The following is a 288358-nucleotide window of genomic DNA, read 5'->3' as shown; positions in this document are numbered from 1 at the left end:
TTGCTTCGAAAAAACTACCTTGAATAATGAAACAAGGTTAAGATTTAACTGGGTGACGGGGAAAAAGGAAATTCGGTGAACGGGATAGGTAAACATTTCTACTCGCTGTATTTTATGAAATCCTATTTTTTAATTTATTTATCTTTTCTCTTTCTGAAAAAACATATAAGCTTTGCTTTTTTAAATTTATTGTTATCCCATACCTATCGCACTGACTTTCCAAAGTGCTCAGCAATGCTCGCATTCCTTGGCTGACTGGCAAACTAAAGTTTGTTCATCAGCAAACCAAATTAATTTGATGATTTCTCCTCCAACTTTCATTCCAAGCCCCAGTTTTCCCCATGCCTCATTAACGATTTCCTTCACATATAAGTTGAAAAGCATGGGTGATAATGGTAAGCCCTGTTTGACCCCGCTTCCTAACACTGTCCATCCCGACTCTTCATTCGCTACTCGTACCGAAGCAGTCTGAGACGTGTACAGGTCGTAGATAAATCGCCTATTCCTCCAGTTTGATCCTATGTTCTGCTATACATTCATTAATTCTATCCAACTCACTCTATGAAACACGTTCTCTAAACCTACGAACGACACAAATACATCATGATTCTGTTTTTGTATTCTGTTTTTCTCTCTATCTGTGTTCGTTGATTCAGCTTTTACGTCCACGGATAATATTTTTTCTCGTTTGCTATATTCTGGCTACACGTTTTCATCATTTTTGGCTTAATATCATTGACACCCTTGGCTATATCTCTTCCCCTTTGCAGTATATTACTCTAAAACTCTATTGCTCCAGTAATTCCATTTTATCTCTTACGCCTTTAAAATATCTATGTCTTCTTCCATCCATTTCTGGTTTTTTATTGGCTAATTTCTCTCTCCTCAACACCGTCTTAATATTCCAAATACCTATTCTAACTGGTTCAATCCTCTTCTTTGTCTTCTGTGCAGCTGCTGTCGATTTTTCTTTGCATAGAGTTTGTAATTAGACGACGGCCGGAGTCTTGCCTCTTCCGCTGCCTGGGAAGACATACGGCCCAGCGGGTTAAATCCCTTAGTTGTCAGGACTCATACTCTGATCAATAGCCATCATAATAGTATGGCACATTCAACTGAGGTTTTTTCCTGTTACCTTCCTCAATATTGCTTTTAACGTAGCATCATCACTCAAAGACATAGGGTCACTGGGAAGAAGCCTCTACAGCCGCCCCGCTGAGGAATAGCCGATTCTCGGACAACTTTTCGTCTGGCACCATTACCTCGACCTATCTGGATGGTCCTACCAGGATCGAGCATTACGGCTCCCGCCAGCGCAGCTCTGGGGTTCATCAGAATTCACAAGTAATTCACCTCGTCAAGGTTGTAGTTCATGGGGAGGGAGCTCCTCATTATAAAAATAAATCATTGCACATATTTTTATAGAAGAAAATATCATAAAAGTATCAGCACAAACTTCCTGTGCGCTTGGATGGAACGCCTTATTGTGATGATTCGGTTGCAAGTCTTGGCACCAATTTAGGTCAAAATTACCTGCCTTTTACCCAAGTTCTTCACAACAGCACACCAAGAAGTTGCTTTATTTCCCACATTGTGAAGTGCTCTGGACATATACACCTACCTTGTCACTATATCGACTGGATTTGCTTTTACCTCCATCAATAAACACCAATCCTTTGCCTGCTCTTTATTTAAAACTCTCACCTTTAATGATATATGAAGTGCAAAGGCCAATTCCCGAATGATTGTCCTCTCCACCACTTTAATGTATTCTTGCAAATCGTTTCATTAGTCCTGATACATTTTATACATTTCATTTCAAATAACACAATCTAACTATATCAGTACTTCCTTTTTAGATTTCTTCAAAGATATGTCCTCTAAACGCCTATAAGGGCAAAATCGTCCGCACTTAATATGTCCCTAATAGTTGCATTCAAATGCTTTGCTTTCTTTTCTGTTGCTATTAAGTCGCCTGAGAATGTATTTCATGTTATGGAACCCTCTAGATCATGCTATCCACACCACCCACAAAGAGAGCACAGAAAGTCTGGTAGTATACAAGAATGATTGCTCTTTAGGGCGATGAAAGTTCCTCCTTACCAAGTTGTGTTTTAAAATAATGCCCCGACATGAACCGTCAAACCTCTAACCCAGCATTTCAGACAAGCACTACTTATGCCACAGATGCAGACGAGAACTATTATTCCTCGGATTCCTGTTCTTCGATGTTTTAAGTATGATTTCATTAAATTATGAATAATGACGATTATTTATAAAGATTTTGTTGAATTATTATTTATACTACCATAAACACTCGTAAAGCTAAATAATCCTTTCCCCACGTGAAATGCTTAAAAACTAATTGTAATTGTTAGTAACACCATTTCAGTCCTCTAAGAGCAGATGAAGCAATTTAAAATTCCGCCAATAAGGTTTGACCAAGCACACCTGGTTAAAACAACACAATTTTGGCAAAGATATAGAGGAAATCATCGGCTAATATTGCAATTCATCAATAGGCATAGTTAGAGTTGAAACCCAGATATTTTGTGGCACGTCTGGGTACAGTTCTAAAAGCCCTTGTTGTATCACATAGTTAATTTAGATCTACTATAGAGGCATCGAATAAAATTTCTTGATTCTTCTTATTTTAATGAATAATAAAAATTAGCTATTATTTTCATGATAATCATAAATCGTATCCAAAATATTGTCTTTTACGTCCTTATTTTACTTTTCCTACTTGTAACTGGGAAACCGTACGTATTTTAAATAGTATTTCAGTTCGAAAAAGTCTACTTTATAATAAGTAGCTGAATTGTAAGACTGAAGAATCGGTAGCATATTATTTATCCTTTATTCTTATTAAACAATGAATGAGTCATCATGTTTTACTCCTAATATAAAGGGTCCAGATTTGAGATCTCCTCGAAGCGTTTTTCTAATTTAATTTGTTTATACGATATGTTCAACAAACCTTTTTCTGCCAGCTATTTTAAACATAAGGCCAGGAATGTACTGGTCAGATTGGACACCGGCCCTAAAAAATACGTGAATAACACTGACTGCGCTTGCAAAACAACTGAATAAGGTACACCGTTGTGGGTAGCAGAAAAACATACTATCCCGTGCTTTTCCGGCGTATCTTCTGCGTCAAAACCTCTCAACTTTGCGACCGGGTCAATGTCTTCATTTCCTCCCTCTTCATTTTCTCCCCGTCGGAGTAATATTGGTGGAGAGCGAAGCAAAGTAAAGAAAGTCTTTCTTTATTTCCCCCGCACTCATGTATTGATTTTCGGGTCGTTCTCTGTTCCAAAATAGTATAGAATGGATAAAAGTTTTACAGAAGGAAATGAAGAAATCGACCCAGTTGGAAAAATGTAAAATTTTTACCCAGCAGAGAAACAGTTCAGGGTTTCCAGTGACCACATTAATGAATAAAATGCAATATGTTTCGTTCCATAAACTCAGCATATTGACCGTTTTTAGAACAAGGTCATCGGGTGCAGGTATTACAAGTTTTTGGTAAATCGTGACAGACAAGCGATCAAGTACTATCATAGCAAACCAACTTTTGGAGAGGCAAGGGAGACGTCCCCTCAAATCATTCAAAACATTCCTGGGAAAACAAAAGAAACATACATGTATTTTCTTAAAAGAAAGATCGAAACTCCCCCAGGATCTGGAAGAAAGGAATACGCGGTGTAAACCAAAGAGAAGAACCAAGGAATCAGCACCGGACAGCGCAATATATTTTTTGTTGAAATTTTCCCTCATTGTGGTGATGACAATTGTGCTAATCATTATCATCAAAATATTTTTAGGCCTAATACCAATAAGAAAATTTCATTATTTAAGGGAACCAAGCAGCTGAAATGATCATCACGTGTGGTTCCAGAATCATTTTGAGACACAATGTAATGAATGATAAAGGAATGGCTGAGGCAAAACGTAGACGAGAAAAGGTGGACGCCAGTTGAGAAACTAGAAGCATCTAATAGCAGACGTTATGGTGAATAAATACTTAAAACGAAGAGTTAAGATCGAGAAGAAAATAGATCGAGAAGATGCCTGTATTAAGCCATTCGTAGAATTTATGACCCGCGTTGATGAAAATCGGTGTTCACAACAAACGAGCTGACACGCTCTTTCCCAACTCACTTCAGGCAACCCATAGGTATTCCATTTTTGCACCTAACAAGAAAATATAGAGAAGTGGTTACAGAAATTCTTTTTTTGATGTGGTATCTAAACATTGGAACTCTTTTAAATAGCATCATTGTAAAAATAGACCAGAGAACTTAAGAGACCTATCCTAAAGTAACCCTGAAACTGACTTCAGAGCATCAGGTTTGCATTCACTGGATAGCAAACAAGTCAGCCAACGTTATTTTGTTGCAACCGTTTTCATAAGAAACTAATAATGGTATTAAATTCAATATTGCAAAGCATAAAATGAGGAAGACTATGTGGAGGAAAAAGGCCACCGAAGCAGGGCTAGAATAGGAGTTGGGCGTAATAAAGCGTTCAGTGAAAATGCCTCAACGATTTTCAGAAACGGAAATTCTTTTGTAGAAACTGTGGGACAAAATGATGAAGATGGTGAAAGCAAGCAAGATAATACGTACAAACCTCACGAGAAAAACAGACCTTGCACTTTTCCACAGATTTATTTGTAACGTACAACGCGTTGCAGTTCATTGAACCATCTTCACGTACAAGACCTTGTACCAAGATCTTGTACCTGCAGATGGTTTGATGAATGGAAACGCGTTATACGTTACCAATAAATCTGTGGTAAAGTTCAAATTGTGTTTTTCTCAAAATGACGAACTTCCACTACATCTCGCCTGAATCTGTTCAGTGAAGTTCAGGTAGGCTATATTCAAATGTATTCATTGAGAGGCAATAAAACAATGTACTATGATCAGAAGTGAGGTTTCATCACATGAAGAGCAATAAATTGTTTTTGGAAAAAACTTAAAGTACATTCCTATGGCAATCAGCACAAACCCTTATTTAAAATATGTCTCATTCTAAAAATTATGTGGTTAATAAATTCTAAATGATTGTTTAATTTATGTTTACGTAGTTACTTTTTGGTTACCTAATTGCATTGAATTTTAAGTTGCCGCAGCAAATGGCTAAGTTGTTTCCTTCTTATTTCTCCAAGAATAAAATGCATACTGTTTATGTTATCATTTCTTAAGTACAGTGATGTGAAAACTGAACAAAATACCCAATACTTTGATTAACCTAAATGAAAATAATGTTGAAAAACTCTATTAAGTACAAACTATTGATAGCATATTGCTCAATATGCTCATATCTATTGAATACTATGCTATTGTTATCATTCATTCAGTTTGTAAGCATCTCAACTATAATGAGAGTGTGATAATATCTCCTTGATTGTATGCCTCAAATTTTATTTCGAACAATTTTCAGCCTTTTTATGCATTTATCTACTAAATTAGAGATGGATAAATTTTTCATCCTTGCATGAATACTTTCGAGTTTTACATCGTATTCCCTCTGAATTAAAATATCTCACGATAAAAAGGTTTATCATATTTGGTGCTAAATTTCCTCTTGTTTTGGTTCCATGGAGTTCCAAAAGACGATTTTTGGTTTAAATACCCTAAAATAATGGTCCCCTCTCAACACCAAGTCCATAAGCCTCCTTAATTGTTACGCATGGCGATGCCATAAGCACTTCCTTCTAATTCTCGCGAATTAGTCGTTGCGCTGAAGGTATATTAAGTATCGGCCGGAGCACAAAGCAACCTATTAAACGATGACCTTCGACTAACTGGGAGCCGATAAGTTCATTCGGAATAATTTATTCATTTATTTAATGGTGGAGCCAAATCACAGCGATAGCGGCATCCCACCACCTCTAACACCACCCTTTTGCTCAATTGAACTGAAGGCTGAGTCAGAATTTTTTTTGCATCCCAAACTTCTGAATCCTTTCTGTACCCCATTACCAATGCCTTTGGGCAGCGCTAGGCTCTCATCCCAGCCTCGCCCTATAGCTCCACCCTCTTGAGTAGGAAAAGGCATTCATCAAACTCGTGGGAGCGGTAATCGAAGTTTTAATTGAGTACCTTCGATTCTGCTCCTCCGCCAGCGTGCGGGAAACGGGGCAGAAAATTTTGCATCCCCTCCCCGCAGCTCGGGAAATCCACCTCCGTGCGGCCGAGGGCCCCTCTCCCTCCCCCACTCCCCGTAGAGATGGCACCACAGCCCCGCCGAGCACTCCTCCTAGAGCGGCGAAAACGAGAGAACTCAGAAAGAATAACTTTGGCTAGTTCAGTGAACCACGCCTTCGGGTCACCACGAGACGTAACGACATGGCCAGTAATCCCTACTCCACTGGCTCTCAACCCTCCACGACACCCAATCGAAGGATCCCGCCCTACCCTTTAGCCTTCCCCTTCATTTTCCCTTTGTTCTACCCCCACTCTCACCCGCTTGCCTTTCACATCTGTCGCCCATCTTTATTTATAATCATCCTCACATTTTCTCCGCAAACTTCAATTGTCCTTAGCTTTAACCCTTAGCGCCAACCCTACAAATGAATCATCATTTGCATCTGAAATGCGTCACCCATTATCTATTTCATGCCCAGTTCCTCGGCTAAGTGGTTATATTGAAGTAGGGGAGCTAGGTGTCCAGTTGTTAATCGGTGCTACAACCGCGTGAGTGAGGAATATCGCGTTAACCTCACCATTAATGGTTTGATGATATCTGCCGTCGTTTTCTACGGATGATAGGTTTTGAGAAGAAAAGTGGGCTCTTAAAGGTTTAAACTTGAGTTATGTACTAAATTCCATTTACTTCGAGCGTAAAAGTTCAAATGCCACATCTATTTCTTTAAATATAGTAATGACACCATTAATTATATTTTCCTGAAACACTCGCAAGAAAACATTAATGCTCTATTAATCTCTCTTCTGAGTATTTCTGACGCCTCCAAAGAATCCTACAACGGCTCCGGAAACATCTTTAGACAATGAAGGATCTCAGGTTTTCCCGGCGTATGGGATTCAAGAAGTTCTCTCAGGTTTCCCACCGGGTCAGGTTGCAGTACACCGACGTTTCGATAGCTGACTCTGCCATCGTCTTCAGGGTTAAGTCACCCTGAAGACGATGGCAGAGTCAGATATCGAAACGTCGGTGTACTGCAACCTGACCCGGTGGGAAACCAGAGAGAACTTCTTGAATCTTTAGACAACTTTAGAAAATATCTGGGCCAAATTATCCGAAAAAACAAATGAGCAACAAATGCGTACATCTCTGCAACGGGAGAAGAAGCCGAGGACTTTGAGGTTAAATGGTGAGTACACATGTCTCGTGTAGGGTTTTGGTGTGTAACTGAATTTCAGGGAGATATGCATCAAAAACCTACCGTTTCTAGTAGATTTTTGCTAAAATCAATTCTTAATATCCGAGATACTTTCAATTTATAAACCCATTCACCAATGTGATGAATAATCGTACGGTAGCTGCCAAATGTTTTGAGAAAAATGAATTTTTCGCATATTTTTCTCTAATTTTGGAATCATTAAAAAATTCAACATCAATAGGCTACATAATTTGCAAGAAACTATGATCACACGCTATGAGTATCGTGACGGTGTACACGGTATTTTATTCCTTTGGAATTTCGAGAAGATTTTGAACGAGTAAATAGATCTGGATCGTGAAGTTAATAGTTTATTGTCTTCCTACACGAGTATCTGGTGGCGACTTTGGGATACTGAAAGGGTTTTCTTTTCGATGGTGATTCAATCCCAAAGTTGGCGTCGAGTGAAGATAAATCGAAGTGCAAGGCACCGTCCGCGTTTATTCGTAACTTTAGGTGATTATTTGTTTACGGCCCTTACTTTTACTTGATTCTCAATCCCTAACCATTCCTAATTATGGAACAAATACAGCCAATATGACAGAAATTCTTTCCTTCAGAATTCATTTACGGTTATTGGGCTTGCATAAGTTCGCCGTTCGTATTACCCAGGTTGGAAACGTGTTCACCAGGGTATTTTTATCGCTCAATATCAGTTGACAGTCCTATTTTCAGGAGTTAAATAGGCAGTTATATCAAGATTTGATGTGCCTGGCTTCAAAATTCTGAGTTTCCCTAGAGATATTGAGCGAGCCATAAGGAGAGAATATTTCGGAAGACACTGTGGAGGAATTTTGGGAGGATTCTCCCTCTCTCTTCAGTGGCAAGCTCCTGAAGACAGAGGTATTCGTGACCTGGTAAGCTCCCGAGTGCCCCTGTTTAAAAACTTCTCTCATCAGTGCCTTTTAAATATCTATTTAAATACTAGAGAGGGTTAGGCGGGGTAAAATTAGGGGAACCGGGTCCGCAACGAAACACGCACCCACCCTTCTCATAGACTGGGGCTGAGATCTAGGAAATTGTTTTTTCCCGAGAGTTTTATTCAAGCGAACGACCGCCGTGATCAGTCACGGCGACGCCGACCCGGGGCTCCCCCGCCACCGACGCCTCGGGCATTCGGGACACCCTTGGCGCCGTCCCTACCCCCATCCGCGCACACCCTCCAATAATTCTTCCCCGACGCTCCCCTCCCGCACCCGCGCCAAACCCCCTTCCCCAACAGGCGCATCCTCGCCAAACACCCGCGCCATCCTCCACCACCTCCTCCGACCTCCAAAAGACCAAAAAACTTAAATTCGGAATTGATCGCTCATTTGCCCATTCTTGGCCCATCTCGTTCCCAAGACCCTACCTTCCCATTCCCCACTTTCCCCGCCCACCTCACCGACCTCTTCCCAGCCCCCACAACCTCCCTCTCCGCTCCCTACACACCCACGAAACCCTTACCCATCCCCCCTTCCACCAAGTTTTTCACCTTTCTGAGCAACGGTTGAGATCGTGGGGACTGGCCGGAAAATGAGCTTGTTTGTATGCCACCTGAGCGCTAAGGTGGATTGTGAGCTCACGGGGGAGCTGTATGTGGCGAGGATGGGTGTGCGGAGGAGCGGTGGAGGAATCGGGGAATGGGAAAGAGGGAGCAAAATGGGCGTCGGTCGGAGGAAGGGAAGGGGGAGTGGGAGAGCGTAGGGGGGCGCACGGGGGTCTGGGGAGGGGGGGTCTTTGAGGACGAGGTGTGGGAGGGTAATAGGGGCGGGGCCGCGAGGAATTCTTCGCCGGGGAAAGAAAGTCTTCCATCGCCAATTTTATAGTGTGCTGCAGGAAATTTCCGGGGGAGTGGTGGGTGGGAAAAGGATTCGGAGCGGGGGAACAGGCATGAGTTCATGGGGGCGAGACGGACTCGGTGGAAATGAGCACGGAATGAGAGGCGGTTCTGCACGATGGATATCTCTCCGGCACCACGTCCCCCCCCACCTACCCCGCTGCCTTTGGTCCTCCCCCACCCTCACCCACGGCTCCTCTGCGTGACACTCTGATTGCGGCCGCCCGCCTTGGTGCTTGCCGCCTCACGGAGTCTTACGCCCGTCTCCCCTTTCCCCTCTCTACCACCATCCCCACCGTCGCTTCACTTCTCTGCTCTCTCCGCGACTCTCTGGCCACAATCCTCGCGGAAAATCCCTCTAAAAATCCAGGGGATGTCAAGAAGCGACGGTTTTGGGGGAATACTTGGGGCCACCCTTCAAGACTGACGTGATCAAAGATGTACTGACTCCATACGATGCCGCTCGCTCGCCTTTTTCTCTAGTATAGGGTAATACACTGAATGGAAAAATAAACACCATTTTTATTTCTTTTAAATTACTTAATAACCTCTTCCTCTGGAGCCAATTTGCAGGATACCAACTTGATGTAGAATTTTTTTTAGTAACAGAATATTATTGATACCAACTGCAAATAAAATGAGAAAATTCTAGTACAAGATGTTAGAACTAAAACATAATGAGCAATCAAATCATACTATTTTTCAAAGAATAGTTTACATTTGCACCCATGTTTGATGCAATACATCATAATATTATCTTTGCATCTACTAAATACATCGAAATTAAAGTCATAATTAACCATTTAATCTTGCGGAAAATTAATTTTTAGATGACTTGGAATTAAATTTACATGTCCAATATATGTGTGCAATTATTATTCACATTATCAGTGTAGGTATATCATTTATTATGCATTTCAGAATTTATGGGAACTGCCTATATATTGTGCATGTACTTGGTCTTAATTTCTTGGGAACAAATACACATATATAGATAATTACTGATCTATTATTAAGAACAAGTGTAATGGACCTTTTGAAAAGGAATTTCAGATATAACTTTTTTTGAATTACGAAACTACATTCCAAAATTCACATTTCTGAGAGTTGTCGAATTCAATTAATAGATGAATTCATTCATTAGCGTATCCAGTGAGTTCACTAACGGAGTCCAAAGCTACTTGAACTTGATTTGTTCCTTTTTTTAAATTTAAGAGGAATGAAAACTTCCGTGAATTTCCATAAATATTCTGTATATATATATATATATATATATACACACACACACACACACACACACACATATATATATATATATATATATATATATATATATATATATATATATATATATATATATGTATCACAGGATAAACCTCACATCGAACATTCCTCGAGGATTTCAGAGGCACCAGAGAGAGTTTTGGTTCAATAATTGAATAAGTCCCAATAAGAGCTCATCTATTCGTCTAACATGTTCTGATGGGGAAAATCTCAGTTCTTGAAGGCTCAAAGCTGGTTTGATCCTTCCACTAAAATGGGACAATAATCGCTGCAATCGTAACAATCAGCTCCACCGATGCACAATGTTTAGGAATCAATCGAGAGATCAGTGGTGAACAATTTTACATTAACTCCTATTTTCACAGTTTCTAAACTTTTTAAAAGTATGTACAAATAGTCTCTTGTTCAAGTCTTACCTCAACGGCAATTTTTGATGATAGGTGAAATTTAACGAAGGAATTACGTATTTGTGAGCTTGTGTGATTTCATGCCCTTGGGACACAATTTAACTGAATTCTGAATAAAATCAATGAGAATTTAAACGGAGAAAGGATGCATAGAGGATGGATAAGTATGCTGAGATGTGCAAGTATACTGGAAAAGAAGAGAGAGGGTCTCAAAAGGATTCCAACTGCTATGGAGCAAGGGAGAAGAAAGATACGATATCTTCAAGATAATTAAGTTTAAAGCCATGTCAATCGGCTGCAGTTGAAGGTAGCGCCAGCTAAGAATAAAAAAACCCAAGCTGGAGCAAATAGAAGAAAGGTGCTATACTCGTAGCGGCGGAAAATCACCAGCGATGGAAGAAGGAAGAAGGAATTAGTAAAAAGAATACTAATGGTGAAGAAGGCTTTATATTTAAACAAAAACTACAAACGGCAAATAGTGCTAGTGTTCACGGTCAATTATTCCGTGGATTGGCCCCTTTGCTTTATTGATTTTAATTTCCCGTCCCGTGCCGTGGCATTTGCTGAGTGCTTGTTTTCTGGCGTTTGATCGGTGGCTTGAGTAGCAGCACTCCGCGAAAAGAGACAGCTTCGCGGGAGCACTAATAAAAACACATTTGCATTTTATAAGAGGTGAGGTTTTAGTGTGAGAGATATGTGAGGGCAATACTTGGTGGAATTTCATTGTATTGCACAAAGAGGAAACAAAAGAACTTAGCCTTTCCGCAGGATAGAATAGACTGCAGTTCAGATGAAGCTATAGTGTAGCGGAACTAGTTTTTTTTTAATTTTATCTTGTGGAAACACAAAATTATTTTGATTCTTCCTTTTGTAGACCTTTTAGCGTGAATAACCCCGTTTGATGTGTATGTACGTGAATGTTAATCAAGGTAAGCCACGAGGACGAGAATCAGACGGTGCATCGAGTACGCAACTCTTCCCTTCTATTTCATAAGCATTTATTTTATTGACATATTTCTTTCTTTATTTAGTTGATTTCCTTTCATTATTTGTGTTTTTGTTATAAGCTAATCCTACAACCTTTAATTCAACCAATTATTAAGCCATTGCGGGGTTGAAACACCTACGGATGCACGGACAGCTATCATGGGCATAATGGAGAGATTGATTAAAACCTGCATATGGAGTTTAATTTCCCATGGATCGGAGGTGCACAAAATGGGAGTAGAAGAGCAAAGAAGATAAGAGACGGTCGAATTGCGGTAAAACGGAAAAATGGGGAGAAATTGGATAGGCGTTAGGACGGAAAAGTACCCTGAAGAGAGGGTAAAGAGAGAAGACCACGTAGGATGTTCACAATAAGAGGAGGAAAATTAATTGGAGATACCTGGAGGCGCGATAACTTACTTAAGACCGCACTTGGAGGGAACATGGAGGATTATTACACACTATGTTTTCTGGAAGTTTCCGGCATGGGACGTAATATGGATATGAGCTCCACTGCAAGATCGCTAACTACATTATACACAGCTGAGATGGCGGCATAAAACCAGTGATAATCAAAACATAGAAGCAATTTTTTTCCTGATTACGTATAGATACTACTAACTTTCCATAGTTCTACAGAAAATTTACTTAAATAAAAAATGACATGAAAAGTACTAATATATTATGAATATTCCCAAAGGGTCAAGGTCGAGAAAATTGTGTGATGCGAAAAACGGAGGATAGGCGTGAATCCGACGAAAATGCGGCTAATCTTGTTCAAGAAACAGGAGAATAGATATAAAAAGCTGTAGTTGCATGCTGGAGCTCCGTATCTGTTGAAAGATAGCGGATTGAATGAAATAAGCACGCATAATATCTTGGCCGAAGAAAACTAGCTTCCTAGCTTCGTTAGGCATGAGATTAGAATAACCAACCCTCCAAGCAGCAGACGCCATAGTGAGACATTCCGTGATATTAAAAAACATCAAGCCTGGATTCAATAAAGCGCGCTCTTGGACGGGAACCATTTACCAATTATTTCGTGTGCCACACCAGCATGCGCGAAGATTCTTACTGGGACCTAATTCTTTAGAATACAAGGCTTGGAAAGGGAAATGTCGATGGAGTTTATCATTATGAATTAAGACTTAGGACAAGATCTAGCCAAGTGCAAGTGATATCTCAATGGAAACAGTAGAACAAATACTAAAAGAGTGAAGGAGGAAAATACCACAATCCTTAGGTATACATTTCTAGCTGTGATCACGTCATAATATCAATCTCTGTAACAGACTATAAGGAAGGGCCGCTTCCCCCGACATAACGTTTACGTTGACGAAGGTAACCCCCACGAACGTTTACGTCATTAATTATATATTTCGATCTTGCGTCACCATAGCAATTAGCCCTAAGGCTGGTTTGATGCATGAGAGTAGAGCTCACCTTCTACTCATCACCATACGGCGCGTGAAATTCACACAACATGGTGTGGGGTTAATTAAATTTCTTGTGGTGCCAATTCCAACTCCCGGGAAGACCAGGTAACCAAAAAATCACACAGGTTCGGAGAAGTAGAAGGTGTTGGACTGCTTAATGTAGGGTCCGGAAATGGAACTGCAAGCACTGCCGAAAGAAGGGAAAGAATTACAAGGAGTTAAAAATTTCGCAACGATAGTTTCAAAGCAAAACGGCAGTCGCAGTGGCAAAATACACTGAAAAGGTAATTCTGAAGCCCTTACGACGACAAGGAAGTTGATCATCGAAAATTTGGAGGAGACGGTAAATCTTAGACGCGGTGGAAAACCTGAAGGGAATTTATTCAGAAGATTCGTCTGGAGAGCAGTAGAGCATTCTCTACGAAATCTGTTTCCACGCGTCCACACACCATTCCTTCTCCTTCCATAAGGTTCTCATCGTCCCCTCTCCCTATTACTTCCATCGTTCACGTTCCCTGTCCCTTCCACTTACCCACACACTGCTACAAACCCAACCATTCTGTCTAAAATTCCTCTTCCCAATCTTTCTTCTCAGCCAAGTTATAATTAGGTTTCGCGAAAGCGCCCCTAGGAAGATGAGAAAATTTAATGCACGCCTCGATTAGTATAATTTAATTCCTGCAATTGTTCATAATTAACCTTGACTTCATATTTGTCCCTGTAGTTCATCAGCAAGTGAAGGGGACGTGAAAACTACTCATTAGCGGAGACAATCCGGCATCGGCGCGTGCAAATCCCATAGGCGGAAAAGTGTCGAACATAAGGGAACTCGAGTTGCGACAGGAATGGAACCGCACGTGGCACATTCAGCAAATTGGTACACGCGGAGCATGGGGTTCGGTCGCCCAAGTTGCAATAACCTTTTCAAATGCACTGTTTCAGGATGTCATGGAAGGCGGCAGCCGAAGTAATTCATGATTTGCGGTTTCCCTTGGCTGTAACAGAGGGAACGAAGGATACTTTTACCTATACTACTCTAAATCATCACCAAACTAATGCCTCGTGGTGAGAAAGAGGTAATTCATACAATAAGTGATTCTAAGATACCTTTCATTTATTTACGACTACAATATGATGTCAATATTGCAAAGAAAACACGGCAATCAACCAGAAAATTAGTTTGATAGGTGTGGATGGAACTAAACGCGTACTAATCGCTATAGACCGTGCGGTATTCACAAGTCAGGGTCAATCCCTTTCCCCTCTGGCCCCCTACATTGTCCAAGAACAATAGAAACATTACACATTTTTGGTGCATCTAAGAATTTGCAAATCACCGGGATTCAAACCTAAACCCTCCAGTCAGTAGGAGAGTTCTGTGTCAACTAGGACGCCACAACCTTCAGCACCGTATGAACCGGTTAAAAATTATTTTTCAATCCTAATAGCTATTCATAATCTTCTGAGATGGCCCGTGAGGGGACCAAATCAGCCATCGCTTATAAAGCTGGCATCCTGAATTAATTTCTTTAATTGATTACTGTCAAAAAACGATGGTTTTGATAACTGTATCACTATTTATTCGCTTTTCACATGGAAATACTTTTCATATTTTCTCACTTCGTACGGATCACTATTAAATGTATGAATGGATGTGTAAATGAATTTCCTTTTTATAATATTCAATATTTTAACAGAATCCAAGACACGAGGATGAGCAATTGAAATTGATGTAAATTAAACATAATTTACATAAACTATAATGAAAAGAGTATAAAACCTTTTGCCTTTTTAAACAAATTCTTTTGGCGGTTGATTTCAAGAAAAAAACGTTTCTTTGGACCATCAATGTGACATTCTTCATCAGAATGATATTTAAATTTCGAATTCCTATTATTATTTTTCTCATAATGAGCTGCCCGGCGCATCTGCGATCGAAATGATCCTATATATGTACGTGTATACCGCATTATACCTGGACATAAACCAAAAAAAAAATAGGCTGGCATGATATAAACCTCTCAGGGACTTCTTGTTCTCTTTTTCTATGCATAGTTTTTGCAGGACTGGAACAACACCAGTCGCCACGAGTCCTTTCAGGTGCTTACGGAGTATTATGTAGATGTGAGGACGTGGTGCCTCTTTTCATTTTGAGTGGCTGCCGAATACTTCAGTAACTTTGATCAGCCTACATATTGTCAAACGGGATAAACAAGTGGTAGCAAATGCCAAAGAGGAAGGTGGATGTATTTTCTTGGATAAACAACGATAGAGCTCCCCTTCCACATACCGTCGGGGAAGAACGACGTGCTTTGTAAACATCATCAGCAATAATGCCGCGCCGAGAAAGGAAAATCCTGGCAGTCCGAGATATAGCAGAGGGGAAGCTGAGGAAGGAGAATACCGTACGCATCAATGCTCATATTCCCTAATACCCCATATCCAAATGTGTAGCCGTCTATTTAAATACGGACATTAGTTTGCAGCAGAGTGTTTCAATATTTGTATTGTAAAATATCTCCCTTCTTTCATTTCATATGCAACTTTTCGTGATTTTGTGTTCCTATGAGAACGTTAGTGATCAAAATGGCATCGGGGGTGCCCTAACTGACCTGATGAGTTTTTTTTGCATCTTTGGAGAATTCTTAGGAGAAAAATTGACGGAGAAAGAGCAAGGATTTTGTTTTAAAAAGTACGCCATCATTACTTCGGTGTAAAACTGGGTTACCGAGATAGGTTTCGGGTAGCGCATTAAGTGTGCCGTGAATATATACAATGGCAATGGTAAAAATGGTCCAAAGGAAAGAAAAAATGTCAGTTTTTGGAGTCTAGGGCAAGACTACTGGGAAGGGAGCCCAAAATTCATGGTGACTATTGTTATCTTACTCTTGCAGTGCACGAATTTGCTATATGAAAAATAAGATAGACGTTTTCAGACCTTCAAACTTTGTATCCGCGATAGGCCCAGTACCGAATCACGTAAGGATACCGGTGTCTTTCCAGCAGGTAGAATAAAAAATACACCCATTGATTCTGAAGGGAACTACCTACGACAAGGACTATCAGAATTCCTATTGTGAGACATTTATACAACTCCGATACGAGGGATGCCGAACTGGAGAAGAGGAATATTGAGCAAGGGCATGAGCCTTCTCCACGACAACGCCACGTCACGCATTTGTAAACCCCCTCGTCGCCCGTCAAACCGTCGCTCTCCTGCAACAGTTTGGGTGGGACGTGATCACCCACCCATCCTAGGCTTGGCACCCAGTGGCTACCACTTGTTTCCTAAGTTGAAATAGCATTTGGCCGGAAGGCACTTTAGTGACTACAACGAGGTAAAGGATGATGTTCAACGCCTCCTCGACAGTATGGCGGCGAGCTGTTATGATATGGGCATTGAAAAACTGCCCCAGCGTCTACAAAAATGCATCGACCAAAGTGGCAATTATTAGAAAAATTGAGGAATTTCAAGTTTCAAAATGAATTTCAAGCTCTAAAATAATACATAAATTATTTAAAACAAACGTTTTTCCTCTTCCTAAAAAGAAATAATGACATTCCTTCTAGGATTACCATCGTAGAATGATATCAAAGTATTATTCAGTTAGAATAAGACTCCGACTTCATTCTAACTCTCAAAGATTAACACGGAGGGACAATGTGATATTTTAAAGTCCCTACATCGGGGATAGGGAATTAAAATGAGTCCTCTACGCTATTACGCAATACTTGAACAGTTTCTTATTGAAATAAAATTGTGTTACATTAAAAAGTTATTTCTGAAGGAAGCAAATAGGAAGAAGGTATTTTTTTATAAAATTTGAGGAATTTGTGGTCCTGAAATATATATTTGCTAAAGTCAACTATCAAGCTGAATCCCATATTATCTTTTTATTTTTTGCACTTTAATGTGAAATCTATAATGAATTCCTTGCGATTAAATATTTTGACAGTTCCTAAAACTGGCCCATGGTAAAATTTCAAAAGAAAACTTTCAAATCATATTTAGCAGTCGTCACTCAGCGTTCAGCTGATGCATTCAACAAGGTTTGTTTAAAAAGTATTGGGAAAAGTCTCGGATGGATAGGTTTCTTTCAGATGTTGCTAAAACACCACAAATTCTTCAAAATGAATCCCTTGAGCGTCGACACACTCTTACCAGGGGCTTTTCCACGACGAGGGTCCTTAAGGGTACGCGTTCAAGCTTCTTTGACTGCACTTAGGGTCCCATGGTGGTGTTCTTTGGGAGATAATTTCACTTTGGGAATAGAAAATCGTCTGCTATCGCCAAGTCGGGACAATAAGGAGGTCGTGGTATCATCGCGATGTTATTTTGCGTCAGGTAGTCGGTTACCTTGGAGCAGGTGTGGCTAGGAACGCAGCGACCAGCCACACCGTAGCGTAGATCTTTCGAATCGCCAAATATTCAGGGATAAGAGTGTGCACAGTCATCTTATCAATGCCAATACGATTTGTAATCATGCGCACACTTAACCAACGGTCTCCAGATTCTCTCGGCCATCTCTGAGGAGCTTGTGTCTCCTAAAAACTGCAGAATGTGAAATGCTTTCATCCTTGAACACATGGCAAATCATGTCCAGCATCTCCATACCCGATTTCTCCAATCCAAAATTTTAGAGCGTACCGCTGTTCAATCGTTCGCTGCATTTTGCGTTTGCACCGAGTCACTCGACAGGAGTCCACTAAAAACATGATCTAGCCTGAACAAACGATTGCAGGCGATTGGTACTTGGCGCATTTTGAAGGTCAGACCCCCACCACCAATCATGCGCGGTGAGAGCGCGCTGCGACGGAGTCACGTCAGGTAAAAATTGTTTCCAATGATTCTTATACAAACCTCGTAATATTATTAATTTTACTTGTATTACGAATGCTCGTCACCATACTTCTACGTACTCTCTTCTTTCACACTCAAATAAAATAATAATATGACAACATGGTATCTAGAAGCAGTGGGCTCAACTATAGATAAATTCCTTTCAGCAATCGGCAATTCCACCTTATCAGAGATATTCAGATTTCAACTCTCTTCAGTGAATTTCCAAAAGATGTTGTCTATTATATCTGCCAAAATATAGACCACCATGCAAAAAAGCCTTCTTTGGAGAAACGTTAGACTGGATTCCCGTGATAATATTATTTCCCAACATTGACCAAAAATGAAGCATTTAGAGAAACAAAATCCGATATTTAAGCCAACATTTAAAGACACACAAATATTGGCTAATCCTCTCTAGTTAAAAGTCATCATGTTATCTTATGCTAATACGACCCCTGATTTAGGAGGCGCAATAAAGGCATCTACCAGGGCAACCTGCATTTGGGAGCTTTAGTAACGTGACCTTAAACCAACTTCAAAAATCTTACTGGAGTAAATGGTGATCTATAAATGCATCGCAAAAACTTAAACCACAAGATCATTTTCATTGAAAAAGAAGATTTTGAAAGAAAAAATCACAACACATTCCACGTTCCAACCAACATTCACGATATAAGTTATATAGTTTAGAAAAAATATCTTTCTGGGTTACTTTGCAATCGGGACATACAAGGTGTGGTCAGAAAAAGACCGTACTGATTTTATTGTGCGCATATCGTTTAGCGGGTCAAAACGATGTACAGTGCGATCTTGCGACACATCTGACGACTGAAACGAGAGGTGTTGCGTTTGTTTACGTCGAGTGATTACGCAGCAGCAGACGTACGTCTCTTAACCTGTTCGTCGCCAGCTGCAACGGCAGCAATGAAGGAGCTAGAGGAACAGCGTGTGTGCGTGAATTTTTGTTGCAAACTTGGCATAAGTGCTACGGAGACATTTTGAATGATTCCGTAAGCCTTTGTTAATGAAGCTTTAAGTCTAAGCCAGTGTTTGAGTGGTACTATCGTTTTAAATCGGGCAGAACCTCGACAGATGAAGATTTGCGAACGGGGCGGCCTTCCACTTCGATATACCCCAACCATGTCAACTTGGTGGACGATTTGGTGCGGGCAAAGCGCCGTTAACTGTTGGGGAGATAGCTGAGAAAGGGAACATTAGTTTTAGATCCTGTCAGAAAATTTTGACAGACATTTCGGGCATGACGCGCGTCGCGATAACGCGCCGGCTCACACGGCGCTGATCGTGACAGAGTTTTGTCGCGATCCCAAAGCCACCCTTCTCTCCAACCGTGGCTCCATCAGATTTTTTTTTGTTTCCAAAGTTAAAATCAAACTTGAAAGGGCACCGATTCGACTCTATTACGGATATTAAAACTAATTATACGGCGCACCTGAAGAGGATCCCTAAGGCGGCTTACCAGGGGTTCGAGAGCTGAAAGAAACGATGGCAAAGGTGTGTCGTCAGCCAAAGCATGTACTTTGAGGGCGAAAAGTTCGATTAAGCTGTATCCGACGAAAAAAACAAGTTATAAAATTAGTCCTGTCTTCACACCTAGTGTACCTTCTTTCTCTCTATGGTTACGTTACTGTTTTTAATTCGTTGGAACAATTGTATTATCAAATTTCCATGCCCAGATAATTTTGAAAATGATAAAAAACCTATGTAAAAACGGAGCAAAGCATAAATTGCATTTTATTTTCAAATCTGTGAATTAATAACGAGAAATTTCAAATATAAAATATATGTACGCCTTGATAGCAACAGAAAATAAATTATGAACGTATTTCACTTAAATTTTTAAGTAATACATGTATACAAAGAAATAAAAAAATGAGACAATAAATAATATTAGAAATAAGAATAATATGGGAAATATAATTTTCGTAGCATGGTTGAATTTTCTCCGAGATATTTCCGAAAATAATACTTTTTTCTCTTTTTAATCTAAAGAAAGCAAGCCTATTTACCCATTCAACGGTGTTCAAGATGCCAAACTATATGGCCTGGTGACCCCGCGGTGAATTTTACACAATGGCCGCCTGTTTTAGCGGGACTAATGTTTATGCAAAAGCCCATTCGTTTTATTCAACCCAGAAAACGCCGTATGCATTTCAAATTGCTCTTAATGGAGTCTTGATACACCACACAATAATCTGATACTATCACTTTATGAATTTAAAAAGTGTTTTATAACACTATTCAGGCCAGGTCAAACCAGCCCCGGCGACTCCACCCGGTCTCTCCTGCCCTACAACGATATTACTACCCCACGCGACACGCGCCTCTTTGCCCTGCAACTTTTCGACCCGCGAACATTTCAGTCACTTGCAGCCCCAGTGACCCCAGCTTCGGCAGCATGTAATGGAAAGCATGAGAATTTTAATAAGCAATATTACATTATTTCATGATATAGGATAATTTTGAGAAAACAAGCGTGCCATAATATATAGTCCAATGAATTATCAAACACGGTGAATAGCGCAAAGGCATTTTTATTTCATCATTTGGCATATTAAAGCAGTTGTGAAAAATAGTCATCGCGAAAAAAACCTGTTTAAAAACAAAAACCAAATTGAGTTAGCAACAAATACCATATTTAAAAGTTCTGTTCTAAAATTAGAAGGTGTGAGCCGATTAAAAAGAATTATTTCCAGAATTGATACATTCACCCAGAAGTATTCGAAGTAGCACCCTTGTGCGTCCACTCCTCGCTGCCATCCGGTTTTCCACGCCTCGTACGCCTTCTGGAAGGCGGCGCCCGGAATTTTGCTAAGCTCCCTGGTCACGGCTTGTTGTAACCGTTCCACTGAGCCGTGGTGACGCCCTTTCAGTGCAAATTTGAAGCGAGGGAAGAGGAATGCGTCTGGTGGGGCATTGTCCAAAAAATTTTGATCCTCACTGAAATGGTCGAAAAGTTCTTAGTAGATCCGCGTGCGTGTTTCCTTGTGTTCGTCCGAGAGCACTCACGGTACCAACTTCGCAAACACCTCTCTCATGCCCTAATTTTCGCTCACAAGTCGATGCTCATTGCTTTTAGAGATACAAAGTTCATTCAAAACCATGCCAACACTTGCGAATCTGAGATCCCTGTCCAACAAATCCTTCACTCTTGCAAGATTTTCGTCATCAATTGAGGTCAAATGGAGTCCTGAACGTTGTACCGTGTTTTCATCGCCTTCAATCTCCTTTTTCCTGCCGTTTCTATGGTCCAGGTCTCACAGTCATAGTAAATATACTCCATACATAGGTTTTAATGACTATCTTCATTATGTCCATTCTAGCACTTTCGCCGATGGTAGTAGCTCTCTTCTGAAATAATGGCTTCTTTGCAATTTTTATTCTGCTTATTATATAACTCTTCGTGTTTTCATTGCTTGTGGGTTTCTTACCAATGTGTTGCTATATCGACCACTGTGGTCTCCACTAACGCTGCGAGTGAAGGTGGAGACCACAGTGCCACCACATTCTTTGCTGATACCTCCTCCTCCGGATGATTGGCAGTCTATTGTTTGGCGGCAGCCACTCGCTAAGTTACGCCATCGTCGCAGGCATTTTAGAATATCCAGGTTATCTTACCTGAGGTTGATCTTATATCTCCGAGTATCATCGTACATTGTCCATCACTGATTATTTGTAGAGTACACACGCTTATTTCAAGCATTATTTATACTTCGATCGATAGACATTTGCAACCCAATGGACGCACTCGACGGTTTAAATCTCAGTCACGAGGGCGTACCAATATACAGGGTTTGTCCGGAAAATAAGTGTACTGAGCTCAGGAAAAAAAAATTATTACACTTTTACATATCTTAAGCTAATATTCCTCAAAATAGGACCCTTGTGAGTCGATACACTTGTTCCAGCGGCGTTCCCATTCCTGGAACGCTCCCGCGAAGGCATCATCGGGAACCTCTCGAAGACTCGTCGTCGACCTCTTCTCTGCCCTCCACGAACATCTTGTGCCACCGAAAGATCATGTTTCTGGACATGGCTGACTCCCCGTAAGCCTGGTTAATCATACCGACAGTTTCGGTAGACGATTTCCCAAGCTTTACCGCAAATTTGATGGAATAACGCTGCTCCAAAAACTTCGGCATCGCGTTCCGTGACGTGGGTCGAGCGTGGAGGTTCGCGTTAACAGAGCTCCTCACTACATCACAGCTCAGAGCCGACTGCCTTTTTCAGCGTCGCTTGCCATCATACCCCCCTCCAATCGCAGCCCGTCAGAGCGGTGCTGGGCGCGTATGGAGCGGCGGAAAAAATCAGTACACTTATTTTCCGGACGAACCCTGTATTAATGTTAATACAAAGGTTACAATTTGCTGCCGGAAATTCGGATACATTATTAAAAAATGAAACAGAAATAATGACAGAAATTAATACGAGTTTTCTCGAACGAATTTATAAATGGAAAAATGAATAAAATGATCAGACGAGTCCCCTTGAACTGCAACCGTGCCTTTTTTTCATGTCTAAACCAGTTACTTTTTTCCAGCAATGAGAAAAACATTTTTTTTACAGTAGCTCATCGGCCAGCAGGTGCTCGTTATCTCTCCGTGACCCGAGTGATGATTAACACGAAGTCTAGTAGTTAAATTTAGAATTTTATATGCTAAAAGTTATGCTGTACATGATATAATTTACTTAGGTGTCCTCCAGCCGAGTGAAGCCGGACGCTAATGAGGCTGGGATTCGAGGAAGGATTCGGATTGAGAGCTTTGCGAGGAAGGGTGTCGTCCTCTTGGCTTTCCTCCCGAGACCTGGCCCCAGAAAAACGTCTCGATTGCCACATCAACGATCATCCTTCCTGTTCTCATGACATCTATTCTATGATTCCCCAAATTGTTTTAGCAGTTAGGTTTCCTTGCATCCACATCAATGAGACAAGTGCAAATCGCAGCGACTCCGGTTCCATGATATAACCTAGGAATGTATTTGCACTAAAAGCGTACAGTGCTAACAATCAATTCTGTTTATGTTTGAAGAAATATTCAGTTTATTATTTTAATACTAAACCTAATTGAACCTAAAAGTAGCAATGGAATACATATTCTGCTAATGTATGTGACACATCAGTTTCAAATATTTTTTTACCCAAATCTGCCTCAGGATCGAGGGCGTACATAATCTGCACCATCTACGAATGTGTTTGCGGTAAATATTTACAACCCTGCATATTTTATTTGTTGGTACAATAATTGAATTGTCATTGCAATAATTTCATAACAATCACACATTGAATATTAAAGAGTGATAACTCAATGGACACTCAAATTGTAGCTGTGATAATTTCCGCGTCTATGCAACCAATATTTTGTTTGATCAAATAAGTTTATTTGCTTCCATTTCAATGTCAACAGTGCAAGTCGTAGTGCCTTTATATCCGCTCGTATCAAACACATATTTTTGCCTTAAATGCGAGTGCCATCCGTTACCATTTTCATCTAGTTATTTGATGCTCGAATAATATACATACATAAGCTAAATACTGTTAAACGGAAACGTATCTGATATACCGACGTAATTCATTAATGATATGCTCGAAAATAAATATTCGTGTAATAATAGCAACGGAGCATTTTTTGCTTATTCAAGCGACTCATTTGCCTGAAAAATAAGTTTGTTCACCATTGCTTCAATGTTTACAGGAGGCATTTAGGGACGTATGTACTCTACTATCCGCCATGAATAAACTCGCTCTTAACACATGTGTTATTTGCCAAAATTTGTATTTTACAGTCAATTTTTATTAACAATAGCTGCAATATTTCGTTATTTTTCCACACAGAAACTCTTCGGAATTTAAAACAACCCCCCACCATATTTCACCAATTCCGTAATCGAATGAAATCGAATGACACCCTCCCTCTAAGGTTATTGCATGATTTGTTTAATCAATATGTCTCTCCCCTTCTGAAGCACAGAGCACAAGGCATATCGGAAGGTCGGAAACAGTTTTATTTAGCGTATTTTGTAGCTCAGTGTAATATATATTTTTATATAAAAAAACCATAAACACAGTAATCAACCCGTAGGTCTTTTTAGTAGGTGATGGTAGAGTTCACCCAGTACTAAGCCCTATGCGGCGTATGAAATTCACAGCCAGTTCCTTTCCCTGTGCCGATTATGGTTTCCCAGGAAGACCTGGTACCCGAAAAATCACATAAGCTTGGGTGGAGCTGCAGGTGCGTGCCCGGGAATCGAACCCGTGACCCTCCGGTCAGCAGTCCAGCGCTCTACCCCCTGGACTACCACGACTCACTACACACACATATATATATATATATATATATATATATATATATATATATATATATATATATATATATATATATATATATTACGGTACGATTACTGCTTTCCCTCATATAGCTGCAAGGTTTAAACAATGAAATCATGTTGATTGGCGTTAGTATTCAGGTTAGCTCATCTTATTCCTATACTTCTTTTAATTACAACTTAGTTTTTCATCCGCGTCAGCCTTCAATCTAGCGAGAATGAAAATACCAAGTGAAATTTCGCTTCAAGTGATGGGTAAGTGATTCTGAACCGGCTGTTTTTATTCAGTTTCTTAGTTACTCTTATGCACAGGAATCACGACCAAACTCGGGTGGCCTCTAACTCATTTTCTCTGGAAAATTTTCGGTATTACAGAATTTATCAACATTTGAACAGTACACGAGCCCCTCTTGCAACATAATACAACTGTAGGAGGTATCGTAATTGGACTTGATGTTGAGACCTTTGATGCCTAAATGTCTGCCTCCAATTTATTCGCTCAAATCACAATTAAAAATGTTTTCCTTGCTCAATAAAATGTGACCAAAATGAGATTAAATGAAGAATGAGGCACAAAAGTCATCCATATAAATATGGATTTTCTGAAAAATTCCAAGAAACCGGGGGGAAATGCCGCAACAGCAACTTTTAACGGAGTCATTAGCAAATATGCATTTCAATACAACAATTTCAGAGTGTAAAAATCATTCACCGGAATTCGCAATCCCGGTCAAGGCGAATGATTTTTACTCTCTGAAATTGTTAAATGGATTTGCTGGGTCAAATGGGTCAGTGGAATCCATTGAATAGGTTAATTTTGCAACCCATTTACGAAAATGGTTCCGAAAATATTTTTCAGACCACTTGATTTGCGTGCACATTTGCATGTATAGCAGTGATTAATCAACTTTTCCTTTGAAAATTTCTCTTGCCAGTTTTATTAGGCATTATTTGGCAAATCCTGTCACATTCAAATGTTTGAAAACAAAATTCTAATGATAGACATCATTAGAATACTACTACTTAATAATAATGAAAACATTCAGTAACTAGTATCAATTGAACCGTTATTACCGCCACTTTATCAATCCATGGATTGATTTGAAGCACCTATTCACTCATTTTTGCAATTGGCTAAACACTTATCATTCACACATCTTTGCTTTTCCGTCAAAATCCGTTCCGTGTACCTCATATCCGATGTCATTCTTGTTACTCTTGTTACTCCGTGTTACAACCTTCTCACTTTGCCCTGGACAACTCTTTTTACCAGAAAATCGTGTATGAAAATTTCTTTCTCCAATGTTTATCAGTCTCCGTTATTATTTTTCATGGACACTCATTTTCAATTCATCTGAGTCATCCATTTTAATCCTAGCTTCGTCATACGGCTATAGTACCACATTTCCAATACCTATAATCTTAATAATTTCCTCGCGTCCGGATAGAGCCACATTCCAAGTTGATGTTTCAATGAAATGTTTCCTTATGCCCAGGGCTATCATTCCATCTGTCAATAGAACCTATTTCCGGTAACATTATTTTTTTGGTTGAGCCATGCCACTAATTATTCAAATTTCAGTTGATTATTATTTCCGAATGACGGTGACACTAACAAAAAACAGCACTCCAAACATTTGATTTCCCATTTTCATATTTATTAATTTAGTGTGGCCTTCAGATTTTCTGCCACAGATCATAATATTTCTATAAATGGAGAATATAATTTATGACACGCCAAAAACGGTTCAATTATTCATTAATTTGCTTTAATTTGGTCTTAAGATAACACTTTAGTTCGCCTTCTCTAAGTTAACAAGTATTTCCCACAGATTTCCTTATCTCAGATGTATGTCATTGCAAAATTCAAATCAATGAATATGCATGTTGTCTCCCTAATTATGCACACCCAGAGCATATCACTATTTGCCATATCACTATTTGCTTTTTGAGATAGACAGTAGAAAATGGGTAATGTTGCACATACTTGTATTGCTCCTGTCTTTGTTCTTCCTTTCCAATCGCTAAATCCAAATTTGAATACAGTCACCCAGTATTTGCACAGTTGTGGGTCACTCTTTTACTAATCCTAAGACAATCAGATTTCCCTTAGAATGGATGTATTTTATTCCAGCTGGCATTACAAAATGACGTTACAGGCTAACGAGTTCATGAGTTTTATGCTGTATCTTTTTAATTTTCTCCCCTAGGACTACAAAGATGAGAGCCTGTAACCCAAAATATAAAAATTATAGGGCCTTCTCACGCACAATAGTTTCTCTCCCTTGACCTCTTCTTTGTGGGTCAGGAACATTTATTCTCTTTTGGAGACAATCCTTAATTTTTCGTGTACATATTCTGATGATTTTGCTTGAAGTTTTCTAATACCTTCATCCAACATCCTTGATGCCGCATCGTTACGGGAGACCTATTTGAGGCTAAGATTTTTAACGCCTGCATCAAATTCCGATTCGAATTTCCTTTACTATCTTTAATAGCGTATGCTTCATCTTTAATTACAGGTATGTTTGTACTTCAATATCATTTATTGCACATTTGCTCTCAATATTTTCGCTATTCCTTTGCAATGTATCTTCAATTAAAATTTTCACCAATGCCCCAGAATTGAATACAATTTTACAATGCGTTCCTCGGAGTCTTATTATCCTGAAGGCGGCTTCAACCCTTTCATATACCAGATTCTTTGCACTCATTCACGCAAACCTTTCATTCCCATTTCTCTGCCTTGTCATACAACTGGCTAATTCTATTTCAGATCCTTTTACAATACGTGTCCAATCCATCCAATATCCATAATGAGTTTTCGGATTTTTGTGCTTTCTACTCTCGTCAAACCTTCCTCCATGATTCGGAGATTTCTCTCGGCGACTTCTGTTCTCCTGCATCTACAATTTTTAAGTATTCTATTTCTTATTTTACTAGACTGTATCTTCTTTCCTGCAATGCGTCTGTGTTAATCTTTTTTTTATTTTCTTTCGTGGTCTTTTTGATGGCCAACTCTGCTCGAGTTACCTTCAATTTTGTACATTCCTAAAAGAACAAAAACCTTTTTTGAAAATTTTATTCCCGAGGACGTATAATTTGTATTTTAATGAATTTTCAATAAATTTTCAAGTTTTCCATATTTACCACATGGATCCTACATGAGCATATAAGGCGATTCCAGGTCTTTCTGCCTACCTGCGTTTAATGACAGCGGCCCTTCAGCGCCGTAGGGGTTCCTGGATGGGTCTGTCGTAGATTGATGGGGATTATTATCTTGTCAAGGAAAAGTGAAGATGAAAGAAAAAGACACAATCAGGGTGCTTCCAATTCCAGATCAACTTTGAATAAAAATGCGACCAAGTGGCACATATTTTAACATCTCTATTCAGTATAGCCAATAATGTGGTTACGATATTCACTGCCGGACGCGTAAAATGATGCAGAACACTGTCGGAAAATTCCATCATTTACAGAGATCAAATCTAGGTTCCGAGTTCTAAAACGTAAAGCGACCATCGCTACAAGTTGATTCCATTATCATTCCGTTTAATCTATCAGGAAGCTTTCTACTCTAGACTTGAAAGGGAAAAGTAAATTTTGAGCATTTTAAAAATTGGATAAATTTGAAAAGAAATTAAACTCATTTCAGACTTGATCCTTTGATCCGAAATATAAAGAACATTTCTTATCTCCAGCATGTTATTAAGCAAAGTAAACTTCTTCATCTGAGATTCACTAAAAATGCACGGATTACCATGACTTAACGAGTTATAAAAAATAACGAATCGTAGCAACTTATTAAGGCGTTGTGCAGACATTAGTTTAGGACTTTCAACAAAGTAATATTTACAATCAATCTCATGTTACCCTTGATTGGGCTTCGACTTTACTTTTCACGCGTTTGACCTTTTTTTTCTGGAGTTGCTCTCTCACGGGAAAATATTTCTAAGATTCCAATTTTTTTATTAAATTTAAACCGTCATATTACGCCCGCTTTAGGCAGGACAGGAATCAACGCTACTCGAAGAGCACGTGCCAAAAGTGGAGAGTTCACGGCATCAAAATACGTCATCCATCTCCCTCTCCTCAACGGCCAGTTTTTCCAAGCGATGTCTCCTCCCCATGTCTGTATTTCTCGCATCCTTTTGTGCAATCATATATTTTTGGTGGCGGAGGTTGCCACACTATAACAAATACACTCAAAAGTTCTCCAGTGAAGCATTTCAGATAATATTTCTACGTGAGGCGAGGATGAACGAATATTCTCTTGCTCCTTCCTTGGGGCGCCATATGAGGCTTCATGCATATATTAGATGATTTGATTTGTGACTCGGCTACTCTACCCAGCTTCTCTTCCAATATCGCACCTACCCGCACTAACATTTATTAAATTGCGCCTAAATGGCCTCGGCCGACGAAGTTCATTTGCTAATGCTCTCGCCCGTCAACCCGAAATGTTGCCCTTGCACCTATTGTGGCAGCGCATGTGACGTGTAGTGTGAATATAGTAAAGGGCGTGAGTTGAAATATCGCCTCTGGCATAGGTTTTTAAATGAAATCTAATACATTCTTGGATGTTTCGTGTGCAATGCGATAGGACCTGCGAATTTGAAATACATGAAAAGCTAAAATACTGAAGTTACCAGAGTTTTAATGAATTTTTGATCCTAAATGGACGTCTATTCTCAAAAACTACGTTCTAAATTACTAACTAGGTGCTTTCCCCTGTGCCCTATGCACAGGTGCGCAGAGTGTAAATTCATGAAATGCTGCATATTCAAGTGCTCTTATATGTCATGCATCCCGCATGAATTTACGTAAGAATATTTTTTTGGAGGTTGCCATCGGTAATCATTAAATATAATAATTTCATTTTACCATTAAAAAACGCATTGTTTCCGTGATTCTTATCGAGGTCATTGGTTTCAATAGATTAAAATAATTACAACGTTCTTCTCATGTGAAGGCTACATTGCAATACCGGCTGCATTTTTAACAACAGAGTCCTTCCCAAATAGGTAGAAAAACCGCGAGTTTTGCCCAATCATAGGCAGAAGAGGAATTGCTATTTTAATATTCACAACCATATATTTTAAATACGTTCAAGTAGTTCGAAATATTTTAACCGATTAGATATTCCCCATTGCTACGTCGATTATATATGAATCCACGCTTAAGGCCAAATATTAAAGATATGAATAAAATGAACGACATTCATAATAATTGTATGTTCAAAATTTAAGTGCAATGAAATGAAAAAGAAGAAAGGATTTGCACCGTCAAAAATTAATAAAAATTAAAACTTCAATGACTGCACTGCAAGAGCAATTAAGACCACGTCTCTTCCAGCAACACTGATTCACTTAAACCATTAAATCTCCCGGGGAATCTAGTACCCAATCAAATAGTTAGTCCGAAGTCTTCCTATTATACAACTTATTTTGGAGGAAAAAATTGGTACCGAAATCTGCATAATAACGTACGTCGACCTTTTTCAATCACGTTGAAAGTCATAATTGCTGGAATCGTGTGGGACAAAGCAAGTGCCGCGTGCGCCATAGACTTACAATGGTTGAGAGAAATAACACGAAAAAGAGAGAAATTTGGGAAAATTCCTTTGTAGAAATCAGTGCTAGATGATGAGATTCAGGAAGAATTGTTCAAATTGGCTAGTACGCATTGTAATCAGTTTAAAACGCCTAAAATGACGAAAAAGTAATTCTGATGCAATACTACCATCAATTACTAAAACAAAACTGCTAATAAAAAAATTAAAAACTAAATAAAGTCTATTTTTACAATAATTTATCCTTTGAGATAAAAATTAAAGGATTAACAGGGGAATATAGCAATTTTATATAGTGCATTATTATAGGGATATGAGCCCAAAAAACAAAAATATTGTTGGGAAGAGGGTGGTCTGCTTTTAGGTCCCCAGGTCTTGCATCATGAATGAGGCAATAAAGTATATCAAAGAAAGGTACTGGAACCACAATTTTTAAGTAGGAGTGATTTATAAAGCAAAGATATATTTTATGCATAAAATCCATTTAAGGTCCTGTTTAAAGTCCAACAGGATACAGTGATCCGAATTGCGAATAACACGGGCAAAAGTCAAATTCTTTGCTCCCGATGAAACGGAAATTTCATTAAGTCGGTTTTTTGATGCACTGAGTTCAATTGTATACTTCTTTTTTACCAAAAAGCAAAGTGTTGGGGGATGGTTGGGAGGTATGGTGGTATATGTATAGGGTCCTTAAATTTTAGAAATTCGATACCTATGTCGAAAAACCTTAATAATCTGGCGTTGCACGTATACAGTAAAATCTCTAATAAATTTATCCATGTCTCGTAAATAGTTCAAGGTTCAAGGAAACTAAGAGGGTTTCCAAGAAAGTAACTTAAGTTTCGGCATAGCTTGGCGGTGGTTTAGACACCAAGATGTTAGCTAGAGCCAACATTTTGGAGTCTAAACGTCCCTACTCTTAGTACGCATCCTTCTGTGGTTGTGTGTAGATTGTGGTTCTTCTACTTTACTCACTGCAAACTGTTAAAATGTGCCTTGCAACAGAAAATTCCGCGAGTTGTCAGCAAGACCAGTCCAGAAAATAACTTACGTTTTGAAGTTGTGTGTGAGCCTAGTGATAAGATAAAGTTTTATGTTATACATTTTTAAAGAAACATTCTTTAACTACTTGTCTTAATAGTCATTCAAATTGAGGCATTTATCACAATGATACAAAATCTTTTCAATTACGCCAGTGTAGAAATTTGCCGCCTTACATTTGTACCCCTTATGGCCACAAGTATGCAAATCTGCGTCACTGTCAAAGCGTTTTGTTGCAATCCGCATCTAGCGAGAGATCTATAATCGTGAATTGGCGATTTTCACGAATTTTTTCGCTGATTTTCACCGTCAGTTCATCTGTCACTAGGTAAGGTCAACCACTGTGATCCTCGTCGTGAACATTGGTGCGGCCATTTGTAAACTGAATGCACCACCTCCTCACTCCGCCTTCATTTAATAATCTGCCATAATCCGAGGAAACAAAAGGAAGTCTGCTGGGGTGACGTCAGGGTTATGGGGGGGGGGCAGCGTTGGCACCTGGTGTTTGGCCAGGTGCCAACGCTGTGTTTGGCCCTGGTGTTTGACTCGTAGCGCGTTGTGGCAAGGCGCGTTGTCGTGATGGAGTTGCCAAGTGGCGGAGATGTTTGTCCTCGTCCTGGTGACCCTTTTTGGGTGTCTTTCCAGCACATTCACGTAGTAGACAACGTTAACTGTCTGTCCTTGAGGAATTAGCTCCTTATGAACAACTCCTTTATTGTCGAAAAAGAAAATCAGCATTTTTTTCACTTCTGATGTGCTCATTCTTGCCTTTGTGGGCTTGAGGGACTGGTCGATGTGCCACTCAGAGCTTTGGCGTTTTGTTTATGGGTCGTATTCAAAAACCCAGGTTTCAACACCAGTAATGACGTTGTCCAAATAATTGGGTTTATTTTCAATACGTTGCAAAGTTCACTTGGAATTCCACTTGGTTGGTCTTTCGTGGCACGGTCGACGCGCAGAGGTTTACAATAACTGACGTCCTGCATCTTTCACAGCTTGGAGAGCATTGATACCGGTTTCGCGCAAAGCTAAGCGTTCCACCCACCTACTTCAAGTAATTTGATCCCAGTCCGACCAATCCGAGTGGCGAGAAATTCATCGCATTACTGTTTGAACGCACCCTGCATTAACATGCTGGAGATATTAATGTTACATTAACAATATCCAAGTAGAGTTCAATATTACAATGTCTGGTAACAAAAAAAGCTAGTGAAGCGTCCGTAAGAAAAAGATCTTCATTGTATATGCATATATTACTTTTTATATTCATATTTTACTTTTTAATTTCATATTTTACTTTTTATATTGAAGTTTTACATATATTTTATATCCATGTTAAGATTTTAAAATGCTAACAATCGCAGCGTTCTGCAGCATTCGCGATGCACCAGTGTTTGCAAATGAACCCCTCATTTTTGCACCACAGTAATAGCCTTTACGAATATAGTCTTTTGTCACCCAAAATTAAGTGGTAGGATGGTATAAATCATGGACATGGTATAAAGTTTAAATATTTTTCATCCATCAAATTTCTATTGCATTCAATCAAAGTCTTTCCTCGGAGGATATAGCAATCATATGCTTTACCCCCAAAACCACTTTTCCAGTTGGCATATGGTGATCGTGGTCTCTTACACTAGCAACACTCTTCTCAATGCATTTCTCTAAGTTTCATAGCAGTGGCAGAATACAGCTCTGCCGGGAAATTAACATCTTAAAGACCATTTTGTTTCCTCCTCTATGACCGACTAGTTACCCCAGAGAATTCTTCATATGAAAAACTATTTCTTATAAAAGATATACCTGGTCATAAAAAGTTATCATTCCTATGATAATAACACTCTTAGTGCCACCTTATGTTCATCACCTTCATCCACATATTTACATAACACACCGCAAGGGCGTGTGGTCGGGGGTGCCTGGCCACTACACGTAAAAGAGAACAAAACCGCACGAAAAAGCAACATATTTATCTAAACCTGCACCTAAAATATATTGATTACTACCGCTAACAATGACCAAAAAACCTAACAACCCATCTACACATATCTTTTCAAAACTACCTACCTCAGAGGCGTATGGCGGGGGGTGTTGGAGTCAATTTTTTTTACGTCTACACAATACCCCGCAAACCGCAGAAGGGCCTGTGGCGGGGGTGTTAGATCACCAGCCATGGATGTACAATCAAATTTCGTAGGAAGTCACTTCCACTGAAGTAATCATGGTGACAAAATGACGTCACAAATTGTTCGGTCAAGAAGGAAATATAAGTTCTCTGAACGTCAAGTGCTTACGACTCATGTAACGATGCTTCACAAGAGTAAATACTAATTAAAACGAACACTCTTCTTCAAAACACAATAATCTTATCTTTTAATAACAGTACGTGCAATATTTTGATGAAAACATTTTATAAGAAATATTTAATTCACCGCATGTCATGCCTAAGGCCAATGGAATTCAATTCGCACGACTCACTTTACCTAGTTCCAAGCATTGTTTATAGTTGCTATAGGATATTAATTTTATAAATATCTTTACTCAAACGAAAAATTACTTTGTTTCGGGTCTAATTATTTTTCACTGATAGAGAGTATATTTTGCCAACTTACAATGCTACTGCACCGGTAAAAATAAGAGAAAATTTTTCAACATAATAATACATTCATATAAATATACCGATGCAGTTAAGTATTAAATAAAGAAATATGATTAATAGCCTACTGAGTAAACATAAATTACTGCTATCCCGTTAGTTTTCCAATTTTACTTTCATTAATTCACTTACCATTGAATTTGTTAAGCGGGTTAAAAGGAGTCAGGAGTAGGGCAGTAAGTCAGTCAGTAAGTTCTCATTTCACGGAACTATTAACAGAAAATATACAGTACTCCAGTACAGTACGATAGTACTCCATAACAAAATAAATCGGCATGAGGAGAGTATTAATATTTATTCGACTTGCCTTCCAGAAACCTAACCAGAATATCAGTAACCTACGACAAAATACGCATGCGATAACATAAATTTCATGCATGACGAAATGACACATCACAAATAATACGCATGGTAAAATACGCATGCGATACAATACGCAAAATATGTATCTTAATTAAATACTTAGTAAATACGAGCCTGAGATGCTCGGAAGCTTGCGATTAGAATATTGGTGAAATTAGCACCTCACCTGATCAATTGGAATTCTTCTGTGCTTAACTAAAGTTTTTTCGAGAGCACGCTCGCCACTTTTTTAGTATCTCACAGAAAGTAATGTAGTTTCATAAATTATTGGAAATATTCTTTCCTTACTTATCTCTGTGTGAATTGAAGAACTCCTCGAGGCATTACATTAAGGACCAGTCGTATTAAATCTAATAGTTATTTACTGTGAACGTTAGCTTAACGTGGCGATAATCAACAAATCCAATTTTAATAACAAAAAAGCTTTCTCATTAGCAAGTTTGAACATTGTAACTGTTGCAACACCATCTGCCCGTTATTAAGCAGTTCAATATTTGGTTTACAGCTTAACTAATGGTCATAAAACTGATTTTGGGCTTTAGCCATAGGTTAAATTTACATTTACCATGGAACCGTTACATTTAACCATGGAACCATGTCATTACAAAAAACTGGCCTAAGTGATAAATACAGGCCTCTATTGGATGTTTTTCACCTCTTTACTTATTCGTGAAGTGAAATTCTAATAAGCGATGACAATTTCCCATTTAGGTGATCGAAAGAATTACTAGTTATTAGCGAACCTATAATGGATATAAAAATAATTAATTTTAAAATATGGATCGGGGTGTTTAGAAAAAATCAGCCCTTATCGAGTTACTTAATATGATCCAGTTAAAAGGGCAAGGGTTAAATAAAAATTGAAATAGGACATGACTTTAATAAATTCCTTTCAATGATGATGAAAAAGCACCGATAAACCAGAGAAACGCAAAATCAGAAATTGATAAACATTATACAAATCGGACAGGCGATTTCAATGGACGAAAGCAGTTTTTAAAAGACGGCTCACCCTGACATTAAGGTAAACAGACAAAGAAAGATAAACCGGCAAATACCATCCGTACTAGTGTTTATTAGTGTGCGAGAAGTCAAGGAGGGAGACTCACAGCCCATCCTGAGAGTCCACTGGATCCGCGTTGACTGAGAAGCCCGAGGGCACCCGGGTTAACATCCATCAAAGTTCTATGAAATGTTTAGATTTTGTACGAAAATACATTTTTGCAGCAATACTCCGATAAATGCGAAAGGGAAACAGCCGCTTTGGACGCAAGTACACCGTCGGCACGTGGTGGTACCAACTGCTAGGTAAATGTGACAAACACCATAAGCGCAATTTCAGTGGCAGGTCTTTTTAGGCCGTAAAACATCTGTCATCTATTCCCAAATCCCTCTCCCCACCCAGCATTCTCGCTCTTCCCCGGAGGACTGACACGTGTGCGGAATACTCACATACCCTCTCGGTCTCTTTGCCTTTGGGGGAGAAGGGTGCATCCCCTGTTTCCACAAGTGTGCATCATATGAATAGCCGTATTCATTAAGCATGTTCAAGTTCTTTCAAAAATTCTAAGAATTTCTCACTAGCAATGAGGTTTCCATGGTTCCTAATCATCACTGATCTGTCGTCATGCACGTATTAGAGTGTCATAGGGGATCGAGATGGTGCGGGGGCTAGCGCACTGGCTTCCCACCCAGAGGGCCCGGGTTCAAATCCCGGCGGTGTTGAATATTTTTCAGAGGTATCTCGATCCCTCCTTGAGGTGCTTTGTGGAGGGCACTTTGAGTGAGTACGCCGTCCGTCGGATGGGACGTTAAACTGCGGACCCCTTGGCGCCTTTCGTAAAGAGTAGGCTAATGCCGACGCCGGGTTTCTCTCCACCCTTCATCCTTTCCTATCCATCCCCTATGGCGCAAATGACCTCAGCTGTCGGTCGCCTCCCCTCAAAACTACTACTAGAGTGTCATATTAATATTTCTTCGTGTCTATTTACATATTATCAAATGTAATGCATGCATTAATATGTATGCATATAGTTAATTCTGTACACTCTACCTCTTTTAATAATGTGCACTGTAAAAATTACCGAGGCACTATGGGCCACTTTTAACGAAATCCAACATGAGTATGAATTTTTCCTTATTTCATGATGTCATTTCAAGAGTTCCAACAAAGAATAGGTCAATTACTAAAATGTGGCAACATATATTAATATATTCAAAATATTGTCGTGCCTCGTCATTTTGAAATTTCCAACGCATCTTTTAGTCAAAAAACAATTAAACTAACGTATATTTCAAGCTAAAAACTATTTACATACTATATGACGTAATTTTGAAGTGAGGCACTCAACTTAATAAAAGCTTCTATGCAAAATAAAGTGCTTTGCACGATACCCCAAGGCTTTCCACAACATATGTATTTTAGCCAAAAAAAAATGTTTTCAACAAAGTCGACAACTGTATAGACGTCCACCATTTTCGATCTAGGCCCGGACCACTGTGCTTCGTGTCACAGCTTTAGGATAAGCAAGGAGACACATAGTATACTCACTATGAGCGACTCACTCATAGATGACAATGTAAGGTAAAATGAGTCAACTAATGATGGCAAATACAGGAGAGATGAAGCTGGAATGTCATTTGGAAAAATTTCAGTATTTTTCAGCGTTATTCCACCAATTGGGTGCTGAATTTTTAACTTTAGCCAAATCCGCTGAAATTCCTTCTCTTTTTTTTGGAAGCGATTTATTTACTTTTTAATGCTTTAAAGATGATTCTCTTCATACAGTGTTATAGTAATATGAGAGGTAAAATTATAACAATAACGTACTTGCAAAATGATTTTCATTCCTCAGTCAATGTTCGTTTCATTTCTCAGTCAATAAAAGCTTTCCAAATAATAACATTGTTTTTCCGATGCATGCAACTGTCACCTGCATAATATTCAAATACCCCGATATTCCAGGTCTCTTCATAGGGAATACGCTATTTCAATGCTGAGACCGCTACGACATCTAGCGGCCAGCAGCAGAAATATCGCTACCTACGAGGTATTTTTCGGGCATGCCTATATTCAAATGTATCAAGAGGAGATTGCCATTTTTCATTTATTGATTTTTGAAATCTTGGAACACTAATTACAATTATGTTATTTTTCATATTACACGGAAATGTAAAATATATAGTAACATCATAGTGCTTCAAATTCTATAAATAAAGAAACTTCCATTTTACATACAATAGGGACGTGGTATTCAAGTGGGTAGAGCGTTGAACTAATGACCCGTAGCACCCAGGTTCGATTCCCAGGGACGCCTCTGGGCATTCTCAGTTTCACCCAAGCTTTTACCAGTTTTAGGGTACCAGATCTTCCTCTAAATCCATAAGCCGCACTTGGAAAGGAACTTGTCCCCTCCCTTAATGTGTGAATTTTACATACCTTTGGGTACTATAGATGAGACCTGTATTCTCACCTATTAAATCAACCTACGGGTTGATAACTGCGGTTTTGCAATATGTATAACGCGCAATGTTTTGGCAAAGAACTGTTGTAGCTCATGGCTTTTCAGACAAAAATATAAATATTCCCTTGAAAATGGCATGAATCTTCCACGCTATATTCATTTCTGTCAAGAACAATATCCTGTTTTATGTTAATTTGATTGAATCTTTCGTACTTATTCGATAGTGGATTCATTTATCGATTTTTCACCTTGCCTTAACTAAGCAAGTCACGTTCAATTAGACGTTGTCGCTTCTAAGGCATCTTAACAACCCCGCTGAAAGGGAATTTTCCTACAAGTTATTAATATAATTCGGAAGGAAAATACGATGAGAAGAGGATGAATCTTCGCCAAACCACCTAAAAGAGACATAATCCCCTGCAATCACATGTGTCAACATTCTGATTTTCTTGTTTAAGCACAAACTCTAAGAGCAAAACTGTTCCCTGGAATACATACAACAATCCAGATGGTGTTTCGGCTCATATGGGAGCCAAATTGTTATCCTTCAGTAATTACCATTTCTGAGAGCATGTGGGTCGCCTATGGATGACGTCGCCCAACTAACCGGCGAGAGAATTGCTTGGACCAAAGTAATTCCAGGTGAAAAGGGGTATAGGAGTTGTGGGCAAGATGACTCACTTTGGGGCCGTTGGTAAACGACGTTAGCAATTTGAGGTCCCTTTTTGACCCCATTAGGCATTTGCCTACCCTTTACAGTTAGCCTTATCCCTTGTCCAGCTCATTTCGCCAACCCCTCCACCCCCAAATATTGGAGAAGTGGATCCTTAATGAAAGATTCTTAATATTCTGTTCAAATCGCGATCCGATAGTCAAAATCGAACAGCGAGGTACATTGAGAAAGTGAACTACATAGCAAAACCGTTTTCTGTTCCGATGAAACGGAAATGGAAGAAACGGAACAGAAATCGAATTTCCATTAGTTTTATATAACCAGACTGGCACCATTACAATTGCCGTTATGAAGTTTTCTTTCCATACAACGTTTAAGCTGCGAATTTTTACGAAGGACGGCAAATACAAACAATTGGCGTCAACGATTAGTTGAGAGCGTCCCTCAAAAACAGCGGGTCATAGTTCAAGGAGGTGAATTAATGAGCCTCCCCAAATAACGTATTTCGGCGGAATAATGTTGTGCCTTAGGCAATCGACGAAAGCATATCTAGTCAAGGCGTCACTCCACAGTGGTAAAATCAATAAATTAATTAAATGAGGAACGATATAAAAATTTGATTCGTGTCGAAAGAAGCAGTCATAAAATATTCTTTTCCCTACATCTTTGCCCGGCGCCCGAAACAAGTAATTTGTGTATTTACAAATAGTTTCTACAAATAGTTTCTACAAATATTTTCTCAGTTTTACTACAGATAACAATCACTGTGCACACAAAATGAGTGTTTTAAGATCAGAGGATTTCCTGATGAGTTATATATCTTTATTTTTGTCAGTATATACGTTTACTCGCAAGAGGTCAATTTCACGATTGGTAGGGGTTTTGGAAGCGCTGTTTGAGTTCCCTTATTCGTAAATTATGCTCCAGTTTTTCCGGGGATACAAGAAACACGGTGACTACCTCGTGATTTGGAAAACGTAATCTCATGCAGCTCAAAATGTTAGCTGAGAGACTGAGACGTGATCTAGCGGCGGGCGGCTGAAATATCTCTCCCTCCATTGAGTACCGCGTATTTTCAAATGCCTTAAGTGTAGTAGACCACTTATTTGCACATGCCTCTTTAACTGGTATCAGTCAAAAACCTGGAAGGTAAAACTAAAGATTAGTCCCTCTGTAATGATACTGCTTACCAGTAGTGATCGACCGGCTAAAATGGCAACAAATCGACGTGGAAATAGACCTGTCTCGGGTAAACTTGTCTTTTGGAATATATCGTTGCTAATTTCTTATTGATTATCGGCCTCCTTGTATACAAAGTATATAGTCGTAGCGTTATCAACCAAATCATACGAGTCGCATTGACAAATGTTCAAAATGGAGTATTGCTGTCTTAGGTGGTAACGGCATAATGGATACATGTAGTTTGAATGTTGAGACTGAATGAAATACACTTTTCCACCTCCCTGTACTAAACAATCAGACAGAAAGGAATACGTCAGTATCTATTATCAGAATTCGTATCAATTTCTGAGGTCCCATGATGTGTCTTTTATTTTAATCTTCTTTTTCCCTGAGAGTGTTATAACATCCAAACATTATGACCGACTGCAAATGTGCTGTCAATGTATCAGTTTGGTTCAAAATCGACAGTTCTCGGATTTTTAACCAATTTATGGCTAGGAGAATAAATAAATAATATACTATTTGTATTAATAAATAGTATATGTCCTTAATTTATCGTTTGAAGATAGTTTTTTGTAAGAAGTAAATTAGGTTTCGATGCATAAAGACTACTAACGATTCCAACCAAGGCATATTCTTCATTTATTCCTCACTCTACTCTTCTAAATGTAATATATACTTTCAATCCTTCGGTCTACTCTGTTTGACTGTTTCTATAAAATTTAAAATTAATATTGATTCAGCTTTACTCACTACGAGTACATGACGATGAAAGACAACAACTTAAATGAGCTGATCGAAATAAATGCAATACGGGGTCGCCATTCAAGTGAGGGAAACCGAGATCGAGAGACAGTGATTTGCACAAGGTAAAAGAAAAATGCCAGGACATTAAATTAGATCACAAGAGTTTGAGAAGGAAGTTACCAGCAGAAAGGAAGTTAAGAGAATGCTCTGGAGAAATTGCAATGTGATGAGAGAAGAAAATACGAAAACTATTGTGTTATAATATAAAGAAAGGAATAAAGTTAGGGGATGGTATGAAAATTCATGGTATAATTACTAAAGAGCTTATGCGAGGAAGTGCAGAACAATCCCGAAAAAGGTAGCAGAGATGGATAGCCATGTCAAGGAGTAAGAATGGCCACTTGATCTATTATTTCTAATCGGTGGTTTTTCTCGCTGTTTAAAGTTCAAAATTAGACAATTATAAGTTATCTGATGGTTCTGTAGAGATTTTTTAAATATATATTTTTTATTTCACCGGCTGATTCGATGGTTACTGACAACCTTCGGCAGTTAGGTCACTTGGGTCCCAATACGCTACCGTTATTGAGTAATTTTTCAGATTTTACGAATATCATTCCTAGGATCAAAGCGCACTCTATAAATACGAAGAAAACATTGTAGTTTACACGAAAAACTTGTTTCTTTATAAAGAAATTTTTGTGCTATCACCAAAGTATTAGCCACCTCTCCGCCACTCGCTATTGAGTGAACACTACACTAGAGCCACCGTAGCGGAGGGAGATAGATTCCAGTACAGATAGATACAAATACTCATTCTTTCCCCGAACAATCAGAATTCATAGTAGTAAGGAACCGAAGTCACTTCAGAAATATTAAAAACATTGAATTTACAAGTCGGAGCAAAATTAAACATTGTAAATCTATTAGGTAAACTTTCAGATGCATGTGTATGTTAGTTGGTAGTTTGAGTGTTTGCATGTGTGTGGGGTGTAAGTGTTCTTGCATGAATGTATGCCATGTTTTTTTGTGGATGCATGAATTTGAGGTTTTTGCATGCGGTTTTTTTTCTTTTCTAAATTACGGGTGGTGTCCTAACACCCCCCGCCACACGCCCTTGCGGCGGCTTGCGGGGTATTAAGTAGAGGTAGATGTAGCTCAGGTGTAGAAAATAAAATTAAAATGACTGAAGAGCCCACGAACCTCGCAAAACCTATTAGATTTGAGGGCTAGATGACTAAGGAATGGATATGAGAGAGTTCTGCGAGATGAGAAATACAGTCAGGGATTATCTTCCACCAGAGATTAAGTTAGAGACTGAGAAGGTAAACCGAATAAGTCATTTGGGAGAAAAGAGAAACGGTAAAAGGAACCTTCTACGTGAAATCTGAAGAAGGCAGAAACGTGGTAAGTGGATATTCTGAGATGTGTTGTGATGATAAAAGCTGTGAAAGAATGGAGAATATTAGGTGAACGGTAGAAAGGAGGGAAAAGAATAAGCTTTTAGAAGGCATTAAGGCAGTTCGAAATTATGTAGAACAAACGAAGGAAATTATGTATGACAAACAAAAGGGAGTCCTTGTGATATGTAACACGTAATAGTTGCTAAATACCATGCAAAACCAATATTTAAATAGGTTTTTTGCCTACGGTGGTGATGAATAAATTAGATAACGGCTACAAAGCAACAAATTATAGAAATAGCACCCAATTACTCTCTCAAAGGCGATAGAAAAAGCCGCCGTTTTTGCTCTCCGGACGCCTCAGGTGGTCTGTGAGCCCCTTGAGATCCCGATAAACTTATTTGTTATCAGATTTCCCAAGAGCCGAATCGTCAGAGTTAAAATACAACACCCATGCAGGAGGTAGGACTCGAACTCGCGATCTTTAGCTAATCAGACGAGCGTATTACTCACCTGACTAACCTGGGCGTCAGCATTTATTTACGCTGACTACAACAGACATTAATAGTTTTTATGCGGCTCCTTCGAATATTTCTTAATGTTCCCTCACTATATATAAAAATATTTTGAGAAATTTCAACTTACGGATATTTTAACTACTTATGGCCCAAGTCACACATGATAATTTACACAGGATGCGAATTTCGTTACGTTGGAGGCTTCGTGACTATAAAGCAGCGCCAAATTGGCAGCGCGACCTAGGCAATCTCCAACTGGGGACTGGAACGTGATCTAGCGGCGAAAGGCTGTAATAGCGCTTCACCACTAAGAACCGCGTTATTTTCAAAGGTGTCGTACGACGCCTTTGAGAATAGCGCTGTTCGTTTAGGTCAATTTCTTTAATTTATTGGCCAATATTGAAATAATTAGACCAAAATAATACTCTGGGAAATAGTTTACACGGATTCAAAAAATTGTCTTATCCCTTACTTCAGAAACCTAACATATTTTGCAATTGGAAGAAAGAACCTAGGGTTAGTGTTAATAAAGAATTTTCTCCCTCCCAACCAGGCTCATATACGAGGTTCGTACACCCCAAATTTGAGGTATTATCGACGTGTTTGTTCCTCATTAAAGTTAAAACAAGGGGTATGCTTTTACTAATTTGCTCACAAATTAATTAACCCTCTTAATCATCAAAAGTTGCATAGAACCACTGGTTTGACTGAACTCTCCATCAATATTTTATATCTTCTAGCCTGTTTACTTCTACAGCCTCCAGTTGCTTATTTTTTAATCCACTGGGAAGCAATGCGTTTGCAAAAACTTGTCAAATAGCAGCCTTCAACCTTTTTGTTTATATTTGGTTTTGTTGATTAGTTACGGCCGTTTATATGTAGGGTGTTCGTGGAGTGCGACTAAAAATCGAATCCGCGGAAATTAGCCCTTTGAAAGAGTAGCGTTGTTCAAAAAAATTCTGCGTGAAACTCTACAAATTCTTCACGAAAACTTTTAAGTTTATTACCATCGCTTATGATGAAAATGCTATGAAATGCACCGTGTGTTACTAGTGGTTTATCCGGTTCAAAAATGGACGGCAGTCAGTGGAAGACGACGAGCTTTCCGAAAGACCATCAACGTCGACTGATGATCCCAACATCGATAAAATGGACGATCTCGTCCGTTCAAATCGATATTTCACTGCCAGGAAGCTTGCAGGAGAGTGTGGTGTCTCGGTTGGTTCGCGCTATGAAATCCAGACTGAAAAATGGAGGATACATCTAGTTGCCGCCCAATTCGTACCTCGCCTGATGACAGCAGGCCAGGAACAACATCGAGTTCAATTCTAACAGGAACTATTTGATGGAGCTAAAAGAATAAAATCTGCATTTCCAGGATCATAGCAGGTGGTGAGCCATGGATTTATGTATATAATATCGAAAAACAAGTGCATTCTTCACAATTGATAGGTGAAACATAAAAAAGCTCGACAACTTCGCTCGAATGTCAAGGTGATGTTGGCGGTTTTTTCGACGCAAAGGGGGTTCTGCGTCACAAATACCCACCTAAAGGACAGACAGTCCACACGGAGTAATACCTGGGGTTATAAAACGCCTGTGAGGATCAGGTGAAAATGGCCCAAACTTTGGATGAGCGGCGAGAAGTTTTTTCACCACGACAACGCGCCCGTTCATTCGTTTCTCAGAACTTTTGAGTTTTTAGCCTAAAACAAGACCCCTAAACTTACCCACCCACCCTTCTCACCAGACCGAGCCCCACGTGGCTATTTTTTGTTCCTCAAACTAATAACCCCGTTCAAAGGAAAAAGATTTGCCACCATTCCAAAGATAGAGAAAAAATCGACAGAGAAGCTTATGAGCAGAAGTGTTCGTTCCATGACTGTTTCAAAAAGTGGAAACACCGTTGGGATAAGTGTATACAATGGGAGAAAGACTACTTTGAAGGGGACCCTGACCGATATTTTTTAATAAAGTATTTTTTGCAAAATAAAAAAGTTTGGGAAGTTTTTGAACAGACCTCGTACGCGTATCAAGCACTGACCCAAGTTATCTCAAGCTCACACAAATCTGATCTCATTTTTTGGGAACAGGTAAAGTTAAGTTCGTGCGGATGTTCGGCACTATTTTTGCAATGAGCAGAAACACATAAAATTCGAAAATTGGGAATTCTCCAATCGCTTAATTACAGGATAACGGCATTCTACGCGTTTATAAGTAATTGTGACATTTTCGGGCGCCTTTAACACAAGAAGTTTATTGAATGTATGGTTTTTGGCCAAAATACAGGTCATTACTACTTTTTTCAAAAGCGAAATACGGAGGGGGTTTTGTTTATCCCTAATTATAACGGTGAGGGTGGAAGAATTCCACACAGTTAAGCCTGAAACTGTTAGCTCCTAATTATAACTTTCAAGTGTAAAATGCGTGTTACCGGGGAATGTTTCAAATAAGCTTTGATTATCAACTTTGCATTGGTGGGAGGACGTCAATTTCAAGATAGTAATGGTGTGCTGTACTCAATATATTCATTCATATATTCCAGGAAGATATTAGTAATATTTTATTTCCGTTCTTTCCCTGACCACCTCAAGCTAAATTGTGAAAGTAGTGGTGGAAGTGCTGGATGAGAAAGCAGTGCCGAAATAGCAACAATAGGCCACAACAGTCAATATCATTAAGTCCTACTGGCTTTTTATGCAAGACATGACAAGAAGGAGCATTTCGGACCTTAGGCCTACAGCTCCGAATATGCAAACTTAAATAGAATATTAAACAGTAAGTTGCTCATCCCTTTAAGAATAAATAAGAGAGACTATCTACAGGTATGTCTATCTAATACCCTGCCAGCCACCACTAGTGTGCAACAGAGTCAATACATGAAACAACAAAAATTAAGTCTTTCTAATTTTTCAATCACAATACATAAATCTTGCAACCTTTTGCGGCTTCAACTATTATAAAGTTGTTGAAGCAGAAAAAATCCAAAAGAGATGGAAGGAATATATGTAGGATAACTGTACGGTAAAGAACTTAGGTCAGCAAGGCTAGGCATAGAAAGAGAAAATGACGTAGATGAAGATAGCTTAGGTCCAGGCATACTCGACGATGCCTGTAGGAAGGGTATTAAGGAAAATGAAATCGAATAAGGCTCTCGGGGTAGACAAAATTTCTACGGACCTATTTTAAGGTCTAGGAAAATTTGGGAGAAAGAGTCTTTACGGACCCATTCGTTCTTAGGCCGGGAGCCACTTAAAATACGAAGAGAACAAGCGAGACTTAGACTTTTAGAAATGTTCAGAACAAACGAATTTAACGATGACACTAAAGGAATTATAATGGCCCCACATTACTTCGGTAAATTAGATCATAAAGATAAAATAAGGGAGATAGATTTCAGTACAGATAGATTTAAATACTCATTATTTCCCAAAACAATCAGAAATCATAATAGTAAAAACCATAGTCACTTTAGAAATATTAAAAACATTTAATTTACAAGTCGGAACAAAATTAAGCATTGCAAATATATCAGGTACTTTTGCAGGTGCATGTGTATATTAGTTGGTAGTTTGTGTATTTGCATGAGTGTGGGGTGTAAGGGTTCTTGCATTAATGCATACCATGTTTTGTTTGTGGACTGTATAAATTTGTGGCTTTTGCATGCGGTTTTTTTTCTTTTCTTAATTACGGGTGGTGCCCTAACACCCCCTGCCACACGCCCTTGCGGCGGCTTGCGGGGTATTAAGTAGATGTAGATGCAAATCCGTAGTATTTATGATAAAGGAATACCTGGCCGTAAGATTTTGTGAGAACAGTGTTAGTTCCTATTCCAAACTAAAAAAGGAAAGGCTACGTCATGTGTGGACTACAGAACGAAAAGTTTGATTTCGCACGCAGTTAAAATTGCTCTCAGCATTATCAACAAAAGGATGGAAAGGAGAGCAAATGATTACTTAGGAGATGATTACTTTGGGTTGAGGAAGTGGAGAGGTACGAGTAATGTGAGTTTGGAGCAGGATGGAGAGGGTGAAGTGGACAGAAAGAAAAGCAAATGAGGAGGTGCTAGGTATGCTGGGGGAGGAGAGGGGATTGTAGGGAGAAATACTCAGGAGAGAGAAAACATGCATGCAAAGCATAATGATTGGTAATGGGATGTTGAAGAGTGTGATAGAGTGGAGAATGTTAGAAAGCGAGGAAGGGGCAGAAATAGAATAGGGATGCTGGACGGAATGAAGGGAGGAAGGATGTGTCCGGAGATGAAAAGTGGCCTTTTGTATAGTAGTATATTGTGTTGTGTTTTGTAAAGAGAGACATGATATTTATTTGGTATTTGTGACCATCTAAAACCTACCTTAACTGGTAGGTATACCTATAACCCTATAATATACCTATAAGTTACCTTTTGCGGACAACCTGTGCAACAGCTGTGACCTAAGGTTCTAACATTAGGCCGACTGCAACATGTCGCGCAACCCATCTATCCCGGTCAAGGAGAAGCGAAATGATAAAAGCGGTAATTGGTGGCAAGGAAACGCCAAGCAATTGTCAGTGAGCACGCGTTGCCCAACCAGAGCGAAAGTCTGACAAAAGATATTTTGGGAACCGCTCAGTGGCAATTAGAGATAACTTATTTTAAATCTACCGACGCATGAAGCTCAAACATCGCTGTACCATAGAAAATCACTTTTATAAATGTATTCGATTTTTTATTATACGTAATTAGACTTCGCAACATGCAAATAACATTAATTACTGGGGTGAAAAATCCTTTAGAGCTACATCACAAAAAACGGTGCCTCATGAAGGAGAACCAGGATGCCTCGTGAAATGAGGAAGTCCAAACGTCTTGACGAATTGCGCTCTGGATATGAGCTTTATGTTAATGGTTTATTGTAACATATTACATCGTTCTTTTAATGGAGTGGCCTGTCAGAGCCAATGGGACAATTCACTGAATTTTCTCATTTCCCGACTTCAAAAAACAGACTAGATAAATAAAAAGCACTCCAATATTCTACATATTTTAACATGACCTGACCGATTTCAGCTCTAACACATCATCACCATAGTATTACAATGTTGCATGCTATTGTAACCTCATTTTGATGTGGTCACGATAGCAGGCATCGAAAAATAGTAAAATCCAAGCCGGTGAGGTCATTATAAAATATTTTGTTGAATATTACAGTTTTTCTTTATTGACAAGATATTCCACTGAATAAACACGACCTCCACCAATTTTATCCGTGTAACAGAATTTGTCACCGCAACAACCTTGCGCGCTAGGGTGTCCATAACGTGTATTCTCGGCGGAAAAAAATACAAATTTTCACGCAATATTTAGAGAGTATTAAAAAATTAGGTACGGAAGAGGGAACATGGAAAACCTAAAATTATTTATGGCCCATTATAACCTTGAAAGAAGAAATATTGATCCTGCCTGGCCTAAAATTCATGGATCCAATATAAATTCATAAAAACTCTCCCTTCAGGAAAAAAAGTTGAGTAGCTACGTATAGCCTTATAGACCTCGGATGAGCCGGAGCAACGTCTCCTGAGGTCACGGGATTCTATTTTTGCCGGAATGGGTTTCTTCCAAACCCGGCATGGCTACTTAGGATTTTCATCAATGTTATATCTTATTAAATAATATGATAATTTAGGCAAACTTCTCTGTTTCCACAATTATTAATAATTAAATGGGCGTGCATCAATTCTAGCACCAAATATGCTTATAATTATGTCCGGTGGCAGCATAATTGCGCTTAGCAACGAACAATGTTTCACAGTGGAACATAAAGCGATTGGAACCGAGTGAACGTGATTTCAACCGTTCATGTATGCCCTTTCGTTATATACGTGAATCAGTTCGCGTTTTGGGTTTCAAATTTTGGGATTTCATGGCCAATTTCATTTCGAGAGCCAATATTATCATCATACCAAGCAAAAATTCGATTTGCATGGAATGCCTGAATTTTTAATAAAAATGGTATAATTATCAAGGGTAACCTACCGTTACATGCTGATTTGGGATGGACTCAGCCAATTATATGATAAAACGATACATTTCTTTGCCTCTCATGGCAAAATACTTCATGATATCCAACACTACAATAAACCCTTCTTCATTCCGCGTACTTGCATCCTCCCTTTATTCCATTCAATATACCTATCGTTTTCCAACACATTACTCTCTGGTCCAACGTTCTCCCCTCTATCAGACTTCCAACATCCCACCGCCAATCAATAAACCCTGTATCCTCTTATCCTGCCTCCACTGGATTTCTCCCAACCATCCCCTCTTCTTTACCACTCTGCCTATTACTTCGTCGTTTGTTTACTTTTCTGCCCATTTCTTCTTTTTCATCCTTCTCCACACCCAAATTTACTCTTTGGCAAATTTTTACGAGCCATTCCTTAGCATCCCTACTCAGCGTCCGTCTTCCTTGTGGAAGCTCCCATGCCTTACGAACTTCTTCGCCTAATGTCCCAACTACTTTCACCATTTTGGTCCAGAGAACTTCAAAGATAGATAACCTGTTCTACTTTGTGAAACCTTTTTTTATATTTGAATTACCTTTCGCCTTCCTCAAAAACTGCAAAACATCTGTTTTGATTAGATTGATTCCCACCCAGAATTTATCTCACTGACTTTCTAATGAGACTTTTACTCGTTGAGGATAAGTCGCCTATCACTCCAGCCTATCATAATGCTCTGCTATACTTTTGATAATTTTAGACAATTCCCTCTATCAAACCCCATCTCAAAATCTACGAAACAAACAAATATAATCTGGTTGCATTACATGTTTCTCGCCATTAGTTATCTCATCATCTCGCCACTGTTATGGCATCACGCGTGTCTCTCCTTATTCTGAGCGAAAACAGATCATCTGTCCTCCTCTCCGTTTTATTCTTAATGATCCTGAGACCCGCTTTCCTGCGTGCAATGTCAAAATTATTATTTAAGAGTCCTCAGATATAGCTGAATTTACCTTTTTTGGGATAAGAACTAACACTGACCTGACAAAATATTCCTGAAAAATTCCAGCCTCATGAATGCTATTAATTAACCCATACAATATCTTCGCTCCACGTTTTCCTAAACCCTTAAGTAGCTCTTCAGGAATTTTAACTACCCCCATGGCTTTATTTGATTTCATTTCCTTAACTCCCTTTTATATAATGAAGTATGCCTTGAGCCTAACCTATCCTCCTTTACGCATATCTCTTTCTATATCTAATCTTGCTCGCCTAATTTCTTTGCCAAATAGTGCCACAGTATATTTCTCCATCTCTTTTGAAACTTTCTGTTTCAGTTGATAACCCCCCTGATTTACAGTTGACTGCATGAAGGGATTTTCCTATACCACTTTCTGACAACGTTATCTCCTTCCTGTACAAACGCACTAATTTAATGCCCTCCCATTGTAAGCTTTACATGTCGTCCCAATGCGTCTTCCAAAAGGCTTCAGTAGCCCTATTAGTTTCCCATGGTTTGCATGTTACACGCGATTTTCCTGTCCTACTACCATTTACTGTTCCTATAGTTTCTTGTTCGGCTTTAAATATTCCTTTTGAATCCGCTCATTCTTTTCTATTGCATTCTCTTTCCTCACTCTTAATTTTCTCTACAGCCTCCTGATACTTATTTCCTGTGGTTCCGGTTGATGCCTCTATATTGCATTTTCCATATTCCCTATTTTGCTACAGTGTAGCAAAACTAGTCCACACAATAACTTCTTTCCTAAGGAAAAGCAAAGTCTTTGGCTCTTTCTTCCTACTTTACAAACGGATTTCCACAAAGTATCACTCGAAAAAATTCCGTTTTATTCTTTTGGATGTGACGTTACACTTTTTTAGTAAATTATGACCTGGATCCGCACCCACTCTCGATAAACTGTGCGAATTGATCACGATATTCCAACCATAATATCGGATATCTTCATGAACTCCCAGGCATTTTTCTTGCATATGGACGTCGCTCACTCTGTTTGCCTTTTCCTACCTTTTTGTACAAAAGTCTTAACACCACTTACTGGATCTCTTCCCCTCCGCTGTATACACTCTATAACTATAATTACCACCCCAGCAATTCCCGTTATCCTTCCATCGCACTGTGCAGAGCGCAAAAATATCTACGTTACCTCTCTCCATCACTCGTTTTAGCTTTTCTAATTTTCCTGTCCCCAACTTCGTCTTAACATTCCAAAATCCTACTCTAAATAATTCGATCCTTTTCTGTGCCTTCTGTTCTACTGCTATTGATTTCGCTTTTGCAAGGATTTTGTGGGATGACGACCGCAGAAGTATTACCTCTCCTGCCGCCGACCACGACACACGGCCCATTGGCCCGAGTCCGTTGTTATCTGGACTCGTTTTAATAATTTTTCCACTATCATTTCATAGGATAATAACTGAGGTTGTTCCTCTTTGCTTTCCTCAATAGTGTTTTCAACGTGTTACCGTCACTCAAATGGCCGCCCCACTGCAGTTAGTCTCCTTTGTGGCATCTCACAGAGGAGAGGCGCTGCACGGACTACCTTTTCTACATCTACATCAATACCCTGCAAGCCACCAAAAAGGTGTGTGGCAGGGGGTGCAGCACCAGGAGGAAAGGGTAAGGGATGAGTGGGTTAGGGTTATTCAAATGGATGGCGAAATGTGAGGGGAACCAGCAAAAAAAATATATAAATATAATCGTATAACCATGCGCAGTCGCTACCTTGTAGGTTAATTATGTCGAGCCGGCTCCTGGGGGATATCGATTACAAGCATTCTGGTCTCTTATTGTTCTTGGAAAAAATGACCATTTAAACCTGTCAGTCTTGCAGTCAATCTCTCTAATCTTATATTCGTGATCCCACCGCCCGTAATACGTTGGGGTTCGTATTATGTTTTTGATGTCATCGAAAAAGGACCCATCTTTAAATGTTTTTAATAAGGTCAATCTATATTGTAAACGCCGCTGAGTAAGGGAATCCCAGCCTAAATTTTCTAGAAAAGTAGTTACGCTACTGCGTTGGTCATAACAATTTTTTACAAATCCAGCCCCCCTCCGCTGAACTTGATCCAATTACGAAATCAAATTTATCTCTTGAAGATCCCATATACTGGCAGCATACTCTAGGTGGGGCCTGACTAGGGCAAGAAAACATCGTTCCTTCACTTTTTCGTCACATTTAGCCAGCATTCTTTTGACAAATCCCATTTTTTTATTAGCACGACCGCATATTTCCCGCATGTGCTTTCCCCAGGACAAATTGTGAGTAATTGCTACACCCAAGTATTTAAAGGAATCTACCCTCGCGATTTCTGTTTATTTCACTTTGTAACTAAATGGGGGGGTGTTAATCTTTTCCCAAAAATGTGTTACTACGCATTTTTTCTAATTTAATTCCAATTGCCATGTATCGCACCAAGTCTGGATTGCATTTAGGTCGTTAGCTAACGTGACTCTGTCTTCGCGACTTCGAATGTCCCCATAAATCACCGCATCGTCAGCAAAAACACGGAGCCTGCTATTAACCACGGTACTGAGGTCATTTATGTAAATAAGAAACAAGAGGGGGCCTATGACACTTCCCTGTGGTACACCCGACGTGACCTTGACAGTAACGGATGGTACACTGTCTAGGACGACTGTTTGAACACGATTTTTTTAAAATTGTCTAATCCAGCATATAATACTCCCGTGTATTCCATACGTTTCCAGCTTGGCGAGTAACTTGTAATGTGGGACTTTATCAAAAGCTTTTTTAAAATCTAGGAATATCGCATCAACTGGAATATTATTTTCACCGGAATGCATTATATCATGAACAAAGAGTGTAAGTTGAGTTTCGCAGGATCTACCTTTACGGAACCCGTGTTGGTTATTAATCAATAAATCTTGGCTATCGAGGTACCTCATTATGGAACTAACAATGATGTGCTCATGAATCTTACAGGAGATGGAGGTGAGCGATATTGGCCTATAGTTACTGGGGTCCTCCCGGTCTCCATTTTTAAATATGGGGGTCACAGAAGCTATCTTACAGCCACTTGGCACGCTTTCTTCTGCTAATGATTTCTTAAATATTATATTAAGATAAGGGGCAATTTCAGACGACAGTTCTTTATACACGTGAGCCGGTATCTCATCAGGTCCCGGAGATTTGTTGGGGTTGATGTTTTTAAAGAGTAACTATATTCCGCGGGTGGAAAAGTCGATTGCATGCATTGGCTGTAGAAATGTTTTCGGAAGGTTCTCTGGTATATTCTGGGAGCTTTTTTTGAAAACACTGTGGAAGAATGTGTTTAATATGTTGGCTTTATCTAAACTACTTGTTACTTTATCCCCCTTTTCGTTGTTCAATGGGTTTACGGTGGACTTTTTTCCCTGCATTTCCCTGACGTAGGACCAAAATATCTTTGGGTTATCGTTTAAATGTTCACCTAATTTTTTTCCTTTTGAACTCCACTAGCGCCTTCCGGAAGGCCTTCTTGGCAGTGGACCTAGATGCTTTGTAATTCTGTATGGTGTCGTTGATTTTATCAGGGGAGGAATCTTTAACCGCGTTTTTCATTCTGGCATGGCACGCCCTTTGCCATCTTAGTGATTTCCGAACTTCAGAGTTGTACCAACGGGGTTCCTTATTCTCTCTTATATATTTACTAGGTATGAATCTCTGTATTGCTGAACGTGTTATCGCAAGAAAATTATTCCAGGTATCCTCGACACTCCTGGTTTTGCTTAATTCGTCAAATCTAAGAAAGGAACAGTTTAACTCACATTTTAAGCCATCATAGTCAGCTTTATTGAATAAATAAATTTTTCTCTTAGGTTTGTTAACCTTTTCTACGCTTAGGGAAAAGTTAGCGTTTACAGCCCTGTGGTCACTGATTCCATCAATAACTCCTACATTTAAGACCCTTTCGGGTATATTAGTAGCTAATAGATCAAGAATGCTCTTTCCCCTTGTTGGTAAAGTGACTAATTGATGTAGGGAATTAGAGGTGAACGTCAATAAGAGGGACTCGAATAAATCCTTGTCTTTACCTCCATTTATAAAACTGTACGAATCCCAATCTACTGTGGGAACGTTAAAATCGCCACCGATTATTAGTCTATGCTCATTGTTGTGGGATGTAAAGCTTTTTATCTGCCTTTCTAGATCTAGTATTGAGTTAACGCCAGCATGGGGTGGTCTATAATACGCACAGACATATATTCTTTTCGCACTGGGTATTTTACTGAGCACCGGACACTTTCCATTCAGTTATCAGGAACCACCAACCGCCGGACGTTGGAACTCCCTAGCAATAAGATTCCCCCCTCCCAGAGCGACTACCCCTAGGGATGGAGGACGTCGAGGATCGGGGTGCGCTCTCGGCCGCGCAAACAGGCGTCTCGACGCCGTCCTCGGACAGCGCCGCGAATCCGTTGCTGACAGGGATGGGGGCGGCCTCCACCACCCCCTCTCCCGGAATCGACCTCGCCGCTGCTCCGCGTCTCTTGGTCGCCACCTTCCACTCCTCTAGCCGAGGGGAAGGGGTCGCCACCGAGCGAGAAGGGCCGGCCACCGTCGCCTTCAAGACCGACTTATTAGCATTTGCACCCGGACGCACCCGGGACACCAAACTGGTGCTGCTTGCGGTCCGGGAGGCAATGGGGCGAGCCCCCGCGCCCGAGGCGGCCACACACCCCGTCAACCTGGAGCAGAGCTCCGCCACTATCCTCTCTATCTCGGCGACGCGGGCCCTTAAGAGCTCGCTCTCCGCCGCTACTTTCGAGTCATGGACGGAGCACCATCGGGTAGCCATCCTATTCTCGATTACTTTTTAAAAGTTAATATATGTTTTAACGCCTAGGTTTTACACTGTTATAACTCGAGTGGTGTGGAAAATGCGCTCGCGAGGTACAAGTAGCTCAAGTAGGTGGGTAAGTTCATTGTGTGCGTAAGTATAGGCTGATTGCAAATTAGTATTCGAGTGAGGGTCGAGTACCCTCGCAGCGGGGGGTTAAGTAGCTGATGGGTGACCCAAAGGAAAGGCTGTTGATGCGGGGAAGGTGACCTAGGTTAAGGGCGAGGGGAGTGTACAACGGAGAGGGGAAACTAAGGAATTTAGGGAGAGTAGGAGAAGTGCAAGCGTGCTACTACTGGTTTCGCGTGAGCTTTACAGCTAAATAGTTTAAATACGAAGAGAAATGACAGTGGTAAAACTATATGTATAAACCGCGAGGAATACACTTACATCTACTAAGGGCTAGTATATATATAAAAAGAAGCGGCACTCAACTCGGCTTTTGTCTGGCTCCTACTCATGGACGACCTACGAAGTTAATCCTAGAAGTAAACGACCCAACAAAGAAAATACAAAAATTTTGGAAAAAATACATTTATTTATCAACATAATCTGCTTTCAGCTCTATGCACTTTTCCCAGCGATTTCCAATAAGTTCAATACCCTCTTTATACTAAGAACTGTCTTGCTCCTCATATTAGCCATTAACTGCCGACATCACTTCTTCACGGTTGGAAAATCTTTTACCACCGAGCCATTTTTCAAGTTTGCGAACAGAAAATAATCCGAGGGGGCTAAATAAGGTGAATAGGGTGCATGAGGTAGCAATTCAAACTTTAACTCATGAATTTTGGCCTTTGTAATAACCAATTTGTGAGCTGGTGCGTTGCCTTGATAAAACAATACTTTCTTCTCAGCCAAATTCGGCCGATTTTGCTTGATTTCTTCGCTCAAACGTTGCAATAAGCTCGCAAAATACTCGCCGTTGATAGTTTTACTTTTTTTTAAATAGTCATTGAAAATTATCTCACTTGCATCCCAAAAAAACCGACGTCATGACCTTGCCTGCAGATGAAACGGTCTTCTCCTTCTTTGGTGTCGGTTCTCCCTTTTGAATCCATTGTTTTGATTGGTCTTTTGTCTCGGGTGTGAAGTAATGGGCCCATGTTCCATCCATGGCTATGAAACGGCGCAAAAATTCTGCTTTGTTGCTGTTAAACTTTGCTAAACACTCAATGAAACATCTTCATGGCACTGGTTTTGCTCGAGTGTGAGCAAACGCGGCACCCATCTTGCACACAGCTCTCTCATGTACAAATTTTCAGTTAATATGCGATGTACCGCACTTTTTGAAATGCCTACTATGTCTGCTAGCTCGCGCACTTTCACTCAACGACCCAGAGTTCCTTAAAACCATAGTAACCGGTGACGGAACCTGGGTTTACGGTTATGATGTTGAGACAAAGGCCCAGTCTTCTCAGTGGGAAGGTCCTCATTATCCGCGACCAAAGAAAGGTCGACTTTCCCGGTCATGCTGGTGTGTTTCTTCGATTGGAAAGGGCTGATTCATTATGAATTCGCCCCTCAAGGTCAAACAGTCAACAAAGATTGTAACTTAAAGCTTATGAAGAGGCTGAGGGTCGCAGTGAGCCGAAAGAGGCCGGACATGTGGAGAAGCAATGCATGGCGTTTCCACCACGATAACGCGCCGGCTGATCGTGACAGAGTTTTTCGCCAGAACCGGAACTTCCGTGATCCCACAGCCACCCTACTCTCCAGACGTGGCACCATCAGACTTTTTTTGTTTCCAAAGTTGAAATCAAGCATTAAAGGGCGCCTATTTGACTCTATTGCGGGCATTAAAACTAAGTGTACGGCGGAGCTGAAGAGGATCCCTAAGGCGGCTTACCAGGCAGGGTTCGAGAGTTGGAAGAAACGTTGGCAAAGGTGTGTCGTCAGCCAAGGCATGTACTTTGAAGGCGACAAGTTCGATTAAGCTGTATCCATCGAAATAAACAAATTATTAAATCAGTCCTGTCTTTTTTTTATCACACCTTGTATTCACAGTAGAAGGGGCCTACTTTTTTCTTCTTCCCCACGACCCTAAAAAGCTCGGATGTCGCGATTGGACGTGAAAGTGATGTTGATCGTTTCCATCGGTTGTCAAGGGAGTAATCGTTATGGATAAGTCCCCACATGGCAAAGAGTAAATGGGCAACACCATATAGAGCTTACGAGATGGTTAAGACACGCCATGTTGCGGAAGAGACCACATATGTGGAAAAACAAGTCTTAATGCTTTCATCACCACAACGCACCGACGCACAAATCATTGATTGTTACCGAGTTTTTGGACAAAACCACACCGGTGACCCCCAGCCATCCCACTCCCCGGATCTTGCTCCAGCGGAATTTTCTATATTTCCTAATTGGAAATCCACCTTGAAAGGACGCCGATTAGGAACTATTGAAGACACTCAACAAAATTGTATCGCAGACAAAGACTATCAAGAAATGAGTGTTCCAGGCGGCATTTGAAAGTTAGAAAAAACTATGGGATTGTTGTATTGGCAGCCATGGGCTGTATTTTGAAGGCGATAAGTATGATTTAAGTGTAATTAATAAAATTAGGAATATATGCAAAGAGTCCCATATTTTTTAACAGGCCTTTTATTTCATTCTTAAGTTATTTCTTTCTCCTAAACCTTCGCAATAATTTTATCTATTTAATCGTACACAACATCAACTTCTTCTGTATGACTTATTTTCGATATGTGCACCTGGATTACCACCATATCTGACCAGTTCTGCAATTGTTACTACCAATAATATTGTCACTCACCTGTTCCACGTTCACTACTCTTCTCACAATTTTCCTCTTGAGTACTACGGCTATCCAACTTCGACTCCACGCTTGACATTTCTCTGAAATTATTACTCCAATAATTCCACTATCTTTCCATGCCGCAGTTTCCTTTCATATGGGTCCTCTCTTATTGCGCATGATAAGATTACCTCTGGCATTAAAAGCATTTCAGGGATATTTCCGACCAAGACCCAACCGAACACTGGATCTAAAGCAATTATCTCATGTGAAATTATGTTCCGCCCGTCTATAAGAATCCTTGGAAATAAATCTATACCCACAGGAAATTCCTATTCAGAGGGATGATCAAATTCCGGATCGGCTGATTGAAGATGACTAACCATCTTACGGTGGAATGGGAGCATGAGGAAGGCGCCTCGTGATCAATGCCGCATTCCGTTTAAGAATAAGACAGGAAGAATTGCGCGCGGGAATAGCACATTTAACCATGCCATCAGATCGAGGCTTAGGGGGGTGAAATAGAGCCATTAAAACTCAGTCTTAATGCATTACTCGCAATTTTGAGCGTTCTTTAACGGCGGCCGAAATTACTGATACCATCGAACCGCAATCGATCCACCTAATTATCGATTGCGGTTGTCGTTTCAGATCGGTTCCACGGTCCTACCAAGAAAGAAGATGGTGGTTTCATCATAATTGGAAAATTATGTCACCTTAAAGGGAGGAGCAGATGTAACGGGAACGCGATGTTATAAAATCGCCGTCCTAAACCCTTATTTGACTTAGAAGGGAATGACGGAGAGAAAAACCTGACTGGAGAAGTACGCTTTGTTCGCCTTGCATTCTCGAGTCGCATAGTTATTTGCATTGAAGGCATGTTTAATCCTTCCGAGGGCAGCGAGGGGCCTGATGTCTCGATCTTAAGCAATGAAAGCAGGTTTTTTGATCGAAATTACTCAGACTGCTGCCCCACGCTTAAGTCCAAATGCTGCGCACACTGAAAAATAAAATGCGAAAGGCCGCATTATGGGCGGTTGCGTTTATGAAGTTCTCTTAGGGTTTCGTTATTGCCAGTAGATACTGTCAGAGAAACCATAGTGAGTGGTGGAGATTTTGGCACGAAGGACTGCGTGGACGATCGCTCCGTTAAAACACCTCATCAAGTTTTCAAAATTTCAATTTCCTTATTAGCAAAACTTAGTGGCATGAAGGATACTCAATAAGTCAAGTGACAGAATGAAAATCTTCACCATCTAGTCTCTTTGAAGCGAGTTAAAAGGTCTTAACTAATAGCGATACGAAATAAAAGGAAATCTTCTACATCAGGAATGTTCAGAGACTTTAACCTAACGTGAATATATAACACTGCGGTAGTAAAGTATTGTTAATTAGAATTGGTGTATTAAGTAACGGATCAACATCAAAATAGTTTATCTAAATATTCTACACCCAAAGAACGAGGTATGTTATAATAAACGCATAATTCCCATCAAGTCATGGCATAATAAACCCTTCCAAATGTCACAACTTTAATCAAAGTCACTGCATTATATGATAATGTAGATTTCAAATATCGTGGTTTTCAATGGAGTAGATGTTGATGAAATCATGAATTAGTACAGTATACAGCTCTGGAAAAGCAGCAGCGAAAAATGGCAGGTTTTCACTGCAACCAGTGGGCAAAATGTCCTCTTGGGATGAGCCAGCAGAGTATCACAAATATGGGCTGGTAACCCATATTAGGCATCCGCATCATTTCTAACCACCTGATGGTATTATCTTGACCTTATTGTATTTTTTTTCAATTTTATAGATTTCAAACATTGATCAATCAGTTTCTAAATAAAGTTTAAAATAATATTTTCAGAATGACTGAAAACTGATATAATTCACCAAGAAAAGGGAAGTTGTGGCAAGATAATATGGCAAGGGTAGCTGCTGTTTTTAGAGAACATAGTATGGGAACGGCTTCACTGATGGGTCTCACTCATCGCCACAAACATAGCCATGAGGCTACCAAAGGCTACCAAACATAGCCAAAGGCTACCAAATCCTGTCCTAGCTGACTTCTCAAAAACTGGTAGAAAACTGATTTAGGGGATGATTTATAAAATATATCGGTAGATTACTAGGATTTCCTTATAACTTATATTTTTCGATATATTTTAGTAAATAATATACTAGGGATTCGTGATGTACATATTCAAAAGTTGAAGAAAGATTAAGTCTATTAGAGCTCTATTGTGATCGTTAGTTTTTCTTCTCATGAAGAAGTGCATTGAAAATTGATACACGCTTTGAAAAGGGATTCTTTCGCGCCAATATCACTTTTTAAACTTTGTTCAAGGCGTATTCTGAAGAATGTTTTCATCAAGAAAAGTTATGTGATTGTTACCTTAGGCCAGGCGATGTGCCTGCTATTTAGAATTTACGGACGAAATTTGAAAATACTGCGTGAATTTCATTGATAATCTATCGGTTAATGTAGTTTGTGGATGGATAGGCTGCACAATGGCACCATGCTATTTCCATCGCTTCTCCTATGAAAATAACTTGACATTTAAGGCTACAATAAACTCCTTTTCAGTTCTGCATTCCATCCTCACTTCACCTGTCCAACATGCCAATCCTATTCCTATCCTTTCCTCATTTGCCTAACGTTTTCGCCTCTCTCGCAGTTTTAAACACCCCATTGCCAATCAAAAAAGCTATGAATCCATCTTTCCTGCCTCTTTTTGATTTCTCCCAACAATTCTCTCTCCTCAATCACCATGCCTAGCTCTCCCTTGTTTGTTTCGCTTTCAGTCCGTTTCACAGTCCTTCTTCAAACCCTAATTTCGAAAGCCTCCGATATCCTCTAATAGGTAATATTCACTTGCTAGTTTATGAATTTTCATTTTAACAGTTAAATTAACCTTTCTCTTTTTCGAAAACTGCCTAATCTTTGTTTTGTTCATATTTATTCTCACCCCATACCTATCGCACTGATTTTCTAATGCACTCAGAAATGCTTGCAACCCCTTGGCTGACTGAGAATCTAAAGCTTGATCATCTCCAAGTATAACTGGTTTTATGAATTGCCCACTGACTTTCATCTTATCTCTAGTTCTTCCCCTGACTAATAAAACATGCCCTCCACACATACTTAAAAGTCACAGGAGATCATAGAAATTCCTGTCCCACCCCTCATCCTAACTGCACATCTCGACTGTCTCCCACTCCCGCCTGAGCAGTCTGATACATGTTGCGAATAAGTCTTCTATCCCTTCAATTAACTCCCCTTTTCTAAAATACAATAGAAGTTTTTCCCAACTCCTTTTATCAAACACCTTTTCGAAAGCTACAAAACAGACAACGTTCTAATTGGATTTCGTGTTCCTCTCTATAAGTGACCTCGTAACTGTAATGGCATCACACGTGCCACTCCCCTTCATCAATTCAAACTAATCATCTCCTAAGTACGAGTACCTAATCATTTACCCTGTTCTGTATCCTCTCATTGATGATCCTGGAAACCACTTTAGCTGAGTGTGAAAGCAAACTAATGGTTCCGTAGTCCTCACATAGGGCTGCATTTCCCTTTTTTGAATAGTCACTAAGGCTGACTGATCTGATGAAATCTTCTGGTCAAATCCTCCCTCATAAATGCTACGAATTAGTCCATAAAAACTCTTCCTACCACGTTCTCCTGAACTAAATTATTCCACGGGAATGTAGTCAACCCCCAAGACCTTTTTTAATTTACTTCCTTAACGCCCTTTCTATTTCGCCGTCTAGTTAAGCCTAGACCAAAGCTATTCTCGTCTACGTCATATTTTCTATGAAAGCCTGCTAGTGTAATGTATTTACGCTACAATGCATCTATATATCTCTTCCATATCTTCTGAATATTCCTTGGTTCAGATAATATTTTTCCTGACTTATCTCAGTACGCATGGAATTTTCCGTTTTACATTGTGATAGTGCTTTCACCTTCGTATATAGCGCACCAATTTCACCCTTCCTTGTAAACTTTCCATATCCTCACACTGCGTCTTCCACCCTGCCTCTTTGCCTCTGTTCCCCTTTTTAATATGCTCCCATTTTTCCTCTATATTGCCTAACTCCCTTTCCTCAGGAATGATTTTATTCAGTCTGCTGATACTCCTTTCTAGTCTTTCCTGTTAATGCTTCTACTTCCCGTCTCCTAAACCGTCTCGCCTGCTTTGTCATTTCGACTCGGACGCTGCACTTCAACGTTACTAAGTTTATGGTCTTAGCCAGCAACCGCCCCTCGGAAACTGTGAGAATTGGTCATGTTGCTCTTAAATCTGAGTATTTACATAATATAGTCCAACTGATACTATCCTCATTAACATATATTCTAACTGATACCCTCGGGCATTTTCCATGCACACGTGTCTTTCGTGGTGTCTAACTCAAGTGTTCATTATGGTTAACTCCCGTCTCCTGCAAACCTCATTACTCTCTCCCCGTATTCGTTCCTTGTACCAACCTCATCACCATCTCTTCCTTCGCCTACCGTCGCGTTTCTATCCCCCATAACTATCAAATGTTTAGCTCTAGAAACGCCCGCGACTATTTTCTCTCATTGATCGTATTTCCTATCGACTTCTATGATTGCTTGGTGGCATGTAAACCTGAACAATGACCAAGCTCGTTGGTTTAACTTTTATTTTCACTGAGCGTATTCTATCAGTCGCTTGCTCTATGTTTAATACGCTTTTTCCTTCCTTTTTGCACAATATTGTTGCCACCCCTTGCCGGATCTCTTCCCCTCCGCTGTTAATACATATATGAACTCCAAAATTATCATTCCAGTAAATTTCATCTATCCTTCCATCTCACCCTGTAGAGTGCTTCATTTCCTCTCGCTGTCACTCGGTTTATATATTCTAGTTTTCCTGTCTTCAACTTCATCTAAACATTCCAAGTTTCTATTCCAACTAATTCGGTCGTCTTTTGTTCTGCTGTTGCCACTTTTGCTTTAGGATTTCGTGACATGACGACGACCAAGGAAGCCACTCTCTCTCTCCCGCTGCCAGGCACGACACACGGCCGATGGGGCCTAGTCCAAAAGTCGACAGGACTCATTTTCATTATAGCGTCCATCATATTTCTCTTGGAATAAATAATTGAAGTTGTTTCCCGTTGCCTTTCTCAATAGCGTTTTTAATGTGAAAAAACATCATGTAGCCTCTCTACTGATTTCGGATGCCTTAGCACCCACCTCACTGAGGAGCAGATGCTGCCTAGACTACCTTTTTTCCGTCTCCTACCCTTCGATCTTTCTGGCATGGGAGATCTTACCAGGAGCAAATATCGTAGCTCCCACCAACACAGGACTTAGGGTCATCACAGTGCACAAACCTTCCATCACGTCAGAATAGAAATGTTAATAGTAGGGAAAGGAAAAGATGAAAAAATGGCAAGTATGAGTTTGCTGGTTATCTGTTCTTTTCCACCACGCAAATTTCTTTGCTGCCATTGGACATACTGAAATTGGTACTGATAATTGTGTAACTACAATTTGTGTTGACTTTTTGTAGTCGAGGCTATTGCAAAAAGAATTACCGAGAGGTTTTATTGGTGACAATATGATTATGAATTTCACCTTTTTTGTAATGAATTCCCTATCACATGTCTCTCTCCTACAGCAATACGTATATCATGGTGGAGTTAAAAGACTCCAAAGAATGCAAGGCCATCCTAATGTTTTGGTTGCTCCAGCAAAGGAATTTTTCGTTTCTTTTACCTTTAACTGTTTTCAGGAGATTTTTTACTGGCTTCAAAACTGGAGGTAGATGCAGTGGGCACATCTAATGTAGATTTATTTTTCCATGCTATGTGACAAGGTTGTAGGTGAAGAGGTGGGCTATCATTTTGGAGAGTGATGAAGACAGTTCTACAATTATCATAAAATCAATGAGGAGAAGGATTGGTAATTTTCCATATTCAGCAAGTTTCCACTGAAAACAATTTCTTGGACCTTAATCACAAATATGTGACATTTAAAGAATTTGGAAAAAAAATAGTAGTTGACTAGGTTCAAACTTTGGGATATAAATTAGTGTGCCATGACGTGGATGATTCATCACCTGAAAGTGTGAGGCACATTTCCTATGAGACCCCTATTTATTTCTGTAAAACAGTATTTCTTTCATTGGCGGTTGAATTTGAATGCATGTTTGGCCTCCACCACATTGGAAGTATCATCTGTATACAGGAACTACATACTTCTGGTGAATCTGAAAGGTCATTTACACACACAGAAAATAGTGAGCATCCAAGTAATGTAAGTAATGAGTAAAATGCCTTGATTAATATATTAAATCCAAGTGAATAATAATTTATTAACTCTTGATATTTGTTCTAGACAAAAGAATTAGTTAGATGGGATAGAAATAAGGTCACTGAAGGTGTGTTTGACATGTGCTACATCTTCTCAAATGATCTTGGGAGAGACAATTTCTCCATCTAGGAAACTCTAAGATGGGCAATAGGAAAAAGCAATTTAATGCAACCAGGACATGGTACTGTGTAATTGGTCTGGCCGAGTTAATTTTCATGGAATGCATAATTGCACAGAAAGTGCTATCCCCATCTGAAATCGAATTCTTTCATTTCAGACTAAGCTAACTTCAGTTGATTATAGTTTTAGGGAAGTGAAAGAGAAAGTAAGTGATTGGCTTAGACATGCCAATAGCAGGCATCAGAGGCAGGAGCAGAAGTGATTTCAGTGCAATAGAATCCTATTTCAAAGCGCTAATTCAATTTCATTTCATTTTTCAATAGAAAGAATTGATCAAAAATGGGATTCACTATAGATCATAATTAATTTCATTTCAATCCATTATAAATGCGAACAGAAGACATAAATAAGCAGAGGCTTGTTAACATTCACTTTTACCATAGCTTTGCACACCTAAGCTATTGACGATTATGTTATGTATTGTTATGATTACATGAAATAACTAACCAGCTTAAGTATATAGCGCCTCCTTGCAGGAATATTTCCTTGCATCATTAAGTACAGCATGAGTGAATCATGGTATTACCAATAGTTTTGCTCAATGTCACGTGACCGACCACCTTGCTTTTCATGCTTGCCCAAAAAATATACTGTCATACTGTCTATTTAATGCATGCATATATATAGTGTGGTGTTCTGCAGAAATACATAAATACCCACCATGCATTTCATGCAACATGAATCGCCAGAAAAGCAGAATGGTGACAGATTTGACATTGTACATGACAATACAAAAACTACAAAATGTAAAAATCCTTCACCTTGACCAGAACTTGAACTGGGATCCCTCAATAACCAGCCAAGTACTTTAGCCAGTGAACCTACCAAGGTTAGGTTAACTGGTTCTCCTCTTCTCCAAAATGTTGAGGACTTTAAATGGAACAAAATATTACACATACAATTTCATAGGTATTCGTAGTCATATGGATCACATAACATGAGGTTGAAGCCAAACTTAAAACATTAGGGTGTTTACCTTTGACAAATTCAATGAAACTGTGGGAGATGCAATGACAGTAACTTTTACTGTCTTAACTTAACTTACTTTGTAACTTACTTTGCCGACCCCGGTGGCGGCGGGGTAACGTCCTCGTCTGCCATTCCAAGGGTCGCGGGTTCGATTCCCGCCTGGGTGTTTCCCTCCATCTAGGGCTTGGGTGTTTGTAAATGTGTGACCATTGTTATCGTTGTTAACAGTTCGATGTAAAGGCCAAAATGCGCTGTTTTCGGACTAATACTGAATAAAATAAATAAAAATAAATAAAATAAAAATAATGGAGTCATCCACTAATGTGAATTACAATGCAACAATTTCAAAGAGTAAAAATCCTTCACTTTCACTGGGATACAAACCCAGATCCCTCAATGTCCAGTCTAGTGCTTCAGAGTTTTGCTCCCAAGGTATTCTCTTACTCTCTGAAATATATGGGTCTTTGAAGGAAAAAGATGTGACATTGGCATTTCATCATAACACACCACATTTCTTCAAAGCCCCCAAAATTTCAGTGTGTATGAGAAAAAGTCAGTAGCTTAACTGCCTAAAGCACCCGACCAAATGCCGAGGCAATCAGGTTTGAATCCTGGTCAAGACAATGATTTTCACATTTTGAATTGTTGCCTTGCAAACTCATTAGCAGATGACTCCATTTAAATTTACTGTAGTGGCATCTCTCACAGTTTCTTTGAATTAGGATTTTTCACAGAGTAGCAGACAATCAGTGTGATCTCCATATTTCCCCGAGCAGAGGGAAAAGGCATTTTTTCTTTGCCACCACCATTATAATTAGGTCATTTCTTGCTTCGGGTCAGCTGGTTTGGAATGCCATGCCAACAATATTCCCTGGTAACTAGCAACACTAATTTTAAGTTTCAAGTTTTCAACTAAATGTTCTTCCCAGGATCATATATTTAATATCATGCCAATTTTTATTGCCCTCATTCTTTAATGCATTTTATAGACTGGTCATAGCACATGGAAAACAAGACCAAATGCTGTACATGTTGATGCAGATTTATTGACTAAATATATTTAAGTACAGTGCTCACCAGTTCTCTAGATACATAATCACTGGAATGTTTAGTTCATATTGACAATGGATACAATATAAAGTTTACTGAATATTCAATGAATACTAAAAATATTTTTTGCAATTTTTTCAACAAATATTGTGAACGGGACACCAGCAATGGGAGTAGAGGTGATTGAAATAAGATGTTGATGCTCATTCTTATGCCCATTAACCCAAAAAATTAAGTAGTTTCCATTTATGCACAAATACTTTATACCACTCATTTATTTGTTTTATATTACACAGCTTAACATAGTCATACCATGTGGAGGATGATTTGGGAAGACATGAGGAGTTGGTGAAGGGTGTTGATCACCACAAGGATGGTTCATTTATTTCATGATGAAAAGATAACATAAAAATACTTTCAATCAAGACCACTTAATGAACTACCCTTGAAAACCACAAAGCCACCCATTTTAAAGGGAATGAGGATGTAAGAATTCCAGAAGCACAAAGTATGTCGGATAGAAAACATTTATCATCATTTCCAATGCTATGAAATGAAAAGAAAGCAATTCTGATTCAAAACAGTGAAAGATACCATCTGTTGAAAATACATCCTTTAAAAATAATTTCTGAAAAATTTTATTTTTCAGAAATGAAAAGTACGAGGGTCATCCGGAAAGTAGTACCCGTTCGTGAATTAAAGACACAAAAGTAAATATTAACAAACATAAAAAATTTTATTTGAAAGAGGATACTTTAAACTACTTCTCAACATAATCTCCAAGCAAATTAAGGCATTTGTCATAACGTGTGACAAGTTTCTGTATTCCTGCTGCATAGTCCTTCGCCGCCAGCTCATTGAGATACGCGAGGGACCCATCTTGCACAAATTTTTGCATAATGCAGATGGTGTTTAACAATTTCATGAACAATTGTTCGAGAAACATTGGGAAAATGCTCACAGATGTCATCAATTGTGACGCGCCGATCGTTCCTCACGAATTCGTCAACTGAGCTCACCAGTTGGTCTGTAATGACAGACGGTCTCTCCGAACGCTCATCGTCGTGTGTGTTCCCCCTCCCCATGTTGAAGTTGCGACACCACCGCCGAACAGACGACTCGTCCATTACATTGTCTCCATACACCTCCTTTAATTGGCGATGAATATCACATGGGCGAACGTTTCTTGCATTGAGGAATTTAATCACTGCCCTCACTTCACAACTGGCGGCGTTCTCAATTTTTTTAAACATTGTAAACAATCACAGAAACAACACAGGCAATGCTAGCGTCACGCAACTTGGCTCAGAGAAGGCAGACAAGCCACTGAAGCTATCTGACCTCGTCCAGCGGCTACTCGCGTCGTCAGCACTTCATGCGGCACGAACGGGTACTACTTTCCGGATGACCCTCGTATGATATGAACAGTTCAATGGAGACAAACAGGGTGTTACAAAATATAAATAGCACCAAAAACATTTTAATTATGTTCATTTCAGACAGGAAATATTTAGCAGCAAAGTATAATGTGGGCTTCTGAATTCCAAAACTTTAATTGCCCAACCAATTTAAAATTATCAAAAAAACAACTGAGTAACTGGAGAAATGCCTTGATCCTTCAATGAAACTTCCTGCTTTTCAATACATTGAATAAACATTTCAGCAAGGCTAATTCCACCAGCTAATCAACCAAGGTCTGGCAATAACATTTAGTTTGATAAGCAGAAATTACTAGCACATCAAATGACAATCTGAAAATGACCAATAGTTTCAAAGCATACAATGAAATTTATAATATAGTGAAATATTATTTCAGTTTTACTCACTAAACCTATAAAAAGAACAGCAGAAAATTCTGAAACACTAGGAAATATTCTTCCTCCTAAAGTTAAAATGCACTAATATGCAAAGGGCAATTGAAAGTGGTCACAACTAAATTAATACCTTTGGGATATAAAATAACAAATAATACTGAACAAAAAGCTCCAAACAATAAGCACATTGAAGTGCCAGGAAATGAAGCTCTGGAAATGGATGCCAGATTAGGACTAATAAAGAACATATTCTATTGTTTCAGGCTTCACTTCGTGGAAGTATTTAATATCCATTACTAAAAAAGAAAGAAAGACTCGTACTTTTCCACAGATTTTATTATACGGTACAACGCGTTTAACAGACCATATAATTTCTAATGATTCCGCACACCACTTTTCTCACAAACACGCAGCCCTCCACTCCATGATCCACCGCCTCCTACACATCCCCCTTTCCCCCAAAAACTTCAAAATTGAACTCGTGAATATCACTAATACAGCTACCAACAATGGTTTCAACCCCAAACTAGTTGACACATTACTACGGAAAAAACAAAAAGCAATGGCCATAAAAAGCATTTTCGTATCACAGCCCGCAGTATCTAAAGATTTTAAGTGGCGCTCGATCCCGTTTCTGGGAGATCTTTCATATAGGATTTCCAACTGCCTACCCACCTCACTCAAAGCAGCCTTCTACCCACCCATAACCCTCTCCAAACTTCTAGCCAATGGAAAAGACACCCAGGATAGCCTTCTCAAATCAGGCATTTATAAACTGAAATGCGAGGATTGCAACAGCGTTTATGTCGGTCAGACCAGCAGGAATATCAAGTTACGAGTCAAGGAACACGCTAGGTGTCACAAAAATCAGAATAACAACTCTCTCTTCGCCAAGCATGTACTAGAATTCAACCACAGCAGTGACTTTGTCCCAGAGATATTACACACACTCCCAAAAGGATTAAAAATGGACGCTCTCGAGCAATTAGAGATTAGAAGGCACTTGGTGAACCCCAACACGACACTTTGTAATGAGCAATTATTCCCATACCCCTCCCCACTCCTCTCCGAGAAATTAGCCTGGAAATGGTCAAAACAATCCATCAACGCACCTGCGAGCCCCCACCCCTCTCAAATCCTTCCAACCCTCCCCGCCCCCACTCTGTCCTGAGGGCATATATGCTTGCTCTGTCTGTTTTGCAAATTTGTACCTGATGTGCCGCAAGTCGGTGAAACGCGTTGTACCGTATAATAAAATCTGTGGAAAAGTACGAGTCTTTCTTTCTTTTTTAGTAATGGATAATAAAGAACAACTTATGCAATGCATCGGACTCCACTCTCCATAATGGTTTCCAGTGAGGTCGTCATCAATGCCACAAGGACTCTTGCATTTGATGCTCATAATTTTGCTATTTTGCTGTTTATCTACCCAAGAAAATCATAACTACTCTCTTGGGTAAAGAGCAAAAATAGCACACTTTAACTTCAGCAAGACGATTTCTCAACACTAATTCCAGAGGCCTTAGAGATGAGCATTGTAGTGAATATCTGTAAATGCATATAGCAGTTAAATTATATTTGCAAATACTCAAAAACTCACCACCCTAACATGTTTGGAAACTAAAATATCTTGAAAATGGATCATATTTTTCTTACTATTTCCATGTTTTAAAAAATAGCAACCCAAACAAGTAAGAAGGCATTAGCATTATATAGACAGATTAGAACAAAAGACCAGCAGAACTTTTCCATTGCATAAAGAATATCATTTAAGGAATAATATAAGATCTATTTACCTCTGCACAAGTAGGATGAATGCCCACCAAATCATCAAAGTCTGACTTTTTAGCATTAAGCTTCATGGCCAGAGCAAATCCTTGAGTTATCTCACCAGCATTTGGCCCCAGGATATGGAATCCAACCACTTTCTCCTGCAATAAACATTCTAACTAGAAGCTCTAAGGATGCCACATTGAAATCCAATCACTAAACAATTACTCTGCCCAAAAAATCGAGTTTGAAGTAAATTAAGAGTTATATAATTTAGGGCTTAACTTCACATGCAGTTTATGTTACTCATTTTATAACACTTTCTTTCTTTTTTGACTTTCATGTAAAGTTAAGTAATTTCCTTTGCATAAAAAGACCATGTTGTTGAGATTAAGAACTACACAATTGGCTTTCAAAACTAAATACATATTGTATTTTGTGGGCCAATGTTTCTCTCACAATACAACAGGAGCCATTAAATCATAAGCAATTTTACATATTTAAAAATAAAGCACATTCATCTGGTAAGAATAATTCAACTATTTTCTATTGCACTAAAGATTGTAGCTCATGCAGTGGTGAGCATTTAGCAAAAATATATGAGAATGAATGTCAGTCCATCCATTAGCATTAATCTGGAAACAGAGTATTTCCATAAACCAACCTGTTCAAAATTTTGGCACGACTCAGGGCTGATACCTGAATTGTCTGTTTCAACTATTCCCCAAGTAAGTCTTTCACCAGGGCGACCATTAATATACAATCAAGAAATTTTCAACCTTCCCCAAGCTTAGCCAAAAATACTTTAGTTGATCAGCTCAAGTTCTATTTGCTGTATTATTTCATGCGTGCCAGCTTTTTTTAAAGGAAGGTGATACAAATTCTGGACTAGGGAGGATAACAAAAGACTTCCTACCAATTAACAAAAATAAATTCATAATTTTAAAAAACTATTTCAAGTGTTTTTCATCATAATTAGATAAGCCTTGTGAGTTTTTAGTGTCATCATACATTGGAGATTTCATTTGACTGCATTTCAATAACATCTTAGATACATACAATAGTCTAAGATTCTAAATCTTGTGGCTATGCCCACTACCCTTTTAGCTCATATTAAATGACCATGCCATTCAAAGGGATATTTGAAGACCTAGCACTTAAAAACACTCAGTATTCTTTAAAATGTTTCATACATGAAACCCATGCAATATTTTCTCACTTTAGACAAATGTTCACACTTGTTTGTATGTCAGAATCAAATCCTGATTTTTCACTACTGTATTCAGCGTAATCTTTAACGTTTCACCAAATCAATATGGGTACCATCATGAGAATAAACTTGTCCTGAAATTTTTATTTTGCCTTCAATTGATAAAATAGATAGGATTGATAGGATTAAATTTACATTCTCAAGCAATTAAGGAAAACTTGACACATGAGAATCTGAGCTACTTCGCCATTTAACTAGAGCAATTTGTTGTCCATCTTTAAAATTATGTGATGAAAATAAAATTATATTGGATTAAGTCTAGTTTTGATGTGATAAAACAAGTTTCAATAATAGTTATCATTCAGTTATCCTATCACTGTTATAACTGTTGCATTGAAGCAGGGCAAATGATCCCAGGAGTCAGTCACCAGTTCTTGCATTTTTCATGATTCATTTTTTTTAGGTCAAAGTCATTTTCATTCCTAGTAATTTCATCTTATTTGAGAAATGAATTGTCTTCCACAGGTGTTCTCCTAATGCATAAAATATGTAGCTAACTCTCGAGCCGTGCACACTGGGATTACGAGTTTAAGTAGTTCAAATTTCTGTCACTTGTACAAGTGCTACTCCAACATATGAGGGTTGCTATTTATATTTTCAGCCTAATAATGAAAAGACAGTAATTTATCGCTGAAAATGGCTTAATTGTTTTTTGAAGTATTCTCCTTGATAATCAACACACTTTTGCATGCGCTTGAACCAATTTTCATAACACTTTTTCCACTACGATTGAGGTGCCTCCAAAACATGGTTTTTGAATGCATCAATGGCTTCTTCAAGCACAAAAAAACGTTGGACGTGCATTTTTTCTTGATAAACAGGAATAAAAAGAAGTCATTTGGTGCTGTATGGAGGATGACCCATTAACTCAACGTCTTGGCCTGTCAAGTGGGTAGTTGTTTCAGCCGATCTGTGAGAGCTTACATTGTCGTGATGAAGAATGATCCTTTGTTTCCGTTTCTTTTTCTGTATTTCACCAATCACTACTGGCAAACAAATGCTCGCGTACCATTAAGAATTCAAAGTTCTTCATTGCTCTAATGGTACCGTTGCCACATGTCCGGTTATTCCTAAGAAACAGGCGATCATTTGCTTCAATGTGCTTCATGCACGAATCACTTTTGTTGGATTTGGCTCGTCTTGGAAGACCTATACAGTGGATTGCTGTTTTGTTTTGGGCTCATACGCATGGATCCAAGATTCATCACCAGTGTATAACAAAGCTTTTGATGCACTGTGATTGTATTTCTTGAGCATTTCCAAAGAAACTGTGGGAGATGCCGCAACAGTAACTTTAACAGAGTCATCCGCTTTTGTGCGTTTCAATGCAACAATTTCAGAGTGTAAAAATCATTCGCCTGGCATATTCCGCAGTTTCTTTGGAATTTGTCAAGGTATAAACAGCCTAAGTGTTTAAAAGTTGGCTTTGACCTCGTGGACTGTGGCGCGTCGCGCATGACTACGTGGCATGCCTGTGACATTGTATGCATGGTATTTCGTCACAACATCTTGCTCCTTTAAGGCCCCCAAAAATTTCAGAATTTAGGAGGATGCCTCGATAGCTTAACTGGCTATAGCACTCAACCAGAAATCGAGGAATCCAGGTTCAAATCCCAGTCAAGGCGAATGATTTTTACACTCTGAAATTGTTGCATTGGAATTCACCCAATTTTTTGAGCTTTTGTCAAATTATGCAGGATCCAACGGGGACAAATTTTTTTCACAGCTAAATGTTCATGATATATCTTATTGATGCTCATCATACTAATCCCCAAGGATACCTCAATCTCACGATAAGTCACATGACGATCTTCCTTAACTAGTTCTTGCACAGCAACAATGTTTTCTGGCACAACAACTGATTTTAGATGACCTTAACTACTTTCATTGCTGAGCAAACGGAGGCATGATAGAATCCCATATACCAGTGTTTTACAGTAGCAAAAGAAGGGGCTACATCACCAAAAGTATAAGTAGTAAGTTGATCGATGCACTCCTGTCTTGATAATCTACATCAAAAGTCGTAAAAAATCATCGCACGCAAGTGTTCCCGAGTTAACTCAATTTTTTGCGGAGACAAAATTTTCGAGTCACTGTGAACAACACAAGTCATCAAACAACAAAATGTCCTGAATAAAATTACAGTTAAAAGGGGCAAAATTTCATATGGAAATGTCAGATGGCGCCTTAAGCACCTAGCATTGTCAAGGCTCAAGATATAAATAGCAACCCTAGTATTTAAATTATTCCCTAAAAACATATGTATTACTGCTCATTCTCATCTTTTAAGAGTACATGTATGAAACAAAGTCAAAATAGTTTCTTTAATAAAGAGTGATGTTCGAGAGTAACTGTTTTAGAATGTGAAATATTTTACTCTGGCACATAGTGACATAAATAGCAGGAAAACTGTAAATGAAATCGTCTAAATATGGGGTTTCACATCCGTTGGAATAAAAGGACATGTTATGGGACCAGACAAAATTGCCATAGACAGTGGAAAAACATGAACTCCAATAAACAAATAGAGGGTTTAACTGTATTTCCAGACTTTGTCACATAACACTGGGTGCATAACAATGAATGTAAGAAGTTTGGTACATGTTTTGCCTCACAAAACACTGTGGGCAGTTTATTGGCAGGATAGGATAGAGTGGATACGAGATCACTTGTAATTAAATGCTATAAGCAGAGAAGTTTTCATGCGGTCATATTAAGCTGTTAGTATGCATTGAAAAGGATTGAATTTGCCATCTTGGCTGTTTTTCCCTGCAGTGTGTCACCAAATGTGCAATATAAAATTCAATCATAAGAATGATGAAATGGATCATCTGAAGTAAATTATTACAAATTTGTGGCACTAGGTTCACTTCACAAATACGAGGGTCATCCGGAAAGTAGTACCCGTTCGTGCCGCAGTGCTGACCCAGAAGTGCTGACGACGCGAGTAGCCGCTGGACGAGGTCAGATAGCTTCAGTGGCTTGTCTGCCTTCTCTGAGCCAAGTTGCGTGACGCTAGCATTGCCTGTGTTGTTTCTGTGATTGTTTACAATGTTTAAAAAAATTGAGAACGCCGCCAGTTGTGAAGTGAGGGCAGTGATTAAATTCCTCAATGCAAGAAACGTTCGCCCATGTGATATTCATCGCCAATTAAAGGAGGTGTATGGAGACAATGTAATGGACGAGTCGTCTGTTCGGCGGTGGTGTCGCAACTTCAACATGGGGAGGGGGAACACACACGACGATGAGCGTTCGGAGAGACCGTCTGTCATTACAGACCAACTGGTGAGCTCAGTTGACGAATTCGTGAGGAACGATCGGCGCGTCACAATTGATGACATCTGTGAGCATTTTCCCAATGTTTCTCGAACAATTGTTCATGAAATTGTTAAACACCATCTGCATTATGCAAAAATTTGTGCAAGATGGGTCCCTCGCGTATCTCAATGAGCTGGCGGCGAAGGACTATGCAGCAGGAATACAGAAACTTGTCACACGTTATGACAAATGCCTTAATTTGCTTGGAGATTATGTTGAGAAGTAGTTTAAAGTATCCTCTTTCAAATAAAATTTTTTATGTTTGTTAATATTTACTTTTGTGTCTTTATTTCACGAACGGGTACTACTTTCCGGATGACCCTCATAATATTACAACAGAAATGACCTAGTGGAACCGATAAATGGCAAACAGCAGAGACCTCCTCTAAAATGAAATGCTTTCAATTTCATCACCAAAGGCAAAATTTTTTTAAATTAGGGAATATGATAAACTAAACATACCCCTGCACTTTTCAGGCAGATAAGTTTTCCGTAACATTTGTTCTTATCTCTCTCCGGAAGCGTGAATTCCAAGGGCTGGAAGTGGGTGTGGTACACTTCTATATCTTCGGGACCAAACAATGCAATAAGGTCTTCCTCAGAGTAACCAACACAACCATATTCTAATGGTGTAAACACAGTGGTGGGAACCATCTTGTAGTCCATTGGCTCATCATGCTGACCATACAGCCTCTGTAAAAAAAAGCATATGAAGGAACACAAAAGTTCTACATGAAAAATAATAAATATAAGTACATAAAGTCAGCCATTTATGTTTTATATAGATAAAGCCATAAGTTAACAAGCTGTTTTATCCATTAAAATATTGCCGCCAAAAACTAAAAAAACATACTGATTTTGAATTAACAATAAAATCCATTTCACAAACCTTAGCAAGTAAGCGACCAGCTTGAATTGCCACAGGTGTTAGCTCAGGGGTTCTATCTCGGACATCACCAATAGCAAATATGTTTTTCACACTTGACCTTTCATAGTCATCAACAGCAATTTTACCATTTCTAGAAAAAAAGGAAACTATTTAAAAATAAATATTTTTGAAAATTTTGAATCCATTACTTTTATTTTTTATTCATAATCAGGGTGTCTTTTTGGACACATTCACCCGGATTATGAATAAAAGTCACTGACAGGTAGGGGACCAAAAAGACATGAGAAAATTACTTTACCGCCGCCAAGGAATTCCCAAAGTTTTCCAAATTTATGAAGGAATCCTTCCAGTAAGTTCCAAAACACTAAATGAGCATATATTTGGTAAGATAGTGGTCATGTGTTAAATAATCGCAGTTTTATCAGGCATAAAACATAATACTCAGCTGTGCTACCAGTACATAAATTAATATGTGAAAAACATTATAGTACATTGAACATCCTAGTCAAATTCTTTTGGCAATCACATATCAATGACATTGGACTCTCCCTGAAATGAACATGAGTTTTCATGGAAAAATAAGATTTAAAAAAAAACAGTGACATTTTTGTTTCACTAAAACCTGAAGAAGAATGATGGCACTAGTGAGGGCAGTATCCTTCCAATAGATAAAAAAAGGATCATTCTTGTTGATAAACACCAAACCCAAAAATTAGTGCGGGGGCTAACGTACTGGCTTCCTACCCTGAGGGTGCGGGTTCAAATCCCGGCGGTGTTGAATATTTTTCAGAGGTGTCTCGATCCCTACTTGAGGTGGTTTGTGGAGGGTACTTTGAGTGAGTATGCCGTCCGTCGGATGGGACGTTAAACTGCGGACCCCTTGGCGCCTTTCGTAAAGAGTAGGCTAATGCCGACGCCGGGTTTCTCTCCACCCTTCATCCTTTCCTGTCCATCCCCTATGGCGTAAATGACCTTAGCTGTCGGTTGCCTCTAAAAACTACTACTACTACCCCAAAAATTAAAAGCACAATAAAATCACTTCGGGGCAAATACATGGCCATGAAAAAAAATGAAGCAGGACTACTGAGTAACAATGAATACTAACATAGTTGCCACGGTAAAAATGAACAATTATAACATTATATATGTTCAAAGAACCAAACATTCAGGTTCTTAGTTTCATGTAAAGTATGAACTACAATCTCAATCTACACAAAAATCTTAGCACGATCTCCCAATTGAGGGTCAATTAGGGTATGGTCTACAAAGAACAGAGATACCAAGACACAACTTTGTGGTTTCTTGGGTCATGGAGAGGGAATTCTGAGTGCAAATGCTATATTATAATAATTTTTTGACAAATTGGTACACCTCTTATCAGTTGTTTCTTGCTGTAACACCCAATGGACAGAAGTTTCCATTAACAAATGTGTTGACATAATGCATTATTTAAGTTCATAACTTATGTCAGTGGCATGGAGATGTAATGAGGAAGATGATGTATAAAAATTAATTTGTTTTTAACATTAAATTTAAAAATGTACTACAAGGGTAGGCTGAACACTAAGGCACACATGCTTGTAGACCATAAACAAAATGACCTTCAGAAGCACTCTTGGTGGCATGTGGAAGTAGCATTCCCCCTCAACATGCATGCCCAGGTTTGAAGTCGTTTCATTCATCCAGAGTATCTCCAGAAGCGGGAGTATGGAGACGTGTTCTATTGCTATGTCAAAGCACGTTAAACAATGTGTTCTAATCGAATTTAACTGCTGAAAAAAGGGCTGCTACTGATATTCATTGCTGTTTACAGGTTGTTTATGGTGACGATCCTGTTGATAGGTCTACTGTAAATCAAAAGGTGGCAAGCCTAGAAAAGCCATAATTGTTGATGAAACACGTAATGGATGTCTTATCACTGCCAAAGACGATAAACGTTGCAAACTCGTCGAAGATTTGATCCAAAATGACAAGCGAATCACTCAAAAGTGTACCGCAAACCTTATTGGAATATCCAAGGAAGAAGTTTGCCGAATTAAAGGCAGCCTGGTGCCAATAATCTTGCGACATGGCAATGCTCGTCCACACACCTCGCGCGCAACTGGAGAGGCTCTGCGAAAACTCAAATTTAAACCAATTACGCACTCCTTATTCCCCTGATTTTTTTCTCAACTCAAGAGATACCTCAAGGGTAATCATTACTCCTCGGACGATTAAGTGAAGACAGCTGTCAAGTCCTGCATTCGAGAAAAGTCGGAAGAGTTTTTCAGTGATGGAATGAAAAAACTTACACATTGGGAGAAATGTGTTAGCCTTAATGGTTAAAAAATAAATATATGCTTTTGAAACTTAAGAATTGCACTTTACTGCACTTTATGCCTGATCTTGCTATTTGTTTTTGTTCATGCTCTACAAGCATGTGTGATTTACTTTTCAGCCTACCCTTGTACCATAGTAATCCTTCAGAAATTCAAGTCCCTCACAGTAAACAAAAATAATATGGTTAAATGTTTCCAATTCTCCAACAAATGATAAGTGACATGTAAAATTTACTCATTACAATTGAATTGAGTAAATTCCAAACTTTGGAGGAGCAGTGAGATGTTTTTTCACCACACAACGCGCCGGGTCATTTGTCTCTCAAACTCATGAATTTTTAGCAAAATACAAGATTGCTGTGCTACCTTACCTCCATGTGACTTTTCCTATTCCGGGAACTAAAAACCTCACTCAAAGGAAAAAGATTTGCCACCATTCCTGAGGTTCAGAAAAGTTTGACAGAAGAGCTTATGAGCATTCCAGAAGAAGCGTTTCAGGACTGTTTCAAAAAGTGAAAACACCATTGAGATTAGAGTATAAGTTGGTAGGAGACTACTTTGAAGGGGACCCTGATGAATATTTTTTAGTCAAGTATTTTTTTTAAATAAGAAATTTGAGGAAGTTTCTGAACAGATCTCGTACATTCATAAAGTGTTAATTTCTTAGTGACAATTCCATTTTATTCGTATTAAGTATTAACATTAAAATACTATCATTCTTTTCTGTCTGATGTAAAATATTGTATTCGTAAATCCTAACCTGTAAAATCAAAGTGTAGATACAGGATGCTGAGAAGTTAGAAAAGTATTGATTTTAAAATTATCAATTATGTGGGTAAAAAGGAAGTATTTATTCATAAGGTGTCACACATTTTTCAGAACACTAGCAAAATGTTTTACGATACATTATCTCTGGAATGAATAACAATAAGTTGCTATGTCAAAAATGACATCCTTAAGTTCTGTTACTCGCATTAAAATTGCACTGACATTATAGAACAAGCCCTGGTCTATATATTTTACTCATTAATAAAGATACTCAAAAGTTCTTTGAAAACACATTTATTAGAGTCCACAGCACTTTAATGTTTTCCCAAAATAACTATATGCTCAGAAATTTTTTTCATTCCATTTTCTCTCCAATTCTAACCTTTCTTTTGCTTCGGCATAAAATTCTGTCATGATGGATTCAAACTTTTGCTTCAACATAAAATTCTGTCATGAAGGTATCTCATATCTACTATTCATGTTTCTGAGTAGCACTGTCCTCTCAATGATTTAAGAATAATATGTCCTAATAAAATGTGGTCTCAATTACTTCTTCATTCCATTATTACTGATTATCAATCTGTTTTGATGCAGTTCTTTATTTATTTATCCTATCACAAAAACTCTACAGGGCTGCGTATTTATTCTTTTTTAAATGCAATATTGTTTATTTCATGTAATTTACCCAGGGCCTACCTTAAAAATTCTTCTTATTCACTTTTCTATCTAACAACTGTCTTCATCCAACCACTATATCTCAAAATGTATTCCAGAAGCCGCAATCTTTTGAATGTTCATTTAAGTTTGTTCTGCTCATTTATTTATTTTTTTCCTCCTAAAATCTTTCATTAAATTTCCAATAAATTCTTTCAGCCTCCTAACCAATTAAGTCATTCAAGATGAATTAACAGATAAAAAATATGCAAGAAAGATCTCGTGTTTTCCCAGCTAAGGGTATGGCTGAGGTTCTCTCTCAGGTTTCCAGCCACATCAGGTAATCAGCAGCCAATATTTTGACTGCTTAATCAGCTATTGACCTCAGGGCTTCTAATGTCGAGTTGAGATTCTGCTGAGTGAAAAAACCCTTCCCTCCCAGGTGAAGCAACCTGGCAGAATCTCAACTTAACACTCAAAAGCCCTAAGGATGATGGGAGAGTTAGCCATTGAAACATTGACCACAGATTACCTGACGCAGCTGGAAACCCAAAAGATCTTTATTCATAAGAATAAACATTATTTTGGATATTTTAAAACCTCCCAAATATATGATGCCCCATAAGTACTAATAGATTTTTGAAAGATTATATCACATGCCAAATAAAAAAAAATAGAGGGTTTTCTGTTAAGCATCATCTGTCACTCCAGTTTTCCAATGGCTATCCCTACTTATCCATAGCATTCACATAGAGAAACGTGAGCCTGTTACTTCATTAGTTTCACTTTGCTAACAACTACAGTTAAATAATTTACCACTAATGAGGGAGACTACATATGAGTCTTGTCAACCTTATATGAACTGGCCAACCCAAGATGGATAATGTAAAATGACAAATTTTAAAAACTGGATGATGCACAGGTTAAAGCAAACACCTAACTGCTATTACTTGCCTTTTATTTAACTCCACTCCAATTTCTTCCAGGCCAATATTTGATGTACATGGGCTCCTGCCAGTTGCAAACATTACAGTATTGAACTGTTGTTCTTTAACTTTGCCATCACACATCTTGTAGGCAACCTAGAATAAAATTTTCAGTTTAGCACTTTGTTTACAATGTATTAAAAAGATGAGTGAAGGTCATTAAAAACTTACAGCAAGTTCCCCAGGACTCCCGGGGCTCTTCTCTGTAATTCTCAAAGGAATGGTATTCTTTAAAAACTTAACTCCATGAGATTCCATATGTGCACCAATCATATAAGCCATTTGCTGATCAAAACCTCTCAGAAGGATAGAGCGCACCTAAAAATATAAACAAAAATTCTCCTTTCACAATGATTAAACAAAGTTAAAACTTCAATAACTAGCTAAAATACAAACTTACCATTACAGTGACATCTAAGCCAAAACCAGCAAGAAAGCCAGCACATTCTAAAGCAACATAAGATGCTCCAACAATTAGAGTTTTTCCAGGACAATTTTGAAGGTAAAATAGGTCATCAGACGTTATACCATACTCTCTTGCTCCGGGAATGTCTGGGTAGTTGGGCCTGCCCCCCACAGCGACAATGATATTATCTGATGTGATTTCAATCACATTTTCATTTTTATCAACAAGCTGTAAAAAACATCAAGACTTAACCAAAATGAAAGCAAAGTATGTCATGTAAAATTATGACAATTACTTTTAATGAAAAAAATGACCACTTTATTAACAAATATTGTTTATTTGATTTTCTGCAGTATATGCTAGGAATATATATGTGTACTAGGAGTCAATGGCAAAAAATGTCAGCCGTGTATCTAAGTGACATGACTATTCACCAACAGATAATTTTATATTGTTTGGTATCAGTAGTCATCAGTGTAGTATAGCAAGTAGAAAAAAAGATACTCCACATTTCCCCTTTCGCTGGTGTGAACATACGTAGCACGTTCGCACGTAGCATGCAGGCTGCTGTAAATTTACCTTTCACCCTCTTTACGGTGCACTATCATACTCTGATATTTATAAAATTTAAGCTCATCAAAATTAACAAAAATTTTCCATTAAATAAACAGTATGTCAAGATTGTTTTTATTTCAATCTTTTTATTTATATCATTTCAGTATTTCAAGAGTAAAAAAAGGCATGGAGGCAAGATACCTTCCATTTTCACCACATGTAAGAAGAGGATTCCAGAGAGTGAACCACAGCAAAGGATTAAATTAAAGTAAAGAGCTGCCACAGGAGACAAAATAAGCGTAAAAACAAATAAAAAACAATATCAAGCAATTACCACAAAATGATATCAATCCTTACCACATGATTCAAATGCACAAATGTCATAAAATGAACCCAGAAACAACTGATTAACACATTTAAGACTGGATACTTTTTCCAAATTACCCCAGCATCCACATACTTTCCTGGCTGTTTTTTTGCAGTCAATTATAAATTACTTTACATCTCAGGTTTTTTAACACATATTTTAAACTTTCAATGCTTGAATACGTAACATCATTTCAAATTATGAAATAATAACTTATAATGATGCATAAAATTACTCCTTTTTATCAAATATAATCCTGATTAAATTTATCCACATGAAAAAATAATAATCAGAATCCACGACAAGGTGCAGAAGAAGTAATACAGTACACATGATACACAAGAAATTCATTCGTGTAGCTCCTATTAGTTTGATCTTTTCCTTTGCTACACATTTTACTGTTGTTAGTAACACTTAGCATTACATTGAGACATAGACAAAAGGCAAAAATTATCCCTAAGCCCTTTGGTTTGATTTTTAAATGAGACCTTATTGTTTATAGTTCCAATTAATTCATTTAAAATAATTAGCATAGAATCTATAAATAATAAAATGTCTTATTCCTTATTTCAAGTATAGTACAGTATAAAATATTTTCCACGATGAAGAGGAGCCATGCAAAATTTACATGTGTACCTTGTTTCTGTTAGTTTACCTTGGCCAGCAAACACACCAAGGACTATGGTGGGCAATTTCATTTTTACATTACTTTGGTATAATAGGAGACCAAATGAGAATTAAGGTGTTGTTTAACATTTCACAGAGGTTTGATCATGATAAGTATACAACTCCATACAAAATATTTCCAACAAGTGGCCACCAAATATCAGGCTAGTCACACAGGCTATAGTCAAAATGAGATAGAAATTCAAGATCCCCAGGATAACCATTAATCTCAAGTGTGGTGGAAAACCAATTTCAGACCAATAATTATCACCATTATGAAAAAACAAATTTAGCAGTACAGAATCACCTTCATTTTCAGTGTCAGGATCACTTGAAAGCACTGCCACCTGATGCTTCTTTACAGGTCCAATAAAGTCGCAGTCACTAGAAACGTCCTCATAACCATGAAAACATCCATTCACACAGTTATCTGCATCTTCATTTTTACTAGGAACATCTGTAAATTGTCATCAAAAATTTCCGGAGATATTTCAGTTTCATTCATTTCCTTCCATTTATGAAAGAGGACATTACTAAAAGCATGAGGAACTTGAAGACGAAGATAGCAACTATTACAATTACCAAAACGCAATCAAAATGGGTGATTGAGAAAAAAACAAAGGTGATCAACTTTTATGCATTGACAACTTACATAAACACCTAAATAGATAAAGTAGCTACAATATGTCAAAGAAGGTGGCATCTAAAGACAGTGTGCAGATGACATGAGTTATCCTGTGATCCACCCATTACAGAGGGTGCACCAGGCAGAAGAAGGCTCATGATCTCTTCACCATGCATAAAGTAAAACCTACATACATAAATTAACACAACATATTTAGTACTACATGGTCTGGTATCAACAGTTCTAAATATTGCAAGCAGAAACCCTGATAACTGTGCCCACAGTGATATAAAAAACATTAAATGCATTAGTACTTCACTATCATGCACCACATGATGACAAATAGCAAATTAGGAACAATAAAGGATTTCCAACAATTTTACAGCCAAAATAAACTTATCTGTCATACGTTGGTTCTAAGACATGCAGCAAAATAACCAAGCAGGAAAGTGGCTTTGTATACCTACTTCAGAGAATTACAGAGATAATTCCACTGCACGTGATGTTTTAGTTTTTAAGATTTTTTTATAATTACACATTTTAATGGCCTATCTTGTAAAACTGGTCATTAAAATCAGAGCTACAGGGTGTGGCAACATAACTTCCTTTTTTTAGCAAAATGCTTTCAAAAAAGAGAGGTTACGTTGCCGCACCCTGTATTTTCATGTCAACATTAATTCATTAAGTATGCAGTAAAAATCGATTACAATAATTATTTACCTCCACAAAATTTGAATTATATAATCAGGTTAGCAACTCATTTTTTTAGATTTCCTTTCTAGACTCTTCCAAAATACTCCCGCCAATATTCTATCCTTATTACGAGCTTTCCTCTAAAGTGTTCGGGGCATGAGAAGGTATTATAATGTGGACCCTTCCATGATCGTTTCATGTGCCACTGGTGTATCCATAATCAATACCACTTTGGTTTGTTTTTTGCCAGTTCCTACATGTGGAATGGCCTGGAGAAAACATTTACTGAACTCACGATGGAGGAATATCATTCTCACCATACATTACCAAGTCCCATTTTATAATTCCTATCTGAATATTAAATTCCCAAATTTTTCAAAAATGAATCAGTACATGTTCCTAATTCTTCTTGACTTGAATAAATTCCAGATTTTTACCAAATTTTCCTGACTTGGGTGGCCAGCCTGATAATATATTACATTGGAAACTCACTTAACAAGCACCTTGAATAGCGAGCAATTTGCATAATGAGCAAAATTATTTTGGCCAAAAGTTACTAGCTTAACAAGCAAATGTTGGCATAATAAGTGATGAAGAGATGGGAATTTCCAGTATGATTGTAAACCTGCTACTTCAGTTTGTGTTTATCACTCATTCTGCTAGCAACTTAGTGTTGCTAGTGATCACATATTTTTCCATACTTGTGTTCAGATATATTTTTTGTGATTAATTTTGTGCAAAGTTTAATATATTTTTTGCCTAGTTTTACAAATTTCCCCAAAGAAAAAGCTGCAGAAAAGACAGCCATAGAGAACCATATGAGCCTAATAAGATAATAAAAATAATAGTAGAAATGTAAAGTAAAATCATCAAAAAGCAGGAACAAAGTGTGAGCATGACTGATCTAGCATGCACATATAAACGGTCGACATTAACAATTAGTATTTTCTTCAAGAACAAAGAAAAGATTAAGGAGATAGATGCTTCAAAGAGAGTGACAAGAATATCTATACAGGGGCTATATGATACATTGCAAATTTCACATCATGCAATATTTTATTGCTACCATCACTGTTTATCCTGCATTTAATTGTTCTTCAACCATTTTTAAAAGGGCAAACTTCATAAAATGATACACTTCCTTGTCTCTCCAAAAAAATACAACAAAATACCACCTCACACTACATACAATACACCCTTCCTTAACTCCAAATCCTTCCTTCCTCCCTCCCTTTAATTCATCCAAAATCATTTTCTTCTCCAACCCCTTCCTCATTTAACTAACATTATCGCCTCAATCAGTCTTCAACATTTCATAACACTGCTACATTTCAAAGCTTCGGACATTTCATAACACTGCTACATTTCAAAGCTTCGGTTAACAAGACAATCTGATACCCAACCCTTCTTCAATTCCTCATACATTACGGGTAGGTCGTTTGAATAACCATCTGTGCTAGGAGAACAACCTGACAATTATGAGAAAAGCCCCAATAATTACAAAGTGGTAAACTGTATAATCAGACTATTTCTAAAGAGGGACTATGCAGTGGCTGACATAAAGTTATGTCATTCACTGGTTTTTCCTTATTTATGACAAATGTCCAGATAGTAAGTTCCATTCTTAGCAACAATACAACAATTTCAGAGTGTAAAAATCATTCGCCTTGACCGGGATTCGAACCCGGATCCCTCAATGTACGGTCAAGTGCTTTAGACAGTTAAGCTATCAAGGCATCCTCTTAAACTCTGAAATTTTGGACAGTCAAAAGAGTTCCTAATAAGGCACTGTTTACGAAATGCACCCTAATGTCACATCTCTATGCACCGCTATTGTGGCAGCATTGGCGAATATGGATAGCGCTGTTTTAAAGAGTGTGTGCGATTGATTCAGGACAAGATTGGAGGCGGTCATTGCAGCTGAAGGGGATTACACTGAGGAATGTTACTCTTGACAGATACCACTGCTTTTATGTAAAAGAATTTTCATTAAATTTTTTCAAATACATCTGCTTTTAAAGAAAAGTTTCATTTGTCTGGATTTAACCGCCATACCCTGTACAATTAGACTTTTTCAAAAGAGGGACTATGCCGAGGCTGGCAAAAAGTTGTCATTCACCGGTTTTTCCTTATTTATGACATATGTCCAGAAAGTTAATTCCGATTATATTTCTTGCCATGGCAGCTTTTGCAATTGCAATTTGGCCCATGCACAGTAGTTGCTACTAGTCAAGGAGAAGGAGATGATGGCATTTTGAGATTGCTGTTGGCTGTTCAATTTGTATTGTGCTTGGTTAAAATGGCCAAAATAACTGAAAATCCCACCACTTATGAGATTACATCTGTAATTCATTTTCTGAATGTGAAGAACAATAAACCAATCAACATTCATCGACAAATTTGAGAGGATTATGGAGAAAATGTAATAAGTGACTCAATGGTAAGGAGATGTGTCCAACCGTTCAATGAAGGTTGTGGTCAAGAGTGCAATGATGAATGAAATGGGTGTCCATCTTTGGTCGATGAAGAATTGGTTCATGCAGTTGAAGAAGTCACAAAGGTTTACAATAGTAGAATGTAGGTTTACAATATCTGATCTTTCTAAGAAGTTTCTGCAAATTTCAAGATCACTTCTTCATGAAATTGATCCTGAAATTTTATGAAGAAGGCATACAAAAGCCTGTCCCATGCCATGACAAGTGCCTCAAAAATAGTGAGAGCTATGCAGAAAGAGAGTTAAAGATTTGTAGTTTTTTGCAGTAAAGGTTTTCTGTATCTGTACTCATTATTGTTTTTATTACCAAACAGAACTTACTTTCTGAATGTACATCATGTTAATAATTTTCTCTACATGCCTTTCAGGTCATTTCTTTAATCTAAAAATAGCAGTATCGTTATCAAACGTGAAAACATTATATTACTACGGCATCTGAAAATCAAAATATTATAGCTATAACACCAATATAATAACATATAAAACGATAGTTAACTTTATAATGTTGAAATAAAGGAATAATTTTTAAATGGTGTTAATGAATAGCATTATCATTAAATAGATCCATTATAGACAATTTAAAACCCATATATCCATATCTAAAACAAAAACTTCATAATGCTATTTTTCCTAAGACAATACATTTTCCAAAAATACCCCACACATTTCTCATTAGTTACAATGGTGGAAGTTAGCACCATAAGGGTTAAAATTTAATCTGTCACATAAACAACATTTTCTAACAATTTGATAACTAATTTCAAACTTCATCTTTCTGAATTTCTGTTCAATGATTAACTGGTTGACTCCCAAATGCTTTGTCAAATGTCACAAAATAAAACTTGTCTGTAAATGGGCAGAAAAACACAACAACAGATGTTGATAATATGAGGGGTGATGGAAAAGTAATAACAAATTTTCTATGGAATAAACAAAATGCTAAGAGCATAAGTGAAGGCATTTTTTTAATCGTGTAAGAGTGCATAAGATGTTAGAAGAAATAGAAATATGCAGCCGCAAAAAATAATAAATGGAATGATAGTTCCACTGAAATAGTCTCAAAAAGTACAGACTAAAAGTATTTATAAGAAATGCGCAAGTAATCGTAAAAATGAGTGATCACATGATCTTAGGAATCGCAACCCCCAAACATACTTCATGTGCCTGATATTTCCAAACAACAAACAAAATATTGTGCCAAAATTTAATAACTGAAAAACCAGCACAGAATTTAAGAGAAGCTTTGACATACATGATCCATCTACATGCTTCATTTAAAATTAAACATCATTCACCGTGTACACTGGTATTTTGGAATTTAGTACATTAACCAAATCTACTGAAAAGTAACCCTCAAAATGTAGAGGCCAATGGCAAACCAGGAATCTAGATAATCAAAATTGTTCTTAAAAAATAAGATAACCATTCTTAAACTTAATTTGAGTGATTATTTTCAGACCATAAATTACTAAAACATTAAAGTCTCACAATAATTAAATAAGAACACCATAACCTATTTTACAAAATATTCAATAGGGGATGAATTGAAAACTCTTTTGAGGAGAGTATTCCATTCAAAACCATTTTTCATCCCATTCTTAGCATACACATGGAGTATTTAATGATGTGCACAAGTCTCTGAAGTACCTGTGTGCAGTGTGTGCTAAAGATCATTTTGTCAGGGTGAATACTGAGTCGCAACACCTAATTCCAGCATGCTAGCAGCTTCCATTAATTTCCCTAACCTTCAACTGCAGCACCAAGTGACTGCAAGCATGCAGGTCATCCCATCTGGCCTAGAAATGCCTGCCTCCTTAGTTTGTATCTTCATCGGAAATAAGAAGGCTGAGCCTTGGACAATGTGGTGGCACTCATTCAAAATTTTGACACTTCTTTTAGGTGATTTGAACAAAAGAACTTTGACTCACTCTCGGACAAATGTATGACTTTTGGACCAGTTCAATGTGCCATGGGCAAACCAAGCATCCAAGGACAAGGCATCAGAAATTTTCACCCATATTTCAAATTCACTCATTATTTTACATTTAGAGCAAAATTAGTTTCAAATGACTCAAATTTATCAATCTCTTTTTAACTAAAATTTCAAATTTTCCACTGCTATTTACAATTGGGCAACTAGTTGCTAATTACTACCCCGTAGAGAAACATATGATGCTCACCTTTAGTTTATGTTTATCCAGGAATGTTGCATATGCATTATAATATTGTACTTTTTTCAGCATTAAATCACTTCGATAACCAAAATTAAGTGACAAGATGTGACTTTTGACTTCATAAGCCATTTTTTCCCAGTTATGTTTTGCTGTAAAAAACAAGAATGAAAACAAGCATTATGACAAGTTAAATGCATATTAAAACTATAAGCATATCCATTTCATTACTGGTGGCCACAACAACCTTTGTATCAAATCCCAAGGTATTTTAAGCCACTTAAGTCTAATAAAATATACCATTTCTTTCAGGCTTATTTTTCATGAAAACTACAGTACCAAATAAGCTCATGAAACCATAATAAAAATACTGCTTTTCATAAAACATACTATAGATTTTCATGTGAAGCAATTACAAAAAAAATAAGTGTAATATAAGGTGTGACCAGAAAGTAATGCAATTATATCTTTAACAAAAATTTGACTCAAAATAATCATCAATGCTTAATATTCTTTATTTACCACTCTCTAACTTTAGCACATTGTCTCAGTGTCATACTCAATAAGCCAAATTTTGTCTCTGGTTTTTACATCGTGCAAAAAATGAGGGCCAATTTGCACATGTTCCTAAAGGTCACTCACAATTACCACCTGGTTTTTCTTGTCATTGTCAATCAACAGTTGGCACACACTTGACACATATTCAAATTGTCGCTCTCAATGTCATGCACGGTGGTTTTCGAAATTTTGCGAGACTGTACTATCAACTGCACCCTCCTTCAATGGTCAATAGTCAAATGGTCACGAATAGGAGATTTTCATTACTTTTGCCAGTAGAGATTCAGAAACAATTCGAATTACAACATTACATATCTTTCAAGGCATTATAATGATTTAATGCACTATCATCAAACTGAGAAATAGGTTTATTAGGAAACCAAATAAACAAACATTGATATTTCATTAACCTTAAGACTTCTATGACATGAATCTGTTGAATGTTCCCACACTGCCAGAAAGGAAGGGTCATCGGCCAAACTGAAAGGTCCATTAGATGCAGAATGAAGGAGCACCAAAGAGCCACGAAAAAGAAAGTTCCAACTTTCAGCAATCGCCAAACATGCATGGCCAGAACCCAGACACAAAATTGAGTTTAATCAAACAAAAGTGCTGGCAAGAGAAAAACGCCCTTTCCCAGGACTCATGAGAGGAGCAGTAGAAATAATGGAAAATCCAAAGAACTTACACCCTAAGGATGGCTAAATCCCAACTTCATCGTGGAAAAGGGTATTTCCAACTTACCACAAAGCAACAACCAATCAGATCGCTCCAGGCCAGCCAGCAACTCCTACATACAGGGTGCGGCACTTAAATCCGGACAAATTTCAATTAGAATTTCCTGCCATATCATAGTTCCACTGGAGGTCGCGATTGGTGTTCTTCAAATCTATAGGCATCTAGTAAACAGTCATAACCTCAAAATGGCCGAGATATTATGTACAAGTGCAGAGTACAATCAAAGAGCCACTATTATCGAAAAAGTTTGCACTGGGTGTTCGCCCAGGGAAATAGTTCGATTCTTCGGGTACCGGAGATCAACTGTTTATGATATTGTGGCTAAGTATAATGCTTTGGAGAAGTCTGGGAAAGTCTGGTCTCTATCAGGCCTTGAATGGGATTTCCTGGGCAAACCCAGGAAATCCCATTCAAGGCCTGATAGAGACCAAATTGCAACTAAGATCACTTCAACCTGAAGACGCCTCCAGGACAGGGAGCAAAACTGTTTGTCCAACAAGTCAACCTTCCCGATGACAATTCCCAGAAGCAGCATGGAACATCCTTTATATTTCATGTTTAAGCTTATGTACTACAAATAAAATCAGCCTCATTTGCCATTTTCTTTGTAAAATGTACCAACTGCCACCTTGCTTCTCAACAATGGTAAGATAATTCAAAATTCAGAAGTGTAAACATCAGGATACTATTACATTGAAGGTATACATAAATTCTACAGACTTAATTAAATGCTTTTAGTCACAGAAAAAAATAATTTCAGGTTCAGAGGAGTGAGGTACCACAGTATTTCAAATAGAGTTTATCAAATTGAGTTATCACTTTTTTAGCTGTTGCATATTTCTTTACCCAACTAAGCATTCATATTTTAATTAATACATATTTTTCAACATTTCTGACACTCATTTTCTTTTTTTATTATTTCTGACCGAGCTTCAATGTACTACAACATCAGATGTAGAATGAGTAATTGAAAAGACCCACTTTGCACTTCATTATATTGTAATACATTCAAACCATCACAGAAATGTTTGTTTAATAATATAAAATCAAATTATAAATTTGTCATTAACAGGTTCCATTTCCACTAAATCAAACAGAGAACTTACAACTTGGATTCAAACAAACTTGCTAAAAATGAAGACTTTTTATCAAAAAAAAAAGAAATATTTTAACAAATAAAATTATTTTTTCATAACCCAGGTTTTAATGGGGACATAGCACCCAAAGATGAAGTAACCGCATTGGAACCTGGGTTATGAAAACTTACACATCTTTATTTTTGACAAACAAACAGCAGTTTGTTTCAGTGGTAGTGGCTATGCTGGCTCTGAAGTAAAATAAACTTCAAATAAAATTTAATATCCTGATTTATTACCTCGCTCAACCTTCTCCCAGCCAAAATGATTCGAGTCCTTTATGTCAGCGCCTAGAAGTGCTGACTTGTGCATTAGCTTCTTTGGAATACAGCCCACATTTACACATGTTCCGCCTAGTCCCCATTTTGTGCCTCTTGGTGACGGAGTCACAAAATCACAAACCGCAACTTTCCGACCTAATGATGCTGCTTCCTGTTGAGTATATGTTAAATTTTATATACTAAATATTTAAATGATAACCCTAAGTATATTAATGTTCACCAAAACATAAAGACCCTGATGAAGACAAACAATGATCAACATGGCCATCTGTATATCCAGGGCACTAATTAAATCAGAAAAGTTAAATGAAATTTTTCCACACACAACATTCCCCGCAAGGGCAGCTGCAAAGGTGGAGAGTGTCCATGGGGAATATTTTAGGCTTTAATAAAGTTAATATTACTTAAAACTAATGTTTAGTAATCTTTTCCTTGTATATATTATATATATTATTGATCCCTTATATATATATATTGATCCCTGCACTGTGAAAAGTCATACTATTTAGTTCACAAATGCAGGAGTGGACAGCCCCTTCAACATTACACAACATCTGGGAACACAGCAGCCCTTTATAGTAGTAGTAGTATTTTGGGGAGGTGACCGACAGCTGAGGTCATTTGCGCCATAGGGGATGGACAGGAAAGGATGAAGGGTGGAGAGAAACCTGGCGTCGGCATTAGCCTACTCTTTACGAAAGACGCCAAGGGGTCCACAGCTTAACGTCCCATTCGCAGATGGCGTACTCACTCAAAGTGCCCTCCACAGAGCACCTCAAGTAGGGATCGAGATACCTCTGAAAAATATTCAACACCGCCGGGATTTGAACCTCTGGGTGGGAAGCCAGTACGTTAGGCCCCGCACCATCTCGATCCTCGCAGCCCTTTATATGTACTTACAACATGTAATTGAGACAGCATTAAGAATTATCAAACAAAACTTACTTGTTGAGACAATTTAACTGACAAACATTTTTATCTAATTTTTGTTCACCTGAACTTTTCAACTTAATTTATAAGAATAAATATGAATGTATTACTAGAAATCAAAACAAATGAAACAAGATGTTCATAGACTTAGTGAAAAATTGCTATCTTTTTACTTCCAAAACACTTGACTTATTCAAGAATTCAAATTCAGATCCGAGGAAAATGCATTTTTAAAAACAAATTAGTATCACTTAGCATAAATGCCTTGCACAAAAGAGCAATTACCAACATGACACAGTATTCCCCAGTGCACAGAGATGCATGGAAAAATCATTACACAATGATTTACATTATTTAATGATTTTTCCCTGACTTTACTTGACTTGGGCATTCCTACCTTTGCGGCAGCCAGACCTCCAGATCCTCCTCCAATAACAACAAGGTCAAAATCACGCTTCCGATAAGTCCCCAATGCCCTCTCAGCTAATGTTCCATCTCGGAACAGTTTTACTGTGGCATCACAACCACCTACATGTTCTCCATGTAGAAAGACATTTGGTACAGTAGTCTGCTTCGTAAGTTTTGCCAGAGCATCTTGTATCACTGCACCCTCAGCTAAAGACAGAATTAAAACTTTATTTTGATGGTCACAGACAGCCCACATGAGTGACAACCTCTGATCAAGGCCAGTATGAGAGTCTGAACAAAGTGCATCATCCCCATACCTAGATAGCGAAAACCAAAGTTTCTGTGGACACACACCCTTATTTTGAATCTCTAAAACTGGAAAATAAAACTAAACTGAATAGGCATTCATACAAAAACTTGATAATTTTGGTGATTCTCACCAAAATTATCAAGTTTTTAAAATAGGTATATACTATGGCCATGGATTAGTTTCTCCCCTGAACCAATACTTAAATAAAACAACCTGTACTGCAGTAATGACTTCAGAAACTACTTTAATTGTCCAAATAAAGTCCTCAAAATGAATCGAGCACTAATCCCCCTCAGCGATAATGAGGAAAAATAACTGTGAGAACCATTAGAGCTGTTGGAAGCATTGTTGCAGTCTGACAGAAGCCTCAAAAACGCCATTTTTTCAAAATTATAATTTTCCATTACCGGTTACTTGTCAACATGAATAAATTAAAATTTCAAAATGAAAATATCAATTTCAAATAATTATAAAAAAATAACTCTCCTTCACCGGGAATCGAACCCGTATACCTGGATATCCGGCCAAGCGCTTTGGTCAGTTAGCCTAATGAGTTAAGTTCTAAGCTAAGTTAAGTTCCTCTTACCCTCCGAAAGTTCAATGATTTTTCCACTTGAAAATTGCTACACTGTAATGCGTATTAGCAGGTATTCCCGTTTAAAATTACCGTCAGGTATCCCCCGCAATTTCTTCGAAATAAGTATACATGTCCACATAACCTTTAATGTCCATTGTAAATTAACTGTATAAATTCCTAAAACATCTGGGATACAGAAAGCATCAATTCTTTTACTTTGCCAACTGCCAACTACATTAAAGATACCCTACCAAAACTTTCGACTCAAATGTCAGCTGTATAAGTGAGGGCTCACCTAAACATTCATTCATTTGAAACCCCCAACAGTTCCTTTCCTGGTGCCACCCATATATCCTCGGAAGATCTACTCGAAAAATCAGAAAGCTCGGGTGACAAGAGGCGTGCCTGGGAATCGAACCCGGGCCCTCTGGTTCAATTATTCTACGCTATACCCAATGTGATACCACATTACACTATCAAAGAAAATCGGAACAAGATTAATGGAGTTGTAGTCATGCTTAACAAATGACTCGAAGGATGTTGAAAACATTACAACTCTACCCTTGGCACAAAAGGAAGTTTAAATCCACTAGAGAAAAGGCCATCTCCAGCGTAAAATAAACATGTGACAAATAATAAAATTAGAAATCAATTACCCCAGAAATGAGACTGGTGACTATCGCTGGCTCAATTTCGTTGTCAATTAGTTGATGCTAAATAAACTGAACATTTATCTTTGAGACGCAAATGCATTGTTGCGTGAGCAGCCGATACCGCATATTGCCGAAGTAATAAAAAATAATCCTCTAATTTTAGTTTTACAGAACATCTCCTGCTTGAGGTGCAAATACTGAGAATTTTACATTAGATAGGAGTTGAGAGGAGCAAACTAAATTCACACGAGTGGGCAAAGAAATGTTAAATTCATAGTACTCCACAAAGCTATCTCCTGTGACAAAACTTACGGCACATCAAATCCAGCTCAATGGAGTGGAAGTCTATTTTCTCTGTCCGGAATATGTCCTTCACCTAAAAGCGAAAATTAATTGAATCACTCCGTAACAAAATCACACAGTACAAACGAATAATTACCACCATGCAGGTGCTTACTTTGTTACAGAATTTGCAGTAAGATTTACTGAACACCATTACGGCGTTTTTACGAATTAATGCCTGCACTTTTTCCATGATACCACAGATCCTGAAAGATTATGGACACAAAACTCAAGTCATAAGAATACATCATTCGGTACAACAACTAAATGGGATATTCATGTTATTTCGAAATTACGGCGACGTAGACGAGACGTAATAAAACGCCAGAAAAGAAACAAAAATAAAATAATGAAAGCGCTTTCCAAGTAAATTAATGTTTTGTTGTTCTGACCCTTCTCTCAGTTATTGGAACAACGTTTTCGCCTCCAATTCCTACATAAACACCGCTCCACATCTGTCCACTAACACCCGACCCTCACAAACTGTTACAGCCGGGCGACAAATACCATCCCCTATGAGTGACGTATGCATCATGATCTTGGCACTTTAAGTGGGAACAGGAATCGTTGATAGCGCCATACGAAAGTGGCGGCTAGAGCGGGATTAGATCTATCTAACAACAAACTTATCATTTTTAACAGAAGTTTTGTTCTAAAAAATGCAACTATTTCTCAATTTTTTAAAAATCAAATATTATGTTTTTATAGAGGTTATGCATTTGAAGGGCACTCTCTTTTTTATTGACCAATTAAGGCGGGGCACTGTTTGCTGATTTGGCCAATGGATAGTCACTTTCATATTTTGAATGTACGAATCGAACAATAATGAATGAATCTAAATATAATCTGGCGAGGCACAAATCGTACAAATAATATGCCAGATTTTGCCAAGCTTAAGTCAATTACAATGAAAGATATTTTGAAAATTCAATCGTTTATGCATCTTCAACACATAAATATAGTTTTGTGACAATATTTCCTACATCTACGTACACTTTGATGCAGGCTAGAAATGTTTTAAGCAAATCGAAAGTGAAAGGAAGTGATTAATATTCAATGATCATCATTTTGAGAAGTAATATAAGAAGTAGAATGTAGTGTAGCGTATTTTGACATTGTTATGAAACGCAATATCTTCGAAAATCCTGTTTTCTTATTGGTAAGTTAATTTATTCTGTCTCCTTTATTCTGGTGCTCTCTGAGAATAAATACGGACGTCACGAGCGTTTGGCATTGAATCATCATCAGCTACTGGGAATATGTGCTTCTGGCTGGTATCATCCTCTGCTGAGATAAATTGTTGACCGCATATCCTTTTTTCTATACCATTAGCTTATCAATACAAAAAATATCAGCTCCTATAAATTGGTAAATTGTATCCATTATTAAAATAGAAAGAAAGACTCGTACTTTTCCACAAATCTGTGGAAAAGTAAGAGTCTTTCTTTCTATTTTAATAATGGATATCAATTACTTCCACGAAGTGAAGCCTGAAACAATAGAATATATTGGTAAATTGTAGTTTCAGCCCAATATTTTTTTTTTAAAGGTAATCTACCGGTTAAGGTAGGTTTTTGGATGGACACAACCACCAAACAAACATTTTATTACTCCTAACAAAACCCAAAATCCATCATCCTACTCTTTATCAGGTCCTGTTCTCTTCATCTCCCCAGCCCAATATACATTTCATAATAACCTTAATATTATTTTCGGCTCATTCCTTTTCCCCAAATTGTCTTGATACGTTTTGAGGTTTACATCTACATATATAGGTATACCTGTCATGAGAAAATAATAAAAAATGTGGAGAAATAGTAAAAAAAATTCTTCCAAATACTCTTCCCACCTGTCCCTGCTTCAAATAACCACATGAAATAAAATATGCTAGTTTTAATAGCACATTAGTCCCGATCTGGTATAATTTTTCTGTGTGTAATTATTGCAATTCTTAACAACCTTTTGCTATCGATAGGTGCATGTTTTATTTAGATGCTTTCATATCATAAGGTGGCTTCAGAATTGTCATAGGTGATGTAAATTCTCATTATGAGAATTTTTATTCTAAGTTTTATACCATTTGAAGTAGGGGGCTAAGCTGTATGCAGGATAGACAACTTTCACATGGTAACAGAGAAGGTAAAGAAAAAAGTGAAGTACTGTACAGATATATTCAGTATTCAGAGGCTTTCCTCCTTAATGTCATTATTGACTGGAAAAAGTAAGTTTTCTGCTACATAACCACAGCAATTCAGGCCCATAAGGCTTTGGGTAGAGAAATAATAACTTGATTACATTACAGACATTGATACTGGCTTGGATCGAGAAGCAATCAATCCTGCTGGTTTACTGAATTTTTCAGACTACTACTATTTAATACATTAAAATATTTTCTCCATGAATTTTTCATTTAAATGCATTGTAGAACAAATGTGCATCCATAAGAAACTCTGGGCTTCAGGATGTCTATCCGAATTTCACCTTTTTTGTCAATACAAGACCATGCTATTTAATGGCATGGTATCTACTCTTTCTGTGCTGCAAAGAAGACGGTTGTAAGATCCTAGAAACCTTCTGATATTATTTTTAAATTTTTAGGTGATGAAGTGAGATTCCCATCTCAAGGTATTGTTACGTTGAGCCATTAAAGGAGACCAGATCCACATCAGGATGGAGGTCTGGCATGTAATTCAGAGCATTGTTAGCAGTAGATTTGGTTCAGAAATTAGTTCCTATGCATTGCCCCGAGTTCATCCATAACCTCATTAAATATTTACCTTCTTCACCTTTTAAATAAGGTCTGAAGGTCCCCCTCAGAAGCATATTGAAAAACACTTGACTTATCATTCATTGCCTGAGTTGAACCCCTTACCAAATATGGCATCACGTTTTATAAAGCTGTGGTGTAAGGTGTTGTTATTACAAGGTGCAACAGAGTTAATAGATGTCTGAACAGCGAAGATACCTCATATTCAAAACAAATATACCATATAAAACATTGGCTTGGGAGTATTTTTCCATAAAGGATCAAGTCCACCAATGCCGTTGGATCAATATCCCAGTAGGAACATAATATTTTCTTTGGGGTCTCACTTATACAATATTTGTATTCGGTTATTATCCATGGGATTATATTTATTATATATTAGTATTTAATAATATATGTATTAATTTATTAATTAAACAATTGTTATGTGAATGTACTTACAACCTAGATGATCAACTATATTATTGCTGTAAAAGGCTTTGTGGCCATTTGAAGATGGGTCTAAGGTTTTTGAGTTCCTTCCAAGTACTGCTATCAACAGCTACTATTACCAGAGTACTATGTGTGAATAAGTTCTAAAAGTTTAAGTACTAAAAGTGAATAGTTCCTGTAGCTTTGTCAGTGGCTTTCGATATATTCCCATTTTTCCTCTTTTAGTACCCAGTTACCTATCCTGCCATGATTTTCTGTTCAGCCTGCTGATCCTCCTCCTTAATCAATCCAGTTAATGCCTCAGTGTTCCATTTCTTGAACTGGCTCCCCAGCTTTTTGCATTGAACATAATACTTCATAATTACTAAATTCCAAGTTCCTAAATCTGTGGCTAGCCGTAATATAGTCTGATAGCTTTCTCAGTCACCTGGCATTTTCCATGCATATCTATAATTGTGACATATACATAAGAAATAACAGTAAAATAATATTAAAATATGGAATAACAGTAATGATCCAAAAATCACCATTTAAGGACTATGCATCAATTCTATTTGGTTATACTCTATGCATCGATTTTGACTGTCTTTTGAGAGTCAAAATTGGTTAGATAGTAGTGGCTATCACTACAATCACTTTTACTTTAAGGAAGTCCACCATTTGGCCCGGTTCAGATCACACATTCTGCCAGATGCAGAGGAATGCCCGAAAGCCATTACCATTGGGGATAAATGCCATGGCAACCTCAGATGACAGAAGTTACCAATGTTAAAGCAGCACAAGACATTCTTGAGGGTAAAGTAATGAAACATCACACCATAAACATATAAGAATGTGATGCTTTTTGAAATAATATAACAAAAATGATAAAGTATGACTAATATAATAGACTGAATGAAAAACAAGAGAAAAATCAACATCATGCATGAACATTTACCAATAAATTCCGAGGGAAAGCCTTTAATTGCAGAACTTCATGCTTTTGTTTGCCTTAGAAGGGATAGGAAGTGGTTTGGGGGTGATCTGAAGGGGTAGGGGTTCAGACCAAAGTCCAAGCAGGTACCAAGGAGCCAGACACATGCCAACTCAAGGGTTTTGAGTCTTAGCAGTGTATCTGAAAGGGGAAGTGAGGCAATAATAGATACTTTGAAACAATTGTTGAATGAGACATTACAGAGGGGGGCAGAGAGGGACTGCCTTGAGGGACTGGCAGAGAGGCTGATGTGGAACAAAGTTTGCATGAAGTGCAGTGAGTGTTGATGTGGATATTGAGGGGTGTGGCACTGGCCAACATAGGAGGAGGAACCAATTTTGCAATTAAGCTTATAGATTATCTTGCGGGATATGCATGAGGTAGTACAGAAAGGAGGCCAGGAGGGGTGAAAAAAGGCCTGTTTTGCATTTTCGTCTATTGAAGGGTACTGGTGTATATTTGTGAATGGCAGATGATTTGGATAAAGGCTTAGAGAATTTAAATACCTGATAAATTGGCAGGTTATTTTAAGTAGCATGGGGACATTAGCGTAGTATGTTTGCCATTGCTTTATGGTTAGTCAACATGGGGAATAGGTCTTTGAAATTGTCTGAGGGCTGAATTCCCAGGAATGATAATGTCCAAATGGATAGGGGAGCAAGTGTCTTGAGAAGTTTTGGGCAGGTGAGTGTCGAAGGATTTTTTTACCTTGCCCAAAAGGGCTTACACCCTTCTCCTTCCCATCAAGACTGTAATCCATGGGAGGGATATACATATATAAAACCATAAACACAGTAATCAACCTTTTAGGCAAAAATAAGTGGACTTCATTTCTACTCATGGTAGGCTACTTGAGTATTTTAACTCTCAATTAGGATTAAAAAATACACTACTTGAGACAAAATCCATTTAATGATAAATATTCACTTTTCTTGATTAAATCTGAATGTAACTTTGATGATTTAGAACAATTACGGATAATAATTTCTTCTTTTCACTGAAAATCCAATGAATACAAGCAATAAATTGCATAAGTTTAAGAAAATACTATATGCAACTTATAAGTTAGACCAATGATTTTAAACTATAGTAATGATTCATTTGAAACTTAGATAAACAAGCTGATAATTTTATTAAAATTATACCTATACAATGATAGAAAATAATCTTCAAATTCCTTTATTTTGTTACTTGACAAAAATTAATACTAAGATGGAATTAAAAATGTATGTTATGGAAATGAACACATGTAATTTATGCAACATGGTATGCTAAGTCCACCACAGCTTGTGGGGGTGTACAACCAATTAGCACAAATTAGTCCTGTTGGTACCAATTAAATGAACTGTTATATTAACCAAAATAAAGAACACACATAACAGGACCTAACATTGCATTTATTTGCAAACATTTAAGGATTTTAAGTAAAAGGAAATTTCACACAGTAAACAACACCTTCCTCTAAGTTAAAATAGGAGGAGGTACTCCAGAATGGTAATACTTAACATAACTACAGACTTTCATCATACATCACCCAGAACCAGCAGGATGATTTATAATATGCTCAGTCATTTTAGATTCAAAGTCGTGGCCTTCACAGTAACAAGCAAAAAAATATATTTGTGTCTAACTTACAATTGAGTGTTCCTAGCAGTATGAATTTCTAAAACTTAACCCATACTGTTATATCACAACATTTTCATAATTAGAGAAATAATTTACAAATCATGCCCTGGAAACAGCTAACTTTAAGTCATAACTCATAATGGAGAAGCATTGGTAAACATAGAAACAAGTAATGTGTCACAACTATGATGCACTTACATATGAAACAATTGAAACATAAGGAATGATAAGGAACTGAACCCTAATTTGCTGAAGCTTATTTCCAGAGCACACTACGATTTCAATGATGGGATGAATGAAATTAAAATTCAATGTGATTTACAGTAAATAGAGCTTGAGATTGAAGATTTATATCATATAATTGATAATGCTCTAGTGTTTTGATCACTAACATGCCTATAGCCAGTATTCAGATGACACACTGTTTGTAAACTGGCTAATTAATGACACCAATAAAAAATAAAGACTACTTGCTCCACCTGAACTTCCTAATGCTCACAAATCTACTGCATTCTAGGAATAACATAACTTTGACAAAAATTAACTCTTATGCTAATTCTGTGGAGGTATGCGAGAAATATTCTCATACGCCAAAATGCTGATCATATGGTAAACTAGTCACACAAAGTTTACAATTATTGAAAACTGTGAAAATGACAGAAGTCACAGATATTTGTACAAATAAAATACCAACATTTCAAATTTTAAGAAGAACATTACATAAATTAATGTCAGAAATACACTCAAGTCATCTGGATTATAACTGAGCAAAAAATTAAAATGTCATTTTCAAAGTATCACATTTATAGTTACATTTGTAACTACAAAGAATAAAAACATGACATTTACATGCATTAGGAAATGAACAACAATGCCCACACAGACACTGTAGTACTTATCACTTCACATAATTTATCAGCACCTACAATATTCCAAAATCAGGAATATTCAACTTGTATGTATACTTCCCCAGTCTTGTAACAAGAAACTCCTAAAAACTCAGAGATTCATCTCCAACCATGCACAATAAATGTATTCATATTTTCAAATTTTGAATCAAATCTCTTTTCCATAGGGACTGAGGGAAGTAAGAAAGTTTTCCAGCCTAACAGGACCAGGTTTTGAGGCACAATTTACACCCCTTTATTCACTGTGAAATTATCTTGAAATACACCACTAAGATTCAACTATTTTTGAGGAAATAGAATGGAGATCAGATAAATATGCGACAACATTACTCACTCATAGCAAAATGAACTCAATTTTTACATTTGGTTATATCAGTCTCTTGGACATCAACCAAGTGTTTATTGTGTGAACAAATAATGATTTCTGAGAGTATCTTAACATTTCCCTTATGATTACATTGAGAGCAGCAGTAAATGTAACTTAAAACCTACAACCACACACTAAAATACTGTGCGCAATCAACTAATATTTTCTCTGTACTATTTATTTGTGCTGGCTATTCCCTTGTAACTGGACAGTCTTCCCAATACCATTTGTTTTAATACTACCTCAACACTATGTGGTTCACAATGCCATCAAATGTGCCTTAGTTTTTACATATACTGCTACAAAAGTGTGTCATGAGTCTGCTGGACTTGAGCATGAAACTCCCATGCAAATAAAATTGTTCTTTTTTATAATTTTTAAATACATAGTCACACTTATATGTAACTCTTTGCTTCTATGAGTCTTTAAATATTTTAAGTGATGAATTAGCCTCCCAGGGCTGAACACACCTTTTTGTCAGTTCTACTTTTTAGATTCAGTTATGAAGTTAAATATTAATTTATGATGCTGGATGTTATTCAATGGAGAAAGTAAAAGCACCGTTGGAGAAATGTCTCCAAGATGAAATAAAATATCATAGAAAATTAAACCGCCCAGAGAACACCACATTCAGTGGTCAACAACAGAACTGATGACTATGGAGGAAAAGAAACAACAGTTAAAGAGGATTGAAGGAGTGAGAGAGACCACTATTAAACAAAAAAAAACCTTGAATCCGAAACAGGAAAACTTCACCTGTACAATTCAACCAAAGGAATCAAAGATGTGGATTTGAAACTTTGTACACAAGTCAGAAACCTCCAACATTCATCTAGTTCAAGATTTGGAATACTTCACCATTAATGACAGAAAATGGCATTGTTCTTCATGGGTCGATTCCAGTCAAGGAATTCGGACAATTCTCAACTAGTTTTATCCTAGACATAATGAAAGGCATTATGCCTTCCTTGAAAAGGTATTTGAGTCTCTATAACCATGTAATTCATGAAGTGCCTTAGTAAGAATGAGTGGAAGTATATCTTTGTTTCATTTTATTATCCAAACAATAATTATTACTGTAAAACAAATAATTACTGAGACATTACTTTAAAATCATGAATACTATGTATGCTAGCACAAATGCATGAACAGCAATGTTACTCCCAAAATGTTCACTGTAAATACTGACCAAATATCTCATGTCATTATAGCTCTAATTCTTCCTCAACTTCCAGAAAAGGGAAACATATTGCTTTCTTCTTTTCTATACATGATGGCATGAAAGTAACAGCAAAAATGTTTGATAATTGCAAGCAAAAATTAGTAGTAGTCCACTTTGTATATTTTTGCAATTTTCATAGGAAACCTTTCCTTTATCATTGTATTCCTACAGTAAGTTATAAAAATACATGCTAATTTGAAAAGTAAATAAATTAAAAATAGTAAAATATGCATCAATGACTTGTTTGGTTCCTGGTGTTCCCAGTGTGCAATTTGTCTCTCTCCCTAAAATATTTGCAGTTGCAAAGTTAAGTTACTCTAAGGACTAAGACTATAATACAATATTAACTCAGATCACAAAAATCATGACAACACAACAGCCATACCTAAGGTTGAAGTCAACCCCCAAAAACCTTTGACAAATGGCGAAGCACATTATCCAACGGACTAACCTGGTAGGCATTTAAATGAAACATGATTTATATCCTCTTTATATGTTTCCTATATAAATCAGGAATAAAACATGTTCAAAAGTTGTTCAGCTACATTGGGAAGTCATAGTAGTATTGTGGGTAACTAATCAGCTACTGACTGAAGGGTCCCTGGTTTAAATCCCAAATTCTTAAGAAAACCTGTCTCAAATTCAAGTAGTGCATTTTTCTGGGTGTTAACACTTCGTCGGAATTCAAATGGTGCGCCAAGAAAAGGAACTGACCCCCATAAATTGAAAGAGTAAAACTCACACAAATGGGCTTAGTTCAAGGCGAGCTCTTCCCTAATCTATCATAATCAACCTCTGGGCTGATTAATGAGGATAGATGGACTAATAATTTGGGGCAAGAATAAAAAAGTAACCATAATGAAGTGAGTAAAAACCAAATGAAAAACATCAGTTCAACAAAAATTTCAAAATAATTATCATGATTCGATTAATGCTTATGAAAAATAATACATGCAAGGATGCCTCTGAGGTCATAAGACTATCGTTGATAGACAATAAAAACCACCTATGAGTACACATTTTGTTGCTCATTAATTAATGGAGTTGCAACTGAGTCACTCCAGAGTATTATGACTAAAGGAATAACTAAGAAATAAAATACCTAAATAAGGCAATTAATGAATTACTTAAGCATGTACTGCATTTTCCAAGGGGCAATACCACATCATTTATAAATATAAAACCATGGAAAAGATGATGATATCAAAATGTGCCAATGATTTTTGTGAGAAATGCTTTCAATACCACTCCAAGCAAGAACATTCACCACAGTTTCTTCATCAATCCTAGTGACATGATTATTACAAACATTGAGTTACTTAAACAGACAGATAGAAAACATTATTTCAGGACATTTTCCACATGAAGTGATGACATTATGGCTTAATCTCAGATTTGTCTATTTTTAGAATCAATAACCGAAGCCACAGAATTAACATTTTCAATGACAAAGCATTTGAGGTATATCCCTAACAGCCCAAAACTTAATAGAAATTTGCAGTCCTTTTAATCTAATACATAAACCATACTCCATGTTCTCCCAATGTGTGCATGATATATAGCAACAAGGTATCAAATAATGCATTCTCAAAGTTAATACTTGGCTTCAAATGATTCACTTACAAAACAATACTTAAGAAGAGGAGAGTGTACAACTGAATGAAAATGTTACGCCAATTTACTAATTCAAATTTTCACCATGCATAAATTAGAAAATATTGGTCAATTATTCTATCATGAAAAGCTCTTTCAAAATTGATATTTGTTTAGAAACTGGGACATTCTCATAAGAGAGATGCAAAGGAATAAAATAATACCATCCAAATTCAAATAAAACTAATACACACAGTTGGGACTAACTTAGTACATAGATTTATGCTAAATTCCAAAGAAACTGTGGGAGATGCCGCAACAGTAACTTTTAACGGAGTCATCCGCTAATGCGCATTTCAATGTAACATTTTCAGAGTGTAAAAATCATTCGCCTTGACTGGGATTAGCCAGTCAAGTTGAATGATTTTTACACTCTGAAAATGTTGCATTGAGATTTATGCTAGATAAAATTATGAAAATTTCAGCAACACGAGGTCTTGAGGAAATATGTCAAAGGTGAAGAATTTTCAACTTTAATTTAATCCAGTTTAACCTATCTTTGGCAAAAGTTAAAACTGTTTATCACTTGGTACTAATATTGTATCATATCACCTAACATCTGCAAACATTGAAATAATATGCCCCTCCCTCAGTTTTATCACTGCATGAAGAATTGGCAAATAATAAATTTATCTTTGAAAATCTGAGATTCTGTACTTGTCAAGGAAATAGGGTGTACAGTAGCAGCAGCATTAATTGAATGACATGCAAATACTACCCAGCACTCAAGGAGGGCATAAATGGTTAAATACCAATTTTTTTGTACATACATAATATAAACATGCACAAATAAAATTGTTACCGGTGTGACTTGGTGGAAAATCTTCATATTGAAATTTAAAAATAACCAACTTGGCTTTTCCACATAGAAATTTTCTATGTGGAAAAGCAAAGTTGGTTATTTTTCAATTTCAATATTAACATGTATATCCAGCAGCCTTTCTACCATGGCGTTTTTTTTATATTCCTGCATGTCTCACAACTCAGTTATAGACCATTGAATTATGCACTTCCAATACCAATTATAACAGTTTTGTATTAGAGGGATACTGTGGTACATAACATGGTATTATAATGGACCACTCATTCCCTTGGACCCTCCTTTTTCCAGATCATTGGGATTATTTATGAAACTACTGAGGCTAATAGGTGTCTAACTGTGGTACAGCTATATTTTCCATTTGTTATTTTTATATCTAGTAATATTTTCCAGGGTTAATTTTCCTTTGATGCATCCTGTAAGTTTATTGTCTCCAATTTTTGGTAAGAAATTATTTTTAATTACATGTAATACATAAGAGTAGGTAACTGAAAAATTTTTCCAACAAAATTTTATACTGCAATCAACTTTTAATAATTTCATTATAACAAATGACATCTTAATCTAGCATTTATATACTGATTAACATGACTTTTTGGGCAATGAGAGCTTTTCATTCCTTCCTCAATCATATCCAATCAACATTGTATCATGGTTAAGTATAACATGAGTAAAAAGTATTTGGCTAAAGATTTTGCAGTATGCATGAATACATGCAATGAACTAAATTTCACTCCATACCCATCGAATGATTATTGTGCAGGGTAGCCAATGCTATCAATGTTGTGAAAACAGAAAAAGTTACATAAAAGAAAGTTACATAAATATATATACAGAAAAAAATTACTGCAGCTTTAAAACCGTAGGTGTACTACTGTCAAATATTTTTCAGCATTGTAAATGGTAATAAAGCCAATTTAGTAATTAAAAATGTCACCCACTACTATAAAACATAAGCTATTCTCTGAAGATTATTAAATGCATCCAATCTCTTAAATTTAAAATGATATAGAAGTCTAAATTCTTTTTTATGCATGGACCACCCAAACAATTTTGAGATGGTATATGTTCCAAAGTTGGACATGGTTGGTTACCTAGTAGTAAGATTACATCCCACAACTGATCAAAGGGTCTGGCTATAACCCTGGGTGATACCTTTTGACAACTAGAATTCAAGTTGTGTGATTATCTGATTTACTAGAACTTTATGAGGAATCAAGTGATGTAACAGGAGAAAGAATAAGTCCCATACCCTGTACACATGAATTTCACATCTTAAGGCTTAGTTAAGAGTGAGATCTACCATCACCCATCAACAACTTTAGGGCTGATTACTGTGGAAGTAATATGTCATTTGCATGAAGAAAATAAGAGTAACACAGTTATCGGTGTCTTTAAAAAATGAATTATTACTCTGAAACCAATCAAAGTAATAAGTTTACAATTAGTTCTCATTTAAGAATAATAAGTACATGATGAATAAGATGTACACATACTTCAATGAATGATAGAGAGTAAAAGAAGTTATTCCTTATAGGCAAGAAGATTTTAAAATACGACAATTTTAATTACTTAATGAATTTACTGGTAATTAAAATAATGGTGACTGAAAGCCAGCACATGGCAGAAAATGTATTGAAATTTTTCACTGCAATTGCATATATTTCAATGGTATATTTTTTAGGATGCCAATGCAGTAAAGGCAGTGGTTAAAATATACTTCCATAAAAACTTTATAAAAATATATCTTGATCGATGATATACCTGGAAAAACAATTCTCCCCAATTGTGCAAAATGCACCTAAATATGCAATATCATTAAATGACACAAACTGAAAAAATGTGATTTATGCAACTTAATAACATTATTAACAAAAAAATGCCCAAATAGAGTAGTTTCAGGCATGACCTGGTGGAATTTGAACATATTAAAGGAGAGATAGCAATAATTTCCCATAAGATAAGTTTAATAGTATGACTAGGTTTCCATGTTCTACACTATCTTCAGGTCTGAAGATGATGTGTTACATCGAAATCCAGTCATACTATTAAACTTATCTAGTGAAAAATTTTTACTATCTTTTATTTTTCAAAAGTAAAAGTAATAAGAAATTATTATTATGAATCATGCTATAAATTCCACTATAGCTAAAATATGTGAATTTTACATGAGTAATATGCAAGAATATAAGTTTTATTTTCACTGCATATATAATTTTCCCAAAATTTGTGTCTTTCTTCCAAACAAAATGAGGATATATCCAACTGTTCCAGCTCATTTAGGAAAACATCAGCAAGTCTGACTTGCTTGCCTATTGCCATTTTTCTCCTAGATTAGGCCTGTTCAAAATGCAATTAGAAAAGTATGACTGAGTTAGTGCTTAAGAGTCAGTGTCTCAGTTTGCTCATTGTAACAGACCAACTTTTGCGGTAGCTAACCACTATTCCAAGATTTCGAAGCAGATTTTAGATACAATGCTAATCTCATAAAACAGAAGACACATTTCAAAGTGTAAGTGAAGGCACGGGCTCTACTTTTATTTGACTTTTTATACGTGTGAAACACCATCTATTTGTAATAGCATTCAAAAGATTAGCCCTTATGTCCAATACTGTCAGCCATTTTGGCTGTCATCCTTTCAGAAAGCAGTTAAAGTTTAACTCACACATTTAGTCACTTAAATAATATATATTTGAAGAGATTATCAAATATAAACGATTCTCACATCACACATGACATGATGAAAATGATGTGGTATTCTGCCCGCGATTTAAGAGGCATGGCTGTTCTTTAAAAGTGACCTCTGTTCTCTGCCTGCCGGATATCTCTAATGGCCTCTGGGCCATCTGTGACCGCAATCAGCCTATTCTGTCCTTTAGTAAGGTTATGCATGGGCCAAACCACCCAAATTAATGCGACACTCGCACCCAACGTCTTGAACCCATAGGTAGTCTTCAGCTGGCAGCCACATTATGCAGCAGACTATCTACTACACTAGCACAGTTTATTGAGAAGGAATGAATTCATTAAAACTAATGGGTACAGATTACTTTCAAACACCCAGATAAGGAAAAAATTTAATGAAAGAGCATAAAATTGCATTAATGTAACTAAATAATTAATAAGAGGAAAGGGGGAATGAATGATTAACATGGACAATACAGATATTTACTCAACCAGAAAAATGTTTCATACTGATGAACCCAATTCCTTCTCATAGTTCATATTGCACGTTTAAGCTTGTTTTCATGCATCCGTCTTTACATGCGTTTTCTAGGCAGTAGTGTATTGAAATTATACCCCATTTGCCTGTCTGCAGCATTGGCAGAAAGAAATGCAAGATGATGATGACCCATGCACTGTGTGTTTCGGCTGGAGATAAACTAAATGATGGACAGCAAGCGACAGGTTTGAGAGATAACTATGGCACTGCACCATGGGGTAAAAGTTGAAAGATAAGAAAATCTGGTCGCTTCACAATTTGCAGTGGCAATCTACATCCTTATTAGCTGCACAGTCTGCAGCAATCAACTACACACATTTCAAAAATGACAATTACAACTCGGGAATCAGTTCTTTTGAATGAAATTCTCAAACCACAAAATATTTTATGCACCTCCCTGAAGTACCATTTAGGAAAACAAGAAAATACCTGCTATAAATGAGGAATAACAACAATCTGACACTGTAAAATTCACATATCTTGAGAACTGCACTCTTTAACAATAGTATATGTAATAAAATTGAAAACCATATCATGATCATTCATTGGTATCAAAACTTAGTAAAAGAAAAGCACTAACTCAGTACTTGAAAAGTCACTATAATTGAAATTTTATATCCTTTAAAAATTTAAGTCACAGTTATTTCATTTTCTTTTCTTATTTTTTGAGCAACTTGCTAAGTAATTTCCCCTATCCCTGTGGAGTTACAAAACAGTTTGAGAGCACTATCGATTGTATTTGTGGCTTCTTTGGATGCATAATGAGGCAAGGCTATCTAGTATTTTACAAGTTAATTTATACAAAAACAATCATATAATTATCTACAAACTGATAATGAAGTTCAAGCATATTCCTGTCCCTCAAAATAGAAAATGCATTCATAAAGCTAATGCTTTCCACTCTAATTTCTTGAAAATTAACGAGGCATTAAAGGGGAAAATTAAAGGCATTTTTCGGTATCTCTAAATCATCAAGCACCTTTACCTCAGGACTACCAATTTTTAATACTCACAAAATGGAAGAAGGGAGTTATGTTCATAAAAATTCCCAATAACAAGCCAAAGAATAACTCTTATTGTTTATCATCCCTTCCAGAAATAAAAAATTTAAAATTTTTTATTTCTGGAAACCAATTTTTAATACTCACAAAATGGAAGAAGGGAGTTATGTTCATAAAAATTCCCAATAACAAGCCAAAGAATAACTCTTATTGTTTATCATCCCTTCCAGAAATAAAAAAATGGCATTAGAAGCAGAATAATGACCAAGTAAAATCAGAATGAGCTCAAAAATGTAAACTATATCAAGTGATGAACAAATACATTAATAGATCAATTTTATACATATATCAATAACAAGTATTGATTAAAACATGGAGTGGTGATTGTAACATTTCTCATTTTAATATTTTCTGAAACTTTAAATGTAATATTCACAAAAATATGAACAATTAAATTATGTTAAAATGGATTTTCACCCATCATTCAATTGATATCCATAGTTTGGCATAATTTTTATGAAATAACTATTTATGTAGCATGGCAGTAATACATTAAGAATCTTCTGAAAGCATTCACCATTGAAAATGCTTCGACATAAATACCCTAGGGTACTATTGTACTTTAGTTTTCATCAGATTCCTCATTCAGGTCTCAAAATCCCTGATTTTGACCACACCACAAATAAAGTGAATTCAACTACACTTTCAATGAGGTTTCTGAAGTATTCCCACAGAAAAACAGACTGGGGAAAAACTAAAAATATTGGCACAAAAATTATTATCGTAATATGGTTCGTAAAATAAAATGAATTTCCTCCGTAGTGTTTTCCATGATAAATTTCACAGTGAGATGGCAAGGTATAAAAAACTCTTCAAATTAAATATATCAATCATATAAAAAAGAAATATACAACACTACAACTAAAATGTGATCAACCTTATAATAAAATGAAATATTGCAAAAATTAACCTCCTTGGTATATGACCACCAAACAAACAACAGAAGTTGAAATCAGGTAATCCATAATTACAAAATGATCTATGCTAATGTGAACCATTTGCAAAATCATCATGACTTGCATTGATAAATATGTTTAAAACATCAGCCTCAAATATTGTAAATGCCAAATTTACTTGCACCACTGATGCATTATTTTTCTTCATCAATCAGATATGAAGCTAGGGTTCTACCAATCTAGAGTTAGCCAAAAGATTTTTCATTCAAAATTAATGACAATAATATTTTTAACAAGGTGTAACATGCGCATATTTAAAATCATGGAATTTATAATTCACATGCATGTATATGAATTATTAACATAAATAAAATCTCTCCTGAACAAAGCATTAAATTAAGTTTTAAAAATATAGAAATGCCACTAGGGAAAGAAAGTTAGTACTTAAAAGAGATTTGATCTTTCACTATGACCTTCTCTCAGATGCAGTATGACGAGAAAATTGGATAGTAACAAGGTTAACCCAATTAGGGTTAAACAAAAATGTCATCTTTCTCACACACATAAATGTGTTTCTGGAGATTCTCTGAGAGAGAGGTAGGCATGACCAACAAAGCATCTTCTTACTCATCAGTGGCAAGAATTATCATCTTAAAATAAAACTGGGAAGGACATTCATTTTATCCTGTTATAACAAAAGCAATTAAAAGCAATTGTATGCCTCACATCTTTTGAAAACTATCAAACAAATTCATAAAAATGTTACTCTTGATAAGAGTATCGTAAATCTAGTAACTGAGACAATGTATTAAGGATGGGTACATGATTTCCTCAAATAGTCAAAGCATATGGAATGCTTGTACATACATGACTGATTAAAATGATATACTTTCATAAATTAAAAAAATTATAAGCTCAATTATGAATAAGAAATTCACATGCACAACTAAAACAAAATAATGAGTGTACACTCTGATATATTAATGTGTAATCACATGATACACAGTGGTAATGAATATGAGCATGACAAAACAGCAATTGTCACATGCAACTTTTGGAATGCAGAAAATTATCAGTGAAGGGGGTAGGGACAGCTCTAAGTTTCAAGGGAAGTAAAAGAAAATCAACAGCAAACACTTATGCTCAAATGAGAACCCTATAAAACAACATTAAAAGGATATACTTCACAACAGAATCTCTAATTAAATGGTTGTTAGTTTGCAGAGACAAACTGCAACTGGGTACAAGCTAATGAGTAGTTACATTTAAGGAAAAGCAATGGCAATAAAAAGATAAGTGGAAAACTTTAGAACTCTGTTTAAGAATTTCAGATCAAACCAGTGACATTTCACGAAACTGGTTTAGTTATCAAACCGAAACAACATGGCAGAGTACCTCTGCTGAGTAATATTTGTTTTTAATTCAGCACCAGAGAATGAAATGAAACATTTAATCTATGCATTTTAAAGCACGACATTAACTTTGAAATTGCCACACTTTTAACAAAATTTGCAATTAAGTTTAATATGCATTTAACTTTGCATAAAATAGTTGTGAACCTTGAAAGTAGCTGTAATAGTCATGCAAGTGCATTCAAATGAAATGATTGAGCAGAAGTCATTTTGTAATATAAAATTATTACAATCAAAGAGTAAGTTTACGTCTAAAAAAAGTAGATAAAACAGATACAGAAAAATTATTAACAGGGCATTTTGTTTTGTGAAAGCATCAAGTGGAATGACTAAAAGCTACTTTCATTAGTAATTTTGGCAATGATAAACTGCTAAAATTTTCGTACCACAACAGAATTCCAAGGTAATATGAAGTAACCTTATTCCCAAGAACACAATCCCAAATCTCTACATTTTCTATCAGAACACTATTCCAGAAGTTACACACAAGAGGAAAGTTTGCAATTACTACCTTATAGATCAAATTAAACACTGAAGGCTGTTGCTACATCTGACTTAAATATTTCAATGACATTTGTTTTTCAGGCAGACATTTCAGGGTCACTTTTTAGTATTCTTTCTGCAGTATTTACATTAAATGCATTCCAATACTACACATAAGGGCCAAATGTTATCCTGAATTGTGACATAGCTATATGCATAGGAAGTTGGGATAATAGTTGGGAAAAATTAAATGTAAGTTCAAAGATTAAGTTAATATAAAAAACTTTTAGCAATTCAAATTACTAATGAACACCTTCAATTATCTGTGCAAAACATACGACATTCCATAAAACTCCATGTGTGGTGACATCCATAACTCTTTCAAGGATTACAGTTAACCAAAAATATCTTTCACAACCAAGGAAAAATCTTTCCTACAGTTCAATAGCAATAGGCAAGAAAAATAATGCAGATAAGAGGGTTGCTTAGTTAACAACGGAATTCTTTAGACCTCAGCATGAAGAAAATATTCTGCCTCCAAAGTTTTGAATCTTTGGCTAGTTTGAAGCAGCACAACTTTTGACACTAGGTGTACCTGTGATTAATCAACATAGTCCATAACTGATATGCATAGTAAGAGGAGTAAAAAGAGTATATTCTCACTGAAAATGTGCCCATTAAACTTTGAAGAAATATCAATGAAAATGCTGAGGATAAGAGCACTGTCATTGAGTGGGTGAAGTGAATGGCTGGGTGAAAACTGTGAATACGAACCAAATATTTTATATTACTTTCTAGGCAACTCTCATTATCATATAACAAACTTCAATTATAGATTGTTTCTAAAAATAATATACAGAAAGCCTAATGAAAACTTTTACGTGCTCTAAAAAGAAAACTTGGTTGTACACAATGCTGTGCGTAAATTGTCATAAATGAGCACTGACATATGTGATTTAAAATAATCCAGTTTTCCATGACACTAAAATAAGTCGATGACATTATTTGATATGATCCATTATCTATTTTCACCAATGCAGAAAAAAATATATTAAACTATGAAATGCAACAATTTCCATCCTTTATTTGGTGAAAGCTTCATTCATATCAGTTAATAAATAAATGATTTGTAAAAAATCAGCAGCTGTCATTCAAACCAACAACCATAATTACTAGAGTTCCAATGGCATTTATTGGAAATAAAATTCACCAAGAAACATGACCCACCTTTTGAATTTTCACAGATGATGATTAAAAACTGATCACCTTTCTGTATAACCATTCAAGAATGTTAATGGAAGTTACTGTTTTGCTTCCAATTTATTCCTTTCGACAAACTAATTGACAAAAATTGATATTATTTTAGCTTTTGTAGACTGATGAATGATATCTAAAAATGTAAATGAAAGTATGAAAATAATTAATGGCCAACAATGAAGAAGGTGAACAAACCACAGAATAACTTAAAACATTAAATTAAGTGCTTTAAAGACACAAGCCCCATATTCTTTGAATAGAAGGAAATCAAGTGTCCCTGCAGCAGGGCACTGGAGTTTTTTTTGGCTTTCCTTTAGGGTGAAGGCACATTTATGTCCAAAGTAGAATATGGCATTTAACATTAAGATTATGGTCATGATGCCAAGGTTCACATAAAAGCTCAAATTTCAAATGATTGAACATGCAACAATACAAACCAAATAACAATTATTTCTATTCTCATGAAACAGAGTGACCACATTATTGAATTTCCTTAAAAATACCTATCAATATAGGTCACAAAATAATTATAAATAATGTAAAACATGTACCTCAATCAATACTCATTCAATATCCCTTCATAATAAAACTTGATCCATGAGCAGTACATACACTTAAACCCATACTGGGTAGGCACTCAAGCCTTTGATGAGAGACTCCTATGTTTTTCTTTTGCAATTTCAATTACTATATACATCAATCCACCCAATTCCTGGACAAACATATGGTCTCAATCATCAAACGAATTTTGATATATTGTCACACAATGCTCCAATTCAATGACTATATTTATGTGGATACAAGCTTACAATGCATTTAAAATTCCTTTGGAAAATGCATATAACTGGAGAATAACATTTATAGGAATAAAAAACCTTCAGCTCAATGAAATGGTGACTGAAGTCAGAACTAATGCTTTTGTCCAAATGGAATTCCCAACCCCTTACCATTCACAGCAAACTCTTGAGCAGTCTTTTAAGTTTACTACCAAACTACCAAAGGAATCTGCAAAAAAATAATTATTAAATTAATTCAGTTGAAGGTAGTTGAAACTCCATTGGCTACTCCTATAATACACTGCAGTATTTGAAAGAATATTTCATAATTTAGCATGCATATGATTCTTAGCACATTTTATCTGGATTCTAGATCTAGTTCATTATTTTTTGTTCCTTGAAATGCCATTAGAAAATCACAGTTCAAGAGGATACAACAGTGGTACTGACTAAGCACTCATCTGGATATAAAGGGATCCAGGTTGGGATCTCAGTTCAGGTGAATGAATTTTGCAGTCGAATCCTCATTTTTATCTTTAGCATAAGGAAAAACATGGAAATAATAGTCTAATGAAAGATGTCAAAACTCCTGCTGAAGATTTGCTGCTATTGTCATAATTATGTGCACTTGTGCCATTGAAATTGAATTCAGTTTAAAATCTTTATACTTCTACCCCAATTAGAGAAGTTAAGAAGTTACTTTCCTCTTTATACACACATCATTTGAGCTCATCTGAAAGGCGATACAAAGAAGGTGGATTTACAAAATTTTTATTGTTACAATGGATATAAGCATTTATATGCAACCAAAAGTAAGACTAGACTACAAAAGAACCAGAAAATCTGTTCACAGCCATGAATGTCACTTCAATTTACAAGTATTTCAATTTTAAAAAGGCAAATAGGTGTTAATAAAGATTCATTTTCTGCATGAAATGTTAACATTTATTTGAAAGGAAAGTAGGATTTCTTGTTTCTTGGGAGGATGTATAATTTTATGATACCACCAAAAATGAAAGCACTTGGTCAAATCAACCTCAAGACCAAATGCTACCAAAAACAAGATTGATAGGACACTAGACCAAATCAATCTTGAACCTCGGGACCAGTGGCTTCCACAGTTGGGGACACAGCAGGGGTTATTAATGGGCATTTATATGCTCTGCTTAGAAAACTATTGCTTCCATTTCTTCCCGTGCCTTAACCTTTTCTCACTTTGCTACTATTTTGATATCAGCAGTGAGAAAAAGTTGTTTACACCACAACCAAAAGGAATATAAATGGACAGAATGTAGCATGGATGTCATCATAATACTTCTTAAAAACCTGGAGCAATGTAAGTGACCTTATTATTAAGTTCAAAATGACAAGAAGGGAATGCTCCTTTTTTTTAATGCATAAAAAACAGTTTTTTAATATGTATACGTTTTCTCTGTTTCACCGAAGAGTAAGTCTAATCCATATTAGCAAACACCTCATATTTAAAATGAACTACAAGGAGAATGAGGGAGTATCCATAAAAGTTTACCATATATATTTTTGTAACTATATAATAGTAGTAATGATAAAAGTTAGAGATGTCATTAGGAATGATTCCCTCCAGTATTCCACTATATCAAATACAATTGAATCAATTAATAAAAGTCCATAACAAAATTTCACTATCGTCTGATCCTACGGATACCAATAAATAGCACACCATGAACCAAACTGACAAAAAATGTACATACCTTCAACACAGTTAGTCACCTACGATAGGATCTTTATCTCCCACAAGATACAAAAACTGAAATGCAATTGCAAGTAGACTGCTACCCAGGAGATCTCCCATAGCCGTGAGGTACGGTATTGCAGAATTGTCAGGATCAATTTTATTCTTCCACATCCAATGAATCATTATGTAGGCCGAATACAGTAAGATAGCAACCTAAAAAACAGGATTACACTTAATTAAGTAATATTCAGATCACAAAAGGGCAAAAATTATTCTTTGAAAGTGAAAACTCTAATATTGGTTGACACACACAATAACCATGAACAAAACTAATTGTAACCATACTTCAAAAGTGACCCATTTTTCTGTGTGTCCAGTTATAAGAGCCATTTGGTGAATCAGAATATAATACGGAAAATAAACTACAGTCAAACCCCATTTTTGCTTTAAGAGAATTAATGTTTTTTCATAATTTACAACATTTTTACCATATCCCACGTAATTTGCTCTTTTTCCAACACATGTGGGAGCCCATATTAACACAATTTTACTGACAGTTGTCTCACTATGAGCTGGATTAAAAAATTTCACATTCAAAAACAGTTACTCATGTGCATCAGCTTTTATAAAGACACTTTTTTGACTTTGTTTTGTATGTATACACTTAAAAATAATGAGAACAGTATGTGAATGGCTCAAGAGAAGAATTAAAATATATTGGGGTAATATGGAGCACTCCTTGTGATGGAAAGTTGAACCACAAACTCATAATCTCAGTTATTAAGGTAAGGAAAAGATTATCGCTAAAAAATTAATACATTGGATGACTAGAAGTTAGTTATCTATGCATTGTAATAAAACCTGAGGGAGATGATTCATATCACACCCAAGTTGAAAACGTCAGGAATGAAAATGACTTCGACCGAAACATTAGGATGCATGAAAAACTTAAGAACTGGTGTGACTGACCACTGAGATCATTTGCACTGTCTTGAGGCAACAGGGAAGGGCTTCTGAATAATAAAAAGTGTTGAAACTTGCTTTATTGCATCAAAACTACACTGAATCAAAAATAATTTTATTTTCTTCACACAATTTTGAAGTTGAACAACTGTTTGCACCAGTTGAACATCAAGGTAGGTCAGATTCTCTCGCATCAAAACAATGACCTTGGTAATTAAGCATGTGAAAGTGAAAATTCCCCTTTTCCCACTATTTACATATGCCTGTATTTTACACTTTTTTCTTGGGTCCCTAGAAAAGTGTAAATAAGGGATTTTACTGAGTTTCAAGAAATCTTAGCACAAATCTTTCAGCTGATGTAAAATTGAATGAACATGGTTATAATTCAGTTTCACTATGAGTTCTTTTGCTGGATCTGTTTTAATTCATTTATATTTACAACATCATTGAAGAAAGAGTTCTTGAAAAAGAAGCTCTTGGATGAAAGTGAGGCTTGTGCAAACAACTGAGGGAAAAATAGACAAGTGGAAAATGTGACGAGAGGATTACAGAATGTAAAGACTCTGCAGTTATAGGGACAGCAATTATTGAGTTTCACATGGGACAAGTGTTACAGGGGTTGACAGGAAACAGAACAAATGTGGAGTCTCATTCAAGGGGGAAATTTTATATTATTGAGTATTCATCAACATTTTCTCAGCTGGAAAGATGAGAACTGAAGAAAATAAAAATATAATAGAGCAACAATTATTCAATGCTCATTATCCCAGAGTCCCTGCAAGAGGGACTACCTATGATACCATCCAATTCTGCTCCCTGCCCTCAAGCCACAAGGAGGCCTACCCTTGGCAGGAAAGGAAATTGAAGATATTGAATGTGATGGTGAATAATTAATAGGATATTTAATCAACTAAAAAACAAATTTCTTTTCACTCAAGCAAGTTAATCCTGTAGGTAAATCATACGAATACAAGTGCATTCAGAAGTAAGTCTTAATATTAAGGCTATGAAAGCATTGCTCCATGTTACCATGACCAAAGTAAGTAACTGTACACTGGCTTCAACTAACATCTGAGTATTCCTATTTACTTTTACTTCAGAAGGATTTCAGGCAGGTATTGCAAAAAATAGCTGTAAAACATTTATACAATATCCAAAACATGTAAGCATGATGTAGTGCAAGAAGACCTAGATAGAGGATAACCACACCAATTATTTGGAAATGCAGAAGGTCAGTGACCCTTATTTGGTAGCTCTGTGCGCAGGAAACCGGGTCTCAGCCATGATGGAGCTCACATCATATTGGTCTGCCATTTTCCCTCTCTATCTCCTCCTCATTCCAACCCAATGTCTCAAATTATCATCACCCAAGTCCCCAAGTATTTTAGGGGAGCTGATTCCCAAGACTTCCACATTCCCTCTCAATCACCAATACAGGATATGGTAGTTTGGCAAGGATGTTGACAAGTTTAGTGTTCTTCACATTCAGAAAATGAATTAAGATCTCATCTCATAGGTGGTAGGATTTTCGGCTAACTTTGCCATTCTAACCAATTAAAATATAACTTGAACAGCAAACAGCAATCTCAAAATGTCATCATCATCTCCTTCTCCTTGACTTGTAGCAACTACTGTGCATGGGCCAAAATGCCAAATTGCGATTGCAAAATCTGCTATGGCGAGAAATATGATCGGAATGAACTTATTGGACATTTGTCATAAATAAGGAAAAACCAGTGAATGACAACTTTTAGCCAGCCTCGGCATAGTCTCTCTTTTGAAAAAGTCTAATTGTACAGGGTACAGCGGTGAAATCCAGAAAAATGAAAATTTTGTTTAAAAGCAGATGTATTAAAAAAAAGCTAATGAAAATGAAAATCCTTTTACATAAAAACAGTGGTATCTGTCAAGAGTAACATTACTCTAGGTAACCCCCTTCAGTTGCAATGACTGCCTCCAAATCTTGCCCTGAGTCGATCGCACGCACTCTTTAAAACAGCGCTATCCATATTCACGAATACTGCCACAATAGCGGTGCATAGAGATGCGACATTAGGGTGCCTTGCCTAGTTGGTAACTCTTTAAACTACACTCCAATCATAATAGTCGAGGGAGTTCAAGTGCGGGCTATTCAGGGGTCAGAACTCCTTTGACCAGAACATGTCAATGTCATCTGAAAGCCAGTTTTGGACTAAATGACCTATATGAGCTGGTGCACCGTCCTGTTGAAAGACTTATTGTCTCCCCAAGGTCACAGTTACCATTCATGGTTTCACAACATTCTTCAAAATTTACAAGTTTGTAAAAAATTGCAAAATTCCTCTGAATTCAGCCCCGGAGTGTTTCCTTGAATGAGGTTTCCTGGCCAGGTTAGAAATAACTTCCCCAGACTTCTCCGAGGCATAATACTTGGCCACAATTCCGTAAACAGTTGATCTCGGGTCCCCTAAGAATTGAACTATTTCACTGGGCAAACGCTTAGTGTGAACACTTTTGATAATAGTGAATCTCCGATTGTACTCCGCACTTGTACGTAATACCTCAGCCATTTTGAGGTTACAACTGTTTACTAGATGCCTATAGCTTTCAAGAACACCAAACGGGACCTCCAGTGGAACCACGATTTGGCAGGGAATTCAAACTGAAATTTGTCTGGAGATAACCGCCACATCCTGTATAACAAAGCTAGCTGCAAGTAGAATGCAGTTCTTCCAGCTTTTGAAGTCATGATGTAAGACCAAAAATACTGTTTGTGTCCTTACTCTTTGATGTAATTCACATGACCAATTGAGAAGGCTGCCAAACCTGAGTGGTAAAGGTGTGAACAACATGGGTTCTAGAAGGTCAGCATGCAGAAGTATGTGTTGACCCACTACAATAGTCAGACGAGGAAAGCAAAACATGTAAGTCTCGTCATCTCTTCTCCATCTTACTTCTCAGAGATGGAGTTAAAAGATATAAGGAATCTTTCTCTTCAGGTTTGATGTAGTAAAAAGCCCTTACAGCTAAGCTAAGGAAGAATGTTTATTCCTGGACTTGGCTACGTGATTGCTATAGTTCTCAATGTGGGCACCAAAAAGACTTGCTGCAAGTGTTGAAGAACCTAAAGTGATACACAGGTTGGTGTTGCTCGGGCAAGGTGTATAACAAGACAATATGGATTTTCAACAAATTCATTTAGAAGGTGGTTGAAAAATTTTGATTTGTATCTAGGCTAGTGCCTAAGCTAGTACTTCTTATATTAGCAGAAAAGATATGTTTTTTAGTTTCTCAATATGTATCACTGTCAGAGACAAAAATGCCTCCATGAAAATTCCTTTGTGCCAGGCAATTTGATCTGTAATCAGATGAAGTCTGGTTCCACCTAAAGTACAGTCGAGGCAAAGCCAGAGGGGAAATATGGAGACTCTAAATGAGTTTCCTTTAATGGAACTCCTTTATTCTGAGTCATCTAAGACGTGTACTGCCTGAATCTCAACCTCCAAAGACCCTTTCTCCTTCCCCAATACCAATATATCTCTTCTTTCCCTTTTTGTCTGGATCATCAGATACTTCTCGTCTCTGTTACAAAGTTGGCTCCCCATGCTTCACCCCTTGTTCCAAGCTTTACTCCCCAAAATTCTTGTGATTTTCTTTCCGTGGGCCCAACCTTCTGCACAAGAGGTTTGAAATGAGCACAGTGGTTTGTGACAGATGACTTATAGACTTCCCTCAGAGGGTGGCTAGGGGAAATAGATGGGTCAATAAGCAGATACAGAACTTGAACTTGAGACATTGTTTCTTTGATTTTACCTCTATCCTCTTTTCTTACCCACATTTCACATGAAACATCATTTACAGAGGAAACTCATGGATACAAAGGGAAACTATAACAGTGAGTATCAACTAGTGAGAATCACATTAAATTGTATTATTTTATAATTATTTCATATTTTTTTAAAAAGATGTAATTTATTACATTTTTTAAAGGTAAAATAAATCACATCTTTAAACTACGAGATTTTTTTCTTTTTCTCAGGGAAAACTAAGCTTTCATTAATTTTTAAAACCTCTTAGATGAACAACTTTTCCAATCATGGAATGTATCCATTTATTTCCATAAGACTAATGAGTCCTTCAACCCAAATTCAGACAACGTAGCACCCTTGGGGAACATAACCCCTCCATTAGGGAAAGTTTAACTGAACTTTAATTAACATAGCAAAATTAGTATTTGAAAGGTATGCACCGAGGAAAAAAAATTGCAATATATTTTCACTAATTCAATATGTACACATAAGAAGAAATTGAAGCAATGCAACTTGAATATTTACCTGAACAATGGCTGCGAGAAGGTAGACAGTAATAAATAAGGGTGATAATGTAATTTCACCAGCTTTCATGTAGTCAATTGTGTAGATAAAAATCAGCTGCCCAGGGATTACCATCACCATCAACACCTGCGTTGTTCTTGCATGCAAACCTTTCATAAAAGACAGAGAAAGCATAAGTAAAACCAATTATTCCAGTTATTCTAAAAGAATCTATTTTCAGTTCACCACTAAAAAATTGAAGTTAAACAGAATTGTAAAGCTTCACTGGGTTCCACTTGAACACATCAGTGTAAACAGTGAACCTCTTTCAAGGAATTAGGAACACTTGGCCTTTTTCCAATTTTATGAATATTACTCTACAGATGACATTTGATTCTGTGCCAGTCAGCAAAACCCATTATTTATAAAAAGGTAAGCCTTATGTCAGGCCATTACCGCTGACAACTGCTTTCCAAGTAAAGATTGCAAAGTTTACACCGGCAACATCATTATACAATGTCAATCAACAGTCGATACTTGGCATGGGACTGCAAACTTACATTATTTTTAAAATTACCTTTCCCAAAGAAGCTTGTCACTGGGGTTATACATATCACAGTGTCATCAGCAAGAGTGCCAAATTCTGAATCACGATGGAGAGCGGTAGATATGCGACTAGCTTGAACTGCAACCAAATTCCCGCCAACTCCATTGATGACTGGCTGAAACACTGCAATGCCTTTGAACTTCACCACCATGAAGTCTAATATGATGCCTCCCATGCTAATAAAGGAAATAATATTATCATAGAGTTAACACCAGCTCCCTTTTACACAAAATCTATTATGGACGCACCTGAATATTTAAAATCAAGGTAAACCTATTTGCATAGGCTTACTTTGACCACCAAAACATTCTCACTAGCAAAAAACACAATAAAGAATCAATTATTATGGTGAAACTATGTACACATATTTAACAATTACAAAAGATTGTTTTTTTTGTTATTCCACTACCTTCATCATTAAGGTAATACATATTCTCTAAATGATATGAGCTACCAGACCTGACAGGGCCTGTGTTCGAATCCTATAGATGGCAGACTTTTTCAGTGCTATCCTGATCCCTACTTGAGATGCTTTGTGGGGAGCACTTTAAGTGAGTACACTGCCCGTCAGATGGGATGTTAAACTGTGGACCCCTTGGCGCCTTTCCTTACAAGTAAGCTAATGCCAACACCAGGTTTATCTCCACCATCCTCCTCCTCCTTTTCCATTAATCTCTAATTGCACAAATGAACTGAGCTGATGGTTGCCTTCCCTAAACCTACAACTACTACAAATCTCTAAGTTGGCATGCCCCAAGGAAAAATTTTGCAAAAAAAAACAACATTAGTATTTCGTGTGTAAATTGATTTGACAATATTAAACTTCAGGATACTAAAATTTCATATCACATTATTTATTCTTACTGTTTATGGCATTAGCATTAAGCTCGAATTTTAATGTCTCTGAAAAAAGTTTACCACAACCAGAAGTCTACACTTCTGGTTGTGGTAAACTTTTTTCAGAGAAAATCTTGATGCTTTTAGTTTGGTCTGGAGGGGATTAGATCTCTGAACATATTTGTTTGCCACAATGAAAGAATTGCTGACTCACATAATACCTGTCCAGACTAACAACAAACTATGCTAAGAAATGTGATAGTTTGACACAGGTAAATACCACAATCTTACAAATATTGTATTCACAGGGGAAAATCACACAACATTTAAATGAAAGTAAAGGATTGGCCAAATGCTTGATCGCTTAAATTCACCATTTGCATGACATTGCTTTCATTAGCATTTGAATACACTGTGTGATTTATATCATCACAATTTTTCTGCCATTTACTGAGCACAATTTCAAACTGGCTGAAACCAATTTTATAAGATCCCATATTTTCATTGTCACATGACATGTTTTCATTGGGATAGATGGGTTAGTTTCTTTATGCCACATTTCTTATGAAGTGCCTATCTAATTATACTAAATAATTGTAACAGGGTAGAGGCAAAATACACCCCTCATTTTTTTAAATTACCAATATAGACTTATGTAAACATAATAGTAAGTAATTCAAAACAAAAATTATACATATATATATTAACAAAAACTAAAATGCTCAGGAGGGTAACATCTGAATAAGTAACAGTTTATTTGAAGATGTAATCAGGACTATTCAATAAGTGCGCAAGTTTGGGAAAAGTAATATATTTGAAATTTCTGTCAGGTTATCAAAAGAGTGTACTTAGCAATTTGTCTACCTGCTAATCAGCATGGCAGCAACAACTGGTAACCAACCAGAATACAACACCTCCCTGGTATGCTTGTTCTTCTTAGCTATCCACACCCAGAGTGGGGTGACTAGTATGTATCCAGATATGATCAATGGTGCCACCCAATCTTGTTTTCCTGGAAAAAAATTACCATAAGAACAATTAGATTTATTGAAGGGTTATATGTAAATGTCTCTCACATTTTTTGCATTCACAGCAATCTCTCAATAATCCATGCTACTGGTTGAATTATGAAATACAGATAACTGAAAACCACAGAAAACCAAAATATGCAGAAAATATGGATGTGATATAAATGGATAATATTCGCATGTATCAAAATATGTAGTAGAAAAAACAAGTGAATGTAATTAGGGAAAAAATGAACTCTCCTTTTTATTCCTCGTGATTAATTCAAGTTTTTTAGCAATGGAAAGCATTTTTTCTGTTTTTCCCCCAATTGGAATTGTTTCACGAGAACACAAAAGTATTATCATGTGAATAACAAAACACTTTGTCAGAAAGCTTAACCAATCTCATAGCCAGGAAAAAACAAATTTATGGATGCATATTGAATGAGAATTGCTGATAGGGATTCATTTTCATCATTTGATATTAATTAACATAATAAAGTGCAGATAGTTAATGACTTCTTTGTTGTATGATAAGACTACATTTGCTCACTCAAGAATAAGGAATTTTCAGGGCTAACAAATGTGAGGGAAATGATAATGGGAGAGTATGGATAGTACAAAAACATTTATATTAAAATATTATTATAATTAATAACTTTTTATTTTGTGATCAAAATTAAAAATCTTTCAGAAATGCATAAAAATTAGTCCCCTTGACCAGGATTCAAACTTCAATCCTGCAATCTCTGGCTGAGTGCTTTAGCCAGTTCAGCTACTAAGGCATCCTCTTACACTATGATGCCTCAGTAGCTTAACTGGCTAAAGCAATTAGCCAGAGATCGTGGGATCTGAGTTCGAATCCTGGTCAAGGCGAATGATTTTTACACTTTGAAATATATGCATTTTAATGCATATTAGAGGATGACTTTTAAAGCTACTGCTGCAGTTCTTTGAACATTTAAGAAAGTCGAGGAATTTCAAACAAGTGTTTTAAGGAGTATGTAGAAGTTTCAATACATCTAACTGTATTTACGATTGTAATTTTATCAAAACATTTTGAGATTCTAAGGAGAGAGTATAGTACAGTTAACCCACAAAACATATAGTCTGCACATGGATAATTGGGAGTTTACTATATCATTTCTAACCATATTGTTAAATTTTCCCAAGTGGACCAAACTGAACCCTTCCATTGAAACTTTGACAATAAGTTAGCCTTTCATCCCACCCTTTTCCTAAGTGATGTAGATAATAAATACATCTCAACCCTCCCCTATGCCTCCTAAGTACAATGGTGCACAAGGAACTGCCTCCAAAACTGGTCCAAAAGTTCATTCCTACTATCTTGTGGATGAAGGTAGACCCCATGAGTAGGAAGAGCAAAGACATGGTCCCTGTGGGTTCGGCCCTGTTACTGTGTGCTGAGGCAACACGAGGTTGATGTTGCAGTCAAGTCATGGCATATTTTTTTTAAAGGAATTATGATGCCCTATCACTGGAGCACACCTGGGTTATTGTGGACAGCATGAACCAGTTACAATTAAATTGAGAATATGAATGGAATACTCAACCCATTGAGGGGAAAGGGTTCAAGGGCCTGTGAAATAAATTATAAGCTTTTACAATCAAAAGCAATTAAAAGTTTTACCATCAGTTTGGGCAAAATTCAGAGATTTTGAGGTGGTTACATGATTGTTAGAGAAATGGTTCAAAGGTGGGATGGATATATACTATGGGCACATGGTTTACAATGGTTTTCAAGCCTTTTGAAAGGCAATACATTAATTTGAAAAATATGGACAGAACTTATGAGCCTCGTGGAGTGCACATCTTTCCCGTCTTCCTAAGAGGTTTGGCACAATGTCTTAGAATAGAACCTGGTTGACATTCTCTTAATTAGCTCCGATCATAGTAATAAAGTGGAGATAAAAATATCTGATTGGGTACACTGTTAAAGGCAACTGTTTAGTCACTCAGAAGAAACTTGTTTGTATAAACTTTTAACGGCAAAACCTATGGGGAAATTGAACGGATTAATTAAATGGTGCACAATTAGGCATTTCTTCAAGGCTGACATGGGATGGATATTTCCATTGACAAATCTAATCAGTGCATAAAAATCTAACAGAGAGCAGGCCAGCCTTAACTTGTACCTTAGGAGGAAGTGTAGGTAGTAATTAGGGGAGGGGCAGACTAACGTTGCCATGTTAGTAGCAATTGACTGCATTCTCATAGCTGCCATACAAGGGGAAATAATGTCTAACAGAAAGCTTCCACAACTGCTAATATCCCCTTCCCTATGACCAAGGAGGGATTAAATTGATTGCCACAATAAGCAGGGTACCTGCATAAATAAGGGAGATGATGAATCATCACCTTAGTTTACGGACAGGGGTGGTAGTAACGCTGATGGTTGGTGTACTTTATGTCTCATCATGGATTTATTACAGGAGGAGCTAGTATTAATGTGGATAGGCCACATTCAGAGAAATGTATCAGTGCTAGGGAAGATGACTGTGGATGAATGCATAACCTAGGCAAAAATGTTGCATAGATGTTAAAAAAGAGACGTTTCAGGCGTGATATGGTGGAATATCATGATTAATTAAAAATAGCAATTTTCCACAAAAATAGATGCTTGCATAGATGCCTTGCATAGATGTTGCTTCTAAGTTGTACTGATATGAATTTTGTGAGCAATAATATGCATCATCTGGGTTGCTTCATTTTGAAAGTGCTGTTCTTCAAGGGGTGGGACACATTGCAGAGAAGGAATTTAATTATGGGGGCAAAAAATGCATCATTAGAATATGCTGTGAGGTGTTAATAAAAAGTTAATAGAGACACAGAGTGAAACATTCTTGTGAATTGCTATGCTGGCTGTCTTATGCTTGAAATAAGGAAAAAGAAAATTGGACAACAAAAATGGCATTTTGCTAATTATTGACTTCCATTTAAGGCCCCTGGCATTAGTATTGGGAGATAAGATTTAACTCTTGTGTGTGCAAAAATATTTCTAAGTGGTTGTGTCTGTTTTTCTATATTGTGTGAACAACTTGGGTGAAGTTCTTTTTACATCTGTATAGGTACAAGTTTCCACATAACTAATCATTTAATTGATCGATTAAATGCTGTTTGAGGGGAAGGTGGTATAAACATGATAAAAACCCCATTCCACTTCCTTCCCTTCCTTGGTTCCCTCCTACAATTTGTCAGAGTAAACCATCACTGCATGAGTGGAGTGTGTAAGGTGCCACCCATACTCATCTCACCTGCACCTTACCACTCATTCCCCACCACCACTTCTGCCCTTCTCTAGGAAAGAGCAGGAGTTGAACAAAAGCAGTTGCAGGAAGACATCCTGGTAGATAGCCGAAGGGTTCCTGGGGGCTATCCCATAAGGGAAGCATAGAAAGAGAGACCACAGGAAATATTGGAGGGAGAATTTGTGTTCAAAGGATGCACTAGCTGCATTTAGGCATTGCAGAACTTGTTGATACGTTTGCAAAATTAATTTTTCGGTGCAAGGGCTCATTGTCTAAAAACTAGTCTGGCACTGTAAGGGAGAAATGCAGTCGCTGCATGTCTGCCACAGTGCCTCTGGTTGCTATCCTTCCCTACCAAATTTAAACTGCTCTCTGTTATTCCCCTTAACTGAACACCCTCAAAATTCAAAGTGATGTTTATTTTATATGATAAATGAAACAGAATACATAAATAAGTAATTATTTTGCAATAATAAAAATAAATCAGAAGAAATTTACCATCAAAAAGAAAAGTTATGATACAGTAGTGATGAATGGCTGCTATATTCTACTGCATATTTATTTTTTAAATACTTAAAATACTGACTTCAGTACATGTACTTAGTATTTATTATTTCTTTATATAACATTGACGTGTCCTATATCTGTCCTTGTTTTTTACAATTGTACAAATCTGCTGGGCAAATAAAATTACTTACTTACTTACTTACTGATTTAAATATAACACTGACAAGCCCAGGTAGGGGTTGAAAAATAATGGGAAGGCAGCTAGTACAAAGCATAAAATTGATATTTCAAAATGTATGGAAAGTTTTGAAATTCAGAAGTAACTGCAAATTAATACTTTTGTCAGTTATATAATGAGTTAATATAATAATGACTTCAGTACAGAACTCACCAATGCCAACTATGGGCACAAAGGAAGAATAAAACTGCAATAATGAAAATAAATACAACAGAATATGGTATATTATATTAACGAAGATATTATATGGCACTCTTCAAAATTTTCAAGAGTAGAGAACATCGTAAGAGGCCATAACTGCCTTCCCTCAATCTCTTCTACCCTTTACTCCCTCAACCATATAATTCCACACACTTCCCCTCCTTGACATAGATTGACATAGTACAAGCAAATTCAACTAAGTTCTGCAAAGCCTGTAATTGGCAAATAAGATTGCCAATCTCATCATAGACTTTTTTACTCCTAAATCTCAGATAAATAATCCTGAAGACCCAAGGACTCTTGGGTCTTCAGCACTTTTCCTAATTTCTACATCACACTTCACACAATACTTAAATCCACACATCATGTTAAGTTTATCGTTACTCACAACCCACCCGTTCATCAGTTAATGCAGGATGTCAAATACTAGCTTCAAAAAATTAGTAAAAAGAAACATATTATATAGTATTACTATGTGTAATTACATATTCTGTAATTAATTTTCCTTCTACTTCACTACCATTCTTAGAAACACGATTTTGGTAATTTAACAAAATGTTTTTTGTTTTCCCTGCAGTTTTATATGACCAATGAATCCACCAACACAAAGAAAATCAGAATTTCCGCAGTCTCTACAATTGGGCAATTTTCATTTCAGGTCCATCACTAATTAAGTTCCAGTTATTGACAAACTTAAATGGAGTTACCTATTGCATCATATAGGATTGTAGATATCCAAGACAAAAGTGCCAATGACGTGATATCTCCCAGACTAGCAGCAATAGGAGTTGCAACATTATCAGGGTTGATGTTACAATGTCGGGAGAATACTATCACAGCAGCAGTTATTAATCCTGCAAAATTATCATTGGTCAATTTTAGTGACAAATAAACATTTTAATAATGATATGATTAACTTTGGTGCTGGCAAAGTCATGCACTTGCCCGCAAACCTGAAAGTTATGGATTCATATCTTTAATTTCCTTTCAAGTAAATAATTCTTGAAATTTGCATGATAGGATGTATACCAGTGTACTTTAAAAATATTATGATAATAAAACATTTTTTAATATTTAACATTAACAGAGCATTATGTCCTCATTAACTATCATATTTGTAAAAAAATAACTAAGAAATATTTTGAATGCACTCCATGTAATCAAGAAAACAACAATCTTCCACAAATTTAAATAGACACTATTTTTTGTTTAAATCAATTGAATTACTTTATATTTCCAGACTGAAGTTCATACATACTGAAATTTGAATAAAGTTTAATCATGGTTGCTTCAGTTCACAATTGCCAATTTAACTTAGAGTTAACTAATTATTTTCTAAAGGCAAATATTTTAAATGGTCGAGGGCTGAAGTAACACCCACCAAGGGGTTAGAAACAAGTTATGACAACATAAACATTTGATTGAAATTTAATATTTACCCTAACCATTAGAATACAGTAAACCTTTTCCAAACACATCTTTGTTGCAATGAGGATTCCAATTAATATGGCTACGGAGGAAGCAGTTGGTGTCCATAACTTCCAGACTACCCCCAAATGTAAGGTAGACGGAACAATAACTATGGTTGATAAATGAATACAGAATTTTATTGAAAAATTGAAAATGGCTCTATTTTAAAGTGGAATGTAACTTTACACTTTTAAATGTTTTTTCCTGTTTTAGAAAAAAAATAAATCATATCTTTGATTTTTTTAACCTTCAGAGATATTTACTTTTCCCAATCATGGAACATAACGCTATCATTTCCATATGATTAATGATTCCTTCAAAGTGTATTTGCAAAATGCAGCATCCTCATGAAATGCAACCCCCATGTTTGGAGAGGTTCTACTGTATTTAAAAAACTGAAATTCTACAGAATTCTTCCAATTCCATCATCATTGAGGGGACCGCAGTAAGATAATTCCATTACCAGGTAAAATGTGCTAAACAATAAATCAGTGAATTACTGGTGACACTTAATGTCAATTTCACAGAATTGATCAAGCAATACTTTTATGTACGGTTTAAATTTATTGTTGAGAGGGTCCCACCATATCTTGATCAAAACTTTTTAACAGCCCCGACAAAAATAATGAGTTACCTAAAACAAAGCTGGCCAAAGAAGCTGTAACAAGGCTGCTAGCACAGAGAAGAAATGCATGGTCCAACTCAAGGCTATAACTTTTAATTCCACCCGTCACAATAGCAACAACAGAACCAAGAAAACCAACAACAATAGCTTGGCACTGAAAATAAAAGAGACAGAATGAATCCATGGTTCAAAGTATATCACCAACTCATAGGCATGCACTTCCAAAACTTGACACTATATGTAACATAACACACCTGAATCAATGTTAAATTTCCAACAATCATGCTCCATTGTTCTTTTGGTGTGTCCATATTACCTAAGTTGGCTTGTGTAGAAAGTCTAGATGCTAGAGTCATCTCAAGATTTCCTTTTAATCCCAAAAGTGCAGGCACCAATATTAAAATCTCAGTTATTTCATCAAAAACTGACCAATGCTGTAAGAAAGGGAAAGAGACAGATGAAAAATCAAACTTTCCAGGAACAAATATTATCCCTCTTGGTAAGCAAAACAGAATTTAAATACACCACCAATATTTATACACAAGAGTACTTTAGGGAGAAATGAAGTGAAATGAAAATTCATTTACAAACAAACCACCAACATCCCAAAAGAATGCACAAAAGTACATGTGCATAGGCAAAAAAGTTGATATTAAACAAAAATATTATTCGTATTTCCCCATTGCTTATTTGTTGACAAATTAAAGTGAATAATTTTAAATTAGAAAATGAACAAATTCCCCCTTTTAATCTATCATACCACCTCACAATGACCTCAAATTGATAAAAATGTGGTAGTTGTGGATGGGGCATTTGATCAACCTTTGCCTCAAGGAGGTTGTGCTTCAATTATTATATACATGCAGATGTATGACCACACTGCAATTTGCGCATGCTCACAAAAATACTAAAAAAATAACAGGTGCTCACAGAATAGACAAGCACAGGAAGTAATAAACATATGAGCAAATATAAAATAATCATCTATATTGTAAGAGAAAGAGTGAATATGGTGATGAAGTGAGAGCCGTGAGGGTGGGTAAGGGGTGTGCATTTTCCTTGCCTGAGTTAATTGCAGTCCATGGAAGGTAAAAGTTGTGAAGAAAAATGATAGGATGGCAGAGATGCAATTTATAAAGATGTGAAAGTGTCAATGTCGGATGGGAACGAAGAGGTGTAATTAACAGAGAGTGATGTGAAGTTGATTAAGCCTAAATATGAAAAGATTAGGCTTAAGTGTACATGTGTGTGGAGCTAAATCAGCTCTTTGAAGTGAAATGGACAGCATCTTAATGGTAAGGAAGCATGGATTGAAACTAATGCAGTCATCGAATTTTTCAGTATCTAGTAGGGTCTGGGGAGCTAAGACAGGGGAGACAAATCTTTGTGTGAGGATGCATGTTTTATATGGATAATTAGTGAAGTGGTGTACTCTCCTTGGTAGACTGTAGGACATATTTGTTGAATGTAAGAAAGGTTATTCTGTCAGTGAGATACCATAAGAGGTGGAGGCTTTGATGGTGCATGACGTTCATCTTCAGGCTGCTGAAAACCATGCCCAAATATTTGGGTATGATGTAAATTTTCTGTTTACAAGACTCTGGTTTAGGAGGTTGGCTAAGTAAGGCAGATAATATAACATACATATGACATAATACAGCAAAATAATATCATGTGCACCATACAGAGGGACATATTTAGCCTCTCTCCAAAATGATTTAAAAGGCAGCTGTGATGCTGGAAAATGTCACAACTGCTAGTTTAATTTTTCTCAGCTTAGCCCACAGGAAATTTTGTGTATTTCTGGATTTCATCAAAAACATCATGTATGTGTGATACTCAACTTTCTATCATGAAGGACGACTTTTTTGTTTCCAGAAGGAAAGTACACGACTGAATCACTAGGATTATCATTTGGACTATATTCTATAATTACTCTATACTCAAGTAATAGTGAACAATCCAGTACATATCATATTCCTATTTCATTTAATTCACACGTAGGCCACATTTCAAAACTGCCTTCAAACCATGCAATGTATTTCTAAATGAAGTTCTTCATGAATCTAAATACAGTTCCAGGCCTGTTTCGCAATACTGTCTTTAGATTGTCAATGAGTAATAGTGTTAAGTCTGGAGAGGGTTCACTCCAGAGCTCCCTTAACCAGTCCATGTCTTCTCATTTCAATCAATGTATTTCACACACAAAATATTCAGCAATCCACAGTAAAACTGCTTTTATTTCATTCTTAATGAAGAATAGCTGTCCTGTACAAATGAAGAACAGGCTGTCCTGTACAAATGGATGGAATTTAAAGAAAGGCAGAAAGATCAAGGCAGGATCAAGAGATGAACTTAAAAATTTGGACAGAGGAGCCATTACTTATTTTCATGGAAAACTGAGAACAAAGAATCATCTGTATAATGAATACTAGTTACAAGATTTAGCATTGATGATTACAGTGATACGGAAATGCCACACCACCAGTACGGACTAATTGAGCTTCAGTCCACTTAGTCTTGGATTTAAGTTACAACAGTGGGACTGGAGTTTCTTGAACAAAAGTGGTGGTGTATTTCAAATACCATGTAAACCATTCAAAAAATCCAAAGCATTGATCATGGTAGGTGGCCTAGTTACCAAGTGGGGTAACATCTATGAATGAGTAAATCTCCATCCTTGGTAACATCTTTAAAGTGAGAAATTGAGACACCTACAACCAGTAGAAATAATAATTTAAATCAAGGTTATACTTCATGTCCTAACTGCTAAAATCTTTTCAACTAAGGATGTTCTTGTGACTGAAGGTAGCTTCTGTATAGACCCGCAAGAGCACAGAGGTCACGAAAGCCCAATTGACAGCCTCAGGAACCATAACACATTATAAAGAAGGTAAACATACCCACTTTCTATAGTATACTAAAAAACTGCTATATGAAGCTCCACAAGCCATGTTATTTATCATTTCATAGAAATATAATGTTGAAATATTCACCCCATGAGTTGGAATGACAGTGAACTTAATAAACTTAGTTTTTCTTACCAGTTCAACACTACTGGTGGTCTTCGTGCCCCAGGGAACCTGATAAGCCTTGTCTTTCACCAGATTTCTCTTAAGTTAAACTGCATGAGTTTACATAGTATATCATGTTGTAGGAGGGATATCAACCCTCATTTGGTTTCAGATGCACGTAGAAAACCTATCAAACTAATGAGCTTGTCCCAATAAATTCAGGCAGCATAACAATATCATTTATCTATCCAAATAAGGAATAAATTATTTCTCTGATTCTAAATAATTAATTTCACAAAATTTCACATCCAAATCCTTTTTTTTTCTTTCATCCACAGCCCAAGACTTTAAGAAAGCAAAAAAGACCCATATTCACATTCAACCTGAAATTCAGATAAAACCCAAACTCTTCATGGGACCAACATCTGGATGAGCACTAACTTTTTTACCAACAGGTTTCTGACAACAAGTCTGTTTTACTAACAGGTTTTAATCCAGACCCATCCAACAAAAATCTAATGATCTATGGCAAACATTTGAATTGAAAGCATATCAGCAAACATAATCAACACATCAAACTATAATCACATACCAAGTTGTATTGATTGTAGATTCATACCTTTTCTGGGTAGATTATGCAGATTTTGAGTGTATAAGATGCCTGACTTTCACAATGTAATGAAATTTAAGTTGGAAGTCACATATATTTAATGTACTGTACGCTGGTCAACAGTGAAATTGTGAGCTCCTTATTATGTGAGTTGCATCTTGAAATAGTGCTAGCAACCATGCTATAAATTTGAAAAATGGACCAGAAGAATGGTCATCACAATGTGTGTAATGAAAAAGAGACTAAATAAATGAAGTTCATTCAATTAAGAACATACAGTGAAAATCCTACAGTGCTCTCGAATTATGTATTTTCATTCTCCTTATCATGGGTAATACACATTCAAGTTCAAATGATATCATATTGCCATTCTCATACGGCAGTGGTTTTTGACAGAAGAGGGAGTGACTTAACTAATTGAGCCCACATTTTCCAAAACTTGCTTTCACTTCTGTTGTCTACAGTGCTGGTGACAGTGTTTTCACCCAATGAAGTTCACAAAAATATACTTCATTCCTTCGATTAAACATTATAGTTCATTTTTCATTAGAATATTTTTATGGGAATGCATTGATGAACAATAATTATTGTTTCACTTTTTATTGCCTGATATTAATGATTCTTGATCATGATACCCCACAAAAAACATTTTTTATTGAGTGTGCACGTCAACCCCAAGGTGATCCCCAAATAACTTAAAAATGAGAGTCAAAATTTGGGGCCTGTGTGACATTTTCTGGCCATTCCTCGGCCTTCTTTATTTTTCCCAATACCAAATATTTTGATACTGGCATTTAGAATCTTGCTTGCTCCTTAAGGAAAGTACATATTTTTTGGGGCCACCCTATGAACTTATGAATATCTAGATAAGCATTCAGTGTAGCTTCTTCTGATAAGGGTATTGGTGGCTGGTCAAAAATTATTACAAAACACTCAGGAGTATCCTTATCCCAATAAAAGCCTCGTAATTCGGTAATTAGTTAGCACATTAATAAACCTATGGTTCCCTGAAATTCAAGTCTATTTGTCTTCCTCTATGACCTTAGTAATGCAGGACTTCTTGATATGCATTACTTAAATTGCTAAACCCAACCTTTACACTCAAAGCAATTCCACAAAAAGCCATATGATAAAGATCATTCAAAGGCCTGTCCTCAGGCAAGGTAAATCCTCAGGTAACAAAGCCAACTAATACTAAAATGATAGATTGATTTTAATATGACCCTAGTAGGCGTCCCACCTCCTCATGCAGGTGATTTCCTAATCTTGTAATATGCTGCCTAAAAACTCTTGGAAAATAATATTTAACTTATTAAAACTTTAGGAGGTTGATTCAGTGTAATGAAAACTCATATTTCACTGCCATACAGATATATCCAAATGCCATTTGAAAAAATCATAGCAAAGCAAAAAACACTATAAAGGAGTTTCACTGTATTACATCGGATTTCAAGTTTGAAAAGCATTCCAGTCATAATAAGATAATTCAAACCAACAAAAGTTTAGCGATTGGCCAAAAGCCAGCCTTGGTAGCAGAGACAGTTGTATGCCTGATCCTGGATCACAAAAGAATCTAGTTGAAAACCCAATTCAATGGGTATGATGTAAAATTCTCTCATTTAAATCAGCACATCTTTCCGATTAACCCTACAAAGAAGTGAAGCCCTAAAAAACAAACAGACATTAAATTCAAAAAGCAAAACTGAAAACTGGGTAAACTATAACAGTTAAACATGCATCTGAACATAGCGTAGATCACTGTTAGAGAAAGGATACATATTTGGGAAAAAGGTCATAGGAAGTACAATAAAATCATATAGAAGTTAAAATGATAAACCTTAACTCACCTGAACAATATCAAGTACAAGACCTGCACCAACCATTCCAAAACCAGCTATTAGGAAAGGAATGAAGACCTGGATGGCAATGGTCCAATGGGTTTCTTTGGTGTCAACAGATGACTCCAGCATCTGGGTTTCGGCAACTACATCAGGCAGCACCCCATTTTCTGGGTCCTCCACCAGAGTTAGCTCCACATCTTCTTCTATGACAGTTTCTGCAGGCTGAGTCATTGTAATGCCTGTATACTTACTTCTTACGGGAGGAGATGTGCACACATACCCTGTCCACCGGAAGACCCTAAAATGAGACAAAAATTCAAATGAGAACATAAAAGAGATTTTCTGCATAACTCTTGCCATATGTCATCATATTGTGTCACAATGCCGCACAACAAATGACATTCAATACCATTACCTCTCCTACGGCCATTCATGGTATTTCATTCAACAATATTTTCGCAAAATATTTCACAAAATATTATCTAGCTCCCTGAATTAGCAAACTTCTTAAACGTCGACTTCTGAGCTTCCTATAACCATTGACAATATGTGCATGCGCAATTATTGCAATGCTGAATCGAATTCGGGGAGAGGAAAAGGCACATGATATGCCAGAAGTCAGTAATCTCAGAATTAAGTCTAGGCACACAAAATAAAAAGTATGCCGTTCTAAGATCAATAAAAAAACATGCAATCCTTCAATGCCCAAGGCTCAAGGTTATTATTTCCGGCATATATTTGCATCGATCTGTTACAAACAAAGATGCCATGGAACATTTGATAACTAGTAACTGGTATTAGCGAGGCGAGGCCGCCCAATCAAGGTTAGTTATCGCGGGGCGAGTTGATATTTAGCTTTAATAGTGGTCCATACAAAGGGGAGTAATAATTTTCGCGCCATTAGTCCATATTTCATTTCTCAAGCCCTGCTAATTTGCCCAAAAAGGCATAATTAATCAAGCTGGTGTATCCGTTGCTGTCAGTCAATGCCGGTCAAGAGGTCAGTTATTTTCACTTATTTATACAATCAAGTTTGACATCAAGTTTAGGATAACCGTCGCATTCGCAACGATTGCATAGTAAAACTATAGTTCACGGTGGGTGATAACTGTACGAGTGGTCACGAGCAACTAACGAATACTAAAAATAAGAGCATATCCTTACGTTTCACCCAATAAGTTCAAGTGAGACCATTCAAGGTAATATGGAATGAATATACGTCTAAGGATTACTAGGAAACCCATTACAATGTTCAGAAACGTGGAAGTTATCTCACGAATTTATCATATATCACATAAAACGTAATCTAACCAGACAAAAAAAAACAAGCTATACGAATTTTAAAGGAACCGACAGCATAAAAAGCTGGCTCCAAAAAGCACATAGCGAACATAAGCTTGTATCATTTAGTATGTTGCGCTACGGCGTGGATCGATAGATGTGTAGACTTCGTCCATTCATGCATAAAAAAGCTATACAAATATTCATAGTGGATCACTAAGTATTCGCCGTCAATTAATCTTCAAAAATACGGGCAACATAAACAGAGTTTAATTCATATTTAAGTCGCAAAACCATTTGATATGGCACACCGCATTGACGGAGCAGACCGAATAAATAGTTTCTAAAACTTACGCAGAGATAATAAAACGAATGAGGCTCACCTTTTCTGGAGAACAAAAGCAATATACTGCCATTAAGTGGAGCTTTATTTCATGATGCATGGACGGCCACCAAACACCCAAATTTGCCAATTTTTTTGGCAATAACACCCGATGCCTAACATCATACACCACGAACGACTTCCCTGACGTCACTAAATGCCAGACGTCTTGCCTCCCTTTCCTCCTCCTTTTGTCTCGCTTCAGAAACGTATGAGAATTCTACTAAAGCAAATCTTTCCTCGCAGCGCCACCACATTTCGATACCCTTACTATCAACATGCTCGCTAAATTGCTCATTGGACCAGTTACTTTGTTTGGTTCTCTATCAACGGAAATTCCTCCATAAATAATCTCCCTTTGCGCATTTAAAGATCATTTGAAATGGGTAAAATTGAGAATTAATATAATTATTGCTACCTGAAACGCTTACTGTGAAAATATAATGGAAAATTTACCATATATACTAATTAACAATCAACAAAAAACAAGTTTTTTATCAGATAATATCCATAATAATTCTTGTAAGACAGACAATTAATGCTGTCAGTAAGCTCAGGTAATCCACAGGGCATCGATTGAAATGTCGTTACGTAATTACGTCGCATTTAAAAAAAATAAGTTTAGAGCTCGCCCTTTGTCGTAATGAAAGTGTACATCTCTCAATTGGAACAAAGGCAGGATTTTCACGTCTGATCACAAATCAATCACCAGCAATCACCTTTACCCAGATGGAGACGATTTTCACTTCGGATCCCTCCGATAAATCAAAGAACTATTTTACAACGTTTGTCTGAATCACCTCGACAAAATTTAGAGGGTGTCAATATAAAATAACTGACTGGAAAGCACCCCCAATAATCTCAACGAAAGCAGTCTTACAACCTGGTACTCTGCGACCTACTTTCTGGGGAAGGTTGCAGCTTTTCAGTGGCACTCTGTATTGTTCTAGAGGAGAAGGCGGTTTATAGAGCCAAACAGGACCGCTAGGGTCCAGATCCCACAAACCTTCAAGCCATTGCCATAGTAATAGTTATTAGGAGAGTTGACCGAAAGATGAAGTCATTTACACTATTAGGGATAGGTGAGTGATTGATTGATAACGGTGATTTTCAGGGCACGGAGGAAGGGTAGAGAAAAGTCCAAACATCGGGTTCGGCCAACTCTTTACGAAAGACCCCAAGGGTCCCCAGAGTTTAACGCCCAATCCAATCGATGGAACTATAATTATAATGATTCTGCTGTCACAGGAAGCAGTGTGTACTGCTGTCCACCCTTCCCTCTGGAACACTAACACTGGTCTGGCATACGTCCGTCCTTAAATGTTTTTTAACTAAATAAATAACAGTTTCAGGCGTAACATGGTGGAAATCCTTCATGATGAAAGAAGACACGCGGCTTTTCCACAAAGCATATTTTTCTTTTGAGTGGAATAGCCAAGTGTCTTCGTTTTTTAAACTCACAAAAGTAAAAATTAAATAAAGAACACCTTATTCATAAATTGGGAATTTGCAGGTTCATTTATGTAGGCCAACTCCCCGTACTATTCAGAAAATATCTGTCTTTATTACACAATACAAAATTTACAAAATTCGAACCTGCCACCTCATTACATGGGGCTGCACTTCTCGTTAGGTTAGACTGAAAACATTGCCTTCCCTCAGCCTCAAGGAATTTTTTTTAATGTAGGAGTAAGATACGGTCACTCAAGTGAAGAGTTGTAATCCTCCCACCTAATTTTTTTCTACCATTAATGACCTACCACATACTCTAGGAATTTACCAAGAATTATAATGAAGAACCTTAAATGCAAGTCGTTTCAGAATGTTTTGTTTGCCATGATACGTTCTGCGGCTATTATTTCAATATGTGTATTAGTTTCAGAATATTAACGTAACATAATGAACTTTTTATACATAGCATTAATAAAATTTATTTCACCCACCATAAAAATTAGTTTCAATCCCCACATTGCAGAACATTTTCAATGTTTAGGAGAAATTCGTAATTACTCCCATATTATTTGAAATGACACTAAAATTATATCTATTTTCAGTTCCCTAAAGATGTTATATCTATTATTGAAACCCGGATACTAGGAAAACGAATGTCAAAATAATCATTTATTTTCTGTATTATTTTGCTGTGAAAGTAAAGGTCATGTTCTAGGTTTCTATTTTTTATTGGAAACTTCGTATTCCGTACAAAGCATGGAAATACAGATTTTAGCTTCCAAGTCTTCAATGCTTATGCAAGAGGAAAGAGGCGAATGTATGCCTGCTAATGTGACAGAATATTTTATAGCTTTTTTTCATTGTGCACGTACTCCCAAGGGACGACATAGTAAAAAGTCGTGTCCGAAGGTCTGATTGTAAGACTAATTCCATCCATCAAAATATGTGTGCTGGTATTAATTCAACAAACAGTGATTTTTTGTAGCTATTAGTTGAAAAATATGCTAACAGTACATTTGCTTACAAAGGGTAACGCTCCTTGTAACGACAAAAGAGTAATGTTGGATAACATTGAAAATAGATTAAGCATAAAATATCAATGTGGGACAAGGTAAACATGGTTATACAGCTTTTCAAAACAACAGATGGCGCCAAAACCTTCCACGACCCTCGACGCAGGCGTCTCGTGACGGAACAGCTATACGGAGCGATTATATTGTTCCGAAATGGTCTAAAATAGTTAAATTTTGAATTCCATGTTTTGGGCGAGTGAAGCCAAGTATTGAGTGGAGCGTTTGATGTGTCTGCGGAATTATTCTCCTTTGAGAGAAGGCGCCTATCAATGTGAGATTGGCTGAATACCATGTCATCACTACCCCGTCACCGTGAATTGTGATCCTTGCTCCGATCCAGCTTGCCTCATATTCCTACTTGTATTGATTGCAGTGCTCGCAGTCCTCCACGGGTATTCCACCCCCCCTTTAGCCCCCGGCCCATGAGTAGTGCGTCCCCGTAAATGTTAAACGAATTTGTAGCTATATATTTCTAGTGACTGTACGATGCTGAACAGGCACGGAATTAGATGGAATACATCTACCCACGGATGATAGTCTTCATGTTCACGTGCGACGTAGGGATTCCACCATGTGCTAGGAGCTATGGAACGGGCACATACGAAACCACCTCAACGAACATTTAGGGGTTGGAATTAACTTTTGTATATTTGCCCCATATTTTTCCGGCATTAATTTGCATTACTCTAATGAAATTGAAAACTTTTCTCCGCATTAATCCATGAGTTTTTTAATGCATGTGGGTGCCTGTTGAAATGCGCGCCGTGCACTCAACGTGTGTGCGCTATTAAACTCATAAAGAAAACAATCCTCGATTTCTGGATCTCGAGAACTCTCTGGGAGGGAAGTCCACCTTTTGGGTAGACAGTTTCATCAATTATTTTCATTGCTAAAAATAAAAGAATATACAGATCAGAATATAATAATATTTATCAATGAAAATTTAAACAGGAAGAAATATCTTAAAAGATTACGTTTTAGATCTTTTAAAGTAGGAACGGAAATTCTTTATAAGTTTTCTAGCCCTTGGAAATCAGGGTAAAAGAACTTCAGCCCAAATGCTTCTGAGATACATATTAAGAAAAAAGTACACCTCAAAACTTTTGGAGTTTTTTGTAAACCTCGGGAATTGGGTTAATTTGGTGGCTGATGTACTTGGCTTCCAAACCAAGGGCCCAGGTTCGAATCCTGAGAGTGACAGAATTTTCCAGAGGTATCCCGATCCCTACTTGGGGTGCTATGTGGAGGGTACTCAAAGTGGAGTCCGGATGTGACGCAAAACTGTATGGCACTTGCATGCCTTCCATTAAGAATATACTAATGCCGACGCCGGGTTTCTCTCCACCCTTCTTCCCCATTCCTTGAAAAGTCTTCCTCCAACTAATTACCCACCTCTCTCTAATGGCGCAAATGAACTCGGCCTTTCGGTAACTTCCCCTAATAACTGCGGACACTGCTAAGAAACTTAACTGGTCCTGATTTGTCACAGTGCCCACTGCTACATACTTTAGGGATGCATCACCTAAATAACACTTACTCCACTTCGCTTTTCAAGAGTGCCTGGAGAGGGTACAAAGATGCATATCAGCTTGTATAGAGAGATTGTCTACCCACAAAATATGAATTATTGTTAAACCATAGACAAGTCCAGTCAACTGCTCCTTGTAAGAAAAAAAAACCTCGCAGCACTCTTCTGCCGTGTATGACTCAAGTGCTTTTAAAGGATGTTCCAAGATGATCCAAAAACCATTCATCCTCCCACTCCGGACGAAACAAACCCCAAGAACAACGCCCACGGTGGCATTTCCGTGGGTATATTTTTAGCCTAGAGTAAAGAGATTCAGCCGAAGGGGCGGGAATTGCAACAAGTTTCCAAAAAAAGTAACTGCACTGGAACGCGGTGACAGTCGAGTTAGCGCGAATGTCCTCACACACAAGGAGTAATGTTGAAATCACGAATTTAATCCCTTCTTATGGCTGTTGACATTTAATTTCAATGTAATGGACATTATCAAAAAACTGCAGAGCATGAGCTGGCTATTTGGGTAGTGTGGCATCAAATTTGGGATCTAGGGAATACGTTTAAGGCGTCCAAAAGCTGCAACAAACAACAAAATATCAAGAAATTCCCGCCGCTGGTCATTCTTGAAATGCCATTTGAATTTATTAACAGCGTACTGGCTCTAATTAAGATACGTTCAACTAGCTAATAATGAGCTGATGGCTTAAATACCTAAAGGGGAAACATAACAGTTCCAGGTTTAACTTTGTGGAATTCCTTCATGATGAGGGAAAAGAAAGAAACTTTGCATGAGAAAGGGTAAGGGCAATCCGAAGAATAAATATTCTTCGGATTGCCCTTACCCTTTCTCACTTCGACTTGTGTTGTAGTGACGATTACCCTTCAGTACGCTGAAGAGGGCTACTTTGTGGCCGAAATACGCGTATTCGTATTCACCTTTCTTATCCTCTCCTTTTTTACCTTTTACCCCTTTTACCTACCTCATTATCCTTTTTTACCTTTTACCCCTTCTTGACTTGTGGCGCTAGCCAACTAATTTCATTTTTACTTTGTTTAGAAAGGTAAACTGTTTACGGCTATTGGAGTTTCACATTTATTATATAGAAACCATTGCAGATTAATTATCGCCTATGATAATGCTGGTAACATGATTTCATTAAAATACAAAATATACAGAAAACAAGTAGGTCATAACGCAATAACCCATCTTAAATAATTAAGAAAAGACATAGCCAACATTTGGTAACGTGCTAAGATAACTTGCCCGGATTGAAATGTCCTTGGAGTACTTCCGCGTAAAACTCCGTAGACTAAAGTTTATGTTTGTGACCTATTGGCGCGTGAGATGGATAAGTATATTAGATTATTCAGACTATAATTTCTCATAGTAATTATTGCACACCCGTATGTTTTGCCTTGGCGTGTGTATAATACGTTTCTCTCAAATGCCCTTCGTCCAAGCTTGTATTTGTACGCCGAGAAAGTAGCCACGGGGAAATTGAAAAGCAGAAAAAAACTCTTTAAAACATGGTAAAACAAAAATTCTTCAGCATGGATAATATTTTTAAAACGGAATTGAGTCAGTGAGGGAATTTGTGCGTGGTGAAAGCAGAATCATAGACTTCATGCATACATGTATAGAAATTAAATGCATGTTCCGGGTTCCATATGTTTGTTGTGTGAGCGCTCACAAACAGCTGAGATACGCTAACCCATTGGTACAACGGATGAGACTGATCGGTAATACATTTTAGCCCATAAATTCGCCTAAAAATTAAGTAGAAGTGTAGAATGTTTTACGAGAAGGTAATAAGGACTTCTATCCTTCTATCTAAGCATAATAGAACGAAGAAAAAGATGGGTAACATCCACTCTTCGCTCTCAAGTTTCAAATTCCGCGTTTCCTAATAAAACAATTGCCTTTAAAATAAACACAACTTGTCATTTTTCATAATTTTAAAATAATATGTTTCTACATTATTGCCCGTACACTCAAGTTCTACTTTTTACTGTTACAAAGCGTATATTATATTTCCAACAGATCCGTGTACTCAGGCCGCCATCGTATTTTCGAAGAGGCGACGCTGCTTCAACGATTTTAAAAACTGAAACTGTTAATTGCATGATATTTAGTTTAGTTTTGTATGAATAATAATTATTTCAAATAATCGGAACAAGAGATCCCGTAAAGTTTCAATCTTCTTAAAGAAATCACTAACCTCATTAAATGAAGTCCTCTCCTTCGCAACATCGCACTCAGCGAAGAAAGAAGCGGCCACACACACTTTCTCAGTCGTCCGACTCATTGGCGAGAGCTAAATGGTTTTTATCATTAATGTGTGGTCATAGCACGATAGTTCGACTGATTTTCGCGTGGCTGCAAGCTAGCACGAAAGAAGCGCTTTCCGCGTGGCTATCTCCAAATGTAATCTTTGCTCTCTGCATCAAGTTACTCAGCATTTTCACATGGGGAAAATAATTCAGACTAAGCAATAATGTATTTAAAGTTGTTTCATAATGGTTTGTATTTCAATCGCCACAGGGTACGTACATCATAGACCTTTATGACATGCCCCGGATTTCAGCCAACGCTCGAAATATAGCAGGTTGAAATATTCTGACACAGCTTTATGACTTTACTTGGAATTTCCTCAGGAAGAAAACATATTATTTTTATAAATGTATGGGAACGTGGTATCCCAGGGATTACAGCGTGCGACTACTAACTGGAGGGGTCAGCTGCATTTCGCAGGCAAGCCTGCGGACACCCTCACCTTCAATCAATCTGTGTCCTTTTTCGGGTACCAGATCTTCCTGGGAAACCACAGGTGGCACAGGAAAAAGGAACTGGCCCCCGTCCCTGATGTGTGAATTTCACACGCCGCCGGGATAAGTACTGGGTGCACTCTACCATTATCACCTACCAAACTGACCATCGGGCGGATTACTGTGTTTATGGTATATATATATATATATATATATATATATATATATATATATATATATATATAAACACAGATGTAGATTTTTAGAATATAGAGACACAAAGAAAGGACACTCACAATTTGTTATTTTACGTTTCGACAGCACTGCTGTCGTCTTCAGAACCTTTTTCAGAACCCTCCCTTTTGGTCCCTTCAGAACCAGGATTCTGAAGACGACAGCAGTGCTGTCGAAACGTAAAATAACAAATTGTGAGTGTCCTTTCTTTGTGTCTCTATACTACCTTGATCAAAAATTTCCCGGAACTTTCCGGATGACCCTCGTACAATTCGAGAGGAATCAATAAGGAGGAGTGAGTAGGAGGGAATGGGGAAACCGTTTGGAAGAAGCATAAAATTAGGTAAGCCAATGTTTAAACGACCTTGCAACATTTGCATCATCGAGAATCTCCGCCGAACGCCCATAATTCCTGTTACTTGCACACTAAGGGGTAATGAATGGGAATAGTTTGCCAATTCATAATCCATGCCTTCCGAGATTCGCCAGATGTTCTCCCTCTCTGCATTGACTCACTTCGCGAGGAATTTCTTTGGCTTATAAATAGAAGTGTAAATGAATTAATTCTATCAACATACTGGGTTTCTGATGATGAACTTCGAGGAACTTCGCTGTTCCTGAGAAAGATAATAGAGAACATTTTGTCCCTAGGCGCTAAATGGGCGTGGTAATTTGAGATCAAAATGGACAATTTATGCGCACTGCACAAAACAGGCAACACACAATGACTCACCTAGTATACACCAGGAAACTCTAGCGAGAAAAGTGACGGATCTTGAAGCGATGGTGAGATGGCAATTCAAAACATGAGTCTGAATATTACGCATAAGAGAGGCAGTAAGAGGGATTTTATTGCTCTATAGTAGAACAGTGGCGGCATTAAATTTGAACTTCAATAAGACTATCAAAAAAATCAAGTTAAACAGGAAAAGAGTATTGGGTGGGGGCGGGGCCGGAGAAAAGGAGGTAAGGGATGAAGGGTGAAGGAAGAAGGTGATTGGGGATGGTGGCCGTTGGATAATTTTAGTGGGCACTATTAAGTCCGAGAGGTTTGAAAGGTTCAAGCGCACATAAAAGCGCCCTTGTGTGTGTAATATTGTGTGATCTCAGTTTACTACTAATTTATTCGGGGAGGATTTCAAACACGGAATCATAGACTCAGGTGTCAAATATTGGATCATGGGCAGCGTGAGTAGGGATGTGGTAATTAAGGAACGCAGGAGACTTAGCGCTGTTGTTCACGCGGAGTTGGAATTACATTCAACCACGTAGGAGGAAGGACAGAAGTTGCAGCTTAGGCAGTAGGTTTTTTTGGAGGTTCTTGCAAAGGTATTATTTTTTAGAGAAAGAGAATTAATTGAAAACAGAATAATCTGAGCGACATGATATGCAACAGGGAACCTGAAAATGCTGGGAGGTATCTCTGATATCACAGTGACCGAATGTTTGAAAGGCTGCTAGGCTTCAATCCTCTTACTCCGGTCAACCACACTCCAAAGGTTTCGATGCAAGCCTTTGATTTCAGATTCGATGACACATATCAATGCCAAGAGAAATCATCCTATAATATGTGCAACACAATTTTAAAATTTGATTTATTTGGTATTGCGTTAATTGAAATGGAAACGTCATAAGTGAAGCTGACCTCAAAATGCATATCCTTCCTATTTTAAAGTGATAATACAATGCCGAAGATCATGCACCCTACCCATCTGACTCTCATCGAATGTAAAAGCAGATGCATAAGGCTGCTAAATTAAGTGCAAATAAGCTGGAAAATCGACTTTTGGTCACGTCTAGTGACATAGTGTGGCCCATCTCCTTCCCCTATTTGGTTCTAATATTTTTCTCAAAATAACAAGCTACTAAGAGTACAGACGCATTCTTCTGGGGTGAATTAGAACCGATACGCATCTTATAATTATGGTTTTACACCGTGATGCAGGTAGAACACAGTTAGTGACCCCAAAAAGCACACCAAACAGTTTAAACCAATAAATACAAAGAACAATTGTATTACGGCTGGTAGAATATTTCATCAACCACGGAAGAGAATTACTCGTTTCCGCGGAAATGTAGAATATTTAAACGTCAGTGTTAGTAGAATACATCAGAATGATGTAAAATGAAACTAAGTGTTAAATATAAAAGTTATTGTCCATATTAAAAGAGTTTGCAATTTTCACAGACTAAATTTGTGGAAAATAACAAATTCATTTAATATGGGCATCAAACAATTCCACGAAGTGGAGCCTGAAAGTGTAAATTATACAATATAAAAGTTATTGTTTGTGTAGGCGGAGAGAAATTAACTGTATATAACATTAAATTAAGTTTAAATAGTATTACAACAATTTCATAGGACAGACATATCGTAATTTTCCCTTAAGTTAACTCCCCCAAAATGGTCACATCCATCTTCGGAAGATTGCCCAAGGCACCTTTTAAAAATTCAGACTCTAAATATGCGTGGTTTTTGATCTATTACTGAAAAACTTAGGAAAAAGTTTTCGTCGGTAATAAAACGGAAATGGAGCGCTCAATAGAAAGTAGTTGCCTCTAACGTCATCAACATGGCGGCTGAATGCCGTGGCCGAAGAAAACGGCATTTTTTAATTTACTTTAAATAAACGTCCAATTTACTCGAAATGCAAGCTTCATCCGTCTCCATTATTTGCGTCAGATAAATAAATTTATGTCGAGAAACACGTACCACTGATTAAATTCAATTATCTTTAATGTAGGAAACTACCCTATTCCCAGTAATCGAAGAAAAAATCATCCGATATAAGTGTAAGGAAGAAATCGCCATTTCCCATAAAACGTATGTTCAAATATATTTCTTTTTTTAATCCTACGAAATGGGTTCTTAACCTTTGCGCATTCGCACTTCCCTTTCGGATGATCATTCCGCTAATGCTCTGTACGGGATTCGAGTACGCGACCTTGGGATTAGTTGGCCATCCACACCCAGCTAACCCGGTCTAACCACGACATATCACTTTTTGCCATTCTTTTTTGCGGTTCCGTCCAACCTCGAGAATAGGGAGGCCTCTACGCCCAAGGTGTTAACATGTATGTGAGACACTAAGGATTGGGTGACTTTCATTTAATTCCACAAACGGCGCCTGGCGGATGGAAAATAAATCCGTTAGCACGCCAATGATGACCACATTGCTTTATTAAATATGAAAAATATTGACAGGGGAATTTCTACGATAGTCCACAGAAAAATATCGAATGGTGGGAATCCATGAATTAAAAAAAAATTTCGGCAGCTGTCTATGGTTTTCTATATCCAATCTCGTATCGTTTGCCAGCAAGGTAACTGTGGGTTAACGTTAGCGAGTTAACGATGTCCCAAAGAGGACTCGGGCGAAAAAAATCAATTTCATTTACCTGTTCCGTGGTTCCCGTGCCATTCTACGTGCCTTCATATCCGTTTCACACTGTCGTCATAGCAACATCGCGGTCTTCGGAAGTAATGCGCTCGCCAAACCGCACGCGTGGGAAAGAGCACCCCAGAGCGTGTGCATGGAGCGTGAAACACGTTCAAGGCGAGGATTTCAGCTCGATTCGCGACATATTGGCTGTCGGTCTTCTAGCAAGTCGAGCCGCGACCTCGGCCAGTTATAGAGTGAGATTGATGAAAGTGGAGATGAGTAGTGGGAGGAGAGAGAATTATTGCTTCGCCATGGCACTAATTCGGTCATCATACGAGCACAATTATGCTCGTACAATTCGAGAGGAATCAATAAGGAGGAGTGAGTAGGAGGGAATGGGGAAACCGTTTGGAAGAAGCATAAAATTAGGTAAGCCAATGTTTAAACGACCTTGCAACATTTGCATCATCGAGAATCTCCGCCGAACGCCCATAATTCCTGTTACTTGCACACTAAGGGGTAATGAATGGGAATAGTTTGCCAATTCATAATCCATGCCTTCCGAGATTCGCCAGATGTTCTCCCTCTCTGCATTGACTCACTTCGCGAGGAATTTCTTTGGCTTATAAATAGAAGTGTAAATGAATTAATTCTATCAACATACTGGGTTTCTGATGATGAACTTCGAGGAACTTCGCTGTTCCTGAGAAAGATAATAGAGAACATTTTGTCCCTAGGCGCTAAATGGGCGTGGTAATTTGAGATCAAAATGGACAATTTATGCGCACTGCACAAAACAGGCAACACACAATGACTCACCTAGTATACACCAGGAAACTCTAGCGAGAAAAGTGACGGATCTTGAAGCGATGGTGAGATGGCAATTCAAAACATGAGTCTGAATATTACGCATAAGAGAGGCAGTAAGAGGGATTTTATTGCTCTATAGTAGAACAGTGGCGGCATTAAATTTGAACTTCAATAAGACTATCAAAAAAATCAAGTTAAACAGTAGAAATTCGATCTCTTGCCCACACAGTGGAAATACTCAATTCAAAGTTGCATGGAGAATTTAGGAAAGAATAAGTTAATAATAGATCCAAATACATATATAGGGTAATAAAGTAAGCATATATAAGAACATTTTTTGATAATTAGGATAAAATTGTCAGCCGTCTCGAAGAGCATGCAGAACTACAAATTATCAAAACTACCCTATAATTTAATTATTAAACCAAGTAAAATATTATTTTTATCCTTTAGTCTTCCTGTAAGGACGTTGTTTCCATTCGTGGGCAATTACTTGAAAAGTGCGCAAGAACCTAATTGCTATCACCAAATAACAATCAAATTAATTTTTTTCTGTAGTTGGAGGTAAGGATGAAAGTACACTTTTCTACAATGAAAAGGTCCAGATGTAATGTAATGACCGGCACACCAGATCATAGTTGTGTAATGCCAGATGCAAACAAGTTCCCTTGTTTGCAGTGGCAAAATTCATTGTTTGAAACTTGAATGTTCATATAGTACAAGTCGGAAAATAAAAAAGGCTCTGGTGTCAACTCCGAAGTGGCATTTCCTACCCTTGTGAAATTGAGCTCCACACACACAGCTTCGCCGTAGCTCATTTCCTGGGGGAAGTGGCCGTAGCTCGGCCTCAATTTAATCGGAATCATTAGCATTCTCCGAGAAAAAAACAACACATGCTTCTCTGCTTTCTTCAGTAGGTCTATGGAGTTATGAACATTAAACCAACATTAATGATGGTTGAATTTGGTAGAACAGTAAATTTATTTTAAGCTTTTTAAGTCTGGAGAACTCATCGCCCCAGTGGGGTTTTGTGTCATTCTTAGAGATTAGGGATACCTAAATTCTTGCTTATCCCGTCGATAAATATGGAAGGATTTTGAATTTTTATTGATGCCACTAAGAGGGTAAAACAACGAATTCGATGTAAATACTTCTACAAAAGTAATTGAGAACTCTTCGTCTTCATGACGATAATAATACGAAAATAAAGCAATTTTTTCTTGCAACAAGTATACATATATGCGATATATTTTACAAAATTTAGAAAGTTTTATGTTACTGCACTGATTTGGATTTCGAAAAGTATTTGCTTCAAACTCTACATGCTCCTTTGACGCCCTGTTCCCTGCCTTTTACAGACTCTTGGGGGGTAGAGTGTTTTGTGGTGCATTTTCATGTGGTAGTGATATTTCAATTTCTTGCTTGTTGTGTCCTGGCTTCCGTGTTGTAGGATGGCTTTCGTGCTGCATCATGGGGTGCAGTTTTTAGTTGTTTTGCGGTATATGTGTTTGCATGAGTATTGGATTTTTGCATGAGTGTGTGCGCTGCTGTGGGTGTAATTTTCCGTGTTATTTTTTTGCATGTGGTATTTTTCCTTTTTACGGTTGGTGACCTAACACCCCCCGCCACACGCCCTTGCGGCGGCTTGCGGGGTATTATGTAGATGTAGATGAAGCATTTTCCTCTCTCCTCTGTCCATTTTTTCATACGCTTTTTCTCGCCCTATCCTGCAACTTAGAAAACCCGTGTAACAATTCCCACCTTCCATAAATGGCAGTGCGTCGTAATCAGGAAAAGCCATAATTATCATAATATAATTGCCTTCGCTTCACCTATTCATTTCGAAATATTTTAGCAAATGAGACTCGATAATTGGTGAAATGTTACTACTCCTTCATTCATAACATTTCAATGTCTTTTAGAGACAGGAACCCAGAGGTTTTGAATTTTAAATAAAAATATTTCATAATATAAAGAATCCTTTGACCGATCCAGTATTTTATTTATTATAATATACAGCGCGCTCTTGAACGCCTAAGTATCATCTCGGCCAACTTCGCGTAGTATGTTTTAACAAACAAATAATAGGACAGTACAAAGTGTACCCTTAATTACAAAATACTCTTCCACCTCGTCACTCAAGACACGGTTGTTTTAAAGCTGTTCTAGTTTTTTGCTGAGCCTTAAATTAACGATAACTACATATATGCCAAGAATAAACAAGAGAATACTAAGAGAGAAATTGTTCATCAATAACAAATTCTTCTAACGGAGCGTTTCAGCATTGAGTTTATTTTCAAATGAGGTTAGAGCATGACGTTGAAGCGTTGATGCATGTGATAAAATAAACTTTATATGATGTGATGTGGAGTGGTACATTCTATATGCAGAAAATTTTCTGCCGGCATTTTTCACTTATACTTAACATTCTTCCACCCTCCAAAAGTATCAGGAGGTCTGTCCCAAACACAAAATACAAGGTCTGTCCCAAAAGTAGTATTATTTTTCAAGTAGAGATATTTTTTCCCGGATAGACGGACGGGCGGCGGTTTATTTAGCTGGGATCGAGGGAGGGGAGTCTCAGGAAAGGCTAAAGGCCGGTCGCAGTTGGCTCCCAGCCTTTGCGGAGTGCGGATCGTTCGTTTTTAAAACCTCTATAACGTGACCTCGCTATGCTCCGTCACGAACCGGTTATTGGAGCAGCGCTACGCCATAAAATTTACCGTGAAACTTGGAAAAACCGGGAAAGAGGCTCATGACATGTTCAAGGCAGCTTATGGTGATAACGCTATGGGTAAATCGGGTGTTTTTGAGTGGCAAAAGTTATTTCGGGAGGGAAGAGAAGATGTCGAAGACACCAAACGTTAAGGACTCCCTTCGACCTCAAAAAATGACGAAAATCTTGCAATAGTTAAGGATATTTTGGACAGAGTTCACTATTCACATGGTTTCTGATGAAGTGGGCATCCCTAAAAGTAATGTGCATGGACTTTTAACCGAAAACATGGGCATGAGAAAGGTGTGTGCGACGTTGGTGCCGCGAGTGCTCTCGGACGAACAATATGAAACAAATACGAGGATCTGACAAGAGCTCCTCGACCATGCATCAGTCACCCTACAGCCCTGACGTTGCCCCACCACAATTCTTCCTCTTCCCCCGCCTCAAAGTCGTGCTGAAAGGACGTCATCACGGCTCGTTGGAAGCGTTATTAACAGGTCGTAACGAGGGAGCTTAGCAGCATCCCGGACACAGATTTCTATAAGGCATACAAGGCGTGGAAAACCCGCTGGCAAGGGCGTGTGGACGCACAATGGTGTTACTTCGAAGAATTTTGAGTGAATGTATCAATTCTGGCAATAAATGTTTTTGATCGGCGGAACAAAACGATGAATTTACGCTATTAATTTAAAAACGAAAAACATACGTGAAGTACGTCATTAATAAATAAACGGTAAATAAGTCTTAGGCATCACATAAGGATACTTTAATAAAAATTTTACTGTAGGACAAAATAAAAACAATTCCTTTAAAACTGTGCTATAATTTCATTAAGGACGCTACAATGTGATGCAACATACACATTACATAATTTCATTCGTATTTTACATTCTGTTACTGATTTTTGGGAATCATTTGTAGAGGGTAATTAAAAATTCAGTAAAAATTGGGTTCCCAAATTAGGATGAAGAAAATTGTTTCATTTCATAAGCAACTCACAGTGAACTTTCCCATGCAAGACCCCTAGACGCCATAAAGCACAAGTAAGGCGGACATTTTGAAGTTCGTATGCTACCATCGTGGCAGCGTCGTTCCCCCAGGAGAGAGGCTTCGAAGCCATATTCAGTATAGGCAGCCAACGCGGATGATAGAAGAGTGCGTGACGATGGCTTTCGGAAATCCTCGAAGGAAACCAAAGGTCTAGGGTTGAGAGGCGAATGGTTTAGGGGCGAAGTTAGGACCTCGGATTAGGGGAGAGCACGGTGGAGGACAGGGAACACAAATGATGTCCAAGACAAATATGGCACTCTTAACTAAACGCTATTTGAAAAAATCTCTAGGCTGGGAACTTCTGTGAAAACGTGGATACCCACCCAGCCCACTCAAAGTGCAATGAGCAAAAATGTGTTCGCCGCGCTCGTCGGAAGGTCGAAAATTTGAGGTATGCATCGGGTATGAATGCAGTCTCTGCGTTGTCAAGTGCATTCAATTATTTTCAGAGAGTAAAATACCCTCAGCCACCAACATACCAAAAATCATAAATACCACAATCACCAAAGCTAGTAGCAAGATTTGCGCCCATGGATCGGCATATGACGATTGATTAGAGAGACGATTGGAGCCCTATTATTGGGAAAATTTGACATTCAAATAATTTACGAGAACTAAACTGGGTTGTTTAAGTTGTATTGTAGCACCACATACATTAATGCTGCTTGGATGAGTGAGGTTAAAACACGGCGGATGAAAACCAGTTCCTTTCCCTGAGCTACCTGTGCTTTCCCAGAAACATGTGGTTCCCGAAAAATCACATAGTCTAAGTAAATCTGTGGGTTTCCAAAGTCGCATTTATTTTGAACTCGTTTAGTAGCCGCGCACCAGTAGTAGTGTGGTCATACATGTGTGCCTCGGATTTATTCCACAAAATCATGCGAAATATTTTTTGGAGGACTTCACGCCAACAGAATTGTATATTAACATCATCACTAACTTTTCGTTTGGAATATCAAAGGATTTATATATTTTTTCGAGCCTTTTTTCTCCCACCTTATCCTCTTTAAATCCCGACCGTTCCTCCTTATAGCTTGAGTTTTTGATATGCCGATTTCATGACTGCTGTACGTAAACAATAGCCTTATGACGGTTGGCCATGAATTCTAACAAATGTAAATTGAAATTTGGATAGATTATGTTCAAATTTTAAATCCACTAGGGGGGCAAAAGGAAAGCATTTTGGTTAAAAATGTTAAAAATATCAAAATTGTTTCATTTTTGTCCATAAAACTATTTCGTATAATTTTTTAATCTGGGCCATTTCCAATGTGATAGGAATTGTTGAGGGATCCAGATCGTGGCAAAATTGAGCCTGAACGGAATTGTAGCGTTCTTCTCGGTCACTGCGGCTGAACTAAAATTGGGCTATGACGCACATATTCAAATTTAAAATGACTTCACTGAATTAAGGAAACAATAGACGACATATAATTTTAGAGAAACAGAAAAAGTAAACTTATTTATAGAAAGACGAAGTTAATTGCAATTTCTTTTTCAATACTTCCTGCAATACAAGCCTGCTTTTATACTCTTACATCTTATGCGGTGTAATTTTAACACGTTTCTAGTGAAATATCATATAAGATTAATTGATATTTCAAATACTGAGGAACAGAAATACAATTTGGACCAATCCTTCATAAAGGGATAGTAAAAGCAGTCAAAGAAAGAACGAAAGAAAGTCACTTGCTTCATCAAGAAGGATTCTCACTGACCAATAAATTACCTTTTCAAGTAGGGTAGCCGTGGTTATGTAAGTAAATGAAACAACAAAGGCCAATACGTTTTAATTATGTATATTTCTTCGATGAGGCTTCACGGTAAAATACTGCTACTCCCAGCCCATTGTTTTACTCGTAATTCACGAATTAGGAGCCATATGCTAGAAAAAGTGGGAAATATTTTAGTGGTTAGGCAGAGATTATGTGATACTGATTAGTTTTGCTCGTTGTTTTATTGTTGGCTAAATAGAGTAAATAATAATCATGGAAATGGGTAAATCATGAAAAATAACGGTGCTGTCTAGTAGACAATTGGTATGATCCAAAAAGTACCCGCGGGTGATGGGCGGACGCAATTGAGGCAACGCTTACTCCAACCCTCATTCCCCCACCGCACTTCTTTCTAAGAGCAACCGCGTGGAAACGAAGAAAGGCGGAGAACAGGGTTAAATGGTCAGCTTAATAGAACGCTATTAAAGAATTTTTTACGCACTCGAGGTAACCTACTCTCCGGTGTTCCCTCTCCCCAACTCCACCTTGAAATTACACCATATCTCCCAGGCCGGCATGATGAATTCACATCACCGAACGCAATATGACCTGGGATCCCTAAAGTGCATCTTCGGGCATTGGGAAGAGGGGCCTGGCCACTCTTCTCCCTCGGTCGCCCCGCCCTTTGAAGCGGCACTCTCTTTGACAAAAATACGAGGTGCTTTCAACCTTTAATCAGGTCGCTGGTGACCTAGCACTCGAGGAAAACGGAGCGACGGAGCCTGCCAGAGAAGAGTGCATTGTGAGCTAGGGAAGTTGCGTGGCATAAAGGCTACTTAAGGCCCAAAATTTTAGTACCTCGAATTTTGCCCCTATAAGACTCTCTACTAACTACATAACATTTATCTGGAAAGTCGGCAAGTATTGAGGTGCAATATTCTCCCTATCAAGGTCAATTTTCCCCGATGCTTATTTATTTAGTCCCAAAATAGTAGAGGCCCAATTTTATCGCGAAAATAAAATTGCAAAGGAGAAAAATAATAAATAACAAACGTAACGATACACAAACATACGAGCACCGTATAACAATAATTTTCCATCTTTATTCAAAGTGGAGAAAATCTTCGAGAAGTCAAAGACATGAGTTCGAGGGAAGAACAGGACGTGAATAATACGCGTAGGAAGGAGTGCAGCAGATAACGGGAGCAAGAAAGTTCATAGAGAGGATCGAAGTCAGGTTGATGGAAGTCTGAAGATGAATGAACGCTTAGTAATTGCAAGTCGAGGGGTCATTAAATGAAAGATTTCACTTAACCATGTCATGCATGAACGAAGAGAGTAAATGGGAAGGAGTTCAGGTGACATCAACAATTATCATGAAAATATTGTAATGATTTTGAACATGGCAATCAGTTATGGAATGAATGCCGAGGGAAGATCGTATTGACTGGTATGATTACATGGCGGCTTCCAATTTTCGATGAACAGCGAGATTAATTATTAGTTTTAAGGTTCCATTTTGTGCAATTTCATGAGGTGAATGGTAAAACAAACTACTGTAGATTACAAAGTTTAAACATATAATTATGGTACGACCGATTTTCGCGCAAAGGTGTTGTAATTGGTGCGTTTTTCCCCTTCGCACAGGGCTGTCAGGCACGAGCAGGAAACCCCATGATTTTTCACCAATTAAGACTTATCCCAATCCGCACCCTCCTCTCTCCGGCGCACACTCTTCCCGCTTCACTAACAACGCCCACATTAAGCCCCTTTACTCTCCTGCTGCCCTCATCGTCATTCTCTACTGCCGAACTCCCAAACATGCATTCCATCCATATCCCATACCCATTCGCACTTCTTCCATGTAAGAGTAATAATAGTAGGGCAGGCTGGAACTCAAGTCAAATTCAACCTCCAAAGGGCTTCTATACCTGCATTATTCCTGTTAGTTACGTAAAGGCATTGAAACGTATTGTAGAGAATGAATCGCTGCGTAAAGCTCTAATTTTATTATTTCACATCACACCTTCGCTCTTATCCCACTCTTCCATTTCCAAATTTCCTCATCAACAACGCGATCGCGGAGAAAATGAACTTGAAGCACTAAAAGAGAGTAGCAGATATGAGATGTATGGAAAGGTACCGTAAATTTTTAAAGAAGCAGAACATTTTGTTCCACTTCAGCTCGAAACCCCCTTGAACTAATGGATGCGTTGTATCAATTATTACCTCTCTTCCCCCCGCAGACACTCTATTAAAACTCAAAACCTCCGAGGCGGCATGTTTTGGTTCCTGGAAGCTTACCAGGACCCGCGCTTGAATCTTGGCCACCTGGGGGTGTACCCCCTTCACACTACCCCCATGACCCTCCTCTCCCCTATTACCCCGAACAAGAGTGAGGTGGTAAAAGAGATTCCATAGTCTCAATCTCGCCTCTAAATAAAGACGGCTTTCTAGCTATCTCAACCTTCTTCCCTACACTGAGTCTTCTTTCTTCCGTTAAAATGGTACGCTAATTGCCTTGAATGGAAATTACGAAGAAAGTTAAACTCCAAACGATTGTAAAGAGAGGGTATTTTTTAAGTCCATAGAAATATTGGGATGTTTAGCTCAATTCCTTATCCAACTGATATAAGACTGTGAAATGTGTTCAATGTGTTCTTTCAAAACTCCATGTAAACCATACTTTATTAAATTACGCAAGAAGCAAGATAAACTTAACGACTTCGACGATTTAATGGTAGGATAGGGAAATCAACATGAAATTCTAATTTTATTTAGGCTAGATTTCAATCTGGTTGGCTTATTTTTTATCATGTAAATGTTAATGCTCTTTTAAAAGGAAAGAAAAAGATAAATTTTTAATTCATTTAAAGTACATTTTGTAAAATTTTAATGCTCTATGAAAACAAAATTCTCACGTGGATAATAATGGGTGCCATGCTTCACCCATCGGGAAACCCCGTTTTCAGTAATTTAGAATTAGTTGTCCTATGAGGGAATCGGAAGTTTTCACATTTCACTCGATTCGACAACCAAAAATGGTATATTTAGCACTTTAATGTTGGTTTCCATCCAATTGGTAACCGGTGTCATTAAGCTAACTTTCAAAATAAAAGTTGAAATAATTTAAATTCAAAACTCTTTGAACCAAATTTACGTAATAATTCTAATTCTTGATCATAGCTTTACCCACAAATTATTTAAAATATTTTGAGAATAAAATAGCTATGTAATTAAATGAATACCAATCGCAGCAGTTTTATATGTTTTAAATATGTATTTAATTTATAATTTTACTTATTTTATATTAAAATTATGTTAAAAATATTAACTTAAGGTCTTTACTTTTTTATGAATTTAATTGGATAAGTAACTTTTTGTCATGAAGGCATTTGGAAAAGATTAGCCACATCTTTTAAGATGTATTTTATTCAAGTGTCAATTTTAGAGAACCAAATTTTGGAAAATCGGCAAATAAAGAATTTTTTAAATCATAGTGGTGATGTATAGTAAGAGGAGTACACATAAAAACAAACCAGGAAGAAAATGAAAACTGCATTAAAAACCGGTTTATTTCTGAGCTTTTGAGCTCGATTGAAAAACTTGCTTTGAATCATCTACAAGCAAAAAGCTGGTCTTTTTTTCAGGACCACCTATCTTTAGTTATCGATTGATCAGATCTAAAAGGAAAGTATGGGCACCGTTCCATAGATATTTATTTATTTAACAAAGCAGCCCAAAACTGCACAAAGGCTTTTACAATGGCTGAAAAATTCACCAAAGCATACTAAACAAACTTAAAATTTTCTTTTGTAGAATTTTCCGCGGGAACATACATGAAGCAAGTACAAGATGAGACCATTAGTTTAAAAAATAGCGAACGGTTTTACGATTCAATTTTTCCCGTTCAATTTTTTGGTCTTATCATTGCACACTATGTCATATACACTTTCAAACCCACAGGTTCTCACTCGTTGATATTCCGCCTCCTATCTTCTTTCCTACCTATGAGGTGTGGTTTGGCCCTGGTGTAATATGCGAGATTTTCAACATAAAATATAGCAGAAAGTACCTTTTTTCTTTAAGAGAATAATTTAAAAAGAGTTATCAATATTTGAAGGAGCAGTCAGGGTGATTTCAAAAGAATTAGGGAGAGGTAAAAGAGACTTGACACTTTTATATTTCTGTTTCGAAGCCTCGAGATGAGACATTTAACTTAAATTTAGCGGAACGCTTCATGTATCCGAATTACTGTATGAGCCGGATTAATTCTCCCCGCTTCCAATAAATCCACATTGACAACATTTTACATAATTTTGAATTATAAACTTGCAAGAGAGTCTAGACATTTATTCTTTACAATTATCCATAAAACTATTCATTTGCATATATTGAAAGGAGGTGATTCTAAGACTATGGGTGACGTAGTTCTATACAAAAGAAATCGAAAGCGTTGGTGAAAAACACAAGGACATTAAGAGGTACTGTACGTAAAACAGACAGCTACTTTTTAAATTAAATAGTATATCTTGGATGTTGATATAAGTTGGCAGCAAGGAGAAATACAGTACAAAAGTAGTTAAGAATAGGTGAGTTTGGGGAGTTGTTGGATGCACTGAAAACGCAGGTGGAAAAGGCATGGTTGGGAAAATGAGAGTTGGTGCTGGTTGGAATGAAGGAGTGAAATATAAGGGGAGCACATAGAAAGGAAAATGCTTAAGAGGATTATTGCGGATAAAGGCGAAGAAGCTACAAACATGGCAATTTCTGTGATTTCGGTAGTACATAAAATGGAATCTATAATCGTTTCAGAAAGTCAGGAAAGGAATGGAGGTATCACGAAAATCGCTGAATAACATGAAGTAAATAAAAAGACGCTTGGAACTATTGACAGGCATAAAAAGGAAATAACAAGATCAGGACAATCACAATCCAATGAAGTGGCGATATTAACACAGCTTTAGTTCGATGGTTTCAGACTCAACTCTTAAGGTTGAGGATCTATGGGATTCCGAAATTTTTGGATTCTGAAATCTTCTCTGATATTTCCGTTTGCATAATAGAAAACATAAATCGAAATAACAAAGAATGTAAGTGTCGCAAGACTTCACTGGGACCCGACGTTTCTCCCATTTACGAACGCGGGAATAAAGAATACTCCGAAATTTGATCAATAGCAATGGATTGTTTGAGCAGCTGTATCTTTATCGAAGCAAAAACATACCCAAGACGGAAGGGATTCCAGCTAAAAAGGCGCCATAAATTGCACACATTCTAGAAATCGGATTCAGTCAATCCAGCAGGATAAATTGGAGCAACACTTGAAAACATGAACCCCACGTCATTAATGTGGCGAGAAATCAATAAGATCCAGGTAATTACCGAGCATTATCGTTAATATACCTTTTAAGTACATTTAGAGAGTATATTTGAAAGCAACATGGTGAACTCTCCAGAATACGTGTATAAAAGATTTTTAGAAAACACTAAACATGGTTTCCGAAAGAGCAGGTTTTAAGATACGAGACTTAGGTAAATTATTTATGACTTCCTAAACCTGGGTAGCAAGGAAAACAAGCAGATACTCTTTGATAAAAAAACTGCCATCAAATACCACAAAATTAGATACACGCACTACTTATATGCAGAATTGAGGCAAAAGTAACCAAATTGTTTCAATATTTTCTTTCAGAGAGTTGAAACTTGAAAGTATTATGAAATGAAATCAGTTTCGATTTTTTTAAAGTTGCCTCTGTATTTCTGCGCGATCGGTCCCTACTTTTCCTCAATTACAGCAAAGGCGTGCCAGAACATCAGATTATTCGCCAATACAATCATTTGCCGAAATGTAAAAAAGACCACGGACTATGAGACTATAGAGACTAAAAAGATCTCAACAATGTTAATGCTTCGTTCCAAGGGCGAAGATCAATAGTAAAATACAAAAAAAGTGCGGAGCAATGCAACTCTGGGAAAATAAATCCGTATATCCATTCATACTAGTTTAGTTCACTCTTATACACAAACTCGGTCAGATAGAAAATCATAGTGGAACAAGTAATATACTTGGAAGTCAGGGTGACATTAGTTCTTGCATTGAAAAAACACACGAGGAACATCTGCGGTGCTATATCTAAGAAAAATGGCCTCATAAAGTAAATAAATAGAAACTGAAGAAGTTTTCAATAGAGAGATTAGGAGATTTTTACTGCGCGTTGGTATGAATGTGCGTACTTGGAATGTGCGTATTTTGAACCCCGAGCAGGATTTAATTAAGGAACTGAACAAGAAACAGACAGATTGGCTGTTGTATACAATGACGTTATGAATTCACAATAAAGGTCACACTGTTATTGGAAATTCTAGGATGGAAGAGCTAACTACAACGATGGCTTTAATCACAAGACAAATTTAAATTGTTTGAGTTTAATGCTGAAATTGAGGGAGTCATTTTTATTGAGTCTTGCCTATGTAGGCGATATCACTATAAAGGAAGCGATATAATGAATTATTGAATAATAATTTTATAAAAATAATAATTGAATATCATTTTTCTCACGCCCATTTCATGCCTAAAAATACTAGAAACATAGACAGTGATATTTCGGACTACATAAACAGTGAAACATGATCCTGCATCTAACATTTTTTTATTCAACCGCAAGAGAGCCTGGGGCGTCGATCTGGGGATGCTGCGATATTCTTTAATTAACATTTAGGATCTTATGATACATGTAGCAAAATTTTGGTCGTGGTTAAAACAAAAGATGTTGCTAAAAGTATGGCAATCTTCCAATTGAAGTCAGTGTAATATAAGACATATTTCTAGCCAACGCGCCAGAAATAATATCAAATGTAGGTGGAGGAATTTTACTTAAAGCAACTTGACTGAAAGGGATAGAGAAACAGCTCATAACCAGAGAAACACATATATTATCAGTTTCGGAAGAACTCCTGCTGAAATACTAAATGAGGTTGTTAAAGATATCTCGCCTTACTCTGAAAGCGTGTCCCTTAAGTCTGCGTAAGATGGCTCAGTCTCCAGCAATTTGAAAATGATTTACATCACCCCCGTCCATAGAGAAAGTAATATCGAGATATCTATCAATCTTTGACGCCGATATCTAGCAAGATCTTTGAAGAGACCGGTCTTAGCAATATGATGCTTTCTTTAAGACTAATACCTCAGCTAACACGGATTTTGAAAATGCATATCAAGTGAGAATAATATTTCCCATATAATTACTCGTGATATCCTTAAATAAGAATATTTCAACAGTCATAATTAATGTATTATACCTATATTTCGTGAAAACCTCCAAAATGGTTTCCTACGACAAAAAGATTTCCGAGCTAGCACTTGGTATGCCCTCCAAACACAAAGAAAGGAAACTACAACTACTAAGTAGGAGAGGTACTTTTGGGAAGGTACTATTAGCTATTGAGTTTACTCATGACACTAAGGGAGTCACTAGAACAAGTGTAAGGGTGGCTAAGTAAACCCGGAGAGAAAAATAAAAAAATATTACGATACAAACAAATTCATGATCATGGGAAAAACCAGGCTAAGTGCTCCTATATTTCCCGCTTTTGTTTTTTTACTGAAAAACATCTCTAACCTAGTATCTTGTGACCAACCCATTGCATTCCCTTGAATCTACAATCACAGAAACAACACAGGCAATGCTAGCGTCACGCAACTTGGCTCAGAGAAGGCAGACAAGCCACTGAAGCTATCTGACCTCGTCCAGCGGCTACTCGCGTCGTCAGCACTTCATGCGGCACGAACGGGTACTACTTTCCGGATGACCCTCGTACATGATATGAAGTGGAGCACACAACCCCACAGTCTCAGTATCACGCAGATGGTCAAGATAAATCTCGTTTAATTGATTTTATGATGCATAATCATTCCTTAATCACCACAAAATCCACAAATCAGGTTTGCAGAGCCAATTCCATTCATATCACCACCTATGGTTTCCCAGAATGGTCAGATACCCGAAAAACCACACAGCTTGAGTAAAGCTGAGGGGGCCTAACAGCGTCAACCAAAATCAATCTCGGGACCTCAGGTCAGTAGTTCAACATTTGCCCACCGAACTACCTCGTCTCGACCCCTGGCTTCTTTGCTGGAAAAACAAAAATGTTGAACCTATCTCTTTGACAGTATCGACAGCGCTATTATGATTACGATGTGGCTAAATTTCGGTGGGAATTCGAGGACGCATTGAACATAGCCCAGTAGGTAAGGTGCGTAGGTACTCGACCGAAAGTCACGGAAAAATTAGGCCCGCGAACCGCTTTCCCAGAAGCTGCGAGGTTACAGGCTAAAGTTCCATCCCGTCGCCACGTGCTCACGTTTCGAATGAATCACAAATATCTCAGGAAGCTTATTTTTTCTCTTATTACTCCTCGGAATCAAAGCGAGAACCACTGGGGACTTGTGGCTCCCCTGTCACCAGCGTGCGTAAGACCCCCCACCGGACTCCCCGCCTCTGTACACTCTTGTTCACACCGACGATGCGGTCTTAACCCTCGGCTCAAGACCGGACTATCCGACCCCTTCCTCCCCACACTACTCCCCACCCACCCACACACGCACACACACACGCTTCCCCCCCATTAAACCCCGACGGCTTTTGCTCATTAGACCACACACCATTCCCTGCCGTCACTCAGCATAACCCACTCAACCGACTAGGATTATTTCCCGCTCAAGTTTGTATGGCTTCATATTTTTAACAGGCGCTGTAAATACATATGGTGGACGAAGATGCGCAGGCGAGAAGTCTAAATCTAAAGTGAAAGAATTGAAAATCTTCACAGTACGAGGATAGTGGTATTCCGTGAGGAGAAAGAGGCCTCCAGATTCAGGGGAAGGGGGAAGATGTGATGGTCACTACGCTTTTCTGACCACGGCGTCACATTCATAGCGTAATGCATGAATATATTGGAAAATTATGTTGGAGTTGATTCATAGCGACTACCAGGGATTTTCCATAAATTATATTTGGGAGTCGAAAAGCGATAACATGGCGCTAACATCGCGTTCTAGGCTCCCTTAATATTGAAGTTACGGAATCCCGTAAGCACGAAACATGTGTGAAATACTTACCCTTTCGCTCATTCATCATCCGTCTTCTTCGAAGCCTTAAATCAAGCCATGATCGCCGTAATCTCGTTACTCAAGAAACTCTCCACGAGAAAAGGGATAAAGCACACATAAACTAAAATATTTGTCGATAATATACCCCAGAATGATTTACAACATGACGTATCAACGCTCATAATCAAAAAAAGTCCCGCATCAGGTGGATGAGAGACATCGAAAGGGAGGGGGGAAGAGGGAAGATGTCTCGCCCACCCCTCAATCCCTTTCTCCCCCCGGAACTAAACCCTGGATCCGAATCGATATCGTGAAAATACGAATACTAATGCCCCCTTCATTCTGATAATTCGCTAGTAACTATCTCAGTCTCCTGATAAACTGAGCTATTTTTGGAGTAGTTCTTCCGCTCTTTCACGTTCATTTAAAAAATGTGATTTGGTTCCGAAAATTTGCCATACTTGTCGTGCAAATATTATGATATTTTCTTTGCATAAGAATTACATTCGCTGCATTCAAATTTGCTGGATATAATTAATCATAAATTTTAATACCACACCAACAAACTCCAGTGCGTAAAGTGTGAATATAGTTTTTGCTGGATCGTTTATTATTGCAGGATTCACGACGCCGCTTACTTGATGTACAATGGTTTCACCACCTGTCCTGGAAGTCTAGTTGGAACAAAAAGTGAAGATGTGGCGGGGGGAACACGAGGGACAAGAGGAGGACTCTCATTATGGTTTTACTTCGTTTTGGAGTGCTGTTATTTTAAACCGAAAATCTTGATTTTGGAATGAATTGGGAATATTATTGACGAATCGAGAAGGAGAGTGCCCTCATCTGCACCACGCAATGTAAGATATTAGGATACCAATTTTTTTATATTTACGCTCATCCAGCCATACCAAAATTTTACTTCGGTAGAGTTGTGTGGATTACATTTTTCTACGCTGCCATTCTTACTTTCTGAGAAAAAGGTTCAGTTTTTACACAGGCTCCGTATATAATCAACAAACTTTCTTCCAGCATTCATACACCTGTCAATTTAACATACTATCATATTTTTCAAATAATTATAGCCTAGAAACACAGAATCATTCACTCGTTAAACTATTTTGCCATTTACACTCACTATTCAATCATTCATTTCATTCCACTTGTCAAGCACAACAGCTTTTACTTTGGACGCATTTTAGCTGAATTACATTCTCTCTTACTCTACTAATGAATTCATCTAAAGCCTCCTTAAGTCGCTTCATGCTTTCCCAACATTCTGCTAAGGGAAACGCTTCATATCGGAGATGGTATTTTTTACGTGGCATTTTTGTTGCCTTACATCAAAAGTCAGTTTTAAAATCTACTTCCAGGTCTGCTAGCAACCGATTGGTGGAATATGAGTTTCAGCAATGATTTGGTTTAGTGGTTCGTATATGCATGGAAAATACTATATTTTGGTTCAGTACAAAATGAAAGCTTTCAATTTTAAATCCTTCCTTTATTTCATTAGAAATTTTATGAAGGCGTTTCTTGGGCCCTGTCCAATCTTAACCTGTGATTTCTAGTCGCTAATGCAATATTAAAGTTTGTTCGCTTCTTTTGATCGACTACTCTGGCCTTACGAGAATTAAGAACTTACCTATTACAGACTTTTCCTGAATCTCTTCATACAAAAAGACTCGGAGTGGAAGAAATTATTAAAAGACGTCGTTACATATTTGAGGTGAAAGTAAAGAGAAATATGACTACCGAAGTAAATAATTAAATAATACTTAAAGATATATATGTACATAAAAGAAATATATTTATAGCAATTATATAAATATGTAAAATAAAAGACAAATAAATGTTAATAAATTTCGATGTTTCAAAATTAATACGAGAGATGAGTGCTTATGCACTTTAGAGTTGTGCAAGAATTAGTCCAATGGTCAGTGTTAAATAATTTCATGGGCAAAATCTATTTTGCCAAAATATGATGGGCACGACAAAGCATACTTGTATATTCCCGACGCTGGACCCGAACCTGCGAGTTGGTGGGAGGACGGCCTCAATTAACGAGGAAATTAGGCAATCGATATCTCAGCCTTACTGCTAATAATGACATCTAGTGCGCAGAAGGTTGGACCAAATGGGCATACATTTCGGGAAACACCATATATAACTATCATATTTTCTTTTCTATAGACGTACTGAGGGAGGCGCTCTATCTTCTTCGGGAAAGATTCACGAACAGGACGGAAAATAAGAACGCTAGGTGAATTATTAAACACCTTAGGTGAAGTTGAATAAAGTAATTTCATATGAACGAAAACTCAACCCAGGATCTTCTACATACTAACCTTAAATGTTTAACAGCCACGCCACTGTTATAGAAAAATTTCCCATTGAGTCAACAAGATACAAATGTTTGAATTTTATTATTTAACCAAGCTCACATACCATGCAGTAATTTAATTGTATCTAATTATTTTATGTCATACAGAAAGGAAAGATTATACCTTCGTCCTTCACGCTATAGCTTCGGAACTCCAGAAAGAGAGAGAGGGAACTGAAGGAGAGAGAGAGAGAGAGAGAGAATGCAAGGAATTCAGCAGCAGTTGGCGTCATACTATTTGTATGTGGGACTCGAGTTCTACATTTAACGTTTCAAAACGATCTTTGCAAATATCACGTGACGGTTTTCTCTCACAAACTGTACCCTTATTTATGTGATTTACATATGTATTATCCACTATAGACGTTCGTCCTTTAAAGATAATCTGCTCAACAATAATTTTAATTGTACCTTTAGAGGGCTTCCATTAAAAGTAAATTGCTTGTACGTGCTATATATTGTTTTCCACTCTCGTGAAGTGGTATGGTTTTCCATTAAGTGGGGCACTCGGATACTAATCAGAAGCAATCGAGGTTCAAATTCTGGCCGTGCCTCAGTACACCCTCAACTTAATATTAAACGCATTACTTTTATCCGATATACCCCGAGCGGGGCGAGTAAAGGCACATGTATCAGTTCGAGTAATGTTAATCGCCGCTGAGAATAACACGAAGGGTACCGTGCCAACACCTTACAAATTATAATTAGGCTTGATAATATTGCCCCCCATGGTTTATTTAAAACTAATATTACGGTTTTCGAAGGCTTAGAACTGCAAAGATGATTAAGTTGCTACACCAACACTCTAAGTCAATAAATGCCTACTAATATAGTAATCATTAAATGGAGATATTTATTAACTTACGGAAACAATAAAAAACAAAAATCCTTCGAGTATTTTGCTTGTTCCACTTATAAGATGGCATAATTACCTATTGTTTTATGTCGATATGTTGTTCAAAGTGGTCAAAATAATAATTTTATTTATTCTCTGAAAATATAAGATAAAAAAAGGTGCAATGAACATAGTCTACAAATCTCAAACCTTAACTAATGGATGAAAATTATTCCAAGAAGGGTTGCAGTCAGAATTACGCGGATAGTAGTCGCAGAGGGAATCGGAAGGAAGCTGCAGTTTTTACTAGAAATTAAAAAAAAAAGAGTTCAGCAAACGGGTGGAACTACTCAATACATTGCCCTGTTGGTTCTATGTGGTACCCGTTGGCTCTATCTCTTTTTTAAGGGCAACTGTAGAGCTTTTCAAGATGTTTCCTTCACTGAGGATCACTTATCACACCATAAGCCAAGCATGCCATTTTGTTCATGTTTCAGAAGAAAGAGAAAGCCATATACTGTTACTATAAAATCATAATTTTATATTAATTAATCCTTTCCGGATATATGTAGGTATTCATTGAGAAATTCGCTTCGTGAGTTGTTAAGTTCGTTTTACCAGTGAATGATTACATTTTATCAATACAATATGACTTAATGATAAAAAATAAATAATTCTGTGAACAAAGAGAATGAAAAGTAAAGAAATAAGTTCCACTTCTAAAGCATAACACTTAAGTCTGGGAAGAGATACGAACCCGCGGTATTTGAGTGAGCTTGCGAAGTCGCTACCAGTTTATACGAACTCTATCCACACATATTTTATTTAGAACCCTGATAAGCGATAAATAAATCCGAAGGAGGTGTTTTAGACAATGCGAAACAGTGATGGGTAATTGCAAAGGAAGCTAAACTTTAGACTCGAATCTCACGCCAAACGAATTCATTTCCTCCTTGTTCAGCGTCTTCAGTGCACTCGCTCTCCCGGCTGGATAATTATATCGACAAATAAGGGGATTTTGGTTGGGAAGGGGAGGTTAAAACCTCTCCGATTCTCAGTTTTCACCCCCAAAAACCTCGTTGAATAGCGAGGCTCGCTGGGATGCTTGACTTTTTCAACTTCGTGAGACATAGAGCATTGCTTGGTGCCATTTTCGCGACGGTTCTACGAACTGGCAGAAAGGAGCTGACGGAAAAATAGGAGACGAAGAAACATTAAATGTGGCGCAAAGAAAATCCTCGCGATTAAATGAAAACTTGTTGTTGCGGTGCCATGACATAATTTCGGGCAGGGAGGGAGGAGGAACGGTGCGGGGATGGTAATGGGAGGGGCCGCGAAGGGGGCGAGGCCGCCATGGGGATGGGGGACATTTATAATTGACGACGTGTGGATTTGACGAGCAACTGGATGAATGGAAACGGAGCAAGACACGCATAATTTGCGCTCTCGCCCACAATGCATATTTCTGTAAAGGTCTCAAGGTTTTCCTTAACTTTTCAATCCCAAAGAGTTATTCACGTTGAAGGCGATGCATTAATTCCTGACCCGATGATACAAGGACAGACTTACAGTTAAAGAAATTAAAATTAAGGCACCGGTATAAGGGAATACATATTGCTTCCTTAATTTCTCTCCCGAGCCTTCTGGCTCACCTCGCTATCTCCAACCTTGAATGAAATGAAGTCATCACCGAAATCTGTGAATTCATTCGAACGATTAAATGAGTATCCCCCTCCCATAGTTTGTATCACCCTATAAATTAGGTTCTGCATCTATAAAATAGGCATACAATTTGATGCTATTTTTTTTTAATCCACGGGGGATGGGAAACATGGTTAAATCTGCAGAGAGGTAAGTGACTGGTTCGGATCACGGTGGGAATATTAGCATATTCGCACATTGTGGGACCACGAAGAAAGTCAACAGAGAGACGGCATGAGAGTGTTCGCCCCAGAGTTTCTATTCAGCATCACGTTCAGTTTACCTGCGGATGGGAAAAGTGGAGAGACGGGCACGTGCCAACTGCATTACCTTGAATGCTTGAAAGTAGCGGGGTGGCAATGAGCGTCCGTGACAGGGTCCGTCCAGGATTATATGTCGGATGTGGTATCCACTCAAGTGCTGTAGTTGCGAACCATAAGCTCTGATACGTATGCGTCACCATATTGTCTTGTGCTGAGCGCGCGATGTATTACATTCGCACGATGAAACAACACTTGAGTTGGTTGGTTGGTCCAATGAGACCATTGTATGTTGCATGTCCATGTGGAAGTGAATTTCCCCTCCTTACTTTTCATATTCTAGTTTCACGTTATTAGATAAATTTTTACTACATTCTTAAGTACATGTGTTTGTTAGTTGATAGTATATGCATTTGCATGCGTGAATGTTAAAAAGGTTTTTGTATGAATGCATGCGCCACTTTGGATGAAGGTTAGAATAAATAGTTGATTTCGCACGTGGTTGTTATTATTATTATTAATAATTATTATTAAGAATTATATTTTACGGGTGGTGACCCAGCACCCCCCGCCCCCCGCCACTCGCGGGGTATTATGTAGATATGGAATAGGTCCACGTTCGGTTTTGCTTCTTCACGACTACACTCATCATTGGGTATCAAGAATCTAGTGTTGATTATATTAACGTAAACGTGATCCATTTCGGGTTGAAAAAAAAGCTGGATGAAGATCGGAATATTTGAGAAATTTCTTGGAAAAATCTCATCAAGAGTAGTAGTAGTTCTAGGGGAGGTGACCGACAGCTGAGGTAATTTGCGCCATCAGGGATGGATGGGAAATGATGAAGGGTGGAGAGAAACCCTGCGTTGGCATTAGCTAGCTCTTTTCGAAAGGCGCCGATGGGGGCCGCAGGTTAGCGTCCCATTCGACGGGCGGCGTATTCACTCAAAGTGCCCTCCACAAAGCACCTCAAGTAGGGATCGAGATACCACTGAAAAATATTTAACACCACCAGGATTTGAACCCGGGCCCTCTGGGTTGGAAGTCAGTACGATAGCTACCGCACCATCCTGATTCCTCTAATCACGAACTTAATTTAAACGATATTGACCACAAATGTACTTTAAGCAGTTTAAGTTGACTGTCATCATCAGAACAAAAGAAAAGTAAACGTTCTTGGCAGTATGGAAGCCCACGAGCTCGCCGGTAATTGTAAGAGTCGGAATATTAATTAGTGTAAGAGCGTGCCCCCTCCCATTCCATACCCTCAACTGTGGATGAAATGCAAGAAAGAAACGAAGAAATCTCACACTTCCATGAGCCACGTGGCGAACTTCACCCAGCAACCTTTGGGAATGACCAAAGTACCAAAACCCTCTCCTGCCGATAAGTCACTAATGGAATGGGCGTCCCTGCTTCATCCGCGTCTGTTTCGAAAAAGGAGTCACTTGTTTCAAGAAAACAACTCCCAGGATAGTTTTGCATTAATTGGCGACAGGCGATTAGGTATGTTGACGCGAGAGTAAGCCAACTACTTTTTCACACAACCAAAAACAAGGGCCGATATTCTCGGGAGGAATGTCCATGACACACCAGACTCTCAGACTGCATTCATAAGCTCCCCAACTATTACGCCCGGTGGGGTCATCAGGGTTTCGGTTCCCTAACGACAGGCATTACAGCGCACCCTCTCCCTTGAGTGGAGAGGGTAGTCGACCCGGCTACAATGACGCCTGCATGGATATATCCCCCAATCGACACCCCAGCCTCCTTCGCGGTTGAATTAAAACATATGGTGGATACAGGCTCAGGATTCACTGATGATCTGAAACGAGTCGTGCCCCAACATTCTAGCAAATCGTCGCTAGGAACAGGAAAGTGGTGCCGGGAGGGTTAACTGATATGATTGCCTCTCCAGCCCAAGGCCCGGGTTCAATTACCGGTTTGAGACAGGTTTTTCAACCTTCGAGTTAGCCGTCTGCCGGCACCCCGAACATCGCACGCTGAGAGGGCCCCGAGGGGAGGCAGGCAGATGCAAGAGAAGAAAGTGTGTCCCGAAGAGAGAGGCTCAAAGGGTGCGTTGTGTGTCCGGGCGGCAGGAGCCTCGGGATGCCCGTGAGGATCCACTGAGGCGAAACCTCACGTGCTCCCGCCAATGATCGTGGCCAGAGGGGACAAGTCCATTTCCCCGCGCAGAAGGAACGGGGGAACGGATGTGATGGGGCGAAGCACTCGCCCCGCTTGGGACGTCCCATCGCCCGTGACCGCCGCCACCCACGCGGCAGTGGAGGCATCGACCCGGGTTGGCGACCGGGCATGAGGCGCGGAAGGCATTCTTAAGCGGCGTAGCACATGCAAAAATTGATTACTGAATGAGATTCGAAGGGTTGTGGAGAGGCAACGATCGAAGTGATAGCCCGGTTTAAAACTTCGTGCTCTTGGAAAACGTTACCAGGGACTTGATTTTGGAAACTGTGATTTTAAATGTCCTCAAGTGTATTTTCCTGGCAAGCGTATGGGAACTACGCAAGTGAGTGATGCCTGAGGATATTTTTCGCGTAGCCATTCTTTCTATGGAGTGAGAGGAAGCGACTTCCCCGTAAGCATCTAGACACGATCCTGCCGAGCTAATGTCACCGCCTTGCACCCTTTTCATATCATTTTCTCTTCATTCCTTTGTATGAGTAATGTTTCTAAGGAAGCCATATGGCAAACCGATAGAACGTTGATCATTAAAAGCCCATGGAATAGAGAGTAATGATAACAAATTCGTATTTCTCGAAAAATGGTGAAGCATATTGGTTTAAAAACACTTACACGCATGATTGCCCCCTTAATAATTATAATAATACGATAGGAGACTTTAGAGATATACAAGTATGTACAGGAGTAGTTTTCCCACAGCAATTTTGCTGAACACGTAAATCAATTGTGGCAATCCCAATGTCCTTGAGAATATTTCAAGGAACACTGCGCATATCACTTTTAAATTGCGAAAAGTTCAAATTATTAAAAAGTATTAGGAATTAGAAAGTTGCCATCTGTTAAAATTTTATTTTAAATTCACTCAAAACCACTACGAGAAAGAGACTCGCCCATATATACCCCTAGTTCGTTGAAGGAAGATTGTCTCTTCAGTGGCACTCCGTTCCAACTGGGAGATGCGCAAGGGTCCAATGTATGTCCCGGCATATTGGAGAGATTTCGAGAGAGCTGTGGACAGATGGAGTGAATAAGAAGCGCTTACCTTACCTCGGCATATCAAGTTCGAATCTCCCCAGGGTACGGACGTCGTGTTATCGTGTAATGAATTATCGTTGGCGGACGTTGTGATATGGCCTCGGCCGCTGTCGGGGTGCCCAAACGACTCAATTATGCTCAATTGCCATTGGAGTGGTCTCGCTCAACCCACATAACATCGAAAGGAGAGATGGTAGAATGACGCAAACTGGGCAATCCTGTTTCGGTTTTCGGCTCCCTTACAAACAATGATACACATACTTCACTTATTTAAAATTACACAACTTGTTTTTTCATTTCGATCTTTAAAGCATCGTGGTCAGTTGAGAATGCGCGCAGCGTCGATGTATTTTAGATTTCATTCAAGAAAGTTCTGCTTTCACCTAATTATCTAATACTAAATAGTTCCAAAAGTATGCGCGAAACCAAACACTCTTAGTGCCCTTCTACTAAGAGCATCTATCAAGGGTTTATAAAATTTCCAGAAAGCACTCTCCCTTTTCAGAACAAAGGTAACTTTTGACTTAAGTGATGATGTTTCATTGGGAAAAGTACAGTTCACATTTCATAAATGTTGCGTTCCTTTAAACAACAGGACAAAAATATGCAGAACTACTCATCTCTTATGCCAACATATAATACTTCCATTATATGTATGCTTAGCGATTTGATGACAGAGGTATGGTAATTAAATGAAACAGATTCAGTGAATCTTGAGGTGGTAGTCCAGTGGGAAGAGGGATAGGCCACTAACCGAAGGGTCAGGGTTCGATTGGCTGAATGGCACCTTCATCTTCACTCAATATGTGTGACTTTTTGGGTATCAGAGCTTCCTGGAAAAGTACAGGCCGCACAGGGAAAGGAACTGACCCCCCCTTCTCTGATGTGTGGATTTCATACACTTTTGGGCTTATTCTTGGGCGAGCTCTACCCTAAACTATCAAACCAACTTGCACGTTGATAATTGTAGTGATGGTGGTGACAGTGAATCTCACCCCACGAGAGGAAGACTACTATATTCGATAGCTTGGTCAAAAATTATTTTATAATTTGTAAAAATTAGGCACGAAAAAATAAATACAAATTTTCAGTAAATGTTCTCCCATGAAGAAATGTTTTCCTTGCAATGATGATAACGGAAAACACAAGCGCAAGAAATTACTAGTTTATATTTAAATGGTTAATTATTTGATCGTGAGTATCATTACACCTCAAAATAAGAACCACCGTTCCAGATTCCATCCTCCAAAGTGGACACTTGGGCATAAATTTGCACGCTAATGGATCCCTCGAAAGAAAATAATTCCCCTCGTCGCTGCTGAGATTGCATCAAATAAATACGTACGCATGCAGAAAATTAATCGTAGTCATTTGGTCCCCGAAGAATGTTAGCATTTTATATATAAAATAGCTTAGGAATTTTCCACACTTTTTTGCTAGTGCGGAATTCCCTTTCAACGTACAAATACGACATAGACTACTCGTCGGACTTTGTAGACTTAGTCACGCATAAGCTTTGAAACCGGTTGAGGAGTATCATTAATATATGCGGAAAACTTATTTTATTTACAACAAAAAATAGTTCATATCCAATTAGCCGACACATTCCCAAGTGGGTCAAGGTGGAGACGGCCGGTTGAACTGATTCCAACCTCTCGCATAAAGGAAAAGTATTGACTCTTGTAACTGACTATAATGAGAAGCTGAAACTATATCTAAATAATAAATTAATTCGCGAGAGCTAAACTGCCAACAGTTAATGCAGGGAATCGTCACTTTTCGTTAATAGATTACAACGTTTTTGTAAAAGATAAAATTAATAATGGCAGACACACTTAGTGACCAGGCGAGTTAGTATGTCTAAATAAAAAGTGTGTTCACCATTCAAACTAATATCTGTAGAGGAAAAAAATATTAGACTTATCCTTGTTATAATAAAGAAAACAGTTTTTATCATTCATATTTTATTTTTTACCCATCATTTAGGATTCACCTTTATTAGGTCGTACGATAACTGATACGGGTGAACCCAGCCGCAAAGGATTGAATTAAATGGAGAAAAAGTAAGTTTTTATGTCATTTAGCAGGAACATATTATTATGGATAGACATTAACTGTAATTTTTTAAAGTTATACTTAGTTTGGTACCTTGAAAAAGAAGATTCAATTTTAAATTTTCAATTGAATCCTCGAATTCATTCTAAGTTTACGTGTATGTCACTCACCTCCCCGAGTATCAAGAGAGAGCTCTAGGTATAAAATATTGTGCGTATTAACTCAGTCTCTTTATTTATAAAAATAACAATTATATTTCAAATTGCGTAGCACTTTCCATTACAGGTAACGATTCCATGTCAGGGAATAATGAGGGCAAATACAAATCTGCGTAATCTTAGCAGACTTTCTCTAAATTATTAACCTGAAAAGGTGATTGGATGGGAGTGTGGCGAGAAGCATTCGTTGTTACAAAATATTTATGTTTAGATGAAATAAATGTGAATAACGATATAATCAATCAATATAAATAACAAACAGCGGTGCGTTCATATTAACGATCTTCAGCTGAAGGCTAAAGATCCCAATTTTCCCACGATTTTTCCATCCCGATTCCAGAAAGAAATGCTTCTAGAAATCTCGGGATAAAAGACCCCTGTCCTCGAATCCGGACCTGCGGATTTATTTTCAAGCTGTAAAGAGTTAGGCTGGGAATGAAAAATGTTATCATGTCACTCAAAATATTGCCTCCTTGCGAGTATCGCATTGTCTCTGCTTGAAGTGAAACGATTTTTACTAAAAATACAAAATACTAGAGAAGTACTAGAGGCTCTAAGTTTTCGCTGGTCAGTCATTATTTCGGACTCTTTCCTTAGATGTGAACTTTATTGGAGTTTTCTACCCCTGTCCGGGGGTAGAGCGTTGACCTACTGACCGGGAAAGCCTCTCTGGGCACCTGCAGCTCCACCCAAGCTATGTGATTTTTCAGGTACCAGATCTTCCTGGGAAACCATTTCCGGTACAGGGAAAGGAACTGGCCCGCCTACCCTAATATGGGAATTTCACACGCCGTCGGGCTTGGTACTGGGTGAACTCTACCATCACCTACCAAACGGACCTTCGGGTTGATTACTGTGTTTATGGTTTTATATAAAAAATTAATAATATATGAGTAAGGGTCAAATGTGTAACAAATAGTGAATCATTCGACTGAAGGCAATATCCCGTCAAAATAAGTTTCAGGTCGTTAAAAATAAACTTCCTTAAATATAGATTCGCGGACAGGAAATAATGTCAAAATCGAGGTCCCGAAACCACCACCACGATGTAATTGTCCGAACCCAGCTAAGGACGATGGAATGATTAATTATGTCAGTCAGACATCTTTTCTCATTTACTATTGCCGTGACGTAAACACAAAAGATGTTAATTGATATCAAATTCAATTTTCAACCATTTTTTCTAAATGGTATAATTTCGTGTCTTTGAAGATTAAAAAGTTATTGAGGGAAAGTAATTCTTGATCGAAGGTATTCCAGAGATTTTCGGGTTCAAAATATTTGGCTCGCACCCATCAACGGAATAACATCATTGAGTATATTTCCACCATTACTTTATTGAGTATATTTTTTAACTATATTTATTTATTTTATTTAGTGCATAAACATTTACACCTAAAATCTGGATTTTATGAAAAACGTAAAACATTTTTTTGTGTGTTACAGTTATTTTGGTTCGTTTTTTTTGCCATAACTCCGTAAATAAGGAACTTTGTATACTTTGGCTACAGAAAAAATTACAAACTTGCAAAATTGCAAACGTTTTTCATATTTACCATGAATTTTCTAAAACCTTGTATGGATATGAGAGGGAGTGAGTGCGTGTTTGTATATATATATATATATATATATATATATATATATATATAAGGGAATATATATATATATATATATATATATATATTCACTCCCTCTCATATCCATGCAAGGTTTTAGAAAATTCATGGTAAATATGAAAAACATTTGCAATTTTATGATGCACACATACATGCACACACACATATACACCCACACATGTATACACACACACACACGCACACTCACTTTCTTTCTGGAAAATGACAATGAATGAATTTTTCATATTATTTTGCAGCTCACAACTTGAGCATTGTTTTGCGTGCAACTTAGCTCTGACATACGAAGGTCATGTAATATCAAGATGCATATCCTCTCTCCATGAAATCCCAGTGCTCATCAACGAGGTCTAGTGGAGAAAAAATATTTCCGGCGCAACCCAGCCGATAGCTGCCTCAAGGGAAAAAAATCGTAAGACTTATCGGCGAAATACATTTTTCACTGGCGATACTGCTTTAAGCTCTATCAATTCCCTGATTCCCCCGTCTCATATCCCATTGATAATTGGTTTATTATTTTGCCGCGATATTCCATTGACAGATCGCACCATTTATTGCTGAAACAAATATCTCGTGGTCTATTTTTAAAATAATTCTGTTCGTCGCATATGGAACACCGAATTAGAAATATTTAATGAGAATAATAATGATTGAAGGCTAGAGACAGGTTTATGGGAGTGAGGGATAAACGAATCCCCTCAATGTCAAGTGAATGTATCAACAAAGATATTAGCCTTCGTGTCACTTAACCTGATCTTGGTACTTTCATGCTAGAAAAGATTAATCGACAACGTAAACTTTATAGATATTATAACCCGTCTTCCTGTGAAATAACTGACGATATTATACTCACAGGAGGAAATATATAGCATGGGGATACCATGTTTCAATGAAGGTAAATTTACACGTAATTTCTTTAATACAATGAATTTCAGAAAGTTAATGACAATAGGGTTTTTTGGCTTTCAACATTTTGAAAACGAAGCCCTTTGATTACGACACTGACTGTGGACGTTGTGAATGAATCGTCGTATTTTTATGTAAATATCAAATTATACAGGTGGTTGTTTCACTTTTGCATCAATAAGTACTTGAAAACGGTTTGCATGGAGAGCGAATACACACGAGAACATATTGAGTTACTTGTGTAATGCTATCCACTACAAGCTCCCTATTGGTCCCCCTTCGTTCTTATTGTGTAATGAATAGTCCTCCCTGCAATAAAATCCTTATTCATAGAGTAATACACTAAGCATATGTGCACCTAGAGAACGTCTTAGTAAGAATCTACACACTAGGCCTAAGCGTCCCTAGTTCTAAAGAAATGAAGCATTAAATGGAGGTAGGTACGGAAACGGAAGGATACATAGACAAAACAAAAATATAATACATTTAGGGAGGGGCGAAAATTTTATCAAAGAAAGTCATCAAATAAATGGACAAAGCTACATGCTAATGTAGAGCTGACGGACAAAATAGGTGCATTGTCTACAGCTCCGATCTCACGTGCAATGCCCACCCAGCACCAGCCGGCCCACCTCCCACATCAGCCGTCCTCTCGGTTGATAAGAAATTTTCATTTCTTGCTGCTTTTGCTTCTTCATACTTGAGAGCAAGACTTCTTTCATAAATATTTAAGTCATTGAAATAATTATTTTAAATGCGCGTTAAATATAAGGTAATTCCAGGTACGTGAAAACATATGGAAAAAGAAATTTCAGCGATAAATCCAACATTCCAACGTTAGCGTAGAGCTATTAGGCTAACACACTAATGCGATTAATACTTAGACTGTGAAGATTTGATGGGGGAAAATAGGATTTATAATCATACGCAATAGCCTGAGCGCCAGCTTTTTAATGAGTTGATAATCCCGGAATCCGTTAGCACAAAAGAAATGTCATTTGATATGCACTCAAGCTAGCCAAACAACCCAACGAAATTCACCAAATATATTGGTCAAATGTGATTCAAAATTGATACTTGGAGGCCTGGAGAGAGTTCTGGATCACTAAAAATATTGACTGTCTAAGTGTGAAGTATTGGTCCAATGGCATATGTCCATTTGATGTGATACTCGGTATGCGAAATAGTTTTAAATTTTATTTCTTTAATTCTACGTGTGCGGACGCACTTAGGGACATTTTGGGACTCAGTCCATCTTCCAAGTGGTACGTATTAAAAGGAAAAATTCCCCGGATCATAAACGTCAAGCGACAATAGGATTAATAGGGGAACATACGAGGGTCATCCGGAAAGTAGTACCCGTTCGTGAAATAAAGACACAAAAGTAAATATTAACAAACATAAAAAATTTTATTTGAAAGAGGATACTTTAAACTACTTCTCAACATAATCTCCAAGCAAATTAAGGCATTTGTCATAACGTGTGACAAGTTTCTGTATTCCTGCTGCATAGTCCTTCGCCGCCAGCTCATTGAGATACGCGAGGGACCCATCTTGCACAAATTTTTGCATAATGCAGATGGTGTTTAACAATTTCATGAACAATTGTTCGAGAAACATTGGGAAAATGCTCACAGATGTCATCAATTGTGACGCGCCGATCGTTCCTCACGAATTCGTCAACTGAGCTCACCAGTTGGTCTGTAATGACAGACGGTCTCTCCGAACGCTCATCGTCGTGTGTGTTCCCCCTCCCCATGTTGAAGTTGCGACACCACCGCCGAACAGACGACTCGTCCATTACATTGTCTCCATACACCTCCTTTAATTGGCGATGAATATCACATGGGCGAACGTTTCTTGCATTGAGGAATTTAATCACTGCCCTCACTTCACAACTGGCGGCGTTCTCAATTTTTTTAAACATTGTAAACAATCACAGAAACAACACAGGCAATGCTAGCGTCACGCAACTTGGCTCAGAGAAGGCAGACAAGCCACTGAAGCTATCTGACCTCGTCCAGCGGCTACTCGCGTCGTCAGCACTTCATGCGGCACGAACGGGTACTACTTTCCGGATGACCCTCGTATATTCACTGATGCCCTACCCGGTTCTCTTTTTGCGCACCCAACCGTTTCCCATGCATGCCGTAAAATGTTCCCTGCGATGAAAATTCTCTTCCCTAATCTATTTCGGATTTCATTTGTATGTACCAGGCCAAGGAAGGAAAAGAGCAAAATATGAACAAACGAACCTCCAGAAAGCCACTTCCACGCCAGGCTAGTCACAGTGCGGCTTCCTGTTTCTCTTATCTCTCCCTCCTATTTAGATTGGCCGGTTTCAGGGACGATATCATTTCCCAAAGTAACTCGCCGTGACATCTAGAATAGCACACGGTGACTAGGATCTGTAAGATATGCGAAGAGTGGCTGTTTATTTTTCGTGAGAAAAACTTCAAATGTCCTTAGCCTGTCATGCGCTGTACAAACAAACACATCTAACCACTATACTTTCTCATTTTTTCTCAAGGAGGAGTCGGCGGATGTTTTTTTCTATTCTTTCAAGCGACAGTGATATAATTGTAAATTTTATAAACACACGAGGGGAGTTATTTTGTTTTGCAAGCCTCAGAAGAGTAATGCAATAAACGCACTCTGGCAAACTCAAACATAATAAGTTACTGTCTCTCAACGTGCAGTCTCTGAGGTATACATTTGGACAAGATAAGATATGTTTTGGGTAGGATATTGGTAAATGACGAGCGCGTGTCCACGCGAGCGAGGAAAGACCTTGACCACACGTGTCCGACGGGGGAATCTCCGTTTTCCGCTGAAATGCTGCCCCGCGCCCACCTCTGACCGCCTACCGACGCCCCTAAGGCTGAGAGGAGAATGTGACGCACCTACCTCCGCGTAGTAAACGCTATAACTGCGCGCCTTGAGAAATGTATTTGGTTAAAAAAACAGGAATGTCCGAATATATTAAGTCACCATCCGTGTGAAAAGCCCTCGGGACAACGTGACAGCAGCAGCGGCACGTGGTAAATGAATGCACAAGATGTAAGAGAAAGGAATGCGAAATGAAAACTGCGTTCTTAGACACTTTGACGTGCAAGAATACTTCAGGTGTGAATTTCACCCTCAGCTTCATTTATGGATACTAAGGTTGCTGGAAGTCGTCGGTTCTGGAGAATGGTCGAACATATGAAGTGGTTGTTTGATCCAGAACAAAAATGATAATACATTTTTTTTATTGGAGCGAAACTGAGACTAAAATAATCTCCACGCCCATTTTACCCAGGCAAATTATATTTAAATTTATCAACGTTTTACGCACAATACGGTAATAACATTAAAATTATAAAATGTGATAGCAATCCAGTGTTAAACAATCAGAGGTTATCGAGAGCACAAAAGGAGTAATTTTCCCCGCCGATACTTTCGTTAATATGCGGCACGTTTTCCGTAATAAATTATGATTATTAGGTATTAAATAAGGTATTTAATATCAACTGCGATTTAATTCTGGCTATAGAATATTTAGATTTATCAGAGACAAGATATTTAGAAAACTGCAGGAAATTTTACTCTCCTTTTAAGACAGTTAAACTGAATGACCGGTTAAGTTGAATTCTTTTTTAAGTGGAAGCCGGTAAAGAAGGCAATCAGTTGCCACCAAGCCAATACAGGAACACGAATTATCTGCATCAATCGAATAACAGATGATATTTGGCGAACAATTGTTATGCAAGGAAAATGTACGAAGCTACGTGACACCTACCCTCGATTGTATCAAACACCATGGTAATTTTTGGTACTTTTAAATTTCTTTAATCGACAGTTACCCAACCTCCTTGCATCGCTTCTTTTCGTGGCGTATGTTTTTCAAAAGGGAAGAATCCAGTACTAATAAACCAAGAAGAAAAGGAAAGTTCAACGTGATGACAATTTTTTGTTGTACATTCGATGCACCTACTAATACGTTCAAGTTAATAACATTTTTTTCCAATTCAAGAAAGAAGCAAATGATATATCCTAATTTGAGGTGCCACAAATAATACATAATCATCTCGAGCGTTACTACCATCACCTCGATAGGCACTGGCACTTACTGGTGCCTCGATTGGTACTGGCACTGAGGTGGTGTAGTAAAAATGTATTGAAGTGCAGCCTCCTCCGTCCTCTAGGTATCTTGGGCCCCCCTCACTGAATGAAATTATACTGGCCATAATATAACCATTACGAAGAAAACATTTTACCAAAAAGGATGCGGCTAAAGGGTCTGAAACATCTCTTACTCCCATTTTCTTGGGTTTAGATAATATATTACCTATTGGTATATTTCTCTTAAAAAAACTGCGGAGTTACGTATCTCGGTTGGAGGTTCGCAGCTACGTAGGTAGGTGTGCACCAACCGTGCCAAGTGGTCGATTCAGCACATGCACGAATTTAATAAAACAAATATTAGGATCTATTAATGCTGCCCGCACGACAAAAGTTTCAATTCGGCACTTGAGTTAGATGATGAGGATTCGAGAGCTTATGAATAATATCTACATTTATCTACGTGTACATAATACATCGCAAGCTGTCGCAAGGACGTTTGGCAGGGGCTGGTAGGTCACCAGTCATTCTGCATATATCCCCTCTATTTCCTCATGCACCTGGCACCCCACGATCCACGAAAAACCGCGTGGAAGTGGGGCGACCGAACACCAATCATGCAATATGCCTACACATATTACGAGTTCAGCAGCCATTCCTATGGTTAGCAGCTATTCCGTTCCCTACACAAAGACGACAAGAAAATACCTTAAAAGAGGGCAGGCACAATGCAATTCAGTCACTTATTACCGGTTAGTATTCTACACATTCCGGACGGACAATTCACAAATGCAATAGACTGTATATATATTCGGATACACACCACTTGGCAAAAAGGGCACACGGCGGGGGAGAGTGTTTTGTGTGAATTTAATCTTGTACACCCCTATTTTCTACAGCGTGTACCTATCATTTTCTTAGGTGTTCCCCCTTGTATTGTTGCCCCAAATAATGCGTGGGAAAAGCGAATACTATCAGTTCGACCGTCTAACTCTCTAATTTTGTGACAATTTTCGACACTGCCAATGTAATTTGAGGGCCTAATTATATCTCTAATGTCGGATGCAAAACCACACGCTTTATATCTTTGTAATACGTTTCATCTAACCTTGCGTATTTGCATATCTAAAGGTTCCCACCCCAGATACTGTATTACATGTGTGACGCTTTGTGTCCTTTGGTACGAGTTTTTCACGAACCAACAGCCTTTCTCTGTACCCTATTCAATGCTATAATTAATGTTTTTTGGGGATGGATCCCAAACGCTCGCCGTATACTCAATATGAGGCTTTACTAAAGTAAAAAAGCTTCACTTTTTCGTCGCTACACCTTCCGACTACATAAACGCGCCACCTTTTTTGGCGCCCTCCACGAATCGTACGTGTATGTTTTCCCCGATATAACAATGTATATCAAATCGAAGAAGATTTTCTAACAATTTGACAAGGCGACTGTCAAGCAACGGTGAAAAGAATTTACAAGAGGCTGAAATTGGTATGAGAAACTTAAGAACCGATTGTTTACGACAATATAATAGATTTTATGAAGAAGAGGGAAATGATTCCAGGAAAATATCACATAATAATACACTCACCCTCAGCCAATAAACGTGGCACTTTCAGATCTGCTACTTGCGAGGTCAGAAACCAGCTCGAAAAGCGCGCGCATTCTCTCCACGGCACAACTTCCTTCTAATCTGTGGCCTCTTCTCATTTCATTCAAGAGCACAACCAGGCCGAAGCGCACTCCAGGCACTCAACGCGGAGAAGTGATCGAAGCGAAAACACACACCTCTTTTCGGGCCGACCATTCATCCATCGAGCCGCACTTTGGGATGTAATGACGGGAGCGTGATGCGCAGAGATGCCCTCGAGTCCCCCATCTGAAGCATGTGACTGGCGCGAGAGTTCTTCCCTCCGTTTCGCGCCATTTCCGCGAAACTTGCCGGGTGAAAGCTTTCCAGTGAAATGGCGGGAAAACCCACAGCCTCCTATCCCCGGAATCGCGAATACCTAACACGTGAGCCACTGCCCGTGCCGAGGGCGTCGTCATAACTTTTGAGTATCCGTTGAGAGACGCAGCGGAAACCGGTTTCAAAATCTCCGCGCGGGAATATTTTAACCTCGTCCAATTGAAAACCATTTACGAAGGTTAGGGATCAATTTAGCCTTCGCTACTTACTATGATTCCATTCTTCCTGAATGAAACTAATGGCAGCAAGTTGACAAAGGAATGTGCACACTGAAGTGTAAATTGAAAACAAACAATATTCATTTTCTGAGTTATTTATACCCAAATTGGAATGAAAAATAATGCCTTATATATTTTACGGTAAAAAATAATTGATGGTAGCTTTCTTTTTCACCGTTAATTAAGGATTATCTGAGATTTATTTAACTTAGACATAAATTTATTGGCGACTATGGCATTTAGTATTTCATCGAACTACGTCACAGTGATGAGTTGTTTGTCTAAGAAAGGCGTTTAAGCACTGGCATTAATATCTACGCCAAAAAAGTATAAAGCAGATTCTAGCATATGCAGTGTATTGATTAGTCATAGTTTACCGCCCATGGCTGAAGATCCGCGCGGGTCACTGAGCACTTGAGGCCCAACCAATTAAGTGTGAGATTTTTAGTGGACGTGCTCTGAATATACAGACAGATATCATTTCAACTGCCAAAGCAGTGGGAAGCAAAGGATACAGTTACGACATTTTCAAATGATGGGGCGCTTTAAAACAGTTGAAGCCTGATGCCTCAACCGCTTCAACTTTAAAAGGATCCTAGCCCTGTGAAGGATACGAATGAATTTCGAAATCGATTGCGATTTGTTCCATAGTAATTTCTTCCCCCACAGAAATCATAAATCGCTTTCAGAGATTAAGATCACTATGTCTTAACGTAAATATTTACATGATTAAACAATCAGTAAGCAAAGGAAGTACCAGAGTAAATTGGGCCTCAAAGTCAAGTACCATGTAATTTTGATATGGTTCTTCCAAATGAAATGGAGGGCACTAAAGCTTTCGTGTATAGAAGAACAACTATCTTAAAATACGTTGGCAGACAAATTCATTTATAAAAATTCTTAGAAATCATTAACTAATATTAAAGCATATTTTGGCGACGTATTTTGAAATGATATATTTCACGATCTGCATAAATGTGAGACATCTAGTCCCTTTATAAACTGTCAACAGGTAACAGTCAACTTCAGCATGCGTCACATTGACTGAGACCTAAAGCATGCATTTTAATCCTCAATTAGGAGTTACTCAATTTTAATTGAATTGGCTGCTGTTGCCTCGGCAAAAAGATATAAAAGCATTTCTTCACTTTTTTTCCTAAAAATTGCTATTTACTCATGCGATGACTTCCTACTCAAACTCTAACACTTCGGAAGGGTGTATTCTTATTATGCCAAAAAAATAAGCGCATCATCCTATCTGATTTCATTTTATTATTAACACTAGAATGCTATACGATCGTAAAAAAATCGGTCGAGATACGAGCATTAAACAAAGCACTTGTAATAACACATGCTAATTAATTATGCCCCGCACGAATCAACACCTCAGCACAGGAGGGAAGGCAAACTGTTGGTGAACGGAAGGAGGCGGTGGGGAAGAATTGAGATGTTTCTGAAAATTCACCAAATTTTAGCGCCCCTCTCGACGGAAAAATTGCTCTCATTGAAATACTCGACACTCGAAAACCGGTAAGTAATTGGAATGCGACCGAAAAAAATGCCAGCGGCGTAATTTGCATCCGCGCCTCCTGGGCGAGTAAGCACAAGTGGGCACCAGTGATCGAGTCATTTCGACTCTCACATCTATACAATATTATATTTCGGAGGATCAATTCTCTGACACACGTCGGTCCAACAATATCCCTTTCGACAAGATTGTCGTCAATGGTATTTTCCCGCTTCAACCTCTTACTGCAAATCACTTATTGGAACATATCCCTCGTTAGTCATATTTAATCAATGGGAGATCTATCCAACTAACACTTTCCTTTTCATTTTTTATGAAATACACTGGTAAATGGGTTTTTTTGCCGACACATGAGGTAAACAATTCTCTTACCTTAAAATCTGGTGAGAAGTGGAGTGATTTGCGACCGACAGTGTGTAAGCGGTGGTAGCATGCAGACAAATGAAACCGCTACAATTTCTTGCTTGGAGCAGAGCGAAGAACCTTGGGTGTTGATTTCGATGCGGAAATGAGTGATGGAAAAATTGTTTGTGCATTGAAGAAAGAGGCACCACGTGTCCTATTTGGGTAAGCTTATAACTTTTCTTCCACGGAAGAAATAAGTTTCGTAAACACTGAACGTGTCCACACTTATATTGTCTCCGGTTGAATCATCTTAGATCAGGGAAACTGCTTGCAACTTCCGTATGCTTTCACATGAGTTGATGTACACAAAACCGATTGTTTTACAAATTGGGGAGGGGTAGAGAGTGCTAAGAGTGCAGAGGATGCTAAATGAATAATTTTACTTCGTTTTTAAAATCAATGCCATTAAATGGCATCCAGAATTAAACTTTACTCCTCGAGTTTCGATTGCCATCAGAAAAGCTTCGTTTCCATCATTCTTGTGTCACGTCGATATTCTGAGTGCATGCCGCAATATAAAGGTACCCGTAATTATGACGACCGATAAAAAAACCACGTAGGAATATATCGAACTTAAATTCAAATAATTTTATATTAGTGTCAAGGGATGATATATAGGTGCTGATCGTAAACATTTATTCACCAGGTGGTTGTCACCAGCAAAGTCATAGCCATTTCTCTCTAATGGTGTTGAGTGACCTTCAGCTTCGGCAAAACTACTGCGAATGCCGTTGCACCTTTCACTTATTGGATAAATTATGTTATGGCCAGCTTTTTCTCAACCTTAAACTCATTTTTATCTAAAAGCAATTGGTCATCTACTGTATCACCCTTGGCCGATGAATACGTTTAAGAGCGGTCTTGAAGAATATTGACCTAATGAAGTAATTTTCTTCGCTATATTTCATTCGACCACAAAGATTCCACGGTTGGCAACTTGATGAATGGACGAGATACCTTTGCGAAACAGATAAAAGTCCTTGAAGACTTTCAACCCAAGTTCCCTATCTGCGTGCGACTAATTAGGAGAAAAATGCGTCGAAAGTGCCCAAAAGACTTCGGTTCACGTTTGGGGCAGGTTTCGGTTATATGTATATTTTAATGACATGCTTCCCTTAATAATGAGAGCGCCCGAACTGCTTCAAAATGAAAACACTCATGAGACGGAAGGTAGGTTGAGGCCTTATAAACATATGCTATAAACTTGACGGGTGAACAACCTTGATGGGTAAGGGTAGTACGCCGTGGCAAGATCCACGGATCCTCCGCGAAGGTCCTCTTACCAGTTTCGAGACGCCCTCGGAGCAACTCCCTCCGGCCACCGGGCGGATCAGTGTCAAGTTCCCGGTTCCCGACCGCGATGACTCGCGGCTCAACTCCTCGGACGCTCACGAACGACACTCGGGCTGGGGGGGACGCAGCGACCCTTCTTTCTCTCTCCCTTCCGCCTCCCGCCAAGGGGGACCCCACTGAAAACGTCCACGCGCACGTTCCTCCCGTGAGAGGAGCGTCGCCTGCGCTGGAAAGACCCTTCCGCGCGTGGCACTCGTGCTGTTAGGGGGGGGGTCGGAGGGGGTTTGGGGGGGGGGGTGTGGGCGGGATTGACTGTACTGGAGTAGGGACTGTACTCTTCTTCCCTCGCGCGACGAACGGGAGCCTCACTGCCACCTCCACCTCAGCCTGGCGGGGGTCGGGCCGCGGGCCGGAGATGTTGCTTCGCACTCCGCGAGATCACAGTCACTCCGTGTCCCTCGCCCTGTCTCCTTCTCGCTCTCCGTTCGTTCCCTGACTCGCCCGACGGCGCTGTCGGAGAAGTGGAGGGGGGCGTGGGCGGGAGGACGCTCGGGGGAGGGAAGGGAGACTACTGAGTGCATCTCGGTGGGGGCGGCGGCGGTGCACGGGGTGATGGTCGGCGCTCGGGGGGGGGGGGGAGCAGAAAGGGTGGGATGGTCGGCAGGGTCGCGGGCCGCGAGGGGCGGAGAGCAGGCAGTCCCCTCTCTCCGCGTGGGCCGCCGAGGATTCGGGAGAGCGGAGGGGGCGACGGTGTCCCCATCAAGGCTACTCCCTTGCGGCCGCTGACCGTGGGGCGGTGTATCTTGCGGTCCCGCAATTTATATCCGTAGGAGGGAATGGAGGAGGGTACGGCGGACGGAAGAGGGTGTCTCTTCAGTAGAAACGTCTTTTAAGGTCTCTTGGGCCAGAAAGGCAAATATGAGCTCGCACCACATTTCATCGCGTTCGAGCGCGTGAATCGCTCTGGTACGCCACAACATCGGAATCTGTTGGGTGGGATCCATCGGGTATAAGATATGGTGTTACATCATAAACGGCCAATCCCGAGTGGCACGTGGTCTGTATTCCTTTTGAACTAAAACCCTCACGAGTTACGAATCAGAAACAAGGATTCTCATGGTGCGATTTCTTTTTTCCTGGTTGTTTGGCTTCGAAAGATACTAGTGGAGAAAAGAGGCGAATTAGGGAAACAAATTAATCTCGAACTCTTAGTTTCAAAAATTGGCGCATCAAAGATAGTCCAATATTGAGCATTAGAATGCGTTTCAAATATCAATAAGAGGCTCTCAGTGTTTAAAAACTGTATATCCACATAACATTTGTTTAAGAACTACGTATGAACGGGTGTTATATTACTTTTCATCACTCTCCACTAATAGATGAACTTAGGTGACACATTGAATCGTGCAGTCACGATCGAACCTCCTTAAAGAAGGCGTGGATCACTTTAGTTAATTGAAATGCTTAGAAAAGATTTTAATCATCTTAAAAAAGGGATGGGACGGTCAGGGGTGTGACCATGCCTTACTCCTTAATAAAAGGTTCCTTATTTGACTAAAATTACAGAATTAACAGTGCATATTTTATTAGTTGAATATGAATCTTTTAGTTAGTCTCAGGACAAGAAAATCGCCACCACACGTGGTTATCCATCTTACATTTTTCATGAATAGTACTAGTTTTGACGGGACCCAAGATTTTATTATCGAGTGCGTATGATGATAGAGGGGGCATAAGTTTGAGGGGGGAGGGGTTGAGCTGAGAACAGGATCCTTCGTGGTGACACAGGGAAGATGGGAGTTCTGTCGGGTGGCTTCGCAAAGCAGCCAAGAAAGGATACCGACCCCTCGGTAGTCCCTCACCTTCTGTAATTAAGCCCGAGCACTGGACATGAGAAGTTCTTTGCCCTGATCACCGCGAGACTCACCTGCCGTAGGGTAAATAATTTAGATCGTCCCTCAATGCTAGATTTTCTACCTGAAATGTTTAGGTACTTTCTGCACACCTTATATTATCCCCCTTTTGAACCCACTATGGAATATTGTTTAATAGGGTACAGGGTATCTAATGGGATTCTCAAAAAACGGTGAAGCCTACCGTGGTGTAATAAATAGACGAATAAAGACGTTCAGTGATCCATGAAGATCGTCCTCTTACCCTGAGACCGGTTTTGAAAAATATCCGATATCCTCTCAAAGCTAAATAATACATTGGTTCTTCATATAGTTGATTTAAATTTCAAATCACAGCTTCCTAGGAGAGGGTGAGAATGAAAAGTCTGTAGAGATAGCTTAGGCTGATGGTGACATAACATGAGATACATTTTTCCTGTACTGAATGGATTAGGAAATGGTAACCCAATGTAGCGTTTGTAAAATTTGTAGGTATTATGCAGCCATCGCTAGTAGATTTTGGACTATATGTACGTTAAAACGTGTTTGAATTTATTTGGGTTAGTATTATATGCATTTGTAAGAGCTAATTCTACCGCTAATGAAGACAACTTCATAATGAAAATGTGGAAACATAAGAGATTAGTGTTGAAGGTCTAAATAATGGATGTCATATTCTTGTCTAAACGTTTCATCGATGAAATGCGCTCTAAGAAGCCCCAATCTCTGAGAGTAATACAGGACTTGAACACGAAACCATCACACACACAGGTGGATGAATTTCTCATTAGTTCCACACCGCCATGTGAAGGCACATATCATATCCCTGTGATCGATAAGTAATCTTGGACTGGAAAATAATCTTCCGCATGTATTCACATCATCTTTAATAAGCCGTTGAAAAAAATTCAATTTCGAGGAAATCTTTCCACCTACGCCCGAAGTAATTATCTATCAGGTGGAATGAGGCTGTTGGAGGGAAAAAGTTGAATATCGCAGTATTGCTGCATCTTAGTCCATCCTTTAAAAAGTTAATTTTTAAAAATTGCAACCGCACCGCGATGATTTCGAAGATTTTTTCTCCACACATATTTACATTAAACATGGTAAGGAAATTTGCTCAGGTGATCCATAGCTTTTCACTCGGGATGAAGTATCGTAAGGCCGGGGAGGGGTAAACAAAGCGTACCTAAGGGTGGAATTTTTCCTCATTTAAGTGATGTGGCAGAGCATATAAAAAGTAACGGTTCCCGCAAGGAGTATGAAAAAACATTTTGTTGCACTGGAAGCCCTCACCTGGGAAGGTTTATTTTCACTCACGAGGATTGGAAAGGTTTTAAATTTCAAGCCGAGGGCATGGCAAAGTCATTTCGTTCCATTCAGCCACAATAGTAATGATCGTTAAGGAACTGCCAGTAGCTGAAAGATAATCTAGTAATAGTAAAATAGGAGCACCGTTCAAGGAAGTACCACTACTGTGAATGGAAGCAATTATAATAATAACATGGTATGATTACTATTGTGAATTTACAGAACGTGATTTCAATTGAAATCATTAAGAAGTTCGAGAAATATTTCTCTAAATGTGTACATCTCTCTCGTTTTAAATTCAGAAAATTCAATCTGACAATACCATTCAAGTGGCAAAATATTCTAATGAAAAACTGCATTTACCAGAAATACTGCCGCGTCCTCTTATTCACCACATTTATTTTTCATGTTATCAGGTTGATTAACATATAATGCATGAAAGCGTATGAAGAAATAAGTCGTACAAAACAGAATGTGAATTATTGAATATATAACGGTAAAATATGATAGAATAAATTATGAAAAATAAGCATAAAAACAATCAAAATGTTCTGTTTTATAAGGACTATATTTTGATGAAAAAGACTCTCAAAGAACATTACCTGCAGTTTTACATAGATATGTAAATAACACAGTTTTAGGCGTAACATGGTGGAAATCCGCTATGATGACAGAAGACACTTAGTTTTTCCACACAGAGCATTTTTAGAGCGACCTAGGTTTCGTTACAGCGTAATATCTTCCGAAGATGTTACCCTGTAACGAAACCCAGGCCGTAACAAAAATGCTCTAAATGGAAAATCTAAGTGTCTTCTTTCATTATAGATACATAAATTATGTTGCCTTTCCAATACCCATAAAATGCTAACTAGAGCATCTGTAATTTTCACTACCTCGATCATATTAGTTATATCAGAGAAATTGGGCATACTACACTTCCGGTTACTCGCTATTACTTTAATTTGCTGATTTTTGAGGGGGATAGCGAAAAAAAGATAAATCAATTCATAAAATGTTTCTTCGAATAGGTTGTGAATTAAAATTTTTATAGCTATATATTTCCATCAGTTAAGTGTAAGTATTATTGATAAAGAGTTTAACATAATTTTTCCTTAATATTAATAAGTATCTGCGTGAACTTAAACCACAAAAACGGAAGGTAAACACTTGCTGCCACTGTAAATAGAAATTTCACCAATGTAGACTTCAGTCTCCGAGCAAATGTTCAAATCGTAAAAGTATTCAATAAGTTCATAAATCCGTACTCTGAAACGGGTCTATCATTAGGGGGTGAATCAGTGAAACTGTCATCAGGTAGTCTTTTTAGGTTACTAGCATGAAATCGAATTGAATATCGCTACTTAATATGAGAGGCTCGTACTAGCTGTTGGGTTAGTGATAGTTTATTTCAAGGGATGCGTTAAAATCAATTCCCTAAACTCAATCATGAAACTTTCCGCACAAATGGATACAGTGGGAATGGTCTCGGGGCACCTAGCTAGTAACTATTACGTTCATTATTCAGAATAACTAGATTCCAGCATTGCCCGAGCTCCACGTATGACAGCAGAAAATACAAAGGGGTTCGAGATTGTGTCGCGACTGTTACACCAATCATTCATTTTCTAGTCAGAAAAATTTTTCGAGCTTGGACAGGGAAAAAGTAGACAACTTTAATAAAGTATACTTGATTCTATCTTTTCATTGGAACGGGAAAGAAATTCCCCGAAACGCACATTGGAATTCTTAAAATGCCAATCCAACACTCACTAACAGGACATTTCATGACTGATATTGGATATTCGGGACTTTTCATTGCCCGGCTTCACGGGCACACCTTCAAAATAAACATAATATAATGGATCAATAATTCTTAGCTGGTAACACTATACAAGATTATGCTACTTAGTGTTGTTCAAGCGAGCCTAGGAGGGTGTCATTTAGGCGGGACGGGACTGCGCATTTGCGCGCCACCGAAAAGCTTCCTTCAATTGCCACGTAAAAATTAGAACACTCTAGAGAGACCAAATATGCAAACGCATAGCGTCCAAACTTGTAAGCTTCACTTTGCGCTACAGCACCAAATGGGGGAAATACAGGGTATTAGAACATTTCAAACCAACCGCTCTGGTCTACATCCCGACGTCACATTTTCATTGGTGTTATTGCTTAGAATTTGGTAACGGAGTAGGCAGCAGCGCGGATATCGCGGAAGTGTGCGTGGAATTTTATTCTCCTAAGTTTCGCATTTTCTCATGCAATGAGCATTCGGTCGCGAACTGGGTATGACGTGGGTGTGAGCGGTTGTGTAAAATAGGTTTACGCCTGACGTACCGCGATTATGAAATGCGCCTTTTCGCTCGCCCCGCGAGTCTCTAGTCCGTTGCCAAGTGGAGTTCATTTTTGAGTACCCTCAGCCAAAACCGGGGCGAGGGCCGGCCGACGTGCGCCTCCGGGGGCCGTCTCCGCGGAGCAAGTGGTCCCGCGCTGGTGCGGCGACAGCGATAAACATCCGGGCGGCCTCCCTGCGCCGATGTCCGACGCTCCTGGCGCTCAAACTCACCGTCGTGAAGTCGTACGCACACACGAACAGAGCATTGGAAACGTCAAGAGGAGAAAGAGGTCAATGGTGGAGAGGGGTCGGGAGTAAGATGGGAAGCGAAGGGGGGCCGGAGGGGGACGGAGAGAAGATGGCCTCTGCGCGGTTGGCCCGGAAACAGTCCACACAGGAGAACCCCCTACCCCGCCATCAAGTGATTACGTGTGAACCAGACGCGCGGGCCGGGTGAATGCTCAATCGCCTTGGGCCTTGAACAATAATTCGCAGCCGTATCTCGCGCGCGGCGGCTGCTGCGGAGTGCGAGCGCGTTCGAGTGTGTGTGCCGGGTGGGGGGGCACAAAGGGGATCCGGGCTGTCCGGCCCGCGGCCGTCGGCCTTGCCGATCGCGCGCCCGCCCATGCCAAGGGGACGGAGGAGGCGCGTGGCGTGATGGGATGGGAGGCTCGCCGCGGAGCGGGGTTATCTTGGAGTCTGAGGGAAATCGATAGCGCCCCACGGGCCGATGGTGCTTCCATCCGCTGAGCGCTCCACATTCGCTTGCACCGCCCACGCACCGGCCAAACTAATGACGCATCGCGGCGAGATGATGGGAAACAGGAGGGATTGAATGGTCTCAATTTCACCGTAGTAACGAAGTCCATCGTGCGCCACGCAAGCCGTGAACCGTGCTGTTACTTAGATCTACGGATTAATGAAGTGAAATATTTCGTAGCGTTCGGGGTAGAAGCCTCGAGAAAATTCGGTCTCCAAGAGTCAGATAGAAGAGCGATACCGCCTCGGGAGCAAGACAGCTCGCTAATATTCCATACAGTTGGAAATATGGTGACACGCCTGCCCAGCTAAATGCAGAAAACGGAATGACATTTATTCGCAAAAGACGGAATCAATTCACTACAAATTACAAGAATTAATATACATACGTATGCTGCATGTATTGCAATTATCGCATTGTTGAGCTGTGTCGATATTGTGTAGGCTCTTCTTCCGATCAGAAATGTGAGGGTGGTGTCACCCGTATTGAAATTCTATAAAACAAAAACGTTCTATAACTCAAGGAGGAATGGAAAGGTGATCTTTCCGCAGTTTCTTGGGAGCGGATGCGGACTTGGATCAGAATTTAATAATTATGAAGTGTAGCGTCCGATTCAAAAATATAAGGTAGGAAAGGCGGGTTAGGAAATGGAGAGTAGAATCATTAGTAAATTGAATGGGAAGGGCTGTAGAGAATATCATTGGTGAAGGATAGGAGCTGAGTACTCTAGAGGAAAAATGGGAATATATCAAAAAAGGGATATTGAAAGTTGCAAAATAAACTATAGGGACTGTTAAAAGGAAAGGACAAGCATGGCTTACAGATAAGATGATTACAAAGATACAATCTGTAGATAAGAGAAGGAAATGGAAGAATGTAAATAAGGAGGTAGGTAGAAGGAAGTACAAAAAGTTGAAAAATACATTGAGACGGGTAACAAATAGAGCAAAATAAGCGTGAGGGAAGAGGCAGTGCGAGGATTTGGAAGGTCAGCGAAGGAAGGGTGAAATTGGTGCGCTATACAGGAAGGTTAAAATTTTGTCGGGAAGTAAGAATGGAAAATCTGCGTTAACAATCAGAGATAAGTCGGAAAAAATATTACTTGGACCAAAAATGGCCCAAGAGATGAAAGTAATATATTGAAGAGCTGTATAGTATATAACTTAGGCAAGATTAAACATAGGCTAGCAAGGTTAAATATAGGAATAAAAAATATGACGTAGATGACGTGTTCTAGCACACGTCCAGGCTTAATCGTCGGCAAGATATGAAGAGCATTAAGGGAATTAAAATCAAATTAGGCAATGGGGGTGGACCATATTCCTACGGAACTATTTAAAAGTTTAAGATAATGTGGGAGGAAGAGTTTTTAATTGTGTGGACATATTCATAGCATTTATGAGAGGTAATTTTGGCCGGGAGACTGTCAGATCAGTGTTCGTTCCTATTCCAAAAAAGGCAAAGGCTTCATCGTGTGAGAAAATGCAGAACGACTAGTCTTGATTCCACATGCAGTTAAATTCGTTCTCAGGATCATCAACAAGAGGATTGAGAGTTGAGTAAATGATTAGTTTGGGGGATGATCAGTTTGGTTTTAGGCAAGAGAGAGGTACACGTGATGCCATTGCAGTAATGAGGGTACTAATACATAGATAGGAACGTAGAATATAATCACTATGCAGTATGTATATATATATATATATATATATATATATATATATATATACATATATATATATATATATATATATATATATATATATATGTAACGATTGTACGGAAAAACTCACACGAGCGGCACAATAATGGGCTGACACAATATAACACAAATAGAATAAAATAGCAACATTTAAAAGGACACTCACACGGTAAATTGTTCGTCTCAGAGGCCTTCTTCAAGAGAGACTCTCTTGAAGAAGGCCTCTGAGAGGGCCGAAAGCTCGAACAATTTACCGTGTGAGTGTCCTTTTAAATGTTGCTATTCTATTCTATTTGTGTTATATTGTGTCAGCCCATTATTATATATATATATATGTATGTATATATATATTTATATGTTTCGTAGATTTCGAAAAGGTGTTTGATAGAGTGAATTGGGAAAAGTTAATGAATATTTTTCATAAAATAGGAATAGATTGGAGGGATAGGAGACAAATCTGCAACCTTCATGTGTCTCATACTGGTCAGGTGTGATGGAAGATGGAGAGGCCGTACGGACAGTGTTAGGAAGAGGAGTGCGGCTGGGTCGTCCATTATCACCGGTGCTCTTCAACTTATTTGTGGAGGAAATGATTAAAGCGGCATGGCAAGAAATGGAGATAGAAATTAAAGTCGGAGGGAAAGTCATAAAATCTGTTAAGTTTGCTCATGATCAAGCTTTAGTTTGTCAGCTACCCAAGGGGTTGCATGCATCGCTTGGTGAGGCGAAAATTCAGTGCGCTAGATATGGGATGAGAGTAAATGTAAATAAAACAATGGTTATGCGTTCTTCCAGACAGAGAAGGGCTAGGTTAATCGTTAAAACAGTAAGGCAAAATCTAGAGCAGGTGGAACAGTTTACGTATCTCAGAAGTGTTAAGTACCAAAATAGTCAAAGTAATAGGGATATATGGAGATGAATTGCGCCGGGCAAATAGTCTTTCACCTCGAGGAGAGATTTGGTGACAGGGTCGTTAAGTAAGCATGTTAAAAAAGGGCTGATTGAAACATTGATATGGAGCGTAGGTATGTACGCCGCGGAAACATGGCCATTTAAGCAGAATGATAGGTGTAGACTGGAGGCTTTTGAAATGTTAGTGCGGAGAAGGATGGAGGAGGTGAATTGGACAGAAAAGAGGATACATGAGGAAGGGCTTGGTACGGTGATGAAGGAGAGGGGATTGTTGGGAGAAATAATGAGACAGGAAAGATGGATAGATTGATTGGAATTGGGATTGTGAGACTGTGATATAGGGGAGAATGTTCGGCAAGCGAGGAAGGGGCAGGAATGGGATAGGAAAGCTGGATGGAATGAAGGGAGGAAGGAAATGTACAGAGTTGAAGAGGGGCTTATTGTAGAATACGATGTTCAAGTTTTTTTTTTGTTGGGAGAGACAAGGTATTTTTGGTATTTGGTAGCATCTTTCCATCCAAACCTTTTTACCTATACCTCGTCGTAATGAGAAACAAATTTTTCTTAAAGAAATCTGAAGAAAATACGTATGTTAGAATATTACGAATTCTTTCCTGGAAAGTAAATTTTGGAGGAGAGAGAATTGAATACATATCACGATCCTAGGGCTGAAAATACATTTTCCGGAGCAGAATGAAATTAAAATTTCCCGAAAAACATTACTCAACAAAAGGTTACTCTAAATTTGATAGATAACATTTGTCAATTATTTGCTTAGCCGAAAAAAAATAAGAGCTAGGCAAGTCTGTTTCATATGAGGAACAGAATTAATTTGAATAAAAGGAAAAACGTCCGTTCTACCAAGCACGGGGACCTGCACTCTAAACACCGTGTGAGTCGCTTCCATCGTATACGTACTACCGTTGCGTGCTATAGCTTTACTTTGGCAAAAATGGATTCAGTGATGACATGTTTGTTTGTGAAATGCGTAGAAAAAACAGGAGGTGGAGGCGAAAGGTGTACCAAAATGATCACGATAGCAAAGGTCTCCCTTTCGTTTAAAAGAAAGGAGATCCATCAAACTATACAGCATTTCACCCACATACTTACTGTTTTCCACAATTGAATGAATTGTATCATAAATTATTCAATACAATATTATATTCAATGTAATATTCAATACGAAGGACAATGTAAAATGCTTGCAAGAAAATGTTCTTATCCTGCAGAAGTTATGGCACCCTCTTCAGTTTACTAAGTGAGCAGCACTAAAGCGAGCAGCTTGCCAAATAAATCGAAAAAAATGATTAGATGTCAGCAAACGATCTGTTAACGTCAAACATTAGGATATATCGTCTTTAAATATGTATAGAAAACTAATGCCTTGTCGTCACAAGGTCTCAGTTCCTTACGCAAAGCCTCAAAGTACAAGTAGAAAATACGAGTACATGCATGGCACGTACAGTACCATAAAGGAATAAAGGAGCATTAAAACTATACTTTAATGACCCTTTAATTAAATTCTTAAAATCCTTTGTTAATATTCCTTTTTAATTTGAAGATATATTTTAACAATCCTCTAATATTTATCCTGGTGTGTCTTTTGATGCAGCGACTAGGGACTGGCGCCCCACACCTTAAGGTCCGGGTCGAATACCGGCACTGGCAGAATTTTTCAGATGTCTTGCGATCTCGACTTGCATGGCATGCGGAGACCATGGAAATGGAGTACGTCGTCCGTCGGATGAGACGTTAAAACTGCGGACCACTTGGCACCGTTCGTTGAGAGTAGGTTGATGCCGGCAATGAGTTTCTCTACAACTTTCCTACTCCCATTCTCTGAAAATCCTACCTTTACTAAATTAGCCACCTATTCCCAATGGCAAACATGACCTCAGCTGTTGGTATTCTCTCCTTATAACTACTGACAGTACTGAATTATCTTTTGATTTAATATAAATGTGTAACCGGTAGTCAATACCCTAGATGAAATACCTAATACTGAAATGAACTAGGCTACGATAGCTATCATTATTGTTTCCCGCCATCACGATGCACGTTGGCAGGGAATAAAATGGAAATCTGAGCACAAACTGTGACTGAAAATGAATTCTGTGTGTGGGGAATGAAGGTTCAATTACTCAGAAAATTAATATTTTTTAACAAAATGTTAGACAAAAAAAAAACTCAGATTACAATTATTTCAAACTCAGAAAAATATAAGATCTATGTTGGTTTCATGCCCGGATCCAAGCGTAGGATATTTCGTGGCTCAGGTTTTTTTGAATATAAATAAATATTCATTACTAAGTTTAAGGTAGGTTTTAAAATTAAACCCCTACCTTTCTCAGCTTCTCCTAAAATGATAAAAGCTGATACCCCACCCTAAACGTAACTATGCTTCGATTCTGCGCACCTTCTACCTCCCTTCATTCCATTCAATAAATATATCCTTTTTCTAAGTCTGAGTTCGCTTGGAGTTCTACTCCTATCACGGCCTTCAGCATTCTGTTGCCAATCAAAATGATCTGAATCCACCTTTCCTGCCTTCTTTGGATTTCTACCAACAACGCTCTCACCTGCACCAGTATTCTAAGTACTTATTCATTTGCATTTCTATCAGTTCATATTATCTTTAAAATACTCCCACCCACATCTGAAAACTCCCAATCTACACCTATCATCTTGCTTCAACCACCAAGTTTCCAAGCAGCGAAAAACAAAGCTCCATGAAAAGGTTTTCACAAATATTTGGTTAACGTCCTTATTTAGCATCCCTGTCAGTAATTCCTTCTTCCTTGTAAAAGATTCTTTTCTAAACCAATTAGTCTTCTTATATTCCTATTACTCTGATCAGAGCACTCCCGAGATAGGTAAACCTTATCTACGTAATTCATAAACTACTATTTGAATTTTAATTCAGCTTTTCGTACTATCAAAAAACCTTTGTTTTCTTAACATTAATTCACATCCCATTTGTATCGCACTTATTTTCTAATGTACTTTGGAATGCTTGTAACTCCTGCCGGCTGACTGGCAAAATGTACCTGCTCTTTTACCTAAACTGGTCCACCTGCTCTAGTTTCTGCCCCTCTCTTCGAGGGTATAACTTAGCATTCCTCTTTCACGAAAGCCTCGTAAACTTTGTTTTCCTTGCGTTAGTTCTCATCCCAAACCAATCTCACTGATTTTCAATTACGCTCAGAAATTACTAGACGTGAAACTCTTTGGCTTACTGGCTAGGTAAAGTTTGATCATCCGCAAACCTGATTTGTAAAATTCCTCACCAATCTTCATTCCAATTCCCAGTTCCTACCATGTCATTTTTATCATTTTTACAACAAAGACGTTGCAAATCATTGGTTATAATGGACATCCCCTTCTTCACATCGCTTATTCCGACGCACCATTCGCTACACATTCGATACTTGAGCAGTTTGGCACATCTACAGGTTTCGGATTAGTCGCCAATCCCTTCGATTAACTTCTACCTTGTGTATTTCACCCAATTTGAAGTATCGAACGCCTTCTCGGAATCTACGAAACATTCAAATATATCCTGAATATACTCTATCTTTCTTTCTTTTAGGAATCTAACAACTGATTGGGCATCAAACGCACCTGTCCCCTTCCTAAACGCAAACTGGTACATCCACCAAGCCCTCAACGGCCCTCATCGCTATTCTTTCACAAGTATTGATCATCATAAGTAAATATTTTGCTGCCTGAAAATGAAAAATATTGTTCGATGCTCCCCACATAAGGTTTTCTTTCTATTTTTCGGGAAGAGAACTAGTAATATGCAAGTAGTTTCAACGAAATCTTTCGCCCAAAATCTTCTCTCATTAATGCTAAGAATCAGCCCAAAAAATCCAAGTATTTTCACACGAATTGTAAACATATTCCCACAGACTCATTTGATTTCAATTCCCTTAATGCCCTTTCAGTCTTGCATTCAAGTATGCCTGGTCTGAAGCTATCCTTATCTACGTCATATTCGCTTTTTATGCCTAAACTTGCTGGCCTAATACATTTATAATATAGGAACTCTTCTATGTATTCTTGTCCTTTCTATCGAACCTTACCAGATTCCATAAGTGATTTTCCTGCCGTATCTTTATTAGTGTGCACGGATGTTCCCTTCCAGCTTCTAAATAGATCTTACGTATTTTTGTGCAGCAAACCCATTTCTTTCTCTCTTTATAAGCTCTTTACGTCCTCGCACTACTAATTCTACCACGCTTCTTTCGCTCTATTAGTTTCCCGCTTCAGTCTAATTTTTATTTCCTTGTGCTTCCTTCTACCTCATCATCCATATCATGGTTGAATTAGCTTGATGGTGGAAATCAGCATAGCACTCCTACAGCCAGGATACCGGCCCTCGGGGGCAACCCCCTCCGCGAAGTGAGAAACAATACGATACGGTAGCGAGGATGATTTTATTTGCTTCCAAATTTTTCTACGTTTGCATTAAACCATCCTCGTAGCCGAGTTACACCGGAATCATTAGGACCAGGGAATCATAAAGGGAGTTCCGCTTGGATTGCTATGCCTGGCGCCCACGAAGACTTAGCTCTCAATACGTCCGCGTCCAAAAAATAGATGAAAAGGCGTTGGGAGATCGATCGCCTTTGCTGTGGGAAGGGAGCTCAGACGGCAGGGCGCGTTATGTGATATGACAACAGCCATAAGGAAAAGTTATAGTTTGGCGATGAGCGTGGGAGATAAGAATAAAAGCCGATTCCTGGCATTTCTCTCATATCATCAATTTGATCCATTAAGATGTGAAAAATGTAAATTAAAAGCCATGTGCCAAAATAGAATACTATTTTATGAAAACTGTGACCATAAATGTGTGATCATAAACTTAAGCATTTGAAGTATTGTGCCGCGTATTGAACGCGGAAGGCTCGTTTGAAGCCGAATAGAGGGTTTAACGAGAGATTGTTGGGATTTTGTCGAGAAATTGGAGCGGACTTTGTTGATCTGAGGCTTTTCCTCTCACCGTGTCGGGTACCCATTAATCGTTCCGGGGTCCATTATACTTCCGAGGCATCGCAGTTTTTAGCGCGTAGGTTACGTTTCAACACGTTTCGAGCGTTTAGCATAGTTGGTAGGCGAGAGCACAGGTCATATATTGGGATAAATAAAGTAGAATCCAGCGCTTTTTGTCTCTTCAGATCAGATTACGCCTCTCAGATCCCAAAAATAATAGAACAAACAAATACTTGCGTTAAAGCAACATACAACCCCCGTAAAGTTAATAAAATAAGTGTCCCGAAATACATAAAAGATAGTTATGCGAGTGAATGTAATACTTGTGCCTCTGTTATGAATCGTCTCGAAACAGTTTGTGAGCACACATAAAACCGTAAAAAAAAGTGATTGACAAAATAAAAATTATAACATTAAATTGCCGTAGTATTAGAAACAAAGTATCGGATATTGAACATGTTTTGGTAAGTACAAACGCAGACAGTAGTTGGAACGGAGAGTTGGGTCACGGGAAATATTGCAAACAATGAAGTTTTTCCGAGCGGTTTCACGATTTACAGAAGGGACAAGCCTAATAGATTGGGTGGGGGAGTATTCATTGCTGTAAAGTTACATCTTAGTAGCCAACGATACGAATGTGACGTAAATAATATAGAAAGCGTTTGGTGCAACATAAAGGACTACATCACAGAAGCCTATTCGTGTGCTCATTTTACAGACCCCCAGATTCTAATACAGATATTCTATACAAGCTAGACGACTAAATGACGACTCTCAGCAATAAACACAGCAACAGTATTACTATAATCGCTGGTGGTACAAATCTACCGTTAATTGACTGGGACAGGTACTGCGTAGGAAAGTCTGCCGAAAACAGAGATTCATGCCAAGAACTACTCCATATATTCGCCAAACACTCTTTAGAAAAAATTGTTAAATTACCAATACGGAGCCACAGCATACTTGATATCTTCGCGACTTCTACGCCCGAAATCGTTACAAACATTGAAATAATGGACAGAATCAGTGACCATAAGGCTATTTTTGTAGAGTTAAACATTGGGTCCGTGAAATTAAACAAAGAAAAGCGTAAAATATACCTATTCAACAAAGCAAGTCTTAATGTACTGCGAGAATATTAAAAAAAAAGAATTACCAGAATTAAAAAAAAACACTGACCACCGATACAGAGAACACTTACAAATATTTCTTAAATATTTTACGCGAAGGAATGAAGACGTACATCTCATTCAAACATAAATGTGACAGTAAGGAATCTAGATGGTACAACGGGGAAGTAAGATCGGCATTAAGAAGGCTACAGTCAAATTTTAAAAAGAGTTTCAAAAGTGACGATTTAGTTTATGTGAGTTCATACATACAGAAAATAAAAGAATGTCATAGGAAAACAAAACGTATTATGTGCACAGCACTATACTCTTTTCAATCTAAAATGCTAAGCGAATATCTTAAGGAAAATCCAAAGTCATTCTGGTCCTGTGATAGGGAAATACAGGGCAAACAAATAGTAGTCATCGATGAGTAATGCCAAACGGATAGATATGCAACTTTGGGCGTCCCCCAGGAAAGTGTAACAGGGCTTCTTCTGCTCTTAATAGACATTAATGACTTAAGCGCGCACGTTAGTAGCAATCTGAGGTTATTTGCTGACGACGCAGTGGTATACAGGGAAATAAGGAGCCAACTAGATCGCGAGCTGCTCTCTAGAGACAGACACAATCTCGGAATGGTGCAGTAAATGGGGATTAATGCTTAATATAGACAAATGCGCAGTTTTGATATTTTGGAACGTAGGAAGTGGCGAACAGGACATGAAATATAAAATACAGGGTTGAGTGCTAACTACGGCCAATCTAGCTTAGTATTTGGGGGTAGTTCTAACACCACATCTTTCATGGAGAGCATATATGAGTCAGGACAACATGCGGATCCTCTTTAAAGAAACTCGGCTTTATTAAACGGGTGGTGAGGAAATGTAATGAGTAAGTAAAAGAGAGGTGTTCTTTTATTCTAGTCCGACCTCATTTGGAATATGCCGCAAGTAATTGGGATCCTTGGGAGAAAATTTGGCAAAAAGAGTTAGATAAAGTCCAGAGAAAATCCGCCAGATTCGTCAAAAATTGTTATGATAAGAGCACAAGTGTGACAGGTCTCTTAGGGCATTTAGGCTGGGAACCACTTGAAATATGAAGAGAATAAGCTAGACTTAGACTTTTAGGAAGGTTCAGAACAACTGAATGAACAGACGATGACACTAAAGGAATTATAATGGCCCCACCTTACTTAGGTAGAACCCTCCACAAAGATAAAATAAGGGAGATACATTCCAGTACAGAAAGATACAAATACTTATTCTTTTCCCAAACAATCAGAAATCATAATAGCAAGAAACCAAAGTCACTCTAGAAATATTTAAAACATTTAATTTACCAGTCGGAACAAAATTAAACATTGCAAAGATACCAGGTATATTTGTAGGTGCATGTGTATGTTAGTTGGTAGTTCGTGTACTTGCATGTGTGTGGAATGTGTGGGTTTTTTCAAAAATGTATACCATGTTTTTTTTAGTGGGTTGTATATATTTGTGGCTTTTGCATGCGGTTTTTTTTTCTTTTCTTAGTTACAAGTGGTACCCTATACCCGCCGCACGCCCTTGCGGCGGCTTGCGGGGTATTAAGTAAATGTTCATGTAAATTACGATAAATATTGGAGTCAGGAACAGCGATTACTTAGAAGCTCACAGGTATCGCTGTCAAAACAATTATTAAGTAGAAATATATATATGCATACAAATTCTCCCTAACCCATACTAATACATAGTCTGTCCCAACAGTAGTAGGCTGAGTAGATTAAAAATATCCATTGCCAGAATTGAGGCATTCACTCTGGCACCCAGAATACTGCTAAGCTCTATCGTCATTGTTTGTTGTAAAGCATCCAATGAACCATAATGACGTCCTTTCCGCACGGAATTGAGGTGGGGGAAGAGGAAGAAGTCTGGTGGGGCCACGCCAGGACTGTAGGGTGGCTGAGGCATGGTCCGGAAGCTATTGGCAGATCCGCGTGCGTGTTTCCGTTTGTTAGTCCGAGAGCACTTGCGGCGCCAACTTCGCACACACCTTTCTCATGCTCATCTTTTCGCTCACCAATCGTTGCACATTACTTTCAGGGATGTCAAATTCATCAGAAACCATGCGAAAACTAAGTATTCACTCTTGCGAGATTTTCGTCACTTTTTGAGGTCAAAGGGCGTCCTGAACGTTTGACGTGTTCAACATTTTCTCTACCCTCCCGAAACAACTATTGCCACTCAAAAACACCCGATTTACCCATAGCGTTATCACCATAAGCTGCCTTGGACATGGCATGAGCCTCTTTCCTGGTTTCACCCAGTTTCACGAAAAATTTGATGGCGTAGCGCTATTCCAATAACCGGTTCGTGACGGGGCGTTACGAGGAAACGTTACAGAGGTTTTGCAATCAAACTATCTGCACTCCACTAAGGCTGGGAGCCGACTATCACCCGTCTCCAGCCTTTCCTGAGACTCCTTTCTCTCGAACCCAGCCAGAGAAACCACCGCCCGTCCGTCCGTCTATCCGGGAAAAAATAAGTGATACCACATATGGGACAGTCTTCATAATTTCATGAGCACATATTAGAAGACTATTAATACGAGACTCGTAATGCTCTGCGTATCAGTATTGAATGAGTGGAATGATTGGTGCTCTACCCTGAGTATTAACGTGCGAGCAACGGACATATAACCCTCAATTAATGAAAAAGTTCGTAAACCAAAATAGGGCAAATGTCATCTAGGTGGCATGAGTTGGAGTCTCTATTCATTCTGGTCCTCCTGTAATGCGTGTAGTTCAAAGACGTTGGGGTGCACGGGCCAAGACCCAGATTGCTCCCGAGCCGCTTCCTGCCCGCCATGGCACTACTTCTCAGCCCCCCGCAGAACGAAAAAATTCCCCTCCCCTCGTAGGGAGATCGAAGTGGGCCAAAGTGTCCGGGTGATGGCCTCCCTCACCTAAGAGGCGAAATTGATTTCCTGAGTGATACGTGACCGAATGCACAGGAATAGATTCGGGACCAATTGCTAGATAGATTACCAGAGATAACATTGGTTTTTCGACGAAGCGTGGAGATTTGAAAAGCTGATTACAGTACAATGTGTTTTTACACTGTACGTGAGGTGAAGCGAATAGAGAACGTTATATTTTGTGATATGCAAATGACTCTACGCGAACAAATGAAGCCAAATTAGTTACGTTCTAAGAAAATGAAGTGTGAATTACAAATACGAGTGTTTTTCTTTCAAGATTTCGAGATGTGTTCACGTAAGAGTTTGAGAAGATGGATCTGGTCGGAGATTAGAATGATTTTAAAGAAGAAAAATCAGTAAGTTAGGTGTTTCTTGGATTAATCTTTCCTTGCAAAACTTGGCTATCTCTTTCTTTCTCTCTCTGTTGATGTATCTTCTCAAATCTCCTGACTTACGTTGACTGATGTCCACCAAAAGTGGAAAATATAACTAGGCCTGGACGGTTTAACGGTCCGCCCTGGACAAGATTCAAGCGTATGGAGACTCAGTGTCCCAGTCCTAATAAAATCTCAGCTCATGACAGGAACCACGGCCGCGACCGCTTCGGAGTGGGAGAAAACAGGTCTACTGCCCATGTGCCACGAACTTTGGATTAGTCGGTAACGATAAGCTGGAGCAATCTTCGGATTGAAGGGCTAGTTGCGATAATTAAAGAAGATGTAAATTTTTCTATTATCTTTAGTCTTGCATTTATGGCAGTCTTAGGACCCAGCAGCCACTGACGACCCCCATAACGACAAAAAAACAATGCCCCGCACACAATGACCCTCACACCCACAACCACTTATTGCCCCTAAAGTTGCGCAGAGGGTGTTGGCGCATCAGCCATTAAAGTAGGAGGCGTGTAAATAGATGTGCATTTTTGGTGGATCAGTCTATGTGTAATGTGAAAAACGAGTATGATCAATTCGTAACAAATAATAAAGCACTGTTCCACTGTTAATAAAGGTTTATTTTCGACCTAGGTTGTAACGTTATTTCGTTATGATCAGACCTGATACTGAAGAAATAATGTCGAAACATAGGTCAAAATAAACTTTATTAACAGTGGAACAGTGCATTATTATCTGCAACAAATTGATCAAGCTCGACTTCCATAACGTTAGGCCTAATAATTGGATACACAATTAGCAAGAGGGAAAAGCGAATCCCTCAATCTCTTTGACAGACAATTTATTTAATCACGTTGTTCTAGTTCGACCCTCCTGTGTGGTGCCAGCATTTTAGTATATCCCTTACGTTGCAAGAAAAATAAAAGTAAACATCACGAAGCACCACATAAGCTGGATAGATTTAATCCATCGTTGAGCCTTTAATTCTTCTGATCCTCCCATTCCAGTGCATGCAATGTTTTGAGCTCTTGCAGTGCGTTTTTTACGAACCAACTTTCATCTGTATTTGGCTCACTTTTCGAATGAATCTTTTCTGAGAAACATCCCAAACGCCTGCGAGTTATAGGCATTTGGCTTAAGGATTCTGTCTAATGAGAATTAACATGTTCTCATCAATTGTATTCCATTGTTATATCTTTTAATTATAGGCTTCACCAATGCTAGTCCCTCCAAGGCTTCCATGTTAACACTGCCTGTGCGCTTTCACCAACTAGTCCGACGTGATAGAGACACCAAGGACTTCAGGGGCCGGCGAATAACTGGTGTAAGTTGCATAGTCGGGAGGGGAGTAAACAATAAATGAGTGAATAAGTGTATTAATGCTCTGGAGTAATCCATGAGGACAAAGAAACAAAAAAACAAATTAAACCTCCTGCTCAGAATATTCACTTTTAAGAGTTTCTGAAGAATAAATCGCAGAGGGAACGAGAGATCAAGCAAAAGTAAACTCGACTCAAACGAAAAAAATAAGTAACTTCAACCTCATACTAAGTGAAACGATTAGCATGGTGAGTAAAAGAGAATGACACCCACAGGAATAGCTACAGGGCGTAATAATGTGCATAATGTTAGATATACGATGACATCGTGTATCATGCATTAGAACAGAGAAGTTACACAACATATCACCAATCTCATATAGATTTTTGAGATATGCTCATAATGTTCCTTTGAATGACTGGGGAAATGAAGAGAATTTGTCGTAAGTTGAGAGGGCTGGGAGTTACAAAACTTGGGGGAAGGGAAAAGATAAGGGCAAAATACGTAAGTGTCTACTTTTACAACAGGCTTCCAAGACGCACCCCAATCGGTAAAAGATCGTTTTACACCCCAATCGGCAAAAGATGATTCTCATTAGGGGTTCTTCAAACAAAATGTATTAAGAGACTATAAAAATGAGCCTCTAATCCATTACAGGTCCAGAAACAAATCCAGTCTTATTTCGAAGCTTAGTGTATCCTCCACTACAGCAATACAATCCTAATGAACTCTTTCTCAGTGAAACACTCACTGGACTAATCGTTCCAGCCCAATGATCAATGATGTAGCACAGCGCAATAGTATACCAATGAGGCGTAGGTATCAATAATAAAGGTGGAATGGAACTAATTGTAGAACATTCAATTTCTCCGTTATAGAAATTTGTATGAGTTCTACAATTCCGATTGGTGGATACTAGAGTCAGCGCACCTACACCATGCATAAATAATATGTATAAATAGGGTTTTCATGAAAATATCGCTTGGATCACGAATTTACTCAAAGGAATTGGATTTAATTAAATGATCCTCATGTGTAATAAGCTATTAAGGCCTCTTAATTACAATGTAAAACGAGATGACGGTACAATTTTAGGAAAGGAGCGCGCAAGTCTGTTGTAATCGAATCCCCAAGTTGGTTTTACACAGCGTTGAGAAAATCTGCTACCTGTTTCGAATTTACCTCAATACAGTGTGCAAAGATCAATGATAAGGCGCCAAAAAAATATCCTCATGAGGAGAGGATAAAAAAATACGGTGAGGGTCATTTGACGTCGCACCTACGAGGCCCATTCAATAATTGGTGACCATAAATATAAGTCTTAAAGTTATATTATTTATTGCTTAAAATTAAATTTTATAATGTATTCTTAGCTTAGTGTTTAGTGAATATGTGGTACAATTATCATTGATTTGACTCCTGTGCCGCAGAGCAGCAGCCGCTTGAAACATTGATTCAAGCAATTTGAAACATGTTCAGTTGCCCCACGGCTACCATGCAGGGAACATGCAAAACTGAAAATAAAATTTACTTTCGTTTGAAAGAAATCGTATTTCAAGGCCTATGTAATATTACACCAAGGTAATGGAGTATCATTCCTTCCCTATGACAGAGATAGAAGTTGGTTTAAAGTATTTTAAGAGGGTAGACAATAAATTTCAAATGTGGTCTCGGAGCTTCAGTCAATGCTCTTAGAAGCAAACATGAACACCGCTCCTACCAATTTTAGAAAATATCGTATACTAACGGTACTATAACTCTCATAAATATTGGAAATTTCATCGGTTGCCAAAAACACATTGCTAACAGAAAAAATGCACGTGAGATGGGTTTTTGCACGAGATTGCCCTTGCCTGAACAACAGGACGTTCTTTAGCAGATTTTTTCGCAGCTGGAGTTGGGGTACAGGATGATTTTTTTCCAAATATAATTACAGAGGATGAAATTTGGCTAAATAATTTAGATCCTAGGAGCAAACAGCAGAGTTCTGCATGGAAATCACTGGTAATTGCAATGCCAAAAGAAACAACCGAAAATGAAGCGCCTACTGGAAAAGTCATGGTCATATTATTTCTTATATTTTCAATAAATGAACTACTAGCATGTCGTACCAGTATAAAAATCTGCAAATGTAACATACTATGATAATGTTATGAAATAAAAGTTTTCCAAGGCTAGATTAACAACAGGTCGTAAAAAAATATGTAGTTATGACCTACTGGAAACGAAATTGCTCTCCCTAAACTGTTTATAGCACTAATAACAGCGAACCAATGAATGAAGCTAAAAAATATCTAGGCATCATTCTTGCCCATGGTCTTTCATGAGGTTATTAGAAAGATTAGAAAGAAAGTATATTAGAAAGATATGTGGAGAACCTAGCCGAAAATTAAATTTCTTCAAAAAGGTATAGGGGAACTGCGATGAGAAAGTGAAAGAGCTGTGTTACTTCTCGCTTGTTAAACCTCATCCGGAATATACAGCCAGTATCTGGGATCCTTATGAAGTAGACCTAATAAAAGAGTTGTATTGCTTGGAGTGTAGGGCAGCGAGATTTGTCAAAGTAGAATATGACGCATAAAGCAGTGTGATAACATTTTTGAAAGTTTCGGGAAGGTATCCCCTCAAAAAATTAAGATTATTTTTTAGACTGAATCTCTTTATTAAATTTGACACAAATCAGTTTTCCAAAGACGTTCAGCGTATTTAAAAAATCCCAAATTACTATGGAAGACATGATTCAATATTAGAGAGATAATAATAAATTGGTCGAGGCTATATTTAACAACAAACATATCACTCTTGCTGTATGATTTTTCCAGAAGTGATGGTGGTACTCGTATCATGTGCATTCCTCTTGACTTCGATAAGTGTTTACTAGTTCATTGCATTTCAACTCTTTTCCAGAATTTGTGCCTCATGCATGTTGTGCGACTTAATCTGTTCGTTTGCTGTACATGCTTGGTATATACCCATCCCTCTGCTACACATCTTCCTGGTGGTTTGCAGGACATTATATAGATGTAGAAAGTACAACATTTCAAGTAAACCACTTAAATTCTGTATCAGGATCATGCACTGCCGGACATCGAAAATGCTGTTCCTTAATATCTCTCGATGATCAACGTGAAGTTTGTTCCTTATTCTATCTATAGTCTAGACCATGAAGCTATTTCGTGTTCCTCAATGTGAAGGAACACCTTCATGGAAAGCGTTCTCCATCATCAGAAGCAGGTGTAGGAGAACTGGACATGTTTCAATTTGCAACGGCTGCCGCTGACCTAGCATGACACTAGAGTCTAATTAATGAAACATGTACGACACACACATTACACATTATATTGCAAAAAAGTAAATGGATTTGTGCAATAATTAAAGCTAATAACAACGCATCACATTTAATCGAGCGATTCTCGTGCATTACCAAAAGCCGTCCTATTAGTATGAGACAGAGCCAGTCGAGACACCAGGCTTTATAATAAAACCTTTTACAAGAAACCTTGTCTCAAAAACCCACCGATGGATGCAATAAATATAGGTTGCTTAAGATGACGACCACAGGTTACGGGTGAGGTTATTCCAGAAAGGGGAATAAATCTATGGAGGGAATAAAAAGAGACGTTTCAGGCGTGATATGGTGGAATATCATGATTAATTAAAAATTGGCAATTTTCCACAAAATAACTTAATGGTTATTATTTTGTGGAAAATGGCCAATTTTTAATTAATAACTATGGAGGGAAAACTGTTCTTTGGCTAAAGGCACGCAGAGTATTTGAGCTATTCAAAAATATCATGGCTAAAAACAAATAAATCTTTTAAAAATAATGGTTTCAAAACAAGCATGATTTTGGTGAATTTACCTACAGAGGTAGCTAATGGTAGACTATAATTTAACGGTTTTATTGCATAATTATTAATATAATTGTATCACTTTCTCAAGGTAAACAAGAGCAAAACAAAAGAAATAGCGTACAAACAAGTGACGGAAGGTGCGTATCTCCAAACACAAATAGAGTAGCCTGGAACAAGGGGGAGATTTTAGTTAATTAGGCACAAAGCTCACCAGCGATGGACGAAGCAAGAAGGATAGATTAAACCATATAGCAGTGCTTTACTTAATTTAATTATTTGGATTATAGTACTGTGCATTGATTTGGTTTGAATTTCACATCGTGGCGGAAAAATAAGCTCTTCCAATCGGTACCTACTACCATTTCCTCTCCCGTCCTCACAACTCCCCTTCCCGCACCCCGTCTTTGTCCCCCACCTCCATCTAACCACGTCCCCACGCACGACCAAAGTCAGAAAATTTCTCCTACAAACCTGAATGTAGTTCAAATAGATTAGATGAATGACTCTGCAGTGCGTGAGAAAAATAATTTCACGCACAGCCGTGGGTACATTCCGTACGTATTCCAGTTATCCCGCCGTTTTCGCGGACTCCAACGTTTCCATACCTAGCAGTTAGCAGGACAATTGACTCAGAGAAGAGAACTCATGCTCAACGGAGAGAAAGTATCTGCCACACAAGGACATCAGTCCGTAGAGGTAAAATATTTAACGATCACTATCGATGTGTCTTTCCAAAAATGAACTGTTGTGTCTGGTTTTGTCCCTGAACTCCTAGGTCAAGGCTATTGTGAATTACTCATAAATGTCGCTCAAGAAATTGGAGAGGGCTTGAAGTCGCAGTAACTGCCGAACTCCTGATTAAATGATAAAACTCAATTGTGACCTGTTATCGTATATCTAAGTCTTCTGTTGGTGCATTTAAAGAATCGATTTATTCCAGTTCGTTGCCGCGATAGGCAGCGGGTACTTCCCACACCCAAGCCCTCGCTCTACTATGAGCCCTCTCTGGAATTGTAGGGAATCTCTCAGCACGCAAATACTTGAACCGTTTTTAAATAATCTTGCTCGCTCTCGCAGTAATTGTCATTTTTATCCATTTCTTTCCGCGATACTTATTTTTTATCCTAATGCTTAAAAATAACATGCCCTATTTTTATAATATTACTTATTTGCGTCCTCCCGCACTGAAAAACTTCAATGGAGTTTCCGGCTGAAATTTCTTTCTCACCTCCTTCTGACTTTGCCTAATACTTAGAGTTCACGTAGAGCGTGCGAAATTGATAGGAGGGTGTGGGAGATAAAGGCCCAGTCCCGTTCGAAGTAAAATCCCAGTCCCGTTGTTACCTGATGTTTCTCAGAAAGGTCTGGTCCCCAGGAAAGAGTCCTGGTTTGGGTGGGGTTCTCAGATGCATCACCCATTAGGTTTTCTGCAATGGTACTTGAGTTTTAAGACTTTGTAGCTGCGGAGATGCCTCAAACCTTGGCTAAAGATCACTTTATTTTATTTTTCGAGACTAGACCCTTTAGATGAGTATCGCTCCAGCCTATCAGCGTCAATCAACTACCGTATTCAATATCTTTACGATTCGCAAGAATTTGATGCAGTGGATACCTGGCTTCTACCCCTGAGGCTTCTACTCCTGAGGGCACTGGTTCAAATTCCGCTGGGAGCAGGATTTTTCCGTAGCATTTTGATACATGCTTGAATGACACGTGGAGAGCACTACGGTATTCACTACGTATGAATGAAATATGCCGTCTGTATGAGGGCTATGGGCAGAACGTTGGGCTACTGACCGGAGGGTTCGAGCTCGACTCCCTAGCACGTCTCTCTGGGCACCTTTAGCTCCACCCGAGCTGAATGATTTTTCGGGTACCAGATAATCGTAGAAAACCATAAACGGCACAGGGAAATGCAGTGTCCCCCCTACCCTGATGTGTGAATTTCACTCACCGTTGTGCTTAGTAGTGGGTGAACTCTACCAACGCCTATGACACCGACCTTGCGGTTGATAACTACGATTATGGTATTTGCTGATATTGATTGTAATGGTTTTGCTCTGATGTTAGGGTACAAAAGAACTCTACTCCATAACTGATGATCAATAATGGAAATTCTTCGCTTCCTCTAAGTAAAGTGCCTGGTAGGTATTTTGACCTGTCTTTCTTCATTTAAGGGCACGATGCATTTCAATTGGCCCCCACACCAATAAAGCCATTCCCAAGGATAGAAATTATGTTCACACGACATAAAGATACTTAATTACAGACAATCGAGGGCAATAATGGTTGTGTAGAATACCTTAGGTACGAGTATATTGGCCAATAGGTAAACTTTAATATATTAACTTTACCTCCAGCCCATTGAGGTGTGTCCTTCCACAATTGAAAGGGCTGTATAGTGCACGAGTGCCTTGCACAATTATTTGCTCCCAGTTTCCACTTCAACACCAAACGAGATGAATGGTACAATACTTCAATCGGTATTGGAAAGGAAAGGTGCGAACTATTCAAGTCCTTATGCCCGTCAAATGAGGGATCACCTTGCAGACTGTTGCATAGCGGAAGGTGAAGTTCATTTCCAATAGAATAATGCTGCGTAGACTGTTATACACTTTTTTATCTTATTTATTTTTTATTCTGCTATATTTTGATAGCAGTAATTTAAATTGTTGAATGTTTACACGGTTCTTATCAGATGCACATAAAAATTTGCATTTCGTGAAAACCGTTATTAAAATCATTGGAAAATATCATTCTTTCTGTTTAAAGTGTTTGTTCCCACATAATTGTAGCCATGAGCCAGACTCAATTGATGTTTAAACCTGTATCTTTTATCTTTTGTTTCAGGCTTAACTTAGTGAAAATCCATGACTATTAAAACACAAACACTTAGCCTATTTTCACGGTGCTTTATTTACGGACAATCGGTTTCATTACTGGAACGACATCATCAGGCCTGACATTATCGACTGCACTCGTATGGCGACTTGGGCGGTGCCTAAATCTTCCAAGTACAAGTATAGCACTCAATCGTAGTTAGTAATTAATTCATATGGGAGTCCGCAAGATACACCCAGGAGGCCTCTTTCCAAGTTGGCATGCATATAAGAGAACTCCTGTGCGTAATAGTCGCTTAATAACATTGTAGTAATCGCGTGAATTGTTTTCCATGTATCTAAAAATTCGATGTGTAGTTTGATGCAAATACCTTTCTAATTTTTCAAATGAACATGCATACGCTTGCTTATTGTATAATTAATTTTATTTTGAACTTAAATGGCTCTCTGGATATGAAAGAAAATCGGATAAAACATTCATGCTGGTATGAAACACCCAGTAATTTCCCACGGCTTCCCCATCATGACAGCAATCAGTTGGCATGATATGCCTTGACACACTGTGGCATAATCATTGGCAAAGGAGGGAGGTTAGGGTAAAAAATGCATTAGCTTTGGTGGGAGAGTAGGCAGAGGAATGGGACAAAATGACGCTTGAATTTGACGCTTTTCATATTGGCAATTGATTCGATAAGGAATTGTATCGATAATATGGACTCAGAATATCTAATTATCATATCGGTTGTCTAAAGATATCGATGGTTTGATTTGACTCATTTTCTCATCCCCACTCCCAGCCGCTTCGACCCTCCCTGAGCGTCATGCCGCTTCGTGGCTTCGACGACTAACTCCCCGCGCCGAGGTTGGCGGTGTGCGAGACGAGCGAGTGGCCGAGAGTGAGCGGCATGGACCGTGAGATCAACCTGGCACGTGTCGTGGTCGACGGCGACCTCTAGGGGAGGCAACACCCACCGTGCAGCACAAACGGTGGCCGTCGTCGGCCGCCTTTATCCCATTTGCCACTTTCGGCTGCACGAGGAGAGGCCAGATGAGAAAGCCGGGTGGGGTAGAAGAATTGGTCGAATCGGAAAAATATCCACGGTCAAATATTCCCCTGAGGAACAAATAGATCTTAGAAGACGACAAATTTCAAAATTTTTGAAAATGATCCTTACGGGCAGCGTTCATGAAACCTGCAGTTTTTTTACTGCCAATTTTATCTTTCATAGCATGGTATATAAATTTTTATTCGAGCATTGTTATTATCACAAGCAAATTCTAAATCAATGTGCCATGCACAAAGTTATGACATCGGTAAAATAGAGCAGGTAGAATCGTCTACATATTTTAGAATTGTTTAAGATCAATGAGGGTAAGGTAGTATGGATAGCAGGGAAAACGTATTGCAAGTAAATACGTTTTTGCAAAGACGTGGAAGTCGACGACAGGCGGTAAAGTAAAGCATAAAAAATACTACTAAAAACTTATAATGGAACATAGTTTTGCACGGATTGGAGACTTGGTCATTGAGGTAAGAGAGTTAGCGTAGATTGAAGGCATCGAGATGTGGGTGTGTAGAAAAACAGATAAAATGAAAAAACACGGGAATAACACCGAGGATGAATTTATAACCATGATAAGGGAAGAAAGACTCTAGGAAAAATTTCGAAGAAGGCAGGACAGGTGGATGTAGGAGATACTGAGATCCAATGGGATGCTGATGGAGGTGATAGAGCGGCAATTGTTGACAAAATACGGATGGATTAAATGAATAGGCATTTTGAATGAAACTAAGGGTGGTAGAGGGTATGCAAGGTTTAAGAATAAATCGTTGTAATTCCTTGCATGGGGCCTTAGTATATTTGTGCCGTGTTAGTTTTAGTTCGGGCTTAGAGATAGAGTAGTGTGTAGTGCAAGGGCCTATGTAAATTGCATCCTGAGACGGTAGACTACTACTTAATAATTAGTCTGGTCCTTTCGCATATCAGCTTTATGAGCCAATTGGGGATCGGGTTGGTTTTAGTGGATAGTGTATTTGTTTCCCACCCCGCAGCCCCAAGTTTGAATCCCGGATGTTTCAGAATTGCACAGAAGTCTCCCGATCTCTACTTATGTGGTATATGAAGAGTACTTTGAGTGGAGGGCTCTGTCCATCGGATAGGACGTTAAATAATTGGTCCCTTGGCGTCGATCGTTTATAGTACACGTTGCATAATGCCGACGCCAGGGTTTCAAATGACCTCAGCGGTCAGTCGCCACCCATAATAACCACTACTACTCGTGAGCCAACTGCTATGACGTACACGTACCACTGAAAAATGACGCGGTAGCTTAGTGGATAGAGTACTCGGCTTCTCGCCGCAGAACTTTGACTGACAGCAATGGACAGCCGAATATAAAAATTCAAATTGTTTCTAAACACTAGAACATCATTTGGAGCTGCTGTTGACAGACAAGGGACTGACTCAAATACCTTGAAAGAATGAATTTCCACGCCACAGAGATCAGCCAAAAGGTGCTTTCCTGAACCTTTGGTTAGTAGTCTGTTGCTGTGAGAAATTGTTAATAAAGGGTGATGTGTGGTGCGCCAGCCACGCGGCGAGCCCCCACCCCTGGAGACCTTTGCTTGAATCGGAAGTTATAGAAGAGTAGGGGGGTGGGTTAATTAGCCAGGCTCTCCGGGTTGACCTTGGGCCCACCCCTGGCCCTCCTCTAATGGCTCGCGAATGTGTGCGATGGCAACTGGGCAACTTTCCCATGCTACAATCCGCTGCGTTTGGTTGGCAGCCGCCACTGACGATGATACTTTGAGGGGCAAAGGGTTCTTGTAGGTGCTCATTCGGATAGCATTAGAGCGTTTTCGGGTCAAGGACGTTTTAATAGAATCCTTACTTTTTCTAAGATTCATAATGTGAACTATTTCAGTAATGCAGTGGACAGAGACAATTTATCATGTCTTCGGATACATTATATTAAAAAAAAAGCATATAGTATACTAATAAGGAAATATTGACACATTATTAGGCAAAAAAGTTAGTTCTCGTGAGTAGTAGTCCTTAAGAACTGTCAAAGCTCACCTATAATAGGTAGAATGCCTTCAATGAATATATATATACATATATATATATATATATATATATATATATATATATATATATATATATATATATATACATACATACATACACACATAACACTTGGACAGCGCAATAGAACATCAAAATATACATAGAAAACACATAAAAGGAACATTTAATATATTTTGAGATTTCTGCGTTCTTCAGGTCAGACTCAGACCATACACGTGTGTGTGCGCATGCATGTGTATGTGTATAGATATATGTGTTTGTGTAAATATATTATATTATGTATTAAGTAATCTACCGTTTGAGGTAGGTTTTTGGATGGACGCAACTATCAAATTAATATTTTGTGAATCCTAACAAAACACAATCCAGCAACCTAGTCTACATCAAGTCCCTCTTCATCTCTGAGTACTTCCTTCCTCCCTTCATCCCGTCCAACATCCCTATCCTGTTCCTACCCTTTCCTCGTTTGCCTAACATTCTCCCCTCTATTACAGTCTTACACATCCCACTGCCGATCAATGCGCCCTTCATCAATGTTTCTTGCCTCCATAGGATTTCTCCCAACAAACCCCTCTCTTCACCCACCATACCAAATGCTTCCTCATTTGTTTTCCTTTAGGTACATTTCATCCTCTCCACTCTTCCCCACACTCACATTTTAAAAGCCTCCAATCTACGTCTATCCTCCTGCTTCAATGACCACGTTTCCGTGCCGTACATAGCTACGCTCCATATCAAAGTTTTTACGAGTCTTTTCTTAATATCCTTACTCCACGTCCCTGTCATTAACTTCCTTCTTTTTGTAAAAGACTCTGTTCCTAGCGCAATTCTTCTCCTTACGTCCCTACTACTTTGGCCGTGTTGGTCCAAAACACTTCCGAGATATGTTAACTGTTCTACCTGCTCTAGTTTTTTACCCTCCTATTTTAATGTTAAGCTTAGCCTTTTTCTTTCTGGAAAATCTCATAAACTTTGTTTTATTTAAATTAATTTCATCCCATATCTATCGCACTCAAATTCCAATTCACTCAACAGATTTTATCAGACCTTAAAGTTTTTGCGATCATATGTATATATATATATATATATATATATATATATATATATATATATATATATATATATATATATATACCAAACCGACCCTCTAGTTGATTACTGTCTTTATGCTTTATACATACCATAAACATTCGGTAGGTGATGGTAGAGTTCGCCCAGTACTAAGCCCGACGGCGTGTGAAATTCACACATCAGGGTAGGGGGGCCAGTTCCTTTCCCTGCGCCGGTTATGGTTTCCCAGGAAGGCCTGGTACCCGAAAAATCACATAGCTTGGGTGAATTTGCAGGTGTCCAGAGGCTTGCCTGGGAAATGAACCCGGGACCTTCCGGTCAGTAGTCCAACGCTCTACCCCCTGGACTACTGCGACCCACACACACACACACACACACACACACACACACACACACACACATATATATATATATATATACCACACGCACATGATATCATACACGCGCACATTTAGGTGTGTATGTATGTGTGTATCTTTTGCAGCATCTAATAAGGAGATTCACAAGGCCAGTACAGTCGTCTGTTAATTTTCCTCTAGCCATCATTGAGCGAGAATACCATTCAATTATATTCTACTAATGGTAATTCAATGAAATTATAACCATCTTTGAGACCTCGTTGATCAATATTGCATACGTACTTAACCTTTAATTGCATGAAATGGTGAAATTGTTGAATTAGTGAGGGCTTACTAAGCTTGGGCAGCGCCTGTTTCCATCATACAGAAGTGGCTATAAGAAGTGGCTTTTATTATAAAATTAGTTCACCCCAAGATAAAGTGTTCCTTTCTCTTCAAGAAGTTCTCTCGGGTTTCCCACCGGGTCAGGTTGCAGTACACCGACGTTTCGAAGGCTGACTCTGCCATCGTCTTCACCCTGAAGACGATGGCAGAGTCAGCCTTCGAAACGTCGGTGTACTGCAACCTGACCCGGTGGGAAACCCGAGAGAACTTCTTGAATACCATACGCCGGGAAAACCTGAGATCCTGTTCCTTTCTCGTTTTCAAGAACCAAAGGTAGTTCTTAAATATAATTACTGTAGAGAGAAAGTAAAGGGCTTGCTATACGTAATTGGAGCGTTTGCGGGCCAAGGACGTTATAATATAATTCTTTATTTTTACTGAGACACGTAATGTGAGCTTTTTCAAGAATTTAGTTAATGAAAAAATTCACGCACGCCTTCGTATGATTCTGTAGGTAATTGAAAGGATCCATTCAGGGAGCATTGTCCTATTTCACTGACCAGGGATTTGAATAAAAGTGGGCACTTCAAAGCTTCACCTGGATCACACCGAGATGCTACTAACGTCGCTGTTGCGTGGAATATGTTTAATCTACGTTTCTCTTAATACAAAAACTAATTTTTCCATAGAACAGTGCAAAAATTTGGAGAAAAAAATTGTCTTTCTAAAAAATGATGGAAATTAGGTAGAACGTTTTTACATAAAACTTGATATCTGTGAGTATCCTCAAAGTCTATGAAAGACAAATTTTATTTAAAATCGTTGGTAAAAAAAAATAATGGTTAAGATTAAATAAGTTTCAACTATTCACAAAACATCTGAAAGCTGATTAAGAACACTAGTTTACTTACTGTGAAACAATTGATGGGTTCACATGTAGAACATACAAATAGAGGTACTGTCGAAATTTTACAATTTTAATATGATTATAAATGTTAGTCTTCAGGTAAACAGCAAATTTCAAATGAAATCTGAAAACTTTCATAACTTTCCATCACTTAAGGAGCTTGGATACACGGCTTCGAACCCTTGGTACTCTATTCTTCTCTATGATAATATTCATTGGCGTTCATTTAATATTCATTGGTACTCCGACGCTGGAGGTCTTTTCAAATTGGAATCCACATTAATGAGTCACTAATGTTTACGCCCAATCCTGGGCTCGAGGAGAAATTTGAATTGATTTTTTTTTCTTCCCTTGCGGATTAACTGCTCTGAGGTGATCCGTTCGCATAGCATGGAAGGAGGAATTCACGACTATAGTCTTTGTTTTGATAAATACCTTAAAATTGCCCTATCGAAGAACGCATTTATCAGTTGATGAAATGGGCATGGGATCCATGAACACCTCAAGTATGATAGCCATCAAGTAGGACTGACGTGGGCATTCATTTAAGGCTCACATTCCTTAAAAAGATTCAGTCATGCATTCAAACGACGCCAGACTATTTTCGTAACGGATAATCAGTTTGAAAGAAGAAGAGCACCAATTTGCATAATTGCGTTTAAGATTCAGCCTGATCCTCAATAACCTTGGTGAAATTATATATTTTCAGCCAGTATTTATCTCATTTGCCAGTGAGGTATAAAATGAATCAGGTAAAAAGGGAATATTTGTCTGGTATTACAGTAGATTATGAAATAGTCAATTAGTTCTTCAAGCGCAATTAAATTGATCATCCTATGAAGCCCTTTGTCTCGGAGGCAGCGTGACCTTGACAAAGATCATGCTGATAGGTATTCCAAGCATGCAGCCGTTACGTAATACTGTTGTGAATGCGCCCTCTTCCAGCGTTTCAAGTAACCGTGATCTCAAGAGAGTCTTTAGCGAAGTGTTCATCTCCCTGTTCCCATCTGGGGACCTTATCCCCTCAATTACAATCCTTTTAACGGCCTCGATTAAAGGATAAGGCGCCTTGAGTTTCATCTTGAAAAATGCACGGCGAATTGCGAGCAAAAAAACTGAATTAAGGTCAACCCAGACCACCAGGAAACACAAACGGAGCCATTTCACAATTATCTCTGAACGTTTCAAGCGGTAATCTGAAAGATCGGAGATTTTTCACCACCCATCCAAATACTCGATGGAGATATTTATTGAACGCCCCGAATTGAACAAAAAAATTTTAATTTATCTAGTGAAAACTTCGCATTTCAATAAGGGTGACCCAGTCACAGAAGTTGGATTTATTTATCGTATGATAAGGGGATGTTTATTAATATTCATGACAGAGTGCATCATAAAAAGAGTTAATTCTGTTTTCCAAATTTCAATTGTTTTACTGAAGAATGTACTTATATAAAGACACCTATATCCTTTTTCATTCTCCTTCTGCTACAAAAAAATAGTTTCTAGGATTATTGAAAGTAAATACTACTCGATCAAAATATATAAGTTTAATTTCAGTAGACTGTTTTGCTTCCTCTCTTTAGGCGTGAGGTTCTATGGCTTTTTCCAGTCAAAACTAGTGGAAAACTTATTTTGTAGACAATAAAGGATTGTATGACAGGAGACGATGCAGACATATAGAAGTAACAGAGGTTAAACAAACACAATTTTGTATTTTGTGAAAACTCGGACGCAATTCAATTCATCAGATGTGAGAGTATTAAGTTTAAGTCGAGGCGGTAATTACGTCTGATACAATCCACATCGAAGCCATTTTAAAATTGAAAAAAAAGGTTGAATTTTTTATTCATTCTAAGATAAAAAGCTGGTATTTATTGAATTGAATACAACGGAATTTCCACGTAATAAGCTTTAAATATTGTGTGAATTAAGGCTTTAGGTGTCACTTTGTGGAACGTATTAATAATTTTCGAAATTAAAAGAAATTAAATATCAAATTCCGTTTACTCACCACTATCTATCAGCGATCACTAATAAGCGGGCATTATATAAAAATACTGCCTTCCTGCGGGTGTAGAGTTTTAAATTCACAATTTTGGTGGCTTACATAAATTATCACCAGTGGTATTACACCTGTTATGGTAGGCTTTGAATGGTCACAGCATATGCAACGGCATAACAACACATTTTCTTGCCTCTCCCAGCTAAACAGAATCTGATATCCGACACTACAACAGATCCTTCTTCAATTCCACATGCTTCCTTCCTCCCGTCATATCGTCCAACATGCCATTCTTTACCGACCTTTTCCTCACCTGCCTAGGGTCCTCATCAATTCCACTCACTTCCTTCCTCCCTTCAGTCCGTCCAACGTGCCTATACTTTGACAAATTCCAAGAAAATTCAGAATATCTCGCAACAGTAACGTTAAACGGAGTCATCCGCTATATTTCATTGTCGCATTGTAGTGTCTATCCTATTTCTATCCCTTTCCTCTTTAGCCTAACACTCACTCCTGTCCTGTTCTGTCCATCTATCCGGGAAAAAAATAAGACCTTGTAGACCCGAAACCCACTGGGGTGATGATTTCTCCAGAATTTTAAGCTTAAAATAAATTAATTGTACGACCAAATTAAATCATTATTAATTCTGCTTTAATATTCACTACTTCATAGACCCACTGAACAAAACAGAGAAAAATTCATTGTTTTTTTCCCGGAGAATGCTAATGAGTTCGATTAAACTGAGGCTGAGCTGAGTACACTCCCCCCAGGAAATGAGCTGCGGTGAAGCCGTATGTGTATGAATCTCAGTTTAACATGGGTAGGAAATGCCACTTCGGAGTTTCATATTAAAGCCTTTTTCATTTTGCAAATTTGCTCTATGAATATTCAAGTCGCATATAATGAATTTTGCCATTGCATACGAGGGAACTTGACAGTATCTGGCAACGTACAACTATGATCTTGTATGCCAGTCATTACATTGGTTTGGGACATTTTTATTGCAGACAACCGTAATTTAATCACTACCTGCATCGACTGAAAAAAATCCCCTTCCTCGACCCCAGCCAGAGAAATCGCCCCGCGTTCGTCCGTCTATCCGGGAAAAAATAAGTCCCACTTCTTTTGAGATAGACCTTGTATTCTCATCCTATACCTATCGATTTGAATTTCAACTCAATTGGCTGATTGATAAACTGAAGCTTGATCATCCACAAACCTACCTGATTTTATAAATTGTCCACCGACTTTCATTCCTACCCCCAGTTCCTCCCAAGACTCTTCCATCATCCACTTATACTTTGAACAGCACAGGCAATAATGAATACACGTGCCTTACTCCTCTTCCTACCACTACCTAATCGGCTCTAAGTTCGATTTAAAATGCGTGTGAAATTCAGATTGCAGACATCCAATTTCTTTTGCTCTAAATACCCGCGCTAGCTACTTTTCATATTAAATTCGGCATTTCCAAGTACCACGCAATTTGATTGACTAGACCTCCTCATGGACAACACAATCGATGAAATCACCGAGCAAAGGATTAATGTAATGACCTGGAATTATATTACAGGTACTATGAAGCTATCGGTGGCTCTAATGAGGAACGACGCTTCAGAAGGATATATTCAATTACACTTCATTCCTGTGATGAATAGGAGGAAGAGACCATGAATACTTGAATGGGCTTATAGAACAATGAAGAAAGGTGGATTGGCTTGAATTGACTCAGAGGAGCTTGTGACTAGTAATACACCGAGGTGGTTTTGCATATCCTTCTTGGAAAATTTGAACCTTAACGTATTCCAGGCAAACGCATTGGTGCATAGTAAAGTCAATTGGTGTGATTAACGTAGTCAACTCCTTTTTCAGGGTCTCATCATAAATACCAGGACGAATTAAATAATTTATCCTTCAAATTGATACATTTTGCCGAAAGCTCATCGATGAGATGTGTTCCCAAAAGTATCCGACCTGCAATCTTAACTTCGCGCCAGAGCGTTCGAACGACCTCGTGGGGCACGAGCGTAACCAGTGACTCCCCACCAAACTCGCCGGCTGTCGCAGTTACCGACGGGACGTATTAATTCGCGCGCAGCGGGTATTTTTTTACAGTGATTTTTGGCGCTCGTCGGATATTTTCATCACTGAAAATGGTGGAGAAATGTGACCAATTGCATCAAGTTGTGCTTTAAATTCAAAATAATTGTTGCGGGAAAACTATTGAAATAATACAGAAGACATTTGGGGACAAGTGTATGAGCGAAATACAGATAAAAGAGTGGTACCAGCGATTTAAAAATGGCCACACGTCTGTTGGCAATGACCCGCGTTCTGGCCGACCTTCGATCACATTAACATTGGAAAATATCAAGTGACTTGCGATTGAGGAAGATCGTCGTTTGACTGTGAGCGGACTATAAAGTGATTTTGGAATTGTGATAACTTGTATTTCAAGATTTATAACCAAGAATTTGAGAATGCTCCCTTTTGCGAAATTCATTCCAAAATTAACCATCATATTCTTCTACTTCGAATCTGATTATTAATATGATGACCACATTGGCTTAACAAAATCGGGGTCAAAAATGTGACGAAGGAAGTCATGTCCCCACTAGCAAGATAACCAAAATCTGCTGGCCAGACTGAAAGCATCATGTGTTAATCGACTTAACTATTGTTCTCAAGAAATCAAAATTTTCCGCAAGAGTATTTTTCTGCAACGAATTCTTGGCTTTCATCCATGGAGAATATGGAGCAGGCGCTAATAACTTCCTGGAATCGCTCTTCCTGCTGATTCTTCCCTCGTCTTAGGCGGATAAATATTACTTCCGGTATTGCACAGAGATGAACAGCTTCACAAGATGAAGCCGATCAATGACATTAACGAGGAAACGTCTGAGTGAGAGAGAGAGAGAGGAAGTAAGAGAGGGAGACGGGAAAACGGGATAACGCAGAGGGGATGGGAGATTACTCCCGCAACATAGAATCAGCCCACAAAAATCGAGTTTTGTTGCTCTTCCATAAAAACAAGTCATCATTTCAAGTGAATTTGTCAGTATAGATAGGGGACAAAATTTTTTTTCTTCCTCTCTCTATCGGAGAAGTAAAGGAAACTAAGATAAATGATAATAAAAATTCAGAAAGAGATTAAGTACTCAGTTGACCATTTTAAATATCACATACGATATGAGAATATCGAGTGACCGAAGAATGGTATTTGTACGAAGGAGTTGCCAAATTTTCTGGAGAAAACTGAACACTCCACAAATATTTAATTAAGAATGCATAAAATAAATACACGGCCATGTAACACATTTAAAATTAAGGTGTGATAATCTAGATTAACATACCTGAAGATCTCCTTAAACCATCACCTAAAAACTTATGTCTTTCAAAAAATAAATTTGCAAATGCAAAATTAATATTGTGTTTGTAATTCAGCTTGTAATTGCCCCATCGTATTTGATGTCCAATTAAAATGTAAATAACATGCATCAAGTGATCTCCAGATCCTCCTGGGTGAACTATACCATTGTTTTTTGAAGTGAAAACTTCTAATGCGAGGTCCGCTTCTTCGGCTTTTCTAGATGGTGACTGATTTGGTTAGAGTTGCGTGATGTAACGTGATGTCCCTTTACGCGGCTGGTTATTATTGCTGAACATCGCGGGTCGCGGTAATCCAGGGGGCAGAGCGTTGGACTACCGACCGGAGGGCCCCGGGTTCGATTCCCGGGAAAATCTCTGGACACCTGCAGCTCCACCCAAGCTATGTGATTTTTCGGGTACCAGATCTTCCTGGGAAACCATAACCGGCATAGGGAAAGGAACTGGCCCCCCTACCCTGATGTGTGAATTTCACACGCCGTCGGGCTTAGTACTGGGTGAACTCTACCATCACCTACCAAACCGACCTTCGGGTTGATTACTGCGTTTCACAGTCCATATTAATATTTTACAAAGCCGTTTCTTAGCCTCCTTACTGAAAGTTCCCGTCATCAATTCCTTCCTCCTTGTGAAAGATTCTTAGCCCAACGCAACTCTTCAAATTATGACCCTGCGTACGACGAGGTAAGGTGAAAAGTTCTCCACATGACAAAAATATGGCGTTTCAATCAGCGAAAATTGATGATTTCTACCTGGGTGCACGTGTCATTAGTTCATAGACAAGTTTCAACTTGTTCTCTCAGGTAGTCTGTTAACACGTATTGTTGCAGTAGACGTCATTCGTTTTTTTCGTTAAAACGGAAAATACTTGAATTTCGCGCGGTCATAGAATTCTTCGTTTTGGCTTTTTTAACCGCTAAGGAAATTCATGTGAAGTGAGACAAGTGTACAAGGACTCTGCTCCTTCAATATCAGCAGTTAAAAAGTGGGCAACTAAATTTAAATGTGGTCGCACATCCCTCGTAGATGACCTACGTGAAGAACTGCCAAAAACCGCAACCACACCGGAAGCCATCGAAAAGGTGCACGATATCGTTTTGGACGATAGGCGAGTGAAGGTGAGTGAGATAGCTAAGGCCGTTGATAGATTGGAGGAAAGGGTGCGAAAAATCTTGCACAAAGAATTAGGGAAGCGGAATATCTGCGCAAGGTGGGTGCCACATTTGCTGAATGCCGATTAAAGGCAAGTACACAAACAATTTCGCAGCAATGTTTGGACCGATTCAAGAAGGAACCGACCGATTTTGTGCAGTGATTTGTCACCATGGATGAGATATTGCTTCACCACTACCCGCTAGAAACGAAAAAGCAGTCGAAGCAGTGGATGGAAGCAGGTGGTTCAGCTCCAAAGAAAACGAAGTTGATCGCATCTGCCGGAAAGGTCATAGCCAGTATTTTAGGATGCGAAAGGGGTCCTGTCCATTAATTACCTTGAAAAAGGCAGAGTATTTACAAAAGAATATTACTCCAACCTTCTTAATCAGCTGGATATCAAAATTCACGAGAAGAGACCATGCCTGAAGAAGATAAAAATCATCTTTCACCAGGACAACGCACCTGATCACTTTTACCTCAGTTTAATGCGTTTTACGCCGTTTCCCCCTGTTTACCTCAGCTTAATATTGAATTCTGTATACTTCATTCCACCTAACTCTGTATTCATATTCTTCCAATTCCTTTTCGCGTCCATCTTCGTAATAGCCTCGTCCGTAATCCAAGGTTCCCTTGTCCATTTCCTGTTTACTCTTCCTATAGTGTTTTTGATGGCTGTCGATGTCCCTTTTTATATGTTACCATTTTTCCTGGAGAGTACTCAGCTCCCTTTCATCCCTCATGATTTTCTCTACAGCCTGTTGATATTCCTTACTTGTCGATCCAGTTAGTGCTCCTACGTTTCAATTCATAAACCACCCTCCCTGTTTTGTCTTTTGACGATTATGTCCTCTAATGGATCGTACATCCTACCGACTTCTTGCTCCCTTTGTTTGCTTGGTGGTACCTGAGCAATGACCAATTTCGTTGGGTCCACTTTTATTTCTAGTAATAATATTTTATCAGTCGATTGCTGTATGTTAACTAACCTTCTACCTATATTTTTATTTGGTATTGTATCCATCCCTCGCCGTCTCTCTTCTCTAAAACTATCACTCGAGCAATCCCCGCTGTCCTTCCATCTCACCTCGCACAGCTCTAAATCATTTATAATTCCTCTTTCCATCTCTCACTTTGTATTTGCTAATTTTCCTATCGTCAACATTGTCCTAACATTCCAAGTTCCTATTATAACTAATTTCGTCATTTTCTGCGTATTCGGTGCTGCTGCTGTTGCTTTTCATTTTAATATAATCATGGCATTGATTTAATATATCAATCCGAGGATTGGTTTGTAGTAGCGCTCTAAGCAATTCTGCCCCCTGCAAATCTCTTAATTCCTTCATTTTTGCTGTGTCTTACATGAATCATCTCCAGAATCCCGTAGTTCATTTTGACCTTCTTCTGTAACTATTTCCTTCCGTTAATTCTTTCTGTTGCCTCCAGTGAGTCATGGTTCCTCAGGATATTTCTAATTAGTTTCCCTTTCCTTGTGTCTTCCATACGAGACACGTTCACTCACTCTTCGAAATAATTCTTCTATATATCCATTTTATTTTCAATATTCTCCTTTAGGATCGCATTTCATTACCTTAAATCTTCTACTCCCCGATTCTCCAATCCTTCATGCCAATTTACATGAGGTTTTAAAAGATTTTTTTGCAGAAATTGACGATTTTAACTCTCAATTCTCCAAGAACAAACTTCTCTTATCTCTTCTCGACTATTCTCGCAGTTCCTGCTCTAATACGAAGTTAATGAGTGCTAATTAACTTCACGTGATTCAACTTTTGATACTAGAAGCAGGTTCATTAACTGCGCTATCAAGAATGAAGTTACATAACTTTTCTCGACATATCCATTATTGAAAAAATTGTAAGCAAAATGTTCAAATCGTCTATTTTTAAATCCAACCTCACAGCTGTTCCATAGATGCCGCTCATCAACTGTGAAATATGAGCCAGTCTATCTTTCTCGAGCGCATGAAAACCTTCCGTGATCTGGGTACTCAATAGCTTTCAAGTGGGAAGCAAGTCAGTGGTATTTCACCGATCAGTTGAAAGGGGATTTTAATTCGACTTTAAATTACCTATATTAAATTACGTCTCAAGGGCAACTCTTGCGTCTTCAGGGAATTGGTATTAAAATGAAGCTGAAGTGAATAAAAGCCATCAATGAACATTGTCTGGGCTTTCGTGCGCAGCGCGCCTCTTTGCAAGGGTTCTTCTGTATCTAGGTATCTTTAGCGTCCTTGGAGACGGCGGAGCCAGTGAACACAACAGTGAGCCTTTTCATGTTGGGCCCAAACCGCAGATTCACGATTTTTTTATCATGCCAATGTCATATTAGCAGAATCGTAAATACTTTCGATGTAACGAAATAAAATTGCATATCCATAGGCTCGATTTTCCCAAGAAGAAAACGAGCATGAACTACCGCAAATGAATAAATATTGAATTTAGCTTATCAGCTCGCTCCAAGGCGGAAAATTATGCATTAAAATTGTATAATGAGAAGAAATGTTTATCCATATGGAAACATTTCTGATATCGACGCGAGATGTGGTAGTACCGAACAGGGAAAGCCCTACTCATGTAAAAGGGTGGTCTTAAAAGTTTTCGGCCTCACCCATCGATAGCAGCACTAATTGCTCGATTTTTTCTCTCATGCTGATAAAAATGTTAATAGTCACCGCCTGAAAATACAAGACATTTCAACCAGCAGTTCGCTTTATGCAGTCGTTTGAATTAATTGCGGTGCCTGTGTTTTTAGAATAGGCAAACATTGAATACAGTGCAGTGATAAAATTCTTCTTAAAAGAAGATTTAATGCCCTTCTAAATTCATTTGAGGATTGTAAATGTGCATCAGGACTCTTATTTTTCAATTTACACTTTTCAGAGAAGAAATTTGTGGCCAAATTCAAACTTGGCCGCGAAAACCTCGAAAATGATCCACACGAAGAACGTCCGGAAGGTGCACCAAACCATCTAAATCATCGAAAAAGTGCACCGTGTGATTTTGGAAGTTCTGCGTGCCAAGGTGAGAAACTGCAAATACTCTAGGAATATCCAAAGAACGCATCAGTTATATTTTCCACGAGGAATTGTTCATGACAAAGCTTTTCGCAAGATGGGTGCCGCACGTCCTTAACGTGAATCAAAAACGCACTCGGACGACAATTTTCAAAAAGTATTCGGCAAACTTTATTAAAAATAAGAGTGATTTTTGCGTCAATCTGTGACAATGGATGAAATATGAATTCGCCATCACACACCACAATCGAAACAACAATCCATGTAGAGGATAGAGGCCTGTCTTCAGCTCCAAAGAATACGAAAACAGAGCCATCGGAGGGAAAGGTCGTCGCGTCGGTTTTTTGGGGAGCGTAAGGAATTTTGTTGATTGAGACTATCTTGTAAAAGGTTTGACAATAAATGAAGAGTATTGTTTCAATCTTCCAATGAAACTGGACGCAAAAATTCGTGAAAGCAGACTCAGACTGCAGAGAGAAAACAATTTTTTTTCAGGACAATTCATTTGCCCATAAAAGTTACTTGGCGTTGGGAAATTTGTGGGATAAGCAGCATGAAGCGCAGGATCATTGATCCTGTTCCCCAGATTCGATTCCACCGGATTTACACTCCTGCCGAAAACTCAAAAGTTTCCTTGCTGTTCAAAGTTTTTCGCTCAATCAAGAAGCGATTGTGTCTGTAGACGATTACTTTGCAGCACTTCCCAAAGGACGAGTGTGTGAGTCTCACAGTGACGGGATAATGCCACTGGAATACTGCTGGATAAATTGTCTTAAAACTCAAGGTGATTGCTTTGAAGTCAAAAACCTTTTTGGAAGCATATCTGGCCATTTTCATCATCAGGCAGAGAACTTTTCAGATCACCCTCGTAAATAACAGAAATATGAACACGAAGTAAGAGGCTGGCAATTCACCTTGTCACTTAATTTTTCAACAAAATTTTGATCGCCATTTCTGAATCTTTCACTATCGCAATTGCTGGGTACAAATAACGTTTAAGAACAAGTACACAACGATGATTAATAATAACAGAGCCGAAGGCTATATTTCACTTAATTAAGATTTATTCCCGACTAGTTTCGATGAGCTACATCATTTTCAATTGAATCTCTCAATGGGCAGAGTTCAAAATATATATTAAATATAGGAGGTGGGGAAACCCCAGGGAATGGAAAGTACCGACTAATTTCAATGAACCCACAAACGCCCAGATTCTATGGACTACCGAAGTTACACAAAACCTGCCCAGTATTATCCAAAACTGATGGCTCAACATACAAACTAACTTTAGAACTTAACCATATAATCCGACATATTAAAATTTTCAAAGGAAAACATGCGAAGGATAATTCCATCAATCTAACCAAAAAACTCAAATGTATAAATATCCCCACCAAGGGGGGATTAATAATAAATTAATCTCTTTTGACGCTTCAAACTTATTCACCTATATCCCCGCTTTTGAAGCCACTCAACTAGCATATTTTACTATGCACAGACGCTCCTCAAGAACAAGTCCATAAAATATATTCACATATGAACCTACGTGTAGAGCAAAATTACTTAACGTTCAATAATAAATTCTACAAATAACTGGAAGGCCTGACCATGGTTTCTATCCACTTACCTCTATTTAGGGATAATTGGAAAAAACAATCTTCAACTCAGCCAAAAAAATAACCGAAATTATAGTATATTGGTTCCGTTATGTGGATGACATCCTTTGCTGCTGGAAAGGAACCAATAGACAACTTTACACCTTTGTTTCATTTTTAGACTCGGCACGTAAGAACAAAATATTTACTATGCTACCGGAACAGAATCACTCGATTAACTTCCTATATCTAACCATCAGAAGAGAGGGCTCAACACACCTGTTCTCAATTTACAGGACCAACATTAACGGACCAAATTATACTACATAACTCCCTAAACCCTATCGCACACAAACTAGCCAGGTTGCACTCGATGCTACACAGACTCCCCAACATCCCACTTAAAAAATCCCACTGCGAAAAAGAACTAGACACCAATAACTATAGCTATTAACAACGGATACAGTGTAAAACTAATAGACACCCTATTAAAAATAAGAGTAAAACAAAAGCATTACACAGCATAACTTCTTTAACCCCTGCACAGTGAGAGCTTCACTTGAAAATGATGTAGTGCATCTAAACTAGTCGGGAATAAATCTTTATCGAGTGGAAAATTGTAATAGTCTTTGATATTATGGTACAGTTCCACTACATCACACCTGGATCAGTAATTTATATTAGTGATGAATAAGTACCAAATTTGGCCAATCTTATGTCACTTCTGTCTAATTTTGATGTATGCCCAAGTTAGGAAATTTACTCAATGATTCAGCTATTTTCATATAGAAAGGACCTAAAGCGAACCCATATTCCGATTCACTACCCTTTAAAATACTAATTATGACCCTAACGTGTTATGAAATGATATAATAAGAGTAATGAAACAATGAATTCCAGTGGGAATATCGGAGACACTTCCCTCATTTTAGAGTGAAATGGAGAAAAACCACCATCCCATCATTTCTTAAATTTGCCGCGACTGAATTCATAAGCACCCCATGACAGCACTGAACTTTATTCCAGCGGGTGGCAGCAGCTCTTTATCTGGGGCCATTTAACGTCGCGAATGATCTTAGGAAGGATACCAATTTAATTTTAATGGGCCCGTTGAGCCAAGAATCCTACCTAGAGCATACTGCCATTATCGTGATCTAAATAGATAACCAAACTTCCAGGTCCGCCAAATGGGGATTCTAGGCGAAGTGAGCGAGGGAGGCTAGTCTCGTAAAAAGTGTTCCACCTTCACCGGCCATGGTTTCTGGTGGAATTTCGCCCCGAAATAAGCGTGGAGACAGTGAATGAAGTCAATGAGGCGCAACGAAGGAAAACAACGTCCGAGTCCCTTATCGAGTTCGGGACGTGCCTTAAATGCTGTAACGACGGATAATAACACTCAGCGCGGTGCTCTTTGTAAACTACCGCTCGTACCCGATACGTCATCCTCTAAGATTAGAGACGCGGATGAAGGAAAAAAAAGATTGAGAACGTGCTAACCTCGAGGGAAACGTGAGCGAATGTGTGGATTCGAGATGCTTAGAGTTGCGAGCTCTTCGTGGGCCTCGCGGAGGCGTCAGGGTCTGGCGCCTGAAGAAATTTCGAACGCCCTCAGAACGCGGAGATGATGTGTGAATTACACATTAGGTTAGGGGCAGCCCACTCCCACTTGCTGTCAGCCCGCTTGCAGGCGCTGAGGGAATGATAGAAACCATGGCAGTTCTCCGATTTTGACGAGAGGAAAAACAGTCGGTTTTTGCAAGAATGCAAAGAGAAAGGTTTCCACGTGTTTGAAATTTAATTAATAATAGTTCACTACTTATTTATGTATTCAACTATTTAAATTTTGATTTTATAGACATTAAATTGCGTTATAGGTTTTTAAGTTACTGCGCTGGTAATCCTCCTAATATCAAGATAATTGACACTAGACGATAAGGCAGTTCATGTAAAGTGGGGGTAAATCTTTGGACTCGAATTCCACCACAACGCGGTAGGTATTTAAATCGTACAGGTAAGACTGGAATAAGTGGGTCTTCACAGGTTAGTACCAATCTCCTTTTATTCAGATACTTTCACATAGTGTTTCCCCCGCTCTTAATAATGCTACTCTGCGCAACCTTTTATCCCCGTGTCCAAGTGCACTCTTGGAAGCCGATGCGCTAATATTCCCGTAAATCGGGAAAGGAAATATTTTAGTGGTCAAGCACGAACTACTTTACTGGACAGAAACCCGATCCACTTTGAGCCGGCCGTGTTAAGTGTTTCAACGTAGTAGTTGTAGTAGTATTTAGGGGAGGCGACCGACAGTTGAGGTCATCTGCGCCATTAGGGATAGACAGGAAAGTATAAAGGGTGGAGAGAAAGCCTACTCGAAAACGAAAGGGGCCAAGGGGTCCGCAGCTTAATGTCCCATCCGACAGGCGGCGTACTCAAATTGCCATCCAAAAACCACCTCAAGTAGGAATCCTTCTCTACTCAGTGTTGATTCCCTCACCACATGATATCTTCTCTGTTTCCTGCCCATCTCCATATTAGCATTTTTCCATCTTTCCGCATACTCCTAATGAACTAGCATTCCAAATCCCTATCCTGTATGTTTCCACCTTGACTGATATTTCCCTCTCAGTGGTCCCCCCTCCGGAGACCCGATTGTGTGATTATTTTACCTCTGAAATATTTTACCTGGAGGAATTCTATCGCGTCATATTTGAAGGTAAGGCTGTATCTTCCAGGGAAACTAATGTGGTGGCTTCCCGTTACCTTCCACATTTTAGTACTACTGTCGATTCCGTGACTTTCACTCTTACCTACAGCTGTGCAGTCGGTAGAGTTACTAAATACTACCTTGATCAAAAAGTTCCCGGAATAACCACCGTGTGGCGCTCCCATCGTTCCGATTTGAGTTCTGTTTTTTTTTGTTAAATTGGTACATCTGTTGTTGATATTCCCTTTAAATCTTAGTGTCATAACTTGACATTTGCAAAAGTTACGTAGCCAAGAGTACATCTATCTCTGTGTGTGTTGGCGATTTTTTACAATTGCAGAAATGGATTTAAATTTGCAACAACGAACTTGTATTAAATTTTGCGTAAAAAACGGATTTAGTGGCGCACGGACGTTGGAAATGTTGGAAAAGTGTTTCGGCAACGATTCTCTAAAAAAAACGGTCGTTTACCAGTGGCACGAGCGGTTCAGAAGTGGTCGTGAGTCAATCGAAGATGATGAACGCAGTGGCAGACCATCGACATCGAAAGTCGGTGAAAAAATTGATAAAGTAAAAGAAATGTTGGTCAATAACCGCAAATTAACCATCAGAGAAATAGCGGAGGACTTGAACATTGCCTATGGATCCGCCCAAGACATTGTGGTTAATGATTTGGGTTTCCGTCGTGTAGCAGCAAAGTTGGTGCCAAAAGACCTCAATTTCATGCAAAAAAGGGACCGTGTTGACGTCGCAAAAGACATGATTTGCGAGGCTGAATCCGATCCCACATTCATCAAAAGGATCATTACTGGAGACGAGACGTGGGTTTATGAGTACGACACGCAATCCAGACATCAGGCAAGTGAATGGCGTTCACCAAATGAGCCGAGACCAAAAAACCACGTCGTTTTCAGTCAAAAATGCTGACGGTTTTCATGGATTACAACGGTGTAGTGCATCATGAATTTTTGCCAGAAGGCCAGACAGTAAACAAAGAGTATTATTTGGGCGTTATGAGACGTTTGCGTGAAGCAATTCGCCGAAAGAGACCAGAAATGTGGGCAGAAAACTCGTGGATTTTGCACCATGATAACGCACCGTCGCACAGTGCTATCATTATTCGTAATTTTTTGACGAAAAATGCAACAAATACCATCCAACAGCCACCGAATTCACCTGATTTGGCTCCCTGTGACTTCTTTCTGTTCAATCGAGTTAAAAAACCATTACGGGGAACGCTGATTTCATTAGTATATGGAAAATAAAATGCAAAAATAGTCGATATTGACGGTGAGGAGCTGGGGTAAGTGTAATCCACTTACCCCAGCACCTCACCGTCCCTAACACTAAAAAGGCAACAATAGTTGACAGAGAATTTATTAGGACCAGTTCTCTACTGAATTATTCATTATAAGGATGATTGTTAATAACATATAAAAAATTAGAAGAGTTGGCACTCCATACTAGTCAACGATTGGAAAATTTCAAAACCTTATGAGGTAGTTTTGGAGGCATTTTGTAGTAAAGAATGATTTTTTAAATTTTAAAGGAGTTATTAATCATCAGGGAGGGTGTATTATCCCTACTCCGCAAAAAGCCTATCGACTAATAATTAAAAAATTAAATTAACACGCTAATGGACGAACATTCTACGCAAAATTATCACTTGCATAGTTCTAACACCTATATCTACATAATTCCCCGCAAGCCGCTTTAAGGGCATGTGGCGAAAGGTGTTAGGTCACCACCCGTAAAAGAGAATAAAACCACATGCAAAATCAACATATTTATAAAAACCTACACCTATATTGGCGTATACATTCATGTAAACACCTTTTTAACTTCCACGCATGCAAATACACATACTATCAACTAATATACACCATAGAATTTAGTTAAAATGTATACAATAATGTGTAAACTAGCATTTAAAAAGTAGGAAGGGGAAAATCTCCTCTTCCATGGGCATGCAAACTCATGGTCTCCGCCCCTAAAGCCACCAGCAGGGAATGTGACACACCGCTATAGGCAGCAGACGGCGTGAAGCATCCTCCCACAGAGAGAGACGAGAGATGGATGGGGAAGCTTGAGAACAACAAAGGAAATCAGGCAACATTGCACCGATCATTACAGTCATTAAATGGCAGTTCCATACGTTCATGCAGGAGGGGATTTGACAACAAAATCAACGAGGTTAGCGAAAGTGCATGCATTTGGATAAAACTAATTATTCCCCTGACGCTGTTGTGGTCAAGTGGGATTCTTGCTCTTTTAACTCCACAGTTGCTATCCCGAATTGTCCGGGGGAAGAAGGAGTCCTTGAGTCTACTAGTTCTGGTATCTATTTCCCGAATTTTATATTCATGATCTAAGCAACCCATTCATGTTTGAGTGCGAATAATTCGCGATACCTCGGCGCTGAAACATGCGGCACTGAATGTATTAAGTTCAGCCTAGCATTGAATCGACTTTCTTCAAATGATTTCCAAGTCCAGAAGCATTTCTTGGACGCTTTTCGTTTTGTAGTAACAGTTTTTAACGAAACGGGCTGCCTTGCGTTGAACCTTCTCAAATTCCCGAATGAAGCCTTTTCCAGTCGGATCCCGTAGACTACATGCATATTCTAAACGAGACCTTACAAGAGCACGGTAACAACGTTCCTTTACCTTATAGTCACTCCTGCAAACAATGCGTCTACTAAAGCCCAGTCTTTTTTGCTTGCCCGCTGATTTTACGTATGTGGGTACCCCAAGTTAAGTCATTAGTTATAGTAACGCCTATATAGCTTACCATATCAACTCCTTCTAGGTCTACTTCAGCTGGTTTGTAAACGAATCCCATTGATATTTTATAGAAATTTACCACCGAACATTTATTATGGTTTAATGACAATCCTAATTTTGTGCATCATTTCGAAATGCAATCTAGATCCTTCGCTAGTGTTATACGATCCCCATCCCCAGATATCTTCCGATAAATCACCGTTGCATCTGCGAACATCCTAATATTACTTTTCGCTTCGCGGTTCAAATCGTTAACAAAAATCCAGAAAAGCGACGGCCCGACTACACTTCCCTGAGGTACCTCCGAGGTCACTCATTGGAACTAACGCCGTCGAGGAGAGGTATTCTGGGGCATCGGTCGCGTTGCGTCACTTATACGACACAAATTTCCACACAATGAACCTGAAGAAACTAAATCACTGTGTCCTTAAGTTCCATGTACTGCCCTATTCGTGCCATTGCTATCGGCAACCGAAAAAAAAATTTCAATGCTATGCCTATTGAATTAGTCATCATATACTCTAAGCATATGTAGTCTTCCCAGTCAGCCATTATCTTGGTGTCCCTGCTAATCCTCGAGACGGATTTTGCCACCATTGTGTCTAAGGATGTCCGAGCCATTTCAAATCCATATACCGTTCCTAAGTAGTCAATTTATAATGGACGCTTGAGTAACTAATTCAAGTGCCGAGCTTGCATATGTAAAAGTGAATTTCTATTTTTCTTCCCATGAAGTAGATTAGGTAGGACAAAAAACTTTTACAAGCATCTTTTACAAATCTCGTTTACCAGTCCCTACCTTTAGATGGAACCAAAAACGTTCGCAAGTAATCAAATGGGAGAAATTGTTGAACCTTCTACACCAAGCTCTGGACTCCTATGCCGACAGCGTTTATCTATTAAATCTTCCAGGAAAAAAGTAATTTGAGAATTTCCAGCTTTACATCCAAAATAGTCAATGGAGAAGTCGAACCTTTTCTTGGGGTTTCATTTAAAGTTCAACAGCCAAAAACCAAATCTCTCTATCATCAAGCATGAACGCCTTGAATCAGTATGGATGGATGTCCATAAGCTGTGACCTCTGAATAAGATTATATATAATATTGCCGAGATGCTTGGAATTTCTGCAAATATTTTGTTACGTATTACTCAACTCTAGCCAATAAAGAAATCATTTTTGAATCTTTTGACGGAAAGCGATTGCTAAAAATAATCATAAAAGCTACAATACAGCTATTTTAGTGAACAATAAGGAGATAAATGCTCTCGCATGCATGAAGTCGCCGCTCTTAGACTGAGAATTGGACTGTTAGTGCGTTGCTTAAACATATGGTCATTGCAAATGATGAAAAAATCATCTTTGTGGACAAGAGGCAAATTGAAGCTGACTAACAGCGATCATCTCGAGCAGCGTTTTATCTCCGAGCGATCGAAACTCCCTCTTCCGCTTCTCCGACCCGACGACGAGTCACAACGTGTGAGGACTGGACTTACTTCAACGTGCGCAAGGGGAGGGGGAGGAGAGGAGGAACCAGATGTGGTTCCAGTGGGGAACGGGCCTCAAGGGCGACGGCACGATTCGGAGCGAGAGCTCTCTGCAGAATGGCAGCCCGACGACACAAGGAAGAGAAAATTCGACATCAGGACCAGTTCCGCAAAATTGTGGTGCTCATTGAGCAGGCAAATAATGTGAGGGTCGACGACGTCCCAGCATCCTATGTGAAGGAAGGTTTTACGGAGTGAGTGCAACCGCTAAATCCTTTCGCCCCCACACTTCGTATGTTTTATGGTAAGAAGTGCGTGGGAGGGGAAAAAACCGCAAAGTCAAGAGCGCCTGAAGGAAGCTGACCTCCTTAACTCTCCTTGAGAACGCGTCGCAAAAATATGGAACACACAACACATGGTCGTTCTCATAAAATCTTTTAGTGAACCTTGCGTACAACTACATCTTAAATCATTCCATATTTACCACAAAATGGAACCTTTGGTTTTGTAACCATTTTTCCATTGCTTTCGATAATTTCTTTGTCTTATTTTTTCCGCTATTCATTCGATATTACTTACGCTCGCTATATTATTACAGCACACTCGCATTAGTACTAATTGGTACCAAGGGCAAAGCTACTTCCATTCTGCTCTCATAACTGTAGCCAACGGAGCTAATTGGTAAAGTGGAACCAAAGGTTAGTGCGGAAATAATAAGGTGAGTCAAATTATTGATAATAAATACTTGAACAACGCTTTTCCAGAAATTCTTTGTCATCAACGGTCATCAATCCAATGACTGGTTTCACGAATATGTACTTTTAATTCTCCTATAAGGCGATTTAACCAGGTCTCAATAGTTTTTCTCTTTGGAGTCCTCCATTATTTGTTCAATAGATTTCACATCCGACGTCCTACTCTGTAGTTTTTTCCGTTCACTTACCTCCTTCGTAACTGTCTTCATCTGATCTTCGTGTTTTACAATATTCCCGATTAACTAAAAAGTTTTTCAGTTTCCATTGGACTCGATTCTTCCCCTTCTCTTCGCAGAAACTTTGTTCGCAATTCGAACTGTACATTTGATCCTCATCATTTCCGACGTAAGATTTTCAAATTTCACTGCTTCTAATGCTCTCGTTTCTGCTGCTGTTATTTTTCATGCCCTGCTACCATAATAAAGTACGAGTATGCATGCTCCAGAAATGTGTTCAAATTGATTATTTGCTGCCAGGGAAATGCTACCGACTGCCAGTAGCCTTTTGGCAGTACACCTTCTTTTACTAGGCCATTATACTAGTTATTTCCACAGTACTTCTTCCATAATTGCTCTTTCTGCTTCTGAAACGACAGCATTCTTTGATGCATAGAATTATTCGATAACAAATCAATTGAGAAATTAGAATTTACATGATCCATTATCTGCATAACCGCGCTTAAAAGAGGAGATGCGTACTGCATAACAGCAATTTGCACATATATATGCGAACGTTTTAGGCTCAATTTTGTGAAAAATCATGACCACTATATAATTAAGCTTTATGATTATATTTTCAGAGTACATTTATTTAGGTGCTACTGAAATAAATCCACTGAGAAAATATAGATAGTTTAACGATTTAATGAATTCGCTGATACTTGGTTAGGAGATGTAAAATTCGTGAGTTCTTAGATCGTGTAGAGAAACTTTTAAAAATGCTGACACCGTTAATAATGATGGATTGCGTATAGCACCAGAAACTTCTATATTGGTTTTACCTATAAAATTAACTTTACGACATTGATAATTTATAATTTCTAAAATATCTATATTAAATTACATAAGAAGTCATTAAACGTTTAAAAGTCCGAGACAATTGACGCCACATCCACGCAGGATTTCATCGGATTTTCAGGTTTTCGAGAAATTTTCATTGTAGAGCAAAGGAAAGGAAGGTTTACACCGTTTATTCGTCATTCTTCCCTTCAGAGGAATGAAGAGTTGATATTTTGGAGATTTATAAACCCCATGAAACTTGGTGAAACCAGACCTTATCTATTTGACCTCAACTCCTTAAATACTGGCTTTTTATTTCATTAAAATAACACTTTTACATACTAAAGAGTTAAAATATCCATAGTTGAGAAGGAATTGTCTCAGTCAACGCAATGGCTTCTGCGGGGGTTTTAGATTTCCCGAAGGTGTACAAGGTCAGCCCAAAAATAAACATTTTTAACTAGCATGCTAATGAGCTGGAACAGCGCGATTAAGACGGAGACTCTATACATGGTTTTAACAATGGTCTTATAAATTATTCATCAAGCTCCATGCGTTTGAGTAAAAACGTAATGAGTACCCTCGGTGATTTTCGCCCAGCAGAACTAATGGTCTGTCAAGATAACGTGTGTTTCGGTAAATGCTGTTTCTAATTGGGGACAGCATTTTTAGAAACTTTCCAAATTATGAAACAATCAAATTTGGATGATTTTATGTTAAGCTTAAAATCGAGTGGAGTCCGTCAAAGACGATCTCAAACCTGGACACTCTTCTCGCCGATGGACGAATTCCAAGCGGAGAGAGAGTATGTGAACTGCGATTCTTGGAATTCGGCGTTAAACCACCCGTGAAGTTCCGGAAGACGTTAGGTGCTTGATCTTTCAAAAGTAACTGCCGCATCTGAGAAACTGAATGACTCATCGTGCTGCGCAAAATCTGTGCCACGGACGCTGGCAAATATTCAAACAGAGGACGTGGGTCGATATCATAAAGAATCCGTTTGATCGTTCAAAATCTGATCAAATCTTCCTGGAGATATCACTATAGATGACGAAACGTACTTTTACGGCCAAGGGTGATAGCAAGAAAGTGCTCTCGTAGCAGAGGGCGGGAGAAGCCGCCTCGAGGACCCGTAAGGACCACGCCAGTGTCGCTTATGCCGATGTAAAGATGATGTTGAAAGTTTTGCTCAACTGGAAGGTCATTGTTCACCACGAGTTTCCTCCGCGAGAACAGATCGTAAACGAAGAATAGTGTTTGGGTGTAGTGGATTTGTGGAAGACAGTGCGAAGAGCTCATGGCTGGAGATGTGAACAAACAAGGCCTGGTCGGGTCAGTACGACAATGCACCTGTTCACGCGTCACTCTTTATCCGTGAATTTCTGGCAAGGGATCAAACCGGCGTGTTACCCCAGCCACGCTAGCTTCCAGCCCCCCCCCCCCGCAGATTTTTTATTGTTCCTGAAGTTAACAGCTTCAGGCTTAACTTTGTGGAATTCCTTCATGATGAGGGTAAAAAATAACAGAAACTTTTAACTTCCACTCACTTTTAATGTCCTATGACCATGGTTTCGATGTTGCCTGATGATGATGCGCAGCTAAAAACCATGGTCGTAGGACATTAAAAGTGTGTGGAAGTGTAAAGTTTCTGTTATTTTTTACACTCATTGTTCCTGAAATTAAAATCTACCCACAAGGTCGCCGAATGCAGATGATATAGGAGATAGAAGAAAAATTTCCGAGAGGCCTCTGCGCCATCCCGCAAAACGCTTTCCTTTTCTTCCATGGGAGGAAGAAACGTTGACAGTGGTGTATTAACAGTGAAAGGGATTACTTCGAAGTGGACGAATCTTTTTGCTCAGTAAACAAACAATGAAGGAGCACAAAAGAGCTCTTTTGCACTCCTTTATTGGTTGTTTTTCGTCCTTTGGACAAACGTAGTGAAGATTGAGCTGATTGGTGGGGCAAAAGGTAAGTCGGGAACCCATGGGTTGAGGCAGGGGTTTAATACCACAAACACCGATATCTCAATAAATTTTGACTAGTTCATACCCATATTATCTATTATGTCTATCTACTATCCATCTATTATGACTATACTCAAGCTCTTCTGCAATGTGTTTTTCCGTGAGAAATCTTGGAGAATACATGTAGGAGCAAAACTTTTCTTTTATACCTGCATGGAAAAAATTTTATTGAAATCAATGGGTCTGCAGACTCATATCATTCATGTAGTGGCCACTAACATGACGATTGCACTAGCAAAACTATCATTCCCAACACTAACGAAGGGGTATGGAAGATCCTTGATTTAAGCCAATCGCGACCGTCCTGATAGCTCATGAGCCTCCACTACGCTCTATCACGAGCAGTCAATTCACATTCATTCAAGCAGTCACTGATTCATTCAAGTGGCCAGGATTGAGCCCCATGAAATGAATGATTTAGCACACGACTGCCACACACGAGCAAGGTGTACACACTCTGAAGAAGGGCGAGATTTTTTCGTCCCAAGCATGCCTGAAAGAAAGAGGAGAGGCGAAGAAGAAGATAGATTCCATGAGATGACTGGAGAGTAAATAAAATAGCACTTTTTCACTTTAGAATTAAAAAGTTTTGAAAGACGCGTTTCAGCTTCATAAAATGTTATCAGGTGCCTGAAGATGTCTTCTTTAAGCTGAAATACGCATTGTATTAAAGTGGAAATATGCTATTTTATTAATTTACCAGTTATTAATGGGGCGTGTATTTACGTCCTTACAATCAGATATGACACTAGTTTATCCGTACCCTTTTTCAGGGCGCACATAACTGAATAAATGTCTGTAAATACCGTCTCACTCGTCTGGGGAATGTTCTCCAAAATAATATAGCAATGCGCACAAAGCTGTGATGCACTCAATCAGGCTAATATCGCATTTGTGGTAGTCATAGTAAGCCTTCATGATTTTCATTATGTGCAGAACACAGGCGTACATAGATGGCGTTGCATCGCTAAGGATAGGGAAGTTCGGTTGATCTGGCCCACGTAGTATTTCTTCTCCAGATCAAAATGGTGCACTATTTTTGTGAATAATATTAATGCATGATGAAAAATATGTCGAGATATATTCAGAAGTAAGTTTCACTCATGACGATAGGCAGTAGGTGTGTGTGTATATGTACACACACACACACACACACACATATATATATACTATACATATATATATATATATATATATATATATATATATATATATATATATAAGGCAAAAAAGTTAGTTCTCGTGAGTAGTAGTCCTTAAGAACTGTCAAAGCTCACCTATAATAGGTAGAATGCCTTCAATGAATATATATATATATATATATATATATATATATATATATACACACACACGAGATCTGTTCAAAAAGTATCATGACTTATCAGTTTTTTCACAAATTATTTATTAATTCATGAGTATCTATTTTGTCCCCTTCAACGTAATCCCTATTAGATTAGTTATACACTTGTGCGAACGTTTTTTCCAATCCTCGAAGCACTTCAAATAATCATTTTCTGTGATCTTGCTGAGCTCCTCTTTCGATGCAATATTTGTCTCGTCAATCGTATCGTAGCGTCGTCCTTTCATGGGCCTTTTCAGTTTTGGGGACAAGAAAAAGTCACTGGGGGCCAGATCTGAGGAATACGGTGGCTGCGGCATCAGTAGTGTGTTGTTTTAGGCCAAAAATTCGCGCACAAGTAACGATGTGTGAGCAGGGGCGTTGTCATGGTACAAAAGCCAATTTTTGTTCTTCCACAAATCCGGGCGTTTGTGGCGGATTGCTTTGCGCATATTGCGCATAACTTGTAGGTAATTTACCGTTCTACCCTGTGGCAAGAACTCATGATGAACCACGCCCCTGTAATCGAAGAAAACTGTAAGCAAAACGTTCACATTCGACCGAACTTGGCGCGCTTTTTTCCGGTCTCCGCTCGTGCTGCAGCTTCGGTTGGGATGATGGAGTTTTAGTTTCTACGTCATAACCATAAACCCATGCATGATTCGTCACCAGTTATGAGCCTATGGAGCAAATTTGGGTCGTCGCGGACAGAGTCCAACACCTCATTAGCAATGTTAATGCGTTGCTGTTTTTGGTCGAATTTGAGCAACTTTGGTACGAATTTCGCGGCGTCTTACCTAAATAATTGGTAAAAATCGAATTGCACGAGCAAATCGATATGTTTCGGTCCTCAGCAACTTCTCTGACGGTGATTCGACGATTGGCCAATACTATTTTCTTCAATTCATAACGCCACGAAAAAATCGAAAATCAAATATACGTAGCCCACGGAAATTCAAAATTCGCTACTTTTTGAACAGACCTCGTATTATTAGTAGAAATAAAAGTGGACCCAACAAAATTGGTCATTGCTCAGGTACCACCAAGCAAACAAAGGGAGCAAGAAGTCGATAGGATATACGATCCATTAGAGGACATAATCGCCAAAAGACAAAACAGGGAGGGTGGTTTATGAATTGAAACGTAGGAGCACTAACTGGATCGACAAGTAAGGAGTATCAACAGGCTGTAGAGAAAATCATGAGGGATGAAAGGGAGCTGAGTACTCTCCAGGAAAAATGGAAACACATAAAAAGGGACATCGACAGTCGTCAAAAACACAATAGGAAGAGTAAACAGAAAAAGGACAAGGGAACCTTGGATTACGGACGAGACTATTAGGAAGATGGACGCGAAAAGGAATTGGAAGAATATGAATACTGAGTTAGGTGGAATGAAGTATAAAGAATTCAATATTATTCTGAGGTAAACATGGGGAAAGAAGCGTGGTGGAAGGCAAATTGCGAAAATATAGAAAGTTTTCAGAGAACATGTAGGACCAATTTGTGCTTTGAATAGGAAGGGGAAAGCACTGTGCATTACTTACTCAGCAGTTAAATTGTAGTTATGAAATTATGGGATATTTAGTCAAGCATGCAAAATTTCTACATAGGAATTAGGCATTATTTTTATTAGACTCCTAAGTGGTAAACCTTTCAATTTAGATTAGCATCGTCTTTTAACTGCAAAACTTATGAAATGATAAAGATATGACTTAAAAAGTGAACTTCACATGCAATATGAGTTTAATTTATTTTAAGCTAACCAAACTACTGCCATCGTACTCTCTTTGGCGTATATACCCCTTGCACATATTTAATTGTGAAACCTTGGGCCAAATAATATCGAGATTCCACCTTATTAACAGTTACTGTGCAAGTTTTGAGATACATACAAATATTTGGAGTTTGACTAGCTGATGGATGGAGGAGGAGAAGAAGCGAACACACATATATCAAGCGGCTTTGTTCAATAGCCGATATACCTAGTTTCACGATTCCGTAGGAAAAGCCTATTTCCTTTTACTTCAACATCACTTCGACCAGTAAACACCACAGTGGAAAGCCTCGAGCTGACGGCTGGAAAGTTCATTAAAGGCTCGCGTACCGATAAAGAAAATTAATTGCAATTATTTTCCGCCCTGGTCTGAGAAATCGATTGATTTTAAGGTATTTAAGAGCTAGCTTGTGTCTGTGCATATATATATATATATATATATATATATATATATATATATATATATATGTATATATATATATACACACATATATATATATATATATATATATATATATATATATATATATATATATATATATATATATATATATATTCAAGGCTCGTGGCTAAAACGGCAAAGGCACGACATCTCTAGACCCTTCCTTGGTGAGGATTCACAACTGAGACTTCCGAAACCTTTCCGCGCAAGCACATTCCTCTGTGAGGGGGAGCCACCCGTTCGCCGATACGCGGGGGAACACCAGCCGGCATTGGCCACAAACTGGACGCTATGACCCCTGGGTAGAGAGATGTCGCCAATTGGAAAGAATAATTGAAAAGCAAAATACTAATTCTTGTTTCTTTATCATTATATTTCATACTTAAGATGATTGTTGCAGAACAAGTGCATCTCTTGGACCAACTTTACGAAACTTTTTTATTAGTCGTTTTTAGAGATATTTAGTTTTTATTAAAACATTGAATGTTTCCTCAGGGTGCAATTCTAAAAATTACATCGTTTTTATAATGATACATATCTTTTTATACCTTTCATGCAACCGAATACTGTTTTCCTTGCAAAGGGGTGTATGAAGGTTTTGATTAAAGTGGATTAAAAATTTTTGGGAACCCAGGCAGATGGTATGCTCCCGAGCACATACGTGAGGATGCACTTCGGAAATCCAATCATCCAGGACCTCATTTCAGATAACTTCGACGATCCAGATATCGGAAATCAACGGACGCTAATTTTTACTACATTTTGACCCTTTTCGAGTGAAACTCAACTGTGCGATATCTAATTTTTGCATCCGGCCGACACCGTAAACAATTTACAAGGGATGGGCAAGCTAAAAACGCCAAAACTGTAATTTTAAATAAAACAGTGTGAATAAAATAGCAAATTTGGTTGACATAAGTTACTTTGAAGGTATGTTGATCAGACTACATATACATACGTGTGAACCAAGGAGGAAAAAAGACAAGAATATTTTCTCCTATTGCGCATGCTTAATACATTACTAACCGTGAATTCCTCAGTCTTGACCAGAGACGCGACGACGAGGAGGCAAATTCTTCTACTCTGTTGTTAACCATTTTGGACGAGTATCCCGTGCAATCCGAAGAAGTAAGGCGAGAGCCAGGAACTCTTCGCCGGGTTAAGGCAACATTCACACGCAGCACAACACTTTCACTAGAGTCAGGACGATTTCCAAATTTTAAGTGCCAATTCTTTCTCCATCACACAATGCGGGATTCGTTGCGTAATGAATTGAATGGTTGGCGGAAAAGCGAGCAACGATGTACAAAACAGCACACCGGCGCTGCACACTAACTGTGGGAGATAGATTAGGGTTGGCGGGCTCCACGCGATTGGTATGCGGCCGTGGAATTCTCAAGTTCTGCTTCCACTTATTCCATGACATCCGTCTGTCAGGCTTCCTCGTCGAGTGTTCTTAAGGTACAAATGCTGCGAAAAACCTTCGGGTCACCCTAAACCGTGACCTATATTAAGCGGCTGATTTATTATGACCGGTAGGGTCGACCTCGTAATCCATATGCTGCATCGCAAACATTAATTATTCGATTTAGGCCAAGGTATGTGGTCCGTTTAGTATAATTGTGTTTCCGTTCGAGCGGAACTTTCGATATCTGATTTCACTCAGTTGTGTTTCGGAAATTATGCATCTTACGGATCCCCTCGTCATGTGTGAGCTATTTTGGATGATAATGGTTCCCGGCGGGTACGAAAACGAAGAAGGGAAAAAATAACGAGAAAATTTTGTTTCTGTTTTTCAGACCACAGAGGTAAAATTATTAACCTTGCTGGATGATAAGCGACTGGGCTACACCGATTTCACTCAACAAGGAGTTCTAGTATACTCAAGAGTTGAGGTTGTGTAATGCCAGCGAACTTTCTTCCAGAATTCAAATAATTTGTCCTAATATTTCTTTCTACCCAAACGACAATAGTTATTTAGTATCCGATAGCTTCTGCATCACTTAGAAAATAACTGTAAACGAACTTTGAAGATAAAAAGAAACAAAAGGCGTTTTTTCACTATTTGCTTGAAACTTAAGAATTGGCAAACCGTTCCCTGAAAGTATTTGTTAAAAAAGTGCGATCGGATGTGAGAATATTTTTTACAAACAGGGAGAGAAAGCAAGTACTGTGAGTTCACTGACAAATTAATAATCCACAAAAAACTAGGCATTGGGTAAAATGAAAGGGATTGAAAGCAGGAGAAAAAATGGATATTGTCATTAAGATATAATACCCTACAATAACTCTACTAATGACCGCTTCTTTTACCGTTGCGCCTAAAAGATTTTACTAATGGTGGAATCATCTGAAAACGTAAAGAGTGAGTCCCTCCGTCACTATTTTCAAGAATTCGTATGGCTTAGCATAGAATGAAAACTCGGGAATCTAACTTCACACACAATGATTTTTCTAACTTAGCCTATGCTCACGCCAATAAAGACCCCATTCGCCTTTAGCATACTCTCATACGTATGACAGAGAAATTGACGCGTCACCCCATTCCTGCTTTCTGACTGCCGTTCCCGACGCGTTAAGCGCAAGTAATCCTTTCTTGCTCCCGAGTTCAACCTAACAATAGAATTCCCCAACACGATGTAACCAGGCAGAAACCTCAGTGTATTTTTAGTTCATACTTTTGCCAAGAAAAAACTTCCTCAGCCCGTTTTTTTCCGACCTAGATCTCTAAAACTGATCACAACGTGAGGGCAGCAGTTGAGTCTTGTCTCCAGCCAGTTCCATTAAAGCAATTTGTTTCCTTAGTGATTTCCCTAGATCGAAGGAAGACATTCGATTCTTGCAAATTCACGACTCACTTTCATTATTTATCTTGCTTTCAATTTCCTCACATCCTGTTTTTGGACCCGCTGTTATTCAATTTACGACCTAATTCAAATATTTTTCTACGAAAGTCCAATTGATAGCAACGAAGATAATGTACCAACTTCGTCAGATCCACTGGACTTGCGGACGGAAATTAATATTGTGACGCTCTTTCCCGATGTTCCTGAGGGATAAATAACCAGGGCGCCAGCAATTGTCAGCAGTGAAATTCCCTGATTGATTTTTTTCAACTGTCCTCGATAATTTGCAGAAATTTAAATAACATTTTTGACTCGCTCTTTTATGTATTGGTTACACAATATATCATGGAATTATCATAAAACCAGTTTTATTGGTCATTAACAAAGTATATGCTGACTAAGTAACAGCTATGTTGAATTTCAAAATATAAAATATCTTATTAAAAATTCACACTGTATTGGGGTGTCAAAGGATTAAGTGGTTTAATTATTATTACATTGGAGTTTAGAATAAAACTAAAATAGGTCTTCATTTTGCGTTTTTCTTGTGTAAAGGTGTCACAAAGTGCCAAAGGTATGCATAAAATTCAACTACTGCCATAAGGACATGAAAAAATTTAGAACCCCACCAAACTACAAAAATTTTTCTTATAAATATAAGGTCCTCTTCTGTGAAGTATATGTAAAACTATACATTAGTATACAAACTCACATAATTCTTCAATTTTTAAATCATGCTTTGAAACCATCAGGAAATGCCACAACAAAAATCTAAAATAATATCTTAATCCTCTTCCTAAAGGTATGAAGGAAATGTTAACAATTCCACAGAATATTGAAGAAAAATATAATAAAACATGAGGTAGTAACATTACAAATAAATATACAAATATAGCTTACAGTTAAAAAATAATTTTTTGATTTTTTTAGGATTTGTGTATTGATTTCTTCTGATTTCTGCTCCTGTTCTCCCTTTAGGCTCTTCAGTGTCCCCACCCCTTCAGATATCCCATTTCTATTCCCTTTGCTGCTAGCTCAATTTCACTGCAGAAAAATTCCAATTTTCCTAACTCAACAGCTGCTAGATACCACAGGTGAGCATTAGTAGCATAATGTGAAGAAGTGACAAAATTTCTATAGTGTTGAACAAAACTTTTTCAGGTAATTGTGAGCATACGAAATAATTTGAAATCATCATGTATGTTAGGGAGAAATGAGGAATTTATATTGTTATTTATGAGATATAAAATAGTAGAAACAATTTCTCCTGGAATTGGAAATGTGAACTTACATTAATTGCATCATTCTATGTTCTGGAGGTTACTTCCCATACAGTAGGCCAGTTACTTCCTTGGACCAACAACTGAGGCATACAGATTTTGAGAGCCATCCACTCCCATTCATGTTACACCAATGAGAAACATCTACATATGAATTCAAATTAATTTCATAAATGATTCAGGGCATTCGCCCAGATGATCCCATTTCAGATGACGATCACTTAATTTAAAATTATAGCTAGACTCACCCAATAATTTCATATTTGCTTGTAGTTTTCCTCTTAATCAACTAATTTTTTAATTAATTAAAAATAGCAATTTTCCACAAAAATAAAATTTAATGCGACCGGTTTCAATGTTACTACATCATCATCAGGTGATAGTTAAACCTCAGAGTCCAGTATATATATGATTAAAGGCAAGTAAGGGGAGGGTGGAGGAAAAGAGGGGAAGAGGGGGGAAGGTGGAAGGCAGAATGGGTGACTATGTGAGTGGGGTGGGGGGAAGAGGGTTGGGGAAGACAAGGTGCAAAGACCCTAGGAGTCCGGAGAGCGCGTCGTGGCCGAATGGAGGGGGGTGTCTCGTTGAGGGTGTCCCACGGTGCGCCGCAAAGCTCTTCGGGCCGCGGGGGAAGAGGACGGGATCGGGGGTTTTTCCCTATGGTCGTGGTCTGGGAACAAGGTATCAATACACAAATAAGCACTGAGTTGAAGGGTAAAGATTGGGATCACTGTATAGTTTTAAGGGGGCGCCCTAGCGAGGTTTTAGGGAAAGGGTGTAGGAGGGAATGTTATCACTAGCACATGCCGAATAGGGGGGGGGTTGGATTGTCCCGCAGCGGTGAACCTTCCCTCCTCGTCCGTGAGGAAAGGGGTGGGGACTCGGGGTTTCCCACTTGTCCGGGAAAGCATGGTCTCCGTCTGCAGAGGGGGGGGGAAAGGAAGGAAATATCCAATGAGAAGGGGCAAGGGATCACTGGTCACATGTACGTCTTGGGAAGGTGATGGAGAGGAGGGGGGAGGGTGAAGATAAAAATTGGACTTCGTAGATCAGCTCCAAGTCCTTGCGATGTAAGATTTCCAGCTGTTCCATGGCATCCAGCTTCCTTCCTTTTTCCAAATTGTGAAGCACTTTGAATTCGAAATTGCTGAAATGGTTAGAATCGAGAAGATGTTTGGCAAATAAAGAGTTGGTATGACCTGTTATGTAGCCTTTCCTATGTTCCCCGATACGTGTCGAAAAACTCCTGCCAGTCTGACCAATGTAAATGGCCCCACAATCACACCGAATTTCATATACACCACTTTTGGTGTTGCAGTCTATAGGATCTTTGTTTGAGCATAGGGCTTTATATAGAGTATTGGGGGTATAAAAAGAAATGCGGAATTTGTCTTTGGGAAACCTGTTCGCGATTTTATATGACACAGAGTTATGGAATGGAAGTTTGCACCATTTGCGCTCAGAGACTGTAGTGACTGCAAGGGAGATGTTTAATTTCAGGGTCTGTTTCTTAAGTTTTTTCTTCAGTATATTATCAATTATGCGGACATGGTAACCGTTCTTAAAGGCTATGTGCTTGATCGTATTGAGCTCTCGTTCGAAGTTGGATTTGGACAAGGGGATACTGATTAATCTGTGGATCATGGAAATGAAGCTGGCTAGTTTGTGGGTGAAGGGATGGCAGGAGTCTGAGGGTATCACTTGGTCTGTATACGTGGGTTTCCGAAATATTGAAAAATGATGTGTGCTTCTTTTTATTTCAATAGTGAGATCCAGGAAATTGATTTTATGGTCCACTGCCGATTCCATGGTGAAAGTTATAGATGGGTGGATGGAGTTTATGAAATGTAAGAAAAGGTCTAACTGTCTATCACTGCCTGTCCAGCAGCATAAGATATCGTCCACATATCTAAACCAGTATAAAATGTTATTCTTGAATCTATTTTCACTTAGGATCTTGTCCTCTAAATTATCCATAAAAACTTCTGCGAGGAGAGGGGAAAGGGGTGACCCCATAGCCAGACCATCCTTTTGTTTATAGTAGGTGCCACAGAATAAAAAATAATTTTGGTCTACACAAATTTTGAAACTTTCCCTAAAACCTCGCTAGGGCGCCCCCTTAAAACTATACAGTGATCCCAATCTTTACCCTTCAACTCAGTGCTTATTTGTGTATTGATACCTTGTTCCCAGACCACGACCATAGGGAAACCCCCCCCCCCCCGATCCCGTCCTCTTCCCCCGCGGCCCGAAGAGCTTTGCGGCGCACCGTGGGACACCCTCAACGAGACACCCCCCTCCATTCGGCCACGACGCGCTCTCCGGACTCCTAGGGTCTTTGCACCTTGTCTTCCCCAACCCTCTTCCCCCCACCCCACTCACATAGTCACCCATTCTGCCTTCCACCTTCCCCCCTCTTCCCCTCTTTTCCTCCACCCTCCCCTTACTTGCCTTTAATCATATATATACTGGACTCTGAGGTTTAACTATCACCTGATGATGATGTAGTAACATTGAAACCGGTCGCATTAAATTTTATTTTTGTGGAAAATTGCTATTTTTAATTAATCATGATATTCCACCATATCACGCCTGAAACGTCTCTTTTTAATTTTTTAATGCTAAATGCCCAAATAAATGCCCACAGTGAATTCAGATCATGCATAGTGGCTTGATCCAATCAGATCTTGCATAGCTGGATAGAAATTATTTGGAAAAATACTAACTGCACTGAAATTATAATGTTATAATGAGTGGCTAGACACAAAATGCCTACACACTCACTATGTATCAACAACCACCATGCATCCTGCAAACCCTATCTACACTGGAGTAGCTCTACAACAGAGTCTACTGGTGTGCCAGTCCCAAACATGACCCTATCCGTAAAGCCTCATTTGATATGTGTCACAAAATTTTTCTAAATATCTCAAGCCCAAACACTGACTATCAGGTCAAATTTAAAACCCTCTAGTTGGCCTGGATATTGTTTCTTGAAGCTTAATGGCACTCATTATTGTTAACTAGGCTCTATTCCCTATCCACATCGTTTTTTCTTCTACCCCTAAACTGCTTATTCAAATCCTTCCTCTCTCACACCTCTACCATCTCTACTGCTGGCCAAAGGTGATTGCACCACTGGAAATTATAACCGCTCTCTTTTTAACTCACACATATTCCAAATTTTTGGTGGCCAAACCACCTTCCTCTGGGAAAGGAATCATACTGAATTTCCAATTCAATCAGCAATGCTCACAACCTATTGGCTGACTGAAAAGCAAAAGATTGATCATCAGCAAACGTAACTGATTTTATGAATTATCCACCAACTTTCATTCTTATCTCCAGCTTTTAGATCCTCTTTGATCATTTTCTTCACACATACATTGAACAGCAGAGGTGATAATGGACAACCCTACGTTATTTCTTATCATAACACTGCCCATCTGGACTCATCCTCCCCTTGTACATGAAAAACCTGAGACAAGGTACAGGTTGTGGATTAGTCTCCTATCCCTCCAATCTACTCCTATGTTCTGCAATACATTAATTAGTTTTTCCCAATTCACTCTATCGAACACCTTTTTGTGATCTATGAAACAAGCGAATATATCTTGATTGCATTCTGTGTTCCTATATATTAGTGGCCTCATTACAGCAATGGCACAACACATGGTTTTCCCCTTCCTAATGCCAACTGATTATAACCTAAGTAATAATCATTTAAACTGTTTTCCATCCTCTTGCTGATGATCCTGAGAGCCACTTCAGCTGCATGCAAAATCAAACTTATTGTTCTGTAGTCCTCACATGATATAATCTTTACCTATTTTTGAACAGGAACTAGCAATGATCTGACCAAATCTTCCAGCTAAATCCCTCTCTCATAAATGTACAAATTAGCCAATAAAGATTCTTTGTCCCACATTTTTCTTAATTTTTAAGCAGCTGTGTAGGAATATTTTCTACCCCCATGGGCTTACTCCATTTCCCTTAATGCCCTTCCTATCTCACCGTCGAGTGAGCTGGACCTAAGTTATCTTCATCTATATAAAATTCTGTCAATCCTTGCTGGCCTTTGTTATTAACCATTTAGTTCATCTATATATTCCTTCCATTTTTCTGGTTAAACTTATATTTCTCCTACTTATCTCTGATTGCTAAAACAGATTTTCCCTTCTTACCTCCTGACAGTGCTTTAACCCTCCTCTATAGTTCACCCTTTCAACTCCATCGCTCCACCGCTGACTCCTGTCTTATAAACTTCCTGGAACTAATCATTATCAATTTCAAAGCATAGTATTCGATGAAGAGGAGAGGGAGGAGGAATTTAAATAATTGCTGAAAAGAGGGCCAAGAAACCGGGTGGTAGGCTAAGGGGAAAAAAATGAATTCCTCATTATCTATTAGTTGGGATCATGCGCATTTAACGAAATAGGTAGGAGAACAGAAGGGAGAATGGGTTAGAAGCACTTGCTCATCAGCTGATTGAACGTTATTCGAGGAGTACTGGATGATCTTTAGATTGTCTTGTGAAAATTAATTATAAACTCAAATACATCCATTAACTCTGCCAACAAAGGTTCGATGGTTGTGGTCCTAAATACCACCGACTACACAGCATACAACTTTCCAATACCTTTTCCCATTGGCAAATACCCAAAGACTCAAAACCCACACTTCAGGAGGAACTCATTCAATTTCTGCCATCAACAGCCCCAATTAAGGTCTATTCCCTGGACATTGCCCTCCTTTCCCCTTCCTACCCATGCAGGCCTCTTTTCTATATCCTCCATAAGATCCATAAGCCTGAGTCCTGGTTGTCCGATTTCATCCTCTTACAATTCCCAGACAGAGCATTTAAGTATATATATATATGGGGGTCACGGTAGTCCAGGGGGGAGAGCGTTGGACTGCCGACCGGAGGGTCCAGGGTACAATTCCCGGGCGAGGCACCTGCAGCTCCACCCAAATTATGTGATTTTTCGGGTACCAGGTCTTCCTGGGAAACCATAGCCAGCACAGGGAAAGGAACTGGCCCCCCTACCCTGATGTGTGAATTTCACACGCCGTCGGGCTGTGTACTGGGTGAACTCTACCATCACCTACCAAACTGACCTTCTGGTTGATTACTGTGTTTATGGTTTTTTTTAGAAATATATTTTTTAACACATACACATTAAATGAAAACCTTCAAAAAAGGGGTTTCAGGTAAAAAAGAACTAATTAAAACAATAAATCCAACCAACACTTGTTTATTATTCAATTCATTAGAGCTGCATTTTTTATGTCATCAGGACAAGCTTAACTGACCACACAAAATAATTAAGCTGTATTGCTTTATTTTCTTAGGAAAGGAAATATGAAATAAATGGCAACTGACATTTATGATATAATGTAACAGATGCAACATTTAAAATAATACAATTTTAATAAAAACATTATTTTTGCTGGACCCTACCATAAAACCCTGATATCTCTTTTGGGAAAACCCATCAATAACTTGATCTAAGCTAAAATCACAAAACTTTTGATTGAAAATAAAGGAACATTACACGAGGATGCACATACATGAGCCTGGGAGGTGCTACCATTTATGACAAGAGCCACAGACAATGAATTCACAGAGTAGTAATTTAAATTACAGTTAAAAGATTACCATTAATAAAAGGTGAATAATTACAACATGAATTCATTAGCATGTAACTTAAAATACAAAAACTTCTTTCTGGTTACTGATTAAAATGGCACTTCCATAAAGAACTACAAAAATATTAATCAATAAAATATGCCTTTATGCAGCCACAGTTTATTTTGTTTTTATTTCCATAAAATTAAGTTAGATTTATACTTTCAAATATCTAAATAGCATTTTCTTAATGTTTAGTGTAAGGCACACTTTTTCATGAGAGGACTGATAAAGGCATTTTTGATAATATAGCTATGGGAATATACCTCATTCTATATGGTAAGGCATTCCTTATGCCAAAATTGGACCAAACTCAATGAAATTTTTTAACTCTTCCATAAAACAATGGTGTATGTTTTGGGTAAGTGGGTAACATTTCAAGTGATTTGAAGTACCTATTTAAAAACACAAATGAGAATGCTAAATAAAAAATTGGAAAATAAAGAATTTAATTTGAAATGTAGAATGACTGTGATGTATGCAGAGCGATTTCACAGGTTTAAGGGGCTGGGAGTGTGATGATTAGAGGGAGAAGAGGGCATCTGGGGTGGCAGGTTTACGAAGGAGAGATGGGGGTGGTGTGCAGGTAGGAAAGGCACACAAATAAAAATGTACTATTGCAGTCCACCAATAAGCCCAATCAAAATTACAGCAGATACGAGGGTGGTTCAATAAGTAAAAGTGTTCGACGACAAAGGGTGCTCCTGAGAGAAGTTTATGTTGTCATCATGTCCTGCCATCTATCAAACGACAGACGAAACAATTTTCAGACTGATTTAAAGGTTAGTTTGGATTTGGCAGCCATTCGAGTAAGACGTGTTTTGTGATTTTTGCTAAGATGGAAAAAGAGCAGCATTGTTCGGTAATTCGCTTTTTATTTTTGGATGGGAAGAAATGCAAGGAGATAAAAGCAAAGTTGGATGCTGTTTATGGGGACACTTCGCCATCTGTGACCACAGTTGGATATTGGTTCAACGAATTTAAACGTGGGCAACCATCTGCTTTTCATGAGGAGCGAACAGGACGCCAGGCAGACGTGGTTACCGAGGAAAACTTTCAAAAAGTCCACGCCATGATTCACGCTGATCGACGAATGAAAGGGCGCGAAGTAGCAGAGGCCGTGGGTGTGTCGACTGGAATGGCAATTTATATTTTACAAGTTGATAAGTTGGCGATGAAAAAATTGTCGGCCCAATGGGTGCCGTGATTGCTCACGGTGGACAACAAGCTGATTTGGAGTTGTCGCCGCCAAACTGCATGAACTACGTTATGAATTGCTGCCTCACCCCCCATATTCACCCGATCTGGCTCTCTGCGACTTTTTCTTATACCCTAACATGAAGAAATGAAATATTTAGCTCAAACGAGGAAGTTATCACCACGACAGAGGTGTATTTTGGGGAGTTCGACAAATCCTATTTTTTGGAGGGGTTAATAAAATGGCCGGAACGTTGGGAGAATTGTATCTTTCTAAAAGGGGACTATGTTGAAAAATAAAAAAAATATTTTTGAAAAAATGGTTTCTTCATTTCTAACACAAGTACTTATTGAACCGCCCTCATATATGCTAAACAACTTCCCTCATGCTAAAATTCCTAATCAAGTATATTATTCTGCACACTCATCAGAAAAAGTTAATTTATCACAGGAACATTCACAGCAAACTTCAAAAATTGATGGCCACAGCACTTACAGAAAAAATAACTGGGCTTCATAGAGATATTTTCACTAAAATCAGCCCAGTACTATTTACTCTCCAAAAATACAGTTGATAACAGTTACAAGTATATTTAAATAATTAATGGTAATTAAAAGTATTCTTTCAAACACTTGTCATCCTTCATAACCTCAAGAACACTTAATGAACTTGAAATGTATTCACATACATAAACCTGCTGATAATAAATTGTTACCTTAGTCAAATTTTAAATAGAATATCTAATTAAGTTTTTTCCTATTCAAAAACAAAATCTGGAAATGAAAACACTTATTTCATAAATAAATAGCTATTGGTTGGTTCATTCATTGACTTATTTTGGTTATCATTTGGATGGACTTACCATTGCTCAAATGCTAATGAATTTATATTCACAAAAAATAATCACCCAAATCATTAAACATTTTACTTAAAAGCTGTATTCGTCCAGTCTAATCATAATAAGGTCAAATTTTTATGCCAATGGTAGCTGGAATAGCAGGAGTGAATCGGGCATCGGTGATCGCTATTGATACCAATTGACATAAAAACACATACCAATGAAATGGCAAAATGTAATGATTAGGTACTTCACAAAAGAATAACACAAAATAACTAGAACAAAAGGAATGGACCTCATATTTAATTCCATTGTAAAAAAAAGACATATGGCTATTGGGGAAGGGTGGTGATTTCAAAGAGACAAGCTTCCTTGGATGGACTAAAAACAAAGGATCTTCAACTTGACAGGCCAATGCTGTACCAATTAAGCTATTAAAATTTTACTACATGTACATTTCTATATAGATTAACACATTTAAATGTGGATGAGCAAAAACGTTTCTAACTGGAAAATTGCGAGAAATTTTTAGAGTCAAAGATAAAATTATCATTATCTGCATTTTACAAGCAATGCAACTTCAAGGCTTTGGAAAAATCTGGGTTTAAAAAATCAGGCTTCAACACTGACAGAGCCAAAGCTGCAAAGGAGGCTGCCAAAACTGATTTTGAATATATCATGTCAAATTGAAATTGATAAGTAACCATCTCTTTTGTGTAATGGTTACTCACTTGAACTCAAAAAAGTAGATTCCAAGAAATTATTACATATTTAGAATTTCATGATGCAAACAAAAAAATCTAGGAAGTATTCATTGCCAGTAACTCAGTTACTTCATCACTGTATAAATATACATTCATAAATGTGTAAGCATTATAGCATAATGATTACACATTTATCAGAAAGCTTTTATTGTAAGCAAGTTAAATGTAGGGTAGTGTAGTCATAATTATATTAGGCTTGAAGTCCTTCCAATAACACACTTAAGAGGTTCTAGTACATTAAAGATATTAAACTAACCAGACAAAAATGTGTGATAAAAATAAAGTGGAAAATAACCAGAAGATAGGGCTTGCTGATTTACAATTCTGCCATGAATTGACCATAATACATAAATCCATGGCATGTCTATAAAACATTAATATGCCCAAGCATTATTTAGAATAACCAAGCATGCTCACAGTTACATTACATGTAGGCCACTTTCTGGAGCCATTGCTTTTCATGACATACTTTCTTAAGAACCAAACCCAAAATACAACTACAATCTTAAAGTTGCCAGACATAGGAGACTTGATAGGACTTCAACCATTAACTATAAAATACCAAAATGCGACAATGCAAGGTAGCCACACACAATGATCATGGGACAAAATTTTGCAGTGATTCATATTAATACAAAGAACAATGAATTTTTTAGACTATACCATAACCAAAAAAATGACATTATTCAAATACCATATTCAAGAACAATTAACAAAAAAACATAGGAATGGTCTAACTACTTCAATTATGACATTAAGTTTGAAACTTTGGATTTAATGAGTTATCATTAGTCTCAGGATAGGATATCACAGTTCTAAATTTTAACATGGTCTTAACAATACATGTAAACATCAGGAATTTTCCCATTACCACTCCTTTAGTGTGTAAGTGAATGTGAAAAAAGTATACATATACCCCAAAAAAATAACAAAGATTTACAGAAAGTAATTTTGTAGACATAAAAAATTCTTGCTTAACAGCATTAGAAGCAGCCTAATTTACTGTTTGGGCAAAGCATGGCATATACAACAACCACCGAGTCTCCCTATTATCATCAAAATAGTTTTCTACACAAATACTCCCTTCACTCTCAACTTATTAAAACATCAGATGCTAATGCTGTTTTAACTTTCCCAAAAGAACTTCAGAGTCAACTACTGTAACTGCACAAAATCTGATAACAGGAAAAAAGAGCCAATGCGAAGACATAGGTATCATATAAACTTGGAAGGTAGTCTCTCTTGAGAAAAATTAAGGCCCTTTCTTTAATTTTGTTATGAACAATAATGCCACTGCAGGTCAAAGGGAAAGAAAACAGAATTCAAGCTATGCATGGAACAAAGTAAACAGAGGTCATAAATGTACTTTTTCTCCATGTGTTTTTAACACAATTTGGGATATTTTAGGGTTCAGGATAATTGAGAAAAGAAATACGTCCCAACATTTTTAGGACAGCAATTGGGAAATACAAACCTTTTATGCAGTACTCTTAAATCTTGCTGAGAAAATACTCAGAAAAATTTTACAAATAAAATATTGCTTTGATAGAATACTGTCCAGAGGCTCAGAAGTACAAGCATAGAACAATGGATCTAAACTATACTTAAAGCATGGACTATAAGTAATTTCCTACTTTGTAGAAGATTTTTTCCACCTTCCATTTATTCACTCACCAAATTTTTTTCTCCTAATGATACCTTTTTTAAAGATACCTAGAGACCTCTCTCAATTCTAAGAGTTAAAAAATGGTTATTGTTTCCTATGTCTGATAAGGCCTGATGTAGTTAAATGTTTGACTTTGAACAACATACTGGCACTTGAAACAAATTGCCAACCTTTTCCAGCAATACCTAAAAATGGAATTTTTAGGCCTCAAACATCAATTGCTAAGAGAATCTTGATTCCCTTCATCACTTCTTGATTCTTTTTCTGATGATGTCTTCATTTTGATTATTCAAAAGCACTAATTTAAATATTCATGAATATGATGTTGTAGAAAGTTTTTGTAAAAATACCAGGTAAGTCCTAATGACTTTCAATTATTTAACCTGAATTTGACCCCAAAATACCACCAAGGCTGTAATAATGGTTTGAATCTTGATTGAGCAATTCATTGAAATATTTTATAACATGCATGTATTCTTAAGCCCTTCCATGAATGATTATAAGTCTCTCATGGTAAAAATGAAATAATAATTACATCCTTACAGCTAATTATAGCTGTTTAAATGCCAGACAAATATTGCTATTTTTATGTTGCAGTGCTTACAGAGTTTAAATTTATTTAATCGTTTGAAACAGATTAGGAATACCTAGATTTGTAAATAATCAATGAAGTTTAGCAACATACTAAAAGAGAAAAAAATGAACTGCTGCTCCAGACAATCTTTAATTAGAAAAACTAATTATGATTCAAGCATGCCTGAGGAAGGTGATGGTTTCATTTGAGTCATGGAGACTTAAGAAAGATAGGGTAAGGAAATACAAAATAACAAAACCTGGTGAGAAAAATATGCAGAAAAACTTTTTTCGTCAGTGATCGCATTAATACAGGATTGCGTTGAACTTACCAAGGAAGTATATTATCAATCAAGAAACAAAGTTTACATAAAACTACTCATACAACATAACTCACAATGAGCTGAAATATGTTTGCTTATACCCACTGCAAGGGAATAAAATTTTCCAGAATCTCAAAAATATTGTGATTCATTCAGAAAGGGGAGATTAGAATTATTTAAAAGAAGTGAAATTCTGGAGATGAAAGAAAAATAAAAAGTTGGGCGCATCTGCAAAATGGAACCTGTAACAGGGTTGATGGAAAGTTGAACAATGGAAGAACCAATCAGGAAGAAAATTTAGGATAAAGGGGACCTGATACCACTTTCTGAACAGTATTTCAATAATTCTCCATAGAATAACTTCTGGTATTCTCTTTTCTCAGAAAATAAAACAGAAGCTGGTTCACATGTCTCCCTTTACATATAATACTTTATCAAATAGCATAATCATACTCCTAACTTATCAAGCAAAATACTTCCATTCATCACAGTAGCATACAAAAGACTTAAAAAATACACAGTAAAACTCCTTATTTAGAATTTCCTTGAAACCTTGGAAAAAGTGTAAATTGTGTGATATGGAAAAATTCCTCTTTTTTAAATTCACGCAAACTCCAGTAAGGGTAACCATAAGAGTTAGGCTAATACATGTAGAACCAATATAAAAATAACTTATTCAACTATGTATGCACTATCTTAACAAGTTCCCAAACTGAATATCTTTTTTGATCCTAGCTTTCCTATTACAGAATGTGATAAAAATTTTGGGAAAATGGCATTCAAATTTCTGGAGGAAAATTTTAAATGGTTTTCTGAAGAACATGCACTCACTTTAAATGTTATCATATATCCATATCCACACTTTCTCAGTATATGTCATTACGACACTCACCTACAGGAGTCATTACAGAGTAATAATATGCTGCTCATATAGTGTGGTACATAGTATTCACCTCCCTTCATGCACCAATCTGGAGCATTAAGTAAGTAGGAGAAACTCACCTATCTGCCATGAATGGCACTGTATATACCATAATGCCATTTTCAAAATCTTAGCCCAAACATTTCATACTAGATATGTAATATGCATATTCATACCATCCATGCATTTAGAAATTTAAAATTTGCGACATCAGGAAAAAGTTGTATAATGTTTAAAATAGCCTGAGCATGGTCAAAAGCATTTAAAAGATTGAAGATATTTAGAAAACAAAGCAAAAAATATGGAAATAGGGTGAAATTGAAATAATGTTCACAGGGGATTTTACACAGGGTAGATCAATAGTAAAGTTGATGGGACTCAAAAAAATTTGTACATTATGGAAAAATGTAAATTCCGATTACCTATATAAGGGGTTTTACTGAATGTGTAAAGTGTCATTTATAGCTTTTTACAGCTCATTTTAGCAAACATTTCATTGACACAACTTGATTCTAATTTCATCTTTGCCTGTTTTACTTAACCCTTAATATTAATTGCATTACTAAAAATAGTTCTCCATGAATACATTTCTGCTAAGTACTAAGCATCAGACAAGTTCATGATTCGAATGGACAATTTTTCAGTAATTCTAATAAAATCCCCGATCTATACTGCTATAACTTTTGAAAAAAAACTTCTTGTTTACTTATAAAAGCAGTTGATATGAATTGTAAACAAAACAACCACACACTGAGTGGGAAAAATAAAATCAGTGATATGTAAAAACAACTTTAGCAAGAAACCACAGAATCATGTTAGGAAAGCTCAGCAGTCTTTTATGAATTCTTTGTCCACCATTTTGCATATTCACGGATATACTTAGACAGTAAGGCATACTTCAAATGGCTTAACATCTGCGTCACAACAGTCCAGAATGATGCAAGTTTGGTTGTTTTAGAAAATAATGAAAAGAAAAGCACAACAATTAATAATATTAACATCCAAGAAAATCTTCGCTCACAGATCAAAACCAACAGGAATATTACAATGTGTTCCATAGTAAAGAACTTTAAATACCAATAATGATGCTTTTAGCTGTCTTTTAAGAAAAATAATTTGCTGATACTCCAAAAAATTCATATTCCAAATTAACATGTCTGAGTATATCAATCACAGCAATGTGGACAATATTCTTGACGTCAAAGACAAACTCTTATAAAGAGCATATTGCATTCCCTTTTTCATCTAACTAAAACTTTGGTCAATAAAATTACTACACCTTGAGACCACAAGTTGGAAATGTATAAGTAGACATGTAAGATGTCCAACGGAAAAATATGCATCAATGATTGAATTGCTCAGTAGTTTATCAGAATAACAAATGTTTGCTAGCAAGGAGTGACTACCTAAGTAAATAAATTGCACTTTGAATAGAAATACTGAAAAATCTCAGATCAATCATTTGATTTATATTAATGACCGAAATTAGGTCTGTTGAGTCAATTTCATTCAAACACACCTCATGAAATGAAGTATAAATAACAACAGCTTTTCAAAAAACACTGCTCATGAACAATTACTAAAACAATTTCTCGATTCTAATTTAAGAACAGCCCACGTTCTTAGTTAAGTGTTCCTTAATATATGGAAAAAAATTAACCTACGCAATATTTAAATGACTTCTTAATAATGTTGTAACAACTAATGTATACATTATGTTGTATATGAGCACCATATTGAGGTAATCACTTTAAGAATCATTCAACACCTTTCACATTTCTCCAAAAGAAAAACTGATGATTACAAAGTAGTGGCAATGTAATCAAGAAAATTAATAAACATAATAAAGGAAACAAGAGTTGCAGAACTTAAAAATTCTGACATCAGCCATATTATTATAACCATGGCTTAACAGTGAGCCAGCCATATTTGAATATTTATGCTGAATGCCTCCAATGAATAAAAGCCTGACTACTTTAAAATATGGAATCAATTAAATGATAAAATTACCAAAAAACAAAACAATTATATAAATTGTACAAAATACAATATTCCCTCACAATATCACACATAGATAAGTATTTCCTTAATTATATGAGAATATATTTTCTAATATTGAACAGCAGTAAAAATTTGACAAAATTTTTAAATATGAGAACTCTTGTCTTGCCAATACTTAAAACAATATTTTCATTATTCATCAAAAAAGCTTCACGAGACTAGATCCACTTGTGTTAAATACACAGAATAAAGAAATAACCCTTGGAAAATGGATTTGTTTTCACGCATACATAAAAATTCACACAGACACACAAAACACATTCACACTACTTAATCACCAACATCGCTATCCCTGTCACCTATCACATAAAGGACCTTGAATGCTAGAGCAAGCAGGCCAGTGCCCAGTAAGTCACCAAGTGCTGTGAGATATGGGATTGCTGAGTTGTCTGGATCAATTTTTCTCACCCACATCCAGTAGATCATGATGTGGGCAATATATAATAATAGCACAACCTGAAAAGAAGATAACTTCATTCAGAAAGTTAATGAAAGTGTAGATTAATCTGTTTTTGTAACAGATTACTCTGCACTTGCTATCTTACACAGATGAACTTCGGTTATTCATTCTAACTGAAGGTAAAATTTTGAGAAGTCATAGTTGAGTAGTAATTCTGCTGGTGTTTCTTTACCTATTATGCTTCAAATTTCTCTATTAGAAACTCAAATGCAAATTTTATTGCAAACTCAAACATTTCTTCCATCGCCAATAATAGAAAACCACCTCTAATACAAACTAAATTCTTATTACAGCATCACCATTTTGTTTAATGTAAGCTATATGGGCGATAAATTTGGAGGGATATTTTTAGAATCGGTCATACCAAATGATATGCTATGTTCCAAAGACTGTGTTCTCACTCCCTCCAATATTTCTCAACATTTTCCCTATCTGTAGTTAGACCTTTATTTAGGTAACCACTTGCAATTCAATCCTAGTATTTTCCAATTGGACTATTCTTCAAAAGTAAATGTACAAACAATGGGCCTATGCATACATTTTGAATAAATTTTTCAGTGAAAAATGTCACTAGAAATTTTAGCCTGTTAACCATGCCCCCAGAGCTGCTCATTTAGACATTTAACACAATAAATACAAATTAGAGGAAAAAGTTATTTTTTTTTCATTCCAAGACACCATCACCAACATGCTATGCAAAAATGCATCCACTTCAATAAGTTTGAACTTATCTCAATAGATCATAAATCTATGACACATTGTGCTTCCTGCTTATCAAGCTTAAATTATTTTTCTCTTAGTCACCAGTGCTGAATGATGATTTTATATAGTATAACAAGCATATTTGAAAATGTGGCACTAATCAAAATATCTCAAATGCCAAAGCATGAAAGCAGAAATTTCATTATTAGAATTATAAAAAAGACAAATACAAAAAAGTGAGTTCATTTTCTTTACCTGGAGGAGAGCAGCAATCAAATATATTACTACAAATATAGGGGTAAGTGTGGTATGACCAGCTTGTAAATAGCTGATGGTATATGAAAATATCAAATGCCCAGGAACGACCATGAGCAACAACACCCGTGCAGTTCTGGCATGTCCTCCTGTAAAATAAATTGAACATTACTCAAATACCAATACAAACAGCATAAACATTAATAATTATTTTTATTGGCTCCATGGCATGAAATTTAAATGCATAGAACAGGGTATATGAATACAGCAGAAACAAACACAAACTTAATATGGAGACAGATAAATTTAAATAAAAGCATTTAAAAATACAACAATTCACCAGTGGATTAAAACATATTGATAACTAGATATTGGTATAACTTATGTTCAAACTTTGTGAAGTTTGAACATTGTGAAGAGATTTCCCTTAGTTTCCTTGCGAGGCATTTGTCGGTGTCACACCTGCAAAGACTGGATACAATATTTTATGATATGATGCTTTTACCATGTTTTAATGTTGCTTCTGCTGTTCTGGGATGAGACGAATCCAAAAAACTAAATATATTTAAAATCTACAATACGATACAATTATGATGTTTTGATGGTTACTCTGCTATTCTGGGCTGAGACGGCAAAAAAAATTACATTGAATGACAACAATTGTAAGCAAAATGTAGAGGCATGGTAAAGTGAGAATTTCAAATGATTTGAAATGGGCCTGACTGCTATTTTCCCCGGGTATTTTTGAGATTTCGAATGACCCATACCATAATTCCACATTTCAGCCAACTATGCATATATGAATAATAGTTGTAGCAAATAAAAGATCTATCAAATTACCGTGTGAACTGATGCTATCTGGCGACCATGACGCGGACATACATTGGAATAATAGGAAATTTTATTGAGCCTAATAAAAGTGTTTTAAATTGCAGGAAAACAAAAAATCAGATAATGCAAATATGGAGTTCATTTGTATTCAAGGGGATTATTTATATATATATATATATATATATATATATATATATATATATGTATATATATATATATGTATATATATATGTGTATATATATGTATATATATATATATATATATATATATGTATATATATGTATGTGTATATATGTATATATATACACATACATATATATATATGTATATATATTATTGTATATATATATATATATATATATATATATATATATATATATATATATATATATATATATATGTATATATATATATATATACAATAATATATATATATATATATGTGTGTGTGTATATATATGTATACATATACATATATGTATACATATATATATATATATATATATATATATATATATATATATATATATATATATACATAGACATATACATATATACATATATATATACATATACATATATATATATACATATATATATATATATATATATATATATATATATATACATATATATATATATATATATATATATATATACATATATATATATATATATATATATATATATATATATATATAGTTCCTTTCCCTGTGCCGTTTATGGTTTCCCAGTAAGAACTGGTACCCGAAAAATCACTTTAGCTTGGGTGGAGCTGCAGGTGCCCAGAGTGCCATGCCCGGGAATTAAATCCAGGACCCTTCGGTCAGCAGTCCAACGCTCTACCCACTGGACTACCGCGACCCACACATATATATATATATGTATGTATGTGTATATATGTGTACCGGTCGGTTCGTATATATATTATTATTAGTATTAGGTAATCTACCGGTTAAGGTGGGTTTTTGGATGGACATAATTACTAATTAAATAATTTATGACCCCTAGCAAAACACAACATCCTACTCTACATCAGGTCCCTCTTCAGCTCTGAGTACTTTCTTCCTCCCTTCATCCCATCCAACATCCTTATCCTGTTCCTTCCCTTTCCTCGTTTGCCTAACATTCTCCCCTCAATTACAGTCTTCATCCCGCTGCCGGTCAATAGCCCCTTCATCCACTTTTCCTGCCTCCATAGGATTTCTCCCAAGAAACCCCTCTCTTCGCCCACCATACCAAGTACCTCCTCATTTGTTTTCTTCTCTGTCCATTTAACTTCTCCATTCTTCTCCAAACCCACATTTCAAAAGCCTCCAGTCTACGTCCATCCTCCTGCTTCAATGACCATGTTTCCGTACCGTACATAGCTTCGCTCCATATCAAAGTTTTTACGAATCTTTTCTTAACATCCTTACTCAACGTCCCTGTCATCAACTCCCTTCTCCTTGTGAAAGCCTCTTTCCCTAACAAATTCTTCTCCTTATGTCCCTAATGCTTTGACCGTGTTGGTCCAAAACACTACCGAGATACGTAAACTGTTCTACCTGCTCTACTTTTTGCCCTCCTATTTTAATGCTTAGCTTAGCCTTTTTCTTTCTAGAAAATCGCATAACCTTTGTTTTATTAATATTGATTCTCATTCCATACCTGTCGCACTGAATTTCCAAATCACTAAGCAATGCTTGCAACCCCCTGGCTGACTGACAAACTAAAGCTTGGTCATCAGCAAACCTAACTGATTTTACGAATTCCCCACCCACTTTCATTCCTACCTGGAGTTCTTCCCATGCCTCTTCAATCATTTCCTCTGCATACAGGTGGAACAGCAACGGTGATAATGGGCAACCCTGCCTTACACCTCTTCCTAACACTGCCCATCCGGACTCCCCGTTCCCCACCCGCACCTGAGCAGTCTGAGACATGTACAGGTTGTGGATTAGCCTCCTTTCCCTCCTATCTATTCCTATTTTCTGCAATATACTCATTAGTTTTTCCCAATTCACTCTATCAAACGTTTTTTCGAAATCTACGAAACAGGCAAAAACCTCCCGGTTGTGTTCTATATTCCTCTCGATTAATAATCTCATTACTGCAATGGCATCACGCGTACCTCTCCCCTTCCTAAACCCAAACTGATCATCCCCTAAGTAATCATTTGCCCTACTCTCTATCCTTTTGCTTATGATCCTGAGAACAACTTTAGCTGCGTGGGATATCAAACTTATTGTCCTGTAGTCCCCACATGATGTAGCCTTTACCTTTTTCGGAATAGGAACTAAAACTGACCTCACTAAGTCTTCCGGCCAGATTCCTTCCTCATAAATACTACGAATCAGCCCATATAGCCTCTTCCTCCCACATTTTCCTAAGCATTTCAATAGTTCCGCGGGAATGTTATCCACCCCCACGGCCTTATTCAGTTTCATCTCCCTTAATGCCCTTTCTATTTTATCATCGAGTATGCCTGGACCTAAGCTATCTTCCTCTACGTCATATTCTTTTTCAATGTCTAACTTTGTTGGTCGAAGTTCTTTACTATACAGTTCTTCTATATACTCCTTCCATCTCTCTTGGATCTTTCCTGTGTTAACTATTACCTTACCCGCCTTATCTCTAGCTGTTAGCACAGATCTCACTTTCTTAATTCCCGATAAAGATTTAACTTTGCTGTACAGCGCACCGATTTCACCCTTCCTCTGCAGACTTTCCATATCCTCACACTACGTCTTCCACCATGCTTCTTTTGCTTTATTTGCTGCCCGCCTCAATTTATTGTTTAATTCTTAGTACTTCATTTTGCCTAACTCTGTATTTACATTCTTCCATTTTCGCCGCTCATCCATCTTTGTAATAATCTCATCCATGATCCATGGTTTCCTAGTCCTGTTAGCATTATCGGTTCCAATAGTGTCTTTTGCGGCTTTAGACAACCCTTTCTTGATACTTTCCCATTTTTCTTCGATAGTACTAAGCTCTTTACCATCTTCCATGATTTCCTCTACCGCTTGCTTGTATTCCTTCCTTTCCAAACCATTTAATGCTTCTAGATTCCATTTTCTAACTCGTCGCCCCTGCCTTATTATTTTTGAAACTATATTTCATAACTACTAAATTATGGTCAGAGTCCGCATCCGCTCCCAGGAAGCTGTGCGAATTTATCACACTGTTCCTAAACCTGTGTCTAACCAGGATATAATCTAGCTGATACCTTTCTGAGTCACCTGGCATTTTCCATGTATACCTGCGTCTTTTGTGGTGTCTAAACCAAGAGTTGGTGAAGACTAACCCCTGTCTCCTGCAGAACTCAACTGCTTTCTCCCCTCGGTCATTCCTTGTGCCTAAACCGTAGTCCCCGACCTCATCACCATCTCTTCCTTCACCTACCGTAGCATTCCAATCCCCCATCACTATCAAATGTTTCCCTGCAGGAACATACGTGATTATGTCTTCTAAATGATCGTATATCCTATCGACCTCTTCTTCCGTATGCTTGCTCGGTGGCATGTATACCTGAATAATAACCAAGTTCGTCGGTTCTAATTTTATCTCTACTAGTAATAATCTATCCGTTACCTGCTCTATGTTGACTACACTTCTTCCTACCTCTTCGTTTAATACTATGGCAACCCCTTGTTGGCTCTCGTTCCCACCGCTGTATATTATTCTATACTTATCACTCCAGTAATCCCAGCTATCTTTCCATCTCACCTCGCATAGACCTAAAATATCTATATTTCCCCTTCCCATCTCTCGCTTAACATTCTCCAATTTCCCTGTCCTCATCATTGTCCTAACATTCCTATTCTAACTAATTTGGTCTTCTTCGCCTGCGCCTTCTATCCTGCTGCCGCTGGTTTTCCCTTGCAAGGGTTTCGTGGGATGACGACCGCGGAAGCCTTGCCTCCCTCGCTGCTGGGCACGACACACGGCCGATTGGGCTGAGCCCCGTAGTTGCCAGGGCTCAAAATCTCTGTATTGTCCATCATTTAAATCTTGGGAATGATAATTGAGGTGGTTTCTCTTTGCCTTCCTCAATAGTGTTTTTAACGTGACACCATCACTTACTGGCCACCCCACTGGGGTCAGATGCCATTGCAGCCGCCTCATTGAGGAACAGATGCTGCGTGGACTACCTTTTGTCTGGCTCCTAACCTTCAACCTATCTGGCATGGGTGACCCTACCAGGAGCAATTATTATTACTCCCACCAGCACAGCTCTAGAGGTCATCAGAAGACACAAGCCCTTCCACCACGTCAAGGTTGTAGTCCGGGGAGGGATATACATGTATACATACATATATATATATATATATATATATATATATATATATAAAACATATATATACATATATATATATATAACATATATATACATATATATATATATATATATACACACACACACACACACACACACACACGAGGGTCATCCGGAAAGTAGTACCCGTTCGTGAAATAAAGACACAAAAGTAAATATTAACAAACATAAAAAATTTTATTTGAAAGAGGATACTTTAAACTACTTCTCAACATAATCTCCAAGCAAATTAAGGCATTTGTCATAACGTGTGACAAGTTTCTGTATTCCTGCTGCATAGTCCTTCGCCGCCAGCTCATTGAGATACGCGAGGGACCCATCTTGCACAAATTTTTGCATAATGCAGATGGTGTTTAACAATTTCATGAACAATTGTTCGAGAAACATTGGGAAAATGCTCACAGATGTCATCAATTGTGACGCGCCGATCGTTCCTCACGAATTCGTCAACTGAGCTCACCAGTTGGTCTGTAATGACAGACGGTCTCCCCCAACGCTCATCGTCGTGTGTGTTCCCCCTCCCCATGTTGAAGTTGCGACACCACCGCCGAACAGACGACTCGTCCATTACATTGTCTCCATACACCTCCTTTAATTGGCGATGAATATCACATGGGCGAACGTTTCTTGCATTGAGGAATTTAATCACTGCCCTCACTTCACAACTGGCGGCGTTCTCAATTTTTTTAAACATTGTAAACAATCACAGAAACAACACAGGCAATGCTAGCGTCACGCAACTTGGCTCAGAGAAGGCAGACAAGCCACTGAAGCTATCTGACCTCGTCCAGCGGCTACTCGCGTCGTCAGCACTTCATGCGGCACGAACGGGTACTACTTTCCGGATGACCCTCGTGTGTGTATATATATATATAACATATATATACATATATATATATGTATGTATGTATGTATATATATATATATATATATAACATATATATACATATATAACATATATACATATATATACATATGTATACATATATCTACATATAACTCTACCATTACCTACCATAACCTACTAAACCGACCTTCGGGTTGATTACTGTGTTTGTTTTTTTAATACGTAAATGTGTGTGTATTTCTATCCAAGCATGTAAGTACATACCTGGCTTACAAAATGCACTCCATGGATTCATGCAGATGCCAGATTCATATAATGGAAGTTTACCAATTTTGCCATCCTTGTGCAATGCAGTGGAAATACGGCTAGCTTGCACAGCTACTAAATTCCCACCAACACCATTTATCACAGGCTGAAACACTGCAATGCCTTTAAAATTGGCAACAGTGAAATCTAATATAAGACCACCAACACTGAAAAAATATAACATTTCATCTTTATTAACAATGGTATAAACCCACTAAAACGTGACAATTATAAATTAACTTAAAATATATTCACATATGGCCAAGAGCATATGGTCCATCTGAGAGGACTCCCAGTAGCCCTAGCTATTCATCATCCCGACCCCAAATAATCAGCGTAAATAGTTTGCCAGTGCTTTAATGTATTTTAATGTTACTACCACATGGAAAATAATTCAATTTTTGCAAAATATTTTAACAGATAAATTAGACAATTGCTCCTATATTAAAAATCTTTTCGAAGGAAATGAAAATAAAGATTGTCAATCAAAGAAGTACATGCAGTCCATTGCTCAAACTAATGAGGACTGTTTAAGAAGGCCTATTGTAGCACAACTGAACATTTTCAAGAAGTAATTCCTTCAGTGCAAAATGAAAGCCTTTTCTAATGGATTAAATGAAATTATCCACTAACACAGAAGCTAAAGGGGAAGAAACTCAATTGAATGGGAGGAGGGAAACCAACAAAACATTTCCCTATTCCAATTTGCTTCATATAAAACATTGAGCTCAAAAGACTGGGTACTGTAGTAATGTTAATACATTTGTTTTACAAACACCAGAATGCCTCTTTCCTACCCGAATTGATAATTCACAGATCAGGATACACTACCTGCTAATCACCATAGCAGAAATCACAGGCACCCAACCACTACTCAGCACTTCTCTGGTATAAGGATTTCGAGATGCAACCCAAGCCCACACAGGAGTAAGGAAAATTCCACCAAATATTATTAAAGGAGCAAGCCATCTATCATTACCTGCAATAAATTATTTAGATGAAGCCACTTCATGAACAGTTAAGATACACTTACAAAAATGTACTGATTAATTACAACCTTGCATTATCACTTTTCAGTGCACATACTAAGGTCATTTCAGAGTGTGATGGGGTTTAGCCCATTGCTCATATTGGAGCTAGCAGCTTCAGGAGCTAATTAAATCAGATAAAATTCAGCGAAGTAAGCAAAAATATTATTTATCTTATTAAGATATTTGCTTCTATAAGCGAAAAGCATTCAGCCACAACATGGTATACAGGCAGTTACACTTGAAAACCTCTTTGATATTACTGACTTGCTGCAACATTGTTGTAAATCAATGACCAAGGTGAATGGATGAGACTATATTTACACCTTTACGTCATCTTAAACCTTATAAATGTAAGAAAAAATACAAGGCAGAAGAATTGCAATGCTCTTAGAACAAAACAAAATTTCAAGAACACAATATGAAAGATAAATATTACAAATTAATTAATTAAGGCAGGCCTAAATGTAACAGCATTTATAATATAAGGAAAATTTCAGGACAAAAATATTGAAAATATTATTTTAAATATACACCTAAGAGTTTATATTAAAATAAAATGTTAAGAATATGTTTTCATTGAAATTATTTGCTTTATATCACACATTTAAATATTACTCTCAAAAGACTAGGTGCTGCAGCAGTGTTAATCCATTTTTTTACAAAATACAGATATCCACATGACGGTTCAAGAGAGACTCAGATAACAACTAACATTGCTGTACATGTTTTCTTAAAGTACACAAATATGTGAGAACCAAAAAACAAACCTATAGCATCAAAGAGGAGGGACGAGATCCAGGAGAGAAGAGCCAAGGTGGTTAGGTCACCAAGACTGGCTGCAATTGGTGTTGCTACATTATCTGGGTTGATATTACAATGTCTTGAGCATACAATAACTGCTACCATTACAAGACCTGAAAGAAAGAAATTACAATACAGACCACTTTCAATGAGTCAAATGAAAAAGCTAATCACTTCAATTACCCAGTACAAAGCTGGCTAGTGATGCTGTTACAAGACTGCTAGCACACAAGAGAAGTCCATGATCCAGGTTAAATTTCCCTTCAGGCACCCATCCCATTACCATGGCAGCCAAAGAAGCCAAGAAGCCCACAACAATAGCTTGACACTAAATAAAGTAAAAGAGCCTAAATAAGTACCAAATCACATGTGCATTTGATACATTACTACTCTCATTACAATATTAAGTTTCCAGAACACCACCAATAAAACATAACATATCATATTCTGACATGAAATCAAAAGAAAATTTATCATTAAATAATATTGTTAGGTCACTTCATAGATTTTATGCAATGAGAACAGAGAGCAATGCATTTTTCCAGGTCCATTTCTACCTGTCAGCAAAAATATCCATAATGTTTAAGGTATATCAGAAAGTTATTAAAACAAAAATTAAAAAAGTTAATACTGCCATATTATATTATTAGGTAATTTATGTCCAAAAATTGCTAAAAAAAATCACAGCATGCAATATGGATCAATGCCCATCAAGACCAGTTGTGGACTTTCCAGAAGTAACAGAATTTCTAGATGCAGTATTCAGACACTAGCAAATCAATTCTAAATTTAAAAAAAATATTTTTTTTAAGATAATTACTTATTATGGCCAGAACTGCATGTGGAAATGGAAGAAATAAGGCATAAATTCATGTTCAATGTATATTTTACACGAGGAATTAAAAGGAGTGATCAACTGAAACTTGCACGAGAATAGTTTGAAAAGTCCATTGTAAGTCAGAGAGATTGAATCACTGATGGTTACTGACATTCTTACTAGTTTGTGGTATCACTTGAAGCAATAACACAACTAATTTTCAGCAAGATTGGCCTATTACTATGTTCAGGGTTAATTTTAATAGAATAGGTTGTGTGATTTTTAGAAAATGGATGAGAGAGTTGTTTGGATCAAACATTATTTTAAGAGGGGCATAGAGCCTCAAGAGACTAAAGAAAATCTTGATAAATATAATGATAAATGTATGCCTTCCTTTGGAAGGTTTTATAAGTGGTTTCAAAATGTTTTGAGTGACTTTATCAGCACAGGTGATGCCAAATATACTGGATGCCCAGTACAGGTCACTACACCGAAATTATTGATAATATCCATGATGTGATGATTTATAGAAAAGTGAAGGTGGGTGATACAACTAATGCTGTAGGCATCTTGACTGAGTGGGTATATAATACTTTGCATTAATATTTGGTTGTAATAAAGCTCTTCACAAAATGGTTACCACAATCCTTACAGCAGACCAAAAACGAAATCAAGTGACATGTTCCATGGCCGGTGGTTCACTATTTCAATGAAAATGCAGAACTTAAGGAATCGTTTCATTACTGTGGATAAAACATGGATACACCAATACAAGCCTGAAACTAAGGACCAGTCGAAGTAATTGGTTGCCAGATTGGAGTCTGCACCATAGAAGACAAAGGCCATTCCTTCAACTTGAAAGGTCATGGTGACTATTTGGAAAAGGGTCTTTATTATAGGTGCATACTATGCATCATTGCTAGACTATTTTGAAAACAAGCAGCAAGAAAAGCATCCATGACCCACCATTAAGTCCTTTTTCATCATGACATTGATCAATCCTCTACAGTTGTTGATATAAAATTGATGGCAGTTACAATTATAAATAGTTCCTTATTCCAAATATTGTCCAGGTATGGCTCCCTTGAGCTACTAATTGTTCTCCAATACGATGAAATAGCTGGTGGGAAATATATTTTATTCAAACAAGGAAGTGACTGTGGAAACAAATGCCTTTTCGACAAGTTTGAATAATCACATTATTCTAAAAAGATCAACTAAATGGTGCACTGTTAGGCAAAATGACTACACCTAAAAAGAGACTGTTGAAAAATAAAAATAGTTTAGCTTGAAGTCCTTTTCAGCTTTACATGGACATTGTACACCATTACCATAAAATTGTTTGCTCATGGTTCTGATAATAAAAGATGTTTACTAGATATGCCCACTGAAAATGGTATTTGGCACAGCAAAAATATTTTAATAGACTTGCAGAGGAGTTTTTTCTGAATTACAGACCATAACAAACATACACCATTCAAAAACAGACCAAAAGTAATAAAAAAACCTCTGGTGGAATAACTTTTTTTGAAGTTTTAATCAATCTTAAATAAAGTTATGAATAAAGAAACAGCCTTTGGTGAGAATCCAAATAATCAACCATACCCACAAACCAATATACCAACGATTATCCACATTTAATTTGCAGTATTGTCTAAGAAACCATACTCTTACTTGAAGTTCAAGTGATATTGTATGTTATCGTAAACCAGAGATGGTACCGCGCAGGGTCATGAGAAGCAATAGCAATTATGTGTCCCTATAATCACTCTTATACTGAAAAAGCCAAAACTTTGCATCTGCTCATGTAAACAAAAGTTACACATATGATTGAAGCTTTGTATCCACAAGGCAAATAAATGGATTTGGAAGACCCAAGACAAAGAGGAGAATATATTCCAGCACAGATATCCTGGTTGGAAATACACCCAATGTCTAATCCAAATATCATGGGTTGGAATTCCACCTGGGCCATGTTTCATTATACTCAAAAGGCTTATTAATGAGATCACAAAACATAAACATTATGCATCCAAACTAAAAACCAAATTGTTACTGCAACAATAATTTATCTTCCAAAAACACTTTATTCAAAAAAATTGAGAATATACATTAGGCTACACAAACAGCGACCACTTGCCTGTATAAGAGATAAGTTGCCAATGATCATGCTCCATTGCTCCTTTGGACTGTCCATATGGCCCAGATTAGCATGAGTGGAAAGACGTGATGCTAAAGTCATTTCTAAATTCCCTTTGAGTCCTAAAAGTGCTGGTACCAGGATAAAAACTTCAGATACCACTCGGAATACAGGCCAATGCTGTGGATATAAAAATAAGAGCAATTAGTCTCATGTGAGTGATACGACAACTCTGACCCTGTATCATTTCTAAGAGAAATTTCCTTTAAGTACCTGCACCACATCAAGCACAAGCCCAGCTCCAACCATTCCAAGGCCTGCTACCAAAAACGGTATGAACACTTGAATGGTTATGGACCACACACCCTCACCATCTTGAGGGGGCTCGCTGGGAGGGCGACGTGATGCCTTGGTAGGTTTCTCTTTGGTCATGTTCAGCAACAATTCGGTGTCGCCTGCAGCCACCTCACCACTCAGCTCCAACTCCCCTTCGCCTGAACTGCCCCCCGAATCCATCTTCCTGTGTTTCCTTCGGTGGGCCCTATTCCTGCCACGACTCTTCGATGGCATTTTGTCTCACAGTATTACTGATCTAATAAGAAAATGTTCCATTTAGGTGTACACCAAATGACATGACAGGAATAATCAAGGAATTTAGGGCACATTCCTAATTAAATGTGAAATTGGTATAAACCTTGTATGACTGTGAAATAAATGAGTCATATTTAAACATAAATAATGTGCACTACACCCTTCAAATCACTTGAATTAGTTTATTTCAACAGAGTTACTAAAAAAGAATGTCTTGAAATTCGCAGTGGATGTTTCGGGGGAGAAGGAAAGATATTAGTTGTCACCAACCAAAGGTATCACACCAAAGCAGAGCGGACAAAGGTAATATCACTCAGACCACATAGATTTGAATCCAGGCAGGGGTTAATTTTTCAGTTGTATCCCAACTTCTAATTGTGTGTTCCACTTAAGTTTGCTCTGCATTGGATGTTAAATTGCTAAACCCTTGATTTCTTTCATTAACAGCATCCTTAAGTCAATGCCAGGTTTTTCTCTAGCCCTCTTCTATTCCCTAACATTACCACCAAGCTATCAACACATTCCTTGGGGCACATATAATGTCAGATATTGACCACCTCAAAAGAACTATTAACTTACTACTCTCCACCCTAATAGAATCTCTTTCAAAAGGGAAATGCCATCTGATGTAATTTATCCCATTTCCTTAATGAATTTCTAATTCCATACGATTTAGCTAACAACTTGCATGGAAATTTACTCCATTTTATATACTATCATTTAAATCAGTTATGATTCCAGCAGCAAGGTAAGAAATATGCACACCATTATTCCCCAAAAGCAGCATGTATCCACATTTATACAATATCAATTTTCTAATTTGTAGTAAGAAACACTTTCAACCAAAGCAGCAAAAGCAATGAAATACAATGGGGAGCTAATTTTTTAATTCCAAGGCTATCATTTTAAAAGGAAAATAAAATTCTGGACATTTAATATTCTTCATGTGCAAATAAGCTTTTCTATTCAAAATTTCCATGCTCCTGTTCATAGGTATTCACATTGAAACAAGATTTACATCAGAGCTCAATTGTGAAAAAAATAAACTGCTTGAGAACTGAATAAAATCCTGTGGCTATATCAAAATTTAAACTAAGCATAAAAAGTTCAAAATTGAATTTTCACGCAAAATATGCCATTCATTAAGAAACATTAATATGCACATGAGGTGGATTGAATACTCAAAACACACACTCACAATTGAGCCACTGAGAATGTCTTCCACACACTTTCAAATCCCCCCAGACAAATGACAGTAGTAAGCTATTTTCGGTTCTAGGTATTTGGCCAGGGTAGTGAACATAACATCAAAGTAGGGTCTGTGATCTGACCAATGGGAGTTTTGCCAACCTTATTTTGAATTTCACCAGAAAGGAAGCCATAGTGATCTAAATATCTGAGGTTTGTAAAATAACCGTGTGATTCAAAATACACAACGTAGAAGTTAACAATGAAATTACAAAAATAAATTTATAATACACATTATTTGAAACTAAATGTGACTTATTATTATTATATAAAACTTTTAGTTTCAGTATTGGGAGATCTCAGTATTATTACGGAGTTCCGCATTGCAGTGCGCCATAATACAACTTGAAAATAAAAATGAGTATTCTCTTGCATTGGTGATTTTTTCATGCATCATGAACTACATTAACATATTAATAGTCTCCGAAACTGAGGGCATGCCATTTGAGGTAAGTAGTTATGTATAACGATGAATGAAGTAATTACTCATCCTGCGTATAATAAGCTGAAATCGAATAGTTAATACTCAATTGGTACACCTTCGATAACAGATTCAAAAAGCCCAATAAAATGCCCGCAAAGGTACAATAAAACAAATGCAAAATAAGTAACTTGGTATGATTACGCTCATCATAACGCCTGACATTATACAAAATGACACTGGGAAAACACACATAATGTGATGCCGGGACCATATGCCAATACTTAACGCATTTACGTTAATGCACGAGTATCCATGACAGAAGGCTTGGTAGGAAAACAGGTAAAGGTTACCACAAATATTAAGAGTACGACATGCAAAATGAAGCCATTGCAACCTACCAGTTAATTACTTCGTTTCACCAAATGTTGAGACATTTTATTGATCCTGTGGCCCAGACTATGGAAATTTTGTGATACTCTTCCGGTAGCTTTATTCGATTAGGCATTGTAAATCATTTAACTTTCACAAAAAGGCCAAAATCCTTATATGCAATCATTGTAATCGATTTGCCGTAGCTGCATTCTCGTTTATGAAATGAAATAAATGCTGCTTGGCCTAACGTAATATTCCTTATCAACGCGAGTCAGGACAGCGACGCGAGACTTCATAACATATCACCGGACTAAGCAAAACCGAAATGTAAGGAAATTAAATGTAAGGAAAATTCATATCCCAACAAAGTAAACAGCACTCTGCTATAAATTAATGCAAAGTGTTTAATTGTAAAATACCACTTCCCGTCGGCTCTCTAAATGCAAGCCTTCGCTGAACGGGTTCCAGCTGATAATACCTAAACTGAATAATTGCAAGCCTTCGCTGAACGGGTTCTAGCTGATAATTGTTAAACTGATAGCAAGTATTAATCACGATCAGATTGACTGAAACGAATCGTAATGATCACCCTATATATTTTGAAATTTTGACGTAGGCATGTTGAAAACTTGTCCGTACAAAAACTGTACTCACCATAATGAAGCCCTTGCGATCTCTCTGTAAAGAAAATGAGAGAAATTATGACTGTCAGTGGTAAAAACATGCCATCACCTAGCAGGATACATCACAAAAATGCCAACATTAAATGATAGTGTAAAGTAGCTAAAATTGAGATATCATAAGACTCATTCTTAAAAGTATACTCGATAATTTTAACAAGTAGAAAGGTATACATACTGCAGAAATCATTTTCCTGATGGACTTATTGAGAGACGAATATTTGTGTTTTATTAAAGAGGAAACCACTGTGCATAACCACTTGGACCCGAAATATACTCATATGATACAAGGCACTTAGCAATAAGTTTAAAAAAAACCTCACGGCATAACCATGGATAGGGAGAGGAATAAGAAGTACACATACACCTAGTAACCTACAAACATGGATCTACTATAAACTTTGATCTATAACTCTTTGACGTCAACTTCCCGGGAAGTGGGTATTACAACATTCCGCAGTTATCTGTGGCACTTCTGCAAACATAACAAGATATTCAGCACAACAATTTCATTACCCATAAGCCGTGCATTGTTCTGGGACGGATTAATTATTACTAAGTAATTAACGAAACACTATAAGTACTTCTTCATTACTTTCCTAATGTATGCACGGCAGTTTTTTCTTATCTAAACAAGTCCGTAAGTTTGGCAACATTAGCTCATTACGTTGTTCAAATGGCTTAAGCTTACAAAAAATTCCGTTAGTGGTGACAATAGCGCCTTATGCAAAATGGAGGGAATTTATCATCTTTCAAATAATTATTTATTTACTTTAAATTACATATTATTTGATAAATGCAATATCTCCCAAGAGCAATGTAATATGACGTTTTAAATAAAATCAGTAAAAACTGCTGTTTAATGTATAATTATATTAAATAAATGTAGAAGGAATCAAGTCCATCCTAACTGAGGAATTATGCAATAAGTATTCAGGCTAGTTGTTAATTTCTTATTTTAACCTACTAAGTGCGAATTCAATTATTGTAGGGTCCCAGAATCTTGCAAACTAAGGTTTATGGAGGAATTTCATATGAATTTTTCCGATAAATCATTATTATTATTATTGGTATTTTACTGATTAAGGTAAGTTTTAAAAGGGCACACTTTCACAATAATACAACGATACATTTCCTTACCTAGCCAAGCAAAACAACTCCTCAATTCCAATCCTGCAATAAACCCTTCTTGAATTCCGCAGACTTCCTTCCACATTTCATTGCGTCCAACGTGTCTAAGGTATGCAACCCTCTATTACAACCTTCAACATACTACTGCGAAACATGTGTGCTTTGCAAAACCACACTCCACATCAAAATTTTAATGAACCTTTTCATAACATCCATGTCATCAATACTTCCTGGTGAAATATTCTATGTCAATGAAATTTTTCTTCTCATACTACTACTAATCTGTACATCTTCATCCAGAACACTTCCAAGATAGTTCAGCTGTTCCACCGGCTCAGTTTTGGCCTCCTATTATGACATTTAATTTAGACTTCCTCTTAAAAATTGTCAAAACGTCTGTTTTGCTTACATGGCTTTTCATCCCAAAACTAACTGATTTTATGAATGTCCACCAACTTTCATTTCTATCTTAAATTCTTCCATACCTCATTAACCATTTCCTATATTTTAAAAAGAATAGGTGATAGCTGGTATGTCTGTCTCCCCCTCTTCCTAATATTGCCCATGTTAGCTCTTCATCTGCCATGCACACGTGAACAATCTGTGAAATTTACAGGTTAGGAAAAAGTCTCATATCTCTCCACTCTAGGGGATCGAGATGGTGCGGGGGCTAACGTACTGGCTTCCCACCCTGAGGGCGCGGGTTCAAATCCCGGCGGTGTTGAATATTTTTCAGAGGTATCTCGATCCCTACTTGAGGTGCTTTGTGGAGGGCACTTTGAGGGAGTACGCCGTCCGTCGGATGGGACGTTAAACTGCGGACCCCTTGGCGCCTTTCGTAAAGAGTAGGCTAATGCCGACGCCGGGTTTCTCTCCACCCTTCATCCTTTCCTGTCCATCCCCTATGGCGCAAATGACCTTAGCTGTCGGTCGCCTCCCCTCAAAACTACTACTACTCTCCACTCTACTCTTATTTTCTGCAATAAATTCATTGACTCTACTCAATTTACTCTATCCAATGCCTCAAAATCTGTTAACCAAGCAAATAAATTCCTAGTGTGTTCCATAATTCTCTCTATTAGTGATATCATTACTGTCTTGCAACATACTTGCCTCTCCCCTTTCTGATCCCAAACTTATCTCCCACTTAAGTAATAATTTTGCCTATTCTGCATCCTCGTATTGATTATCCTAAATACTACTTTTTTCTGCATGTAAAATCATACTATAGTCCTCACATATTATTATCATCATCATATATTATTATTATCATTGTAAAATCAGTGTTAGTTTCCATCCAAAAAAGGAAAGGGGATGGGAAATAACACTGATTTTACAAAATCTTTTTTCCAAGTTCCTCCCATATAAATTCTATGAATAAGACTATAAAAACTCTTCCTTTGAGGATTCCCATAATCCTTAAATAGTTCTTCAGAAATGTTATCAACCCTCATGGGCTTATTTGCCACTTCCATTCCCTTAATCGTCTTTCTATTTTGGCATCAAGTTTATCCAGACATAAGCAATACTCATCTAGTTTATGTTCTCTTTCTATGTCTGAGGCTATTGGTACTAAAAATATGTATCCTAAATATATTATTTCCATCTCTCCTGAATCTTCCCTGGTTCAATCAATAATTATAAAGACTTGTCTATGATTGAATGCAGAGATTTTTCCTTATTACTTCCTTAAGGTTTTTTTATCTTCCTCTCCAATGTATCCATTTCACTGCTTTATAGCAAGCATTATATATCCTTACACTGCATCCTCCACCAGGCTCTTTTCACACCATTATTTTCCTGCCTCAGCTCATTATTCAAGTCTTTTTACCTTCTCCTGACTCTGTTCACCTTTCTATTTCTTTCTATTTCTTTCTATAATCTTTTCCATGATCAATTGCTTTTTGCCATTTTTGTATTCACTTTCATTTAGTTTAATTTAAGCTCTTGATCTCCCCTTTTTAGGTACGCATATTTTCAATTCTATTCTACCTAACTCTTGACATTGAGCTGCTTTTTCCTTCTTAGCTAATTGAAAACCTTTGTTTTTCTGTAGTTCCAATGATTGACATTTCTCGGTTGGCCCCATGGCATGGACGAACTTAAAGACTTTATTTTCTTCCCTCAATACATGAGTCAAGTCTGCCCATTTGCAGTACTTACTCCCCCAAGATGTGGTCCCTTAAATGTCTTCTTAGACATACTTTTCCCGTTTTCTCCTAGAAAAAAGCCAACAGAAATGACACTTCAGCTGCCTCGGGTATTGCATATGTCATTTCCAAGATTGATGGAAGTGCCCATATTGAACCTACTAGTTTAAACAAGCATTTCGTTTGCTATAAATATCTATTTATTTGTTTTCACAGATGAGTTTGCAAAATGACTAATAGATAAATATAGGGCTTAGAGGAAGATAGACAGACGAACTGCTTTTGCAAGAGAGGCATAAAACCTAGAACTAGGTTTTCAAAGGGAATGTACCGACTGTTTGCTTTTAACAGCACAAACATTTCATTTAATTTTAATAAATGGATAATAGATACCTATTATGAATATTTGTTTTGCTCATAAGAATAAAAAAAACTTCCATAGTTTGTTTTATGCTATCATTACCGGATAAAAAAAATGAGTTTTTTGGCTAATAATCAATTTTACCTCCTCATAGCACCAAGTACATTTTGTTGTTTACACTTCCAATCTCAAACTACCCTTTTCACACACTCGTCCATATACCAGCTTCCCAGAATCGGGTATCTCATGAGTACTCAGGGTGGATTGAGAGTTTTAGTCTTGCACAGGTAATCGAATCGTCATTTGTGTGCTCCAAGAAGACAATATAAAAAACATAGCTATGAGCCCAGGCCCTATACTCTCATGACAATAATGCCCTACTATAAGCACTCCTTGTTTCTTCTTGTTAAGAATTTAGGAGAATATAAGGGGGAATTGGTCAAAGTTCTCTAGCACAAATTTCCATTTCAATGCCAAGGTCCTTATATATTTGCCAAGGGCAAATATAATTATTCTTGTTTAGATAGTTCAACCAAGGGTAAATAAAATGACATAGGGGGGCCAGTTCCTTTCCCTGAAGTATCCCAGTTGGAGCTGGCACAAAAAAATCACACAGTTTGGGTGAAGCTGAGGGCACTCTTAAACTCCTCCACCGAAATGTCTCTCACGAACATTGTAACATGCTTTTAGATGTTTTGTATGGTCTCCTAATGCTTTCCTTTCAGCTATCTCTTTGATTAGGGAAACAAGAAAAAGTGGTAGCAAAAGTCAAGTTGGGACTGTAATGGGGCTGGGATGGTACTCAAGGCCACAGAGTTGGTAACCATGAAGGAAAGCATACTGACATTTTTGCTTTAGGCAGCTGCATGTATGGGAGCTTAGAGAGAAGTGGTTAGGGTGGTAGGGTTAAAGAATGCGCCATGGGTAATGATTCTAATTTTGAGGGGCTTGGTGCATTGGCTATTAGTTACAATTGGGCAGAGGATTGAGAGTAAGAGTAGCATGATAAGGTAGATGTGCTTGGGAATGAGGTATATTTGAGAAGGTGTTGCTGTTGAGGTGATTTTGGGAAAAGGAGGGAGCAGTTTTGAATTTAATGCAATGTATGGAGCCAGGGAGGAGGCATGTGGTTGGATTTTTTTTAATATAAGAACATTTATATTTTTTTCAGTGTGACCAGAAGAAGGCCAAAACCTTTTGTGTATTTCCTTTGGTGAATTGTAATAGAAAGAGTGGTCCTCAATATCGTTTATTTTTTTGGTGAAGAGGCAAGCATGCAAGAGTTGTATCTAGCAAGTACGAGTATTTAACTGCTAGCTGAAGGGAATTTGGTCATTCTGTCAGTGATTGACCTAAGAATTGTCAGCACCTCATAGGAAACTAGCAATGGACTTCATTACTGTAGTGTGCAGAAAAATTTAAGTTTTGCCCTGATTACCTAACATTTAAAACACTTCAAAATTTTTAATTTTCATATTTTATATTTCCTAATGAATTATCAGTACATCTATATTAAACCTAAGAAATAATAATTTCTATTGCAAAAATTACTTCCACCACATCCCAACAATTAACGGAGCAGACCCATTATATTCCTCTTTGGCATTTAATTCGTACTTAAGACGAGCATCTATCACTCTCTCCTGTCACTTGAAAAACCTTTACACACACCATTCACATACACTGTTTCTTTGATGAAATCAAAGCAAAAAATAGGGTAAAGAGATAACCAAGACAATCATAATGATTGACTCCATTAACATTTTTTCAGATCAATTTTTAGATCCTCAAATCCTCAGTCTATATTATATTTACCAACAAGCAATTTTATCTTCATTTTAATAGCTTTCATTCTCTCCAAACTAAACACTCCACCCTGTAGTCACCATAAATCTGAGGCAGAGATACTTGCTACAACCCTGATCCCCTGAATAAACACCCCCCAACCTTCATGCCTCCTTCAATCTATGTAGCTACCTGTATTCCCTCTGGCACAAAGTATCCACAAGCATACCCTATAATACACCCTAAAATTATCCCATAAAAACAAATATAAATTTATCCCCTGGCACAACTTGCTTCCCCTGGGTTCAGTCCCTTGTAATTCTTATTGGAAAATTTTTTTCTTATTCCTTCTGAAAACAAAGCTGGCAACAACCTATTATCCAAATGCAAAACTATATGGCCAGCACTCATGGCTTCCTTGGGTATTGCTTGCGTCATTTCCAAGATTAATAGACATACCCACATTGAACCTACTAGTTTTACCAAGCAATTCAGGAACCATTTATCAAGTTCATGACGCTAAGCATCATTTTAGCATGGGACATCACCAACATAAAGACGTTAAGATTTGACTTCTCAAACCAACATTTTATTTGTAGGGAAGGTGTCAAAAGAAATTTTGCTTAGAAAAAAGTTGATAAAGTTCTAATACTGGCCAGCAGGCCCATATATCTTTGAAAAATAAATAACCTTGCGGCAAATAGAAAATTGTGATACTGATGACCAAAAATTATTCACACCGAGTGCTGATTAGACTTTCATAACTTTGCTACATGAGGTAAACTCTTCTGCTTAATACTCTTCAAAAATTAAAGTCACAAAATTTACTTATAATGTAGAATTTTTACTGGGTAATAAATAGAAGAATGTTAAAAAGTGTTCAACTTCTCCAAATACCTCAATTTTTTCCCAAAAGAATTTCTTTTAGTGTCACTTTGAAGTTTTTAAATAACAACTTTACTTTTAAAGCTATGTACCTACCATGTTGTGTGTGAACCTTGAAAAGTTTGAACTGAAACACCCCAGGTATCCATGAAAACAACTGGCTACCAATTAACATTTCTCAATTCTCTGTTATTAGAAAAGTGTGTGAAATGTACTGTTAATTTAAAAAGTTAAAGAAGCCGTTCGATGATTAACTCATTTGGCATGCCCAAAATGTTACCATTATATTTCTGTGAAAATGGAACAAATTTTTTTTTCATTATTGCCCCATATGATCATCATAGTGGTATTCATGGTAATATTATGCTTGGGATCGCTGTTAATATGATTATTTTTTAAGTATGGCATTTCTCACATCCTATTTGACTTTTGCTTCATAATATTGTAGGAGTAGGGACACATGAGTGTATTGGGTGATGCAAAATCCTAGGATATTATTTAATTTCGGACATCAGTCCTAAATTATGTAGTTCTGTATCCACCGGCTGTAGGATGATGTAAAATAATGCAAATGCATTTGGAATGATTAATCAAACAATTAAAAAAATGATTTTTTTAAATTTTGGTTAGCTATGCATGAAAGTGATGCTAAACCTGATTGATTAGTTTTGGTTCTTAATGATGGAACTAATTAAGTAAATGCTGTCACAAAAAAATTAGAACATGTTGAATAAAAACTGTTTCGCTAAAAGTATCTCCTTTTGACCAGTCACTGGTGTTGACTGTCATGACTGTCCATTATCAAAATCAAACTTTAATCTTCTGACATAACTGCAATTCATTTACCTTCAAACTCTTATCACCTTCACTGGAATAACCTGAGTTACAATTGCAGCAAGATATTTGAAAGGGTCACCATAGTTTAAACAAAGAATTTATGTGAAGATGAGGATTTTCATTGATAAATTGGTGCTTTTGCTGCCGTAAAAGATTTACTTTATGTTCTTCATATTTTTAGGTTTAAAAAAGGTTAATTATTGGGTTTAATGCCGAAACCCTACTTATTATTCTCACTTTAGTTTTTGATGCAGGCGATTTCCCATGAGCTTTAAAATATTCCAATAGAATACTCTTCTATTAAAATGGCAATGAAAATGGGTTAACTAATAACTAGCCATAAGTCCAGCTTCCAAAATGGAGCCCCTGACCAGGTTAGAAGGCTGAAGATAACTTCATTAAGAAGATATGCTGGGAAAGTACAAGATCTTAGTCCCTATTTTGTATTTTGTTTGAGTTTTTGAGTGAGGATCGAGATGGTGCGGGGGCTAACATACTGGCTTCCCACCCAGAGGGCACGCGTTCAAATCCTGGCGGCGTTGAATATTTTTCAGAGGTATCTTGATCCCTATTTGAGGTTCTTTGTGGAGGGCAATTACGGTGAGTACACCGTCCGTCGAATGGGACGTTAAACTGCGGACCCCTTGGTACCTTTCATAAAGAGTAGGCTAGTGACGATGCCGGGTTTCTCTCCAGTCTTTATCCTTTCCTGTCCATAACTTATGGCAAAAATGACCTCAGTGGTCGGTCGCCTCCCCTAAAAATTACTACTACTACTACTACTAGTTTTTGAGTTGATTCCATTCATTCACCCTTTGAATTGGATGTTTAATTTCTCTTGATGCAGGGGAATTTTTCTCAGGCAGTATTTAATTGATATTTGTTTTAACTTTCCATGATGAAAATGCTCTTACAGGGGCTATTCTTATTTCCTTCCTCGCAAGTTTCTTCCATCATATTATATGTTCAGATCTTTCTTTTCCCATGTGAAATTATGCCCTACTACCCAGATACCTGATCCACATAACTCAATAACAAGCCACTGCCAGGAGGCATGTGACCTGCTCCACTTGGGAAGTGTACAATACTGTCTGAATGAGAGGTAATGATTCTGCCAAGCAATTCATTATCACTTTCATCTACTATATTTCTACTATCACTGTAAGAGAAATTACTTATTGGTGTCTACGAACTGATATATGGATTTTCTAAGGTTCTCAAAAATATGTCTTCATCCCAAGATTCTTTGAAAAATCTCCCTTAGGCAATAAAGTTCCTATAACCTACACCAATTTTTTTTACAAAACTGAAATTAGAAACTTAGAATATTTGCTTACAAATTACTTGTGTCCTGTCTAATATTAAGTATTCTCTCTGAATCAATTTCAAAAAAATCATCAATCAAAAATAACTAACCTGATTTTGTTTGGTGTACTTGGTAGGTATTTTGTTTGGAAGCTTTGATACTATTTTAGGTTGACACGAATGGACATTGACTGAAGTTTGCCACATTCCTTATCTCTGTCTAACATGTAATCATCTGACACCGCATACTGAAATAAATCGTGCTTCAATTCCACGCACATTCTATTTCCCTTCATTCCATTCAACACTCATATCTTTCTCAAGGTTCTTTTTCCAGTTTATCTAATCTTTAAGACTCGGAAATCCTTTACTTTTTCAGTGCTAAAAACACATTCCCCAGCATTTCTACTAATAAAACTCTTATCCTCATCAAAATCTAATCAATATTCAAAAACTCAAGGCTTCCCCACAATAGGAAAATACGATCCCCTGAAGTGAGGTGTCATCAACTCATAAAATTGAATTATTACATTGCAAAAGAAAGACATTCAAAATAATGAGGTGATGATGAACTCAAATTTATCATCCTTTACTCTTACCTGCAGAAATGTGAGAGGAAATGATTTAAAAACAAGGAATACGAAGAATCGGTATCATGCCAATTTTATTTTTTCACTGATGTTTATTAACTTTTATACCATTGTACTTCTTTTATTACATTCACTCTGGAAATTGTTATGACACATTCTCTCGAAAGTGATGATCATTATTCTGTCAACATCCTTATTTTAATTCTTGTTTCTGCTTGATATAATTTCATACGCGATGAAGATTTTTTTATACGTTATTCAATTTTAAGGTGATCGTGCGGGCTTCAAATCAAAGTGTCAATTTTCAATACCTACGCTAAGGTTAGAACCCAGCTAAAAGAATCACAAAATGACGAGCGAATCGAACACATTTGAATCTTCTATTAATGGTATATAAACTAAGTGCAACGTAGTTTGGTAAAGAGACCAATTATCTGAAAATCCGTTACATTTTTGTGACCGTTGAAAATCATCGTTGATCGTTCTAACAATGCACCATCCGTTCACAATGTACAATGTTGCAGAAAAGCTAACGAAGCGGGTGACAATGCATATTTCAAACGAAAAAATAATTAATTACGTCGCCAGCTGCCCTTACCGCAGTGATCGTTCGGCGTGCGGGAGAGATTGTCAAAATGGCTCGTTGTGAAACTTCTGAGTCTGAGATGAGTCTTCTGATAAGTGGGAAAGCAGAGCAAGAAAAAAAAGAAAAAGCACCTCAACCACCATCGGTAAAAAGGAGACGTTATTTATGTAAATCTTCAAAGATTGACCTCGGGTTTTCGCCAAAGACGTACGAGGAGGACATCAACACAACAAAGCCGTTGCCGAACAAACTGACCTCCAAAAGAAAGCATCCAGACGATGCTGAAGGCGCGACGGCATTGCGAGAAGGCGCAAAGGAGGAAGCATCGGATTTTAAGAGTCTTTCTTTCCAGCTGAAGGTAGGAGAAACAGACCCAAGGAAACATAGGGACCTTCACGAGGACACCGATTGTTCTTGGGACTTAGTTAAGAGTAAGAGACTGAAGATCCAGTTTGAGGAACCGAAAGTTGTTGAAGTGCCGCCGCCGACGATCATTGCGAAAGGCTGGCCCTCCATGGGCAACTTTGGTTCGTCCGACGACAGCCAGAAGCCGGACCTGATGAACATGGTGGTCGAGAGTGATGTGCCAGAGATTGCCTCTCCCATGAGGAGAGGGAAATGCTGCCAGAGATGAGCCGTCTATCAGGTATGGTTTCCAACCCATACTATTTTATTTATTAGAAATCGTACACCTAACGGTTGATTTTTGATGCACCAATGCATTGCACTGTATTGAACTTAAAATCTCTTATTGACACGACACAAATTGTCTATGAACATCATGTTACAATGACTCATTCTTTCGCACGGCGTACTTCATGCCTCTCTTTATTCCATGCAAATTCACCCTTCTTTTCCTTCGACGACCTCCCACACCAAGCCTTCTCCCTTCTTATACCGCTTACAGAAGTCCATTGCCGCTCAGCATCTTCAATGTCATTTTTCTTGCCGTCTACGAATGCCCATCAACTGCGGCTCTCTACCATGCCTGGGACTTAAAGTAGATTTTCCTATTCATTATTTTTTCCATTTTCTCTATGCTTATGAATGTGAGTAAACAATCATGGAACACATTGTGCCAAAAAATATTGTTTCCAGGTAGATTCTCAGCATTTGTGGGTTGTCAAATTTTGGCCCACTTCAATTCAATTACGAACAACGTAAGGCGACTTAATTGAAAGCAACCTAAAGAAGCACAGAGTGTCTTTACACGCAATGTGTTTTATTAATTTTAATTATTGCACGAACGTTTTTATATTGCAAAGGAAAACAACACAATACACCATACAAAACAGATTTTTTTAGAAAGGCTGACCTCGTTTAAATACCATATGCTCCGTGTGTCTTTAACCATTTTCCTTGATGCTCAGTTCAATTTTACCTACCCGGTTTAACTCACAGAGGGACAGAATTATTTCTTCCGGACTGAAGTGTTTCCGTGAAGAATCTTGACATGCATTTATTTACTTTCACAGTCTAATTCAAACCATTCGTTTGCTGTTAATATTTATTTTTTCTATTTCACAGACGAGTTTGCAGAATTACTAATAGAAGAAAAGATGGCGTATCAAGATGATCGATAGAGAAAATGGTTTTGCAAGAGAAGCATACGACCAAGAACTAGGTTTACAAAGGGAATGTACCGACTGTTTGCTGTTAAAAGCAAAACCCTTTCATTTTATTTTGATAACTCCAAAATAAATACCATTATAAATGTTTGTTTTGCTGCTAAGAATAAAAAAACCTCCATAATTTGTTTTATGTTTTCATTTCCGGACAAAAATATTTCTGCCTTATAGCACCCGACCCGAATGAAAGAATTCTTTCTCATAGTCAACCCTCATACGAAATAATTCTTCAAGTTCATCCTTCAGCATTTCATCTTGGCTTCTTTTTGAGGTTCTCTGAGGACAACATTTTGGGCAACTATCCCATTAATCATGTCAAGACACTGAATATTTTACCCCGGGATATCCCTACTCAATATTTTCCACCCTTCAAATCCTTGTGTTAGGCCATGGAATTTCATGGGATGCTTGCCTAAGTTTTCTGAAGTGGGTTGACCCCTGAGAGCTGCTCACCTGGTAAGTTTTTAGCACAGACAAATGGTTGTAAAAGGATTTATTTCCTTTGATTATGACAGTATATCGAGCAATTACATTGTTTCTAGCATTTGTGAAATCATTGAGAACCCCTCTCCTCGATGCAATGAATTTTTTGGCGAATAATCAAATTTACGTCTTTATAGCACCAAGTTCATTTTGTTGTTTACACTTCCGTTCTCAAATTACCCATTTCACACTCTCGTCCATACACCAGCTTCCCAGAATCTTGCATCTCAAGAGTGCTCAGGGTGGATTGAGGGTTTTAATCTTGCACAGCTAATCGAATCATCATTTGCGTGCTCCAAGAAGACAATATCAAAGACATAGCCATGAGCCCTGGCCCTACACTCTCATGAAAATAATGCCCTACTATAAGCACTCCTTGTTTCTTCTGGTTAAGAATTTATGAGAATATAAGGGGGGATTGGTTAAAGTTCTCTAGCACAAATTTCCATTTCAATGCCAAGGTCCTTTATAAAGTATTATAAAATACAAACGGAATGACTTTTTACTAAATAAGACACTCCTTAAAAATGAGTGGGTTTTAATAAATTTCGATAACAAAGACTGAATTTTCTACATTTCCTAAATTTAAAAACAAAAATGGATGCCGTCCACCACTTAGGAACTCTTCAAGCATGTATTAATTAAGTACTTTTTGATGCTCTTTACTCACATTAAATTGAATAACACCT

The 288358-nt window shown here is 38.0% G+C and overlaps 3 protein-coding genes and 1 long non-coding RNA gene across 8 annotated transcripts; 1 reads left to right on the top strand and 3 right to left on the bottom strand.

Moving 5' to 3' along the window:
* Nucleotides 1-66663: 66663 nt before the first annotated feature.
* Nucleotides 66664-93518, bottom strand: LOC139685735 (thioredoxin reductase 1, cytoplasmic-like). The gene is made up of 13 exons (XM_071582786.1): nucleotides 93409-93518; nucleotides 93132-93222; nucleotides 92987-93050; nucleotides 91124-91341; nucleotides 89755-89947; nucleotides 87093-87235; nucleotides 79507-79740; nucleotides 79278-79424; nucleotides 79075-79202; nucleotides 74381-74510; nucleotides 73954-74184; nucleotides 68930-69064; nucleotides 66664-68681 (listed from the first exon to the last, which is right to left on the bottom strand). The coding sequence occupies exons 2-13, from the start codon at nucleotides 93207-93209 to the stop codon at nucleotides 68619-68621; spliced, it is 1764 nt and encodes a 587-aa protein (XP_071438887.1). The 5' UTR covers nucleotides 93210-93222; nucleotides 93409-93518; the 3' UTR covers nucleotides 66664-68618.
* Nucleotides 93519-108426: 14908 nt separating this feature from the next.
* Nucleotides 108427-243048, bottom strand: LOC139685734 (solute carrier family 41 member 1-like). Of its 4 annotated transcripts, none has more exons than XM_071582781.1 (10): nucleotides 242968-243048; nucleotides 134095-134386; nucleotides 128878-129057; nucleotides 128633-128777; nucleotides 127236-127382; nucleotides 122171-122318; nucleotides 120440-120645; nucleotides 119884-120032; nucleotides 114624-114820; nucleotides 108427-113122 (listed from the first exon to the last, which is right to left on the bottom strand). In XM_071582781.1, exons 1-9 carry the CDS (start codon nucleotides 243036-243038, stop codon nucleotides 114635-114637), a joined length of 1524 nt encoding a protein of 507 aa, XP_071438882.1. In that variant the 5' UTR covers nucleotides 243039-243048; the 3' UTR covers nucleotides 108427-113122; nucleotides 114624-114634. The 4 variants fall into 4 exon arrangements, with proteins under 4 accessions (XP_071438882.1, XP_071438885.1, XP_071438883.1 ...); XM_071582784.1 differs by lacking the exon at nucleotides 242968-243048 and adding an exon at nucleotides 184324-184497; XM_071582782.1 differs by lacking the exon at nucleotides 242968-243048 and adding an exon at nucleotides 142018-142041.
* An 11016-nt stretch (nucleotides 243049-254064) lies between these two features.
* On the bottom strand, nucleotides 254065-276334 carry LOC139685732 (solute carrier family 41 member 1-like). 2 transcript variants are annotated; one of them, XM_071582780.1, is made up of 10 exons: nucleotides 276107-276334; nucleotides 275903-275926; nucleotides 272887-273205; nucleotides 272614-272793; nucleotides 269840-269984; nucleotides 269623-269769; nucleotides 268656-268803; nucleotides 267783-267991; nucleotides 261519-261667; nucleotides 254065-260557 (listed from the first exon to the last, which is right to left on the bottom strand). In XM_071582780.1, the coding sequence occupies exons 3-10, from the start codon at nucleotides 273181-273183 to the stop codon at nucleotides 260372-260374; spliced, it is 1461 nt and encodes a 486-aa protein (XP_071438881.1). In that variant the 5' UTR covers nucleotides 273184-273205; nucleotides 275903-275926; nucleotides 276107-276334; the 3' UTR covers nucleotides 254065-260371. The 2 variants fall into 2 exon arrangements, with proteins under 2 accessions (XP_071438881.1, XP_071438880.1); XM_071582779.1 differs by lacking the exons at nucleotides 275903-275926; nucleotides 276107-276334 and adding an exon at nucleotides 274403-274444 and having other exon boundaries at nucleotides 254065-260572.
* LOC139685733 (uncharacterized) lies at nucleotides 274564-287296 on the top strand. The gene is made up of 4 exons (XR_011700217.1): nucleotides 274564-274605; nucleotides 274734-274901; nucleotides 285911-286204; nucleotides 287086-287296. It is a non-coding gene; the product is annotated as an uncharacterized lncRNA (long non-coding RNA).
* Nucleotides 287297-288358: the final 1062 nt, after the last annotated feature.

The sequence above is a fragment of the Hetaerina americana genome, unplaced genomic scaffold, assembly GCF_022747635.1.
Source record: "Hetaerina americana unplaced genomic scaffold, ioHetAmer1.1.p SCAF_12, whole genome shotgun sequence".
Taxonomy (NCBI): domain Eukaryota; kingdom Metazoa; phylum Arthropoda; class Insecta; order Odonata; family Calopterygidae; genus Hetaerina; species Hetaerina americana.
This window is presented reverse-complemented; position numbering and strand designations above follow the sequence as displayed.

Bases quoted from the DNA above. Each gene is read 5' to 3' on its own strand.
- LOC139685735 (XM_071582786.1), bottom strand. From the start codon at position 93,209: ATGGAAAAAGTGCAGGCATTAATTCGTAAAAACGCCGTAATGGTGTTC. The intron at 74,185-74,380 runs GTTTGTGAAATG...TTTTTTTTACAG, and splicing joins CTGGTCGCTTACTTGCTAAG to AGGCTGTATGGTCAGCATGA. The intron at 69,065-73,953 runs GTATGTTTAGTT...TGTTTATTGCAG, and splicing joins TCTGCCTGAAAAGTGCAGGG to GAGAAAGTGGTTGGATTCCA.
- LOC139685734 (XM_071582781.1), bottom strand. From the start codon at position 243,038: ATGGTTAACAACAGAGTAGAAGAATTTGCCTCCTCGTCGTCGCGTCTC. The intron at 129,058-134,094 runs GTGAGTTAAGGT...CCTTTCTTACAG, and splicing joins TTGTACTTGATATTGTTCAG to CATTGGTCAGTTTTTGATGA. The intron at 114,821-119,883 runs GTAAATATTCAA...CCTGTTTTTTAG, and splicing joins TTCTCGCAGCCATTGTTCAG to GTTGCTATCTTACTGTATTC.
- LOC139685732 (XM_071582779.1), bottom strand. From the start codon at position 273,183: ATGCCATCGAAGAGTCGTGGCAGGAATAGGGCCCACCGAAGGAAACAC. The intron at 269,985-272,613 runs GCAAGTGGTCGC...TACTTTATTTAG, and splicing joins GCAACTTATCTCTTATACAG to TGTCAAGCTATTGTTGTGGG. The intron at 260,573-261,518 runs GTAAAGAAAATG...TTCTGAATGAAG, and splicing joins TGATTGCTGCTCTCCTCCAG to TTATCTTCTTTTCAGGTTGT.